Here is a 272170-nt window from a genome sequence, read left to right as displayed (position 1 = left end):
TAAACTTACGTTTTACACCATGCTTTTTTCCCTTATGAAGATGCTTGTATGCTTCACTCGCTCGCTTCTTATTGTTTCGCTCCCTTCTCAATTGTTTAATGAATTTTTTGTTCTTCGCTGTTTGCGGGTCATCCTTCATTTCTCCCTACTGCGTTCTTTTATCTCGCAAATATGTTATTGCAATCCGCAGCGGGAGCATTTCTATAAACTTAATTTAAACTTACGTTTTACACCGTGCTTTGTTTCCCTTATGAAGATGCTTGTATGCTTTACTCGCTCGCTTCTTATTGTTTCGCTCCCTTCTCAATTGTTTAATGAATTTTTTGTTCTACGCTGTTTGCGGCTCCTCCTTCATTTCTCCCTACTGCGTTCACAGTCTTTTCTCGTGATTACGTGGGAGGCGTGATGACGTGACACTCAACTCCTCCTCCCACGGCCATCGAGCTGCCGTCCATTACAGTATATTGTGAAAAAAGAGGTTCCAGTTATGACCATTACGCATTGAATTTCGAAATGAAACCTGCCTAACTTTTGTAAGTAAGCTGTAAGGAATCAGCCTGCCAAATTTCAGCCTTCCACCTACACGGGAAGTTGCAGAATTAGTGATGAGTCAGTCAGTCAGTCAGTCAGTCAGTGAGTCAGTGAGGGCTTTGCCTTTTATTAATTAGTATAGATAAGTAACCAGTATGATTCATGATAATGATGACGACAACTCCAAAACAGCAAAATGAATAGTGACAACATGATAAAAGAAGCATCACTGGGTCCTTTGTCGGCTAAGTGTGCCAGAAGAACCAGTAGCAGCCGGTATTTAACCAAATATAACACAGTCTAGAGTTGACAGGTGCAGTGCTGAAAGATAGTAGTGTTAAATGAAACCCCACAAAATGTTTAATGTTAGTGCATCATTCCAGTAAAAGTTAGATTTTTAGATTTTATAGAATACCTTCATTTACCATCTTGGCGGAGTCCACTTCTTTAGTGGTCAGTTGACTGGCAGTTTCATTCTGCACTCATGTGGCTACATACTCCCTTTATGCTGCTAAAAGCCAGTAAATAGCTGATTTTGCAACAGTTGAAAGTAACGAAACAGGAAAGCAGTAGCAGTGCAGGGATGGTAGTAGTTTTACTTTATTTGTTTGTGGATTTTATGTTTTGTTGTTGTTTACGAGTTTAGAAGTAATCCCCAGGGATGTGTGAAATATAGATGAGATAGTTTACGTGTACAAATAAAGTGAGGATAATGTGGTGGATCCCCACCTCTGTCAGAATGATATGAGCCAATTGCCTTTAGACAAGTTGGTAGGAAATGCTTAAAAGGCCTCCATGCCATTTTGCGTATTGCAAAGTTTCTTTTTTTCCCCATGCTGTTGTCTGTCTTAAAGATATTTTTCAACCTTTTTAAGCAAGGGTGTCTCCTAGATTTTGGGAGAGCTGCAGGCACTGAGGTGAGAGATTAGGGTTAGGGTTAGGGCCAGGGGACTAATTATTCAACCTTTTTCTTTTCACCATCATCTTTTTTTTGGCAGCTTTGGATTATGTACATTTCATAAGCTCTTGCATTAAACTACTATGCATGAAGGTTTTCAATAATTTATTGAATTTGTCCTTTTTTGTTGGATATGACTATTTTGTTTTGCTTGATCATTGCAAATTATTTTTATGGATTGGTTACTTGTTCGTGACACCTTTTTTTTGGTGAATTTTTGTTCTTCATCTCATCAATAAATACTGGATTATGATTCTTCCTGTAATATACATTGGTGACTTTGTTTCAAAATACTTTGTGCTTTATCTATTTTTTGGGGCATCTTGCACCATCTGGCTATGAACTACTAATGGGCACTGACTGACTGACACTGACAGTGTATCATGACAGGGCAGTGTTTCTCAAGCGGTAATCTAGAATGGCTCCGCTGAGGTGTGGTGTGGTGTGTGGTTTAACAATTTAACACATTCAAATGTGCCATTCATTGCATTTCCAGCTGTATCAGATACAGGTGATTGCTTACAGGATTTCAAACTGTTCATAAGTGATATGTTAGATGTATTTATGACTAAAGCCAACAGATATCATTCAAAAGCATAAAGCTTGCTTATCATGTTGCTTTTCTTACCAATTTACCTGCTATGCTGCACGGTACAGTAGTGAGAAATCTTTTTAGAGAATAAAATCATTGTTTGTCTAGTCATTGATTCTCTAAAGTTTACATCCTTGAACAGAACATTTTTGTTGATGAATCACTTTCTTTATTGCTAAATGACCCAATCAAAACCTCATAAACCTCATGTAGTTATCAAGTTTATCAGTAGATGGACAAAAGTAGAGTCTGCAAACTGGTGAAAAACTGAACCTGGTAATGTGCTTTTTGATTTATTTTTTGTTTATTTTGCTAAAGTTTTACCTTACTGTGATATTGTGAAAGCATTTCAGTAACAGATTCATGTTTGGAATATTCTTCCTTCCTGTTCTCTTAAAGCTCACTTAAAGCTCTAAAAGCTCACACTAATTTAGTTTTCAACATTTGACATGACACACTGTCTTTGCTGAGGAACATCTTGCTGTTCTTGAGTTGTGCTCTGATGGCTCTCAAGTGTCATTTTCAGCTTTTTTATTGCACACTTGGTCCCTCTCTCTAAGTATGGAACACGTCAACATTTTTTTCAATAAATATATTTCTAACAGGGCTATTGACATGAAAATTTCACCAGATGTCGGTAACAACCCAAGTAATTCACACATACAAAGAAATCAGAACAAATAAGTCAATAAATTATGTGTAATAAGGTGGAATACCACAGGGAATAAGTTTTGAACACGTGAAGAAACACATGAAGAAAAGGAGGTGCAATGAAAAACGTTGACGTGTTCGATACATATTTTCCCTGCTGTATTTTGCTCTTATTTTTGTGGCTGTTCCTACACTTGTTGCCTGCTCTCTGCTCATGGACAGTGTGCTGTTCTCGTGTAGTGGCCTTCCAAGTCTCAGCTATTCCTAAGCTTTGACATTACATCTTAGTTTTTGTGTGATTCCCCAAGTGCAGCTAAGTGAACAATGGTTTAAGCCCAATGGCCCACTCCCCCCTATGTCCCCACTGTGCACACTCTTTATTTGTGTCACAAATGGGCCACTGTTCTACATGCTCAAATGCAGAACATGCACACACATGAGCAAAGGTACACCAAGACCACTATTGGGTTGTATGGCTTTTCCAAGCAACTCAAATTGAACCTGGTGGCACCAGGCAGAAAAAAATCATCTACTCCAAAAATAAATATTTTTCTTGATGAGCATTTTTTTGAAAAATGGAAAAAATGAATACCACAACCAAGTTGAGTTTGCTAAGAACATTTTAAGAATATTCAGTATACAGCACACTACGGAGACAGGTTCACTTCTTATTAAAATTTTGCACAACAGAGCCAGCTGCTGAGAGATGGAGTGCAGAGACACCACTGCATCCATCTATCCTCTAACCTGCTTATCCAGCTCAGGTTCACCTGCCTCAGAATCACTGGGTGCAAGAAAGGGACATTGAATGGGATGCCACTCCATTACACGACACACACTCATTGTTCCAGTTACTGGCATCCAATTAACACAAAATATGTGTCTTGTAGATGTAGAAAGAAGACCAGAATACCAGGAGAAAACCCTATGCAGACAGTGAGTGCACACGAGACACAATTCAGGCAGTGCTGGGCTGTAATTCAAACCCAGAATTGTGCAGGTGTCAGGATCAGCACTGACCATTCAGCTCTGTGCCATCCCAACTTCAAATATTACAGTCATTACTGCTATTTTAAAAAATTAAGGTAGAAAATTGCTAAGCAAATGCTTAATGTTTGCAATAATTAATGCTTTTTGTAACCTTCTACCTTTAATTAAACAGCGTTATAAACTGAAAAGCAGTTGGAATGTGAGAAATGTTCGTTTTTCTCTTTGTTCAGAATGTTTTGAAGTTGGTCAGGCAAAGGGTTTTCTTTTTAATTATAAATGTGTTAAGTGACTCTAGGTGGGTGTCTGTTATGGTTTAATCTATGACTGAGCTGAACATTTATCTACCTTGGGAATCTCCTCTTCTTTTTTCATTAATAATGTACAGTCCAAGGCTCTTACAGAGCTTCAGAATGTGCTGCCTACACCTGTTCAGGCCATTATTAAAGCTGTTTCTCTGTCTGCTTGTCATTGTGTTGTGCAGTTGACTCGGCCCTGCTGTGATCTTATTGTGAAAACAAACAGTGAACAGAAGCACTGAGCCCAATCACTAGAAAAGCACAATGTTTAGTATAGATATGACTGAGTGTCTCTGGTTATAAATGGAGTTACCATCAAAAGGTGAAATCATTTAAATATCTTAGCACCATTATTAATGTTTATGAGATACTGTAAATGATAATATAAATTCTATTATCAAAAAAGCTTAACAGGGTATGCTTTTCCTTCACCATCTGAAAAGGTTTAACATGTCACCAATCAGTGCTGGTCCTAGTTTATGGTGGACTCATTGTTTGGTTTGGCTGTCCTTCCTGAAGTGACCCAACAGATGACCAGCTAAGTCAGGGACTCATATTCCAACCAGTTTCATTTGAACAGTTTCTTAATTAGAAGCTGACTCTTGTTATTAATTAAACCCGTTATTTAATTCCATGGCTTGTTGGTGCTCTCATTCTGCCACAGCAAGCATTTCCAAAACTGTTGATTTTTTTTTTCCTAAGAGAACTGTCAAAATGCTTCATGGACCTGAGCAGATCAACATTACTGAGATTTTCAAATTTAGTTTATTTTCAGATATTGCATGACAGATACAAGTTAGCTGTGTTGGCTCTAGTCCGTTTTGAGACCAGCGCCACAAGTAAAAAAGCTGGCTGATGTCGATTCCAAAAAAGAGCGTACATAGAGCCTGTTGGCCACATTCACAGCAGCAGATAGGATTTAAGGTGAACTTGGCAGGATCAATGAACAGTAAATAAATTAAGTGGATGTCAAAGCTGAAGGACTACAGTAAATCTAGATTCTAGCACACTTCAAATTAAGTATTGTGTTGATAGTACAGTTCCACTGGTGTTCTGCTCAATCATCCTTTAGCATTCCAGCAGAAAAAAGCAGTGTGCTTTCCTTTGTTGTTAAGTGGGAATGAATGAAACGATTCATAGCAAAACTTAGAAACTTAAGCCTGGGTAAAAGGATGTTGGTGAGCCTCTGGAAGGATCCTGGTTTGGATCAGCATACAGAGTTGGGTAAACTGAGTGCAAATGCTGTTGAGTCTGCCCCCAAATGAGAGGTGTGAAGTGGAGCCAGCAACGTCAGGGCAATGCATGAGACATATGAGAGCACATGGAGCTGAATAGAAGGAGACATGGAAGATCTGAATTGCGATGGATTGTATCTGAAGAAGGAAATAGATGTTTCAGGTGCAGAATGACCATTAGGAACTAGTACTGCTTGCTTTCTGTCCCAAAAAACTTGAAAACACAAAATTTGGAAATTGCAAATTTGCATGAGAAGTCAGTTTTAGGGGTATGTTTGCGAAACTGCATGGGGAACAAAACTCAGTTTTTTTTTGTTTAGGTTCATCATCTCATCATCTAGATGCCCCATTTTCTAGCACCCATCATGAATAATGAGCCCACCAACCACAAGCATATATCTTTATTTCATCCACTTTATACACACAATTATTTTCACCAATACCTATAGCTTGTGGACATAGGCAAAACAGCAATATTAATCAAAAGCTCCTTCTAAGGACTTAGTTCCTAACTTACCCCCATAGTTCAATACTTGCAAAACTGTCATTGGTGCAGCAAGTGATTGGTTTGTCTCAAAATCTCCAATTCTCTCATTGATGAAGAAGACTCTAAGGTGCACTGAGAAAGCCATGAGAGTAGAACCAGATTTGGAACTGCTGTGACTGCATCACAGATGACCATTAGCCACCCCACTGTGCAATGTCAATCACAGTCTAATGTGGACATGAAGACATCACCATGCAAACAAACAGAATGCTCTGTGTCCATGAAAATTTGAGTCAGGATTGGATAAAGACCCTTCCTTTATGGAATATTATGTTCACTTTAAGATGAGTCTTTTCAATATGGGAAATGTGAACATAATTCTATTTCCAAAAATATAGGCATCAAATAGATCATAGTTAACCCCATACTGTTATAGGATGCTACAAAAATATCACATGGTACACTGCTGAATACACAATTGTATCCTTTTTTTCAAAGTCTAAAAAAACTCTGTGTTGGTTGGCAGAGCACCATGATGCCTCATTATCCAGGTAAGGACAAAAAGTTGATCCACAGCTATGATGCAATCAGCACTTTTCCTCGAGTCTCAAGGCAGTGCCTCCACCTTCCATAGAATACTGAGGATGAGGTTTTCATTAAAAAAAAGAAACAATATACATTGCTTCCAACAGGTTAGTGGAGTGTAGCTTAGTGCTCTCCAGAAGATGGGGACTGGGAGAGAGAAAGCTCAGCTGATGTCACCAGGCAGTCCCCACATGTCCAAGTATAAGTGTTCTCTTATTGATCTCACTGTAAAAGGACTGCTTCTGTGGTCTTTTGTAATCCATACATTACAGATTCACAGCTGATCTCCGGCAGGTACCACAGTGCGAAACGTGTGACTTGGGATGGATCACGGTATGATTCCATGACATAACAGGGACAAACCATATTGTTTCAATACTCTAGAGACTTTACCTTAACAAAATAAACATTTTTTGATGCTCAAAGAATAATTTCTGACTATGCTGATTAATGATATACTACTTTATGATTTCCAAACTACAAAGAAGTTACCCAAGACTTTACATATTTGGCATACTTCTTTACTTGTTTATTTCCTAAAAACACTTTATGGAAATTGTTTTTAATTAAAAAAATTCTAAAAAATTTTTTTTTTAATAATTATCCATTTTAGGTCAGTACTCTTCATTAGGGACTTTATGTCACAGATAAATTCCCTCAGGGCCATATTTATAACTGGGCTCATGAAAATAACCAGTTAGATTTATCCAAGATATCAGATAAAAGCAAACTGCACTGCAAATCAATATGTGTCCTTCTATGGCTGGTAAAGAACCTTGTAGAACAAACTCTCACAATCCCATTGGGTTTGTCTTTTGATCTTCTACTCTGGACCGTAATGAACGGAGCTATTGACTGGGTTGCCAAGAATTATGTATTGCAGAGATAAGTATGGATAACACAGTACATTAAAAGATATTCCCAATACTAGCAATTAGTGAAGCCCATTTATAAGGAAATAAAACCCTTTTTTATGTAAGTTTCATATTTGCATTACCCATTGAAAAAAATCACCACACAGTGAAAAAGAGCCAACTGATCCGGAAGCTCTGGAATTGTATTTAGACCTGAGCAAAGATGTAGTTTAGTTCACATTACTAGCATCTGTAATGAAAGTGTATCTGTCCAATTTTAAACTCAAAATGCCAGTTTTTTGTCCATTAGCCATTTTTTTAAAGTGTTAAGATAAATGTGCAGTTATATAATGTTTGTATTTGTTGCTTTACAATATAGTTTATTGGAAATTAATAGCACTATAATAATAAAACTGATCATTAATAAAAATAATAAATGAGAATTGGTAATAAATTGTACCATCGGAAAAAGTAAGTCAGACGGAATATCTTGTTTCTTTAAACTTTAAGGTTGCCGAGAGATGGTATAGACATTATTTTATAATAAGTCCCAATTAATGCCTAGCTTGTTCCTGCATTTTAAAATGGAAGTCATGGGGCAGAAGTCCAATTGTGAAAACAAAAGCTCTAAAACTTGCTAAATGCATCTAAAGCCAAGAGTGTTATCATGAATTGATCCTTGCCTTGAGATTGCACACGTTGCAAAACTGCATATCCATGTCATTGTAGGAATAAGAAAAATATTTTTGTGAAATTTAGCCAAATAAAGGGAAACGGGTTGTGCACTTCAGCTCACTGTTTGTCTTGTTACCAGCTGTGTAAATTACTCTTAGAAAGTCTCCAAGAGCTGTTATTGACATTATTGAATCTTTATGTCCAGATTTGAATTTGCTGTTCCTGTTCTGTAGACAACTAGATAATAATCATCATATTCTTGCCCTGTGCTATAAAATTTGATAATTGGTTTGTTGTTCTTCAATCTATTTCATTGTGGTTTGCTTCTATTACATAATCTGCTTGATCCATTTCTTCATATTTATTTATTTTTATTTACATGCATGCAAAGCATGCAGCTAAAGCTACTGGAGAGAATATTGATGATTTTGTAAATGTGTGTCTTCCTGCAACTCAGCATCAGCAAGACAAAGGAACTGGTGGTAGACGTCCAGCATTACATTGAAGTGATCCAGAGCTACGAGTACCCGTGGGGTTCACATGAACAACAAACTGGACTGGTCTGACAACACAGTGGTGCTGTACATGAAGGGCCAGAGCAGACTGTACTTGCTAAGGAGACTCAGATGTGCAGAAAGTTGATGAAAATGTTCTACCAGTCCATAGTAACAGTATTGACTGTCTTTATACCTGCATTGTTATCACTCTTTAATTTAATATTGTCTTTATCAGTATGCTGCTGCTGGAGTATGTGAATTTCCCCTTGGGATTAATAAAGTATCTATCTATCTATCTACAGTTAGGTCCATAAATATTTGGACAGAGACAACTTTTTTTCTAATTTTGGTTCTGTACATTACCACAATAAATTTTAAATGAAACAACTCAGATGCAATTTGAAGTGCAGACTTTCAGCTTTAATTCAGTGGGATGAACAAAACGATTGCATAAAAATGTGAGGCAACTAAAGCATTTTTTTTAACACAATCCCTTCATTTCAGGGGCTCAAAAGTAATTGGACAAATTAAATAACTGGAAATAAAATGTTCATTTCTAATACTTCGTTGAAAACCCTTTGCTGGCAATGACAGCCTGAAGTCTTGAACTCATGGACATCACCAGATGCTGGGTTTCCTCCTTTATAATGCTCTGCCAGGCCTTTACTGCAGCGGCTTTCAGTTGCTGTTTGTTTGTGGGCCTTTCTGTCTGAAGTTTAGTCTTCAACAAGTGAAATTCATGCTCAATTGGGTTAAGATCAGGTGACTGACTTGGCCATGCAAGAATTTTCCACTTCTTTGCTTTAATAAACTCCTGGGTTGCTTTGGCTGTATGCTTTGGGTCATTGTCCATCTGTATCATGAAACGCCGCCCAATCAATTTGACTGCATTTAGCTGGATTTGAGCAGACAGTATGTCTCTGAACACCTCAGAATTCATTCGGCTGCTTCTGTCCTGTGTCACATCATCAATAAACACTAGTGTCCCAGTGCCACTGGCAGCCATGCATGCCCAAGCCATCACACTGCCTCCACCGTGTTTTACAGATGATGTGGTATGCTTTGGATAATGAGCTGTTCCTCGCCTTCTCCATACTTTTTTCTTGCCATCATTCTGGTAGAGGTTGATCTTGGTTTCATCTGTCCAAAGAATGTTTTTCCAGAACTGTACTGGCTTTTTAGATGTTCTTTAGCAAAGTCCAATCTAGCCTTTCTATTATTGAGGCTTATGAGTGGCTAGCACCTTGCAGTGCACCCTCTGTATTTATTTTCATGCAGTCTTCTCTTTATGGTAGACTTGAATATTGATACGCCTACCCCCTGGACAGTGTTGTTCTCTTGGTTGTTGTGAAGGGGTTTCTCTTCACCATGGAATTGATTCTGTGATCATCCACCACTGTTGTCTTCCGTGGACGTCCAGGTCTTTTTGCGTTGCTGAGTTCACCAGTGCTTGCTTTCTTTCTCAGGATATACCAAACTGTAGATTTTGCCACTCGTAATATTGTAGCAATTTCTCAGATGGGTTTTTCTGTTTTCGCAGCTTAAGGATGGCTTCTTTCACCTGCATGGAGAGCTCATTTGACCGCATGTTGTCTGTTCACAGCAAAATCTTCCACATGCAAGCACCACACCTCAATTCAACTCCAGGCCTTTTATCTGCTTAATTGATAATGACATAACGACGGACTTGCCCACACCTGCCCATGAAATAGCCTTTGAGTCAATTGTCCAATTACTTTTGATCCCCTGAAATGAAGGGATTGTGTTAAAAAATGCTTTAGTTGCCTCACATTTTTATGCAATCGTTTTGTTCACCCCACTGAATTAAAGCTGAAAGTCTGCACTTCAACTGCATCTGAGTTATTTCATTTAAAATTCATGGTGGTAATGTACAGAACCAAAATTAGAAAAAAGTTGTCTCTGTCCAAATATTTATGGACCTAACTGTATCTATCTATCTATCTATCTATCTATCTATCTATCTATCTATCTATCTATCTATCTATCTATCTATCTATCTATCTATCTATCTATCTAGTAGCCAGTGTATTGTTCTACGCTGTGGTCTCCAGGAGATGCAACCTGAACTCAAAAGAAGCACAATACCTGAATAAACTTATCAGGAAAGCCTGTTCCATCACAGGGCAAACCCTGGACGCACTGGAAGCTGTTGTGGAAACGAGGAAGATGGTGGGAAAATTGGATGCTATATTTAAAAATCCTCTCCATCCTCTCCAGGGAGAGAGGAGCACTGTTTGCCACAGGCTCATTCCACCATGGTGTGCCAAGAAGTGCCTCTGGGTGTCTTTTCTGTCCGATGCTATCAGGAAATTCAATATTTCCTCCTTATGTACTTGCTAAGTTCATTTTGAAATATCTGAACAATACACATTATTTTTATTTGTTTATAGTTTGATTGACTGTATTATTCATCTTCTGAATATGTACACTACCAGTCAGAAGTTTTAGAACACCAAACAGTCTGGTAATGTTTGGTAATTTATTTCAGCTTTCACACACAGAATCACACTGTGATGATAGGACAACATGTGGTCGTTGTCCAATTTAAATACTCAGAGTTTACAGAGGAAAAATAAGTGCTTGCTGCATTTGAGTATCTAGGGTAGTTACAAAGTTTTTATTTTGAGTCACTGCTTCTACCTTCTCCCACACAACATCGATGTGTAAACATGCAGTTTCTGTCTCTTAAAGTCAAATATCATTTCTTTGGTCATTTCAACATGTACAGTAAGATGGTTCTTATTGCACCAGTTTATCAAAAACACCATTTGATTGAAGTTATGACTTTCATTCTCCACAGATATGTGTCCTATCAGCATGGTGTCATCAACATACTTGATAATGGAACAGTGATTATTGTTCTGTCTCAGGTCACTTTTGTGCAGAGTAAATAGTCATGGCGATAAAACACATCCTTGTGCATTCCCTGATATTGATTGAATGACTTTTGAAAAATTATCTTGCATTTTGGCTGTCTCTGAATGATTTCAAAGTCCTGAATCCAAAAATAATAAATAGGTTAACATTGATACTGTTCAATTTCACCTTCACTATGTGAGGCTGGATGGCAACACTGAAGATAAATCCAAAATAGTGTTCTGACATTAGAAACAGGAAAAAAAAATTGTAGATTTGATGTAGGATAACCAGTGGAGTATCTTCAAAACTTCTATTCACACAGTGAGCAAATTGGTGGTTATCTTAAAATTACTTCTCGATCATTCAAAGAACTTCATTGGAATGGAAGTGAGCACAAATCACCTGTATTCATGCAGACTGTTTGGTCCGGAAACTTTTATGAACTGGGGTAATGATTGACTGTTTCCACAGCTTAGAGACCATTTAACAAGCAAATGAAAAACTAAAGCTGGATTTCAGGAGCCAACCTGATATGTCATCTGACCCCACTGCCCTGTTTGTTTTTACCTGCCACAAACATTTTTCCATTTCAGTTATACTTGGCTCCATCCCAGCAATATTTCTGATATTTTTACAAAGAACCTCCCTTACATGTGCATTTTGGAAACTGAAATCATTGGTTTCAAATATTCAAATGTGAAAATGTTATGAGTATGAAGTACAATAATATTCTATAATGTACACTTCACAAACACACATCATTCAGCCACTCACTTTGAATCTTGCTCCAGAGTCTATGTAAAACAACAATACAGAAAGTAAAAAGAGAAAGGGAAGCACCAATCAGGAAAAAAAAATCATCATATGATTTGAATGTGCATCTGTTGTTAAACCACTGTGTGTGTATGTGTATGTAATACCAGCATTGCCTATAAAAATATGATTTGAGTACACATGGCATAAGAAAATACAGTGGTGTATTATACTTTGAATTTAATTAATTTCAGGAGGCTGTTTGAACTCTGAATTTTCCCCATTAGAAATATTGGAAAGTGAATTAATCTATTCCCAGACCCTAAACAATACCCACTTCGATAAACATAAACAGCATAGACACATAATTTAAGGTACAAATAACACAATTAAATGCCCCAAGTAATACATTAAATCATGAAAACAATAAATAAAATATGTCAATACTGTATAATAAAATGAAATGTATGGTGGCACGCTAAACGTACTGGTGCTCTTTGTTTCAGTGCTTTGTTTGTCATGTGTATGTGTTGCTATTTGTCATAATGACATTCTGCTGGGTGAATAATGTCAACAGCTGACACAATCTCCTCAAAATAGCACTATGCAACAAGTGGACTGTTACAGCTGAGTTTCTCCGCTTCCACGATATCCCAGTGGACATAGCCAGGCCTCCAGGGTCCCTGCAGATTACCATCACCATAGATTGGAGATGGAGGCAATGCAGGAACAGGAGGCAGAAGCAGGGCTACAGGGCTGGCGAGGCTACGGAGGCGGCCACACAAGCCACCTCTTCCCAGAATTTTACTCACCAACGCAAGATCCTTTGCAAATAAGATAGATGAGTTGAAGCTACAGGTTGCAGCGAATAAGATTGTTAGGGAAAGTTGCATTCTGCTAATTACAGAGACCTGGCTTCATTCACTCATTCCGGATATTGAGTTTGTAGGCCACAAAGTACACTGACAAGACAGGACTGTAGACTCCAGTAAGACAAAAGAGGGAGATTATGACTGTATGTCAACAACAGCTGGCGTACTAAGACTGTACACAACAGATGATGTTTATACTCACTGGGTAAACGCTATCAGTTGCTGCATTTTTTTCCACTGCGTGCTCAGTTCGAAAGTACAAGCATCATTTGAACTCCAAGTTATATTTCTGTCGAATTTAGCGTTCAAACTCTGGAATGTTCTAAGTTAGAATCGTTCAGCGTATGTGGAACCACTGTTTGATATTTATGAAGAACTAACACCAAACGTATCCTTTAATAAAGGTAAATCCACATTCAAGTTACAATGTGTCCATCTCTGTTCTTTATGTTGATTCCCCCACATGATACAGCTCCATTTAACATTCTGGAGATGTGTGTTTGGTTATCCTTATCAAAGAGTGCCTTCAAACAAACTTCATTTGAAGTTATTTTAAAAGATTTTGCAAAGACTGCACATCTCTGAATACACTCAGTTTTCACTGTCAATGTCTAGTATGCTGCCACCCTATTGCAGATCACCCAAAAGGCATTGCCCCTTAGGGTGGTGAGCACACATTTCAACTGTATATAGTTTTTTCTAGGACATCATACCCAGACTTGAGTCCAGGAGTGGATTTTTATTTACCAACCAGTCAACATCCCCATCATCAGCTATATGCAGAAATCTGCATAGTAACCAAAAAAATGAAGTACATGCACATGTATGATCACTCTACATGTTAGAGTAAGGGATATGGCAATACGGGAGGACATCTGGCCTTTTCTATACAAAGAGAAGAACCAGTTGAGATGGTGTGGGCATGAAGTTATAATGTCAGTTTCCCACATGTACTGTACCAGGGACTGTCCACGGGGGGCTCTGGGGGGTGCGGCGTGGTGGCCAAGGGGCAGATAAACAACTAGCAGGAGTAATTATACCTGTTAAATATCCTGGAAGCATCTGGGACTATTGTGGAGGAAGGGCTGGCATGGTATGTCTATGTTAACACGTTGCCACCATAATCCTCGGGGGTCAAAACAGATTAAATGCTAAAACATGTTTAATCAATAAAGTGATGAAGAAACAAGCAGGTAAGCTGCATGTACAGATGTTAGAAAATACCATCCCTAACAGGCTTTACATTTGCCTTTCCCTCCATGCTTTCAGGATTGGTTCCAGTTCCCCATGACTTTGTAATTAAATAACCAGATTTTGAAAATAAATGGATGGTGCCTGGTCACCATGAATAAAAAGCTCCCTAATATGAACAAGTTTTTCCTAAGTTCCATGATGAATTCCAACTGAAGCCAGTTTCCCACCTCGAATGGTTTCACTCCAGTAGCTTTCCGTTAGCTGCAAAAAACTATGCTTCAGTGTACACCTTTCAAACTACTCAGATTTTCAGCTGCGGATGGAAGTGTGCAGAATCTTAATACATAAATGAGTGCTGCCACCATAGCTGACCTCCTGGAGGCCTGCAAGGAAGTTGCCGTGATGTTCGGTCATCCCCCAGGTGCACTAAAGTTAGTATCTCTTTTCTGATCTGCAGTTCAATATGTGTTCAGTGCTGGTTAGACAAAAGGCAACAGCTTGACTAGAAATGAACAGTAAGGTGATTTTTTGTTTCTGACTGAAAATGAGACAAACAATTGAATTAACTTTCCTTAAGGGTGAAATTCTAAATTTGTGCTGGCTTGGTATGCAAGAGATTTATTAAATAAAAGTTCAAAGTTCTATAGAGTCAGTTCAAATAATGTTTAGCCATTGTCATAAATTATGGTTGAAAGTTGGTTGGTCACTCCATAGCATAAAAAAATACAAGAAAGAGAAAATTGTACATGATGTGTGACAATGGGCTGCCGCTGTTGCTTTAAATAAGTCTATTAAGGCACTATAGATTTGTCTATCATTGTCTATCTTTAATTGCATTTATAATAATAATAATAATAATAATTCATTACTTTGATATAGCACTTTTCTCAATACTCAGACTGCTACCACAAAGTGACATAAACCTGTGATATCCTTTACTATGAGGCAGTAGTGCTACTACTGTGACACCTGGTGAGCTGCTAAGAACAGTTTAGGGGGCTTATTATCTTCCCTATTTATTTTAATGTTGCATATTAGAGAAAGCTGAACTGTACTTATAGAAACACTATTCAGCTTATAATATGGTGTTCTAAACAATGTCCTGTTCCTGCACTAATTAGGATTGGGCAAAAAGAATTTTCAAAAGAACTTGAAGGGTTCTTTATTTACTCATTGTGTTTAACTATTGGTCAGGAACAAACATCAATAAATATGTCTTTTAAAGGCGAAGAGAAAAAGAGGACACTTTAAAGTAGCATAATTCAGCCTTAATCCTTATTGTCCATATTGTCTCTCCAAAGTCCCATGAGACCATAGCAGTGTTTTAGCAAGCACTCCATCTGTTATGCCAGATGTTACTCATTTTTATTGCTGTCCAAAAGTGCAATATTTTTTAAAGTGCACAAAGCATGGATAAGATGCAACTGATTCTTTATACTATTGGTTGTGACATTAGCCTGAAAGCTACGCTTTGGCAGAACAAGCTTATGCTTATTTGGCACAGTTCAGAAGTTTTTCAACTAAGTGCAGTCCATGATTGTAGTTTCTTGTCTCTGTTCATTGACCTTACCTGCGATAAACAGGCACAAAACAGAGCCATAGTTGGACTCTATACATGAATCACTTAAATTTACTGATTTCATGTTACTTAAAAATACTTTACAGCTAAAGTAAACCAAAAATGCTACCTTAACAAATACATTTCAGAAGGATGTTTAAATTAGAACAACAACTCTAATGATTTTGAGTCACCTGAAATCAGTAAATTTAAGTACCCAAACATAAAGAATCTAAATACATGGTACACCATAAACCAGTTCTCCAGCTCCTGGTTTCTCTTCAGATCATTGGTTTGACCTTTGGAATAGATTATTTTATTATAACAAAATTGCTCTAAGTTGTATATTTAATGAAAAGTAAAATTTGTTTTTTGGGTTGTTGTGACATGTGGAGATAAGCCTTGTGGACAGGACCCATGTGGATGTACAGCAAAATTTCATTGTGTGTCTACACTTTTATGTTCCTCATTCATTCTCCCTTCTCCTTCATTTTCTGATGCTTCACTAATATTACCAAAGCTTCTTCACTTTCTTTTTTACTTGAAACTTTGCAGTTATGTAAAGATGTGCAGTGGCTTGGAAATAAGCATAATCAAGCATTTGCTTCATCTTGCATCCCATCCAGAAAGAGTGGAGTCGCTGTCTTCCTGTAATGTATCCTCTCACAAAGGCTAGAATATATTTTTTGTATTTCAGTCATTCTTTATTTATCATTATTACTACCATATGCAGTTCGCTGGCAGGTTAATTCATCACTGCTTTTCGATCCCATAATAAACTAGATATTATTTTTGTTTTTAAAGAGTCTATAAAAATCAGTTCTGAAGTAAAAGATCCTGCTTTGGTCTGAATGACAATCAAAGTGGCAATTTATGATTTTTCTTTTAATTATGCCTTCAGCCTTACACACTCTCATAGACAAAAGATTACTGATCTGGGGTCTCAATTTACTGCACTGGAGGGCATTTACCCCTACATGACTGATACCAAATATGAACTTTTGATTTCTAGTTTGAGGAGAGAACTTTGCAGTTCACCCCACACATGCCAAGCACAAACTTGACTGGCAAGTTACTAGTTCTTAGGTTGCATAAAGGTAATGCTTTCACCACTATACCATCCATTTGGAGTAAAGTTGAAATAAGCAAGCATTTTGCAGAATTTACTTCTAAATTACTTTTAGAACACTCCAATACAATGGAGAAATATTTCAGACAAAATAAAATAAGTAAATGTACTGTGAAATGCGACAACAAATAATATGCAACTTGAATATTAATGTTTTAAATGTGTTGCTAAATATACTGTTTGTTGCTTATTTCTTTATGTAGTTATTTATTTATTTGGTTATTTATTTCAGTGACACTGTGTGCAAAATGAAATAAGCTCTGAAAATGAAAGCTGTCACTTTTACTTGTCAAAGCTGAGAGAGTGGGCTCTAACAAACACTGTTTTTTGATTCAGCATTCAGACCTCCAGGAAACCATCTGTCTGCTGGTATTTATTCAAATCAAATGTGGTCTTGCCTTAGATCTATTCACTTCTCTTTTAATTCCATGAGTTTAACTCTTTTAGGGAGACATCGACTTTTGTCAACACAAGGGGTTGAGGGTAGATGTCAACTAAAGTCAATTCATGGGCAGAGGGTATAAAAAAAGTTTAAATGTCGACAAAACTCACCATTACAATATAAGTAGACCCTCTTAGCTAGGAGGACTGTGAAACTTGTTGACTTAAGGTTGAATCCCTGCGTGTGTGTGTGAGCAGCATAGAGTAAACAATGTCTAGAATGGCATCGACATTGAGCAAGAGAGCAAAGCTAATGTGCAAAGCAAAATACTCTGTGCATATTATTTATTTATTTTACACATTATTGTTGATTCAGACTCTGACTTAAAAAATGAAAGACAGGTACCTGCATCAGCTGGTCAGTCCCCAGCTGATCATAGTGCTGAACAACATCATGTAGCTGATGCGTCTATGGCAATGTTCACCTTGGGAGGACTACACAGATAAAGTCTGTAGGAGGCAAGCTGGCAACTGGATTTCATCAAATGACACAGCATGCTAGTGGACACTACGGATTACCAGACACTTGACTACTTCAAGCTGTTTATTCCCAGAAAGTGCCTTTCAGCTTATATGAGTGATGAGAATATATTGTGACAAAAAGGAAAAAAAATAGCCCTAAAAGAGTTAAAACAGCAATCCTTTAAAACATGCCTACTAATCTTGTATACTCCCACAGTTTGGCAAAAGGTACATACTGTAAGTACTTATGCTCTTTTAAGTCTGTCTCCCCTCACCCCCATCTTTAATAACCCCAGCCCCTGTACAGGAGGTAATCTTATCTTGTTCTTGTGGTTGGTGCAGCATGGTATCACTTTTTTTGTAGATGTTTTGATGCCATGGGGTTATGCACATTAAAGATTTCTGTTCCATCCTTCCCTTTTTTCTTTTACCTTTATCTCTAAACTGTTCTTAGGTTCTGTGGAATTTCTGTCTTCTCCGCTTTCACCTCACCATCTTTTAACGCTCTTTCGCTCACTGTTCCTGCAACAAAAGTTTTTCACAAAACAGCATCTAGCCTCTATTCAATCAGCCATGGAGTGTGGTCTTCCACTGTCATGGTCCCCTTTACAGGGACCTGATTTCCAAGAACTTCACTTTTGCTTCTAAAAATTCAAATAATCTTCACTTTTGCTTCTAAAAATTCAAATAATCAACACAACCAATTTGCACATTGCATGAATATCACCCTGGTAAACTCTTTATTATGAGCCTTTCTGGTGATCCCCATTGCTTGCGTTGTTCTTCTAATTCCTTAGGCACCTTTTTACATATGTAAAGTTAATATCATAATAGACTCAACATTGTGGTAAGCTGTACCACAATTTCCTTCCTCTCTCCTCTTCTGTGACATTCCTTTCACCTTTCATGTCTTTTTTATTCCTATTAGTACCAACCATTCTCTTTGAGCTCAATTACCAGAGTTAATCCTACAGCTTCATGTTGGAAATTAACCAATAGTTTGTCACACAGTTTTTAAAAACCCACCTTCTATAACCTTAAAGCAACTTAAACTGCCATAAGAACAAATGGTGCAGCCAGCTCCAGTATTTGTAATTGTCACAAACATGCACGAGTTTAAAGTCACAGGGATAGGAGCAGCAACTTTATTTTAAGCTAACTTAATGATATTTTTAATGGTTCAGTAAACGATTTGTATATCAACTTAATAAAAATGTGATTGCACACAAAAAGCCACAAAAAAGCTGTTCTCAAAACAAAAAAATAATGTAAGAGATTCAGGAAAAAAAAGAAAAGAGAAAACGTTGCACCACCAATCAAAAACATTTAACCCTTTTCAAAAAAAATTAATGACAGAATGCAAGAGTAAGAAAATGTTTAGGCTAACCGTAAACAGAACCTGATCAGGTGGCATGTTGTTTCTTGCTATAAAAACAAAAACAAAAAAAGATTAATACAACAAAAACAAACAAAAGATTAATATCCAAATTAGGATATTAAGTAAAATATAATTACAGTAACTTTTATTAGCAAATATGACATAACTAAATTGAGAACCATATCTATGTTGAAAAATGTTTTCTATTCATAACTCTCTTGGGCAAAGATAACATAATGCATACAACCTTTTTTTTAAACAAGAGAAGATTTTGTAAAAGCAAAACCATTTTAGAATGTGATCTTTAATTTCTTTACTTCCAGAAACATTAAAAGTATCTAAGCAGCCACCTAAAGTAGTGTTTCACCATGTAATAATACAATGGAATAGTGAAAGCCTTCAGTATCTGACTTTGAAATGAAAGTTTATCTAGAATCACCCAATTATTTCATTCTGTAACTAGTTACCTACCTTAATAAGCAGTGGTCTGATTTGCCCAATTATTTGTCTGAAAACAATAGAAATTCCATCTAAATATGCACAAGGTTATAGTATTTCTGCTTTAATGAGAGTTAACACCAACATACAATTTCATTGCCAAAGAATATAAAAAAAAACACTATAATGTCTATAGCATTAAAATAAATTGTGTTCCAGAATAACATCTTCTACCCAATAAAAATAATATATTTTGATTAATAAAACCAGGCTAGCTGAACAAGACGGACAACACAGGCGCTTGAAAATAAGGTCCTACTTGGATAATCCTTAATTTGCTTCTTTCTTTCTGTCTTTCTTGACTGTGACCACCAAACAATATTGGTTTATAGGGTTATTAGTGTCACCTGTACAGAATACAGTAAAACTCTAAGTTGTATGTTCGCACTTGTGCACATTAGGTTAAATGGTAAGTAAAGCAGAGTACTGTATAAGTGAATGTGAGTTTATGCTCAACTACGGACTTGCATCTGCTAGGATAGGCTATTACTCCCTGTGAATAGAAAAGCAGTTTGAAAATTGAATGCATGGATAGATCACAGTGTGTGTGCCTAATAAGCTAGTACATCATAAACATTTTGAAAACAATCTTATTCATACTCACAAATTCAATCCACTATCAGCTGCAAATGTCTTGAATTCAAAATCACATTCAAGCACAGAACATTAAAAAAACATACAAATCCACACTCAGACAGAATCTAAGCCGGAATTCAAACCCACTAACCACTGCACCATCATTGTTATGAACTGCTAGCCCTCAAAACTTAAAAGCACATAATCAATGCCTCAGCACTCCTGAGAGGCCTAGAAACAAAAATCAAGAAAAGACGACTCCAGGATGAACAGCATAATACATTTTTCCAGTCATCTTTCATCCAGTGTTCTCTTGCCCATTTTAACCATTTCTTTTTATTTGCCAGTTTCACGTGTGGATTTTCCGTTGAAACTCTGCTTCTATGGCCAGCATCCCAGAATCATCTTGTCTCTGTTGCAGATGACACTGGTATTTAGTGTGTATTTAAAGAAGATGTCAACTGAGGCATTTATTTCTTGAACTATAGAGTCTAATGTCCTTCTCCTTTTTCTATCCAGGTTAGATCCAGTTCGCCCTCTTCAAGATGTAACAGACAACTTTGTACCAAATAGATTGGCAAATTTATTGAGAAAACTTTCTTTGTGGCCATTTATTAACCCAGAACTGAACTTTAGGAATGCCAGTACATTGCAGCCCAAATTAACAGAATACTGTACCAGGTTTCAGCTCATGCAAATTACAAAAGTTTCTTAACCAATAAGTATGTAAACATGACTAATTAAGGATGAGCTAAGGGAGTTTATCTTTAGGACACTGAAGAAATTGCTGCTAAAAATTGGGCTTTGCAGCTATATATGAATAATAAATTAAAAATCAGTTATTTCAAGCAGCAATAGCAATTATACACACACTAGTAATGTCTTTGCTATACTTTTAAATCAACTTAATGGTATCTTAATACCCTTGTGACCCTAAACTTTTCAACAGTAGTATAAATGACAAGGAAGACGACTAAGAGAAAAAATAAAAATACAACAAAAGAAAATCATATTACATTAGATGAAAATACCAAATAACATTTAACAAAAGCATTTACATACAAAAATAACCAAAATAATTAATATGCATAAAAATACCCTTGACACAAGAAAACTTAGACCAGGGAAAGAAAGAGCTCTGGTTTAACCAGAATAGTTGACCTGTAACCAGAACTATGAAACTGTTCATACTACTGAGTACTCAAAGACATACTGTACCTAGACATGAAAGCCAAAACTCCTATTTTCCTCAAAGAATGGTGCTTTCCAGCATTTAAAACTCACTAGATGCCATCGAAAAATGGTGTCTGGACTGTACTAAAGGCTAAAATGCAACACACTTTGAGGAGGATAAGAGTTTGGTTAACTGAGAAATTTGCATTTGTGCTTTACAGAATGATTAGAAAAACTGAAATATACCACGATGCAATACAGAAAAACAACTCGGGAGAGGTGAGATGTGCTCAGGAACAGGCAGATTTCACAGATCAGATAGGAATGTCTTCACAGTAACAACAGCAACATATAGTTGAGCACCAGACCAAAAGGTGAGCCTTTAAAATGAGAGCCTTCTCACGCAAACTGGTCAAGCTGTCAGGATCTGGAGGAGCAATGAATGGTATGCATTAGTATTTTAAAATATTAAATGTGTGTACATTTTTGAGCATTCTTGCCACATTTTAATGGATTGTTGTGTGGCATTCAGTAGCCATTTTAGAAACCAAGAGATCAGAAACTTCCATTTCAGGGACCTCTTAGATCACAGTTTATGAATATTTCTTTCTAATATACTAGTGGAATGTGAAAATGAAGACCAAGAAGGATGCCAGTTTGGAACAATGTACTGTAATACAATATGGTAAAGACAGAGGTGAGATGATGTTGTGATCAAAGACCCAGGGTCAGTAGAGCCCCCCAGGTGTGTGTGAGCATGGCGAATGTCAAACCACCGATCGTGGTGCTCACAGTATTACAGAAACAGGGATTTATGTTGCACCACTTGTGAAATTAACAGTTTAAATATGGCTGTATAATTGGGCTTTGTGATGCAGAATTTTGGAACTGATTGGGTGGGAAATGTTTACAGTGCATCGGTATTGGAGATGAAGGAAAGAGGATGACACCCATAACCAGAGATGTGGTTTTGAACTCAGAATGTATGGATGCAGGTAATTACTGACCCACCAGAATGGAGGTTGTGCCTTATGTTAAGAGCATGCTAATCAGCACTACCACTGTCATGGACACCATCCAACCAGTCTTGATACCATTTAAGTGAAATGTGTTTTTTCAACAAAATAATGCTGGTCCACGTTCAAACTTATGCAAACGAATTTGTCCTAGGGCCTGATCATCAACTCTCGTAATCAAGCACGTAATAAACTGGTTGGATAGTGTATCTCTTGTGTCCAGCCATCAGGGTGATGAACTTCAACCAGTTGCTCCTCTGAGTTAAAAGGGTATGGACTGAAATTCCACAGAAGGATATTCCACATTTGTATGATAATTTTTGCATGCCAGAGTGTAAGCATGCATTGCAGGATGGAGAGGTTATACCAGATATGAATTTGGGTATGCTGTAACACACATTACAAATAAACCATATTGTAGTACCTTGTGCATGGCCATGTTCTTACCACACTCGAATGATTCTCCTACCTGAATATTGGTTCTGTGATGTGACATGCATGCTACAGAAATTCATAACGTCACCTGCATTACCTCCAAGTAGTACTTAAGTTCGTTTAGATGGACAACTATCCATTTAAGAATAGCTATAATATGTCATTGAAACAGACATTCATAAAAATGATAAACGAGTTTAATTGTGGCCAAAAGTAAGCAGCAGATTAATTTCCAATGTCCATATACTTTACTTGTGCTTTTGCTAAACATAAGACATGAGCGACCTCCAGTGGTCACAAAATCAAACTGTCTCAGTTTTAAATGAAGATTAATAAAATGGAATCATAATTAATTTTATTGCAGCCTAGAGCAATCACACCTTACTTTAATTAAAAATGCTATTCTACACAAAGTTTATTGAGAAAATATAAAATATAGAACAAAACTTTAGTTTGGGAATGCATTAACAATAATATAGCTTGGTGCTGCAGGAATTAAGAATGTTTCATGCACATTTTATGTAGTGAGAAATCAAGCAAAATGACACCTTTTATTGGCAAACTAAAAAATTTACAATATGCAAGCTTTCAAGCCAATAAAAGGTGTCATTTTGCTTGAATTCTCACTACATCCATAATGGCTAACATGATACAACACCCTAGTACTATGCATATTTCATGAAAATTGTAACTTGGAAAAGGGACATTCAAATTTAAGAGTAATTTGATATAACATAAACCAGAAAAACATGTGAATGGAGGTTGCCTTTTAAATCAAGATGTAACTAACCATCATGTAGTCCTCAACAAGTTCTTAAAATAGATACATTTAACCTTGAGTGACAAATGAAACATATTTTGTCTTTATTTTTGTTTTTTTTTATTATACAACCACCCAGCATGCACAAGCTATGTGTGAAAAAATTAGCACACCTCATTTCTCACTAGTTTGTAGAACAACTTTTAGTGGTGATAACCCTCAAGTAAACTTTTTCTGTTCTAATTTTTGAGGACAGTAATTCATGCCCAACTACGTTTTAGTCCCACCAAAGTTTAAAGCCTGTAAGGTCTAAACATGACTTAGACATTCCACATCTTTTGTTTCTTTGTGCAGGTATCCTTGGGATCTTTATCTGTATGCAAGATGTAGATATGCCCGAGCTTTAGACCTCAAACAGAATACTTCACAGTGCATAGGCTATGGTGGACTTCTCTTGAAATTTTTTTAAAAATACATGGATTTAAGATATTGGGACAACATCGCTCTTAGCTAACCAAACAAGATTGACAGACTGGACTCCTTTTCTTTGGCATGTCAAATTCAACAAGTGCAAGAAGCCCAGGTCCTTTGGTCCAATTTTCCAGAGCATCATAATAGTCTAATGTTTGGATGCTCCACCTTTGGCAGCTATTTAGAATATTCTATGACAATCCCCGTCACTGTATGAAATGGCCAAATGAACAGCTAAAGTTACTTCTTTGAGATTTATCCAGATATCTCAAATGCCAAATTTCTGCTGTTGTGCCAAAGTTGAGCCTCTTCATCAACTATTGATGAAGAACTCCTGATTAGCAACAGGTGGCTTCAGTTACACTTTGCCAAAGGGGGTCTTTCTAAATGTGTCACGTCTTAACTTCATGCCTTTTGGTGATCAGTTCATCTTCTGGCTTATTATTATGTTGAATAATTAATGGAAAAGTAGCACTCCAGTCCCAATCCAGGTAGTTCGTTATAGGGTGGTGTGGCAACACGCTGTAATCAGTGCATGATTCCAATCTTCCTTTCTCTAAAGTCTGTGTTGTGCCGTCATATAATTTCAGATTTATCTGATCGTAGGTGAAAAAAAGATGACAGATGGTAATGTCTTGCCATGAAAATTCACACATGTAAAAGAGCCTTTTGGTACTTTTTCAGTTCAAGAAAGCATGTCATAATGCATCATTCTGGAAAAGTAAAACTGGGAGAATGGTCACACTACAGGTCTCTCCTCATTTTTTCCATTTTAAAATGAAAAGCTACTTAATACGTCACCAGGCACAAAGACCTATTATTTTTTTCATGATAGTTCTTTTTAACAGAATAAACATTTACCACAAAAAGTGCACTAACAGGTGCAGAAGCAATGTGCCTGAATGTGGTAACCGGAACCACATAAAATGTCCCAGTCCAACATGTTCACCTCTTAAATCCTGACGCATATACCTTAAGTTTGCACTCAACATATATTACTAAGAGTACAAAATGCACTTCAAACAACTTACCTGAAGGAACTAGTGGAATTATCAATACATTTTCTTTTTATATTGTCTTCATTAATAATTCTTTATTGAAACAAGGAGACATATTACACTACTCAAGCAGGGCCAGATTTGACCTTGCGATTCTTGCTCCAGGAAAAAAGAAAATTAAAATGTAGCACCATACTTAACATTACAATCTTTGGTATGACATGAAAAACCGTGCTGGGGAAAGTACAATGAATACAATCTAGCAAACACTTCATCACACAAAAGGTTGAAGAGAGGTGGTGTGTACAAGTAGCACAGTAATGAAACTATTCGTATCTGGGACTATTCGAAGCCTCCAACCCTTCAAATTGTCTTCTCTCTTCAGTTGTATGCAGTCTGTAGTCTTCAACGGCAAAATCAGTTTTAGAGGCTTTTCTTCTGTGGTATTACTCAAGGTTCTCAATTTATATATACACTTTTTTTTTTTTTTTAAAAACATCCACCTGTTGCAGCTGGATTACTTGATTTATTATGTTACAGGGTGAGCACGAGGCACAAGCTAGGTACAATCCCTGAAAGGAACACCAGTTAATCACAAAGCAAGCACTCACTACAGAAAGTTCAGCATAAGCTCCAGCTTCCCCATGACTAGTGTTAATGAATTTCACCAAAGCATTATCCACAGCATATTTTCAGTGTTTGCCCTTGTTTGTTGAATTTTTCACTCATAATTCGTCTGGTTTAGGAGGTTTTTTTTTTTTTTTTAAATACCAGCATCCCATAATGCTTTGTGAGGCCAGTGCAACGTCCTCCGGAGCTATAATAGCCAACATTAATGAGACCACCCCCCAGGTAAATAATGTTCATCATTTGCATTAGAGACACTGTGGGATGAGTTATATGTGCTTGTAGCCAAATGTGCAGGATGATCATTGAGTTCCATAGCAACATAAGAGAAGGAAGCATGTACCCTATGCATGCATAATAATTGGCCATGTGGTACAGCAAAAGTGAAAACAAACCTTGAAGGAGCCTGGTAAAAACAGAGGAGACTCTAGGAAATAATAACTAAAGATTTATTACTATTTATGTCTCTATCTTTTTGATAGGATAAAAAGTGCAAAGCATCAGCACAGTTTAGAGAGTCTTCAGCATGGCTTCAATCATGACACACCACTTAGAATTACTTTCTTCTTTGATAACACAGAAGCACGGTGGTGCAGTGGTGCACTGTTGCTGCACAGCTCAGGTCACCCTTTTTGCCATAATATTTGGTTCAGTATAGCTGACAGACGTTTCCTTAGCCCTCAAAGACACTTTAAAAACAACTGCACCATTATAATCCAGTTAAAACTAGTTCAGTTAGTCCTTCCCCATTTACTTTATTGCAGTTCGCCAAGTCCAGCAAATATCAAATATTGCAAAGCGAACTTGGCAATGTTCACTAATAACTAGCGAAGCACGTTACTGATGGTTAAGAAGGTTACTCCTAATTACTAAATTCAAATGTCCACAAGATGTTCCATTATATTGAAATTACTGGCTTCTTGACTTAGCCACTAACCCCTTGGACAAAGATATGACATTTGATGGATGGATGTTCAATAAAAATTAAGCAAAAAACTATTTAGTTTGTGCTATTTGTTTAGTCAGACTGTACTATTTAGTTTGTGCCATTTGTTTAGTCAGACTATCTAAATCTGAACTCTCACAAAAAAATTCCATGTTCCATGAACTACTCTGGGAATTCTCTTTTGCAACTGCCAAAACTCACAATGTAAACACGCCACCAGTTGCTTTGGTTTTGTTTTTTCAGTTCACATTCAAAGTTATATTTAATCTGCAGATAACTGTATGAACAATACAATTCATTTCCAAAAATTCCATGCAGAATGCTACCCTGAATTTTTGGCCTTGTAACCTTTGTCATTTTGTTTTCTTACTAAAAAGAAAAGATGCATCAACTGATTTTAAATAGAGAGTATGGTCCCACTGTCCTCAGAGAAGGTGATTCCTTTTGGGAATGATTTTAAAGATTTGATTCAATTGCAATCATTTGAGAATTACATACTGTATGTATGCAATCTTTTGAACTACGTTGCAGTGATCAATTTTACCAATACCAGTAGTTGTAGTTTTAAACGCAAAATACAAATCCATAAAAGTATTTACATATTACTGGTAAAAACTGAAAACTGCCTTGGTAAATGAAATGTGTGCTGGTAAAGGAGACGGTAGCAAAAATGAACTTAAATTACCACCACCAAGCAGGAAAAAACAGGAAGTTACAGAAATTAAAATACACTTGTCCTTTACTTTGTCATTGATATTATGTGGACTAAAGATTCAAAACTGCCCTATTCCACCACACACTGTTTGCATGGAAAAAAACACATGCAGCCAAGACTTTAGGATTCATTGGTCAAGCAGAGTACTTATTTTAGACATGTATTTATTACTGAAAAGGCCTGGTCAAGGAGAAAGTTATTTATTGCATGTAAAATAGTAAAGGCAATGATATCCAAAAAGGCTGACAGTGAAATTAGCAAGATGCATGTGTCCAATAATAACATCACCATTGGGATTAATAAAGTATCTATCTATCTATCAGTGTAAATACTGACAACTTGTTACGCCAAGATTTATGATGGTTTTTCTGAAGTATTAAAAACCAGCAATTTTTTTTCTCCAAGTTAAGGAGTCAACTGAATCTGCATTAAAGCATAGCTTAAGTATTAGCAGGAGCATTTGTAACAAGGTTGAAAACACACAGATGAAATAATGTCAACTTTATTTCTGGTTGTAAAGAACTGCAAAATATAAGAGGTCAACATAATTTTTAACATCTTTCATATTTATTTGTAATCCTCTGATCTGTCACAAAGTGTTTTGGAAATACCACCGATGGTGTCTCCTCAGTCAACATGTTAATTTAGAAAGATGGCTTGTCAGAAATTCTGAAATGCATATGCAATACCTCTGAGATACAGGGAACAGCTAATCATGAAAGTTACGGTAAACTGATGAATTATATCTTTTGATTTAAAAAAAAAAAAAAAGCCCATTTGTAACACTATAATATACAGTGTACTCGATAACAATTGGTATAAATAGTTTTTCAAAGAATACTGAAATGTCCTACAAGAGAAAAGTTTTATTTATGCTCAAGTATGCTTTAACATTTTAGATCAATTATCACAACTTTGTGTTTCTTCAGTCTTGTTCCAGTGCGTATAAATACAGAGAAAACAGGCTGAATGGTGTTTCCTGGTCATACATAAAACAGTTGTGGATGTGTAAGAATGGATTTAACATTGGCTCTTTCTCTTTGGTATCTACCTTTGTAGTCAGCATACTAATAGCAAAATTAACAGTAGAGAACTGTGCACTCTTTCCACACACACATGTAAGTGTGCATACACACACACACATACACACACGTATATTGGCAATTGGCTGCAAAAAAAAAAAAAAAAAAAACATACACAAACTGAGTCAGAAACACTGGAAAAAGCCAACATAGTAAAACAGTTAACAAACATGCAGTCAATGACAGAAAAAAATGTTCCTGGTTTAATAATTCTTGAAATCAATAACTTCTAGAGTGCATGGGATGAATGCAGCAGAACAGAATCTTTGCAGATATCTTTCACAGTACATAACAATAGTAAAATTAAAGAGTAATTTCATTCATCAGCCCAAAAAGGAGAGTTAGAATATTCTAAAAGAAAAATGTTAAGAATAGATGAGACAAAGACAAGCATCCAAACATCTAAAGTGATGGCAGGATGAAAGTGCATAGAAAAGAAAGATGCAGATAATACAAAGCATGCTATCTATTTAAATTAAGTAGGCATGCACATGACTTAGTGCAAAGGGAAAACAATCTTAAAGCAAAACAAACACCTTTGAACATGACTGCAGCAAAGGCTCAACAAACCACCAGTCTGATAATGTTAGTGGATGACTGACTTGATACAGTTCTTGCATGCAAAACATTTTCCGCCTAAACCCAAGCCCTGCACTATTTAGTTTGCTACAGTTTAGTTTACTGAAATACTTATGAAAGAACACAAAAATTATATGATTCTATAACATTAAATCAAATACACATGGGGAAAAAAATGGCAATTTGTCTGGTACTCATCAATTCACCTCAAACAAAAATTGCTCGAGCATATACCAAAAAACTTAATACTTTAAATATTCATCTCACTATATAGCATAGTGGAAGACGACGGGAGGAAAGGCACCTAATAAAGTGAGAAACGAAAAAAATTATAGATAGATCCACCTTCAAATACTTGCAACAAATAATCTATGCCAAAATCATGTATCAAATGGAAAATTAATATACAATATACATGAAAAAGTGTAACTGAAATAGGCACGATAGTTTGACTTGTAAACAATGGAAGGTGCACTGATACATAATTAAAGGTGTTGCTATTTAATGTCATAGTTTTTCAATTTAAAAAAAGAATATTATACAATTTTATTGCTGCAACAAAACTTGAATAATGAACTTTTCACATAAATTATGAATACATATTTACAATGTTATGCATTACAATATACTAAAAAAATTAACTGAAGTCACTTTGATTTATAATAAAATTTATAAGTTAAAAAAACCCCAATATTTATTACCATTATAATAAGAAATATATTTAAGTGATTTAACACAGTGTCTGGGTGAAATTAACTGTATAACAGCAGTTTTTTCTTTTTTTTTTTTGTCTTCAGCCAAATAGTAAAAGATGTGAGCAACAACTTCAAGAGGTCAGTAGGTGGCACCACATATTAAAGAGATTCCAAGTAAAACCAATGCAATACAATATAAAACTTGTCCAAAATTAATGTATTGATAAAGCATGGGATGAACACTGATTCGCAAAACGTAAGAGTAATAACAATAAGAACAACTAACTAGAAATATTCAGTTTATTGACATTTTAGTAATATTTTAGTAAATATTAAAACTAAACCCTAAGACTTCAGTACTATGCCACAGAGGACTTTTCGGCTGTTATAGATGTGACCTGATCTTTACACAGTTTCTACACAGGATCCCAAAATACATAGAAATAAACTGAACCCCAAAATAAAGCAAAGCTAAATATTTTAAAAGGCGCTTATAAACATGAATTTACATAATATTCCCTCATATATTATTATGGCAGAAATGTGAAAGAGTACCAGAAGAAAGCACAGTAGAACATACTTACAAACACTGAGCATCATGCTTGGTATTTTTTCTTCCTTTGTAAAAAATAATAACCACTCTAATTTGCAGGACCACCTCTATTTTAGATTTACAGGTGTCTTGCAAAATTTAAAGGACAATTACTGAATCAAAAATACACTGCCAAAAGTGTCATGCTAATATACTTTAAAAACATTTTAATAAGTTTGCTTTAGCTCAGATAATAAAACCTATATTTCCACTGCTCATATCTAGGCATGTATTCAAAATTGACATGTACTGTATATATAATATTGGAATTACTGTTTTTTTTTTTTTTTGCTATGAGACACTATCCTCTATTTTGTCTATGATTTTTATGTTTAAAGTTTCAAATTCTTCAAAAACTACAATGTGTTTAATTAGTATGAAGCAATAATAATACCACCCTAACACAATATTAATACATGCATTTTACTTCGGGGTTTTCTTCAAATTATTCATAACCTTAAGTAAGGGGACAGGGTGCACAAAATAAAAATTGTAATAATAAAAGAATAAACAACAGAAATTAAACAAGCTCATTTTAATGGACATGCAAAAAACTGTTTGAATTTCCAAATCTGCCATTTGATTTTTTTTTCTTCTCTCTTTTGGAAGCTGGAGTAATGTTTTTAAGAGCATCTTGGAAATTTACATTTTTACCCCCTTGAAGAAGTGCATGCAAAACAAACAACAAAATCAAATAACTATTAATGTGGTTAAACAAAGTTAACAAAGTGAATGTTTTTAAAATTTCTACTTTAAATACAAGAAATTCAAACATTTCTGCACTCCCTTAAGAGATTTAAATATTGACACTGTCATGGTGAAAACAATAAGAATTATATATTAAAACTCCTAACTGAGCATATGCTGTACCCACAACTATGGTGGCACTACAGGCAGAACTGATGCCCCTTCTATTTCACGTAAGGCACAGGATGAAATAAATTCCACCTTATAAAAATATTCAAGCAAATTATACTCGTGTTTTCTGCCACATCACTTCTGCACATATTTGCTAACTGCAATGACTAAAATACAACCCAAATAACAGAAATCCCACTACTGTACAAAATGAGTAATTCTAACCTTTGTTTTATTCTTACACATCCTTTGCAGCTTCAAACCACTGTTACATATTCCAACTGTGATCAGGAGGTCTCGACTATAATATATTAGCAACATAAAAAAATGTAGTGGTGAGTTTTAGAGGGTACATTTTTCTCATTTTCATTTTTGAAAAAGAGACAAGAAATAGGACATGATTTTTATCTATACATTTGTTTTGAAATAAAAAATGTACTGTCAGCAAGCAGTCATGAATGGAAGAATATCAGCAAGGTTAAAGATTAAGATTTGAAAGGCAGGGGACATGGACTGATGTAGGTAAAGTGGTTTATTTCCAGAGCATAGAAACAGAGGGATAGAGAGACATAGGAAGAATGAAAGAAGATTTGTTCAGCTGCAACACTTGCTCTTCCATCCTGTTACTCCTCCACCACTACTGATATCTACATTTTCACTGTTGGGCTCTTTTACAGGGGTCTGTAAAATATAAAAAACACACAAACATATATATTAAACATATATTGCAACACTTGTTCACTGTCTTTGAATAATGTATAAACGCAAAGGTTTTGTTTGCCGAGATATTCACAGTATCTTGCAAACTGATCCTTCTCATCTTTTAAAAATGCAGAAAGGGCAAATATGCAGATAATGCTCATTTCCTTTGCCACAATAAATATAAAAGTAAATTGTATATAGTTTGTAAGCTATTTGAAAGAGAAATATTACTTGAGTACATCTGCCTTTACAAATGTTAAAAAAACTTACAACTGTTACAAAAAAAAAAGTATAAGACATTTTAGAAACAAATTAACAAAAATAGTAACAGAGTCTCACCAAAGGACAGAGATACAACACTATCCAATATCGTATTCAGTACTGTGAAGCACAACATGAATATGCAAATACATTTCTTCAAAGTAACACTCAAAGTATAACAATTTAGCTCTTGGTGACCCAATTACTCAATGCTTAAAAGCATTAAAGACACTAAATAAAAGGCTGAATATAGAGCAGAATGAAAGAAATTAAAAGCTGTACATTTACTTTTCTAAATTACTGACACAAAAAACAAATATTTTAAATGTAAAGCAATTAAAACATTTGTATATACAATACTGTAAACAGATTCATATTGGATAATGACTGACTGACTGAAAGAAATACTGTACTATACTAAAGACAACAAATTAAAATAAATGTGAAACTTTTGGCTAAATGAAATTAACTACAAAATACAGCCCAATTCCTACCTTAAATAGGGAGTTACATTTTCTGAATGCACCCCATGTACTTGCCAAGACAAAAGGAGCACGTAAAACAGGCATCCTCCCAAAATCCATGTAGGACGGAAGTGGTAACTTTTGTCAAGTTTCATTTAACTGTTTTGATGTTCTGCTTATAGCAGTAATACATTTCCACTAAAGATTTCATGCATGGTTTATATTCATGTTTGGTGTATATATAGTGGGGCAAAAAAGTATTTAGTCAGCCACCAATTGTGCAAATTCTCCCACTTAAAAAGATGAGAGAGGCCTGTAATTTTCATCATAGGTATACCTCAACCATGAGAGACAAAATGAGAAAAAAAATCCAGAAAATCACATTGTCTGATTTTTGAAGAATTTATTTGCAAATTATGGTGGAAGTATTTGGTCAATAACAAAAGTTCATCTCAATACGTTGTTATATACCCTTGGTTGGCAATGACAGAGGTCAAACGTTTTCTGTAAGTCTTCACAAGGTTTTCACACACTGTTGCTGGTATTTTGACCCATTCCTCCATGCAGATCTCCTCTAGAGCAGTGATGTTTTGGGGCTGTATAACCTCAATAAATTCTTTAAAATCAGACAATGTGATTTTCTGGATTTTTTTTCTCATTTTGTCTCTCACAGTTGAGGTATACCTATGATGAAAATTACAGGCCTCTCTCATCTTTTTAAGTGGCAGAACTTGCACAATTGGTGGCTGACTAAATACTTTTTTGCCCCACTGTATGTCTAAATGAAAGAAATCATTTTATCATGCTGTAGGCAGTTATCTGCATAAATCCTAGAAGGTTACAATGTAAGAAAAGAAAGGTATCTTTTGAATTGGTCATAAAAATACTGATCAGTGAACCTCAACATTTAGATATGGAGATGCAAAAATCTAGTCCTATCTTCATGCCAATAAATGGTGATGCTAATAAATCCATGTGCTTGAGTTTGAGTGTACATGTGAATATGTCCTGTGATGGACTGGTGCCCAGTCCAAGGCTGGTTGCTGCCTTGCATTTACATTTACATTTTTTTTGGACTGTACTACAATGAACTCATTGAGATTTTTATTTTAATAATCAAAGCACACATTGCTGTGATATACAAAATAAATCCTCCACTTCTATCAAAACATAAAAAAAAACTTCCTATTAGTAAGAAAGATTAACTCATTATCTTTTATTTTACAACAAATTAAAAATGTTAATGGCCAATATGCATTTATTTCAAAATTTTGTTATGACATACTTAATGCAAATATCAGAGTAAAATGAAACATTAATAAAGAGGTCAGATAATTTAGCTGAAATGTAGAACGGTGCTGAGCTATGTGAAATGACTATCATTGAATCTATAATATACTGCATAATGGTGACATCTTCAGCAAAAAAGTCACCAAAAATACCTAAATGTTTATTTTAGAAGCATTTCAGAAGTTAGAAACTATTTCCTTGATACTAGAGGGTATTACAGTTTCATAAGAGATTAAATAACCTAAATCAGAGTAAAGAAATTGGAATGTGAATAAATGTTTTTTAAAAGGATATAGTGTCAGGTTGAAACCCAAGCTTGATGACTGTCCATGTGGAATGTACACATTCATTCTTTTCTCACACTAGTCAACAGTGTAAGTTGGTCAGCAACTCTATAAACTGTACCTTTGAGTAAGTGTGCCCTGAGATAAATTGGGTTTATTGTGTTTGATGCTACTAAGATAGGCTCTAATTCATATTTAAAGGGGCAGATTAAGATCAATAAATTAACAAAAAAAATAAATAAAGATTAATACATACCTTTCGAAGAATATCTTCTGCTAACGTGAGGAATGCCTTCTCAATGTTAATATTTGCTTTTGCACTAGTCTCGAAAAACCTAATTCCATGTTCTCTAGCAATCTAAAAGAAAAAAAAAAAAAAGAATAGGCATATTTAAGTGCAAGCTTTCTTGTTTTACGCATACATCCACCCAAACAGGTTATTTTAATGGCCATTTCTGTATGCCATTTTATACTAACAGAAAACTGACCAATCTGGATATATTTTCTTATTTCAAGTAATTTTGTTCTAATCACATCTCCAAAACTGACCATTAACATTGAATATTGAAGAAATGGTTCTCTTACGAAATAAACACAGAATTCCCAAACTCAGCTTTTGTTCATTATCACAAGACAATCACAGCAATTTCTGATTAAAATATGATTCACGAACATTAAGAATAATAGCTTATTAAACCAATTATAAGAATGAAGTTTGGAACACTGCTGCAGAAATCAATGAGGACAGCACAAAGACCAATGCCAAAAGAGAGATGGACAAAATTAACATTCAAATAAGATTAACAAAGAATTTTCTTATTTTGTATATAACAAATTATATTGTATTTTTAACACCTTAGATGCACCACTACTCTAGGCATTAAACTGGACAAACCATTTAAAATTTTCCAAAACCTAACAAATTGTTTAATTATGGCAAAAAATAGTCTATTAAATTAACTATGTTCATTGAAGTCAGTAGATCTCTACATAAAATGTTATGTAGTGAATCCTTATCGGTCTTTCCAAAGAAAAAAAACCATAAAAATGTTCAAGGTGTATACAGCCAATAGCGTTACTATAAAGTCATCTCAACACTTTGTTCAAGATTCTCATGAACATAACACTGAAAAAACGTTTCCTGCTATTATTTAAGATCAGTATTTGAAAAATGCAGACTATTATTGATTAGCCACTGTACGTTCAAACAATATGCCAGCCACATCACAGTCCTCTGAGGTTTTGCATTCACTGGATGTAGGAAAGCTCTTTCACATAATCGAATGGAGCCAATTACTTAAAACTTGCATTGATCATCAAAATTCATAAAAACAATATGCTGTGATTGCCAGTGACCTTGTTTGATTAATCTTTTCGTGGAAATTTGCCTTGCGGCCAGCTTAGGCAAACATCTTTTTCCCCCAGTTCTCCAAAGAGGCCAGTGTGACATCAGAGCTATAGCTGTACAGTAACTGACTATAATGAGAATATTATGAGTATTGTCGATCTCAATGCACTTTCTGCATCATTACTAAACAAAATTTACTGAAATTCTTTTGAACTACCTGCTTAAGCGAATCAATTCTTTTGATTTTTTTTTATTACTTTATAGTCGGAGATATATGGGAAGTCCCAGGGTCCCCTCTGACCACATCAAAATAATTTAATAATTCAAGCATTTTGATATGCAGTACTATACATTTTGTGTATATAAATATTACTGTTTATATATAATTATATATAAATACCTAATTCATAATTATAGGATAATTCATATGCCATTGTCCTGTTTCCATACACAATGCATGATAACACATTTAAGATACATAAAAAATTAGACATTTTGTTACAGAATCACAAATGAATGAGAATTGTGCAACTTATAACGGTTCGCATGCGAATCAAATGAACAAGAATCATTAGTATGATTCCCAGATAGTGACGTTTTCATGAATCAAATTAGTCAAGACTCTTGGTTCAGGATGTTCTTGTGCATGCACTTCTATCAGCAAAACAAAAGTTGCGGATGACATGACGCTGGAAGGACACGCATGTGGTTCAGTACTCCAAACTCCCACTGAGTTCCACTGAATTTATTAGTTCATGCTCACAAATCGGTTTGCATGATTCACTGAAAGGAGCCATTCAAAAAGAATGAATTGTTTGCAAATGGGCCATCACTACTATGAATCAAAACAAGTCTTAAAGGAACCCTTCACCTCCTCCTCCCCACCTCAGAAAGCACAGGAGCAACCTGTGAAATCAGAACGAAAATTTTACAAGTTGTTTCCTTCCTCTTACAAAAAGTGTGAAATATCTGCACAGATGCATATGAAACAAAACTGATGTTCTACTGTGTTTCCCCGAAAATAAGACAGGGTCTTATACTAATTTTTGCTCCAAAAGATGCACTAGGGCTTATTTTCAGAGGATCTCTTATATTTATTCATGTACAACAACATACATTTATCCAAATACAGTCATGTCATCTTCTTCTGGAATATCGTCATAACTCTCCAAATTTAAACCCTAAATTCCAGCCTGAATTTCTTGCTACTCCAGCCGATTTTAGGATCCTCCAGAATCGATGTGCATGCTTCGATGTTTGATGAATGGTTCGATGTGGTGAAGCAAAATGCCGACATACAAATGCATTTGTGGTGCTTTGATATATAAGCATCGCATATTCCCCAAAGTAATGACACGATAGATTTTAAAAGTCTCTTACCATCATACCATCTTCTGTGCTTTTGTTTTTTTTTTTTTTTTTGCACCTTTACAATACCATCAGAATGTACGGCGGCGTATTTGGCCACAGAGAGAGAGAAAAAAAAAAAGACCTAATGAAAATGTTTATTTTGTGATTTAAGTGGAAATTTCAGCTTTAAACTCGAAATGTCCTCTTTAATCCCCTAGTTTACTTTGTCATTAAAGTAGACCGTTGTAAACGTCATCTTAAAACCAACCCAGTTGTTAAATCTCTATGCGCTTCTGGGGCTTCCTCCTGACCTGACAGCAGTGGCAAGCAGCATCGCCACACAGAACACATTAAATTTATGATATTCCAGCACTCTGCACATTTAGAATTCCTAGATTTGCACTTGATATCACTTTCATGATGAAATGCATTAAAATATGTATGTTACATTTTACAGATAAATCGTTAACTTTGTTTAAATAATGAATACTGCTAATAGTTACAGATATAGGGCGGCACGGTGGCAGAGTGGTAGCGCAGCTATCTCACAGGGAGTCACGTCCCTTGTGATCCCTGTCTGGAGTCTGCATGTTTTCCTGGTGGGTTTCCACAGTGTGCTCAGTTTTCCATTCAAATACATGAAGGTTTGGGGATTTGGTGAAGCTACAATGTCGTTAGTGTATGTGTGTGCTTGTGTTCACCTTGCGATGAGCTGATGCCCCATCCAGGGATTTTGTTTCTGTCTTGCACCAATGTTGCTGGAATGGGTGCATCCCCGAATTGATGGATGTAATCATTAAATATCCTTTTCAGAGATATTGTGGCAAGGTGTCCTCTGAATTTAATGGATGTTTTGGGCACACGCGTCGCAAATGCATGAAGTATAAACCTAGCCTTAGGCGTCTTACTTTTCAGCTGACGATCTTGACTAGGTGTTATTTTTAGGGTAGGGCTTACATTACAGAGCAGCCTGAAAATCATGCTAGGGATTATTTTCGGGGAAACACTGTAGCTGTGCCTGGAGTTGTGACTGAACAATGGAACAAGCCAGCCCCATGCCGCTGCTGTATGGCATTGCCAAAGTATGTGTCCCCAAGTGCAATGAACTATATTTTCTTTACTTATTGCTAGTTCATGGCCATAGTTATTGCATCTGCATCTTTTGTTGTTTGAGGCACAGAGGTGGAGTGGTTAGCACTGCTGCCTCACAATTAGTCTAGGATAGTTGGCAGATGCTTCCCCAGACCTCAGGGACACTTAAAAGACCAATATCATCCACACGAAACTAGTTCAGGTTCTCCTTCCTTATTGATTTCAAAGCATTTCATAGAGTTCCTGAACATTTCTGTGATTTCTCTGAACAAATGGTTAAGTAAACTCTGCGGCGTTCACTCATCACTACTTACATTTTAAAATGGGTTAAACTCAATTGCACCTGCATGGATTAAAATACAGTACTTCTAACCCAGTACCTCTGGAGGTCATAAATAAATAAACTAACTTTCTTTAGAGCCATTGATGGGGATGAGGAGTTAAAAACACTATTTTGATACATCTTCAGCTTCAAAGTTTGCTAACATTCTAAACAACTAGTCTGTTTGTAATGCTTACTATAATAGTGATGATAATGTAAATAGTAATGTGGAAAACTTTAATGCTGAATTGAGAGCTGTCACTGACATAGTTGCTCCAGAAAAGATAGTTAAAAAAATCCTCCAGCATTACTTTACCATGGAAGACTCAAACAGTGCCCGATTTATTTAAAAAAAAAAAAAAAAAAAAAAAAAAACACATGCCGGGGAGCTGAACGGAAATGGAGAAAAACTAAATTGACAGTTCACTATGAAAAACTGAAGGCTAAAACAACAGAATATAACAACATAGTCCATCTGGAGACATGGTGTTACTTCTCTAAAAGTATAAATAATAATGCTGGTAATCCAAGAGTTTTATTCTCTACTATTGATCATTTGCTAAACCCAGCTCCTCAATGGAATGCCTCCAAAAAACGAGTGAAATTTGTGTGGCTTTTGCCATATTTTAAACACAAAATTAATGATATTATAAATAATATAGTACTAAAAGCTGATCCTATTAAATCCTGGTATTCCTTTTTAAGTGAATTAAATTTGTTCACCAGGATAGATTTACCTGATCTATGTAGAATAATTTCTAAATTGAAGCCATCCACTTGTGTCCCTGACCCAATACCAACATGCTTTTTCAAAGTATCCAATGTGTTAATTTATAGTGTGCTTGACACAGTAAACTCATCATTAGATATGGGGGACTTCCCAGACTGTCTTAAGACTGCTGCTGTTATACCTCTGCTCAAGAAAAATACTTCGGTTTTTCTGTTTTTGATGATTTTAGACCTACTTCTATCCTGCCTTTCTTAAGTACAATTCTTGAAAAGGCATTCATTACACAGCTAAATGATCACTTGAATAAACAAACTATTCTTGACAAGTTTCAGTTGGGTTTTACAACAAAATCACAGTACAGAAACTGAACTGGTTAAAAAAGTAAATGATTTGCAGGTTAATGTGGACAAAGGGCGTTTATCTGTTCTCATCCTCTTAGATTTGAGTGCAGCACTTGACACCATTAATCACAATATTCTTATAAATCACCTTAGTCAGTAGATGGGCCTCTCTTACAATGTCTTAAAGTAGGTAGAAACAGGTAGAAAATTCTTTATTAGTTGTGGTAATTATACCTCGATGACGCATGATATTCTGTATGGTGTTCCATAAGGATCTATCCTGGGTCCACTGCTCTTTTTGATCTACATGCTTCCATAAGTTTACATATTAATCAGAGTACCAGGACAGCATTTTTTCACTTAAGGAATACAACAAATGTTAGATCCCTTATAACTTTGCAAGACGCTGAAAAGTTAGTTCACACTTTGGTTATTAGTCAGCTAGATTACTGTAATGCACTACTCTCAGGACTACCCAAGAAAGAAAACAATCGATTGCAACTAGTGTAGAATGTAGCTGCCAGAATCTTAACCAGGAAAAGAGAATCTATGTACATCTCCCAAGTTTTGATGTCATTACATTGGTTATCCATGCCATTCAAAACTGACTTTAAAATACTATTAATGGTTTATAAAGCCTTAAATAATAAATAATAAAAAAAAAGAAAGCCAAAAGATTGTCTTTAAATTGCCAAGTTTTTAAATAAATATATAGGTAACCCAGTTCTCCTCTTCCATGGCCATTGTCTGCTTCAAACTGAAGTCTTTCAATGCTCACAATGGGTCTGAGTGAACGGCTCCCTATTACTTACACACCTATACCAGGATCGAAAACTGCTCGGAAACCATGCACCAAGACTAATGGGTATTTGCGAAAGACAGAATGTTGTCTGAGTGAAGTCTTTCTTACTTCCTCTACTTACATGAGAAGTCGATATAGCATGTTTGTCTTTCCCTTGGGGAACTTGTTTTTTGCTCCATCATTCTTAAAACATTTTTAGAAACTGGCAAAATATTGTAGAAGAATATACAATGAAAAACAAATATGAATTTTTAACAATTATTAATAATAAAATACACAAATCAAACATTGCATTTTACTATTAATCATCAGCGGAAAGCTTTTGTTTCTGATAGAATGTTTGGTAACCTTCTTCATCCTTCCTTTAAAATAAATACTGGGATTGGTTAAACTTAACTTTAGCATATCTCTGCTTCTATCAAGACTGCAAACCAACATTGACAATAACAACCCAAAAAAAAGACACTACAATGACACCTTCCGGGAGTCCACAACTCAGAGTGGAGCATGGTTATGGTGACTCACAATCGAAGTTCTCAGTCATTCTCAAGGGAAGTGCAGTATTTCAGTCAACTTACAGCTATGCTTACATGCTTCTGTTCCAGTCTACTTGTTATGGGATTGTGCTATCTGCCATCAGAATGACTGAACTTGTGATAAGTCACCACGACAGCTGCGGAGTGCCAAAATGTTTAAATGATATGACCACGAAGATGACTGGGTGTCAACATTAAGCCCCATTTATACTTGACACATCACCACAAAGGCCTGCTAGGGTGTGTATGATTGGAAATTGTGTCATCAGTTCTGACACTTGCACCTTCATGTGACCGTGTGGCCCTGTGTGCACCAACTCTGCTAGACAACAAAACCTGTGCTCATTGGAGGCACAGTTACATGAAGTGTAGCTACTCAAATCTACACAACCCAACATTAAAAGCACATAGCAAAAGCCAAATGTACACAAATTCATGATGAGAAATCACCTAAACCCTGTTCAAAGATGAAGGTTTGTGCAGGCAGAAATGGAAATATCTAAAATATCAATATATTTAACCCCTTAACCGCCCTCTGCCGGATATATCCGGCACCGTTGTTTTATTGCTAACGCCATACTGCCGGAATTATCCGGCACATTTGCCTGTGGTTATATGAATGCCTGGCAAGTAGTATAACTGAAGGTTTGGCGTGGGTATTATTACTACGTTGTATTTCGACAAGTCTGTGGTTGTTTTGGCCGGTCATGTGACGTGATTCGCATGTAACAGCTGTGAATATGGCGAAACGTAAACTGACTTCAAGTGAGGCTTTGCAGGCGATTTTGGACAGTTCTGATCATGATTGTAGCAGTTCTGAAGAAGATTTTAGCAACAGTGATGAGCAGCAACGTGCGCTGCATGATACTGTCAATGAAGACGCATCGGATGACGGCGCTGAGTGGGTGTATCCCCAGCATCTCAGCTGGGCTGCTGCCCGTGGTGAACTACCTTTTCTGCATTCGTTTGAGGGAACGTGTGGCTTTATTGTTGATGTAAACAATTACACTGCTGAGCAGTTTTATGAGCTGTTTGTGTCACCTGATTTGATCAGACATTTTGTTCATCAGACAAATCTGTATGCAGCACAGTTTATTGAGAAAAATCCCAATTTACCTCCACATTCCCGTGTTCGTGCTTGGTTTGACACTGATGAAAACGAAATGAAAAAATTCATTGGGATTTTGATGTTGATGGGAATAATCAGAAAACCAGATATTGAGATGTACTGGTCTACAGATCCTATGTATGCAACACCTATTTTTGCAGCTGTCATGACACGTAACCGATTCTCTTTGCTGCTGAAATTCTTTCATTTGAATGACAACAGAAACGAGCCAGATAAGAAAGATCCAAACCGCGACCACTTGTTCAAGCTACGTCCTTTGATTGATCATTTATTTGAAGCATTTCAGTTGCCCTACATGCCAGGACCGTCAGTTGCAGTTGATGAAAGTTTATTGTCGTGGAAGGGCCGCTTACAGTTTCGACAGTATCTACCATTGAAAAGGGCACGGTTTGGTATCAAGATGTTTTGCTTAGCTGAGAATTCAGGTTACATTTATAGATTTCGTGTATACACTGGCAACTTGCACAACATTTAGTGGTCAACACTGCTTGAATAAATGTAAAAAATGTAAAAAAAATGTAAAAAAGTAAAAAAACGAAAATTGTTCAGATTTCGCCTGGCGTGGGGAATATTTAGGGAATTGGCGGTTAAAGGGTTAAAGGCAAAGAAAAAAGATGGGGGCCTTAAGTGACACAGTTACACTCATTCTCAGATGCAGTAAGTCAACTTGATGCTGTGTTTGTTTCATTTCAGTATGCCTGTTATTTGATTACACTATCTGCTGTGAGAACAACCGAGACTGTGAGTCACAAACACCTAGCTTCTCCCCAACACAAACGCTCATACCCAATTGTGGTGAGTCACAGTTATAAGCTCAGTCATTCTCACAGCAGACTGCACAATCAAATAATAAGTAGACAAACAGAAGCATACAAGTACAGCATTAAGTTGACGGAAATACAGCATCTGCTGTGAGAATGACTGAGACTGTGATTGAAAGTCACCAACACCTAGCCCTGCTCCAAGCTGCAGACTGCTGGAAGGTATACTTTGAATGACCATGAAGATAAATCAGCTGTCAGCCTTAGTGACAGTCAGTCATTCTAAGGCCGGAGTTAAACTTCACGTGACGCATGCAGCAGTGGATGGTCCTGCTACGCAAGCGTTGAAATGTTTATACTTGCGCACATACTTTATGTAAATATGGAGGAATCCGCCATGTGGCAGTGCGAGATATTATTACGGTGAGAACATGTTCGGCTTCTCTGTGTTGTGAATTGCCTAGAACACCCATTAAATTCCGATGACACCTTACCGCAATATCTCTGAAAAGGATGTTTATTGATTAAATCCAGGGATGTGTCCACTCCATCAAGCATTGGGAACGAGTGAGAAACAATCCCTGGAAGATGCCTCGGCTCATCACAAGGTGAATACAAACACACACATACACTAGCGTCATTTTAGCGGCACCAAATCCCCAAATCTGCATACCTTTGGAAGGAAACTGGAGCACACTGAGGAAACCCAGCAGGAAAATGTGTAAACTCCAGGCAGGGAGTATCAGTGACGTGACTCCCTGCAAGACAGCAGCGCTAAGCTCCGCCACTGTGTCACCCCATGTGTGTAATTATTAACAGTATTCATATTTAAACGAAATTACCAATTTATCTGTAAAATGTAATATACATACTTTAATGCTTTTCATCATGAAAGTGATATCAAGTATAAATCTAAGGGATTCTAAATGTGCAGAGAGTTGGCGATTCGCTGCTGTCAGGAGCAGAGGAAGCCCTAGAAAAAAAAATAGCACAGAAGACAGTATGTGAGAATTTTAAAACGTATCATGTCATTACGATCAGTTGAATATAAAAGCACCATGAATACATTTGAATGTCGGCATTTTGCTTCACCACATCGAACCATTTATCAAATATCGAAGTGCGCACACCGATCTCGTAGGATCCGCAAAGCAACTTTCTGTCACATGTAGATAGTAAACAGAGACTCTGACGTCACACTCCAACTTTTAGCACACTACGCCCCCCCCCCCCCAACCCCCGACTTTTTGCTGGTACTGCAACTCACGCATGCGTCGCGTTAATTTCTGAGGACCTGCTCAGAGGACGCATCAAATGAACGCTCAGAACACGTGGTGGCCATGTATAAATGAGCCCTTACAGTAGATGCTGTGAGTGTGTTCATGTGCCGTATTTTAGTAAACTTAACATTTTTGTCGCTTGCATATCTTCTCATAATACCTTTACACACTGACTCTAGACCGGAAGTACTTTTGCAAGGGAACAAAGTCTCATAAAAAAAATAAAAAAAAAAAATAAAAAAAAAAACTCCCACTCAAAAAATATTTTTTCCTTCCATCAAAAATACATATATTTCCACCATCCCTAAAACATGCAATATTGAATTAATGGAACCTGTTTGGGAATGAGACCTTCAGACTTTTGCATAATTATCAGCTAACAGCTCAAAATATAATCTTTGATCAAAATGCATGCATGTAACTGAGGTTTAACAAAAGGTAACCTGTTTAAGTGTTCTAGTCTTTTCCCATTTTTCCCAAAAAATATTAATTCTTTAGTTACAATACAGACCATGAAATTTGAGGGTTTTCAAAATTATGCACCACGAACATCACTCGTGCATTAGATTTCCAGAAAGTTGTAATTTATTTAGAGCTTACTTCCTCAATTTATGAAAACAGACTCTTTAACATATAGCACGTTTTGGTACTGTCAAAAATGCACGTAGAACAAGCTGCTCTTTGATGACCTTAAATGTGTACTTTTCTAGTTAGATCCTAGGTTACATTTCAAATTAAATCTTTGCCCATTTATCAGGAAATCTCGAGATCATAAGAATTCATTAACCTTTAATAGGTTGTCAACAAAGGGAGACATTACTGCTTATTAAACATTTTACTATGATAATGCATGTTACCACTTTCCACTCTATCTCGTTTTGCTCAATTCAAAACATAATAACTAACTCGCACAGTACAATGGCAAAAATTAAGTCATAATTCATAGAGTAATAGAAAATAAAACTTAATTTACCTTGCAAGGGCCAGGTCTAAATTTTTAGAATCTAGCATTCTTTATGTATGTCTCCCTCAATTACTTATGCAAACTGAAAAACTGACAAGCATTTGACAATTACTGTATGTTTTAATGATAACTTACTATTAACTGTCTCCCATTTTTTGTCATACTTGGTGGATAGGGAAAATCTGAATTTAGCTGCTAGGTCACTGAAATGCAATATTATAATATTTTCATTGTATTGGGTGTTTGATAAAATAAATAACAAGGAAGGAAACGAATGTTATTCTTTCATGAGATTTTAAAATGAAAACGTCTCATGCAAGTATACAGTAGACCCCCACGAAGTTCAGAATTCGCGGCCTCAGTCATTTGCGGATTTTTCCTTAGAACCTAACTAATAATTGTTAGCGGAAACCGCAAATATCCTCCGCAATTTTTATGGCTTTTTTCCTGGCAATACTGTACTGTAGAGAGAACCGCGGCTTGGGATAATGAAAGTAGCCAATAGAATTTGAAACTAACTCCCAGCAGTCCCTGCAGTGGATCTGATTGGTCTTCTGCTGAGGGTGCTGGAGCTGTTGAGGTCAAAGGGTGTCAGTGTGGCTTTTAAAAAGGGGGCCGGTGACCAAAAGCAAAAAAAAAAAAGTTTTTGTAATTTGTGTTTCAAGTTCCTGTCTCTCTGCCTTCTGTTGGGTTACCTGTACTTATTCATTTTGTCCTGGATCGTTTTGTGCGTCTGGATTGTCTGCCATCTGCCTGTGTACATGAGGACTGTATGTGGATTCATGGCCATCCTGCAAAGAAAGGAGCGCTCTTGAACCTGTTCACCCGTCTTCACCATTTCAGGAACTACAGGTAGGACGATCTTTACATTCCCATTCAACGTGCATATCTCTGGACTATCTATTTTCATCATTACATCTCATCCGTTGCCGTTTTACATGAACTTTTTCATGATTTACTGTGTGTGTTTTGTTTGTGCTTTGTTGTATTTAATGTGTAATCGCCGTAAGGGGAACAGGGGTGGTATCGTTTTCTTATTTCATTTGTTTTCATTACATTGTTTATTTGCTGTTTGATTACCGGTTTGCTTTGTTTTTGTCTCTGTTTGTGAGTGCACACTGGTCGGCTGGGTGCGTCCCTGGAATCTCCACCATAAAAATAAATAAATCACCGTCGACTGTGTGAATCTTAGCGGCACCGGACTGCTACAGCGTTATTCATTTCTCCTTGCTGCTGACTGACTGTGATATACCTCCAGGTGAGTGTTCTTGTGTTTTCCGTTTACTTTAAGCCTGCCCTTTTTGGCCGATTGCTTTGTTTATCTCTCCTCCCCCAGAAATGCTATGCTACAGTTGGGGGTTGTGCTCCCCTATGATGTTTGTCTATTGTTTAATCGATAACTAACTGCATACTGAGCTTGTTTACTTCTGAAAGAGACATGTTTGTTTGAAGTGTTTAAATAAAGTTCCTGTCTCTACAATATCCTGTTTTTCTGTGACACAAGCGTGACACCCTGCTGCAGCTGCACTAAGCACTAGCCTGCCAGCATCAGTGCTTACCTCTGTGTGCTTGGGTGCAGCCGTTTCAAGCGCAGTTGGCTCAGTGATTTACATCCATGGCCTCCGTTGCACTTTGTACATATTGTTCCAGTAGTTTTTTTTAACTAGTTTTTACTGCTCATTAGCAGTGTATAAAATGATCAGTGTTGCAGTAATTGTGATGCTCTTTGCATGAAAAAAGTGTTCCATTAAAATTTCACTTATTCTTTGTTAATTGTGACGTCGTTTACTTACAGTGCAGCAAAAAACTATTTGGCGTCCAGGGATGCATTAACCCCCAAGTATGTGGCAGTTTAACTCTTTTAGGGCTAATTTTTTTTTTGTTTCTTTTCTCCCAGGGCTGAATATTTTTCCAAAAACTAACATTTTTTAAAAAAGAACACAAAGCAATTGTTTAACATATCAAATCAACAAAAAATATTTACTTTTGACAAATGTTACTGTCTTGCATGTTGTATGAGCCTGCATACTCTATGCTTTCGCATACATATCACATACATTTTACACAGCAAAGTCTGATCTCGCTCAAAGCAGCCAATTTCAGTCATTGCCACATTGCACTCCTTACAATACGTGTTGCTTTGATGCCTATTTTTCAATTGTCTGTTGCTGCACTTTCTAACATATATTGTTAGTGTGTACTGTAGAGAGACAAGTCACCCATTTGCCATCATGCCATGCCACTGCCACCAAGTTTTCTGCCAGCATGAAAACCGTATTGTCACCTCTTTTCATCTTCTGAAACTTTATGAACTTTATGTATGGCATTATAGCCTGGCTCACCCCATGGGATTTGCTTCTGTTTATTACAGAAGTGAATAAAACTTTGCAGCAGCACGTACCTAAGCCACCAGGGGACAAAACACGTTTGGACCAATGCTCCCTGAAGTTATATCACCAATTCTGTCTCATCTCTATTTGTAATGCCACAGCGCGCTTCATCTCGTCTTTCGTTGTGGGTTTCCACTTTGAAAAACGAGAATGCGATGCAAACGCAGCCCGCAATTCAAAAAAAATCTCTGCCTACCAGTTTGTCTCGTCTGACAGTAGCTGAAAAGCAGCATCAGGAGAGAGCAGCCTGAAGTACAGCAGCTGGTGATCTGTCGTGTCCAACAGCAAGCCATGCCGTCTTGTAAACTCCGGTTGCCAGATCAGCTCTCAACGGATCAATGTCTGTGTATTTATCCCATGCGAACCTTGCCGTAGATGCATCGGCTGCGCGAAGGCACGCAACTGGCAGCAGATCTGCTGGCGCGGCATCGGCTGGTGTCTGATCAGCTGATGCCTGCTTCTAACTCTCTTGCTCGATCTCCTGATCACTGCCAATAAAATCCGATTCTGAAAAATCAAGAGTCCGACTCCGCGATAATGCGCATAATGCGAGTGTTTTCTTTTCTGCACTTGCTTCGCTGCCTTTTCACATGTCGGTGCCATCTTGCCTGTTTACATTTCGCAACTCACGCACACGCAATGTTTATTTGCCGAGTCAACGAGTCTAGCATTCCTCCAAGCACAGAGGGAATGCCTGTGACGTGACAGTGAGATTTGTCGCCATTAACAGCTGATTGTCGCCCTCTATCCCTGGATGTCGACTTTTGTCGACATCCGCCTTCAACCCCTCCTGTCGACAAAAGTCGACATCCGCCCTAAAAAAGTTAAGGATTAAAGCCCAAAGATGCTGCCGAAACAAGCTGCACCGTCTAAGACTTCTGGCAATGAAAACGTGCTTGCATGGATTACAGTACATATAGCGGTAACATCGGTATTTTACATTCTAGCACTGCGGGAGACATAGCAGTACAGTATACAGGTTTACCTTTACATTCTTTATTTTTAGGTAATGTATTAAGCTAAGTTTGAAATTAAAGTGTTTTGGGGGCATATTTAGGGTTTAAACTATGAAAATAGGCATTTTTAACCACATCCAAAATCCATGGTTTTTCACAATTCGTGGGTGCTCTAGGAACGTAACCCCCGCAAATTTTGGGGGTGTACTGTACAAGACTCAGTGTTTGAAACTGGTTGAATAGAAAACTGTCAAACCCTCCTACTCTCCATAGTCATCATTATGTTATACAGGATCATCCATAATAAAGATACTGTAATAAGAAAAACTGTCTATGTGTGGAATGCTTTAGATATACAACATACCTGTTCTCCTTTTGCTTTGGGTACCACTCTTTTCTCCTCCATGTCACATTTGTTTCCCAACAGCATTCTTTCCACATCTTCATTTGCATGCTGAAAAAGTAAGCATAAATGAATGTAAAAGGTCATAAAGCCTCCCCTTAATTGATGTACTTAATACAATTACATGCCGCTGCAAGAAAACAAGTAAATCAAATTAATATAGAAAATTCAAGTCTTGCATGCTTTAACCAGGTACGTCTTAAGCCTCCTTCTAATACTAAGCAATTTGTGCTATGCATTTTAACATTACCCCTAGGTTAAAGATGAGTTGGCAGTTTTAAGAATAAAAGTTGCAGGTGTTGTAACACAGTTAGGGGGGGGGAGCTTCCATAAGACAATAAAAGGGCAAGAAGAATGGCAAAAAGTTCATCTTCAAATACAAAAGAAAAAAAGACAAAAGTAAATCCTTAAGTACTAATTTAGTGTATTAAAACCTGAACAATGAAATTCTGTCAAAGATGCTATTTACTTTACTTTTATATTTAATAATTTTAACAATTGTGTTTTTTTATATTGTACTGATTTAAATTATTGCATTACAAGTACGATGCATTATGTACATCAGATCAAACACTTTTCCATACAAAATCTAGAACAAGTTAGAAAATGTAGCTGTGGTGTAAAATTCAAATACGTTAAGGGACTTCCTTAACTGAAAGCTGGAGCATTTTGATTTTTTTTTTTTATTTCACATTTTTAAAACAGATACTACAGTTTTGTGTATTAATATTATCAAACAATGAGTACTATCCAAAATATTAATGGGAATAGAATTAACTTCTTGTATAAGTAGAGTCTACAATTAAATTTATGTATCCTAATTGCATGCACTTAAAAACAAGGCTCAAATAGGCCAGTAGAAGCTGAATTAGCTTTCATAGATGCTAGATTTCAAATCAAACGGTGTAAGAAATACATTTCTATTACTGCTGTTAGTTGTGGATGGTTTATGGTTAACTGTAGTTCATTCTTTTTGAACAAAGTTTTGAAAGAAGTACCCATTGGCATTGAACTCTGTTGAAGTTTCAAGATAAAACTGTTGGCTGCAACCAATAACTGAAGGTTACTGTGGCACTTGCCAATAGATCATACTAACAACAGAAATACTGAATCAATATAATCTACAGATAATGCAACCATGTACTGTAACATATATGAGCCCTTTTCCTTTACCAATTACCTCTAGAAAAGTTCAGTAATTTTACTTTTTTGCTTTCCTTACTTGCATTTTTAAAATGTTTACAGTTACAAGAGGATAAGTCAAGACGTTGTTCGCGGTTGGCATTCACATGTCTCTGCGAGCATTGCATTAATTTGTTTTGGGATCTATTTAGCCAACTGGAGCAGTTATTGAACGTGTAGAAGAAGTATCCTCTTTAATAAAATCCCTGTGTGCATCCATGTGTCTGTGTCTTCTGGTGAAGTGCGCATGCGCGGGGCACGGTGCGATGGTTCAAAGGCCGCCTGACACGTCACACAAGACAGACAGGACGGGACCTATAAAATATTGCGCGGCCGATCCAATTGGATTTCAGTAAATGAGGTAAGACCTAAAACATAACGCACGAAAAATCCAATCGGGTACTGAGACGCGGAGACCAGCTTCCCCAAAGAGGTGGGATTAGTGTTTGTTGTTGTGAAAGTGTTCACTCTGAGGATGTCAGATTTACGAATAACAAACTTGGCCCGGTAAAGTGTTTTCCTAAATATACGAATTTTCATGATATTACAATAGGATGACTTTTAAAAGTAGATTTATTTTCGCGCGCATAAAATCCGTTGCTGGGGAGACGCCATAAATACAATAATCAGCTGCACGCCAGCACAGATTAAAATACTTGCTGGAGAGACGTATTACTGTTAGAGAAAATTAAAGGCACACAATACAGTGACGCATATTACAGCCACATATAAGCCAGTATTACTGTAACAGAAAATAGACGGTCCTTTGCCATTTAATATAGACTGTTCCTACTAATGTTTATGCACTACTATTCTAGCGCCCGTTATTGTAACGGGCTTAATGTCTAGTACAAAACATAGAGCTGACATAACCTGCATCTCAAGCTAAACTAGAAACTCCAAACTAATCCATAATTGAAGCAGCACATAATGTTTTACTGGTAGACAACAGACAAGTTGGAAAACTATCAATGCTTTTCAATGGCAGTTTATGAAATTTTTTTGAGATGTTTCATCAAAACTTGAACTTTTGCAACAAATTCCTCAAAGTATTAATAAGCCACATTTCAATAATCCACTGCGAGCCAAGTTGTTTTATATGGATAAACATGACTATGTGAGTAGGTGCTTTCTTGTTTTACAAAGTAACACACCTTTATATAAAAAAAAAAAAAAAAAAAGATTTAATATGAAGCAATGACTCAAAAATACTGAAAAATACAGAAGATTAGTGGGAAAGTTTGCTTATTGTAAATTATATAATTTGTATGTAGAAATAAATGTTTAAATGTAAGGTTATAGATTGCGGAAAGCTTTTTAAAGAATAAAACAACACAAATCTAAACGAGCCAATGCCAAGTCAATTCTATATGTTAAATGAGCATTTGAGATTGGTGGAAAAATAGGATTGTCTTGTTAAATAATTAGGGGGCTCTGCCCCCTGCATCGGGTATGGAGAAGCAGGTGTACACTTTAAACATTGTTATTTTCACGGGAAATGTTACAAATGCATAATAGAACTATTTTACATTACAGTGAGTAATTAACCATAGTAAAATATAGTAAAACGTAATAAATTGAAAGAAAATTATGTTTCATGTTGCGTTAGAGGTATTCGTCGCATTATACGTTTTCATTCTGTTTGGCTTTGAAATTAACATTCAAGTACTTTTTAAACTTACACTTTTACTGTAAAACTTCAGTAAAAACAATTTTTTGAATTGTTAATTGTCATAGCAAAAGCTACTCTAAAGGGAACTGTAAACTTTTTAATACAGATGGCATATCAAGATCTCCTTTGGTGTCTAATGTTATCCGCGGAAGATGTACTACATTACCTTTCTTGTCGCCTGTTAAAATTTTACATGTCTGAATTGTTCAACCAATTTTGAATACAACTAATCTTGTCCAATTGCATAGCCCATCACTCAGACATAAATTATGCAATAATATTATGATACATCCTTCTGTCAAAAGTAATTCAGCCAGTGGAAAACCAGACGGTGTTAACGGTTTTAGATATTCTATGGGATATTGTAAGTTGACTTTTTCATCTTCCGCACCATCACCAACTGTTTCAGCATAGTCTATTGATACGCATTTAATCAATTTGCCATGTAACCGATGTTCAACAATTTTCATGTTAATTCATTTGACTTCATTGTTTCTCGGTGCTAGGATTGCCCGTGTACTCATTTCTTCTGTTGATAACCATCGGGATGAAATTCTTCAATACGATTTGGACATAATAAGGCTTCTTATATTGGGAACTTAAAGTGAGGAAAACATAAAAATTTATAAGCGCAGAGAGCGCAGGAACTGGCAAAAGCATTCTCACGAATGAGAGGTGAGAGAACGTGGGTGTGGTTGACAATGGTTGCGGGGAGGGTGGGACTTAAAGTCTTGTCTCAAGATTTTCTTTTATAATAGATATTTTTTTTGTTCTGTTACCACATCCTGAGTAAGGTCTGAACCACCAAATTTCTACACAGTTAAGGGTAGCTGAAGGTAACAAAAGGAAATGGAGCAAAATATACAGGAATGATTTTGTTCAGGATTTCCTCTGCATGGCTAAACCAAGTTAGTACAAGTTTATTTATTTATTTATTCTAAATCCTTTCATTGTCTCAAAATCGAAATCTTCACAATCCTCTCCTTGAGATCTTTGTCCAGGCTGTCTAGGTATTCCAAACAAACAAAAATGAAATTACAACCAATTTTTAAAACATATTTGGTTAATATATCCTGAAATACAAAGAGATAGGTATACACATTTTGGGATGATATTTTTAATAAAATTAATTCTCTCAGCCAACATGACATGAAAACACGGCCAGTTAAGAACAGGCTACATATAGTATGACCACTATATCCTAATAGTTCAATCACTTCTAACCTAAAATTCTATTTTGATTATCACAGAATAATAAATCTACAAGGATCTCTCAATGGTGTTTAAACATAGTCAGTTCAAAACTGGACACTGATTACATCTATGAATTCTTGTTTCTATGATTCACAATTAGTAGGGACATCCCAGTTAATATTTGGGTAAAGGCTCCCTTTACTATAACACACCTCTTACACACTCGGTTTTATGTTATTAAAAAGTTTCGTACTGACACTGTTCTCTGCATTGGAGTTTAATAACACGCTTTCAATATCGGGCCTTTATCATTGCTTCTTTCCAGTTGAAATTTTAATTGTAATTAAGATTTTAATCTTGATTACCTGGTAATAGGATTATTTTGTTTAATATGAAGAAGAGCACTAGAGAAAGAAAAATTACAACACCTTTTCACAATTACTGAAAGCAAAACCAACTCTCCCAACCCCATTTGTCTAATTAATAATTAATACCCTTCATAACTTACTTGAAAAGCTTTCTAAATAAAATTTTCTTTTCATAAATAATGAATGCATATAACAGTGAGCCTTCACATGATGACTAGCGGAGAAGTGCCTGAAAACGTCTTCATACTGCTAACACTTAGTCTTTGCCCAGCTGGCTGCATCTTTCGATTTTCTGGCTCAGATTTAAACACACCACCATCTTGATTGCCCTCACCTCCTAATTGTCTTATATTAATAATTCCTGGTCAAAGCATATAAACAAAAAACAAAAATTTATAAGCACTCTTTGTAAAATGTTCTAGTACATGGATTTGACAGACATACAAATTACAACAGCATTACAAGTCTTTACAAATAATGCAGTGTAATGACCAATGCATTTGTATTTGATTGTGTGTGAGGAACATCCTGGAGCTTCGCTGGCAAGCAGGGTGTGAACCCCTGATACAGAGGAAATTGTGGTGAAGAACTAATATTAAGGTAAAACACTGCATTACTTTAAACATTTGAAGCACATAGTGACTGTTTATGGTGTTGCATTTGTCAATAGTTCAAAGTACATCTGAGGTGACACCTTATTGGAAAGAATAATACACTTTTTATGTTGCTTATGGAAATGTTAGTGTATCCATATTACTAACCGAGAATGGTAAACCGGATGGCATGGACGCAGGTACACGGCGATGGGACCATGAGATGTACTGCGCAGGCGCGTACAGCTCAACTAACGGAAATAGCAAATAAAACAACCGCCATATTGTGAGTGGCACTACTGCGGAGTGAAGTTAGGAATAATGTGCTACTTGGGATTGTACAAACCGCTGAATGCTTTACACCAAATTCAAACACAATACAGTTCAACGATACACACACGAGCCCACCTGGATAAGATCAATGAACGCAGCCGCCAACAACGCGCGTCAGAAACTGCGGAAGCAAAGCAGGCATGGGTTAAGACACTACGGGGTCCGCAAAGGTCCACAAAGATAGTACGGAATATATAAGAGCACACCGATCAAAAAAAAAATCAATCGTGTAAAAGCACATAGTGCACACAAATCGAAAGCATAAAAAGCGTATAAGGACAATACGGAGAATAGAGACCCAAAGGCATTGGAGAGAAAAAAAGTCGGATAAGAGATTATGAAAGCAGTGGAATTCGAAAGGCTCAAACACACAATGGCGCGATACACATGCAGACAAAGGTACAGAATATGAAAGCAGTAAAATTCGAAAGTATTGTAGCGTCCCACCCAGGTTGAGGGCTTTTTGGTTTTAAGTGACTGTTAGGTCCGATTGAGGGAAGGCGGAGTATAGCACGGAGGACTGATAGTGGGGTATTGATTTCATGCAGTAATAGGGGAGGCGTTGGAGAGGGTGCTAGAAAGATGTGTTTAGGGTTAGAAAGTCAGCGATTGTTCAGGTAAAACTTTTGTGACACTTTGTCATGTCAGTCACTACAGTATCAAAGAAAAGATAGAAACGATTGCATTACCAAAAACAAATGGTGATTAATCATCAGAACCAGGTGTAATTGAAAAAATACCAGGACAAATTGAGGTCTGAAAAAAAAAAGAGTAGACAACAAAGTCTTTTCGCATTCGCATCATTCAATGGACAAAACATGGATTTACACAATAATGGACCATATGCTATGAGAATCTGTGGTCCCACAACAGTTAAAGGAACGACAAGTTACATTTCAAAGAGTACACAATTCGGTCGGGTGTATATTGATGATCTCGGAGAAGCGATGCAAATTTTAACAGGCAAAAAGAAAGGTGATGTATATATTCCACGAGTAACGTTACACACCAAAGGAGATCGTGATATGCCATTCGTAGTAAAATGTTTACAGTTTACCGTGAGAATAGCTTTTGCTATGACAATCAATAAATCACAGGGACAAACAGAAAAACTCGGATTATTTATTACAGAAACAGAAACAATATTCACTCATGGGCAGTTATACGTTGCGTTGTCAAATTCTGTCTCCAAAAAACATTGTTTTTAAGGAAGCTTTAAAGTAAAAGTGAAAATAATGAAATTGAAACAATTCCAAAAAAAAACATGTAAAAATCAATCGTGTAAAAGCACATAGTACACACAAATCATGTGCTCTCAGCACATATACGGAGAATAGAGACCCAAAGGCATTGGAGAGAAAAAAAGGCAGATAAGAGATTATGAAAGCAGTGGAATTCGAAAGGCTCAAACAAACGATGGTGCGATACACATGCAGACAAAGGTACACAATATGACAGCAGTAAAATTCAAAAGTATTGTAGCGTCCCACCCAGGTTGAGGGCTTTTTGGTTTTAAGTGCGTCCACTATTAATGAACATTCATTAGGATTAATGAATATCATTTGCTGTCATTGTCATTCACTTAACTTCCCTGAACAAACAACTGGCAATACAACTAATGGGTTTACACGTTGTTGTCAAAGGGGTCAGGTTAGACTGCCTCCTTTAGATGAATATCCTGAATATCTACGGATGTTTCTAACTAACAATGTACCCGAAAGTAGAAACATTATGGACTGCATTAGATCCTACAATAGTTCATTTGCTTTTGCATCTACCGGGGTAAATATCAGGCCACCAGCTGACAATGGCCCATACTGCTTTCGCGTATGTGGACAAATATTATATCGGATTGGAACAGTGCACCCTCAGCCAAATCACGAATGCAAATATGCACAGATCTACGTGTTAGATCCAGATGACGCAATCTATCAACGATTTTACTTCAAATGTTGTGTATAAAGAAGTATTCCAATAGATCCTTCTAATGTGCCATGCTATGGGTTCTTTACTTCCTTTGTTCGTCATCTACACCTTTATACTCCAATATATCTCGTACATTCATCAATGTATTTCGCGTTACCCAACCCCGGGGGTAGGCGAGCGAAGCGATCAGGGGGCAGAGCCCCCTTGTTTAGACTAAGTGGAAATTCATAAATGGCTTTTCTGATACACATTTACAGTGTATGTACCAAGGTTATTATAGTTAACGAAAACTAAAATGAAAACTGAAACTATTATTAAAAAAACATTTTCGTTAACTGAAATAAAATAATTAACAAAACCGAAATGAAAAACTAAAACTAAATGAAACTATTAAAGTAGCTGGAAAGACTAACTGAAATAAGATAATAATTTACTAAAATATTTTTAGTTTTCGTTTTTGAATGAATATTCTTGCCATTAGTCTTTAACCCTTGTAAGTTTTAACTCTTAAACAGAAAGTCATCCACCACGAGCCGCCCGCATATATTCATCCAGTGAACAGCGGCTGGTGACTGAGGGCGGCTGTTCACACAGCATTTGCGGTGACAGAGCAAGCTGAATGCGGGTGCGTAAAGCGTGCGAAATAGAAAGCGATTTGCATGCCGCCTTTCTTTGCGCTTGTTCTATATCAAGATGTAATTCAAACGGCTGAAATCAGAATGTGCTTGTCAACAAAACATTTACCATATGGACAGAAAAATCACGAGTGAGTAACGTTTCAGTTTATTTCTCAGGTGTCTGCTTTTTGTTGACAGCAATTCACCTGCCACTTCGCACTGGAGAAATCGTTTTTACTTTCTCATATATGAAGTACTAGCAAAATACCCGCGCTTCGCAGCAGAGAAGTAGTGTGTTAAAGAGGTTATGAAAAAGTAAAGGAAACATTTTAAAAATAACGTAACATGATTGTCAATGTAATTGTGTTGACATTGTTATGAGTGTTGCTGTCATATATATACACATATACACACACATATACACACATATACAGATATATTATATATACATATACACATATATTTTTTATATATATATATATATATATATATATATATATATATACACATACATACATACATACATATGAATTTCCCATTGGGATTAATAAAGTATCTATCTATCTATCTATCTATCTACACACATAGATGCACTTACAATAACATAGAAATTAATATAAACAACATTAACATCATTATCATATGAGAATATGAAGTAATATAGAAGAAGCACATTTCATATAAATATAAATAATTAAACAGTAAAATCTTCTTGTATAATTTGCTACCGTGGCTTTTCGTTGGTCTGTCCAGGATATTTAAATCACCTGTAGCTTGCAAACTGTTTCACCTATTGACTTGAAATGTGGTACACATATAATACGTCACGTCTGCTATCCGCTTTATGGGTGATGATTGTATTACTCTTTTTATGTTTATTTTATTTTAGAATCAACTCCTATCTGCGCACACCAGGGCGGCCGTGGGCAGATGCGTATGGTGTATTCACTCCATGTTATCGTGCATTGCGCTGTCACTGGTATTTTCATAAAAGAATTTGAACAATATATAAGAAGCGTATAAATTATTAAACAGTAAAACATTAACATTTAAGAAGTAAAGTTACATTGAGTACTACTACAGTGCCTTCGGGTATACCTCATTTTTTCTTTGCCCATTACATGCTTAAATGTATACATTTTTTGGTGTACCTACCCGAGAACACGCGACATATAACCGACCGTGGGAGAAGCATGGATTTTAAAGAAGCGTTGAGTTCATCTGCTGGTCTCCCTCGTGGAATAACTGGTAATGTTTCACTAAAATCTACAGTGAGTAAAACGACATTACCTCCTTTTTTTTTTGTACGATCTCTGAGATGTTGCTTTTTTCGGTTCAAGGCTTCATAAGCTCTTTTATGTTCCATGGTGTACTTAATAAGTACTAATTATCCCAAACCATCATCTTTGAATGTTGCAAGACTTTCGCCTTGTATGTAGATCGGGGTAATTACATTCATTGCATTCCTAGTCTGAATCACAATCTGATTGTATGGGTGGTTACCTGGCACTGTAGGGTTGCCACCCGTCCTTTAAAATACGGAATCGTGCCGCGTTTGACAATGAAATTGCGCGTCCCATTTTGAATCAATACTGGACGGGATTTATCCCGTATTTTTTGTATAATTTTTTTTTTAAAGCAGCGTCTCATGCAAATCATCCCACACGCATTTTATGAAGATGCCTCCTTTCCTACTTTTGATTGGGTAATACTTGATGTCATCGTTAGTTTGATTGGTGTTTTTAACTGTCCAGTGAGGAGGGCGTGTCTTTTAAGTACAGTCTGCAAAGTGTTGGCACTGAGATGTGGCGTCAGCGCCATACTTGAAGCCCCTAACGTTGCGGTCAGCAAGTCGGCTAACATCCGCCATGTGCCGTCTTTCAGTTGCGAGAAGCAGATCATAGAATGGTTGAAACTGTTGCCCCTAACGTTGCGCCACGGCGTGTGGTTCGTTTATACCTCGTGTCTTCTCATTAAACTTTTATCTCGCGAATATGTTATTGCAATCCGCAGCGGGAGCGTTTCTATAAACTTATTTAAACTTTAAACTTTATTTAAACTTACGTTTTACACCGTGGTTTGTTTCCCTTATGAACATGCTTGTATGCTTAACTCGCTCCGTTCTCAATTGTTTAATTAATTTTTTGCTCTTCGTTGTTTGCGGCTGTTCCTCCATTTCCCCCTACTTCGTTCTTTTATCTCGCGAATATGTTATTGCAATCCTTAACGGGAGCGTTTCAATAAACTGATTGAAAATAGTTTTGCATTTACCTTTTTAGTAAAAGGCGAGCTTTTAAGCCTGAGAAATCACCCCGTAAATGCACACGTTTAATTGGACATGTGTTAATATGTATGGTTACACAGTATTAAAAGACAGTGAACAACGTCAGTTACCTTTGTTCCCGCGTTTGATAAAAGGTGAGCTTTTAAGCCTGAGAAATCACCCCGTAAATGCACACGTTTAATTGCACATGTGTTAATATGTATGCTTACACAGTATTAAAAGACAGTCAAAAATTAACGTCATTTACCTTCGTTCCCGCGTGCGACTCGTGCTGTAAATCTCTTCCTTGTTTTTAGTTCACGTGATTACGTAGGAGGCGTGATGACGCGATACGTGACTCCGCCTCCTCCATTACAGTGTATGGACAAAAAATATGTTCCAGTTATGACCATTACGCTTTGAATTTCGAAATGAAACCTGCCTAACTTTTGTAAGTAAGCTGTAAGGAATGAGCCTGCCAAATTTCAGCCTTCTACCTACACGGGAAGTTGGAGAATTAGTGATGAGTGAGTCAGTGAGTGAGTGAGTCAGTCAGTGAGGGCTTTGCCTTTTATTAGTATAGATAGAGAAAGTATAGTAATCATGAAAAAATTCGACCAAGATATTTTGATGAATCTTGACGTTATAGACTAACCAGTGTCCAACAATATTGCTGTTTGGAACTGTGTGTGTGTGTGTGCGTGTGCGTGCGTGCGTGCGTGCGTGTGTGTGTGTGTGGGCCTGTGTGTGCGTGTAAAAACACGATAACTCAAAAACGCAACTAGATAGATGGATGAAATTCAGCATGTGGTTGTTACGCCACAATTATACTTCTGTATTAACTTTTGGGCCAAATCCATCACCCAGAAGTGGTACTTTACCTGAACACATACTCAATTTTCTTTTATTTATACAGTTGCAGAGTCCGATTTATTCAAATTCACTTTTATAATAATTGTTCAATATATTATTAAATTGATTTCTTGTTGATGGTTCCTTAATGTACAGAATATAAAAATATAATCATTGTCTTGCGGTGTACTCCTCAAATGTCCATCCCCATATCTGAGTATACAAGAAAATCGAGGGGAGAGCACTCCCGGTTTTTGAAAATAAAATGGCACTGATTGAGAGACTGACTAGGTCATCATACAAGATCAGCATGTTGTTGCTGACCAGTCACTTTTGCTTTAAAAACATCGTTTAACAACGAAGCGATACAAACAAAGGTAGACAGTCTGACAAGTGATGAAAAACTAAACATACTAATGGGTTTTTGTATTTATTCCATATTTATTAATTTTTATCTTTTTCAGTTCATATTCACAACTCAAAATACCTGATATTGTGAAAGTAATCCATTAGCAGAATTATATTTTAAAATATTTGTCTCCCTTTTTTCAATGTTTTTCTCTCTTTATCAAAATAGATAGTTGAAATATCATATTCTTTTTGTTCTTAACATCAGCCTTATCAAACATATTGCATACCAGGGATTTTTCCTGCCTTGCATCCAAACCTGCTGAGGTAGACTCCAGATTTCCTGCAATTCTACTCTGGATAAACAGGTTTAGATAATGTATATATTGTTCTTAATCTCAGACTCTCTGAGATCTCTGTTGTTTTATGCCTGTCCGTACTCCTATTACCTGCTCTTGCTCTTCTCATTATGGGCTTACTGTCCTTTATGGTGGTCTATTCAAGTCTCACTGCCCCTAACCTTGACACTACATGCTTGTTATTCTTTGTTTCCCTTAATACAGCTAGGTGGGGTCTGCACACTCATTCAAGTCTAAGAGCCTTGTTCTTCCTAAGCCCCTGTGATTTTCATGAGAAAATATTTTTAAAATGATAAAATTGTGTAAAATTGTTCATATTCAGTGTCTAGTTTTGATTATGCTTGTTTTTATCAGACAAAAACAAAACCAGATAGTAAACCAGGCAGTGTAGTATGCTTCCACTAACATTAAACTCATATCCAAATCTGTTAAGTGTACAGTTCTGTCCGATTGTGACACAAAACTAACTCCATAGACGCTCCATGCCATAATTACTAAAACTAAAACTGAAACTAATATATATATAAAAATAAAATAGAAATGTCTTTGTGAAATAAAAACTAAACTAAAACTAAAAATACACAATGAAGGAAAACTAAAACTAAACTGAATTTCCAAGTAAGGTCAGAAAAAATATAGAAATAAAAACTAATATAAAAAGGCAAAACTATAATAACCTTGGTATGTACACATTCTTAAATGTGTATAGGGTCTGACCACGGTTCTTAAATCAACAAATTATTTCCAGTTCTGAAATAAATCAACATTCATTTGCAGGGCATAGTTTTGTATACCACCTAGATGCAAGATTCCATAATACAACAATTATTTCTAAAATTTCAAATTTCACTTCAATTCTGAAAGTCATGATCAAAGTGAGGCTGCCGAGGTCCTTTTTTATTATTATGCTAACCCTTTAAACTCAAACGTCTGCTTTTGTGATTGACCTGGCCACAAATACTCATACTTAATATATATGTTCTATACATCAACATGAAGGTCAGACGTTTCTCTTTTAAAATAGCTACATTTGGATAACACATTGTTTTGTATATAAATGACAGTATCATAAGCAGCAAAATTCCACCATATTTTCACCAAAAAAAACTTTATTATAATATTGTTCTTACTAGCATACATGTTGGAATAAGCTTTTACAAATAAAAGTGATGCACATTGTGTCAGCAATAACCAAAAAAGAGGTTATGAAATATCCAAAGCTAACATGTCTATTTTTGTTTTCAAGTAGAATAAAAAGTATTTTTTCATCTTTTACATGAACTTTTCAAAAAATACCTACATTATGAACATGCCTTAATTACTGAAAGCATAAGTACTTGCTGGCAAAATGAATGCTTAGCAGTGCTGTTTCAGAATTTATACATCTGGTGAAGGAACTATGTTGGGAGAAAAAATGACAGCACAATAATGTTGCAATCTCCAACTACATTTTTACCTAAAATGCACTCTGAACGTTAGTTTCCTTGTCATAGGTGTTGGAATATACCTTCAAACACCAAAAGAACAACATAGAAAGCATTTCCAGATGGCTGGGAACAACTGGAACAAAATGTTATTACCGTAATTTTCGCACTATAAGACGCATTTTTTTTTCCCCCAAAAGAAGGTTGGAAATGTCTGTGCGTCTTATGGAGCGAATATTGCGTCACAGACCATGATGTGTATTACCTGACAAAAGTCAACATCCAGAGGTAGAGGGCGACAAAACTCACTGTTACGTTACAGGCATTCCCTCTGTGCTTGAAGGAATGTTAGACTCATTGACTCGGCATCGAATCCTTGCGTGTGCGTGAGTTGCGAAATGTAAACAAAGGCAAGCTGGCATCGACAGCTCACGAGGGAGCAAAGCAAGTGCAGAAAACAAATGTTTTGCGCATTACCACTGAGTCAGACTTTTGTTGAGAGTGATCAGGAGATCGAACAAGAGAGTGAGGAACTGGCATCAGCTGATCGGGACACCAGCCAATGCCGCCCCAGCTGAGTGCATTTGTGCAGCCGATGCACCTATGGCAAGGTTCGTGTGGGAGGAATACCTAGACATTGATCCGTGGGAGCCAAACTGGCTACCAGACTTCACAAGACAGTATGGCTTGCTGTTGGACTCGACAGATTACCCGCAGCTGGACTACTTCAGGCTGTTTTTTTCTGAAGCTGCCTTTCAGCTACTGTCAGATGAGACAAACATGTATGCAGAGCAATTTTTTGAATCGAGGGCTGTACTTGCACCGCATTCTCGTTTTTCAAACTGGAAACCCACAACAAAACACGAGATGAAGGGCTTTGTGGCATTACAAATATAGATGGGACTAGATTGGAGATATAACTTCAGGGAGCATTGGTCCAAACGTGCGTGATGATAGGTACGCGCTCCTGCAAAGTGATTGTGAGCAACTGAGCTTCATAAATTCTGACACTAGCGATGAGGGGTTCTTGGGGTTTCCATAAAACTAGAAGAGTGCTTGAACCTTAAAGTCTCTCCTTATTTGTTAATGACAGTGATGATGTTTCTTAATACCGCTGTTGAATTTACATGGTTGAAATATTATTCTGCTATATTTTATTAAACATATTAGTTCACCATTTGGTTCAGAATATTTTTTTTCTTGTTTTCCTCCTCTAAACCTAGGTGCATCTAATGGTCAGGTGCATCTTATGGAGCAAAAAATACGGTAATTGCTAGCAATGAATGTGAAGAGATTCTGTTTTGAACCAGTAAAATTAAAGATTTTCTTCCACCACCTTTACGATTTAAAAATAAATCACCATATAAGGAGTTTGTCGTACGGAAAAGCATATTCTACATTTCTAAGCAAAGACCAGACCATATTCTTTAAGAATATATATATCTGGAGAAAGTTATACTGTGTGCCCACAAACAATTGCAAACACTGTATAGCATAAACAATTGCAAAATTGAAATATAACACCATCATCATAATGATTTAAAATTTTCCTTGCAGTGGTATAAGATCAGGAATATTTGGAAAGGAAAGATAGTGCAACAAAAAACAAACGATCAGAACTATAAATAAAAGTTTCAGCCTTCCAACTATTTACAATTCAAAAAAAAGTTTTATGAACCTGATAATGATATGTGCCACTATGCAAAACAGTATAGGTGTAATATATACATATGTATACTGTACAGATACACATTTACATGTACACATGCATGCATAACACATATACACACACTGTTTTTTCAGCTTTTATGAAAATGCACACAGTTTAATGTCAATGTTTCATGAACGCAATCAGCAACATTAGTACACAGTCAATGCTCTGTATGTCAGCCAAGTAAAGCACCCTGAGTACAAGAATCCACCAATGCAATTCAGGAATTGAGGTTGCTTTTATGACCAATCACAATTATAATATAGCTTTCAAAAACCTAGTATGGACTTAATCAGTTGAAGGGTATTTCTAAACAATCAAATTTCAGAAAAGCAACAAAGAACAAGAACCACATAAGTAGAAAAAAAAAACGTGGATAATTGCTTGATAGGGAATAAGAAATAACTGAAACGTACACGGGATACCCCTCTGTAAGAAAAAACACCATACAAACCAATTCATACCTATTTTATGCAATATGATCAAGTAAAAAGAAACATAAAATGGATATAAAATCAAAAGCTAAAATGATAGCATGTAAAAAGAGCATCCGTTTAACAAAATTATGCTTATAATGAATCAGATATCTGCACATTTAAATAACCTCTGAACTGCAGTACATTGCTGACAGTTAAATAGATATATTAATTTCAACTGCAGCTTGGCCAATTTATGGAAAAGTCATAAAACACGTCTACTTGCAGTACACTTTTAGCACCTAGCTCTTGCAGATAATCCTGTCTGAATGTTATAAATACACATAAACAAAAACAGTATATACTATATGCAAATAAAATTCAAGTAAGGCTAATGCATACCATAAATTCAACAAACCACCTAGTACTAAACAATAGACTGACCCTTACAACAGTTCCTGCTGAATAATCATCTAAAACACACTAGATACAAGCCTCTGCATCATAGTTTATATGAATTATAACACTGTCTACACATGCTGTGCAAAAACTGATTAATTTCCCTTTAGTTTAGTTCATACACCAATGTATATAGCTCTATTAGGGTAATAATATGAAGTACCAATAAATTCCAGCATGCCCTTTGTCACTTCATTGGTACACTGGTACAGTAATTTTTCTATTAATATGAATACAATCTGGATGCTATGTTAGTCTGTTAGCCTGTTAAGTAAATTATAAAAAACTGGATAAAGAAGGAAGACAGTTTTAAAGGGATATATTAGAGAAAGAAAGAGTGCACATGTCTGAGAACACAGAGGTACCTGGGCAGGTCGTACACCTGTGTCTTTCATTTAAAGAGAAAATGTCTTTTCAAGAACAGTTTTAAGTTATAGCACCATTATGAAATCAAATGAAATAGGTGGGGGGGGGGGGGGGGGGGAGGGGGGCACAAACGTCTTGGACCAAGTACAAATCGGTTTTTATGACCAAAAAGTCTGCCAAACTTTTGCATCTGTTCACGACCACACACTCGGGTGACGAACAAGCCAGTTTTCCTTCCGGTTTGTACGCACCGATGATTTCCACACATGTTCAGTCTCTCCCTGTGCATTCGCTGTGAACTCTTTGTGCTCTATTTCGTTTCCCTTCCGGTTTGTACGCGCTGGTGATTTACGCACGTGTTTAGTCTCCACCTGTACAGTACATTGTTCTCGGTCAGACTTGCATCGAGCAGAGGGACTTTGTGGTATAGCGGGTCCACAGCTCACGTCAAGAGGCCAGTTTTAAATAAATAATTACCGCGCTTGCAGCTTAGCAAGGGGGCGTGGTGGTCGAGTGACTGAAGCAGTTCCAGGGGAATTCATGGTGTGGGCATTTCTCACCTAAGTGCACAGGTGGGAAACCATCCACATCCGTAATTGGTCCCGGGGCTGCTGAATGCTACAGCTGCCACGTCCTCTTCATAAATAGACGTGCAAGGCAGCTAAAGGGAGGAAAATGAAAGACGAAGGTTGCAGAGTGAGGAAGTAAGCAGGAAGCAGTGTGGAAAGAACCGGTGCGAGCAAGAGAGCACGTGCTCGCAGGCAGGCAGGCAGATGGACAGTGAGCCCAAGCAGGGGTGTTTGGCTGACACTCGGTGGGGCAGAAGGAAGCGGTCACTCCAGCTGAGCGATCAAGGAGCTGGAGTGACCAGAAGGAGGACAGATGGCCGCATAAGGCCAAGAAGGCAGTGGGAGTCGTGAGGCTTGAGTGGTGAATTCCTGACGTAGGTGTCCTGGTCACCAAGGAAGTCAAGTCTCGGTCTGGAGAGTGCGCGACCGAAGCCAGGGATCGGGAGGCCTCCAGACCAGAAGGAAGAAGGAAGGACAGCTGCAGGTACAGTGGCTCCCTGTTGCAAAGCCTAGATAGGGAGAAGGAGGGGGGTCACCAGTTAAAGAATGCACCGGGCTTGTTTTTAAAAAGACTGCTTCCAGCATTGTTTTAACCTTGTTGTATTTAATGAAGACTTTTTTCTATTGGATTTTAACCTCCACTTCACTTCTGTTTTTATGGGATTATTTATTGAAGGATTCTGAAAGCACTGCACTTTATTAAATTTGGACTTTGTTTTTGATTGTTGTTTTGTTGATTTTCATAAAAGCACTTGGCACTTTTTGCACCATACCCTTGCTCCACTGTAGTGCCTCACTGTCGTGATCATCGGTAACATTACCAACGGTGACGGGTTTAAGGGGTCCCGGAAGCGAGATGGGAGCATGCAGAGAACCCACATCGTCTCAGACTTTACCTCAAAACTATAATCTCCTCTCCACCTAGTTCCTCCTCACTTCCTTCATGCCAGAACTCGACTCATGTAAGGTTAGTTTTCTTGGTTGTTTATGGTTAGTTTTTGTATAAATTAAGGATTTTTCAAATGTTCATTTTTTTCCCTGTGCTTAAAACTCATTAAAAAAAAGTGTTTACAGCGAGCAGTTCGTAAGGCTGTAGCGTGAATTCTTGAAATGTTTGTTTTCTCTGTTCAAGGTTTTCTCAGTGTTATTCAATGTTTTTACATTTAGTTTACTATTATTACACTGTACATTCTATGGTATAATTATCTATTTTTGTGTTTAAAAATATTTAAAAAAATATATATTTACATACAGTTCGTACGGTCCGGAACGGATTAATTGTATTTACATACAATCCAATGGGGGAAATTACTCCGGGTCACGACCAAATCGCATTGCGACCAGAGTCCGTGACCTGAGGTTCCACTGTACCTGTGAATATTAGCTTGATAAGCAAGAAACAATCACAGTTCTAGCAGTGTTTGAAAATTTTACTGACCTTTCCTTTGTGGCCGAAAAAAGCACAGCCATTACCAAAACAGCCCAGTTATCAATTTTTATCCAGGCGCAGATTCAGATTTCATTTGTTTAATTTTTGTGGCCTATCATAAAAATTTTGCCCAAAGTAAACCTGAAGATGACAACCCTTGCAAGGTGGTAATGTCACACAGTAAATAGCATTAAATTAAATATTATTTTAGCACTCTAGAATATATCAACTTCTTTAAAGAGAAAACTGGCAATATAAAATTTCAGATTTCAGTGTCACCTTGATAACTTAATATTATATTAGCAAATCCTGTCTCATCTTGTGCACAAATCTTTAGTGATTTTAATTTGGTAACAGAACAAATAGTCATAGTCACAGGGGATGCACAAACCAGTGTGTTTGTTCGTGCTAGTCCCAAGCCCGGATAAATGGGGAGGGTTACGTCAGGGAGGGCATCCGGTGTAAACATTTTGCCAAATCAATATGCGGACAACAATACAAATTTCCATACCGGATCAGTCGAGCCCCGGATTAACAACAATCATCTCCAGTACAGTTAGTCAACAGGGTGCTGGTGGAAATTGGGCTACTGTTGGCTGAAGAAGAAGAGGGGGGAGATGGGTCCAGAGGCAGGAGGAGAGGAGGAAGGTAAAGAGAGAGTGGAACTGAGGGTAGGAACTTTGAATGTTGGCAGTATGACTGGTAAGGGGAGAGAGTTAGCAGATATGATGGAGAGAAGGAAGGTTGATATATTGTGCATGCAAGAAACTAAATGGAAAGGGGAGTAAGACCGGGTGGATCAGAGGTGGATTCAAATTGTTCTATCATGGTGTGGATAGGAGGAGAAATGGAGTAGGGGTTATTCTGAAGCAAAAGTATGTCAAGAGTGTTCTGGAGGTGAAAAGAGTGTCAGACAGAGTAATGATTATGAAGCTGGAAATTGGAGGTGTGATGATTAATGTTGTTAGTGCATATGTCCTGCAATTTGGGTGTGCAATGGATGAGAAAGTAGATTTATGGAGTGAGTTGGATAAAGTGATGAACAGTGTACCCAAGGGAAAGAAAGTGGTGATTGGAGCAGATTTCAATGGACATGTTGGTGAAGGTAACAGAGGAGATGAGGAGATGATGGGTAGCTATGGTGTCAAGGACAGGAATGAAGAATGTCAGAGTATAGTGGATTTTGCCAAAAGGATGGACATGGCTGTGGTGAATACGTATTTTAAGAAGAGGGAAGAACACAGGGTGACGTACAAGAGTGGAGGAAGATGCATACAGGTAGATTACATCCTATGCAGAAGAGTCAATCTGAAGGAGATTGAAGACTGCAAAGTAGTGGTAGGGGAAAGTGTAGTTAAGCAGCACATGATGGTGGTCTGTAGGATGATGCTGGAGATCAAGAAGAGGAAGAGAGTGAGGGCAGAGCCAAGGATCAAATGGTGGAAGTTGAAAAAAAGAAGACTGCAAGGTTTAGTTTAGGGAGAAGGTGAGGCAGGCACTGGGTGGTAGTAAAGAATTACCAGACAGTTGGGAAACTACAGCAGATGTAGTAAGGGTGACAGCAAGAAGGGTGCTTGGCGTGATATCTGGACAGAGGAAGGAGAAAAAGGAAACCTGGTGTTGGAATGGGGAAGTACAGGAGAGTGTACAGAGGAAGAGGATGGCAAAGAAGAAGTGGGCTAGTCAGTCAGATATATGCAGAAAGTAGACGAGTACAAGGAGATAAGGTGCAAGGTGGAGAGAGAGGTGGCGAAGGCTAAAGAAAAAGCGTTTGAGGAGTTGTATGAGAGGTTGGACACTAAGGAGGGAGAAAAGGACCTGTACCGATTGGCTAGCCAGAGGGACCGAGCTGGGAAAGATGTGCAGCAGGTTAGGGTAATAAAGGATAAAGATGGAAACATACTCACAAGCGAGGAGAGTGTGTTGAGCAGATGGAAAGAGTACTTTGAGAGGCTTATAAATGAAGAGAACGAGAGTGTGATGTGGACATAGTGAATCAGGAAGTCCAATAGATTAGCAAGGAGGAAGTAAGGAGAGCTATGAAGAGGATGAAGAATGGAAAAGCCGTTGGTCCAGATGACATACCTGTGGAAGCATGGAGTTGTTTGGGGGAGATGGCAGTGGAGTTTTTAACCAGATTGTATAATGGAATCTTGGAAAGTGAGAGGATGCCTGAGGAGTGGAGAAGAAGTGTACGGTTGCCGATATTTAAGAATAAGGGGGATGTGCAGGACTGTAGTAACTACAGAGGGATAAAATCGATGAGCCACAGCATGGTTATGGGAAAGAGTAGTGGAAGCTAGGTTAAGAAGTGAGGTGATGATCAGTTAGCAGCAGTACGGTTTCATGCCAAGAAAGAGTACCACAGATGCGATGTTTGCTCTGAGGGTGTTGATGGAGAAATACTGAGAAGGCCAGAAGGAGTTGCATTGCATCTTTGTGGACCTGGAGAAAGCGTATGACCTCAAGAGGTGCCTCAAGAGGAGTTGTGGTATTGTATGAGGAAGTCAGGAGTGGCACAGAAGTATGTATGAGTTGTACAGGATATATACAAAGGAAGTGTGACTGTAGTGAGGTCTGTGGTAGGAGTGATGGATGCATTTAAGGTGGAGGTGGGACTACATCAGGGATCGGCTCTGAGCCCTTTCTTATTTGCAATGGTGATGGACAGGTTCACAGACGAGATTAGACAGGAGTCCCCGTGGACTATGATGTTTGCTGATGACATTGTGTTCTGTAGCAATAGTAGGGAGCAGGTTGAGAAGACCCTGGAGAGGTGGAGATATGCTCTAGAGAGGAGAGGAATGAATGTCAGTAGGAACAAGTGAGAATACATGTGTTTAAATGAGAGGGAGGTCAGTGGAATGGTGAAGATGCAAGGAGCAGAGTTGGCGAAGGTGGATGAATTTAAATACTTGGGATCAACAGTACAGAGTAATGGGGATTGTGGAAGAGAGGTGAAAAAGAGAATGCAGGCAGGGTGGAATGGGTGGAGAACAGTGTCAGGAGTGATTTGTGACAGACGGATATCAGCAAGAGTGAAAGGAAAGGTCTACAGGATGGTACTGAGACCAGCTATGTTATATGGGTTGGAGACGGTGGCACTGACCAGAAAGCAGGAGACAGAGCTGAAGGTGACAGAGTTAAAGATGCTAAGATTTGCACTGGGTGCGACGAGGATTGACAGGATTAGAAATGAGTACATTAGAGGGTCAGATCAGGTTGGACGGTTGGGAAACAAAGAAAGAGAGGCGAGATTGCGTTGGTTTGGACATGTGCAGAGGAGAGATGCCGAGTATATTGGGAGAAGGATGCTAAGGATAGAGCTGCCAGGCAAAAGAAAAAGAGGAAGGCCTAAGAGAAGGTTTATGGGTGTGGTGAGAGAGGACATGCAGGTGATGGGTATAACAGAACAAGATGCAGAGACCAGAAAGATATGGAAGAAGATGATATGCTGTGGCAACCACTAACGGGAGCAGCCAAAAGAAGAAGAAGAAGAACAGAACAAATAATCATAAGTTTAATTTGTAAAATGTAACCTAGTACTAGTTCCTTACACCCACTACCGACTAGTTTTAATAAACTAGTAAAAAGCTCAATAGATGTTTTGGAAAAACTCATTCTTAGCATTATCAATGGTTCACTGCTGAATGGCACAGTTCCTGATGAACTAAGCATCACTTACCTGACCATTACTATACAAAAAGCCAGTGATAGACCCCACATATGCTTAATAATTAAAGACTAATTTCAAATTAACCCTTGCTCTCTAAAATACTTGAAAAAGCAGTCACTAGGGATGCTCTGATCAGGTTAAGGCCTATAGAAATCACAGATTTTATGTTAGTTGACCAGCCAATTCCGATATTTTTCTTTTCTTCCTCATTTATTCCAACTGAGACAGTATATATATTTTTTTTGCCAATATTGATATTGGCAACTAAAGACCACTTAAATGTAAATATACCTTACTTAAACATTTTAAATTATTACTTGCAGTACAGCTGGTTTTTTTTTTTTTTTTAAATTATCTAGTACAGTGGAACCTCAGGTCACGACCGTAATTCATTCCAAAACTCTGCTTGTAACCCGATTTGGTCGTGACCCGAAGTAATTTCCCCCATAGGATTGTATGTAAATACAATTAATCACTTCCAGACCGCATGAACTGTATGTAAATATATTTTTCTTAAAGATTTTTAAGCAGAAAAATAGTTAATTATACCATAGAATGCAGAGCGTAATAGTAAACTAAATGTAAAAACATTGAATAACACTGAGAAAACCTTGAACAGAGAAAAGTAACATTGCAAGAATTCACGTTATAGCCTTACGAACTGCTCGTTGTAAACACTTTTTTTTTTTTAAAGAGTTTTAAGCACAGGGAAAAACATGAACATTTGAAAAATCTGTAATTTAATAAACAACCAAGAAAAGTCGCATTGCAACAATGCACGCTACGTACCGATCGCTGTAAACAGAAGTGAAGTGGAGGTTAAAATCCAATAGAAAAAAGTCTTCATTGTTAAAACAATGATCAAATCAGTCTCTTTAAAAACAAGCCCGGTGCATTCTTTAACTGCCTTCTCGGCCTTAATGAAACATATATTCCATTGTTGTGACAATTTTAATTTCAAAGCATTATCATTACTTAAGTGGACATTTTTTTTTAAATAAAAAAAGCTTACCTCATCAATATTTCGAAGCCACTTGCTGATGTTTTCAAAGCTTTTGGCATTTGTTATATCATATACTAGCATTATCCCCATGGCACCTCTATAATAGGACGTTGTGATGGTGTGAAACCGTTCTTGTCCCGCTGTATCCCTACAAAATAATAAATTGCAAGATTAAAAAAATGTAATAATAAAAAATATTTTATTATTCAAAAATTTTACCAAGATATTCTATGCACTGATATAAACAGCCCAAACAAAAATTCTTTTAACAACAGACTAACCGCTGCATGATAGTGTCATCCTAGTACAGGATGGATGGACATTTGTGCATTACATTACACATATTATAAAAATGACCCAAATGAGTAGACACGGTTGTTTCCATGAATGTGATGAGTTGATTTCTGTCCAAGGCTGTCTCTTGCCTCTTACTCCTGCATGGATCGTTTCACAAAATAGGTGGATACACTCAGAAAGGTGACCACAACCACCACAGGGTATTTCTGTAATATATATTTTTTTTTTATTGTCAAAACTGATGCTGTGTGTTAAGCAGTTTTGCTCAAACCTCTCCCTTGATCCCCATGGACTTTAACCAAGTTTAACAAGAAACAGTAGATAGGCTTGGTGTGTATAAAATATGCAGAGTAATGTAAACTATGGCTACAAACTACAAGAGACTGATTTTCATGGGCTACTAGCTGAAAGGGCTAAACATACATGTTCTCTCACATGGGCTACTAGCTGAAAGGGCTAAACATACATGTTCTCTCAGTTTGAGCCAGCCTATCAGTTTACAGTAACATTTTGGATGCATGAATAATGTATGTTTGATTCTATATTATACCTTACTGTACCGTATTGAAATTAGGAAACTGGTGAAATCAGAACATTATATAATAGCCAGAAAATATGACTGCAATAGGAAAGATGACACCAACTCTAGCATCTCCGGCCAATTAAGGCATAATACCATAATGCTCCCACCTACAGCAGACAAACAGTTTACACACTCCAGTTAAAATGGTAGGTTTTAATGATGTAAAAAAATGAAACCAAGACAAATCATGTCCGAACTTTTCAATCTTTATTGAGAAACTGAAACCTGTTTTCAGTTCTTTGTATAAACAAACTGTTCATGGAAAAATATAATCAAAAACTTAACTGTATAAACTAATACTTTACTGAAACACCATTTGGTTTCATCAGCAAGAACGACTTGAGGTCAATATCTAGTTGTGATTTTTCAGACAAATGCTACAACTGTGATTTGATTTGCAGTGCAATTTTTTTTCATGTCAGTTTCAGTTCAATATTCACTGTGTAATATAGATTTAAACATGATGGAGCACCACCACATGAGATACCATTAAAATATTAATTGCTTTATATTCTAATGCAGGGATGTTTTTTTTTGTATTATATTTTTTAATCAGCACAGAACATAAAACAATCAAACATGGAACAATTATCATAAAATCTGTGGCTATGGCTCAGGAGTAGCAACTAAATATCACACAATCTGTAATCAGTAGAACATTATTTACTGATATCCAGCATTTAGCTTTAAATTTACAAACCACAGAATAATTACCAAAAAAGCTATCACTAAATATAATAGAAACAGAGTATTAATTTTATACAAAATATCTAAAAATTCTTTCAAGTAATATATTTGCAAGTAACCAGCATTTAACATTTGAACTTTTTTCACAAAGGCTGCCAGTATAGGATGTAGTGCAGAATAACTAAAATTTTAAAATTACTCCAAACAACAAAAGCCTTACATAATACCCATTTCTTACCCAACATCTCAGCTTATTCTCAACACTCACTGTGGTCTTTAAAGACTTTTGTTTGTCAAGAACACAAGAAAGTCAATCTTTGCTGGTTTCAGACAAGAACGCAGAGATGAGACTACATTGTCTCCAACATTAAACAGTCTCTATGACGGTGAACTCGTGGATGGAATGCATAGGAATTTGCAAATAATTTTGATCAACGTCAGAAAGTTATCATTGTATACTAGGGCTGTCAAATTTGCCAAAATATAATATTTAAATATTCATATTAAAAATAAGTAAACATTTGAATACATTCTAACTTAAATTAATGCTGTGCATTAAATGTATATTTGCACTTGTTTTATACTTTACAGATATGTTAATGGCAGTGCTGGTGGGCAAAGCAAGAACAAACACGAACATCAAAAAAAAAATAAAAATCCTAGCAGTACTCGGGCAACTGTTATTTAAAAATAAGGGTGTGGAATTCCCAAGCAGCTGCAGTCTATAAAAGGGAAGCATTAGCAACAGTCTACTACTCATGGTTTGATGGCTTAAGTTTAATAAACTACACAGTCTGGAAAGCACGCCCTGTACCCTCCAAATAACAGTTTTCCTCTGGACTCCATTACAGCCCTGTTTTTCATTACTCAAAGCTGTCCATGTAGCAGCAAGACACATCACAAAACATTTGTGATTCAGGACACCAGATGGGTGTTGCAAATGGTACCCAAGCAACATTGTCATAAGCACTTCAAGAATCAAATGGTTTTCTAAACTTCAATCTGATGTGTGTGAAAGAAGCTGCTTACCTTGTTTTATTATTAGCCCTTTTGATAAGCAGTAGGCGAACGGTGTTCATAAACACCCTTCTGATGAATGAACAAGTCCAGATCCTGAAATCAATGAAGGATCCGGAGATAATGGACAAAAACTCGACAGGTATCCATATTACTAACCGAGAATGGTAAACCGGATGGCATGGACGCAGGTTTACTAACTAAACCGGATGGCAAGGACGCAGGTACACGGCGATGGGACCATGAGACGTACTGCGCAGGCGCGTACAGCGCACGTCTCATAAACCGCAATCGAAGTCGTATCCACCGCAAATGAAGGACTCACGGCCCAAAAACGAAACAGCTCAACTGACGTGAACGAGAAATGAAGCAACAAGGCGCCCATGGCTAACGACTACCGACACAGCCACGCCAAAAAGAGGATTCTGCGCTGCAGCCCGGATTCAAACGGAAGAGGCTACGGCGGCCCCACAGGTCCACAAAGATAGTACGAAAGGCGCAGGCGTCACCGCCATATTGTGCGTGGCACTACTGCGGAGTGAAGTTAGGAGTAATGTGCTGCTTGGGATTGTACAAACCGCTGAATGCTTTACACCGAATTCAAACACAATACAGCTCAACGATACAAACACGAGCTCACCTGGATAAGATCAATGAATGCAGGCGCCTACAACGCACGTCTGAAACTGCGGAAGCACAGCAGACACGGGTTCAAAACGAACGAGCTCGACTGACGGATATACAAACACGAGCCCGGCTTGATAAAATCAATGTACGCAGGCGCCTCCAACATGAGTCTGAAATGCCGCAAGCAAAGCGGACACGGCTCCAAGACGAACGAGCTCAACTAATGTGTTTCAGGATGCCCAACGCTGGGGGTAGGCGAGCGAAGCGAGCAGGGGGCGGAGCCCCCCTTGTTTTCAAAGAGGACTGGCAAGTGAAATACACCAAGAAGCCTAAATCAATGGAAAATGTTTGCCTACCTGATTTTGTTGCAAACTACCATTCAGTCAAGTCAATGGCAAATGATGACAACAGCTAAGTCAAGGAAAGAAGACAGCTCAATGTGATAAGATACAGATGATTTAAGCTTGTTCAGGATGCTCCTAATTACTATCACGAGCAAGATCTACTGTTTCTTTTGTGGAGAAAAGACTGCCAAGTTTCAGAACCAGAACTGAGAAAAGATTTACAGTGATAAAATCGATACAATCCAGGAAAACAGGCTAAAATATGTAGTCACAGCGAATAAAATAATAGACGTACTCGAACGAGTTGAACAGGAAAATGAACATGCTGAACAGGAGAAGATCCAGTACTTCATAGCTGACAAATTATTGAACAAACAGATGGTCAATATTGTCGAGGAAATCAGTCAGGAAACGGTTGGGGACAAAAACAAAATTAACTACAGCTGTGTTCAGAAAATAGACAGGAACGAATTAACATAATTCACACACTGAACACATTGCAAAGGGAATTCTAAATGCACGTCCTGAAATGTAACAGAACGAACAAAGATGCGTTCAATGAATCAGCAGGTGTGGGGAAGTGCATGGTATTCCACTGCCTTTACCAGTTGACCAGTTATGATTTCGATAATGTTCCAGGACCTGATAAGGACAAAATGGTTGTATTGTTAGGCATTCCATTAGGAAAAGACACCTTTCTGATCAACAGCTTCACTCTACATATTGCATTCAATCTTCTTGTGACGCATGTGCTTATAACATGCTCGATTTGTCAAGTCACACTGCAGAGTTTTTTGCCATGAATCCGTTATGGGATTAATTTCATATTTTCAAACTTATGGAAATAATATGGCAGAAACATGAAAAACTTTTCATAGATGCCATAAATAATTTGGCTTGAATGATGCAAGATGATATCAATTTGTTAAATTCCAGACGTTGTAATGAAACAGATGTGCAAGAGAACATGGTACAGCTTTTTTCAAGAAACAAAGATGTCAACAAATTTAACAATAAAAGAATTGTGAATGCATGCTGAGCCATGCCAAAGATATAATCTTTGAAAACGTTAGTGCTGCCCTTAAAAGTAGAGTTTTGGAATCATTAAAGAAGAAAACCTCTACGAAAGTTAATGGTCTTCTGTATGTTTTGAAGTTGAAAATCAGAATCAAGTACATGATTACTTCCAACATCGATGTCAAAGATGGTCTCATAAACAGAGCATGTGGAACATTGAAGTTGATCACATTCAGTGAGAATGGAAAGCCACATAAATTATGGATTGACTTTAGTTTGGACAGGATAGGTAAAAATGTGAGATCTTAAATGGGGAAGTACATAACATCGCCGGAGAATTAAATCTGATAAGTAAAAATCAGACAGAACATGCAATTATGAACAAGAGCAAAAATAAAACTATAAAGTAAGCAATTTCCAGTCATTCCGGCTGAAGCGTTGACGATACACAAGACCCAGGGACAAACATTCGATTGCATTTGTGCTGACTTGAACAAATGCATGGGAATCAAGAGAAGGATGCTGTATATAACAATGAGCAGAACGATGACTCTTTTGGGTTTGTACATTGTGGGATGGTTGGTGCCACTGAAACAAACAGATCAAAACAACGTAACTTTGAAGTAACTCAAAAGATTAAGAACAGAGCGAAAATTTAAATTACCGTTCAACGATTTAAAAGCAATGAATGGTCCAACCATAATATATCAAAACAGTTAATCGTAAACGACAAATGGTACATGAGAGGTGATGTATTAATATTTTTCAAAAATCTCACATCATCGAATGGTGTGTATAAGATTAATAAATTACAAGACACTATTCTGATCTGAGGCATCTAAATCAACAATTTGTTTAGCTAATCTCCATGTTTCTGTTAAGAACATGAGATACTATTGTGTATTTGGAAATGATGCAAAAGGGTGTCCGTGGCATGTGGAATTGTTTCATTTTGAAAACAGTAATGTATTAATTTTGTCCAAATAGAGAAAGCCATGAGCAAAGCAACGAAATCTGCGGTCATTGTAACTGGCGACTTCAATTTTGATGTAAGAAAGACATTTCGAAATTTGGATAAAATGCAGTTTATTCGAATGAGTGGGTAATATTCAGGAATTGAGCACGCTATGCGTAAAGAACCACGAATACGGAAATTAAGGTTCTTTGAATGCCTTAACAATTATTTCCCTTCTCAGAGTTATCGATATTGTCCAATCTGGAACATAACTTTTTAGCATCAAACCCATGATCATGGAAGATGTAAATCCTTTGGTGTTGCATTTAGCTAATCCTGGATCAGATTCGGCACACTACAGTTTAGGAATATCAGATGGATATGATTTCAGATAAGAAAAAGTGAAGCTTGCGGATTTAGCTCGCAAATAGTGCCAATATGTTATTCATTATAAGAGAGAGAGGGAACTGTTACAAATACCACTGAAATATTCTCTATAGTAAAAGATCTGAAAGATGAACTATCTACTAGAGTGAGGAACAATAAAACCAGACAACATAAATGTTTATAAATGCTTAGATGCAGGAGATGCTCAGGAAAAGAAACATTAAGAGTCCCAGGTTAAAAATCCCATCTGGAACCTAAATATCTTCAGTAAGCATTATTATCACAAAATATTCTGTGATAATAAAAATTAGTTATAAATAGAAACCGTGCTCAAACATCTTGTATTCAGAAATCAAATTTCCTGTTTCTGATATACATATTTTAAGGTGAGGAAAGGGTCTGAGTTAAGGGGAGGTGGATCTCAGGCACTATTGCTATTTATTAGAAAAATTCCAGTTACATTGTTTGTAATACTCCTGGATATTTTTAAACAGTCAGTAAAAATGTGTACATATTTAAATAAATTTTATAATTTTATTGTAATATATTTATTACTAGGGGGTCCTGCCCACTGTTCACTTCACTTACCAACCCCCGGAGCGGGTGCTGGGAACCCACTATTTCGAGGCTGAGCTGCTCAAAGGGTGTCGAGGCGCCCCTCCCATTAGAGACAGTGATTGCATTTAAAGAGGCAGTATATACAAGAGTATGCAGGGCACAGGAGAAAGACTGTTTGGTCCTTAGTTATTATAGATAGAAAATCAGTTACTTGAGTATTTCACTACAACTGTCTATTTTAAATACCAATAAATAATAAAACAAAACCAATGAACAGTAAAAACAGTAAAAAAAAAAAAAAAAGTACAAGAAAAAAAGCAAAATGTAAAAAGTAAATAAATTACATTAACAACTCATCAAAAACAATACTATGAATTACTTTATCCTCTAACTTGCATTCTATAAATGTTTGGGATATTTTTCTCTCTCATTTATTGGATGATTCTCTTTTTTCTTGATTTTTATTAAATGCAGCTCTTTTTTGTTCATTTTCTTTTTTTTCCAATGTTCATCATCAGCTCTTGCTGCTATTTTTCTATCATGATTTAAAATTCTACATTCTTGAATAGATAACTTCCTTTTCTGCCTTGCCATTATAGCCGACTACATTGAAGGGAGAGTTAGCAGCACAGATAATTTGCTTTTCTGCCTTGCCATTATAGCAGACTGCATTGAAAAGCAAGCACCGAGAGTGTCACGAGGTGGTATAGAGAGAGGATGTGTATAGTAGGAGTAATGATTGGGTGACCGATATGGAGGGGAGGGGTCAAGGCTGAACAACACACGGACACGGCAGAAATCTTTTTTTAACCTCATTACTGTTGGACCCGAGAAAAGTGTTAAAAGCGTTAGTCCCAAATGTCACTCGGGTAACTGTACAGATGCATCTTGCATAAGAATTAGAACCAAGAATCACTCGGGCTGTAACAGTGCTGTCAGTGTAAGTCCCAAGCATTACTCAGGCAACATTATAGGTGGGTCTTGCATAAGCGTTATGTCCAAGCATCACATAGGCAAAGGAGTCAGTGCATCTACTCCTCTCACGTGTAAGCATGATCAGTAAACCACCCCCCCAATAATAATGGAAGTTCTTCAGCAGCCCAGGTGCTGCACGCTCCTGCTACTAATACAAGCAGTGATGGTGAGGATGTTGAGGACCTTCTCATCAGCGGTGATGAGGAAGTGAATCTGTCCTCAGGTGATGAAAATGAAATGGACAGTGAGCCCAAAAGTGATTCTGATGAATCCAAAAGTGACCCTCGTGTCTGGCTACCTGTTGACTCTGCTTCAAATAAACCAGTGCCACCTTGTTTTAATTTTGGGGAACAGCTAAGAATAAAAGTGGACATTGAAAGCCACAATCAACTCATTTATGTGATGTTGGATGATAATGTGATTGACAGAATTGTTGTCCTGACAAATTGTTACACTGAACAGTGTCGGGCAAATAAACATACACCTAAGCAGTTTTCCCATTCAAAAAGATGGGAACCAGTAACTGCTGATGATATCTGGGCCTTTTTAGGCTTATTGATATTGTAAGGATTTGTAGTGAAACCTGCGCAGCGATTGTACTAATCCAAGAACAAAATTTTGGCAACACCGTTCTTTGGAGAAATTATGTCCGAATATAGGTTTTCACTAATTAAGAAATATCCGCACTTCACCAACAATGAAGACTTTGATGAGAATGCCCATCCAGTACTCTAACTGAAGAAAATTTGGGAGACATACCAGGCTATTGTAGCAAAATTTCAGAGCATTTACATTCCGGACCGTGATGTAAGCATCGATGAAAGTCTCATGGCTTAAGAGCAGACTATCATGAATACAGTGCATTGTGTCAAAAAGACCAAGATTTGGCATAAACTTTTACAAGCTTTGTGAATCAAAAATGGTATACATCTAGAATTCGGTTCTGTACACAGGAAAAGGGACAATGTTTGATCCGAAATACAATTAGTACAGCGCTGCTACGTCATTTGTGCCGACTTTTATAGATACTCTGCTGGATCAAGGTTACTGTGCAACTATGGACAACTGTTATATTTCACCAGAGCTATTTGACATCTTGCTGCAAAGAGAGACTGACGCATATGGAACAGTGCGTCTCAACAGTCGTGAAATATCTGAAGACTTTGGCAGAACTAAATTACAGTGGGGTGCACTAGTAGCTTGGCAAAAGGGTAGAGCTGTTTGCACTGAAATGGAAGGACAAGAAAGATGTTTTGTTTTGTCTTCTTTGCACTGTACATACAGCTACAGTCACTGTACAGGCAAAAGACAACAAGCAAGTTATGAAGTCTTGAGCTGTGATCGACTACAATAGTACGATGGGCGGTGTAGATCGTGTGGATCAAGAATTAACTTTCTATCCATTTATGCAGAGGAAACAAAAGAAATATCACAAAAAGATATTGCATCATCTGGTGGAACAGTGCATTTGGAATGCATTTGTTTTATACAAACAAGAACCTGGCAAAACTGTATCTCATGCAAACTTTACGTGCCAACTTGCAGAACAAATCATTGCCGCACATCCACTGTCCACACTACCACTAAAGAGACACGGTCGACCCAGCACATCGAGGATCAATCCAGGACATCTTAATGGTAGATATTTTATTGATTATATACCACCAACTGAAGAAAGAAAAAAAAAAAAAAAACAGAATCCAACTCCTGTGCAATGTGCTGTTAAAAATGTAATAAATATGGGAAGGAAATCCATAAAGAAACATGCTATTATTGTCTCGACTGGTGACGTTGGATTGTGTCTTTCACCGTGTTTTAAGATTTAACACTTTTGATATTATATACTGTTTCAGCATTATTAATAGTATTATTATTACTCTTGTTATTATTGTTAATTTCATATTAATTTTATTCTTCCTTACTATTATTATTTGTATCTTTTTTATACTTTTGACATTTAATAAATATGTGAATTTTTCACGGCAAAAAAAAATGCAATTTTTTTTGGAATAAAATGCAACACTGAGGAGGTTAATATAACAGAAAGAAGAGAAAATGTACACAAAGAACGTACTGCATTGAAGAATGTATGCATTTACAAACGTCAACCAGAAATGCATTCTACGTGCCCAAAAACATACTGTATATACATACACACATTATAATGTGTGTGTGTGTGTGTGTGTGTGTGTGTGTGTGATTGCTGGAAGTATAAGGAAATGAAGTTTAAATTTGACGTAATTAACGTACAGATCTCTGGTCAAAACTGATGAAATAGTGCCTTGTCACTAGAGATTAGCACGCTTGCACAGTTTGAAGAAAATCTGTTCACTAAAAGTGGGTAAAAAATTGATTGCAAAATTTGACCCAGCCAAACAGAGAGGGCAAGTTAAATAAAATCATGAAATAATAATAATAATTAATAATAATAATAAAAGACAAGCCTTCAAGCCTCTTTGACAACAGTGGTGTATTTTACAGACATTAAAGTGTGTGTATTTACAGCAACTTTTACAGGCAGATGAACAATAGTGATTACTGGTTGGGATATCCCCCCCCCCCCTTTCCCTTTATTTATGTATTGATTTGTGTTTGTGTAGATAGGATTGGTGTGGTGTTCCAATGCGCATGAGCTGCCTTTGGTCTTGCCATGTGTGCATGTAGATAGTGTGTCACTTAAATGCTTATCTCAGCAGCACTCAAAACAATGTAGGCATATTTAGGCTATTTTTTTTTAACAATATTCACAGACCAACTCCAATCATATTGTGAATAAGAATACACAGTTCTAAGGAGATTTCTTCACAACTGGATTACATTTTTTCCATTGAAGATTCTGCTGTTTTATGAAGCTACTTAGGGTATGTGCTATCCAAATCATGCATCTTTTAGATGGGAAAACAAAAATGGGATCGAGAGTGGGACGTAACTTGCTACACTTACCCTTAATGTAAACAAGATATGAATACAACAGGAATAAAAAACTGTAGCGAAGCCACATAATAAGTATTTGTTTTTGTCTGTGCTGAGTGTGTTTTGTTTTCATCGTCCCGTTTTCTGTCCGTTATATGTGTGTCAGTAAATGTTGTCCCTGTAAGTGAAGAAGGGAAGATGATGGAGGGTGACCTCAACCTAAGATGGAAATCACCTGTTGGATCCACCAGTTACATCCATGACATTTTGCATTTAAACAAGAGGAGCGAAAGGCAAGGGAAAGGCAAAGAGAAAGAGAGAGGAGAGAAATCGAAAGGAGAAAGGAGACAATTTACCCATTCATTTACAAACTCATCACTGTCATTTATCGCATCATTCCACTGCTTGTTTTTTCAACATCCGATTCATCATCACAACAGCCAGAACCGAGAAATCCCGGGGTTCGGATTCATACCAGCCATTGCCAGGACTTTCACGGTGAGGTTGTTTTGTTTTTGGGAAGGAGAACAATAACACTACAGTCAGTATCAATACCACCGGACTTTAATTTTGGACTAATTTTTCACCACATTTCAATTGCTGTGTTTAACTATTCTGTGTTTGTATTTGTGTTCCGTGTTTTTATTAATTGTTTAGAGGTAAGGGAGGGTTTTTTGCAAATATTGGTATACTCGTGTTTTATATAGTAATTAGTCACTGGTGTCATTGGGATAGTGGTATTTTACGCACAAATATCTATGTTATCAAATATTTGTTTGTATTTTCCATTTACAATATATCCGTGTTTGATTTTACCTTCCTGTCTACTGTTAAAATAAAATGGTTATTTTGTCATGTGGGAAAAAGGTACAACTTGTAAGGAGTATGGCTTGTTATTAGAACAAGAAGCCTCAGGTTATCCAAAGAATAGTCTTGGTAGTGTAGTGGCCAGTCTGGGCAAATGGTTGGCCGTTACAATACTAATCATAACTGAACTACAGGGCATGAACATTACAGTCTGGATAAACAAACTGCTCTGCTGTAGGGTGAACTGTGAAGCATACAAGCAAGAACAAAAATTTAACATACTGTACTATAGTGTAAAAATCTAAAGGTCTGTCAAATACTGCACAAGAAAAAAAAACTATAGCATTTGTAAACAAGTTCTCTCATATATTGCACAAAGATACAAAAAAAAAAACCAAACTTTTAACAACATTTTTAAACAAACTAACTTCAAGTTCTGCCTGATCTGAACCAATTTACTGTATACTGTATGTCAAAACGGATGTATCTCAACCAATATACAAGGGGCAGTCACAAGGCTCACGGAATTAAGATACAGCAGGAGAGTGAGAATCAGACTACGCACACATTGTTGTGAAAAGGGAGCACAGCACGTATGTAGTCTAGTTACAACAGGTCTGGATTGGTCTTGGCATGTAGTATTGTTTTAATTACCGTTTTGAGTTAGATGTGTGTATATTCATTCAGCATAATGTCACAGTTCGAACAATGTGCTAACATCAAGTTCATGTGTGAATTGGGGACTCGTACAGTGCAGTGCTGCTAGCGTATCTGAAGCCGATTTCCCAAATTTGCAAATATGAATGTATTTGAACTGATGTACATATCTAAACTGATCTGAGATAAAATGAAACGCTGCCAATAAAGAAGAAAAGTAGTCATCGTTCGATGGTCTGTACTATCTGAATGCACCAGTTCAGCAGCTGACCTTTCATATATTTTGATTGCAGTTTCATTTTTGTCTTTCTTCTGACTTTAAAAGATACATCACACAGAGAATCACACACCCCTCTTTTTTTTTGTTTGTATTTTTCCCTTGATATTTGCATCTGTTAGGGGTGACCTCCTCATGAAACATAGTTTATCACTAAGAGAAAGCCACACTGTGATTTGTTATTCCTTATTGGCAGCATTTCATTTAAGAGTAATCCTGATCAAGAAGGAGTAAAGGGTGGGTCATCTGTGTGAGGAGAAAACTGGAGCTGCATTGTTTCTTCTGCATGATGATCAGTGATCAGGGATACCGAATGATCAATATTCCTGTCTTACAAATAACTGCTGCTTTGTACTAAAAACTGAATTTAATAAAAATCGGTTGAAGTATTCATGGTATGCTACACTCAAAAAGTATTCTGACATGTAATACCTTTTATATTTTTTTCTAATCAAGTTTTTGCATAAAGTTAAGACATTTTCATGTATTTGAAATACACAGACTCAAGTGGACTTTCTCTAGAGACTGAATTCTCTTGTAATCTCATGCCATGCTTAATTAGTAGTGGGTGCGTCCAAAGGTGTATATCTGTGTGTGCGTGTGTGTGCGCACGCATTTTAGGGGTAGTTTAACTATAAAAAGAGTTAAAACATCAGTTATTTGTGAAGCTGGAATATTATCATTCAGCATCCCTGGCCACTGACCAGCATCCACAAGAAACCGTGCAACTCCGGTGTCTCCCCCCATAAAGAGGAACGTTCTTTCAGCAAACGGGACTCTTATCCTTCCTGATGTAGATCATCCTTGGTGAAATGCTCAACATTCTGTCAATATTAAACCAATATTTCACAAGGTGAAAAATAGACATAGAGCAGCTGCAATAAATGTTTTCTAATAACTCAGGTTTTGAGAAGAATCTGTCATGGAAGGGACAGAAGGAGCTGGAGAGGCAGGTGGCATGAGTCGGTGAGAGATGGAGTGGGCCGAGGAGGCGGGGATCTGTGCGAGTATTTTAAATGAAATAGAACATGCAATGTAGGCATGTGCTTCTCACCAAAATAAAAATAATCAGTTCAAACGAATTACGTAATTCATCAGAACGGATTAATAATTCGTCTGAACAGATTGCTGTCTTTTGAGCAACATCAGTCTTTTCAAAGCCAAACCACCTCCATGTGAGTGAGGATCATCCACATCTTGCAATTAAATCTAATTATGTAGATCGAGAGGCTGTTTTATCCTTGTACATGCCTAGGCAACTCATTATGCGCATGCGCAGTAGTCTATCCTGTTAGGTTACACAAGGAAGTGAATGCATGGATTCTCAACGTGCGTTTCATTGTTTTATGCAAAGCAAGTGACATATTTGGTAATTTTAGCTTGCACATCGTTAAAAAACTTAAGATATTATTGTAGATGATACATATTGCACTCTCCTACCTGTGCAACATCAATATGAAGGTAAAAAACAAACAATAAATGGTTGTACCTTTCACAAAATTGCAGAGACTATGTTACACCAGGGTTCAGCAAACTGGATTGGGAAAAACAATGTACTGGCCCACGTTCATGTCATTTCTTCCTCACCTTTATTAGCCCAATGCCACCTTTACCAATTTACTTTCCCTTCATTGCTGTATTCATTTGAGGTCATTATCACTGTAAAATATGAGTTACACTTGAATGCCTTCTTATAGTGAACTTCTCACCTGGCAAATATAGCTTATTTGTGTTGACACTGTAGGTCATATGCAACCAGTTAGATTTCCATCATATCAAAGAAAAGAAAGACTGATACTTAGGGTTGGAAATTTCAAGAAAAATGGTCAGAGGAATATTTTTGTGTACCTTGGAAAGAGAAAGAAATTTGTCTGATCTGCCAAGAAACTATTGTGGTAGTTTTAACAATACAACATTAAAAGGCATTATGAGATAAAACATGAAGAAATGTTTTCTAGAATACAATGGAAAGCAGGCAGAGGGTAAAACATGAACAAGTAAAATAAATCAATTAATAAAAAATCGCTTTCTGGACACCAGACCCTATTTAGAAGAAAACATGAAGAAAATGCGGCAGTAGTTAGAGCTGGCTACCAAGTATCACAACTTGTTGCTGCATCAGGTACACCCTTCACTGAAAGTGAGTGTAATAAGCAGTGTACGCCAAGAATGTGCAGAGGAGCCAGGAGAAAGGGGTCTTATTCCAGTCAGTCAGTCAGTCAGTCATCAAGAACAGTTAGTTACCAGATGAGTGAAAGAAATGGCATAGTAGACACTGCAAAATTGCTGCCATTTTTACGGAGCATAAATTAATTGTTCAGTATCACAAAGGAGGTAGCTACCCCTTCACTGTTTGAAAGGAAATGTAACTGGAGAAGACCTATTCCTATGTGTCTGTAAAACACTTCAGCAGTTTAGTTTGAAATGGGAGAACTTAAAATGTGAGACAACCAATAGCACAAAGGACATGGAAGGAAAGAAAACTGGCTTAATTGGGTCACGTCAATGGACATCCTGAAACCAGTTGGTATACACTGCATTATACATTAGTAAGTGCTCTGTGGAAAAGCTCTCGGTCTTGAAAGATGTAATGACAGTTGTCATATCTACTATAAATTTCATTTGCTCACGTGCACTAAATTTTTTGGGTGAAACTAACACACAGTACAGTGATGTTTCGTAGCATACCAAACTGAGGTGGCCGGGCAGAGGCAACATGCTGAGGAGACTTTTTGAATTACATTCTGAAATCAGCATATTCATGACAGAATAAGGAAAGCCTGTCAAAGAGATGTCCCATTCTGAATGCCTTTGAAAGTTGGCATTTCCCACCAATCACACCCAGTACATCAATCTGTTGAAATCCACACTACAGGGAAAGGGAGAATTCATATGTAATTTGTATAGTAGTGACAAAACATTTGAACTGTGTCTGCAGTTGTTCAAGGAACATATATCAGAGGGAAAACTGGATAATTTTTCAGTCTATGCAGAATTTTAAAAAAGCACATTAGATATATTTCTCTCTAAAGATTTACTTTTCCAAAAAATTGAATTGTTTCAGGAGCAGTTTGCTCAGACATTTCAGGATTTTATTGAACTTGCAGATGTAATTAGGCTTTTTGAAACTGTCACTGTCACTTCAGGACCACCCTCCCTTCAACTGGAGCTCACAGATTGGCAAAGCAACAGTGCTTTGAAAGACAAATACAAAGAATGTAATATGATTACATTTTACTAGGAACTTTCAAGTGACAATTTTACTATTCTGAAAACAATGGCACTCTGTTTTATTAACATTGTCATGCATATACACACCAGAGGGTTGTCTTCCATGTTTGGATAAAGTAAGTAATACAACCTTTAGATGAGAGGGTGTGCTGCTGTTAACAGTCTTGTCTCCTTTCTCCCTCACAGCCTCAAGAAACCACCCCTTGAGGGCACCTAGATGAAAGAAGCCATGTCCCTTCTGGTCCACTTGATATAAGAGGAGACCACTCCCAGAGAATGATGTATCACATCTAGATGATGCTGAAGCTTTCTTGAACCAGAGCTACATCCTTCAAGCCGTCAGATTAGAAAGGACTATTTGTTAGTAAGAAAATGGAAATTGAAGTGCTTGAGTTTTGCCGTTTCTTGTGCCCTTTTTTTTTTTTTTTTTTAAATTAAACAGGGAATTTACCCAGTTGGCATCTTAAGCAGCCTGCTTCATTTTGTCCCACTGCACTATGTATGGAAGCACGAACACCTGTCTCATGGATGAGAACTACAAAGTCAATTATGAGATCTAGCTTTCAAGGTTGAGAACATTTCTCTGATCATCTGAATGCTAGTCTTTGGATTACTGTGTCCAAATTAACACCAGATACTGGCAATTAGGCAGCTAAGAAACACGCACATTTCATTTTATTAATGGTTTTGTGAAAGACCAAGCTATCTGGCCCCCTTGGGGTAAAAAGTATGCCGACCCCTGTGTTGCACAACTTGCCAAGGCCCACAACACAACAACGGACCACCACTTCTACAACACCCGACCATTGAAAAAGCAATCCAGCAAAGCAGTTCTGATTGACAATCAGAAAAAAAAAAACCTATATGTTACTCAATTTGTAGAAGAGGAGTTTAAGCTTGTTACAATTTTTAGAAGGCCAATTTAGGTTCAGTACTACTATGATTTTCCTTGTGCTGCTATCAGGTAAATTGGAGGTATCAAAGTAAAAGTTTCACTATAATAATAATAAAAAATTGTATTTATGCCATAATTTTATTTACATATTCATAGGAGAGTTGTATTTGAGAATTAAAAAATGTAACATTTTAGTGCTCTATTGCCTGATGTTATCTCACTCATCTGTAGGGCTGCAACGATTAGTCGACGTCATTGATGACGTCGACTACAAAAAATCATCAACACAAATTTTTTTATTGTCGACGCGTCATAAACAGAACCTTCAATAGAGGCTCCAGTCACAAAGAACCACATTGGTTTTTGTAACTGCAATGCACTACATGAACGTCTTGGGGGCAGTATAGTTTGTTATTGTTTATCAAGACTGCACACAGTCCTACCAACGAAGAAGAACGTCTGAGGAGAAGAAGGATGTAAAGGAAAATAAACATGGTTGCAATGGCGAGTCGGATAGAGGAGGGGGAAGGAGGTGGGGAAAAAATTGAGACAGAAACTTTCTAAAGTGTGGGAGTACTTCACCGAAAAAGAAAAAAAAAGTAGAATGCAGATTATGCAAAGCGGAGCTTTCTTTTCATGGCAGCACCACCATGATGCATGAGCATTAGAAATGCAAGTATCCTGGAGCTGTGATGCTGCAGTCTCTTGAGAGGCAAGTTTTAGTGAGTAAAGTTAGTGTCATGTGTTAATGTTGATTTTGTACTATAATGTGTATATCAAGGTTTCAACAATGATAATTAACCCTTAAACCGACACATACTTGGGGGTTAATGCACCCTTGGATGCCAAATACTTTTTAGCTGCACTTTTTAAGTAAATGTCACAATTCACAAAGAAAATGTGAAATTTTAATGGAACACATTTTTTTTCATGCAAAGAGCATCACAATTACTACAATACTGATCATTTTACACACTGCAAATGAACAGTAAAAACTAAAAAAAACTACTGCAATAATCTATTATTAAATGTTCAAGGTGCAACTGAAGCCATTAATAAAATTCAGTAAATCACAGAGCCAACTGCACTTGAATTGGCTGCACGCGGGCACACAGAGTTAAGCGCTGACGCTTGCAGGCCATTCTAGTGCAGTGGCTGAATCCCGGGGACAGTGATGCTGCAAGGCACCGGTGGTCATTAGCTTGCTGCACAACGAATATACAGCACTGACTGATCAGCTCCAGCGTGGTGGCAAATTGCTTTGTAAAGTGACTATAGCCGGGTGTGGCATTCAATGAATGTACGTTGCTGAATATACTCGCCCCTTGCGTGCATGCAAATTACACTGAGATATGACTTTAGCCAGTTGCGGAGTTCAATGAATGTACGTCACCGCATATACTCTGCTTCGGTGTGCTCCCAAATTGGGCTGGAAACCGACTCTAGCCAGTTGCGACGTTCAATGAATGTACTTTTCCGAATATACTCGGCTCCGGAGTGCTAGCAAATTGCGGTGGTAAACGGCAGTTTAAGGGTTAAGTGATTATAATTTCAATTATGTTTTCTAATGTGTTTGGAGCTATAGTAAACGAGTGAATCAGAGTAGCTGAGCCTTCCTAGTTTTTTTTTTTCTTCTTTTTTCGTATAATATTTGAGTTCATATGAATAGTAAACCATCTCTAATTAACATTAGGTAACTTGTATTTTGGAGTATATCAGTAATTACCTTGTTACATATTTTAGTCCATTATTTTTTTTATTTTGGCTTAATATAATACATGACGTAATAAACTACAACATTTTCCCTTCAGAGTGTTATGATTAAAACATCTTTCTCTGTCTGCAAAATCATTCTTGTGTATTCCTGCTACCTCTACTCCCTCTGAGCGTCTCTTCTCCGCAGCCGGGAACACTGTCTCAAAGAAGAGAGCCAGCCTCACACCAGAGCATGTCGAAATGCTCACGTTCCTGCACTGCAATCAGGAATATATGAGCTGAATCTTTTATAAACTGTACATTATTGTTTTATTTTATTTAAAGCTTTATTTAAACTTTTGGACTTTAAGACACACCAGTGGCCATTTTTGGTTAAGTTAAATGCACTTTTTTTTTTAAGGACTATGTGCACTTTAGTTTGTATTGTTTAATGTATTTCTTTTTTATTGTGATGGTCACACCAATATAAAATATCTGATTATTTTCAAATTCATATGTTTCACTGGTTATTTTAATTTGATTATTATTAATTTTAGTCGTGTTAATGCAGAGACATCAGGGTGACATTCACAGGTGGACAGACGTGAGCAGATGAGGTAAGACATGCACTGGAGCCCAGAACAGGATGTGTAACCACAGGTCACAGGCATCAAAATAGTCAGGCATGAAATAATTGTGACTAATCGGGGAAAAAAAAAAATTAATGATTAGTTGACTACCAAAATAATCATTAGTTGCAGCCCTACTCATTTGAAGCTGGAAATTCAAATACATAAAGAGTTACTTTCATAAAAAAAAAAAAAAAAAAAAAAAAAGAGTCAGGTTACATATGATTAGGAAGGCTCCATGAACAATTTACACATAAAAGCCCTACAGAAAGATGTATTTTAACTATTTAGAAAGGGTGGGTGCATGGCAGTTGCTGTAGTTTCTCTGCTTCAAGGCCTTGCAGGAGAGACAGACAGGAAGCATTGTTTCACAAAGTAAAACTTTTAAGGATACATGTGCAATTAACCATATATTTGTCCTTTGTTTTTACATATTGTTAAATTAAAACAGCACCCTGCACTTTCCATTAATCCAACCTTTGCAAATACAGTATACCTAAATTGTTCAAACAGAATGTAAAGGAACTGAATGTTTAAAGTTAGATATCAGTAAATTCACTTTGATCCTCTTGACGTTGATTCCAACTAGCATCAAACAATATCTATCATACTCCACTTTTAAAATAATTTTTTAAATGATTAATCTAACACCCATTTTTATAATACAAGAGGTGGTATTTTGTTATACTTACATGCAGTAATATCTAAAAATTATGTATTTAACTACCTTGCCAGGGCCAAATATTACAAAAAAAATCTAAAAATTATGTATTTAACTACCTTGCCAGGGCCAAATATTACAAAAAAATCATAAGCTAACCCAACACCTGACACAATTTATTCAACCACTTTCACATTCTATAAAATGAAATCTTTACAGAGTACAAAATGAATACTTACCAAATTTGTAACTTAATCTTCTTTCCCTGAAGTTCAACTGTTTTGATCTTAAAATCAATACCTGTAGAAGCAAAGAACAAAAGGTATTGTATTGTGAAAAGTGTAAGGAATGCTGCTATGTATTCAATCACAACGTTTCTCAACATTTATACAGCTACTCTTAAAACTCACTTTCATTATGCATTTATGTCACATCATCATCCTCAGTCAGAATGAAAAAAAATCAATTTGAAATATGAAGGTAATATTGTTTATAACAGCTCAGAAGTTTGTGAGTGTGAGGAAATATGTATTATTCTACAGTATTTTCATAAGGTTGCTGTATTCCAATCAATACAAACAGCAGTACTCCTTGTAGCCTCCATCGTGTTTTTATTAATATATACATTTGAAGAGTGTTAGAGTCGTTAATAAATGGACTAAGCACAAAGTGCTTGAAAACTAACATTTAATTACAGTACTAAACTTAACGAGATGCTGGCACCGCTCCGTTTTCAGAATTTCAGTCCCAGTAATGCTGCACAACCCTAACGGACAAAAAATGTTAATTAGTAGTACCCAACCAATAAATATCCCCTTGACTGATACGCACAATAGAGCTGTTGGATCAAATTACACTATTAAATATAACTTGAATTTCATTGAAAAGGTCTTGTTCAAAGGCAAGAGCTGACAATTGACTGTAAAACAATAGCTGTTTGTTTTAGCTTGTACTAATTTTGGCATCATGTTACACCAGACATGTTATGTAATGCTGTAGTTAATTTACAGATGTGTTTCTGCAAATTCATTTCACTCTTAGCCTTTTCATAATTTTGCATTGCTAGCTTGTTATCTTAATTAATAAGACTTTCGGCCATTCCCACCCAGAATCTGATTCTGTTCCAATTCATTCTAAGACCTAGAACCCCTGACTGCTTTATGCAAAGACTAGACAAAGAGCCCGTTTCGACAACGTAAGATGAAACGGGCACGAGTTTGTGTCAGCAGTGTATGAAGAACAAATGATAAGTAACGAAGAAGTTGTTTTGTAATGATTGTAGTCCGCTTTACTCATTACTGTACAGGCTTGTACTGTTAGTTGATGAATTTTCCAGGCTTATAGTATAATATTGAATGATGAATGTTCCAGTACAATATGGAATAGTAATAAGTATAAGCACCACGAACCTGATATAGGTGTATTGAATGAATGCGTAATTGAATCAGAATGTTTAATTAGGCCTCGAGCTGTAGTCGAAATCGCCTTTCAGGCCTCTAGAGCTTTAATCGAAGTCGCCTTTCTCTTTGAATTTTTGCGGCTGTAAATCCGCCGCCTGCCGTGATGTTGGGGTTGGATGTCAGTCTCGTAAGGTTTTTCGGGCAGCTGCGCAGAAGGCGACTGCACAGAAGGCTTCGGACGTGCGCAGAAGGCGACTGCGCATTCGGCTTCGGACGGACGTGAGTGAGTGAGTGAATGAGGAGGCAGGCGAATTATGTATTAAGATGTTCTCATAATTCCTTTTATTGTTACAATTCTTTTTTTGTTTGTGTGTTTTTTTTTTTGTTTTTTTTTTTAATTTCAGCAATGCACATTTAGCTAACTCAGCCAACACTAGTGATGCTTCCATCTGTTTAAGGCAGATACCAATCACCTATTTCATGTTACCTGAACTGCTGATTCACATTTATTTTCCTTTATCCTTTATTACCAGATGCATAGAAGCCTACACTCCTATATTAAAGTATATTTTTATAATTAAACTATAGACCATAGGTATTAACTGTTCATTTTTTTATTAACAAAATGAAATTCTGGTGGCTTATTGTTCAGTGACCATAAAAATGCTGAAATAAATAAAATTTCTTTAAAGTACATGATTTAACTAACAAAATATATACACAAATAAGTATCCATAATAAATAAGGCATAAAAGAAAATACTTCTCATAATTACAAGCTGTCATATTGTTTAGTTTTTTCTCTAATGTATCTGAATCTGAAACAAGGCTTATTTAAAAAAAAAAAGCACACACAGGCAGTCACCGGGTTACGTACGAGATAGGGACTGTAGGTTTGTTCTTAAGTTGAATTTGTATGTAAGTCGGAACAGGTACATTATTTTAATAAATGCAATTTGGACAGATGTTTGTCTCAACATATTTATTTTTACCTTTCTGTGCATGCACAGTAAATACTTAAATATTTTCAAATATAGTACAGCCTTAAACAATGTTGGTAGATCTTGATGGGTTCTGGTTTTCTTCGGTGAATGCTATCATCTGCTATTCTAGTTCCATAAAGGTCTTCATTGGTTATTTCTTTGCTATGTACAGTACCCCCATTCTTGGGTGGGAGCTGAATTGAATTTAGTTTTGCTACTTTTGCCTTTACTGTATGGAATGTTACTTGCTTTTAATAAATTCAGTTAAAAAAAAAAAACTTGTCAAAAATAAAAAAGTTAAGTCATTTCTTGTTATTAAGCTAGCTGCTTAGACAAACATACCTGTCCACATTTTCAGCAGAGAATGCAGCCCTTTTATACTTTATCGTATACAAAGTATAGGTAAAGTATTGTAATCATCCAAAGATTCGAAGTCAAGATTTTGATGAATCTCGATGTTTTAGATCTCCCCGAGTCTGAAAATACCATTTTTGGAATTGTCTGTGTGCTTGTGTGTGTGTGTGTATATATGTAAACATGATAACTTGAGTACGCTTTCACTAAGGTCAACTAAATTTTGCATACAAGTATTAGGGATAAAACAGATTTCTATCAACTTTTGGGCTATTTCCATTAACCAGAAGTGGTACTAAACCTTTAATTCATGCAGCTGCAGAGTCCGATTTATTCAACTTTACTTTTATAATAATTGTTCAATATATTATTAATTTGATTAGATTTGTTGTTGGTGGTTCTTTAATGTACATAATATAAATATACAATCATTGTCTTGTGGTTTACTCCTCATATATCTGTCCCCATTTATATGAGAGTATATGAGAATGTCCAGGGGAGACCATTCCCAATTTTTTCTCTACAATATGACTAGACAGTGAAAAAAGCCTCACACATGGGACAGTCGATGCAGGAGGTGCCAAGTATTTTTGGGAGAGATGTGCCCAATCTTCACAAGTACCTGAATGCTTGCCCACCACTGCAAAGGACAGTCCTCCATCTAAATAATGGGCTCTGCTTTGCAATGATCCAAGGATGTGTTAGCAGCTTCGGAGGTGTCATAACTTGAATCAGATGCACAGATGAAGAGGAACCTTTTCATTTTAACTGGTGTGACATCTGCTGTCTGGGGAGTTGTATTTTGCAGTCTTTCCCTTAAGCTTGCCTAAACTCCCTCCCTCTCTGATTTTTGGAAGCATTTCCAGTCTTTGAAGCGTGGGTCAAGTGCTCTTGCTATTTTCAGCCAGGACAAGTTCAGGGTGTTTTTATATTTGACAGGCCAGTAGTGAAGTTCCGCTTAAATTGGATCACATAGCCTGGATCATCACCTGACAGCTTAATCACATGCAGAAGATAACAAAGGGCAGGCAAAATAATTGAGCATTATGCATACTTTTCTCCCACAAGCAAATCTGTCCCATATCTGTAATGAAAGCATGTAACTCATACGATATGCATAAACTAGAATTTAAAAGTTTGGAACTACCAAGAAAATTCTTAGTTTTAGAAAGAACTCATAGTAAGGCAGAATTAACTTGATCAGAAATGACATTCAATACATTGACAATGTTATAACATTCTTTTTATTTCATAAAACTGTTCTATTCACAAAAGATGGCATGATATTTTAAAATGAAGTGATAACTTTTCTGGTTCATTATTCCTTGCACTCTTAGTAAGACTCGCATCTTGCCTTCATCAAAGCAATCTCACATCATAACATTTCCTTTTGCCATACTTGAGAGAAAGCATCAAGCACTTCTCCAGCATCCTTTCATTTGCGCTAGGGGCAATGGAGTAATGGAGGCTGAAAATGGGGCCTTGCAGTCATACAAGCATAAAAAAAAATGTATATAAATCATTGGCAAATATCTTGGTTGTATTTTTAAATCAGTTCAGTGGTAGATATATACAAATGAAGTATAAATTCTTTCAAAACCAATTTCTGTGATTTCCAAACTTTTGAATGCTAGTGTGTTAAGTTATCATTATGCAACTGAAATATGGCAGCATTACTTAGTTCTATTTTATGTAAGTTCCTAAAATGCAAATTGATAAAAAATTTTCACTAGATTTCTTTGGAAAAACTGACCATTATGACATGTTATGAAAATCTGAAATTCTTACATGCAAGGCTCGAAGATTTTCAAGCATCTCAATTTTGTGAAATTCACCATCAGTCAGCACTGCTGGAGGATTTCAGTGGGCGATGGTTGCTTGTATGGCATTCTTATTTCTTAACAGTCATGTAATCATTGACAATGAGGAATTCCATTGCGTGGGCACATCGTGAACGAGTGGCTCTTTTTTTTAGTCACATTACACACAGCTGCTGCCTTAATTTGACTGCATTAGCAGGACTATGCTTGAAATGTCCAACTAACTTTCTACACTATCTACTTCACAGTCCCAAAGTGCAATTATGATGGACCGCTGTATTCCGTGCACACGGCATGAGTTCATAGGGAACGGTCAAGCTGTAGCAACCATGTTGCGTGCATTACCCATGCCTAGTGTGGACATTTTTCCATATATTTCCCACCAAGAGATCAAAAAAATCTTTAGCACATTCCACTGCAAAACATCTCTCCTCTGTAAGTGTTACTCCTAGTAAAAACGAATGAAACGTTCACAATCTGTCTATGTAATGAGCAGTTGTACTGAGGTAGTTGTGGTTGCTAAATGACGTCCAGTACTTGAACATCAATGTCACTGCCGTTGCACTTCTAAGTTGTTCCATCTTTATTAATTTTCATGCTTATGTAAATCCTTGATCCGTGAAGCAATTCTCAGACATGATGGTAACATATATGTAATGTCGGAGCAAAAATTATGTACTTTTCATATTGTTCTGTAATTAAAGTGGACACTCCATGTCTGAGTGTAGATGGTGAGCGAGCTTGTGTTTAGGACAGCAGCCAACATTATTAATTGGGGGGATGGGGGATTTGCCTTCGCTACTGACTAAACAATAGGCTTAGTAGTTTATTACCCAACTGTGTTGATTTTATGTGTAAACTTGATAAGCCAGTTAGACTTAGTTTAAAAAGGTTTTTTTTAAGTACAGTCATCCTTCACCTATCGCGGGGGTTACGTTCCAGAGCCCTCCGCGATAGGTGAAAATCCGCGAAATAGCAACCTTATATTTATTTTATTATTTATATAGATTTTAAGGCTTTATAAACCCTTCCCACACTCTTATAAACCTTACCGCCTTATTACGTCCACTTACAACTTGTATTGCGTCTTGGTTAAAGGACACTGCGGCCGTAGATCTTATATTCTATTCCTCATTTTTAAATAAAAAGAATCGTGGACTCACTGATGCCGTAATGGCGTCCTACAGCGGTGTAGCTGTTCCCTTCCTTCAACATATCCAAACCTTTTACCTTTTCGGCAATCGTTAGCATCTTCCGTTGGCGCTTGGGCATGGCCCCGAAGCAGTAGCAGGAGCAGATCGTTTTAGAGCCATAACGAAGGGCTTGACAATGCACAATGATAAACACAAAAGAGCACACAAGTGAACTCTTCACACAGTGAAGCACATTGATATTGAATGAGCGAGACAAGACTTCCTGGTTAACACAGCGGAATCAAATTCGGCGTACCGTCGCTGAGCCAATCAGCACACAGGAACTTAACTGCATGCTCTGATTGGGTAGCTTCTCAGCCATCCGCCAATAGCATCCCTTGTATGAAATCAACTGGGAAAACCAACTGAGGAAGCATGTACCAGAAGTAAAAAGACCCATTGTCCGCAGAAACCCGCGAAACAGCGAAAAATCCACGTTATATATTTAGATATGCTTATATATAAAATCCCCGATAGAGTGAAGTCGCGAAAGTCGAAGCTCGATATAGCGAGGGATTACTTTATTGTTCCAATCGATTGGCTACTGATCTAAATCAGCTAGTTTTCACTACAAAAAGACTTGATAGATAATGCGTAAATTTGCTTGTTACAAAAATTATTTTCTTTTCCAGCAACTGCTTTTATAAGCTTTACAATAATTTAGATTTAGGGCTCCTTTAACATAAGGTATTACAGTAGCTGAGCTAGCAGGTCAGGAGAACTTTATCAGAAGAACACTGGAAAACTAGCCTTTACATTAAAGAAAGAGGAGTAATAAACTGAGAAAAGAGGAGCAGAGGAGCTGTTCTATGCAATGGGAATGCAACAAAAGTTAATGAATTCAGAACTTTTCATTTTGTTTATTAATTAAAACACTGACTGAGTGGGAGTGTGGAAGGTATGCAAGCTTGTGTTAAGTAGTGCAGCTCATAACTTTAAAAACTTTAAAATATGACAAGATTTAATACATTTTTAGAATTAGCATTTAAACTGGTGGAAAAGAGCATTTTCCCTTCTTTTTTTGTAATAAAAACTGTTGGTCATGCTGTCAGGTCTAATTTCTTTCACTTCGGTGGCAGTTGAATTTTGTTTTGTTAGGTTTTCTCTCATTTTGACGATTCTTTCTTTAACTTTGATTTTTTTTCTTTTCATTTTTTAACTTGCTTATCTATGAAGCCATTTGATGTATACGTTCAACTTGATTGCATGTAACTAAAAAAATATATATAAGAAAGAAGAAATTGAAAATGCTGCTTAGTAAACAACAGGCTTATTAGCTTAAGAGGAAAATTTGTCTATTTTACTTTTTAAACTTTATTTACTTTATTAAGCAAGGCAGCCTTGCATCTTATCGATAAATATCTTATGAACATTTGATACATATGTAACATTTTAAAAGTTTGTGTTTATTATTATTTTATGTGTGTTATACAGTATAGGTTTTGGTAAGAAACACTGCATAATAAATACGGTAATATGTATTTATATTTACACATCAAGAATTAGGAATATTTAACTGGTACACTGGAAAAAAAACTAAAAAAATGAACGAAATATATATTTAACAGCAAAAAAAGCTTCAGTGAAATTAATGACTACAACTGATTAAAATCTATAAATCTATAAGTGCATGTATATTTACATTTAAGCAGTATTTACCTACCAAAATTAATTAATTGAATCCAAGTGTGGGAAAATATATATTTTTTGTTAGACAAATGGTGAAAAATACATGGTTTTTTTTTTTTTTTGTTACAGCATGTTGCTACACCCACCACAAAACAGAATAGCTTGGGATCCCGGCTGGCAACACCACAAGCAGACACGTGGTCCAGTCCCACCCTCTGGAAATTACCATCTATCTGCTGCAGCCAAGTGTTATGTGGGCATTCCCTTGGCCTGGTCCAGCCACTTGGGTCATCAGCAAACCCTCTGGGAACTGTGTCAGTGGTAGTGCTATAACTGACGCTCCCTCACAATGCAGTTAATGTGCCTCATTTGGGACTCCTTGAGCAACCTCTTGTTTGACATAAAGTCAAACCAAGGATTCTTTGAAAGAGACACAGTACCGATGGAGTCCAGTATTCGTTTCAGCTCACTGAATAGCATCCATATTTCACAACCATAGAGCAAAACAGGAAGCATCAGCACCCTAAAGGCTTGGACCAACATCCTCTTGCAGAGATATCGGGAATACCACTCATCCCTTTCCAGTGACCTCATGACCCCAACCGCCCCCACACTACCCCAATCTGTCTACTGACTTCATAGGAAGAGCCACCAGAGATATGAATGTCTCTACTGTACTGAGGTAAGTAAACCTCTTGATGAGACATTCCATCCACAGACAGACACACTGCTGTGCCCAAGAGGTCATTAAAGGCCTGGATCTTGGTTTATATCCACGACACTCGCAATCCCATAAATTCAGACTCCGCACTCAGTCTCTCAGGAGCCCCATTCAGAGATTCCATTGACTCTGCGAAGACTACAGCATTGTGAGCAAAGTCAAGATCTGTGAATCTTTCTTCAACAACAGATGCCTAACAGCCACTGGACCCCACAACTCTGCCCAACAAATAGTCCATGCAAGCTCTGAACAGAATGGGAGCAAAGAAACACCACTGGCGAACCCCAGACTCAACTGGGAAAATGCAGAGGTTCTGCCTCCACTCTGGCCAGCCAGAATATCCTGCAATTATGAGGGGTCCCGCAAAATCACAGGAGGTCCCACATGGCAGCTTGATCAACAGAGTGAAAAACTTTATGAAAATCGACAAAGGCTGCAAAAAAAACTCTACGGACATTCACGTTTGGGTATGACAAACTGTATCCAACTGCAGCTGGTTTTCCAACTTGTGGGAAAAACTTGGGGGATGGTCTAAGGATCGACACGCCAGACACCATAAAAAACTCCAAGGGTTTTTAAAAGAGATAAAGGGTTGGGAAATCAGAGCCAGCCAATCCAATAACATGGTATCAGTGATTGGTATCGGCCCCAAAACCTGATTGGAGCATCCCTAATTTTAACAGGAATTTATTTATTTAAGCATTTTATGGTCACTTAGCAAAAAGCTTAAACAATTTAATTTTGTTAATAAAAATGAACAGGTAATACTGCAGCTTCATTATAAAAATGCTATTTTAATATAGGAAATAAGTGTCCCTGTGGCTGGTTATGCAGAAGCTTAGTGTTTAAACAAACAAATTAAAAGAATAAAGAAAACAAATCAGAATCAGCATACAATTTCAGCATACAAAAGATTAGAACCTAAAGTTAAACAGTAACTTAACTGCAGGATGAATGTAGCCTTGGTAATCAGTAGGAACATACAGACTCAAGTGCAGCCCGTATACACTTTTCAACCCATTTTTATCACTGCTCCAGGACGTAAACAGAGTTCTAAATGCATGCGTAAGGATGGAAATGAAGAAGCGCCCTAATCCTTGCATCAATTCATATGTATTTCCATACTTCCCTTTCATCCTTAGAATCTTAGATTTAATTGCATTTCTGCATTGTTATTTGCTTAGCATTTTTTCTATTGTAGATATGTGTACATGGTGTATATGCGCATGTGTGTGTGAGAACAGCAAGGAAAACATGTTTACTGCTAGCATGAAACATGCAAGTTTTGTTTCCTTCAAAAATCAATAGTTTAATGTGGAAAATATAGTAATAATACAGTAATCCCTCCTCCATCGCGGGGGTTGCGTTCCAGAGCCACCCGCGAAATAAGAAAATCCGCGAAGTAGAAACCATATGTTTATATGGTTATTTTTAGATTGTCATGCTTGGGTCACAGATTTGCGCAGAAACACAGGAGGTTGTAGAGAGACAGGAACGTTATTCAAACACTGCAAACAAACATTTGTCTCTTTTTCAAAAGTTTAAACTGTGCTCCATGACAAGACAGAGATGACAGTTCCGTCTCACAATTAAAAGAATGCAAACATATCTTCCTCTTCAAAGGAGTGAAGCAAACAAATCAATAGGGCTGTTTGTTTTTAAGTATGCGAAGCACCGCGGCACAAAGCTGTTGAAGGCGGCAGCTCACACCCCCTCCGTCAGGAGCACAGAGAGAGAGAGAGAGAGAGAGAGAGAGAGAGAGAGAGAGAGAGAGAGAGAGAGAGAGAGAGAGAGAGAGAGAGAGAGAGAGACAGAGAGAGACAGAGAGAGACAGATAAAAAAATCAATACGTGCCCTTTGAGCTTTTAAGTATGCGAAGCACCTTGCAGCATACTTAAAAGCTGCACACAGAAGGTAGCAACGTGAAGATAATCTTTCAGCATTTTTAGACGAGCGTCCGTATCGTCTAGGTGTGCGAACAGCACCCTTGCTCACACCCCCTACGTCAGGATCACAGATAGTCAGCGCAAGAGAGAGAGAAAGAAAAGTAAGTTGGGTAGCTTCTCAGCCATCTGCCAATAGCGTCCCTTGTATGAAATCAACTGGGCAAACCAACTGAGGAAGCATGTACCAGAAATTAAAAGACCCATTGTCCTCAGAAACCCGCGAAGCAGCGAAAAATCCGCGATATATATTTAAATATGCTTACATATAAAATCCGCGATGGAGTGAAGCCGCGAAAGAAGAAGCGCGATATAGCGAGGGATTACTGTATAGTATAATCACTTAATGTTATGCAAAATATCATAAAGCATTACATAATACAGTGCCTTACATAATGTTTGGGATAAAGGCATTTTTCCTTGATTTACCCCTGTGCTCCACAGTTTACAATTCAGATGTGATTAAAGGATACACTGCAGACTTTAAGAGTATTTGCACACATCTCAGTCACACCATGTAGAAATGTTTATATAAAAAAAAAAAAAAAAACAGGGTCTGCACATTTTGGGGCATCACAACATTTCTGACATTGCAATGGCTATGGGATGCAATGATACCGATACTGGTATTGGGTTTTGATCCAAAACAGTGCTCATGTATTTGTAATTGTAGACAAAAAAAAAAAAATGCACTGATGCCTATAACTGATAAAATTAACATGCATATGTGATTGTATGAATGTTAGGAGAGAAGAGGGAAAAAAAAAACCAAAACAAAACAAAAAAACAGAACACAAAATGTTTGCGGTGTGGAAACCAAAGCCTAGCAGACTTTTATAAACTGTGCTCTGCTAACACATCAAGAGAAAGGTACAAAAACAAGTTAATGGACCACAAGTAATCAAATTAAACATCTCAAAAGTAAACAGAATAAGCGGAACAAAATTGCCTCTTTGCAGCGTACATCATTAACCAATGTTGCAGCACACTTTAGCAAGGAAAAATGTCAAACAATAACCCACGAGCAGCAAAAAAAAACAGAAGCTCTTGTCTAGTATATTGTTCTTGACAATTAACTATTGTCGGCTATTGATAACATGGGATAGCAGAGCCTACTGATTGTGTTGGAGTCCAAGTAAAACCTTCCAAGTCAAATCTATGTCTAATAGCCATCAGCTTCACCAATGACATTTGGAGTAGCAGTGAGTGTCCAATGTCTATGATCAGCTGTACAGTAGATAGGTGTGAGTTTTGCTTTCCAGCAGGCCATGCTGCATGCAAAGCAGTTTTATGGATCCCATACAGGCCAGGTAATAACAATAGCAGATGCATTTGAGGAAATGCTTGCCACCTGGGCCATTCTGAAAAGTTCTGTTCATATTGTGGTCCACAACAATGCCAAAAACATGATAAACACTAGAGTCCCAACTAGGGATGGGAATCGAAAACCGGTTCTTGTTGAGAACCGGTTCCCACTGTTTCAATTCCTTGGAATTGTTTGCCATTTTTGCAAACGATTCCCCTATCGATTCCAGTCGCCTCGAATGACGTCACCGCGTTGCGTAGCGTCATTTACCCAGCAGGAAACATGGTGCCTAAGCGGCACAAATGCTCAAAAGTTTGGTTATACTTTACGAGAAAGGATGACAACAGGGCAACTTGCAATACTTGCAAAGTAGATATTTCATCAAAGGGAGGAAACACTACGAATATGCAAAAGCATTTGCACACAAAACACGCGATAACCTTAAATGAATGTTGTGTTTTTGATCCGCTCCGGACTAGTGAATCTCAACCCAGCAGCAGCGGTAACGTTTGCAGGTCCTCTCCCGTTAATACGGCAGGTAACTAATCAACTAACATTGCATATTATGTTAGCGCGATTTGCCTTATTGCAAAACCTGCTATTACTGTGCATTGCATTTAGATGACCATGACGAGAGAGACAGACAGAGTCTGGCTGTCTCAGATGCTGGCAGTTCTCGCTGCAGTCTACCGGTAGCTTCTCCTTTCACAGAGGCGGGGAAAAGTAAAATGACACAGGCCAGGATAGACGAATGTCGCTGCAGTTTGTGGTAAAAGGCTTGCACCCATTTGCCACAGTAGATGCCCCCGATTTTCGGTAAGTGAATGTGTTTAATTGTAGGCTAAGTCAGGGAATGTCAAATTTGCGTGTTCTCCTCTTACCGGATGTTTCATCCGTTTCCATTTCTGAGCTGAAACGTGTTGAAGGCAGCCGTCACTGCAGATGGATGGGCAAGTTTTAGTCAAGATCATTACCTCACAGTAACGCTGCATTATGTCAGGAATGGCCAGGCTCAAGAAAAAGTCCTCAAAACCAAACCAGTGTACCACGCACAGACAGGGACAGCTGTAGCAGAGGAGACTGATGAGATCTTGGAGGAGTATGGTATCAAAGACAAGGTTGTGGCAGCCACTGTTGATAATGCGGCCAACATGGATGTAGCTGTCAAAATAGTTGATGGTTGCAGAATTGCACTGTGCACAGTTCCATTCGACTTGAGTTGATTGTATTTGTTGCTGGCTGATGTAGTTTTATTTTTGAGTGCTCAGCTCATATATACTTTTAAAAAGGAGAGTGTAAATGTTACTGGACATTCTTGTGTAATTGCCACAGAATAATTTATGTTATACTTTGTTATTGCTACAGAAGAATATTTATTTTATTATTATTTTACATTTACACATTTTTTTCTGGGGACCCCGTGGCACCCCATCGAGGAGCCGTAGGCTGTGGATCTCTTAAGATCTCACTGTTGGGTTTGTAAGGTCATGCTACTCCTAAATTTCTATCTTGTTCAAAAATATAAAACAAAGTTCTAAACTAATCGACCCGTGTGTTCTCCTTTTTTAAAAATAAGAATCGATAGTAGAATCGATAAAGAATCGAATTGTTAAACAGAATCGAAAATGGAATCGGAATCGTGAAAATCTTATCAATTCCCATCCCTAGTCCCAACCAATCCCTGTGTTGCTCATACACTCCATCTGGCTGTGGCAAAAAAATGTTTTTGCACAGAGAAGTGTTGCTGGTGCAATGACAGTCGAGTGTAAAATAGTTGGACATTTTAAGCATTCCGCCTTAGCACACTCCCACTTAACATCACCACTGTACTTGATCCAAGGTATCCCCATGTAATAGACTTCATGATGCACTTCAGTTAAAAGCGGTACATGTGGACATGCCAGTGTTTGTCACATAATTTTTAATGGGATAACTAAACAGTAAATGCCAAGATTACTTACTTTTCTTACCTTCTAAACTTTTTGTAACTGAAAAGTCTTTGAGACTGAGATTTGATCCCACTATATATGCTTCAAAATGTTATTAAGCTAAAGCTAGAATTTATATATAATGTTACATTTTGAATGTATTTCTTCAAACAAGCCTTGTCTAAGACAAATCACTTCAAAACATAGTGAATAACTAAATATGCTAAACAAAAATAACTGAAGTGGCCTCACACTATAGAACTGCTGGAATATGCTACAATGGCATTAAAAAGAGATACTAACAAATAATCACTGCTGGATTGATTTACTTTAAGAGTTTAAACCAAACAAGGTTATCGTTGGTATGATAAATTTATATTTGCACTGTGAAACTGAATTACTTTGCTGGATTGCCATGCCTGGTGTAGCCTTAACATGAAGTACATTCAAGAGCACAACAGACATCTACACTGAGAATGAAGCATGCCAAATGCATCTCTGATTAGGAGCAATTTAAGTGAAAACGTAACACAGTTCGCTGCAAATAGTGTAATACTGTGGTGAAATGAAAAAGCAGAAATTCTGCAATGCGCTACTTAAAACAATTATCCTAGCAGTGAGGTCAGAATGTACCAATCTACTATAACATTAAGACAAGGAGCAAGAACAACCTGTAATGACTACCTGTTCGGAGAAAGCAGATAAGGCTATGTATATGACTGCAGAACAAGAAATGCCAAGACTTTTGTCAGCTAATCACATATACTTGGTCAGGGAACCACATTGTATCTAGGGGCACTGTCACCTGCAGTACAAAAGGGAATTTTACCAAGAAGATGAAAGCCCAGTTAACTAGGCTACCACTACTGATTTCAGAATTGTGCCCAAAAAGCTAGTGTCATGTCAAGATAGCATGCCACAGAGTGTTAAGGATTAATTGCTGTTCAATGAATTTCTGTTAAGAATTTAAATCAAGTAATATTATTGATTACATAATTAATATAAATTTTCACTTTGTAATAAAAAACATTGTGGTCATTAATTTAATCACACCAATGAAATGGGCCATGGAAGTAAGTTTCACTTTTGTATTTTGTGTTTATTTTTAATTGTGTGCCCAAAGGAGAGAGCCATTTCACGCAGGACTCATTTCTACCTTTTACACAGCCAGCAGAGCAACTTAAATATTTTGCAATATCATCTATTTTAACAATTTTGTATGTTTCTGTGCAGAGCTGAAAAGGTTTATATCATAAACAGTTTTCCTTTCTTACATTTTTTGTTAGGAAAATTAATTTTCAGTAATATACTATCTAAAACATATCTCCACAGGCAGGCAGTGTGGTGTAGTGGTTAAGGCTTTGGACTTAAGACTTGAAGGTTGTGAGTTCAAATACTGTCACTGACACTATGTGACCATGAGCAACTCACTTGACCTGCCTGTGCTCCAAATGGAAAACCAAAAATGGATGTACCGTATTTTTCGCACCATAAGACGCACTTTCCCCCCCCCCCCCCAAAAGAAGGTTGGAAATGTCTGTGCATCTTATGGAGCGAATATTGCGTCACAGACCATTATGTGTATTACCTGACAAAAGTCGGCATCCAGGGGTAGAGGGCGACAAAACTCACTGTTACGTTACAGGCATTCCCTCTGTGCTTGGAGGAATGTTAGACTCATTGATTCGGCATCTAATCCTTGCGTGTGTGTGAGTTGCGAAATGTAAACAAATGTAAACAAAGGCAAGATGGCATCGACATCTCACGAGGGAGCGAAGCAAGTGCAGAAAACAAAATACTCAGCAGACGATGTTTTGCGCATTATCACTAAGTCGGACTCTGATTTTTCAGAATCTAATTTTGTTGAGTGATCAGGAGATCGAACAAGAGAGTGAGGAACTGGCATCAGCTGATCGGGACACCAGCCGATGCCGCCCCAGCTGAGTGCATTCGTGCAGCCGATGCACCTATGGCAAGGTTTGTGTGGGAGGAATACCTAGACATTGATCCGTGGGAGCCAAACTGGCTACCAGACTTCACAAGACAGTATGGCTTGCTGTTGGACTCGACAGATTACCAGCCGCTGGACTACTTCAGGCTGTTCTTTCCTGAAGCTGCCTTTTAGCTACTGTCAGACGAGAAACAGGTATGCAGAGCAATTTTTTGAATCGAGGGCTGTGCTTGCACCGCATTCTCGTTTTTCAAACTGGAAACCCACAACAAAACACGAGATGAAGGGCTTCGTGGCATTACAAATATAGATGGGACTAGACTGGAGATATAACTTCAGGGAGCATTGGTCCAAACATGCTTTATCCCCTGGTGGCTTTGGACAGGTTATGCCGCGTGATGATAGGTACGTGCTCCTGCAAAGTGATTGTGAGCAACTGAGCTTCATAAATTCTGACACTAGCGATGAGGAGTTCTTGGGGTTTCCATAAAACTAGAAGAGTGCTTGAACCTTAAAGTCTCTCCTTATTTGTTAATGACAGTGATGATGTTTCTTAATACAGCTGTTGAATTTACATGGTTGAAATATTATTCTGCTATATTTTAATAAATATACTGTATTAGTACACCATTTGGTTCAGAATATTTTTTTCTTGTTTTCCTCCTCTAAACCTAGGTGTGTCTAATGGTCAGGTGCGTCTTACGGAGCAAAAAATACAGTAATCAATTGTATCATAAATATTGTAAGTCACCTTGGATAAAAGCATCAGCCAAATAAATGCAAATGTAAATGCATAACGCACAAGTAATACTAAAGGAATTTTTCAAGAATAGGTGATTTTTTTATTCTATTAAACTGAGGTTTTTTTTTTTAAATCTGTGTCCTATAGACAAAACTTTTCTAGCCTACCATTTAGCTGACAGTCTTGACGTGAAGTTATCGAGCACTTTAACATGTAGACTTAATAGAGAAATGCTGTAGTTGTGTACTTTCAAAATACCACTTGAAATACTGTGGCTTCTGATTTTCCCCACCCATACGAACTGGTTCTAAGAAGCATATTTTGCTCATAAACTGTAACTCAAACTGAATGACAGAACTAACATACATATATCTTAGTAATAAGGAGAGGCTACCTGAGCATTACCATAAAATTTGTGCTGTTAGCATGGGTGTTCTCAGCTGGTAGATTGTAGATGCAAGTGGACCCCAAGCATGTCAATATGCTACTGTTAATCAGGGAGGCAGAGAATGGAGAAATGTTGCATGTTAGTCACGCAAGTAAGAGTTTCACTGTATTTTGAATGTGACACAATATAACAATTACTATTACTGTTCCTAAGCAAACAAAGTATAAAAAGTTCTTACATAATAATATATAAATAAAATCTACCCTTAAAAATTATCCTTGCATTACTTTATGTCTTTGATGGTTAGCTAGTTATTAATAAATCAAAGGGGGCAATTGCAAATTAAGAAATAAGTTCAAAATTTGAATTCCCATTTCAAAATATTATTACTCAATACATTATTAATAACTAGGGATGTCAAAAGAACCAACACTTCAGTAGTTGATATCACAATTCCAAAAATGTAATAGGATTACATTGCCCATACTGACAGTACCAACTGAAAGTCAGAAATGCATTCGTGCATAACTGCAAGTAGACGAATTACTATAAAAGGCACTATAATAAGTGAGAAAAACAGGAGTAAAAACTAGTGTGTCACAGTAATGTTATAACAGAGCACCGCATCAACCTATGTCAAAAATAAAAACGGCAAAAGTCTTTTCTGGAAATGGTTTGTTCTTGAGGCAGGAGAATTTATGTGCATGATTCATTAGAATCATGCTTAACATTAATAAAAAACATTAAAAAGGCAAAGCACATATACAGGCTTTAGTTATTGCCACTTTTGCCCCATTACAGACTTAGTTCAGAAACAGTTTGAGCATTTACTGATGTGACCGATTAGGTGCAAGTTGTAACTAGAGATGCACAATGTATAGACAACTGTATTGTAATGTTTAAATTTTAGCCAATAAAGCAGACATTATTCACTGAATAATTTTAATAAAACTTTTTTTTATTGTTCAGTGAGGCAAACAAACAGTTTTAAGTTTATAAGCCACAGCAGGAAAACATTCAGGCAAGCACACACACACACACACACACACACACACACACACACACACAGTCTTCTTATTCATTTGTCAGCTATTGTTAGTAAAGCAGCATGTTGGCCATGGGGAAATACTTCTCTGTAAAAAAGGAAGACAACAGTTATCTACTCTACCTGCAAAAATTAGATAACCTGTGTCTGTGTGAACAGTGAATGCCTTTTTTTCAGGTATGTCAAATACAGTGAATGAAAAGAGAAATAGCTTTGCTGGTGAAAAGGCAGAAAGGCTTATTTTTTATAAGAAACCTATTTCTGCTTTTAAAGAAGCCAACTTATGCCCAAGGGTGACTGGCCTCATTTTTACTTAAACTTGTACATGATTCATTATGGCATAAAGAATAATTATATTATATATACAGTGGTGTGAAAAACTATTTGCCCCCTTCCTGATTTCTTATTCTTTTGCATGTTTGTCACACAAAATGTTTCTGATCATCAAACACATTTAACCATTAGTCAAATATAACACAAGTAAACATAAAATGCAGTTTGTAAATGGTGGTTTTTATTATTTAGGGAGAAAAAAAAATCCAAACCTACATGGCCCTGTGTGAAAAAGTAATTGCCCCCTGAACCTAATAACTGGTTGGGCCACCCTTAGCAGCAATAACTGCAATCAAGCGTTTGCGATAACTTGCAATGAGTCTTTTACAGCGCTCTGGAGGAATTTTGGCCCACTCATCTTTGCAAAATTGTTGTAATTCAGCTTTATTTGAGGGTTTTCTAGCATGAACCGCCTTTTTAAGGTCATGCCATAGCATCTCAATTGGATTCAGGTCAGGACTTTGACTAGGCCACTCCAAAGTCTTCATTTTGTTTTTCTTCAGCCATTCAGAGGTGGATTTGCTGGTGTGTTTTGGGTCATTGTCCTGTTGCAGCACCCAAGATCGCTTCAGCTTGAGTTGACGAACAGATGGCCGGACATTCTCCTTCAGGATTTTTTGGTAGACAGTAGAATTCATGGTTCCATCTATCACAGCAAGCCTTCCAGGTCCTGAAGCAGCAAAAACAACCCCAGACCATCACACTACCACCACCATATTTTACTGTTGGTATGATGTTCTTTTTCTGAAATGCTGTGTTCCTTTTACGCCAGATGTAACGGGACATTTGCCTTCCAAAAAGTTCAACTTTTGACTCATCAGTCCACAAGGTATTTTCCCAAAAGTCTTGGCAATCATTGAGATGTTTCTTAGCAAAATTGAGACGAGCCCTAATGTTCTTTTTGCTTAACAGTGGTTTGCGTCTTGGAAATCTGCCATGCAGGTCGTTTTTTCCCAGTCTCTTTCTTATGGTGGAGTCGTGAACACTGACCTTAATTGAGGCAAGTGAGGCCTGCAGTTCTTTAGACGTTGTCCTGGGGTCTTTTGTGACCTCTCGGATGAGTCATCTCTGCGCTCTTGGGGTAATTTTGGTCGGCCGGCCACTCCTGGGAAGGTTCACCACTGTTCCATGTTTTTGCCATTTGTGGAAAATGGCTCTCACTGTGGTTCGCTGGAGTCCCAAAGCTTTAGAAATGGCTTTATAACCTTTACCAGACTGATAGATCTCAATTACTTCTGTTCTCATTTGTTCCTGAATTTCTTTGGATCTTGGCATGATGTCTAGCTTTTGAGGTGCTTCTGGTCTACTTCTCTGTGTCAGGCAGCTCCTATTTAACTGATTTCTTGATTGAAACAGGTGTGGCAGTAATCAGGCCTGGGGGTGGCTACGGAAATTGAACTCAGGTGTGATACACCACAGTTAGGTTATTTTTTAACAAGGGGGCAATTACTTTTTCACACAGGGCCATGTAGGTTTGGATTTTTTTTCTCCCTAAATAATAAACACCATCATTTAAAAACTGCATTTTGTGTTTACTTGTGTTATATTTGACTAATGGTTAAATGTGTTTGATGATCAGAAACATTTTGTGTGACAAACATGCAAAAGAATAAGAAATCAGGAAGGGGGCAAATAGTTTTTCACACCACTGTATATTTATATATTTGCAGCTGGAGATCCACAAAGGGAGAAAAAATGAATCACGTATCATAAAGTAGTTTTTATTCCTGAGCTTTCAACCCCTGCCAGGGGTCTTCATCAGAGGATAATGCTTAGACTTACAAGAATCAATGGCAATATATAGCAAAACATTATGTGGAGGGGGTGGGGGGAGTGGCTAAGTCAGTGTGATGATGGAGGGGGGGTATTGGGTGTACAGTTTATTTATTATGAACATGTTCTTCTTAAGTTTGAATATGCTGGATTTATGTCCAAGTGAAAGCTCAGGAATAAAAACTACTTTATGATACATGATTCATTTTTTCTCCCTTTGTGGATCTCCAGCTGCAAATATGCAAACCGTATCACAGACCTTGTCTTCCATATTTATATTTATATATATATATATATTTATATATATATATATATATATATATATATATATATATATATATATATATATATATATATACACACACACACACACACATATATAAATACACACACGCATACACATACCATGTTGCCAAATGGCATGATGTCTTGATGAGCATAAATTACCCAGAATATGCATGTTAAGCAGGTTTTTGTACATTACCTGAAGAATTTTTTGTTGTACAGTCTGCTTTTTACAGCCAAGTTAAACCTCTTAAAGATCCTACAGTATTGAACATAAAAATTCTTGCATCATGATCTATTTAATACCAATAAATATTCAATAGTAAATGTATTATGCAACACACAGTGTTAGCTCTCAAGTTTCACTTTAAGAGTACAGTCCAATTTCCCAATCACGACACATATTGTATCTTGTAATCTAATCTGCTAAACTGTATATACTTCAAATGAAAAAAAAAGTGTTTTTGATTTTACAATGTTCTAAAAAAGCTGATGTTAATGTATCTAATGCGTGGAATATGTTATTGACTAAAAGGTTGTGTAGGAATTCCAATGAACTTGCATATTTACACACAAGTCATGAACAGCGGTAAGACTGAATTCAACATTCTTTTAAACTAGGGGGCTCTGCCCCCTGCTCGCTTCGCTCGCCAACCCCTGGTGTTGGGAATGACAAAGAGCGTGATGTATGAATGAGATATAGAATAGTGTGACGGTGTAGATGATGCAAATAGAAAGCAAACAATAAAGTGTGTGGCACAGTGTAAAGGTTTATTTGAAAATTTCTTTGTACACGCCGTTTAAGTGTAAAAGGTAATTCCAGCTCAGAACTTGTAAGGTCATTTAAGATGGTTATTGTTGTGATCAGAGTCAAGTTTGTCAGAGCTTAGAAAGAGTTGTGTCTCTCCAGGAAGTAATGGAATGACTTGGGTATTAATGTTTTCCATATTAATATTTTTTGGACATAATATAGTGCGTTGTGTTAAAAGGGGCATTTGGTCTAATGAGATTGCTTTTCGAAATGTCTCTGTAACTAAGTTGTCGCAGATAAAGGCTTGAGGAATTGTAATAATATGTGCCTGAAGTCCAGCTGTATTGGTGAGTGTACCATCTCTCAGTTGTAATAAGCAATTGTTATGATTTGGTTCTGGACATCGTATCTTTTTTACTAACTGTATCTTTTGAAAGCAATGCCAATTGTCTGCGTATTTTAAGGTGCACTGAACAATAGCTGAGTGCATGGCATCTGGAAGAATAGCTAATCACTGTCTAAAATCTCCTCCTCATAAAAGTACCTTTCCTCCAAATCGAATATTATTATTCATAAACGTTTGTAGAAGTTTATGAATGGTGTTGAGTAAGTGACTTCATGCCATTGTACATTCATCAATAAACAACATTTTTTCAAGACGGATGTCACGTGCAGTGCCACCGTTAATGTTCATAGTGGATACCGATTTGTAGGATCTAATGTAGTTGATAAAGATTTCACTTTCAGGTACATTGTCAGTTATAAGCCTCTGTAGATATTCAGTATATGAATGTAAAGAAGGCAGTCTAATTTGACCCTTTTGACAACAACGTGTAAATGTATAACTTGTATTTCCAGTTGTTTCTTCAGGGAGGTGAACTGAATGACAATGATTGCAAATGACATTCATTAATCCGAATGAATTTTACTGGTGTATGTTTTTCTTGTGCCGTTTGAGAGGCGCGTTGTTGCATGTGTAGTATTTGGGACGTGTTGTTTTGGAGCTGTAATCGATTTGCCTGTGCTGTGTGAGAAGCCCGTTGTAGCCTTCGCTGCCATTAACGTATGTCTGAGACGGGAGGTGTTTCGTTTTGAATCCGTGCCTGTTGCGATGCAGCACTTTGATTGATAGTTTGGGTCATGTGGATCTAGGATGTAGATTTGTGCATATTTGCGTTGTTGATTTGTTTCAGGGTGCACTGTTCCAATGCGATGCAGTATTTGTGCACATATGCGAAAGCAGTATGGGCCATTGCCTTTTGGTGGCCTGATATCTACTCCGGTATATGCAAAAGCAAATGAACTATTGTAGGATCTAATGCAGTTCATAAAGTTTTTACTTTTAGGTACATCGTTAGTTAGAAGCTTTAGCTGAGCTTTGCGTTTTTGGAGTCGAGACATTTTTTCTTTTAGAAATATGGATAAGTAATAAGGAGAATTGCACTCACTGTTAATATGGAGCCTTTTCTGCGGTTGAACGGTTAATAGTGCCTTATTGTAATGAGATCCACCTATGCTGCATAGCCGTCTATTTTGTTGTTTCTTTCGTTTTCGTGTGTTTGTTCCTGTTATCCTTTCCTTTTCGTTTTGTACCCGTGACCGTGTATTCATGACTTGTGTCTTTCTCAGCATGCGAAATATGGATAAGTAATAAGAAGGATCGCAGTCACTGTTCATATGTTTCTTTTTCTGCGGTTAATAGTGCTTTATTGTAAGGAGATCCACCAATGCTGACACCTATGCTGTCTAGTGTGAAGGTGTTGATGTTCACTTTAGAATATGTGGCTTTGGGTGTCACTTCTTATGGATGTGTGTGTGTGGGGGGGGTTGAGGATTGTTGTCGCGCGAGCGTCTTCTTTCTTTGTGTGTGTCCCGTCCCTTGCTTGTAGGGTCTGTGGGGTGGTTTTGTGTTCTTTTTTTTGTGTTCCATGGGCTTGTTGAATCCCCCTCTTGGTGTGTGTCCTGTCTGGTGCCTGTGGGGTGGGGGGGGGGGGGGGGTGGGGGGGGGGGGGTGGTGCCTTGCTGTTGTGCGCGAGCCTCTTTTTTTTTTTTTTTTTTTTTGGGTCTAGTTTCGTGTGCAATGTGTTTCGTGCTTTGCTTGCGTTTGAATACTTTATGTGCCGTTTCCTTTTTTCGGTGCTCTATGCGCCTCATTTCTCAATTTTTCCTGTGCTCACTCCTTTTTTCTGTGGTCTTGTCCGCCTCTCGCGGCCCCTCATCCGCCTCTCTCGCCCTCTTCTATCCGCCTTTCTCGGCTCCTCAGCCGACCCTCGCGGACTCTTTTTGCGCCTGCGCAGTACGTCTTTTTGCAGCTACGGCCCATTGCCGGATGTGCCTGCGTCCATCATCCGGTTTAGCATTCTCGGTTAGTAATATGGATTACCAACATTTGATTGAAAATACATTAAAGTGCTAAATATTTTGGTTCTAATCTTTATAATTATAAAACCAAAGCGACAAGAGTTTTTGCCTTAGCCCTCCAGCTCCCTGTACCTTGTTACTTATCTACCTTAATGTACCTCTTGTATACTCTGCTGTGCAGGGGCAGATCAGTCTGATGAGAGGTATGAGAAATTTACATCTGATAGAGGTTAATGCTTGTGGTTTTACTGTATGGCTCAGGAAATTCTATTTCAGGGTCTCCTTTTTTGCTCTCACCTGCATTTTGACTTATAATTTCTAAACAGTTTTGAGTCTATGAAAGTTTGCCTTTAAACTTCCTTTAGAACACAGGGACAAAGAACTTGGGGCAGCAACATAGTAACCTAGTTTAAAGTGTTTCTAGGAGACTATTCTTTATGCCATAGGATGTCAAAGAAAAATTAGAAGGAATTAAGCAACAGTGAGCTCAAAAATTAAATGTGTTTTTATTTTATTTTTTTTTTTGATTTTTGGGGTGATGCAGGAATAACTTTTCTTTTGAGTTTATTTCATCCATTGTGAATTTCCCCTTGGGATTAATAAAGTATCTATCTATCTATCTAAACTGTGACTGCTGTTTTCTTAGAGCCGAGAGGTTTGTTTGTAGGTTGAAAAATGCAACTTATACTTCAATGCAACAACAGGAGCAAATTATACAATACAGTAATCCCTCGCTATAGCACGCTTCGCCTTTCGCAGCTTCACTCCATCGCGGATTTTATATGTAAGCATATTTAAATATATATTGCGGATTTTTCGCTGCTTCGCGGGTTTCTGCGGACAATGGGTCTTTTAATTTCTGGTACATGCTTCCTCAGTTGGTTTGCCCAGTTGATTTCATACAAGGGACGCTATTGGCAGATGGCTGAGAAGCTACCCAGCTTACTTTTCTCTTTCTCTTGTGCTGACTTTCTCTGATCCTGACGTAGGGGGATTGAGCAGGGGGGCTGTTCGCACACCTAGACGATATGGACGCTCGTCTAAAAATGCTGAAAGATTATCTTCACGTTGCTATCTTTTGTGCAGCTGCTTCCTGAAACGACATGCTGCACGGTGCTTCGCATACTTAAAAGCTCAAAGGGCACATATTGATTTTTGCTTGCTTGTTTTTCTCTGTCTCTCTCTCTTTCTGTGCTCTTGACGGAGGGGGTGTGAGCTGCCGCCTTGGTGCTTCGCATACTTAAAAGCCAAACAGCCCTATTGATTTTCCTCTGCCTTTATGACAGTCTCTGCTCCTGACTCCTTTGAAGAGGAAGATATGTTTGCATTCTTTTAATTGTGAGACGGAACTGTCATCTCTGTCTTGTCATGGAGCACAGTTTAAACTTTTGAAAAAGAGACAATATTTTTTGGAGACACATTGTGACAACGCAACGTATAACTGCCCATGAGTGAATATTGTTTCTGTAATAAATAATCCGAGTTTTTCTGTTTGTCCATGTGATTTATTGATTGTCATAGCAAAAGCTATTCTCACGGTAAACTGTAAACATTTTACTACGAATGGCATATCACGATCTCCTTTGGTGTGTAATGTTACTTGCGGAATATATACATCACCTTTCTTTTTGCCTGTTAAAATTTGCATCGCTTCTCCAAGATCATCAATATACACCCGACCGAATTGTGTACTCTTTGAAATGTAACTTGTCGTTCCTTTAACTGTTGTGGGACCACAGATTCTCATAGCATATGGTCCATTATTGTGTAAATCCACGTTTTTTCCATTGAATGATGCGAATGCGAAAAGACTTTGTTGTCTACTCTTTTTTTCAGACCTCAATTTGTCCTGGTATTTTTTCAATTACACCTGGTTCTGATGATTAATCACCTTTTGTTTGCGGTAATGCAATCGTTTCTAACTTTTCTTTGATACTGTAGTGACAAAGTGTCACAAAAGTTTTACCTGAACAATCGCTGACTTCCTAACCCCAAATACAACTTTCTAGCACCCTCTCCAACACCCCCCCTATTACCGCATGAAATCAATACCCTGCTATTAGTTCTCCGTGCTGTACTCCGCCTTCCCTCAATCGGACCTAACAGTCACTTAAAACCAAAAAGCCCTCAACCTGGGTGGGACGCTACAATACTTTCGAATTTTACTGCTTTCATATTCTGTACCTTTGTCTGCATGTGTATCGCGCCATCGTTTGTTTGAGCATTTCAAATTCCACTGCTTTCATAATCTCTTATCTGCCTTTTTTTCTCTCCAATGCCTTTGGGTCTCTATTCTCCGTATTGTCCTTATACGCTTTCTATGCGCTGAGAGCGCATGATTTGTGTGTACTATGTGCTTTTAATTTACACGATTGATTTTTTTTTTTTGATCGGTGTGCTCTTATATATTTCGTACTCTCTTTGTGGACCTTTGTGGACCCCGTAGTGTCTAAACCCGTGCCTGCTTTGCTTCCGCAGTTTCTGACGCTTGTTGTAGGCGCCTGCGTTCATTGATCTTATCCAGGTGGGCTCGTGTGTGTATCGTTGAGCTGTATTGTGTTTGAATTTGGTGTAAAGTGTTCAGTGGTTTGTACAATCCCAAGCAGCACATTATTCCTAACTTCACTCCACAGTAGTGCCACTCACAATATGGCGGTTGTTTTATTTGCTATTTCCGTTAGTTGAGCTGTACGCGCCTGCGCAGTACGTCTCATGGTCCCATCGCCGTGTAACTGCGTCCATGCCATCCGGTTTACCACTCTCGGTTAGTAATATGGATAATAAAAAGTAGTACTAAGGTGTTGTACAGTGTTAGCCATTATGGATGTAGTGAGAAGTCAAGCAAAATGACACCTTTTATTGGCTAACTAAAAAGATTACAATATGCAAGCTTTTGAGGCAACTCAGGCCCCTTCTTGCAAGAAAATAAGGGGCATTAATTCATGAGTCAAAAAACTGTTACATATCCTTACAAAACAGAGACGCTCTACTTTACACAATGCTATAATGAATAACAATGCCTTAATAGTTTTTACACCCTTTGAATATTACACATTTTCCTTACTTACCTTGTAAGATGAGCTTTAAAACCAATTATGCGACTCATCCACCTGAACATGTTGGTTAGTGTAGCGTTTACAAGAAGGTAAATGCAGAAGTGAAAAGGAAAACTTGGGCTATCGATGGAATCACTCTCTCCAGTAAATCAGTTTTAAGTTAACAATAAAATCATACATTCAATTCATTGTTACCTCTACACAAGCCATGCAATTGATATTTGGGTTTCATTTTACATATTGACAGCAACATGAAAATTGAATAATTTCTTTTTCTTTGGTTATATTCTTGAATAAAGGCACATTTGTTTTGTTATACTTTTTGTGAAAGTGTTTCTTTGAAATCTGGACTTCAGTCTTCACACATTATACACTTCACTTCAGCATTTTGTCATTTTTATAACATGAATTTTATTTTTTTTATGTGTTCAACATTTCTTGCCTCACTTTTCCCGTCATCCTACATTTAAACAGATCGGTGTAGACACAGAACACACATGAAATGTATGTATTCCAAATAATGTTATATTATTTACCCTATACAATTCCAGGCACCTTACATCCAGAAAAAACAGACTTCAGTTCAAAGAACTTCAGCTGCACTGGCAAGCAGGATGGGACTTACTTACTGTGTGCTTACTGACACATTTACAAAACAAAGACGCTGATGAAGAGGTGCAAAGGAATTTAAGAAGGCCTGGCATTACGGCTTTTTTCACAGGCTTCAGGGATTCTAGTATCATTTACCTTGTTGATTCGATGTGCCTCTCTTGAAGTGATGTATTCACCACAGCATAGAAAAATCACACTGGCCATAGAAGATGTAAAGGATGTCACTTCCCACATTAAAGGAATGCAGTCTCCTAAGGGAAAAGAGCCTGCACTGTCTTTCTTACATAGTTCCCCTGTCTTCTGAGACCAGTCCAACCCTACATTAATGTGGATTTAACGCCACCCCCACAGTACTAGTAGGAGTGGACCACCTTTACATCCACTCCTTGAAGAGTGACCAGACATAAAAGCTCCTTGGTGTAGCGAAAGTCAATACTCAGTTCTTTGGTGTTTGCACAAAGAAAAAAAAACTTTCTGACTCCTATACTCTGTCTCATCTCCTTTATCAATACACCCCATAAGTGCAAAATTATCTGGGAATTTCTGCAAGTGACTGTAACTGCTTTCTTATCATTAGGTGTTAAGTTTTTTTCCCCCCCTCCTTCTTTGTAATTTTTTTTGAGTATCTGAGGGGGTGGTTGTATGTTGTATTCTAAATATTCTTCACATCTAAATTTTCTCTTGGAATGAATAAAGGTACTATCTACATAACACATGCTGATTCATTCCTGTATGTGTAAGAAAGATTGTACACGGAGATGTGACCTGTGAAGGGGTAGTGGCATCATTCCAGGTTTCTTTCAGTAGTACCAGAGTAGTTCCATACAAATCATAGGTCACAGGACCTGCTTCTTGCCACTTCCATAAATGCTGGATATTTAGTATGTTTTACAAGTTCATACTTAAAACAAAGAAAATCACCTTCACAATCTTTTGCGGAGCAAAGGCTGCAGTTCATATACACATTCCAGGAATTAAACTGTGACTAAAAGTGATATTCACTTTCAGGGCACCAAAATTGTCCTGGGGTTTATCACTTCTTTAAAAAAGAAAAATACATTGTTAACTTTTAAATGGTTGATTCCTGTGAGTACTGATCAGAGTCACTCTTTCTCTGACAATTGTGTAAATTTTCTTTGAATGAAAGAAATAACTGAAAAAATTGAAAGGGAAATCTACAAAATGTATATATTGTAGATTCTGCTCTCCAAGATCTGTATGTTGGTGATATAAAAGGAAAGATGTGAATGGGATTTAGACTGATCTGCTATAAAACAAAAGTTAACAAAGACAAATTAAATGGACTGCACGCAGCTGACACTGCGTGTGTGCAAGACTTTACATCTAACTTTGCACAATGTTGTGATATTCATTTGTTTAGACATTGACAAAGCTCTACAAGCATTGTTTTAAGGAGGATAGGGTTAAAATTCTGATAATACTGTTTATCACTTCTCCTCCAGTGACACCTCTCTATTATAAAAGAAAATCTGGAGACAAAATTATTGCTAAGCGATTTTTTCAAGTTGGTCTCAACCATTTCCGGTTGACAGCCCACGGCCACGGTTCTCTCACGTCTCATTCGTGCGAATGCTTTTGTCACCTCTCATTCATTTGAATGCTTTTGTACTCACAAATAAATGATGATCAAAGAGCACTTTGACACAATTCAAAAATGTATTCTCAGTGAAATTCGTCAGCAGTTATTCTTCATAGATGGACCTGGCAGCACAGGTAAAACTTTTTTGTATAAGAGTGTAGTCCATTACTGCAAACGCTTATGCAAAAACATTGCATCGATAGCGTGGACAGGCATAGCAGCAGTTCTTCTTCCATATGGTAAAATGGCTCACAAAATTTTTAACTTACCTTTAAATATCACAGACGAAAATGTTAAATTGAAATAAAAATAGAAGATGAAACAAGAGATGAAAAAGACCGAAACATTTATTTGGGACGAAGCGATGATCCCACAAACAGTATTAAATATAACTGACAAAATGTTTCAGGGCATTTTTTGGCTCCGATCAATCGTTTGTGGGTAAAACTTCTATACTGGGTGGCGACTTTCATCATGTTCTACCAGTAATCAAGTAAGGATGCCAAAGGCAGATTTACGATGCATGCCTAAAGAGTGGGCCTTTATGGTCTTTGTTCCAGCAATTCAAATTACAAACGAATATGCAAGCAGATTAAGATTCAGTTGATTTCACTATCTACGAGACATTGGCAACTTTAAAATTCAAAATCTCTCAATAAAATAAAACTTGTTATTTCCAAATCTTATTAAAGAATTTTATCCTGAAGGGTTATCAACAGAAGAAATCTACAAGCGTAAACACCATCCGGTCTTCCACCAGCTGAACTACTGTTGAAAGAAGTATGTATCGTAATGGTATTGCGTGATTTATGTATGAGTGATGGGCTATGCAATGGGACGAGATTAGTTGTATTGGAAAATTGGTCGAACAATGCTAAAATGTAAAAATTTAACAGCTGACAAGAAAGGTAATGTAGTACATATTCCGCGGATAACATTAGACACCAAAGGAGATCTTGATATGCCATTTGTATTAAAACATTTACAGTTTCCCGTTAGAATAGCTTTTGCTATGACAATTAACAAATCACAGGGACAAACATTCCAAAGAGTCGGTTTATTAGAGAGAAAGAAAGAATATTCACTCATGGGCAGTTATATGTTGCGCTTTCACAATGCAAGTCCAAACACAGAATCAAAATTCAATGTGATATTGATAAGTTAATTCCAAATATTGTTTTTACTGAAGTTTTACAGTAAAAGTGTAAATTTAATAAGTATTTGCGTGTTAATTTCAAAGCTAAACAGAACAAAAACGTATAACTCAACGAATACCTCTAACACAGCATGAAACATAATTTTCTTTCAATTACATTTTACTATTTTTTTTTACTATGGTTAAATTACTGTAACATTATGTATTATTATTACTGTAATGCAAAATAGTTAGGTCTATTATGCATATGTAACAATTCCCATGAAAATAATCTGTTTAAATTGTACATCCGCTTCCCCATACGCGAGTAGCAGAGCCACGAAGTGGCTAGCGTGTAGCGCCCGCACGGGGGTTCGCGAGCCCCCTAATACTGTAAAATATGCAGTTTTGTTTAGTATCAATCAGCTAACTAAATAAATTACTTTGGGATCCTTTAAATTATTTTCTTGGTAAAATCAAGCGCCCTCTATGAGAAAAATTATTGACTTTTAACCAACTTCAATGAAAATAATGTTTAAATTGTACATCTGCTTCCCCATACGCAAGCGGCAGAGCTACAAAGTGGCTAGCACGTAGCGCCCACCCAGGGTTGTCAAGAAAAGCAAGCAGAGGGCAGAGCCCCATAGTTTAAAATAAAATTCACCTTAAACTCTGTCAGTTACAATAAACAAAATTCATTGCCTTCTAAAGGTAAGAAAATAAGAAACTAACTTCATTAACTGCCATTGATTAAATGAACAGTTATTAATTTACTTACAAGTATTAATTTACTAAATACATTAATGTACTGGAGCATTATGCTGCATAACCTTTCATTTTTTGACTTAAAAGTTGTATTTACGAATAAAGCTTTTGCTAAAAGTGAAAACCTGGTAAATGTGATTATATCCCCCCAGGTGCCTGTGTGGGGACTCCTTGTACCTAAATTAAAAACACTAAATAATATGACTGTCACATAGCTGCTAAAAGTTTATACTCTAATTATGAATGCTGGCACATGTGCAGGAAAACAGTTATTATAAATAACTAGTCATTTAGCCCGTTATAATAACGGTCGCTAAAACAGTAGTGCATAAACATTAGTAGGAACAGTCTATATTAAATGGCAAGGTACTTTGACCTCATTCTTTATGTTGGTCGTATTTTTCTTTCTTTCAGCCTTTCTTTTGTTGATGTTTACTTGCTGAGCTGACCGTTCTTCGTGGGCTGCCGCCATGTATTATGTGTCTTTAATTTTCTGTGACAGTAATACTGTCTTGTACATCTGCTGTCTTGTACATCCGTAATATACCTTTAATTTTCTCTGGCGGTAATACAAGCGTGCGCATCGGTAATATGTCTATAATCTCCTCTGACAGTAATACTGGCTTGTATGTGGCTGTAATATGCGTCACTGTATTGTGTACCTTTAATTTCCTCGCGCAGTAATACTGGTTTGTATTTCCGTAAAACACCTATAACTTTCTCTGACAGTAATATCGCACATTGCACCATGCCCCGCACATGCGCACTTCACCAGAAGACACACATACACGGACACCTAGACACACACAGGGATTTTATTAAAGAGGATTAGCAAAAATATTGCATCATCTCCACAGGATTGGCTCCAGCAGACCCCCGTGACCCTGTAGTTAGGATATAGCAGGTTGGATAATGGATGGATGGATGGATGATTTGAAGCGCTGAACAACAGTCATGTACACTACTGGTCAAAAGTTTCAGAACACCATAGTTTTTTTCAGTTTTTATTCAAATTTATTCACTTAAAATGCAATGAATGACCAAAAATGGTGATACCCTTAGAAGTGTAGGCCTTTCATTTACAGAAATTGTATTAAAAAAAAAAAACCCTGCCAGTGCGCATGGTGTCCTACACAATCCAAAGGCAATTGGGAACAAGAAGGAACTTTGAATACAAGAGATCTGGCTGACCCAAAGTCACAAACCAATCAGAAGTCAAGCTTCTGAGGGTCACCAGCTTGCATGATAGGCACCTCACAGCACAGCAGCTTCAGGCAATATTTAACAGTAGAATTACCAGAGCCAACGAAAAAACTTGTAAATCCGGCCCACCTTAAATCCCTTCGCACCTCTCCGTCAGCCAATTTTGTCTTGTAAATGTGTTGATAAGCCCAAGCAACAAGCAGCCTGCTATAACAACCCCCCACCGCCTCAAAACAGGCAAGAGGTTCTCCCAGTTCCTGCCTTGATTGGTTATCTGGGAGTGAGCTACCCAAAAATTGTAAGGGGAAATAATTTGATGTGTTTTGTGTCTACAACAATCTATGTAAACACATCACAACTCACTCAAACATCTGACTAAAATTGATCATTACACCTGACTGCAGACAGCCCTGTTGAATCTGACAGCAAAGTAGTCACCACAAGTTTCTACAAGAAAGCTATGACACAATCAAAGGAAATACCAAAAGAGACAAGGACAAAAAGTTTCCAACCAGGAAAGGTGACAAAACCAATTCTAAGGTTCTACAACTCTACCTCACCCCAGTGAAATATATCCTCTCCAAATGTAGAACCTTACCAGAAAAGGTCAGCCTGCCAAACGTACCCAAAGAGCACATCAATAAAGAAATTACACAGAATCTCCGAACAACAACTGTGCAGGCCTCTCTGGCCTCAGCTAAGACCAGTGTTCATGACTTCACAATAAGAGACAGTATTAAAAAATGGGATTCATGTAAGAGAAGGCAGGAAACCTGCTATTAGTGCTCATCTCACATTTGCAAAAAAAAAAAAAAAAAAAACACTTCACTAATCCACAAGCCTCTTGGAATGATGTTCTATATACAGAAAAGTCAAAAGCATAACTACATCTTATGTAAAGCGAATACTGTAGAATGTTTGACAGTAAGAAGAAACCTACAATAAAAATGGGGGTGGCAGTGTGAAGGTGACTTACCATTATTGAAGGAACCATGAATTCTGTACTTTACAAGGATATTCTGATCATTTGCCTGTGATCTAAACCTTAACTGGGTTAGGCACCAAGACAATGACCCAAAATGCAAAAGCAAGTCTGCAACTAAATGAGAAATTAAAATGTCGGAAATGGCCCATTGAAAGTCGTGACTTTTAACCCAATCGAAATGCTTTTACACTCGGAAACCTACCAATGTGCCTGAATTAAAGTGGTTCTACAAAGAGCATTGGAGTAGTTCCCCAACAGCAATGTAAAGAACAGTTACCAAATTATAGGAATTGTTTTGTTTCAATTACTGCTGCTAAAGGTGCTGCAACCAAGCATTAACTACATTTTAACTACAGGGGCACACTTACATGGGTGATATGGTTGTTAAAAAAATTTTGTTCCTTGTATAAAGAACCGATTTCAAACTATTGTGTTTAGTGCTGCAAGTAATTATTTTGATAATTGATTAATATGGCAATTATTTTGTCAATCCATTACTAAATGTTTTCTTTTAATTTGAAATTAAACACAAAGTGCATGAACATTTCAGCAAAAAAAAATAAAAAAAGGTTTGCATTAAGTTTTCTGAAAGTATTTATAAAAATATTTTAAATAACACTCTGCAGCACCTCTAGCTCTGGTTGTAGAATGAACATGCGCACACATGTTCCCTAAAAAGACAAAATTTAGTTTGTCACTTTCAGTAAATTAAATTAACTAAACTCACAATGTGGATTACGTATTCAGAAGCACATTTAACCAACACTTTGCTGCAAGTGAAAATATGAACGCTGGCCGATGACATTCTTTGTCTTCTATCCTTAAAACATTCACATATGCAACAGAATTTATTAGCATAGTAGTGGAATTATATTTTAAAATATTTGTTCCCCTTTTTTCAATGTTTCTCTCTCTCAAAATAGATAATTGAAATATCATTTTCTTTTTGTTCTTAACATCAGCCATATACAGTGGGGCAAAAAAGTATTTAGTCAGCCACCAATTGTGCAAGTTCTCCCACTTAAAAAGATGAGAGAGAGGCCTGTAATTTTCATCATAGGTATACCTCAACTATGAGAGATGAAATGAGAAAAAAAAAATCCAGAAAATCACATTGTCTGATTTTTGAAGAATTTACATTTTAGGAAACATTTTAAAAATAACGTAACATGATATATATATATATATAAATAATATATGACAGCAACACTCATAACAATGACAACACAATTACATTGACAATCATGTTACGTTATTTTTAAAATGTTTCCTTTACTTTTTCATAACCTCTTTAACACACTACTTCTCCGCTGCGAAGCGCGGGTATTTTGCTAGTTATTAATAATTTTGCTTTTCACTGCAGATCAGGGGTGCCCACACTTTTTTGGCTTGCGAGCTACTTTTAAAATGACCAGGTCGAAATGATCTACTTACAATAAAAATGCTATATATATATTATATATATATTTTTTTAAATGGGTGTGTTTAACACAGAAGATGCCGACCGTTTAACTAATGACTAATAACAATATGGGTGAACAATTTAGAAACACGTATAGGCTGATCCTAAAAAGTTACGTGCAGAAACAGATCTGTAAAATCCCACAATAGTGTCCAGCACGTCTTAAGTAACATGAAGCCAAAGTTAGTGCCAGGTAAAACCAACAAACGCTCTTTTACATTCAATTGCCGTTTTTCTTTCTTGTCTTCCAAGATTTTTTATACATTCGAATTATGTTAGAATAGTAATATTCGATCCGACAGCCCTAGTTATTTACTTAAAACAATGTTGTAAACATCTCCACTGAGCTTCTTTTTTTTTTTTTTTAACTCACCTCTGTTGTCATCTGGCTGTTTTCCTGAGGTATCAATGTGTTTTCTTCAAGAATTTCGTTGTACATTTCGAAAAGCGTGCATGCCACCTCGTCATTTCTATTGGCCCTTTTCTGTTGTGGACCATCTATCTGTGATTCAGTCGTTTGCATTTCGTTTGATGCAAGTTCCATCTGAGCTTGCAACATTTTGAGTGCCTGTGATTTTACATCTGCATCGAAGTAGCGGTCTTTGTATCTCGGGTCTACTACAGTGGCAACACAGTACATGGATTCTGTGTAAATCTCAACGAAACGATTGTTTACAGCCTCCAAGAGAGCGCCTTTACTGGTTTTGACTCCGAAGTCAGCATATGAACGCTTTTAGTCAACAGTCGTTTTAAAGCATTAACTGAGGGAATAACGTTAGAAGCCAAGGCTTCAGACTGGCAATTTTCTTTTGTCAGTTGTTTAAATGGAGCAAGGAGTGTGATTATGTTCTCGATCAAACCCCACTGATTAGGCACTAGAGTTGCAGGTAACTCAAAATCGGAGGCATAAGCCCCAATGGCTCTTTTCTGCTCCAGCAAGCTTTGCAGCATATAGAATGTGCTGTTCCATCTAGTCGAAATGTCTTGCTGAAGCATTTTCGGCTACATACCAAGTTCAGTTTGTATAGTTTTGAGATACGAGTTGCCTAATTGTGAATGCTTAAAGTGACCGACTATTTTTCTGCCGATCACTATTGTATCTGAGATGCTGCGCTGGGATAGTTCACGGCAAGCTGTAAAGTATGAGCCATACATGGCAAACTTGGGATCCCGCATTCCTCCATAGCCTTTGCAACGTTGCGTGCATTGTCTCGTAATACTACATGAACATTCTCTTTGGGTATTTTCCATGTTTCAAACATTCTTTAAACGCCACAGAGAGTGCAGCACCCGTGTGTGATCCGGAGCATTCTTGGACGTGCAAGATTGCTTTCTGCAGTTCAAACTTGCGGTCAATCCACTGAGCAGTTAAACTAAGCATACTAATAGCACTCATATCAGATGTCCATATATCAGTGGTAAAGCTTATGGCTGTGACATCTTCAGCAAGGAGTGTGTGCACATGACTTTCCACAATCTTATGTAACTCTGGAAGCGCTATGTCAGAAAAATAACGGCGACTGGGTATCTGGTAACGGGGCTTAAGATGCTCAAGCAGCCTTCGAAATCCCGTATCTTCTACAACAGAAAATGGCTGATCGTCCAGAGCAATAAATTCCATCACTTTTGCACTAATTCTTTGAGCTTTAGAGTTATCTTTATCAAATTTCTTTGATTTTTCAAGTAACTGATCAACACGTTGAGCAACTGCAGTTTTTCATTTTGTGCGCGGTGGCGCAGGATTCTCCTCTTGCTCTGAGGAATTCTGTATATTTGTCAGGATGGCGTGTCTTCAAGTGTGTAATTAAGTTGGTGGTATTGAAATTTCGCACTTTGGTCCCTCCATGCAAAACATTAGTTGAACAAGTGTTGCAAATGGCATATTTTATGTCACTCTCAACTCACTTCGAAAAACTTTCACACCACAGACATTTTCGCACAGTAGCCCAGTGTCGCCTAAATGTCTGGCACATATGGAACACAGTGAATGTGTCATCAATATCGGTTCGAATTATCAGTCCAATTTAGTCATCGGTCCGATGCCGATAAAATTATTTTAACCAATTACCTGCCGATACAGATATAAATCCGATATTATCGTGCATCCCTAGTTACCATTATACGTACTGTAATTCATGCAAGCGTGTTTTCTTTGGTATGCGCGGTCGTTTTCTTTGTTATAAGTAGAGTAAATACATAATTTCGTTTAATTAAAATACAGTAAAATGTACGGGTACTCACCAATGATGAATGATATTGATAATGATGATGATGAAGTAGCTGTGCAGTACGATGCAGAGGATTTAAAACTCCTCGGGTGGTGCCTCTTCTTCAGGTGCTTCAGGAGGAGTCGTATCTTTGGACGGGTCTTCTTCTGGTGGGGTTTCACACTGGCTTTTCTTTATAGGTTTCAGGAACATTGTGATGGGAAGCTGCTACATTGTCTCCTGTAGCGAACTGCTGGTACAATTTCCGTGCTTTCTCACGGATGATGTTACTGTCCAAGGGGATGTTCTTCTTCATGCAACCAGTGATCCACAATGCCAAGGCAGATTCCATCCTGACGATATTTTTATTCTTTACGGTTGTTACCTTTTTGGCACTATCACAGAAACTTATAGATATGGTACTCCAGATCGCTGCTTCGGTCTTCTTTATGTAGTGTGCGGTGCTTTCATTAATGCCATAGTGGTGCGCTACTGCAGCATAACTTTTTAGTTCCCGGAGCAAATCCAGTAGTTCAACCTTCTCCTGGAGTGTTTTAAACTTCTTCTGGCATTTAGGCTCAGTGCCAGAAGCCTTAGAAGGTGCAGGGCGATTTGGCGACATCTTGTGTGTTTAAGAATAACAAAATGAATACAATAACAAAATGGAAAACACTTGGACACTCGGTTGGAAACACGTCACAGGGCAGCAGTCAATCAGCAGCAAGGAGAAATGAATAACGCTCTCGGATTGGCTACTTTCACCATCCCAAACCGAGTTTCCCTCAGCAGTGGTAAACCCACTCACCTGGGGCATCATGTATAACACATTGCATAGAACTCACACTATAACATGGCGTAAGCACAAAAGCGGGAATGTGCGTACGCACAGAAAAATCCAGATGCAGGAATCTGTATGTACGCAAACTTCCACGTTCTTCCGGTCCATAAATCCCGATCAGCGTGAAAAGTAACGCACGCGCCTGCTGTCCTGCCCCAACTCCTCCCAGAATTAAGCCTCTTTGAATATGCAAATCAATATAAATAGCCCTTAAGCTCAGCCTTCTGTGAAAAGGCAATGGAAAAAGCATGGGGGAAAATAAGAATTTCAGCAAATACCAAGTGGAGGCAAGGAAAAACGTACTATTTGTTGGTTTAAACAGTGGTATAAACAACAAAAGGAAGTTGATCGAATGACAGAGAGTTCACAAAGTCGCACAGTGCCCAAAATAAAAGAAGAAGTTGTCAGATATCAAAGTCGCCGTGGAAAGGCGAGTCGTAGCCCACCGCCTGAGTGTCATATGAAAGCTTATTAGGGTACAGAGGAAAAAAAAATAGGCACACAGTGGGGAAAAAAGCAGGAAATTTCAACTTCAATCTCGAAATTTCCACTTTAATCATGTAGTTTATTTTGTCATTAAAGTAGAACAACATCATAAACTTCATCTTAAAATCGTTAAATTAGCAGGTTAAATGCTTTGTTTTGTATTTGATCTTCTATGTGCTCTCTGTGTGTGAATCACTACGTGCTTCCGGGTTTTGTCTTCCTCCGACAGGACACAGAATCCATTATATTCGTAATATTACAGCTCTCTAAATAATTAAAATACTGAGATGTATACTTGATATAATTTTCATGATGATAGGAGTTAAAGCATGTTATTAAACATGGGAACACGGTGGCACAGTGATTGTGCACGACATACGATTAATTTATTGCAGCAGTGCCGTCTCTTTCAAACATACTAACCCCCAATTCCTGTCCTTGCCTTTCTTTCTCCAAATACCCAATCACCACACAATCAGCTCTGTAATAGACGTTAAGCCATCTGTAAGTTTATAATGCCAAATCTTCAAAACTTTTAAGGAACACCGAAATATCTTCGTAGTACATGTTTAATTATTCTATCCTTCACGCCAGTCTCAATGAAGCATACAGTGCGAGGCAGGAACAAGCGCCAGATCCTTGCTAGCGTAGCGACACCATGTCCTTTAATTATTAACAATATAGATTATTTAAATGAAGTTGAAATTTTATCTGTATAATATAATAAACATACAGTAATCCCTCCTCCATCGCGGGGGTTGCGTTCCAGAACCCCCCGCGAAAGGTGAAAATCCGCGAAGTAGAAACCATATGTTCATATGGTTCTTTTTATATATTTTATTAAGCCCTTATAAACTCTCCCACACTATTTTAAATATTTCCCGCACAATTATACAGCATAAACCCTTTGTATTCTCTTAGATATTAGGTAAGATTCATTGAAATTATGTATGTAAACACAGTTTATATACAGTAAAACCTAAATATTATTTTAAAGATATCGAGCGTCTCCGATATCACATATGGTACAGCCATTACGACAGACAGGCCACCAGCAATAAATACGTACAATGCAAGAAAAATTGTATACAGTAAAATGTGTGTACAGTGACACTAAACTATGTACATGTAATAAGTACTATACGTAGATAATTAATTATGGTTATTCACCAACAATGACACGACGACTTGTCCGATAACGAGGAGTTTAATTTTACTGCACAACAAAGGATAGCATTACAGCTCTTCTAAAGGAGCCTCTTCAGGCAACTGTGTAGCACCGCCGTTGTTCTTCTTCCAGCACTCTTCAATCCAAACCCCTAAAGCAGATTCCATCCAGACTACTGCCTTATCACGTCTACTTGCAACTCGTTTTGCACCCTGGTTAAAGGACACTGCGGCCGTAGATCTTATATGCTTTTCCTCATTTTTAAATAAAAAGTATCGTGGACTCATTGATGCCGTAATGGTGTCCTGCAGCGGTATAGCTGTTCCCTTCTTTCAACATATCCAAAACTTTTACCTTTTCTGCAATCATTTGCATCTTCTGTTGGCGCTTGGACACGGCCCCTGAAGCAGTAGCAGGAGCACGTTAATGCTGAATGAGTGAGATGAGACTTCCTGGTTAATGCAGCACTCTGTTGCTGAGCCAATCAGCACACAGGAACTTAACTGTGTGCTCTGATTGGGTAGCTTCTCAGTCATCCGCCAATAGCGTCCCTTGTATGAAATCAACTGGGCAAACCAACTGAGGAAGCATGTACCAGAAGTAAAAAGACCCATTGGCCGCAGAAACTCGTGAAGCAGCATAAAATCCGCGTTATATATATATTTAGATATGCTTACATATAAAATCCGCGATAGAGTGAAGCCGCGAAAGTCGAAGCGTGATATAGCGAGGGATTACTGTATTTTGCTGCATTTCATCTTAAAAATGATATCGTCATCATATGTAAATACGCGCTTTATAAAGTGGCTCAGGTTGTGCAATATCATAACTGTAGTGCAAGTTTACAGTGAGGCGATTGTACTTAAAGTACAAACAGTTCTACAAGTAGCACTTGATGAACTGATTGATTGCGTTTACAGCTCTTAGGATGAAACTTTCTGAACCGCGAGGTCCGTACAGGAAAGGTTTTGAAGCATTTGCCGTGTGAGAAGCAGTTCAAATAGGAAGCATGGCTGAGGCAACGTGTGCTTGATGCTGTATACCGATAATTCTCTTTCTGATCAGCTGCTCCGAGTGGTGCAGTGAGAGTAATATGGAAAAAGATGATCCGATGTGGCAACCCCTAACGGGAGCAGCTGAAAGAAGTAAAAGAAGGTGCAGTGAGAGTAACAACGCTAAAGCAGTTATGGTATTTGGAACAGTTTGACCATTCCATGGACCATTATATTGTGACTGGTTAATTACACTCAGATGCAATAAACTACCGTAGATACTCGCGTATTAGTCGATCTCGCCGATAAGTCGAGTGTATTTTTTAAGCCGAAAATTACGAAATTTGTTATGACCCGCGTATAAGTCGAGGGTAAAACTTAGGGGTGGGCGGTATAACCAAAATTCTATATCATGGTATTTTTCTAAATTATCCCGGTTTCACAGTATTCAACGGTATTTTTTTTCCCCATGCATGAGTGGATGTTAACCACATTTTCCACTGCAATTACTGGCTAAGAATAACCTATTCCACTGTCAAGAGTATTGTACATTGTACAAAAAAAACATTTTAATGTGCACACAAGTATTAATACAGTTTTGTATTGCCCCATAAAGTGATAGTTTTCAAAGGGGTGGCACTAATGGAGAAGGTATCACATTGCATGACAGATGCAGTCAAAATATAGAACCTTTTTATTGAACAAATTTTGCAAAAACAAACTATAATTTTGACAACATATTTTCAATCATACAAAGAGGCATTTAGACTTAGTAAAATATCCAATAGTGCTTGTCAAAAATTGTATTGCACCGAATATGTCTTAGAAAAGGAATAGTAAATATTTTTTGTAAACCAACTACACTTTCTGTTAATTTTAACAATCTCTGTCCACTGACACGTTAAAGTGACTTTTTTAAACAACTTTATCATCATTAAACTACATAATATTTAAACTAATAAATAATAACAATAAAATAAATAATAGTATTATTACTGATAGTTGCACTATTACTTCAAGACTTCAAGCCCAGCTGCATTACACAGTATTCACCAAATTAAAATAAAATAAAACAAGTGCAACTTGGTGATGACATCTTTACCAACTGAACCATCATTTAGGCAAACTGCATTAATATGGACCTTGCTTCAAGCTAAGCTATACTGGGAAGAAAAAAACAAACTATATGTCGAGAACAAAGTCAACATTTCCACTTTATTCTCGCCGTTTATGTCGAGATTAAAGTTGACATTTCCACTTTATTCTCATAGTTTACTTCATAATTAAAGTAGAATGTCGTAAACTAAACTTCTTCCTAAAATCAATGTTTAATCAATTACTTAATTTACCCCGTCATAAATTAATGCAGCACATTAAATGCTTTGTGTTACGTTCCCCGACCCAGTGGTTAATCACTGCGCTTCTTAAACTGACTTCCTCCGCACTAAGAGAAGACAGCGATCACCATACAGAATCCATTCACTTCATGATATTCCTGCTTTCTGAAAATTTAGAATGCTAAGATAAATACTTGATATCATTTTCATGATGAAATGCATTAAAGCAGGTATTACACATGCACGGTAGTGAGGCGGTAGTGCTGCTCCCTCGCAATAAGGGGTCCCCAGGTGTATGTTCAGTGTAGAGAACTTTATGGCAGGTGTGACGAGGCTCCAAAAAACTGGATATATGAATAGCTATCGCACAGGTTTAACTTAAATATTGTGTAAATGTTGGGTTTGTGATCTGCTGGTCGGAGACACGAACACAGAATTCAATGCATGTTCTTCTGAGCGGGCTCTCTTTATTGCATGCATGCTGTCTCTATCTGACATACCAAAACCCCAGTTCCTATCCTTCCTTTTTCTTTCACCACATAACCAATCACCACACGATAAACGTCTCTGTGAAATTAAAACTAGTTATAAACTTAGCCCACGGAGTGTTCAGAACTTTAAAAATATCTTCGTTATACATGTTTAATTATGCCATCCATTCAGAGTTGCGCCCATCTCTGAACGAGTCGCCAGCACATCGCAGGATGAATACAAGCAAAACATACACTAGCAGGGTCAATATAGCACAACAAAACCCCACATCCTACATGACTTTGAAAGGAAACTGAAGCACGCCGAGTAAACCCACCAGAAAAACATGCAAATACAAGGCAGGCATGCCGCCGTGCCCCCATATGATTAATGCATGCTTTAATGCATTTCACCATGAAAATTATATTAAGTATTTATCTTAGCATTCCAAATGTTCAGAGAGCAGGAAGATCATGAAGTGAATGTATTCTGTGCAGCGATTGCTGCCGGCGCCTCCTCTTAGTGCAAGAAGAAGTCAGTTTAAGAATCACTTAACACAAAGCATTTAATGTGCTATATAACTTATGATGGGGTTTGAGAAAATCTAGTAAATTAAATATTCATTTTACGATGAAGTTTGGTTTACGAGGTTCTACTTTAATGACAAAATTACGAGAATAAAGTCAACATGTCGACTTTAATCTTGACACAAACGGCGAGAATAAAGTAGAAATGTCGAGAATAAAGTCAACATGTCGTCACACTATTACACAGTACCCAGGTACATTACACTGTATTGAAAACAAATAAAACAAGTACAACTTGGCTTTCAGTATTATCCAGTAGTATAGAAACAGTATTTACACATCTGACCTTTTAAAACTAAAGTATCTCCAGGCGACGGACGTGACTCCTTTTTTTCGGCAAAAGTTCTTCTGTTCATCATGTTCAACTTTATTGTTGGCTTCAGTTTCGGACTGCTACCTATTTGGTGGTGTAGCAGTGAAAAAGAGCCTAGTGCAACAAATCTGTGTTTAGCGGTGTAGCAGTGAAAAAGGTCCCCCACTTGAACAGTTTCCCGCTGCGCCACGTTCCGAACGTCGTTTAGGCAATTTAAACCGGTGTTGCGGTATAAGAAAAATCCATATCATAAAAAAAAAAAAAAAAAAAAAAAAAAAAAACGGTTTTCGGTATGAACAGGTATACCGCCCAGCACTAGTAAAACTAACTATAAATAATTATAATGATGGCAATCGTTCGCATCTTCCGTTGGCGCTTGGGAACTGCCTCTGAAGCAGTAGCAGGAGCAGATCGATTTGGAGCCATAACGAAGGGCTTAACTATGCACAAAGATAACACAAAAGAGCACAGCGAAACATGTTGATGCTGAATGAGCAAGACGTGACTTCCTGGTTAATTCAGCGGAATCAAATTTGGTGCTCCGTCACTAAGCCAATCAGCACACAGGAACTTAACTGCTTGCTCTAATTGGGTAGCTTCTCAGCCATCCGCCAATAAGCATCCCTTGTATGAAATCAAGTGGGCAAACCAACTGAGGAAGCATGTACCAGAAGTAAAAAGACCCATTGCTGGCTTATAATTATTAAATTGTATTGCCCCACGGTTAAGTCGACCCTGTTTTTTTGAATGAATTTTAAGGCATAAATTTTTCGACTAATGCACGAGTATCTACGGTAATAAACAATATGCGGTTAATTTAACTGTATTTATAAAGTCGCGTCAGGGATGTGGATCTGAAAAAGAAAGGGTAACCACACAGGAACAGTAGCACTGCTACGACGCTGGGTGCTGCCAGTCTGCAAAACCGAGCAGAGAACTTGCGTACGCCAGGGTATGAGGTATCGTGGAAATGTGCGTGGCTTTACGCCAAGTTTAGGTTTTATTCATCGCGATTTGAGCGTGGAAACATTCGTATGTAACATTTCTGTGCATACGCACCGTTTATACATGAGGCCCCTGGAGATGCATCACAGGGCAGCAATCAATCAGCAGCAAGGAGAAATGAATAACACTGTCGGATTGGCTACTTTCACTATCCCAAACCGCGTTTCCCTCAGTGGTGGTAAACGCACTCACCTGGAGACGCGTCACAGGGCAGAAATCAATCAGCAGCAAGGAGAAATGAATAACGCTCTCGGATTGGCTACTTTCACTATCCGAAACCGCGTTTCCCTCAGTGGTGGTAAACCCACTCACCTGAAGACGCGTCACAGGGCAGCAATCAATCAGCAGCAAGGAGAAATGAATAACGCTCTCGGATTGGCTACTTTCACCATCCCAAACCGCATTTCCCTCAGCGGTTGCTTCCTATTCTCTCTACAGCACAGTATTGCCACAAAAAAAGCCCTAAAAATCCATCCATCCATTATGCAACCCGCTGAATCCGAACACAGGGTCACGGGGGTCTGCTGGAGCCAATCCCAGCCAACACAGGGCACAAGGCAGGAACCAATCCTGGGCAGGGTGCCAACCCACCGCAGGACGCCCTAAAAATTGCGGAGGATATTTGCACTTTCCGCTAACAATTAATAGTTAGATTCTAAGGAAAAATCCACAAACGACTGAGTCCGCAAACCCTGAATCGCGACTTTGCGGGGGTCTACTGTGTAATATATATATACACACACATATACATATACATACTAGACATTAAGCCCATTACAATAACGGGCGCTAGAACAGTAGTCCATAAACATTAGTAGGAACAGTCTATATTAAATGGCAAGGGACCTTTTACCTCATTAAATTTTTTCCGTAAAATGCCTGTAATTTTCTCTGACTGGCTTAATAATACTGGCTTTGCTGTCTGTAATATGCGTTTAATTTTCTGTCACAACAGTGGGCAATCAGCAGATTCTCCCCAGCAACTGATGTAATGTGCACAAAAATAAATGGAAGCATCGCACTTATTCAATACTAATTAGAATATTGGTTTTTGGAAAAAAAAATTAGCTTATCATGTGTTTTTAGGTTTAATGTCAACCCATGCCTGGACGAAACATCCTCTTTTTTGTTAATAATGCTTTCATCTTGTAATGCCTTTAAATCACTCATTTTTGCAGTCCAGGTTAGCTGCTAAATACCCAATACACTAAAGCAGCACTTAAGCTTCAGTTGTATTCAGTTGCTCACTAGTCTGGTAAACAAAGTGTGTATAACAAATCAGGACTTCAGCTTCTTAGCTGTTAGATGGCTAATATAAGGTTTGTCTAACATTGAACTGACAACAAATTCTGACAGCTAATTCTACCTAGGGATGCCACGATAACAGAACTTTTGTATTTGATACCAGTATAATTTTACGATACTTAATTCTTTAAGTTTTTATAGCGCTTTTTTCACTACTCAAAGCACTCTAAATAGTCAGCGGGGAGCCATTTCAACCACCACTAATGTGCAGCATCCACCTGAATGATGCAACTGCAGCCAGATCCCTAGCCACACAGCCACCACTCCGCCCTACCGTATCTATAACTGTATCTTTAATATAGTTTCTATAAAAACATGCTTTTAAAATCTGTTTGGCCAGAGAATGCCTCAGGTTTGTAACATTTGCTATTGTTAAGATTAATATTTACATAATTAGCTGGTACAAACTTACAAAAAAGTTCATGTTCTCTAATGAGTCAAACTGATTTAATTTTCAAATGTCCCAAACTCAAGCATTAATCGTCCAAATCTGTCTTATATATATATATATATATATATATACACATACACATACATACAGTATATATAATATATAAAAACATTTGCCTCAAATACAAGGCTTCCTGTGTGAAATGAGACATGTCAGTTTTACATTAATCCAGTACAGTAAATCCTTGATTCTCCGCCAGTCTCCATTAACCGTCAGGGCCAAAAACTCTCCCTTGTACTACAGCGTAGTATTCTTCCCCAGCACCTCGTGTCTTGCTGCAGTTTGATATCACAGTGTCAGTTATGTATCTTCAATTTTAATAGGTTTTCATAGTTTTTTTTCTTTTGTTATAATTAATCTACTATACATGGTTATGGCTGATAAACATGTGTGTGTGGTGTTGGAATTGTCACAAAAAATTGAAATTATTAACCTCCTTAGCATTGCATTTTATACCAAAAAAAAACGTAAAAACATTGTCATGAAAAATTACATTTTTATTAAATCTAAAAATTATAATGATACAAATAATAACAGTAATGATGAATAAAAATAACATGAAATGAGCAAAAAAAATAATAACAGTAATACTACTACTACTACCGATTCCAAAATAGTATATAATCTCAAAATCAGTCCTTTGTGTGGTGAATCTTAAAGCACGGTGAAAGACACAATCTAGCGTCACAGCTGGGACAATAGCATGCTTCTTTTCGGATTTTCTTTCAAGATTTACCAGTTTTTGAACAGCATACTGCACAGGTACGAGATGGATTCTGTTTTTTTTCTGATGAAGGTAAATAATCAATAAAATCTCTACCAATAAGATGCTCTGGATTGATCTGCGGATGTGCTGGGCCTCTTTAGAGGTAGTATGAATGGTGGATGTGCAGCAATAATTTGTTCTACAAGATGGCATGTAAAGTTTGCATGAGATATAGTTTTGCCAGCTTTTCTGTGTGTATTACACAAACGCATTCCAAATGTACTGTTCCTTCAGACAACGAAATATCTTTTTGTAGTATTTCTTTTGTTGCCTCCACATAACTGGATAGAAATCTGCCAATTTTTGATTCATGCGAATTACGCCTCCCATCGTGCTATTGTAGTTGACCACGGCACAAGGCTTCATAACTTGCTTGTTAAATTTTGCCAGTACAGCGAGTGTATCTAAATTATGTACAGAGCTAAGAAGACGAACATCTTTCTTCTCCTTCCATTTCAGGGCAAGCACATTACCCTTTTCCCAAGCTACTAGCACACCGCAGTGTAATTTAGCTCTGCCAAACTCTTCAGGCATGCCACGACGGCTAGGACGAACTGTTCATTATGCGTCAGTCCTTCTTTGCAGCAAGATGTCAAATAGCTCTGGCGAAGTATAAAAATTGTCCATTGTAACTTTGATCCAACAGAACATCTATCAAAGTTGGCATCAACTAAATAGCAATGCCATAATGATTGTATTTCGGATCAAAGATACAAGTATTCGCTAACCTAATTTGCTGTATAATATTTTTAAAGTAGCTGTTCTGTTATCTGTCATTTCTCTTATCTGTCATGGCCTCAGTCCCGATCCCTGACAGATAATTGAGGTTTTACTATACTCAAGAACTCGATAAAAAATAAATAAAAAAAAAGCTATTTGTTGTTCTGTTTCAGTGTATCTAACATCAGTGATCAGACTTTATCTAGCATATGTAAAAATCCAAAATTTTAAAATTAGTGGAGTGATGTTACTTGTAGTCAATTAATTGTAACAGACACTGCAATACATTTGCCAGTGTACCATTAAAATAGGATACACTGTATGTTCTTTCACTACATTAGTCACAAGAGATTATACTTATGAATATTATTTTGCCTTCAAAACCAAACAAATGACACAAATTTCATGTCTGTATATTTGTACAGGTAGTCCCCAGGTTACGGACATCCGACCTACTACTTACGAACGAGGCCGCAGCTGTGACGCATGCACCTCATTAACTGCTGCTCCGTCATCTTTGGCCGGAGGACGTCGCAAATAGTGGCTGGTGGGATGCGATTTTGCTGCTCGCGCAGTGTAGTGTCCCTGTGTCCCTTGGGCAGCTCCCGGCGGCAAGCGAACAGTGACCCGTGGTCCATAGTCACTGGGACCACAGCTATCGCTCCTGTGCAGGACGGAGGCTTAATGGGGTGGTTCGCTGTCCACCCACTAAGCCGCTGCAGCTACTGCTCCTGACTGGACGCTGGCTGGATGGAGCAGTGTAGGGCATTTCACTGCCCGCCCACTACACACAACTCCCCCCGAATCGTTTTCGGTGGGCGGCTGGTAATGCTGCAAGCGGTGACCCGGTTGTGTCTGAACGGAGGCCAGTGAGGGTGAATGGGGCGGCAGGGGGTAGCATTGTAGTGTGCTTCGGGTGGCTGCCTGTTGAATGAGGGCAGTGGTGGGAGCGATTCACTACACGCCTTTGGCCGCACCGTGTTCATTCTTGGTGGGCGGACGCACGCTGCAGGCTGCATACTGTAGTGGAGGTGACTGTGTGGTAGGTGGGTGGTGAACCGCCCCTCGCTACTCCCATTCATTCTCAATAGCAAGCCTGCTTGTACTGTTATGTACATAGCAGGAAGTTGTCTCTTGTCAGTACACCAGATGTGCGGACGAGGGATGCCTGCCTGCTGTGATAGCTGTACAGTGCTGTGCAGAAGAGCTCATTGTCTTCACTCTTCAAGAATGTCTCAAACACAAATCTGATGCAAGTGCTGGTGATACAGTAAAGAAGAGAAAAACTATCACCATTGAAAATAAAGTAAAAATAATAAAAAGGTCAGAGAGAGGTTAAACTCCATCATTCATTGGCAGAGCACTTGGTTACAGTCGGTCAACAATAGCATTTATTAAAATAATGTACCTGTTCCGACTTACATACAAATTCAACTTAAGTACAAACCTACAGTCCCTATCTTGTACGTAACCCAGGGACTGCCTGTATTCCATTTACTGTTTTGTCCGCATTGCTTAAACTGCATGTCTGTGATGTATTTATGTTAGAGCAGTATATGTCATAATACTAAAGAGATGTGCTTTGAAGCACTGGAATACTAAATAAAGTTTATTTTGGTACAAATAAATGGAGCAGCTCATTTCATCACTGGTGTACCTAAGTCAGACATCTACTTCGTTTGGACCTCATATCAAGATTTACTTGCTACAGATGCTGTTAGTACTGCTTACGGCATAGTTTCCTTCCATAGTTCTATATGTGTGATTCTGGATGCATGCAATGGTTAGAAAATGAATCGGCGCTCAGACAGACATCCAATCTGAGAATGAATGCAAAGCCACTGTTCTGTTTTTTGGACTGTGAAGAACATGAGATTACATAGTGATTCATGTTACCATCGACAAGTTAAACAATTACCACCCATATCTCCATAATGGGATAAAAATGGCAATAGCAAAAGACTGTGTTTGTATTTTCCTTTATTAAAAAAAAATGATAAGTATGATTCTGGCAATCATTCCATGAAGTTCTACTGTCTCAAACAAAACGCTTTTCCAAACATGACTTCTGTTGTTTTTCTTTTTTGAAATGTGTTAATGCAGTGCAGTAGCACCATGAGCCATCTTCAAGTGCAGTTTTATTCACTAATTTATCACACATTAGTAATACATCCACTTGTATTGTCACTCATCAATGTGGTACTGATCTTCACCCTGTACTACCAATGTTTTTATATTTAAAAAAAAAAAGCTAGTACCTTGAAATATTCTGCATTTAAGCATCAATTTGATACCATAGTATCAGTTCTTGTGACATACCTATATCCAAGCCATGGACTGAAGAAGACATCTGAATTCCCATAGAACCTAACTTTACTCTTCATGGTGTAATTTTAGTGCTGCATGTGGGAGCAGATGATTGCAATATAAAATGCTGGACTGAAATAATTGGATTTTTTAGCAACAGTTTTTTTTTTCCCCAGTGGCACCATAAATCTGATGGCTATTTAAGCCATAATACACATAGATATGATTCTGAAATTTGATTGTGTTTGGTAATACAAAAGCCAATGAATGCAAAAACAGGTAGAGACACTCATATGATACCAGTGGAGCCACCCAGATTTTTCATAATCTGCATGCTGTTGGATGCAACTTAAAAGCAAATCACCAACACTCTTCACTGTAAAATCAGAGATATGGTAGTTATTTTCCATTGCTATTGTGTTGAAAGGAAACCAGCTGGCATTTATTTAGTGTACAATAAATACGCCATAAACTAGGCACCTCAGTTCTAAGCCATCGCTCAAGCACCAGTGAGTTAAGCTGACAAGTGACCTAAAATTATATATAGAAAAGTGTGATTCTGTCATTATAATTGAACAAAGGATAATGATGTTTCGACTAAATAATGACTAAATTTAAACCAATAGCCAGGTGACACTTAAAGTAATATGTACCAATGGGAGTCCTGGAAGACTTGCAAACTGATGCTTAACATTCTGTAGCATGCAAAATAACTTGGGTGATGTCAGCTTAAAGTTTGCTCTGTTCTCAAATATGAAAATATTTAAAATTCAGATGGGGGGATATGATTAAAAGATCAAAACAACAGCATAATAAAAGACAAAGGGGGGAAAGTAAAACAACTATAAACAGATGAGAAAAGTTTCAGTAATTTAGTATGTTTTTCCATATTGATAATGTAGTTTATCAAATTTAAGTAATAGGCATTTGCATATCGCTGTACATGTGTCACCTCCTATAGCAGGGGTGGGCAAAGTCATTCCTGGAGGGCCACAGTGGCTACAGGTTTTTGTTCAAACCCAGTTGTTTAATCAGAAAACAATCCTTGTCAATTATTCAATTTCATAGCTTGTTAGTGCTTTAACTCTGCCATGTCAGGTCATTCTCATATCCTACACTTTTTTATTCCTTTCTAAGGATATCATCCAAATGATATGAAGTCTAAAACAGATGACTCGTTTTCAGTGTTTCACCTTTGTCTCTTCACTTTCCTTCCAAGTATTTAATAAAACCAAATAGTGCACAATAAATACACACAGGTGTAAATGAAAACAAGTTAAATGGAGAAATGCTGGTTTCTTTTATCATTAGCATTTTATTGCTAATAAGGAGCAATTCAAAACCAAGAATACATCTGTTTATGACTAAAATAAGCAATAAGGGTTCAAAATCTTAACAAGCGAGACAACTAAAGTGAAGCAATAGCGTTACTTGAGAAATAAGTGCTTCTTATTAAGCAATTGGGTTGGAACAAAAACCTGTAGCCACTGTGGCCCTCCAGGAATGACTTTGCCCACCCCTGTAGCAATCTAGGCCTTTAGCCTAGGCCTGGTTACTACTTTGGACAGAAAAGTTCTGAAAAAGACCAAGATGCAACATCATTCATGATTTATCAAAACACCACCAGACTAACTTCTAATGATCTGTGGTATTTTTACTTCATCAGATGCATGCATGTACCACCAATAAACATCAATTGAAACAGATTTTTTAAGGAAGATGACTAGAAAGAAACCTTGCCCTCTAAGAATGAGCATTGCTATCCAAATCAGGGCAGCTGCAGTAGAATTTCATTTTGTGCCAATAATAATAATAATAATAATAATAATTCATTACATTTATATAGCGCTTTTCTCAGTACTCAAAGCAATTGGTCTGACATGACCGACCACTTAGGAGCTTTGCGTTTCATCAGATGATTCCAAAACACAATATAAGCTGATGCCAGGGCTGAATATCAGCTTTGACAATTCAAATGCACTTGACAGAGAACACTAGCATCTTGGATTCAAGTCCTGCACCTGCTTGTGATTTGATATTACATATTCTCTGCACATACGTACATATATTAATACCACATCCCCAAAGATAATTTGGTTAGGCTAACAGGCAATTCCAAACTGCAAGTGTGTGTTTGAGTCTTAGAATGAATTGCCTTGGACTACAGCTGCCTGGAAAGGCTCCAAATCCTGAGACTCTGTACTAGATAAAGCAGATTTGATTATAGAATGTCACATTAAATAATAGGAAAATTATTTTTGGCCTGACAAAGGACGTTATGTACATTAAAATACTGGTACAATTCATTGTTTATGAGAAAACCCTTCGGTGTCACACAATTGAAAGCTGTCCTCGTAAAAACATGGGGGGAAAAATGACAACGAAAAGGTACCATTACATTACATCTAGCATTCCTGTACTTGCTGAACAAGCAGACTCCACCATTTACACCATTATTTCCCATTATATGACAAACTTATTTTTAAAATCAAAATATAACTTATTACATGGCATTTATCAATTGGTTTACTCCCTTTAGAATTGGGATAGTGTTTTAAGAAAAAAAAAGATTAAATAATGCTTGACCGGAGGAAATCTTCTGCATTTCCAAAAATTAACTCCACTAGACATTTTGCTCATATAAATCGTGTTGTATGTCCAACTTTTCTTCACAGTAATTTGTAATATTTCTTCTAGTCTATCCAACCGAACACCTTACTGCATGCACGTACGTATACACAAAAGAACGTTTTTAAAATAACAGCCATATAGTAACATATATAATATATATAACCAGGGAATCGAAGGTAAAACACTTCTCTACACTTGAATGTATGTGCTTTTTGACGCCCGGGCACATAAACAAGCAGATCATGAACGTTTCTTAATATGATCACTGTAATGAATATCTGACATCGATTTGACAGGTCACAGCTAATAAATAATTCCTGAACAAATGCATGTACAGAAATAACAGATGATCTGCAAACCGAGATGACGAACACAAAAAAAATTGTCACTATCGAAAATAAAAAAAAACAACGTACACGCCATTTCCGGCACACAAGTCAGCTGTGTGGAAAACGAGGTGCCGCCTCCCAATGAATCCCCAGTACAGTAGAATCCCTTCAGCATACAAATCACAGGCCGCCGACTTTGCCTCTGATGGTAACAGAGAAGACAACGCGGGGAGAGGATGTATTTATTTTTATGTCCCGATTCCACGCGGATACAAAATTTGAAACTGGTTAATAAAATTAACTGACTAATGCAAACAAAGAGTAGTTGGGCATGCTAATTTAAATAATGAGGTGAAGGTATGACAGAGTCTTTAGATCACATAATCCTTCCCAGATTACACAAATAAAGAGGCGACATCTACTTTCACATTTAGACCTGGAGCAGGCCAATACGACAGCCATGCGAATAATGAAACCGGCTAACTAGGTAAAACCATGCTGAAGATACAAGAGGCAAAATAAGAACATTCTGACTGCACAATCACACAATATGACACTCTAATACCAGTCCATAAAACAATGAAGAAAAAAAAACATTTTAAAAACTTACCTATAGTAGAGATAAAGGTGGTATTAAATGCGTCGTCGGAGAAACGGAATAGGACGCAAGTCTTCCCGACTCCCGAGTCCCCGATCAACAGCAGTTTGAACAAAAGATCGTACGTCTTCTTCGCCATTTAACTGAGAATGTGTACTTCGTGGTGTTTAAATATAAAACAAAGCTTTCTGCCAAAAGAACCCAACAGCGATACAGAGGCGAAAAAGGAACGCCTTTTATTTAAAGCAACCAGCCTGGTTCCCTTAACGTCCTTTCCCGGCCTATATTTACAAAAGGATGGATTGACAAGGCTCCCCCCTGTTTAAAAGATGTAGTCTTGTAATGTGATGATTAAATTTCGGTAACAGAATTAATATTTTCAATTTTTTCTACTCTTTTCTTTTAGTCGGGACAAAATGGCTCCCCTCTCAACCCGACTTACTCTTTCTTCAAACTACTCGCTGCTTTAAAATTTCCGTTATTCCACAACATGCCAGTCAACTTTTAGGTTTGGAATTGTGGAGAGCACTTTTTCCGTTCCACCGCAAACTGAACGTATTTCAGATACCAGTGTCGTCAAACCCCGTTTTGTCTTCGTTCGATTTTTTTTTAATCTAGATATTACGTTCAAACAGACGACCGCCGTCGCCTTCGAATGGAGCCCCAACGGCGACACCCTGGTCTTCAGGACACGCCCATTTCTCCGCCTCCCGAGGCCGGTCCTGGGTTATGATTCGTTTAGATAAGGTTTCCCCATTCCTAAACTGGCATGTGTTTGGAGTTGGACTGATCTCGCCGACCATGGGTGGGCGGGTCAAAAAGTGGGCGGGCTTACGGCACAGAAACGTCTGCTGAAACTGGGAGTTTATAAACGACATGCTGGATCCAACAAAATGTAATTTCCAGAGCCTGTTCGAGCCAAAATGGCACCAATGACTCCACCCGTTACTGAGACTTGCACGAGATCTCAATTTGGTGACGTGGTATCCAGTGTCGCGGCAACTTAACCCGGATGATGTCATGTGCCTTGAGGGTTGCGGGCGGGCGTTCCCAAAGACAAAAATGGGGATCGTGGAAGTCTGAAAGGCTGTTTGTAAACCTGTTAATCGAGTTTGAAATACGGAAATTCCGCGCTTCTGAAGTTAGTTTTGGGATTTTGGTTGTAGTTCTGTCATAGTTAGATATAATAGCCATATTATGCTTGGATCAGTAATAGTTTGTACTAATGATCTTGAATTTATTACATATCGATTCCTACAATTGGTATTCGAAGGCAATTAGCAAGGAACGTACTGTATATAAAATCATTCTTGTGAACTTTAACTTTATAGTGGTAATATCAATGGCTAATAATTCTCACACCTATTTTAACATTTTAAACAATTTTGTTCGAGGCAAGGACCAATACCGAACAGGGGGACAGTCCATTTTAGAGCACACCCCCACATTCTCCATTACTCTTCCAAAAGTTGTAGTTACTGTCTGCCTGAGTTTTTCCCATCAAAATATACATTAATGATCATCAGTATTTAGTAAAGGGCACTGTCACATGTATTGAGTATCTGTATTCTTCAGTTAATTTTACAGACTAAAGTGGCAAAGAAAACTGTGAACATTTTGGGATGCCCTGGTTTTCTGTATAAACTGCTCATAAAACGTAATCTGATCTGCATCTAAGTCACAAGTATAGACAAAGATGTTATTCTTAAACTAATACACAATTACAAACACAATTACAGCTCCATATCTTTCACATTTTTCTTGAACGCACTCATCATACATTCGTTGTGTGCTGTGGAAACAGTATGTAAACACTTTGACTTAATAATTGCCCAGACCTCCTTTGGCAGCAATAACCTCTAACAAGAGCTTCTAGTAGTTGCAAATCCTACTTAACATTCTTGTGGAATTTTGAGCCATTCGTATTTACATGATCATTCTGTGATGGTCCTTTTGAGTTTTATTGGCTGGGCTCCAGATGCTAGGGAGAGTAACCACAGTACTAAACACTCTAAATTCATACACAGTTTGTCTAATTGGTTTAGTTTGTCTAAACTCTTTGAAGTTGCTTTGTAGCTCTTTCCAGGTTTATACAAATTACAAATTCTTGATTACAGGTCTCATCATCAGGGGAGGCTTCTTCTGAATAGCAAATTCACAAATTCTGAGTCATTTTTTATAGGTCAAGGTAGCTCTAAACCACACCTCCAATCTCATTTCATTGAGTGGACACCAGATTTACCAACTCTTGACTCCAGTAGCCCAGGGGTTCACATACTTTTTCAAACCTATATGAATGTTTAAAAGATGTATTCAATATGTAGAGGAATTTGTACACTATTTGTTAAACTAGACTGTGTTTATTTATTATTGTAACTTACAAGAGACGCAGACCATTTTTAAGACAAATTTATACAGAAATATGGTTCTTTCAAAAAGGTTCCCATACTCTTATCTTACAACAGCATGTTTAGTACACATCTGACAAAGTATTGCAGAGTTTTGGATTGACAAAAAAATAAATTCCACTTTAATATTTTGAAGTTAGCCCAATTTAGGGACCTTGTCCTGGCACACAAAGTGTAAATCCTTGTGCTTGGTTCAAGTAAACTGTTAATCAGTTAATAATAGTGTAACAAACAGATTACAACTGGATTGTTGCTACTCTCCTAATGGAATTGCGTTAGCCCATGGGGTGGTAGCAGCAGCTGCTAGAATAAGGAATCAATGAGCTGAAAAATGACAGTTTTCAAAATCCTAAGTGATCTCTCATATATTATATCTAATGTTACTCATTTATACCAAAGATTATTCAGCCCAATAGTAAAAGAGAACTTGAGGTGTTTGTTAGTGGTTATGGCTGGTCAGTGGTTCCTCTAAATGAAGATACCTGTGTCATAGGCCTTTGTCACTGTGTACCTAGAAACAGTGCAATTTGTTTTACATCAGCTGGAGCTGTAAGTAAGGGTACCTGCTTCATAATGTTTTTCTGCTTCATTTCTATTGGCTTCATCAACCAACTTGATTAAAGTACTTATAGTTAAACCTAAAATGTTATAAGCAATGTAGACTAAGGGTTAGTGAGCATGGGAAACTATGCATAATTATCAGGTAAATTTTCATTCTTAAATCTGCTGAATCCAATTTAGATTCATAGGGGATCATAGTGCCTACCTCACCAGTACTGGGCAGAAGACAGGAAACAGTCCTGGATTGAGCATTAGTCCATGGTAGGACACACTCACACACAATGGCCAATTTGGAATTGCCCATTAACCTAACCTGCATATCTTTGGGGATGTGGGAAGAAAACTCCCATACAGAGAATATAGAAATCTCACATGCCTGGGCATAGGATTTGATCTTTGGATTCTTTATCTGTGAGGCAGCAGTGCTAACCAATGTGCTACAATAAACATTATTTATGTGTAAATGTGGCACATGTAATTAAATGTTTTTATATGTAAACTTGATACATGTGTATACAGGAGGATAGATAGATAGATAGATAGATAGATAGATAGATAGATAGATAGATAGATAGATAGATAGATAGATAGATAGATAGATAGATAGATAGATAGATAGATAGATAGATAGATGGCACTTTATTTGTCCCCAGGGGAAATTTGCCCTTTTATACAAGCACAATAAATATTATGTTTTGACAAATAGCAAACACTCTGAAATATACACCAGGATGACAAAAAAAAGCTAAAAACAAACAAAAACCTATGACTTGGCAAAAGATAAAAAGAGCAGTCACACCCACAGTGAGGCATTATAAACACATATTGCCAAGGCAGTGAGAGAATGTGCAGCCTTGTTTATAATGGCACTCATTTTTTTTAATTCTCTCATTTGCTGCCTCTTCCAGGGTGCCGAGAAGGTGTACCATAACTGAGCCTGTTGTTTACTGTATGTAATTTCAGTATATTTAAATTGACACATGCAAGTAAAGGTTTTTTATATTCAATTACACTTCTTTTGAATTTTTGCTGCCACATATATTTAGACTAGAAACTGTTACTTTTCTGTAATTGCATTTTACAGGTATAGTCAATCGAATGATAGAGCTGAGCATCATCCAATCCCCATTTACAAGCCCCCTTATTTCAGTGCTAGGTCATGTGAGTTCAGAGCCTGTTTTGTTACTATGGGGTGTAATACAGGAACCAGTCAGTCTGTCACAGGGCACATTCAAGTTCACACCCAACCTGGGAATCAATTTAGAATAACCAGTTAAGTTTACATTCACATCTTTGGGATGTGAGAAGAAGACCAGAGAATCCAGAGGAAAAAAAAGAAAAACTTGCTGATATTGACTAGGCTAGGATTTGAACCCAGTCTCCTGGAGCTATGAGGCTCCAAAGCTAATTACCACAATACCAAACTGCCTTCTTTGTTATCATTTCAAATAAAGTTAATTATGGTTTATTTGTAGGGAACAGCCATCCAAATTAAAGTGACCAATCTGTTATGTACACTTTAATGTACTTTATATCCTTTTAGTAAAATTCTAGCAAAAATGATTTACACTATATTACACAATTTAGAAGCAAAGCTGAAGCAATGTCATTGCTTAAATTTTGTCATAAGAAAATTTTTCAGATAACAGATATATAGCCCAACAGAGTTTGGCATTTTCTTTTCCCAATGTATTTTCAAAATATTGTTGGGAACCAAAGATTTCCAGGATGTAACTTTCCAGTTTACTACTTTGTGACTTGTTCATTTTTTTTACTTTTATGTCTGAAGAAATATATTCTGAAAATTGTGCAAAATTTACTTTTAACTAACTTCAGTCTAGGTCCCCATGCTCTTGTTGAAAAGCAGTTTAAATTAAAAGCTGGCATCTAGTCTTCCCACTTCCTTTCTAAATTTAAACTCTTGTATCATGTCACCCTTCAAGAGCAGTTTGCTTCAGAGGAAAGTATCCAATGTCTTCAGTGTTTTCTCATAACTCACATGCCACTGCCCTGAAATTAGTGTAAACTCCTCCATTCTATTTTATTATTTATGATAATGAAAATATTCAAATATCTCATGACAATTTAAAGAATACATCCGTATATTCAGTATATAAACCCACTTATTCCAATTCTTTGGCACTGGAGATTAGTGATATGTTCCATGTTAGACAAGTATGAAGGAAGTTCACTGTGCTCTGTAAATGTGACAATACTTGTTCTGCTGGTACTACTGTATATATAAATCTTATGTTACTACATCATGCAAAAACTGAAAGATTGATTTTTATGGAACTTGGCAATATTTTGTAAGATAATCCACACATGCAAGCATACTGTACATTCTTAAACCCAGTTAATTCAATTCCAGATGGCAGGCAACCAGACCCCCTGGGACCAAGTTGGGAAACAACTATGGACTGGGTGCCAGTCCATCACAGGGAAACTTAAACAATAACCCACTAAAATGTTTTTGTTCACAGTCTTGAAGGAAAATGGCAGTCAAAAGTCTACAATGATGTCCTTTCCAATAAATTGTTGAATGCTTATTATTAGTAGGTCATGTTTTAAGAGATGAAAAAAAATTCTACATCACCTGAAGATGTCATGGGACTCATTGAAATCTAAACCATTTATCAGGGTTATGAAATAAATCAAACCCTTAAGGAGGGGAGCTGGTGATTAGCCTCAAAATAGGAGCATTGGTATTACTATTGCACAATTTAAGCCTTCCAAAGCATATAATGATACATGACTTTAATTCCCCACGAAAATATTTTAGCGGGATGCGGTAAACAAGAATTGGTATTCATCCTCCGGATTCTCTTGATATCATCTGATTGCCTATTCCGTTTCAAAAGAATTCCTTGTCAGGTTTCATGATTGGTAATAACATTGCTTATCCAGCCTTTATGCATGCTAGGAACTGACTTATGCTGAAGCTGTTTCTCCCAGGTTAAAGTAGAATGTTTAAGAATGAGAAACAGTAGAGAATAATTTATTCCTTCTCCAGTGTAACTAAAATTGCAGTTGTTTTATGTTGTAGCAGTTGAGGTATCAATCCACCTCTTGAACCCTCAGGTACCACTCCAAACACCAGGTAAAAGTACAAGACTTCTTTATTTTCTTATAGTACAGTGCACCAAGCACCCTCCACTCCACACTACTCATATAATAAACAAATCAATCACTAATCACAATATTCTCACTCCTCCGCTCCCAGACACTTAGCCACCCTACCTCCCAGATCAGCTCAATGTCTGGGCTTTCCCAGAGTCCTTTACACTCCCTGACCCAGAGGTGTTCCTGCCCAACAGTCCACAAGTCCTTATTCCTTCCGGGTCAGGGTAAACAGTCCTTATCTTCACCCCGGAAGCATGTCATTTCTTCCTGTCACGGGATTATGACGCACTTCCGGGTTATAGGGCATATATGAGTCCACGGGCCTCCCAACAGCGACTCCCAGTGGTCCCCAAGGTATCCAGCAGGGCTATGTATAAAAACTACATAGTCCATGAGGCCCTGCTGGAATTCGGGGCACGTCCATGCTGTGGGGAGAGCTCCTCCTGGAGGCCTGGGGGTGAAGGCCAGAATATGAAGCCGGCCATCTTTCACAATGTGCATAGATGATTAAACATCTTGACAATAATTAAGATTATTAATGTAAACCCCATTAAGAGCATTGTCATATGTAGGTGATATACCTGTTTTATTACATGATAATTGCTGATAGCAATATGAATATTAGTATAACATAAATAGATTCATTCAAAACAAAGTGGCCTGACACACTCAAATCTTGAATTTCTATAAAGCATTTGAATGAAGTTAAGATACTTATTAACGCTATTCAATCATCCTTATGCCTTACTTTGCCAATGCCAGTCTTCTCAGGTTTAGGCACACATTCGATTTTCTGTTTAGCTTTTGTCACTTCAATAACATACATATTCTACTTGTCCTCACTTTCCAGTTTCTTTTGCTGTGCAGCTGCTGAAGTTAAGCAGTTATTCCTTCTCAGGAGGCAGACTTATTTAACAGGCATTTCAAAATGTCTTCATTGCCCAACATGGGGTCCTTTTACTTTCTATGAATGCATATTTTAATTTCTACCTCAAGTAATTTTTAACTTTTTCTTTAAATATATCTCAGCTTAGAGTATTTGATCTGTTTAAACAACTTGGGATTTCTAATAGCCTGTGTGTATTATAATAACCTTGCCTAATTCTATTAATTAGTGCAATATCCATCTACTAATATTACTGCTACTCTTGACCGTGACATGTCTAGTGACTGACAAAGTCACAAAGACAAATGCCTTATTTAATTTTAGTTTGCCATATTAAGCCTTCATTGGTGGCTGTACAAGTCTGTCATCCCTGAAAACTTTTTCTAAAAGACAAAGTAGATATAAGATCAGCAGAACTGGAGAAACGTGGTCATTGGTAACACTAAGCATGACATGCAGCTTCTCGTGTTGACGTAGAGAAGTAATTACATCAACAGGGTTGTAATGAGAAAGTCTCAGTTTGAAAAGAAGGCAAGTATTGTGCCCCTTTAAAAAAGTACACCAGATTGTAGATTGTGTTCTGTGTCCACTGATCACATAATCTTGATGACTGTGCAGATTTTACCTCCACCACTTCAGCTTATAATCTATTGTAATGCATAGCTTCTTATAAAATTCTAAGCTTTCTTAAGTGTTGAAAGAGACACCACCATTGTCTTAAATAGAAAATCTAGCCAGGTAGAGCAAGTTATTTTCATGATTTTAATATCCTTCTACTGATTAGTTAATTGACAAGTTTTAAAGCAGTAGATGCAATAGTCTTCAAGGTGTAACATTTTAAATACAGTTGAAGAAAAAATGACAACCACTGCAACCTCTATAGCTTATACCTTGGCTGAATGACCACTTGACATTGACCTGCTCTGTTATAACTTCACCTTTATTTAAGTTATCTCTCTATTATATAAAAAAATCCTGCAACGAGACAAGAGTTTTTGGAAATTTTTTTCAAGACCCGCGAGATGAGACTTTGGCCATGAGATTTTTTCAAGTCACGCCCTCCTCTCAACCATATTGAACCATGCACATGGTAATCTCACTTCTAATTCGTGTGAATGCTTTTGACAGACACAGTTTCTGCTCTCTCAGCTCTTATAAATTTTAACTTTTTCCTCACTTTAACTTCCCAATTAAAGAAGACCTATTATGTCCAAATCTTATTGAAGAATTTCATCACGAAGGGTTATCAACAGAAAAAATGAGTACATGGGCAATCCTAGCACCAAGGAACAATGAAGTCAAACAAATTAAAGGCAAAAGTGTCGATCGGTTACACAGAAAATTGGTTAAATGCGTATCAATAGACTGTGCTGAAACAGTTGGTGGTGATCGTGCAGAAAATGAAAACATCAACTTACAATATCACAAAGAATATCTACAACCGTTAACACCATCTGGTCTTCCACCACACAAATTATTGTAGAAAGAAGGATGTATCCAAGAAAGTTAATGTAGTACATCTTCCGCGGATAACATTACACAACAAAGGAGATCTTGATATGCCATTCGTATTAAAACGTTTACAGTTTCCTGTTAGAATAGCTTTTGCAAAGACAATTAACAAATCTCAGAGCCAATCATTCAAAAAAGTCATTTTATTTAATAGAGAGAAAGAAACAAAATTCAATCATGGGCAGTTATATGTTGCGCTGTCATGATGAAAGTCCAAACACAGAATCAAAATTCAACGCAATATTGATGAAAATTCAATTCAAAAAATTGTTTTTACTGAAGTTTTACATTAAAAGTGTAAGTTTAAAAAGTATTTGCGTGTTAATTTCAAAGCCAAAAAGAACGAAATCATATTATACAACGAATAACTCTTAACGCAACATGAAACATAATTTACTTTCGAATTGTTACATTTTGCTCTTTTTTAATATGGTTAATTACTCACTGTAATTTAAAATAGTTCTATTATGCATATGTAACAATTCCCATGAAAATAAAAATCGGTTTAAATTGTACATCCACATCCTAGCGCATTGTGCAGGCACGGCGGGTTGACGAGCAAAGCGAGCAGGGAGCAAAGCCCCTTAGTCTTCAATAGGAAAAAGGTGTAATGAATATTAATGAGGCTGAAGGGATTACAGTATATGTCATAGTGTGTGATTTTTTTTAAGTTCAAATTGCATTGGTCATTGTAGTTTAGTAGGATAACTCACAAATGAACCTACCGGTAATTAGATTGTTTCTTATGTCACTTCATATCTCGTCTTCATATTTTTATAACACGTACCTTGTAATGCAGGGATATTCTTCTCCATCTTGCCTGTGTACAGTGGTTGTATGCCTGACTTTTAAAACTGCTTGTTTTTCTTTAACATATGACTAAATGTTTATTTGTGTTTTGGGAAATACATGTGCACTGTACATTGAAATTGTAGCAATCATTACAATTTCCAGTCTAACAGTTCTGCAGGACATCCAAAACAATGTACAGTTCTTGCTTGTTGCAATTACATTTAGAATTATAAGTTTGGATGAAATCTTAAAATATGACTGTAAACTGATGTGTTGAAGAGATTCTTCTTTTCTCTCATGCTAATTACACTCCTGCATATCGATAATTACTCCATTTTATGTCTGGGTAATTTATAATGTTGAAGTCTCAAAACTTTTTTTGCAGTTTTCTTGTGCACACATACCAGGGTGATGTGGTAATTTTCCTGGTCAAACATGAAAGTCTTATTCCATTGCACGTTGAAAGTGAAATAACCTACATGATAAAGCAAACCGATATAATGTAGCAGGGACCCAAAGGTGTACAATGCTTAAATTCTACTTTTCCCAAAAGTTGCACAATTCTTATTTTCCATCAGAAGACTATCAGGCACACCTTCCTTCACTCATGCCTCACTCTCAATCAAATGCATTGCTCCCTTCTCTGTAGGAAAACTGTATCTGCGAAGCAGATGGCTGGCTCACAGCTGCATCTGGCAGTAACCCTGCCTGCTCCTTGGTTTAGATTAAGTTTAGATTCCTTTCCTCAAAAGTCTTTTATATCTAACTTTAAAAGGAAAATATACTCCCATAAAATAATTAAGTGAGTCATAGACTTTCATTCCACAACATTTAGGCTGTTTATGATTGGTTCATTCAGTATGTTGTGCTTGCAAACACTGGGGCATTTTGTGCACTTTATCCAGCAATGTTCTGGCCTTGTTCTCATATAATGCAAACCTTGAAAATTCTTGCAGATTATACTAGGCCTTGACATGGAAAATTGACAATTTGAGTATCTCAGGATTCTTCACTTGATTTTCTTCACACTGCCTCATAGCCATAAGCTTTCTGATAATTTTCTGGAGTAGCTTTTATATGTAAGAGAAACTAATGATTGTTGTAGAGAAGCTGTACTGAATAAAGCAAGTAATTCTTTAGGCTGAAACAGAAGAAGCTCTAGTCAGTAGCAGGGACAATGATTGTAGGTCTACATATGAAAGAACATATTAGAAGAAGCAAGCAATAGTGTCATTTTTAAGGAGACAGAAGGCCAGTAATCAATAATTCACTTGATGTTGACACTTAATTGTAATTCAATGTTGTATGAATTTCCTCTGGGCACTCTGGCTTTATTCTCACATCCTAACGGATTGAATGTCAGGCTAATTGTCAACATTAAATTGGTCTGGTATACGTAAGTCTTGTTGTTTACATGAATAAGCCCTACAGAGGTCTGACACTATTTCTGGGACTGGTTCCTGCTTCTGGATTCTCAATAAATCAATTATGGGTAATGGAAGAACCAATGGGATACATCATGATCATGCAAGATAACTTTTTCTAATATCCTGGAATTTCATGAAGAAATAAAAAATAATTTGTTCATAGTGACATATGTGATATTATCATGATTTACAAAATCCTTTTGATAAGATACCTCATGCAAGGCTAAAAATGAAGTTAAATCTGGTAAGGATTCATGGGACAGGCCATTTAGCCCAACAAGATCATTCATTATATTCACACAGTTGCAAGCAGAAAACAAATTTGGTAATCCCACTTTACTTTTCACACTTCACGCCAAGACAGGAGAGGACATGACAGGTTTATAACATGTTAAATTACATAGGACACTGTGTCAGGCACAAATCATAGGTGATTACGCTTAAACTGTGTAATGCACTTGTAAGGTCACATTGGGAATATTTTTTGCAGATTTGGGTTTCCATATTACAGTAAATCTGTAACAGTAATGGAAGATGTCCAGGGAGGAGCTGAAGGATTAGTTTCAGGACTACAGGGAAAGAAAGATAGAAGCAGCTGAATCTTTTCATTTTAAATGAACATAGAAAGAGACTTGTTAAAAATGAGCATACAAATAAACATTCTGAAACTCATTCAATCCAATTCAGGGTCAGGGGAGGTTACAGCCTATCTCAACAGCACAGTACATAAGGCAAGAAATAGCCAGGATAGGGCACCAGTCTATCACAAAAGACTTTCATGTGCACACCTATACTCACACTCAACCAATATGGAATTGCAAAATAACCTAATCTGTACATCATATAGACAAAGGAAGAACATGCAAACTCCAAATGGACTATATCCGGGTATAGGGTTTGAATCTGATCTGTGAGGCAGCAGTGCTACCTACTGTACCTCCATGCCACCCTGTCAACAATAATATACTGTACAGAGGTAGAAAAGGGTATCTGGGTAAATTTTACACAAACATTAAAAAATATTTCTTCATACAGAAAAACAAAGATATATGAAATGTGATACCAAGAAGTATTATTGCTATATCAGTATCTACTGTCCAGTTATTTTCCAGCCTAAGGAAAAGTCAACTGAGCACTAGAATCATGGCGTAAAGGGACCGTTCATCAGACTAGCCAGTCCAGCACTGACTCAGGTGTAGAATGGCCAATAAGGGGAGGTGGGGTGTTGGCTGAGGTCTGCAGGACTCTGATTTGGCTTGTCTGACTCCTTCTCTACAATCTGGCAGTTGTTCTACAATTAGCTGATGCACAATTATTATTATTTATTATTATTGTTTTTCATTTATGTTAATTAGTTTGTATTTTGTTTTTGATGTATTTGAACAAATCTGTATCCTCATATGAGATACGTCTGTATTTAGTGAGTGGTATAATCTATTCTTGTATTTTGCCTTGTAGTTTGTACTATTGCATTGTATTTCTGACATGGCAATGATAGATTGGGCATCTAGCTCTGTGAAGAGGATTAATTGTGCTCTATTTTATGTTTTGTATTTACCACATTTTTTGACGGCGGCACTGTGGCACAGTGGTAGCGCTGCTGCCTCGCAGTAAGGAGCCCTGTGTTTGCTTCCCAGGTCCTCCCTGTGTGGAGTTTGCATGTTCTCCCCGTGTCTGCATGGGTTTCCTCCGGGGGCTCCAGTTTCCTCCCACAGTTCAAAGACATGCAGGTTAGGTGCATTTGCGATCCTAAATTGTCCCTAGTGTGTGCTTGGTATGTAGGTGTGTGTGTGCCCTGCGGTGGGCTGGTGCCAGGGATTTGTTCCTGCCTTGAGCCCTATGTTGGGTGGTATTAGCTGCAGCAGACCCTCGTGACCCTGTGTTAAGATATAGTGGGTTGGAGAATGACTGACTTACTGACTGACATTTTTTGACACCCATTGCACGTCCAACCAACCTGAAAGGGGGTCTCTTTCTGAATTGCCTTTCTCAAAATTTCTTTCAATTTTTTCCATACAAAGATCTTTTTGTGAGGAGTTTTTTTTTTTTTGTCGTTTTAGGAAGCCTGTGGGGCTATCAAAAACATGGCCTGTTAAAGCCCATTGAGGCATTCCTTGTGTGATTTTGGGCTATACAAGAAATTCACGGTTGTTGTTGTGGTATTTTTGAAAGTAGTAATTCATGGACTTCAAAATCTCAATTTGTTAATGTTTTACAAATATTAGGTGCATAGGAATTGCAAAGTTCCAACATTCAATGTGGACTTACAGTATTTTCTGCTGGGAACGCCTAGTGTAATCTAGTGGTGATGGAAATAGGGCTAGTATATTTTCTGCTGGGAACGCCTAGTGTAATCTAGTGGTGATGGAAATAGGGCTAGTATATTTTCTGCTGGGAACGCCTAGTGTAATCTAGTGGTGATGGAAATAGGGCTAGTATATTTTCTGCTGGGAACGCCTAGTGTAATCTAGTGGTGATGGAAATAGGGCTAGTATATTTTCTGCTGGGAACGCCTAGTGTAATCTAGTGGTGATGGAAATAGGGCTAGTATCATGATAGATCCCACTATGTGATTTCCTGTCATCTACAGCCACTAGAATTATATAGGCACCAGTCATACATCCAAAGGTTAATGCCTTCTAACATTGCTATACTGACTTCATAAGTCATCTCCTCTTGACTCTGCAAGTCTTTCTTAAATATGGTCCTTATCACCCTAGGTTATATCACTGCCTTCTTTTGTTTGCAAGGCAACTTATTATATGCTGTACCAGTTCTGTTTTGCACCAGACATTGTCTGCGAACCAGAAAATCAGAAATCCACTTCTACACAGTGCACCAAATTACTAAACATTCCAGCTTGAGTGCTGTACGTGTTTTCCATCTCTAATGTGTATATTTCAATATCTTATGTAAAACACATTGGTTTAACATCAAAATGTGGATACATTTCATGTTTTGAATCCAGTATTTAATCTCAATTGTTTTTGTAACTGTGAGAAAACAAGTCACAAAAATAACCTGCAAGTAATACAGAAGAAAATAACATCATTTATGAAAGTCAAAGAGCTGTTGTTTGAAGTAGAAAATAAAGCAGTAAAAATATGAATAACCTTCAGGAAGCAGGAGACTTACGCAATGTTGACAAACCCTAAAAAAACAATCTTAATATTGGTACCGTCCATATGAGTGAATTTTTGACATTCCTTGTTCAAACCCTCCTGTTCTGATTTACAAAACAGGGGAAATTAAACAGTAGCTCTGAATGTGGCAGTAAAACTTCTGTTTTTTATTAATATATTCTTTTAATCTGCTGGTAGTGAATTACATCCACAGGCTACATGTTTTTATTCAGTTTTATCTAGTTTAGGAACTTTTAAGGAACTTTTGCATTGTTTCACAATCTAGAAGGTATGCTTCTATATTTATTATTCTTCAATGGACTGCCCCAGCAACCAATACTAGGACAAGAAGTCTAAAAAGTGGACGGCTACTGTATCTTTATACCATATTTTAAAATTGCATTTTAGATGGTATATGTTTACTGGTCAAATAACGAGTAGAGAGAGATATAAATAACAGAAAACAGAAATAGGAACGTGTAACATCAGATACTGACTTTAGAGGCCAAGCTGTTATTGAAGCACTTCAATTGGACTGTGAATGGTAAGGTTTAAAGAGTTACATTTGTAAATAAATGTGTTCTTAAGTGTCATATTCAGTATTGTAATGTATCCAATTGGTAATCCACTAATATGTTTGAGGTATTAACTTAAAATTCAGTATTGAAGTATTATATTTTTAGTATAGTTGTATTTTCCCTGTGATTTATCTACGTGTAAGGTATGCAAACTGTAAATACACCAGATTTTGAAGACTATATTGTTTTCCAAAAGTTAAAATGGTCTTAAAGCTACTATATGCAAGAATATTTTATTCAAGGATCAAGAATATAATCCTATGCCCAGCCACAAAAGTTAATTAGTTCCTAATTAACAGCATTCAAATTAGCCTTGTTTAAATTTTATTCTTTGATAGTGAAATGTGGTTTACTTCACACATGTTTTACCAATTCATTGTATAGTGTTTAATATCCTTTTGAATTTTAACTAATAATTTTTATGGCCTTAGACCTTTACATGATAACAGCAAAATGAAATTCATGGTGCTAAATGTGTTCTTTTCTGACATCTGTGGTGTTTGATGTACTTAACAAATTCTTAGTCAGCTCTAGTATGAAGCTGATCTATTTGAAGGACATGACTTTCAAGATTTTCCTGTTATGGTGGCAGTGATGACCTTTTATGAAATCAGTTCAATAAAATATGTAGTTGGAAATGTGAGGGCATGTTATTTGAGAAACAGGAGTCCCATCTTTAACATTTCTAATTTCTTTACATGTCCTAGGATCTTCTCTTTAGTTTGCTTTATATTGTCTTTCACACTTAGTACAGAGTTAAGTAATTGAAGAGTCTGCTACCTAAGCAGGGAGAGCTATATAGCACAGCAGGCAAAAAAGAATAAAGAGATATGGTGAAGTACCCACTGAACAGCACAGTAACTTTGGTGCCTGTCCTGTTCTTATTATGCAGTTAGCCATATACAGTACAATTAGGATCCATAAGTATTTGGACAGTAGCACAATTTACATAATTTTGGCTCTTTGGATTTGAAATAAAGCAATCATTATGTGATTGAAGTGTAGACATTCAGCTTTAATTTAAGGGGTTTACCAAAAATATCTTATGAGCCGTTTAGGAATGACAGCCATTTTTCTGCATAGCCAACATTTTCCTAGGGCTCAAAAGTATATGGACATATGACCGACAGGCTGTTTCATAGCCAGGTTGGAGCAGTTCCCTCAATTTTTCATTAACTATAAAGCATGTAAAAGGTCTGGAATTGATTCCAGGTGCAAAATTTGCATTTGGAAGCTGTCACAGTGATCTCTCAATATAAGGTCCAAAGAGCTATCCATGCAAGTAAGAACGGTCCATCATTAGGTTGAGAAAACAAAACAAACCCTTTAGAGAGATAATGGAAACATGAGGAGTGGTCAGGGCGGCACGGTGGCGCAGTGGGTAGCGCTGCTGCCTCGCAGTTTGGAGACCTGGGTTCGCTTCCTTGTTCTCCTCATGTCTGCGTGGGTTTCCTCCGGGCGCTCCGGTTTCCTCCCACGGTCCAAAGACATGCAGGTTAGGTGGATTGGCGATTCTAAATTGGCCCTAGTGTGTGCTTGGTGTGTGGGTGTGTTTGTGTGTGTCCTGCGGTGGGTTGGCACCCTGCCCGGGATTGGTTCCTGCCTTGTGCCCTGTGTTGGCTGGGATCGGCTCCAGCAGACCTCCGTGACCCTGTGTTCGGATTCAGCGGGTTGGATAATGGATGGATGGATGGAGGAGTGGTCAAATCAACCATTTCGTACATTGTTAAAAAGAAGGAACACACTGAATGAACTCAGCAACACTAGAAGTTCTGGAAAACCCAAGATAGATAGATAGATAGATAGATAGATAGATAGATAGATAGATAGATAGATAGATAGATAGATAGATAGATAGATAGATAGATAGATAGATAGATAGATAGATAGATAGATAGATAGATAGATACTTTATTAATCCCGATGGGAAATTCAAGAAGACAGCTGTTTAGGATGATTGCAGAATTCTGTCCTTGGTGAAAAAGAAATTATCATTGGAAGTAGACCTATCATTGCTAAAGTCTACAATCAAGAGAAGACTTCATCCAAGTAAAAATAGGGGGTTTAGTACAAGAAGCAAACCACTGGTAAACCTCAAACATAGTAAGGACAGATTAGACTTTGCCAGAAAACATTTTTAAAAGTCTATCCAGTTCTGGAACAATTTTCTTTGGACAAAGGAAATTAGGCAGCACGGTGGCGCAGTGGGTAGCGCTGCTGCCTCGCAGTTGGGAGATCTGGGGACCTGGGTTCGCTTCCTGGGTCCTCCCTGCGTGGAGTTTGCATGTTCTCCCCGTGTCTGCGTGGGTTTCCTCCGGGCGCTCCGGTTTCCTCCCACAGTCCAAAGACATACAGGTTAGGTGGATTGCCGATTCTAAATTGGCCCTAGTGTGTGCTTGGTGTGTGGGTGTGTTTGTGTGTGTCCTGCGGTAGGTTGGCACCCTGCCCAGGATTGGTTCCTGCCTTGTGCCCTGTGTTGGCTGGGATTGGCTCCAGCAGACCCCCGTGACCCTGTGTTCGGATTCAGCGGGTTGGAAAATGGATGGATGGATGGACAAAGGAAATTAAGATCAATATATTCCAGAATGTTGGAAACAAGAATATGGGGAAGAGAAGAAACGACTCATGATCCATTGATTACCACATCATCTGTGAAACAGGCTGAAGGCAGTTTTATGTCATGATCATGCATGGCTGCAAATTGAAATCAGTCACTAGTGTTTATTGATGATATGAATGCTGGCAAAAGTAGCAGCATGAATTCTGTAGTGTATAGGACTATACTCTCTGCTCAGATTGAGCCAAATGCTACAAAACTGATAGGATGATGCCTCACAGTACAAATGGACAATGAGCCAAAACATACTGCGAAAGCAAACCAAGTGCTTTTAAAAGAAAAATAGTGTAATATTTTTCAATGGTCAAGTCAGTCAGCTAACATCAACCCAATTGGACATGAATTTCACTTGCTGGAAACAAAACTGATGGCAAAAAAGCCCAATGAACAAGTAGCAACAGAAGACAGCTGCAGTAAAGCTCTAGCAAAGTATGCCTAGGCTGTAGACCCAGCACCTGGAGATGGTCATGGGTCCCAGAGTTCAGGTAGTCATTGGCTATTAAGAATTTTTAACCAATTATCGAAAATGACCATTACAGAATATTTATGATTGTTAGTTTGTCTAAATACTATTGTGCCCCTGAAAATAAGGGGACATGTATAAAAATGCCTTTTCTAAACAGCTCACACAATATTTTTGTTTAACCCCTTGAATTAAAGTTGAAAGTCTATACTTCAATCACATCTTGATTGCTCTGTTTCAAAAAAATTGTGGTGGTGTACAGAGCCAAAAATATGAAAATTATGTCACTGTCCAAATACTTATAGACCTGGCTGTTTGCTGCCATACTTTGTGGAATTGCGTCTCGAAACCCAAAGTTGCTGGTTCAGTTTGCACTTCTGTTTCACCATGTAACCCTGAGCAAATCATGTAAATGCCTGTGTTTTAACTGCAAAAAATGCATATAAACAATTTTCCTGTGTCTTGAGCATGTAAGTCACCATATGAAATAGGTAATAATTAACAGTTGCTTCACAGGTTTTACAGTAAAGGGGTGGAATTTATGTGGTTGTTTATAATAATTTTGAAATCTGTACCAAAGCAATTTGAGGTTTACAATTTTCAAGACATTAATATAAACATAAAACTACAAGCTGCTCTTACTTTGCACCTTATGAAAACATGAATAATTTATTACCATTTAATTTCAACCCCATCATTACAAAACGCAGAATATAAAATATGATTAATATTAAGCCATTTTTAATGTGTTAACAATATTAATCAATTTCATTATCACACAAGTATGCCCATTTTACTTCCTTTAATTTTTATTGCATCTAATTTTACCTTAAATATAGTACAAAAACTGGCTTTTGTAAGTTGACAATATTTTCTTTTTACTTCTGTGATCTTTGTCTTCTTTCCTTCAGATTATCTTTTATCAATCCACATTCAGTAGGTGTTGGGCACAGCTCAACACTGATGTCTGGCCTTATCTGAGGCATGCTAGTCTGAAAGCATTGACTAGGAGGCTTGAGTTGAGACATAAATAGAGTTTAACAGCTCCATGGATGCCGGGAGCTGATCCAGGCTGTAAAAACAAAAGGTAGTAAGTCTCCATTGAGCAGTGGAGCTAAAATAGGACAAAATAAAATTAGAATAGCCTTTAGGTTAGGTTTAGGGATGTACAATGCATCAACTATTAGTGCATGAAAAAGCAAGTCTAATTTTATAATTTTATCACATGTCTGATGATGCATTTCTTCCATAAAATGAGCCCTGATAGTCTGCCAGAGGAACTTGAATTGCCTGATCATAGATTGTGGCTTTTCAATGTACAAACTGCTGTTTATTTATGGTTAAAAATAAGTGAATGAGAAAGCAGATTAACTAAAACCATACTGATGCGGAGAATTAAATTCCTGATTCAGACATAGCTAAAGGTTTAAAACTTCCACATTTTGACAATTCTGGCAGCATACTGTGGGAACTGCAACTGTCAAAAACATGTCCGTCAAAATTGCCTTCCATGGATGCTAATGGACAGCCAGAGAAAGATTATGTTCAGGAAGACTGTGAGCAGCAATTTGAGTAAATAGAAATTCACATGTTTGTACTCTGCTCTATGTACCAAACACCAGGAACAATTTCCTCACAAACTTTGTACATATGGTGTCAGTAATTCTTCATTGACATTACTGATCTTGAACATCAGTATGTGAACACCACATGTTGATTGGCAGCAGCAAAGAAGACATTTTCTTATTTATTTATTTAATAATTCTTTACATTTATATAGTGCTTTTCTCATTACTCAAAGCGCTCTCCACACAGGGAGGACCCGGGAAGTGAACCCACAATCTCCTTACTGCAAAGCAGCAGCACTACCTGTTTGTTTATTATTTTTAATCTTTAGGATCATAATTTATTGCCAAGGTATTTTTTATTTGAATTGATAATAATCTCAATTAATGGAGTGGGCAGAGAAAGGCAGCACAATAACTGCTATTGACAGCTTAGCTGCATGAAGTGAATAAAAAATATTCTTTATATGCAATTCACTAAACACATTTAAGAAGTACTACCTTTTACTACAGAGTTACAAGTGAGGTCTTGAACTAATATGAGTTGGTTGTTAATGATCTTGTTGTTAGTTTAGCTTCATTAAACTGTTTTTTGTCTGCATTCTGAAACTGATCGGCTGGCCACTATACATCCCAACTCCTTCAGCCCCTTGGCTTGACCAATGACCCCTTTCCCGAAAAACCTGCTGCCAGCCACAACCAATTTACAGATATGTCGGATAAAACTGTATTACTACAACCAAATGAAGTAATTTATTTGTATTTATGGAACATCAAATACAGTCTAATAGCTTTATAACTCTAGCTGATTAGATATCTCATATTACATAATTTACTCATATTTGTGTTGGGATTAGCATGTCTGGCATGAAGAGATGGCAATTAGGAAAAATTAAATATCCTATACATGCTTTGTATTCAATAATAAAAAGCAAATACAGTAAAACCTTGTGATAGCACCCCCCCGTTTTAACATAATTTGGCAAACTATCCATTCATCATTTGACTGACTTCTTTCCCTACAAAAATCACAGTCACTATTTTGCTCGAAGTGAGACTGTCCCTGCTAAAATCAAACAAATGGTGCAGCTCTGGAGTTTGCTGATGTTCAGCTTCCAGCGCTGCAACTGCTGATGCTCACAAGCTATGCCCTAAACATTTAGTGCACCTGGGTTCAGCTTCACAACTCAGTTGGTTTAATTTTCATGAGGGTTCACCCGACCCTTGGACCCCTGGGGGGACTGTGTGCAAAAAGTGTTGTCATTTCTACATGCTGTGACTGAAGTGTATGCAAATACCCTTAAATGAAATTCTGCAATGTGTACTTTAATCACATCTTAATTGTTGTATTTGTAATTTTAAACTGTAGAGCAGAGGGGTAACTCAAGGCAAAATGTTTCTTTGCCACAACATTATGGAGGGCACTGTACCTACAGTAGATTCCAGTCTTCAAAGACTAAGACAGCAATTTTTCAAGCCCATAGCAAACAAACTCCTTCAGTAACGAAATGTGTTTTTTAGCATAACAAAATGAGTAAATTAAGCATCAGCTTTGAAAAATATAGTTTAAAAAGCCTTGGTGGAGTTAATGAAAATGGATATCAGAACAAGAGCAAAAAAAAATCCAAACCATTACAGTAGTAGTTATTACATGAATAGCTCCTAATTATGTTGTTAACTTTGGCTTGAATCTTATTAAAATTATATTCCACATCAATCTGTGCACTTTTCTGAATTATTTTCATTGTTATTTCCAGTATTGTTTATTTCATTTCTGTGTTTATGATACCCCTGCACTCAGTGTTATCCAATTTAATTTCCCCTTTTCCTACCTTACTTTTTAGCTCTTACTGACGTTGACATCATACTTTCTGAATTAGTTGTACATTATTATAATGCAATTTTGAGATAGTTTTAATATGCCAGTTTTAATATGCCTATAGGTGTGAATAAAGACAAACCTGCCAACTTTTTTCTCTTAATTGTTGCTTGACTGTGAAGGGGGTACTCCTTGAAACCCAGGAATTAGGGCTACAAGGCAGCAGCATTAACTACTACACCACTAAGCTGCCTCTATGAATAAAAGCAAGGTGAATTTTTACAATAAAATAGTTCAATAAGTGCAAAGTGAAAAAAGAAATAGAGCTTTAGACAACATATTATTCTCATACCTTTTAATCTCATTCAGGAGTGTGGTGGACTAGGGCCTATCCAGCACCATTACATGCAAGGCAGGAATGAACTTTGGGTGCAATGCCAGGCCATGTATGGTTCCACCCACGCAGAATTCAGAATCATCAATCAGCCTAACATGCAAATGTTTTGGGATATAAGAAGGAAATCAGAACACTTGGAGAAAAATTTATACAGGGAGAACATTGTGCTCTCCACAGACAGACTGGGTTTGGAAGATGAACACAGTCTCCCAGAGCTGTGAGGCAGCAGCACTGCCACAAATTCTTTAATAATTGTTTCCATTAATTTCCTTGAAGTATCATCATAGGACATACTCATTTAGACCAGGTCAATTTAAGGTTAAACAACTAATCTAGCAAGCACATTGATGAAATGATGAAACAAAATGTGGACCTCTGTGGGAAATCCACACACATACACATTTCTCAAGCCCCACACTGACAAAGATAGGCCATGACCCTCTGTCCTTGGACTCTGAATGCATGAAGCAGCAGCACTGACTACAATGCCATGATACCTCCCATCTTTAGGCAAAGAATTACAGAATACTATTAAAATTACTGAGTGTAAATTGCTCCAGTTTGGGTGAGTATAGGTATGGCTCTGAGTGTGTTTTGCAATAAGCTGGCATCTTATTCATATTTGGTTCCTGCTTGGCTGCAGATGCTGTCAGAACACAAACAGTTGACAGTGTTTTGGAAAATGCTTAAGGGTCACAATTCATTGAAATGAATTTGCACTGATAGTGACCAGACAGAGGTCTCTAGGGCTTGATAAGGCAGTAGTGCTACACACCACACTACTAAATATAATGTTATAATAAAATTGAAAATGTAAATTCATATCAGGATTAGAGAGTGGTGTCTAGGTCTTCCTATAAAGTATGGCATTTTCCTGACAGTGTATCTATGTACTCTGTGTTACCTTATCAAATTGATTTATGATGTGGCATTTGGCTCAGTTTGTAATTTGACATTGCATCTACTCTACCATTTGTACTTTTAATTATTACATTTCATTTGTTCGATCTATTCCTTTATCATATAACTAATTAAAGTGCTACCACATGCATAATTCAATAGGAAACTTCACAATCAAGTGAGCTCATTTGTATACTTTCTGAAAAATCAGGCATCAGCTCACTTATAATGAATTACACATTTACTGCAACAACAACAGAAGACAAAAGCTTGGCCATAAACTTTGGCTTGCTGTCACTGGCTGAGTTCGTGCTGAGCTGCATCTGTAACAACATTACAAAAGTACACATTAGTTTTACAGTCCTAGTGATTTTTATTTGTTTTAATAGAAGATCTCAATTACAATATGATCAGAAAACTACAGGATTTTTATCTGTGAGCTTTAATGTGCTCCATGTTTTTAAATATTTCCAGCAGTTGTTTCTTATATGAAAAATGTGAATAGATATTGTAATGGACTGCACACATGGATTGGCATTCTGGCCAGGACTAAATAAGGACCGTTACCTGGCCGGGAAGCCAGTGCTATGGAAAGAACTGGGGAGATGAACACTGCAGAATATTTTCTCCCCCAATATGCTAGATGGCAGACTCCTAGTATCAGGATTCCCATATGAACACCCACAGAGCATGCTGGGACCTGTAGTTCCGTGGGGCAGCCCTGTGGGCATCTGTGGGGGCCACCACGGGTACTTCCAGGATTCACAATCCCTACTTTCGGGGCCTTCTGTTTGACTCAGAAGTACTTCCAACAGGTAGTTCCCAGGAGATGTCACTGTTGAAGCCTTTTGAAAAGGTAATTGTGAGAGTAAACCTTTTATTTTAACTGGGATTTGTGTCTATGAGGTTGTGTCTGGGGTTTGGGGTGCTGTAACACCACCTAGTGGTCACAATATCCAGTTCTGACCATGAAATAGAGTGGCATCCTTGCCAGAGTTGTTTCTGACATTGCACTTAATGTTTCTGTGTTAGACTTCTCCAAACACTTCAAAATCTAAATTAAATTAAGTTGGAAGGAGTATGTTACGTCATTTTATGCACCATATCTGTCTTGCCTGTGGCAACTGAAACATTTGCCTTTTCAACAATTTCACCTTACAAAAGTCCAGAATTCATGGTCAGATACAACTCTCATTACTTAGAATACACTGATCATGAGACGTGACTGCCCTTTGAAATAGTGCACTTCCAAAGGCACTGTTTTGCCCCTGTTTTATCTGTCAACTGAGGAATGATTCTCATCCAAGTGAAGACCAAATCCCTTCAGTCTACCTGCGGAATGTCATTGAATTTATTGTCCTTCTTTCTGCCATATGAGCTCATCTATTCTAATTCACCTAACATGTTCAAACTAATGTGAAGTCATGATTTGAGGTTCCAGGCTAGGCAACCTGTTCCAGGTATTATAAATTACAGTGAAGAGAAGTTTGTGCATAGAGAAATGTATTAAAAAATTTTTATAGCCACCCTGTTTCATCATTGATATAATCCTTTTAAAATAAGAGCTGAATTCAACAGTAATTATTGATTTTTGTATACATTTTAAACCTCTATTATATCTTGTTTTTAAACTATGGTTGCTTAGGCTGAAAGTGTTCTGGCAGTTCAGTATTTGCTCATATTTATACCCTTCAGTCCTAGTTTATGTCTAATAGTTCTTGAAACATTCTTTTTTTCCCGAGATAGCTATCTTGTAATATGGAGGATAAGGGTTGATGAACTGATATATAAAGTATAGATGTGGAAGTTAGTGTTTCTATAATGCTTTGGCTTCATCTTTAGTGTTTTGCTACTAAACATTACATTTTTGTGAATTTCCCATCGGGATTAATAAAGTATCTATCTATCTATCTATCTATCTATCTATCTATCTATCTATCTATCTATCTATCTATCTATCTATCTATCTATCTATCTATCTATCTATCTATCTACTAATGGGCTTTGCAGTACTTTTGACCTTTTTTGCTCTAGTAGGGGTTTCATTTTTCTGGTTTTAATATATTCAACAACAAAGCTGATGAAGTTTTGTATTTACTGTATATACTCTTAATAGTGGTGGCATGATAGCTCAGTGATTTGTTTAGCTGTTTCCTGGCTTCAAAACCATCTTTTGGCAATGTGAAGTTTGCATGTTTTCCCCTTGTTTGTTTGGGTTTTCCTCCAGGTACCCTGATTTTCCTTCCACATCTTCAAAGTTAATTGGCACTGTACAAGTGGGAGCTGGTGCCCTGTCCAGGGTTGTTACTTTCTTTATGTCTGATGCTGCAAGGATAGACTGTGTCAAATGAATGGTTTAAGCAACATGTTAGTAGCAGGCAACAGTGAGCTTAACTCAGAGAAGACATAGGTATACAGTATGTAAAGTTGAAAACAAAATACATCAAGTTAGTGTCTGATGGAACCAAATGCTAGAGGCGGTTAAAAATATAATCTCTGCTAAATGTATCTGTGTAGATAGACAGAGAAGGGAATACCTACATTTTTCAGAAAGTAAGTTTAATTAGGAAGGGGTTGTAATTATGAAATATTTAAACCGCATAGGCATTGTAAAAGAGAAAAAAAAGGGGGTTGAATGTTCAGTTGATAACAGATATAGGCACATACAGAGGTGGGTAGAGTAGCCAAAAATTGTACTCAAGTAAGAGAAGCGTTACTTCAAAATAATATTACTCAAGTAGAAGTAAAAAGTAGTCATCCAAAAAATTGCTCAAGTAAGAGTAAAAAAGTATTTGGTGAAAAGACTACTCAAGTACTGAGTAACTGTTTGAACATAATAAATGATTTATTTTTTAGAAATGTGCCGCACATAGCAAATACTGCTGAGGATTTGATATTATGAAAGGTAGAAGGTTAATATTAGTTGTCTCTTTAAAATAAACATGTTAATAAAGAAAGGGCAGAAGACTGAAGTTGGTTAAAAGTCAATGATTTTTCTCAAATAGGGCATTTGATTTTACCAGGAAAATATTTTAAATGATCCCAAAGTAATTTATCCAGTTGGCTGATGATACTAAACATTGGCAAAACAAAACTGCATATTTTACAGTATATACAGTATATATATGTATATATATATATATATATATATATATATATATATTGTCACACACGTGTGATTAGGAGGCAGTCAAAAAGCTCAAAGGTGAGTGAAATATCACGAGAGGAAGGACTGTCATGTTGTGCTTACCTGAACCTCTTCTCTTCAGAGGAGAACTGAAGAAAAATAATTGCGGCTATTTCCGGGCTTCAAAATGGTCGCCGGAACGTCACTTACGGCAACTCCATATGGCATCACTTCCGGCTTTCACCTTGGACATTACTTCTGGTTCCTCCCCCATGACACCATTTCCTTCCAACCATTTCCTGCCAACCATTTCCTGTTCCCATCATTCACCATTCTATAAAAACGGCATTTTGTCAATGCCACATCATCATCTGTTACAATACATGTACTTTTGATCAACCTTTTGCATCTATTGCTTTCATTTGTCTGCAGGACAATATGCGGGGATGGTCCCCAAACCTTTATATTGTGAAGATTCCTTTTTGTTTGTGGTATTTCTTCCCCAATATATATATATATATATATATATATATATATATATATATATATATATATATATATATATATATATATATATTAGTGGCGGGCCGTCAGGGCCTGCAAGGCCTTCTCTGCTGGCCTAAAAAAATATCTGAATCACAAACTGATGTTAATTATATTTTGTCCATGAATACTTATTAAATAATTCCAAATAGTCTGTCCACTTCCTTTCATAGCTTTTTCGATAGTTGTGCTGCGCCTGCTTCCAGACATGTTTTTTCGTATTAAAGCATTTAACCAATCACATTTTAGCCATCATTTGTTGCCAGGCAGGGTCAAAGTCAAAGAAGTCTGCCCAGAGGCCTTCACAATCCGTTCTGCAGGCCCTCTAACACAAAATAAATGTCGATTAAACTTTTACTTCAACCAATCAGATTTTGAGTTGGTTTCACTAGGGCCCTCTAGAAGGCATACGGCAACGTCACCGTATTCAGACCCATTGATTGGATAGGATGGTGCAGATGGTGTAATAGAAAAATCTGAATGAGAGCATCATGGGGCAGCTGTACACATTGGTATGTTTGGTGGTGACCATTCCCGTGTCCACTGCTTCTGCCGAGTGGACATTTTCAGCCCTAAAGCGAATTAAAACTTATGCCAGAAATACGACAGGGCAGGTTCGACTTTCAGCATTAGCTTCGATGGAAATAGAAAGGGACTTCGTGATGGAACTGAAGCGCACGGATAATCTGTACGACAGAGTAATTGAACTGTTTTTGAGGAAAGAGAGGAGGATGGATTTTGTTTACAAATAATCCGAATTTTTGGTGAGTAAAATGTTGCGATTTTCCTAAATAATATTGCAAGTTTATGAGTTATTATTTAAGGTTTCTATTGTGGCGTGGGCTGTAGCTGCAGTAGAAAGGAATTTGTTCACCCCTGGTTTGTCTATTCAATAAAGGCATTTATTGTGGCTACAGGAGTTATCTATCTGCAATGCAACGGCTGTTTATACTGTATTTCTGCATATTAAGATGGTTTTTATAACCATAAATTAGTTTTTGAGGGGCGGGTTGATTCAGACGGAGCACTACTGAAGGCCTAGGTGTGAAATGCACGGTCCGCCACTGATATATATATATATATATATATATATATATATATATACATATATATAGTGTAGTGTGAGGTTTCCCAACCCCAAACACCAATACAGGAGTCCAAATTAACAAAAACAAAATAAACACTTAAATAACAAAGCCAAAATAAGTGAACAGCAAAGTACAACAAAATCAGAAAACAATAAACATCTCTTCTATCCGGGACTAACTTAACAGTAGTAACCCCTGGCTACCTGGTTCATCATTTCCCCTGCTTACCCTTCACTACTTTGCTTTCCTTCCTCCCACTGACCAACTGAGCTCTTGTCACCTGCTGTTTCTCATCTCTAAGCTCCTTGAGCAAAGGAAACAAGGAGCTTCCATTTTATAATGTGCCCCAATCAACTTCCAGGTATTCCGTTGTAAGCCCTTGTGGGGTCCCAGCTGATATCATTAATTTCTGGTGTCAGATGGGTAGGACTCCCCCTAGCAGCAAGAGAGATTTCTGCACATTTCTCCCACTACAGAAATGCACAGGAAAGGACCAGATTGGTTGCCCTCCACAGTGTGCCCATGAGGCTACAACACATCACCCCCTATCAGTCTAGGGAACCTCAAACACTGCAATAGGGCTTATATTATAACATATAGGGTTTTGAATGGTCTCCTGTTGTGATGGTAGCATCGTCAAGGTGGTTCATAAGGTAATCACTACCCAAATTAGCTAACTAGATTAACTTCACTATATATGTGCTATATAATAAAACACTAAGGTTTGTGTGAGTGCGTGTGTGTGTGTGTGTGTGTGTGTGTGTATGTGCGTGGGTATGTCCAGTCCCTCAGAGTCATCAGTTTGACTTTTGTGTTATTGGTGAGTTTCGCTTTCATGATGTATTTAAAAGAGGAAGTGCGAGTGTGAAACTCGCAAGGAGAAGAGACATAATTGGCAAAATGAGACAGCTACCTTAAAAGAAAGAAAGTAGAAGAAAGAAAGGTGCCTCAAAAATAATGACAAGAGTGTCAAAAGCAGTCTTTGTGGGGACATGCTCGATAGAGGTAGCACTGGTGAAGAAACATTGCTACCTCTACCTCTAGATAGATAGATAGATAGATAGATAGATAGATAGATAGATAGATAGATAGATAGATAGATAGATAGATAGATAGATAGATAGATAGATAGATAGATAGATAGATCTAGTCCAATACAGCCATAAAATGTACTTTCCATCTTACCAGGTTATATGTTATATTTTATACAATTGACTAAGGTGAAAGGTCAGCATTACGTCACAATTCAGATAATTTGGATAGTTTTGTTTTCTCCAAATCGTCTGACTTGTAGCTCTGTGTTTGTAGTGCGTTCACGTGGAATTTCCAACTGAGAAACTGTTTGAGAGCACGTGAGCACAGCGTTATATGCATGTGCTCAAAATGAAAACTGAATTATGCCGCGGAAAACACAAGACGCAAAGAGAAGTGCAAACTGTATACAGACAGCAATCAAGCATGGAATTTGTGGAAACAACTGTGCTAACCAGTGTGTCACTCCAGTTTAAATTGGGGAAGATATAAATCAGCATATGGGGAGGTGGGGTTGTGGTCCTTCATATCATATTTATAATAAGCACACAAAATTTTAACGAAAATAAAATATATTTAGATGTCACTGATTTTGTTAGTTTTTATGTTATCTAAACTGAACAGCGGATGACTGTCCCACACTTGTAGGTTGTATAAAGGACAGCAGGAGACACAATAAGTTTTGGGGATGGCACACCGTATACTGAAGTTACAGCAAAAAGAAAACCTGTGGTTACAATCGAGTTCAAAAGTAGGAACTGGTTACAGAGGATACACAAAGAGACAGGAAGGGGATGGTCCAAGGAGGCTGGAAGGAGGAAGTGATGACTTCGGTAGGTGGGATCTGTGTGGGAAGTGGTCATCAGGCGTGGACGGAAATGACGCCATCAGAGAGAGGGTTGATGGTGATGTCACTGTTTGGGTGGTTATTCTGCTGGTCTGCAGATCGACAGAAGGAGAGATAGTCAGATGACAGCACCAGCCCCTAGTTTGGCTGAGAAATAACATTATTTGAGTCTTCCAACCTTCTCCCAAGCGCTCATGTGTGACAAGGTCTAAAACATTAGCACTGTCTTTGATTATGTTGGAAAATTCTTGCAATGGTTTGCAAGTATAATAAGTTGTTTCTGGTCCTCAACCATATGCCATTGTACTTTTTGAGGAGATTTATTCCTCTTTCATCTACACTATTCAAGATTGGATCATCTGTCCACTTTTCTGGTGTTTTCTTGAGAAACAACTGAGACATTTCTTTGACTTTTTGTATATGGACATCAAAGAAGGGTGTTTTTCTTTCTGCTATCAGATCCTCCAACTTCAGCTGTTCAGATTCACTTCTCAGCTTAATACTTCAAAGAATGTCTGGTAACGGTGGTCATTGCAGTCTTTGTACCATCTTTTCTTTTGTTTCTGCTGAGACTCTGTCACTAAAAAGGGCTAAAATGGAAACTCGTACTTACTACTAACATGTTCTTAAAACTCTTACTTAATATTAGAGTGCTGTGGAAACCTCAACATACTACTAGAATGTCCTGGGAACTCCTCAGTAGTATTAGATTGTTCTCTGTTTCATTTTGTTTTGTTTACTAATCACTTAGCCAGTTAAGAACCCAGTACAAGAGTACATATCTAGTAACAATTCAAATAAAATGCTCAGAATGGAGCGACATATAAATTTTTTCATAATTTGGCAAGCAAGCTATCTCTAGATAGATAGATAGATAGATAGATAGATAGATAGATAGATAGATAGATAGATAGATAGATAGATAGATAGATAGATAGATAGATAGATAGATAGATAGATGATTCTCAAAAGAAAAACATTTCAATATACCTACGATGGCAGAGCTGTACATTAACGTGAGGCCTGAGTACATAGCTCAGCTGACGTCACCAGCAACCCTGCTTGCAGTGTTCAGAAGTATTACTTGCTTTGCCAGGCCAGGAGTATGCTATTAGCTCAGGCTGATAACAGACTGCTTCTAAGGGTCGTTGTAATCAAGACATCTTGGGTGTATGACTGACCACTTACAGTTACTACAGTGCAAATATGTGAACTGAGATGGCTCATGGTGTGGGTCCTTAGTAATACAATATAAATTATGAATAATATTATACATACAGGAAATATCAGAAATAATATGTAAATGGCATATCATAGTTTTTTATGTTATTATGAAGTAAACAATTTTCTCTTAGTCTAGTTAACTAAATTGTAGACTAAATAATTTTAACAAAATAAAAGTTTGATTATGATATCTGGCTACATGAAATAATAACAATAATAATAATAATACATTTTATTTATATAACACCTTTCCCATGCTGTTAGCTTTTGTAAGGCAAGGAATAAAAAAAAGAAACCTAACCAATGACAAAAAATCTTAATTTCAATATGTTTCCAAGTCACTTATTATTTGTTATTATGACCAGTCTGTTTTCTTTTGGGAGGAGATGTCCTTGGGGATTTTGTGCTGTCATTAACATTCACGTATGAAATATTACAAGAAATCACAAAGAATGTTGCCAAAATTCCATGAAGAAAAAAGAGACATGTTTTTCATTAAGTGCCCTTGAATGGGAAACAATCAAGTTCTGCTCATTGTTACAGTCTTCCTGCTCCCTTATAGGACAGGCATGTTGTTCAGACTGAGAGAAAGGTCATTGTGTGATCTGTAGGGCTTTGAGAATATACATTTGAGACAAAGATACTCATATGCTTGTGGTCAATTTATGCAGTGATGAAATCCACAGGGATAACATCTGGAATAACATTTAAGACTTGAAAAAAGGAGTGGTTGAAAAAAATCAGAAAATCCAAAGAATATTTGTATACATCTTTGCCAAACATCTTCAATTAGAGGAAATGCTTTCACTGGAGCTGATGTGACATTCATAGAAGGCATAAGAGTTCTGCATTACAGTTCTAAATAATTTACATTTTACTTTTGCAAAAAAAAAAATATATATATATTGTCACCTGCGGTGGGTTGGCACCCTGCCCAGGATTGGTTCCTGCCTTGTGCCCTGTGTTGGCTGGGATTGGGTCCAGCAGACCCCCGTGACCCTGTGTTTGGATTCAGCGGGTTGGAAAATGAATGGATGGATATATTGTCACACACGTGCGCATGGGAGGCAGCTAAAGGGCTTGAGTAGGGACAGTTCCGAGACATACCAGGATGTGGCAGAGTGCACTGACTCTTTTTCTCCCTTGCCTGCAGACCATTCACGGGAGATTCCACCTGGTCCTCTTGACGTCACTTCCGGGACAGAGCCAATGGAAGGAGACCTTGCCAGCTCCGGCCCCTGTGATGTCATGTCTGGGCTCGCACCAATGGCAGAAGACCTACATGAGCCCGACCCCTTTGACTTCACTTCCTGTCTTCCCCTTTAAAAGCCTCCACCTTTTCCCTATTCCCTCAGTTCTGTTTGGACTCGGTTTTTTGCACATCAGTGCTGTATCATTTGAAAGCAACTTTGCAGCCAGGAAACCAAATTATACGGGTGGCTGCCCCAAACCTTTATATGACTCTGTCTCGAGTTTGTGACAATATATATATACTGTCTTTGCGTGCATGTTTGATGAACTGGTGAATTTTAGTTTGCCCTGTGATTGAGGGTGTGTGCGAGTGTGCAAGTGTGTCCTGTGATGGGCTGGAGACTCACCACAGGAAGATTAGTGCACATCCACATTATATTGGGAAATGCTCCAGATTTCTTAATCATGTGGTGGTAAATGAGAATACATAAAATATATGAATGAGGGACAAGTGGATGCTGGTCACCAGGAATGGTTCAATCCCCCATATGACTGGTATTAGTGATTCTCCTGAGGTGTCCCATTTTGGATACCTGCGGGAATACATGGGAGTTGGAGTCAGGAAATGCAGCCCTGTAAGGTCCCTGGGTGTTGTTAGAGAACACTGTCAGGGAAGGACCTGCCTGGTTTCTATATGACACAGAAATTCTTCCAAGAAGACATGTTGTGGCACCGGAAGTATTTCTGGGTCCGACTTAGAAGAAGCCCACTATCTCACATCGAGGAATCAAAGTCAGGAGGTAGCGGGAAACACTCTTTGGACAAGGAAGGAGTAAAAAATTGACTGATCTTTACACGGTTGTTTATTGAGCAGTTGTGGTGGTTAATACATATCTTTTATTTAAACCCAGAATTGTCTCCGGCATTGCTCTGTCTGTCTGAGGTTTAGGGATCAGTGGCATCCCCTGGTGGTTACTATATATATATATATATATATATATATATATATATATATATGTGGTACCCAGCCGGGACGCCCAGGAGGACAGGAGGAGGGCTTGCGCCTCCTCCAGACCACGAGGGGGCGACCGCCCTGGTTGTTTGGGGGACCATGGGTACAGAGCTTTGAAGCTCAGCACTGTAGGGGCCTGTGGTCATCGCTAGGGGGTGCCCCGATGCCTTTGGAGCCCTGGCCCTCAGCACTTCCACCACACCAGGAAATGCTAGGGGGGAAGAGGATCGGGGACACCCGGAATGCTTCCTGGTACGCAGCCAGCAATTCCACCACACTGGGGAGTTCTGGTGGAAGATTGTCGGGAGGCACCTGGAGCACTTCCGGGTGGCTATAAAAGGGGCTGCCTCCCTCCATTTGAGGGCTGGAGTCAGGAGAGGAGAAGGACAGTGCTTGGTGGAGAGGAGTGGAGGCGGTGAATACTGGCAAAATGAAAGAGGCCTGGACTTTGGGGGAGTCTTGGGGGTTTGTGGTGCACTTTATTGTAAATAGTACTTGTAAATAAACGTGTGGTGGTGCATAATACGATGTCTACCTGACTGTGTCTGTGTCTGGGGCTCATTCCACAATATATATATATATATATATATATATATATATATATATATACACACAAATATAAATACACACACACAATCATATATGTGCGTGTATACAGACACAAAACTAGGCGTAAGGTAAAAAGAAATTAAAACATATAATAGTAACAAAATAACAAAAACTGTGCCTCTTTGGCCTTGACAAATTCAAATACCTAACCTGTGGAATAACCAGTCAACTTTTTTACTTCAAGTACAAAACAAGACTATTTGTTGCCTCCCTCACCTCTCTCTTTTTCAAGTAGCACTAATCTCTCTTCCTTGTCAGACCCGGGTTCTCACTCCTCTCTCAACTCTCTTTGAAGCCCAAGGACTGAAATAGTTCTACTTCAGCGACAGAACTTGGCCCTGTAAAACTCCTGGGGCATTGTTTCTAGAGGTCTCAATATCAGCCTTAGGCATCCCTGCAGCCTCATCAGCCTTTTTGTTATAAAAGCTTGAAGTCTGAATAAAATATGTAGTAGCAACACCCTAGTTCTGCAACCTGTAATCTTGGGAGACAAACACTCTATGCTGTATTGCCCAGCATCCATATATCACTAATGCATTACTTTTGTAACCCTTAAAAGTCAACCTTGGTTATATTATAAATATTATATTATACATCTCTCTCTCTATCGCTATATATATATATATATATATATATATATATATATATATATATATATATATATATATATATATATATATATATATATATATATATATATATATAATATATATATATATATATATATATATAGCGTGGTATGTATGTACTGTATGTGTAGATAAAGAAAGAGAGAGAAGAGAGGATTGAAAGGATATGCCTGTCTTAATTTAAATGATGCATGACACAAGGTTCAACAGAAATCTGACCAACTATTGAATCCTAATGGTGTTCAAGGTGTTATTGATGGTGATGAAAGCATTAATGTTCTGTTTCAGCTCTGATGAGTTCGCAAGGTTAAGTGCCTACTAGGATGAATCAGGTTTGATATAAAGACATTTTGAACAACAAGATTATTTCATTTCTTGAACATTTAAAAAAAAGTCACACTGTAAAAATGACAGACCTTCAAGAAGTTTATACCTTAAAGGATTCTTACAAAGAACATGATACAATGGACAGACAAGCCTCTAGATTTAAAAATGTAAAAAGCCATCTGTAATCAGAATATAAGTTTAATATGTCACTGTGCTCTGTTCAAAAATACTTTATAAATCCACTCACATGTACAGCTAACACAAGGCCAGATTTAGCACACAGGAGTTCACCATATAAGAACTGCTAGGCAAGCTTTTTAAGACACGACAAGTTAAGGACAAACTGCGAAATGGGCATTGTACTATTTCTGTGTGTCAGAGTCAGCATGACATTGTATCTTCTTTTCCTTGTTTGGAATGTCATGATTTACCTAACTGGGGGCCTTCACAGGGAGAAAGAGTATAAAGACTTGGAACATTGCCTGGCACACCTTTGAAGCCGACGGATGGATGGGAGATAATGTCATCCGATCCGGAAAATCCTTCCAATACAGTGACAAAAATAGCTGACTCTACACAAGGTGTTGTCATGGCTTCCTCATCTGTTAGGCCGCGTAAATCATCATTAAAGAAAGCTATTTCTGCTATGTGATTTCTTACCGCTGTATAGTTTCAGGTTATGTAACATGCTGCAATTACAAAAGAACTTATTCCAACCAGGGAGCTAACGCCTCCTGCTGGATTCACCATCTTAAACAAAAACAGAAAGCCAGAAAAGGCAAAACTCGGCATCGAAGAAATCTGAATGTACTAAAACAAAAACTGCATTCAGAATGACCACATTATTTAATAACAATGAGTGAGCCTATTACATTATGAATTCACACAGCAATTCTTGTAACAGGTTGTGAAATCAAATATTAAATTTAAAAATTTCAAGGTGACAATTTTTTGTCTTTTTTACTTTATTCATTAATGTGTTTACTGTATGTCTGTTTATCAGTGTTTGTTACAGTTTGCTCTGTCTCCCTGTGCAAAACCTGCTGGAAGCACAAGGAAACCACTAGAATGGATATTGAGAACTAAAGATGTCTCAGAACCTGTTCCACTTCATTTTCAGGAGAGAAAATGCCTTGGAATATTCACAAGAAGTTTGAGAGAAATGCGCCAAACTCTATAACATCTAGAAATAAGAAAGTGTAAATAAAGGGAAACATCTTTGTCTGTTGCAGTTGACAGATATCCATCAGATTGGCAGACAATAATGACCAACTGACTGACTCACTTGCTAGCTAATCAACACAAAACTTTGTTTCCCATTTAATTACAAGGTGGATGGAACATCTAAGGAAGTAGATATCTGCTACAAAAGAACAGTCAGTCAGTCAGTCAGTCAGTCATTATCCATCCCGCTATATCCTAACACAGGGTCACAGGGGTCTGCTGGAGCCAATCCCAGCCAGCACAGGGTGCAAGGCAGGAACAAACCCCAAGCAGGGCGCCTACACACACACACACACCCACACACCAAGCACACACTAGGGACAATTTAGGAATGCCAATGCACCTAACCTGCATGTCTTTGGACTGTGGGAGGAAACCCATACAAACACGGGGAGAACATGCAAACTCCATGCAGGGGAGACCCGGGAAGCAAACCCAGGTCTCCTTACTGCGAGGCAGCAGCACTACCACTGCGCCACTGTGCCGCACAAAAGAACATTTTGATATATTTATATTTAGGGGTAACATGGCAGAAAAACTAAATACCCCAAAATCTGATAAATCCTTTGAAGGGTGTGAAATTTGGTGACATTCCAGAAAAGAGAAAATTAGCCAACAGATGTTTTTATTTTCAGTAATTTTTTGTTGATATTTATTAATATGATTCCAACTAACATGCTCTGTGCCGCACTGACAGTGTGCTTTATACAAATGAAGGATGGAGCAGAAGCAACTGACAGGCCACGTGAATAACCACATTAGCTAACAGGACAAATGACTGAAGACAGGGTGGTGTCTGGGAAAGGAAAAAAGAGATGTGATTACGTTGTGAAATGGAAAGAGAAAGTTTGGTGAAGCTGAAGAAAGATGCAAAGCTCAATGGTTAGCATGCACTGTTTTTTTTTCCTGTTGACTTAGGTGCATACCAACCCTTACCTTGGTTATCTATTCTTCTTCGTTGACCTCCAGCAAAAAAATACAAGGGCTACTACCTCTTTACCCAATTTCAAATAGGGAAACCACAGATATTGTGTCATGGTGCTCGAAGCTACTGCTCCTCGTTCTTCACTCCTCATGTTAATACATTATAATAACACATAGGGTACCAGCACTTATGCATTTCCACTTCAAGCACTGCTTTGCATATTCATGTTCATCTCTGGATTTTAAAGGGAGACTACATACAAATGACAAAAACTTGAAAAGAAATAGTGAAATTAATAGAATAATGTAAACAAATGGAAATCTTAAACATATAATAATGATTATAAATATCTACTCTATATATATAAAATCCTAAGCCTAAAAGTGCAACGATTTTGTGCAATGATTTTATGTGACGTTTTTATATCACTTTTTTGTCATACTTTAAATCGGGCTTATTTTAAAACCTACATATATATATGTTTGGTATCATTCTTTTCAGAATTTATCAAAATTTAATGTGATGTTGTTAAATTTTCAGATTCTTATTCCATTTTTAAATTATAAATTAAAATATCAAGAACTCACATCCCCCAAGACAAGATTTTGTGCCAACAGATTTAACCACGCCAGAGGCCGGAAATAAAAGACAAAGAGTAGATGACAAAAACAGAAGCTGTACAGTCTTTTAAATGTTTGAAGCGTCACGCGGCACGGCAGCAGCAGCAATCCAGCAGCTAATTGAGCAAAAGGGAGGTAAAAAAAACTATTTGTTTCCCATTGTATCACCGTTTAAGAGGGGGGTTTCAGAAGAGCGACCGCGTGTCCTTGGGGTGCGTTCAGCCCCCCTCTTTACAACACGAGCGGCAGAGATGCAAAGTGGCTGTCGTGTTGCTCAGGCAAGGGGGGTTTTCGAGCAAAGCAAGCAGGGGGTAAGCCCCCTAGTATATATATATAAAACCTTTTTTGTTATGATCAAAATGTGTCCATAAAGCTTGCTGTTGTAAACTTTTCAGATGAATGTGACAATACCTGAAAACACATCCATTCACTAAATTAAAATACACATAATTCCTGCTGAAATTAACTAGGTGAACCATAAGACAAAATTGTCAAAAAGAATTTTTAAACTTAGACATATTGGTTGATTTTTTTTCAAGTAATTCATAGATAACAGGTGGCACAATGGTAGTGCTTCTGCTTTGCAGTAAGGTGACTGTGGAAGATTGTGGGTTCGGTTCCTCCCTGTGTGGATAGCGCTTTGAGTACTGAGAAAGCGCTATATAAATGTAATGAATTATTATTATTTATTTAACTATAACTTCTGTTAGTAAAGAAGGCAACCTCTTTCAAGGAAATGAAATGCCAGGTAAACGGAAGAAATGTTTTAGGCATTGGCCTGATTAACAGTGCAGGAAACCAGAAGCAGCTGCTCAGTTGGAGTTCCTTCTTTGGCAACAAGAAAAGCTAATGTCACATTATGTGACCTCTAGTCTTGGGGAATGTCAGACAGTTGCTGATCTTGTCAGACCATATTAATTTAAATAATTTAAAATCGCAGGGCACCTTACCGTACCTTACCAGCAGAGGTAAGGTACACACCCGAGGCTGGCGCGTGAGTGAGGAGGGCCCCAAACCCCTCCCCTTGGCCTGCTGCGTCTCTCTTGGATTCATGCAAATAAATTTGTGCTGCAAGCGAACTATGATACATAGCGCAATGATAGTAGTCACAAAATCAACCGGAATGTTCAAGCAAATTAGAGAAAAAAAACCCCATCTAAATCCATTAAGTAGTTCTCTCATGAAAAGCGGACAGACATACAGACAGACAGACATTGGATTTTATATATACAGAGATTATCATTCATTGGTTGTCAGCTCTCATGCACACAGAGCTTGCCCTTATGACTAATGACAAAAATCAGACCTTTTTGATTTTGTTGGAGTGAGTCGGGACTAGTTGGCTTAAGTCACTGGGTGTGTCATATTAAATGTGGAGCACATTCCCAGGAGCATGTTGCTGACTGCCTGTGACTCGCTAAGATTATGTAAATGAAGACTATGACTGAAAATTGCTTGAAAAGTCATATAATATGGTATGGCCTTAAGGTGAACAGCCTTTCCCTTTCTCTGTACCCCTTTCACACACTCCTTGGTCTATATGACTGGAAGGGACAGTACTTTTGCTCTTCTCTAAACTGTCCTGGTTGGGGTACTTCCAGGAGCATCCAGTTATCCTTCACATTTGTAAACTTGATGACTCACTTCCAATGCCTTATTGAAAATAGGATAGAAGAGGCTTTGAGGCAGCTGGATGTCTTGGTCCCATTCCCAGTGGATTTCCCTGTGCTACCAGCTTATTTCACTTAGATAGACAGACAGATAGATAGATAGATAGATAGATAGATAGATAGATAGATAGATAGATAGATAGATAGATAGATAGATAGATAGATAGATAGATAGATAGATAGATAGATAGATAGATAGATAGATAGATAGATAGATAGATAGATAGATAGATAGATAGATAGTAATTTATTTGGCTTTTTACAGAAGTTCTTTAAATAAATAAATGCATAAATAAATAGACATATAAATATATATACATACACACCATGGCTGAGCGCACATCAGAATGACAGAAAAGGTAGAAAATTTCAAAAGAAAACTTCTGACTTGGAAATACTGATTATAGATACTTTATACTGTATACTGTATATTCACACTGACGATGTCAGTGACCAGGACACAGTGAAGCTGGTGATTGTATACTGTTAAATTTATGCTGTAACCTTTTGTTTTTGCTGTTATTTTATTTTTGTATTTACAAAAATGCACTGATTCAGCTCATACAGTATATACATTCTTTTTAAGTCCCTCATTTTTATGTGTATTTCAAAGAATTACTAAATGAAAGCTGTCACATAAACCATCGAATGCCTGCTTTTGTATTGTGTCTCACCACCTGAAGCAGTCTTTGTTCTCTTTAGGCTGTCTGGTCTGTGGGCTGTAATTCCAGTTTACATCATCTGTTTACAGAGCCACACCTAGCAGGTGAGAAGAAAGGTAACATTAGCTTGCTATACTTCAGGATGACTGTACTTCCTATCAGAGTGATGATTCAATTTACACCCTGCCTGTATTACTATTTCATGAGCTTATTATTTCTCTGTACAAGAATGACTAAGTCTGGCACTTTCACATTCTTGGGTAGCATGCTTATCTGAGGTGAGCGGAGTCTAATCTTTGTGGTCACTAGTGAGGCATGTTGTAAAGACTTTAGTCCTGGTGGACATGCTTTTTTTTTTTCTTTATATAAACATATTTTATAACCAAGTAGCAATGTGTGCCTAAGAGGGAGCAACCCTGAACAGGATGCCAATTCATTGTAGAGTTCATGCCAGGTAAATTAGTGCAGTGCACCTGGAGAAAAGCACATTTCCTAAATACAATTCCTAAATTTAATTGGGCTTTGAGGTACCAGGGGCTGACTATGGTTTAGTGTATAGTGAAATATATACTTATAGGGTTCGTTATTGTCATATGCACAAGATACAAGAGTACATTCTTGCTTGTGTTAATTAGTATGCAACATGCTGGCTCTCCCTGGCACCATGATCAGTGAGTACAACTACATTACCTCAAAACATCTGTCTTCAGTTACTGAAAAATTTCATAACATATTTGTTTTTCATAGACAAGCTAGTTTGAAAACAGATAGATTTATTTTGTTTTAGAACATTATTATGTATTATTAGGCTGCATAGACCCCGTTCAGAAATGACTGCAAGTTCCTAGTTTTTGTTCCTTTCTTCGTGTTTCAGTTTAACTAGGTAAAGGCCATTTAGTGTGTGTTCTTGAAACTTCCCAATTATTCTGAATAAACAATAAGTTGTTAAATCAATAAATAAGTATAGAAATTCACTTCTGAGTAGCCAAAGAAATGTTTCCATATTAGCCTATGTGCTGAAGACTTAATGTGCCTGTCCTTTAGACATAAGGAGACAGCTCTGTCTAACCATGCATATCTGTCTGCCTTGTGCAGAATTTCTTTAGTGCAGGATAAGTGGTATTACACACTGCTAGCAGGATGTGTCTGGGCATCTGGTCTGATAGGTTTAAGCAGTAAAACAGCATGTGTAGCCTGGCATGTTACATCAAAAGTGTGGTTGTAAAATCAAAGTGTTTTTTTTAATGTGTTTATATTGAATACTTAAGGTTTAAAGCGTTTTCAAAATGAGTCACACAAGTGGTTACATTCTGCATTCTCACCCAACAAGAAACATATACTACCCTTAAATTAACAACTATGTAACACCCTGCAGTGTGCTGTTGACACTGCTTACAGTATGTATTTTTGCTTATAGTACTGCTTTCATGGTTCAAAGCTCCCAAAAGAGGAAGAAAATAAAATATTACAAAGGTGTTTTGAGGAAAGCTTTAATTTAACTATACTATAAAGATGTCTTACACACCCAGAGCATGTTTTTAATGTCGTTACTGCTGATACAAGTGCAATGAATGATGGTGTATAGCTTATGTTAAGGCTACATAAACCTTTAACAGCTGAAGTGATTGTCCCTTACAGTGCTGAATGGAGTTAAAATACTTAATTTGTTTGGTTCTGTCAGCAGCTGGATTAGTCAAACAATTGATCCATCGATCGGTGAACTAATTAATTTCAGGCTTAGAAATTTAGTGTTACTTTGGGCAAATATCACAGCAGAACCTGTTTCTGAGCAAACTTTACAAGCCAAAGAAAAAGTAAGAAGACTTTTATAGAATGGCAGACAGCAGCTTAGGGTTGCTGTTTTGAGGATTGACTACTTCATTTTTTTTTGCAGGCAGTCCATCCTTTTATTTTTGCACCATCTATTAAAGTGCATACTTTATGCGTAAGCGTAGTGGTTTTGTGGTTTCATTTTTTCTGTACAGGAGCTGGTTTCGATAGACAGGTGTCCATTTCTATCCTTTGTAAGCCTAGTTAGGCAATATAAGTCCATGTGAGCTCAATGACAGGCTTGTTAAGTGTTTTGTAGGAGGGTTAGGATACTACTAGGATATGACAGACACGGTCACAATGTGTCACATCTTCTTAAGCTTATCTCTCTCACCTCCTCATATATATACCTTACCTTTATGGAATATCATCTCAGCAGTGCACCCAACCCATAATCCAACATTTACATTAAAAAGCATCAATAAATACTATCGTGCATTTCAAAAACAGAACAATTTCCAAATTATCAAACTCTGCTGTCCTGCAAAAGACAAGTGATGAGGAGTCATGAAATACATGCCACTAAAGGCCATGTCACATTACACACCTTTTCCTACAATTTTCAGTCATTGACTTCAATTATATAAACTTGGTGAATTGAATGAGAGCTATGGTGCACTCCTGTGATCCTCACCCATGCTCTAATATCCTCAGTGACTCAGTCCAACTTGTCTGCTACTCACCCCGAAAAATCCAGATAGGTTTGATTTTGATCTAAGTGGGGCTCTGAGTACATGAGAGCCCACAACCAATGAGTGCTCAACTGGAAGTCCAATGCATGTAATGTAATGGAGAGATATAAAGAATACAGATGTTTTGGACCTCATAAATAGAACAGAGGCTTGTCTGTTTGATGTCTCATGTTCTACATACCACGATAGAATGGAAAAAAGAAAAAAAGGATAGAGACACAGTTGAGTGCTTCATACTTGTAAATCCTTCATACAGCACTGGCTCATTTGAGCAACATGTTATTGGCTGTCAGAAAAAGGGGGCAAGCTTGCAATATTTTGGAAATGTGAAATTGTGGTGGAAATTCCTTACACAGTTGTGAATTTGACATCCCCAGTGATTTCTAGTTGTATATATTGATGCATTAATTATATTATTGAAGTAAATATACCTGCATTCTTTAAAACAACAGAAATGTTACCTCATTACTACAGAAGCTTATTCCCACCACTCCAAAGACATAGATAGATAGATAGATAGATAGATAGATAGATAGATAGATAGATAGATAGATAGATAGATAGATAGATAGATAGATAGATAGATAGATAGATAGATAGATAGATAGATAGATAGATAGATAGATAGATACCCCATTATATTGCATTATATTGTCTTAGTAAAAGTGATTCTCACGGTAAACTGTAAACATTTTAATACGAATGGCATATCACGATCTCATTTGGTGTCTAATGTTATTCGCGGAATATATACATCACCTTACTTGTCGCCTGTTAAAATTTTCATCACTTCTCCGTCATCATAAATATACACCTGACCGAATTGTGTATTCTTTGAAATTAAACTTGTCGTTGCTTTAACTGTTGTGGGACGACCTTGCTTTGTCCTGCTATTTTTTCAGTTACACCTGGCTCTGATGATTAATCACCTTTTGTTTGCGCTAATGAGATCTTTACTATCTTTTTTTGTTTTTGATACTGTAGCGACTGACGTAATAAATTGTCACAAAAGTTTTACTTGATCAATCGCCGACTCGTAACCCCAAACACAACTGTCTAGCACCCTCTCTAACCCCGGGTCTCGCCTCCCCCTTACCGCATCAATCAGTACCCCGCTATCAGTCTTCCGTGCTGTACTCCGCCCCCCTCAATCGGACCTATCAGTCACTTAAAACAAAAAAGGCTTCAACCTGCTGGCGAGCTGCCTGTTCTGCTTGTCTCATGTTGTTATATATATTTGCTTAAGATTTAATAACACATGCTGGCCAGCCAAAAGTGCAGTTTTTCATATAAAAGAATAAAAAGTAACACAAAAGCAACACACTGTTTGCAAAGAATTACATTTTATAATAAGTAAGTATAAGGAGTGTAACTAAGTTGGTTACATTTTTTGAAAGTTATGAATAACAACAACAAGAACAACATTTATTTATATAGCACATTTTCATACAAAAAGTAGCTCAAAGTGCTTTACATAATGAAGAAAAGAAAAATAAAAGACAAAATAAGAAATTAAAATAAGACAACATTAGTTAACATAGAAAAGGAGTAAGGTCCGATGGCCAGGGTGGACAGAAAAAACAAAAAAAAACTCCAGAAAGCTGGAGAAAAAAATAAAATCTGTAGGGGTTCCAGGCCACGAGACCAACCAGTCCCCTCTGGGCATTCTACCTAACATAAATGAAATAGTCCTCTTTGTAGTTAGGGTTCATGGAGTCACTTGATGCTGATGGTCATACAGACTTCTGGCTTTTAATCCATCCATCATTGTTGGAACATCATGGTGCTTTGAGTAGATTGCGCCACCACCAAAAGGACACCGGAAAAGGAAACAGAAGAGAAAGTAGGGGTTAGTACAGATTTTAGAGCCACCATGAATAGTTATTATAATGAATTGGATATACAGAGTATCAGGATTTAAATTACAGTAAAGTTATGAGAAGGCCATGTTAAAGTAATGTGTTTTCAGCAGTTTTTTAAAGTGCTCCACTGTATTAGCCTGGCGAATTCCTACTGGCAGGCTATTCCAGATTTTAGGTGCATAACCGCAGAAGGCCGCCTCACCACTTTTAAGTTTTGCTCTTGGAATTCTAAGGAGACACTCACTTGAGGATCTGAGGTTACGATTTGGATTATAAGACATCAGACATTCCGATATATAAAATGGGGCGAGATTATTTAAGGCTTTATAAACCATAAGCAGAATTTTAAAGTCAATCCTGAATGACACAGGTAACCAGTGTAGTGACATCAAAACTGGAGAGATGTGCTCGGATTTTCTTTTCCTGGTTAGGATTCTAGCAGCTGCATTCTACACTAGTTGCAAACGATTTATGTCTTTTTTAGGTAGTCCTGAGAGGAGTGCGTTACAGTAATCTAGTCGACTGAAAACAAACGCGTGAACTAATTTCTCAGCATCTTTCAATGATACAGTATAAGAGGTCTAACTTTTGCTATGTTTCTTAAGTGAAAAAATGCTGTCCTAGTGATCTGATTAATATGCGATTTAAAATTTAGATTACAGTCAACAGTTACCCCTAAGCTTTTTACCTCCGTTTTGACTTTTAATCCTAATGCATCCAGTTTATTTCTAATAGCCTCATTGTATCCATTATTGCCAATCACTAAGATTTCAGTATTCTCTTTATTTAACTTGAGAAAGTTACTATTCATCCATTCTGAGATACAAGTTAGACATTATGTTAGTGTATAATGTTAGAATAATGTAACAAGGTTACTTTTAAAAGTAATGTTCCCCAGTACTAAGTGTGATGTTGACTTGCGTCAGTTGGACTTTTGTTAAGAGTGGGAGTTTTTCCAAAACAACATGAAGTGCAAATCCCAAGCCAACTCTTGAACTAATCAAAAATTGATTTTAAGGAGTAGCCATATACTGAGGTTGCAAGTATTATGTTTTAGTCAGGGGTGCATCCCTATGAGACATGCTTTTTGTTTATTTAAACTTTTTGTTGTTTTTCACATATTATTTTTTATGTTATGTTAATTTATTTGGTTTGTTTATATTGTAAGTATTATTTGTTTCATTTCTTTGTTATCTGCCCTGTCTCCTTTATCTGGTACCTAAGGAGGCAGGGCCACCTAATAATGCAGCTGGGGTACTGACCCTATCAAGTATTTAAGAGGTACTTGTAGTACACTGCAGCTTTGACATTTTTTGGATTCCTGATTTTGATTCTGCTGTTCTTGTCTCATTTAGATGCTATAATTTTGCCCCCTGCTTTGATGAGAAACTGTTTTTGGTTTGTGTTATTGGCTTTGTTCTCTTTTTTCATCCCTTGCTTTTTGTGATTGTTTTTTGTCTTTAAAATAAATATTTTCACTAATAAAGAAACTGTGTTTTATTTGGCCTTGGAAGCAAGGTTTTCTAAATGGTTTCCCCTCACTCACTCCTTTTTGCAGACATTTTTTTAATCTTTTAGAAAGCCAAAGCCTCAATTTTATGCTTGGACTGGCTGGAAGCCTGTTATTTGAGTTGAGACTAGGCTGCCTAGGGTGAGACCTATCTGTTTAGCCCAGACCTGTATAGAGGGAAGGTTTGGCTTTTTGTGTTTGATTTTGAAGCCAGCATCCATCTTTGACATTTGTTAGGGCAGGAGTCACAAGAGCTAGGACTTTCACCTTCCAGGTTCTAGCAAGCATTGCCCAATCTATCTCCATGAGTCACTCTAATGAAAAAGATAAAGACAAAAGAGATGAAGAACACATAAAAAACAAAGGAATGAAAGACTAAGTGACTAAATATCAAAAAAAGACAAGGTGGCTTTCTAATACAAATCAATAAATGTGACAATCTTTCATGATTAATGACAAGTACTTTGGCTTTTTTTTTCTTTGTTAAAATTTCTCCAATCTCATGTATAATTTTTTATTTTTATGTATATTTTCTACCAGTTGGCTTCACTTTTATTTTTGTATTAAGACTCATATTAAACAAGTATTTTTGATAGTTTACCACTGTATAATTTGCCACAACATCACTTTTGTTTTAATTATGGTATTCACCAATTTGACAAATTGTTGCTATGGTGTGATGTTGTGTTGCTAGGGGAAAGATTACTGGAAGTCACAATGTCATCATTGCGGTGATATTTAAGCCAGTATAAATATTGATGTTAACTGGCTTCAGTGTTTTCATTGCAAGTGCTTTTTGTGAACTTTTTGACTTCCTGGTTTCAGATTTTTGGCTTGTTTTCTCGACTGATTTCTGTCCTGTCATCTCCTGAGTATTGCATGAGTTTGTATCCATCTGCTTAAATACAGAGTGCACAGTTCTAAAGTTCATAAAAATTTTGTTTAAAAGGAAAAAAAGGACTGCCTCTAACATAACAGGTTCACACACGTGTGTGGGCTCACTTAAAACATACCTAGGTTTTTCAAACAGCCCTAGATAAGTGATAGGTGTTGTTTTTAGTATCAATGTAGAAGTGTTTTATCATTTTTCCAAAGTAATAATTTGGGCTCTGTGGTGGGTTGGCACCCTGCCCGGGATTGGTTCCTGCCTTGTGCCCTGTGTTGGCTGGGATTGGCTCCAGCAGACCCCCGTGTTCCTGTGTTCGGATTCAGCGGGTTGGATAATGGATGGATGGATAATTTGGGCTACACTTGGACTATTTAGTTATTTAACATTTTTTGGGATGTCATCACTGAGCTATTTTGTGATTAGTGTTTGCAATCTACTTTGCATGGGTACCGTCATATTGCTTTCAGAAATCACCCCGGTTGCCCATAATATGTGTCATGATTTTCTGATTCCTTGGAATATATTTTGTACTGCATTTCTCCAGTTTATTTTTATTCTGAATTTAATGTGACTCTATTTTGATTTTATTCATTGGTTGTCACCAGTTTTTGTTTATTATGCATGCTTATCCTTACCATGGCAACTGCCCTCTCACTTGACTGTTTGTAACACCATCTCCAGATGGTTATAAATTATGGTGCAGCAGTAATCGCATTATCCTGGTATTGGGACAACAAACCAAACTTTTCATACTTTATTTGCTACTTTGACTTTTTGTCCTGTTGTTTGTTCATTTCTTAACTTTATTTTTTGTCTCCTGATTTGGTTGGTTGTTTGGTAGGTTTTTTTTTTCTGGTTTTGACCTTTCTTTTGGTACTTTGAATACTCCTTTATCTAGTCCTTCATTTACTGATTTTTAAGGGGAAATAATTTGAGACATGTAATGTCCTCGTTCTGCCCACATAATATCTGGTGGCACACATAACTGAGTATCTCAGTGTAATACTTAAAGAAAAACTTAGATTAGTGAAGGCTAAAATCAGTTTTCCATAATCAGTATTAGAGGCAGGATTTAGGTTTAAACTTGATTTATTTATGTTTCTTTGGATCTTTGGATTTAGTTTGACTTTTTGATACATATGAACTTTATTACTGACCCATGCTTGTTTCACCATTCTTAAGGAGTTTTTCTATCAGACTGGTTAGCATCTCTGCTGCTTGTAAAAAGATCATAATAAAGGTTAAATTATATTCATCTCTTCTATCTCAGAGAAACAGAAAACATTTTAAAGAACGGACCAACAGCAGGAGGCACAGTAAGGACATGTTCAAGGTTCATACTAGATCTTTCACCAAACCTTAATCTCAGTCAGAAAAATCAAAGTTTTAAATGATGAAGCCAGAAAACCACAAATAACGAAGTGACAAGGAGAAGTTGTATTCAATCCAATATAGGGTTTTTCGGGTCAGGTTGTGCACCCCTAAATACCACCTTGATACCATCAAAGGATGTGCAACACCGGTGGAATAGGGGAAAGACTGCTGTAGAAGTAGGCACACTAGAACACCAGAACAAAATGGTGTTGCATAATGACAAGCAAACAAGGGCAGAGTGGTGGCTCTGAGGCTAAGGATCTGTGCTTGTATCCAGAAGGTTGCCGGTTCGAATCCTCATCACTGCCAAAAGAGATCCTACTCTGCTGGGCCCTTGAGCAAGACACTTAACCTGTAATTGCTCCAGGGGCGCTGTACAATGGCTGACCGTGCACTCTGACCCCAAGGGGTATGTGAAAACTATCAAATTCCTAATACAAGAAATTGTATAAGGCGGAAAAAAGAAAATACTTAACCACAGACATTAATTCCTCATTAAAATTCCATGTTAAAAAGAAAACATAGAAAGGGCACAGAGAACATCCAGAAAGGCTACAGAAATTAAAATTAAATAAGAACGTCATAAAACCATCTAAGGTTAAACTACATAAACACATACAATAGTGTGGAAACTGCACATCTAAATAGCTGAGAAACCTGACTCATGCATTTTAGTAAGGCATAGAAACTGTCCATTCCAACCACATGAGCCTACTCTATTATGTAAAATAGGAGTCATCACGTAGTATACCTTAGATCAGGGGTAGGCAAAGTTGGTCCTTGAGAGCCTCAGTGGCTGCAGGTTTTTGTTCCAAACCAATTGCTTCATTAGAAACCAATGATTGCCAATCTCAGACCTTATTTCATTTTATGGCTTGTTAGCCTACAATGTTAGGTTCTTACCTTGTAGATTTTTTTCCTTTCCAAGGGTATCATCCAACTGATTTGAAGCCTAAAACTGATCATTTTCAGTCTGTCACATCTTTCTATTAAGTGTTTTATTACATCAAATCAAAAAGTGCATGATGAACACACATGGAAACAAGCTAGATGGAGAACTGTGGGCCACTTTATTATTTACATCTTATTGCTAATAAGGAACCATTAACACACTGAATGCAGCTGTTTAAGATTGAAATAAGCAATTAAGGGAGGGGAAACTTAACAAGCAAGACCATTAAAATGAAGCATCAAACTTTCACTTAAGCAATAAGTGCTTCATCAGCAATAATTGACTGTTCATTAAGAAACTGGGTTGGAACAAAAACCTACAGCCACTGCGGCTCTCCAGGACCGACATTGCCTACCCCTGGCTTAGATGATCACACTAATTTAGACTATAACCACTCATTTTTCTTTGTATGTTTTTATGGAACTATGTGATCTTCACACATTCACAAGGTTTCTGCCCTTTTTGGTGTGTGTTTTAACAAAGCTGTCTCTTTATGTTTACTAACTCTGTATTTAGTAATCTGTAAAAATCTCTATTTGCATTTTCCCTGTGAACTTGTCACACTGCTCTGCACCTGCACACAGTGATGAGCATTATACAAAAATAAACTGAATTTAATTGAATAAACCATAGTTTGGTAGGAGAATAAACCCACTGACTGCAACTACAAGTCCAAAAAACTTACTTGCTGATAACTTCAGTAATTTTACACATATCAGTAACTTACTGTTTTGTGTCAAAGCTTCTGAGTATGCTGTATGTAGTCAGCTCAATAAGCATTCAACTTCTAAAAACCAGATGGAATCAGTTCAGGGTGCTGTACAATCATGAAACTGGTTTAGTCAGCCTCAGTAAAAATTGACTTAAGGCAACTGGCATTTTATGTTGCATTTCATAAAGCTGACCTCATGATTTCATTGTCCAGGATGCAGGACTACCAGCACATCTCTATTGGTTAAACTCCTAACTCAGACAGACAAGCGTACATCAAGACAAACCCATTCACACCAAAAGTGTCTGCTGTTTTCTATCTTTCTATTGGCTTTATTGACTTGGTTATCATTTGTATGCAGAGTACACATAGATTTATTTTCGTGGGATCTTTTTCAGGTCCTTACACCTCATTACACCAATTGGAGAAATGAAATGATACATGGAGCTCAATTTTTAAAAAGTAATTTACATTAAAACTAAGCTCATCTTAATTGGCACTAACTTCCAATTTAAAAGAGTTATCACCTTTTCTGCCATCACAGATAATTATGCTTTTGTCTTCCTTGATGAATCTTGGGGTCATTTTGGACTTTTTCCTTTCTTACACAACTGAATTAAATTAGAAAAAGAAGATTTTTATCTTCTACTTCCGTAAAATCTCCAGTATTAAATGTGTCTGTCCTCCTCTGACTCTGAGAAGCTTGTCAGTACTTTTAACAAAACTCAGCCAAAATGACACCTTGTTATCTTTTATGTCCACTTTAATTAGTTTGAAAACTTTGCAACCACAGTCATCATTTGGACTTATGCCACATTATTCCCTGTGCTGTGCAACTTTCAGTTGCTCCCTGTGGCTTTCAGAATTGAGTACAAAATCCTGTTGCTAACTTAAAATCTTTATCTGGCCATACAGCTGCAGAAAAAAAATCTTTCATTTTTGCATCACATACTGCCCACGCTGGTCCACTGAGCTGGGGCTCTTCAGTTTCATTGGTGATAGAGCCATTAGTTTTATTAAGTAGCCTTTCTAAATTTATTAGATATGCAGACTCCATTCACTAATTTAAAATACAGTTTAAACTCCATCTGTTTATGAAGGCTTTTAATGAACTCTGGACATTTCCATCCCTTCTCTCTTTTCCACCATTACTTGATTTAGTCAACTGTTTTGTTACAGTATGTTGTTTCATATCTGGAACTGTTACTTAATTTTCAATGATTTTTGGTATTTTTCTGTGCTGGTTGTTGTTTGCAGTGATGTCCTCTTAATGTATATTTTGAAATATAAATTCATTTATTATTTATATTTTTTTCTTGTATTTGTCCTTTAGGCATTGGAATTTGTCAGGTCAGGCCAGGTTGGGGAGCATTCACTGGTACAGTGCATTGCTATACCCACCACACGACAAAACTGCTTGGGATCCCATTTGGCAACCCCCCAGGCAGATACGTGATCCAATTCCACCCACCAGAAATGACCATCTGTCTGCCACAGCCAGGTGTTATGTAGGCATCCCTTTGGCCTGGTCCAGCTGCAATTAGGATCCTGCGAGCTGGATCACCCATAACTGACGCTCCCTCACAATGCAGGTAATGTGCCTCATTCAGGACTCCTTGAGAAACTGCTCGCTCGACACAAAGTCAAACCAGCTGTACCCAAGGATTCTCCGAAGAGATATAGTACCGAAGGAGTCCAGTCTTTGTCACAGGACACTAGGTAGTGTCCATGTCTCACAACCATATAGCAAAACAGGAAGCACCAGGATTCAAAAGAGTTGGACCTTGGAATTTGTGCAGCTTGTATTTATTGCTTTGAGCTCATTGTTTACTTAATTGCCTTGTGCAAGTGTGTAATATGGGCACATGTTAGGCAATACCCACCCAAAATAATATATTGGCCACCTAATGAAAAAATCAGTAAGTTCTACCTTATTTTGGCATTTAGTTGTCATCCATACACATACAAATGACATGAGGAGTCAGAAGGTTATTGCAAGAAGAAAAGAAAATAATCAAGAGATGATAAATGGGAGCCACAAATCATAGTCAGGGAAAGTAAGGTTGGAAGAGAGAACCGAGAGACCATGCAAGCAAAATACAAGGGCAGAATGAGAACTGAAAGTTGAAGAGAGAAAGGAATACACAAAAGGATCCAAACTTAACACTAGGGTAGGGGGTACAAGATGACATTTCGGGAGTGCAACCAAGAAGATGACTAAATCACAATTCTGCAAATTTCAGTGACATGTGTTGTTCAATTTTATCATGGTGCAATCTGTGTCTTGCAGTGTGCCATCATTTGTAGGTCATTTATTAGTTTGTGCTCCTGTTCTATGATATGAAAAGAATCAAACATTGCATATGCAATTGTCACATATGAATGAGCCACAGAAATGCACATTCTCACGGGCTTCCTGCTGCGGGCAGAGTGTTCACAAAGGAAAATAATATTTATAAGAGAACAGAATTTGGACCTTTCAATGATCCATAGAGAACAGTGAGGTTTAGTGTTGATTTCACTGCAAGCCGTAATCGTGAAACATCACTGATTTCGAGGTTTGATTGACATTTTTGCCAGGGGAGACAAGTAGGACTGAATTGGCTGCAACACCTGCTGCTTACACTCATCCCATCTCTCCTGCTGGCACTCCTGGCAGTAGCACAGCAATTTTGACTGTGTGGTGTGTCTATTTTAGAACTGCAAAGCAGGTGTTTTTGGGGGACAAAGCTCATCGACTGTGCTTCATTGCTTAGCAGCATGCCAGCACCCGGTCCTTCATTATGGTGTTCATTCCCCTAAACCTCTCAATCATTGATCATGTGTCATTTCCTTGTGGCGCTTAATGTTTTGCAGGATACCCCAATCCCAGATCATCAATCTAGTGTTTAAGCTTCACAGAGGGACATATTTACAAGATTATTGAGATTTGATGATAATATAATATAATATAATATAATATAATATAATATAATATAATATAATATAATAACTGTGTAAGCCCATACTGTAAAAAGCCTGGGGTCCTAGAAACTATTGAAATCGTCAGAATAAAAACTGAGACGTAGAGATGTCAGGTAATTGAAAAGAACTACTCTGGGCCTCTCTCTCCTAAGAGGATTCGTTTGGCCGACGTGCTCACATCTCTTGTGCATTAGTGGAGGAAAAGTAAAAGGGATACTGTTTTGCTGATGTTTGTGACTAATCAACTTTGTCTTTCTTTTGAGGTTTTCATTTTGCAGACATGCTGGTCCTCTCTTGTGTTATTAGCGGCTAAGCAAGTTTTCTGTTTCCTCCGAGGTGGAACCCTTACCCCAACTCCACCTCTCAATTTGGGCCAGACAGACACACACACTTACACACTTAAACGTTTTCATATAAGATTATATTATATTGTATATAGCAATTAATATAATGTAATATATTTACATTGTATGCACTGAGTTAAAAGGTTACTTTGTTCACTAGCAGTACTGCATCAAATACAATTTGTTTCTCAAAACTTAGAAATGTAATTTCTTCATGTTCAAAGATGATAGTATGTTTGTAGAGGGTGCAAACATATATCAAACATTTTCGAGGGGTGTGGAACAAAGAAAAAGTTAGGAACCACTGCACTAAGGCCTACATGGAATAGGCACTACTGTAATTATCACTACTAGAGCTTTAATTTTCAAGATATACTGTGACATCATTGATGCGATGATTGCATCATACAGTGTCAAAAAAACGAACACTGTAATAAAAGATCAAAAAATACACCACAATACAAGCACAGAATGTGTTAAATGTTACAATCTGATACATGGCAAGGATAATAAAATGCATTCAATCAATCAATTTTATTTAAAGTGCAAAATTGTGATGCAGTATGGTCCCAATACTCTGTACAAATAAGAAGAATACATTATTCAAAATATACAGTAAGCAAGTGAAAAAAATAAAATTTAAATAAACAAAGACACCAATGTTAAAGGAATAATAAATAATAAAATGTATTATTATTATTAGCATCATTAAAATTAAAATTATTTTACTTGTTCAGGACATTTGATACTGGACATCAATTAGAAATTAACCAAATTCTTAGTTTGCTACTTTTCTTAAAATGTGCTGTTTCAATTAATGTATTGTTACGCATGACTGTTCCAGGGGCTACACTAAATATGCCTCAAATCCTTTTTTGATTGATTCCAATGCTCCAATATTAATTGATGATATTTTTATTTCCATATACATGCTATATTTACAGGACTTTTCTGTGCTTTGTTGAGTAAGATGTTTTGTCATTACATAGATAAAGTCACATTAATAGTAGTGAAAGTATTTTCATTATTCTTTTCCCTGGGTGTGATTGTCTGCTTGCTCTGGTTATCATTTAAATGTGTAATGAACACAAACACACCCTGAACTCCACCTTTCTTCCAGTCTTTAATCTCTTTCGCCCACTGACAGGAATGACCTTTGCACCTTTCCCAGAGATCAAATAACTGAAGTGACTGCATAGAGCTGATTCATTGCTGCCCTGCTATAAAAGAACTTCTGAACCTCCAAAGATATTGAAGGCCCCAGGCTGCTCTACTTTGCTTCCTGTAAACATATTCTTTAGCACATTAATCCCAGGTAGCTCTCTACCAGTATATCAAAGTTAAAATAAAAGTTCACAACAGTTCTTTTATGTAAATATTTTTGTATTGTATTTCTAGACAGGTCTAAACAGACCTGGATAAAGAACATTACATATGCTAATGAACTGATTAGACAAAGTCAGGTCCAATGCCTTTATGGGTGACCAATTGTTTCATTAATATTTTTTTTTCTTATTTTTACTTCTTGTAGCTTTTGAAATTCATAGTCCAAAATCTACCAAAAAACGTCTGCATATCAGCCACATACCTAATGTTGCATGAAAAGCATTGTCCAGCTGTTCCCTTTGGCAAGGATGTACAAATATGTAAGTTTATCCAGTATGTTGTGACTGCTGGAACATTTCCAAGCTACAGAAACAATCAGTGCTATTTTCTTTTGCAAATGGAAAAGATTATTTTAAGAGGAAATTGCAAAGAATAATCTGAATCATTGGATCCCCATAGCTGCAAGTTTTTATTGCAACCTCTTTCAAATAGTGTGTCATTCATAGTTTTAATTAATATCACTGTTTTAGTTACTTGGCCACCAAATGTGTTTAACTCATAACTATTTGTACTATTTGCCATGGCTTTAAATATCTTTTCTGTTTTAGCAATTTTCTGTCTTTTTCTGTATTTTCTATTCTTTTGCCTATTGTATCCAAATGCTGATTATTAAAAAAGAGGAGCAGTGTAAACACAGGTGGAAACAACATTGAACTTTAATGGAGAGCAATCTCTTCACTGCCATTTATAAATAAGCATTAGAGAAAAGTCAAGCAAAATGACACCTTTTATTGGCTAACTAAAAAGATTACAATATGCAAGCTTTTGAGACAACTCAGGCCCCTTCTTCAGGTAAGATGAAGAAGGGGCCTGAGTTGCCTCGAAAGCTTGCATATTGCAATCTTTTTAGTTAGCCAATAAAAGGTGTCATTTTGCTTGACTTATCACTACATTCATAATGGCTAACACGGTACAACACCCTAGTACTATAAATAAGAATTATAAATTCATAAATGAACAAACCAGTGAATTTTCCACTGAAGTAATTGTTCCCGTGTTGTCAGAATTTGGATGCAATTAAGGAGTGAATTCCAAAAGAAATGTCAGAGGAAGAAGATATTTTTGAATTTCATACAGTAATTAAATAAAAATGTAAATAAAAATGGTCAGCTGACTAATCAATAAGATCAATTCACAGTGATGACAATAATAAACTCATTGTGAAGCTGGTTATAATGAAACCCCCTTACAGATACAGGGGTCCCCTACGACTCACTTTGATCTGCTGATCTAATGATAACAAGATTGAATACATGGGGTGAGGAGCCATTGTAACAAAGTGTCCAAAATGAATATCGATAAACCTATTTTGCACCTTATTTTTTGTCATGGCTGATATACTTTTTATTTTTTGTCATAGTTACTATACTTTTCATTATTATTCTGGATATGCTATTTCATTTTAGCTCTGCACTTTTCCCCACCATAACCTATCATCTATGGGGGGAGGAGCAAAAGCTTTAGATTCATCAAAAATTTTGATGTCCAGTTTTTGATTGATCTCGATGTTTTAGGGTCTCCTGATACTGAAAACATCGATATCGCGATGGTGAGTGTGTGTCTATATCTGCGTGTGTGTCTGTGTGTCACAGTTTCTTAAGGACAGTCTACAACTAAAATGACTGGAGAAATACCAAACTCGAAACTCAGGCCTGTTATGACATGACAATGTTCTGATTAGTTGTTTAGCCAAATCATGCAAGAGAAAGAGGCACTCTACAGGAACCCTCAAATATTGTAATTCTGCAATTAATTATGAACTCTTCTAGTCAATTTCTATCTTAATGAACTATTGTATGATCTGAAATATCAGCACCAGAGCAGTAAACACCTAACATAAACAGGTTTGGACACAAGTGTAAAATAAAGAAGAGGATTTATGCATGGGACACTCTTCCTTATAAAGGGTTTCCCACACCACAGCCACAGTTACAAATCAGCACACAATATATGACACTCTGTAACTCTGTCATCTCTGTCTCTTTATTTGTCACTCTGTCTCCTCTGCTCCTCCCAGCAATCTTCATTGTCCACCTCTTCATTCTGGCTCCCAGAACTGAGGCAGGCAGCTCCTTTTATCTACCATCCAGAAGCGCTTCTGGTGTACTGTACACATGGTCTGAAAGCACTTCTGGGTGAGGTGGAAGCCCCATGAAGTAGGGCTCCCCAGTCCTTGCAACACCCCCTGGTGGTACCCATGGACCTCAATAGGGCAGAGTTGAAGAACTCCATGTCCCATGATGCCCTGGTGGACTGCCATCTAGAAATCTGGGGGAGATAATGCCCTGGGCATGCTCTCTCCCCCAGTCCTTTCATCTTGAGGGCACCCTGGCAGGGTAAGGACGCTGGCCATCCATCACAGCGCTTATGCACCTGTTTTGTTTGAATCTCCAAATAGAATTAAAAGGGGTGACCAAGTTGGAACCCCAATACTTCTCTGAATTCACCCTTTGTTTTTTCCACCTGTCCACAGTCAACACTCACATATATGCCTTATAAGATAGAAGCTTGCAAGCATCCTAGTTTTAGATCTTGTTAGTAAAATCTTCCTTAGTGGTTGTTATGAGTGATTTTTATTTAATGTGCTATTGTTTTTTTGTTTTATATTATTTTACATATTATGTTACTAATCATTTTTTTATGTATAGTATTCTCTGTTTATTGCTTGTGTTAATGTGTTTAGTTATGTGCCCCCATCCCCTAAAGACAGAGTTTCAGAGGTTGGAGCCACCGTGCTGTACAGCCTAAAAAGATCAGAAAATAAATTTGACAGACGAGAGGAGACCATTCAGTCCATCAGGCCCATTTGTTTAGCTAACACCTAAGCTGTCCCAATAGCTCAATCCAGATACTTTTTAAAGGTTGTCAAGATTTTTGCTTCAGGTCTCAGTACTTTGTTCCAGATTCCCACCACTCTTTGCATAAAGAAGTGCTTCCTGGCTTCAGTCCTACATGCACTAAGAAATTTCCAATATATTACCAGACAGAGGGTCATGTCCTGTGTTTTGTAGTGGAAGCAGCGTTTTGTATGGATGTTTTCTGGTTTTTTTTATTCCTTTTTTCTCTCTTTTAAGGTTATTGATTTCTAAAATTTGGATTGATTTTGTCTGTCAGTCAGTCATTTTCCAACCCGCTATATCCTGACACAGGGTCACGGGGGTCTGCTGGAGCCAATCCCAGCCAGCACAGGGTGCAAGGCAGGAATAAACCCTGGGCAGGGCGCCATCCCACTGTAGGGCACGCACACACACACCAAGCACACACTAGGGACAATTTAGGATTGCCAAACCTGCATGTCTTTGGACTGTGGGAGGAAACCCACGCAGACACGGGGAGAACATGAAAACTCCACGCAGGGAGGACCCAAGAAGCGAACCCAGGTCTTCTTATTCTGAGGCAGCAGCGCTACCACTGCGCCACCGTGATTTTGTTTTCTGGTTTAAATATTCTTTTTAATAAATCTTCATTATTTTTTTTAAAAAGCTAAGAGTTTTAAACAGTTTGCTGTCCCTCTTGATCAGCTCTTTGATACTGAAGATTGTAAAGCTAGGCTTTCCCCTTTTTTTGCATATATAGACCCAAGTATACTTTACTTATTTGGGGGAATCCCATTCTACATGTTCACATGGTGTTTTCATTTAAAATGGTGTTTTTAAACATTAACAGCCATACTAGCATTTCCACATTGTTTACAAAAGTATCTTCATCCACATTAAAACAACCAAAAACTCATATGATGCGGATATTTGCTTACACTGGGCATGTGTCCATTTGTGTAAAACTCCTTGAATGGATAGTGACAGCGTTGACCATGGCTGCCTTTTGCTTATACAGTATATGCAGCATTCACAGTGTACAAAATACAATTTAAATGCATACAGGTAAGAAACACAACATTCGCCATGGAAAGCAATACCTCTATGTTGGCCATGCTGGAATATGGTTTTCTTCTGTGAAGGCCAACAAAGCAGGGAACAAGACATTGTAATGAGTGGGATACAAGCAGGGAATGGCCTGCTTGTACAAACAAAGTACAAGTACAAACAAATCAGAGCAAAAAAAAAAAATTCTACATTTTTGTCTATTCACACTACAATGCTGAGCCAGTTTTATCAGAAGTATATGGCTCTGGAGAGCATTTTCGAAAGGTTTCATTTTTGGGGGTTAACAGTACCAGAGTAGTGTGGAAAATATTAAAAGCAGAGACCCAATGTATGAATTTATAAACAAAAATGTAATAGTAGTCTCAGCCAGCCTCGGTCTAGTGTCGTGAAACCGAAGAATCCCGAAAGCACACACTTTAAAAAGTTGCCCATCAGAAGTGGGGAAACACTGTCAAAACCCTGGCTAGAAACCCAAAGGGCCGAGAACAAATCTTTATAAAAATAAAAGGTTTATTTCCAAAAAGGCTCTGCAATACACAAAGCTCAATAGAGCACAAGGAATTACCTGAATAGGCAAAATGATCTTCAGCGAACAAAGTCCCAATACAGTATCCAAAAACTGTGGTCATAAAACAGAGCAGAAGTTCTCCTCCTCCAGGTGGCTCCAATAAGTTAAATGACACAGGTATCTGGGCACCATCTCCTGGCAACCCCAGCAGGGCAGACGAGACAGCTGGCTGGGCACCACCTCCAGGTGGTCTCAACAAAACAGATGAGACAGCTTTACTGCCTTCTGCCTAGTGCGGCCCTCCATGTCCTTGAACTGGATTAAGCAAGTCTGATAATATTATGTTATATTTATTTGACCTTTCCCTTACTACAATTTAACAAGGGTAACAGTGCCAGGAGTTCAGGACAAAAATAACTCTAAGGATTTGGATTTCCTGGATGGCATTGTTAAAAAAAGTGATTTGGATTGACATTTTCTTGAAAATAATAGATTGTAAATTTACCATTTTTCTGAAAACCTTTATAGAAAATTGCATGTTTGCTATTAAACTTTTATCTTAATATCATAACCTAAATGTAAAACTGCAAACCCTGGTCACAGCACTGAAATAGCCTTAACTCTTGTTGTAAATGATATTGGTGATGCCCTGGGTGCCCGCAGCCTTGGCACCTTCCTGTTACAATAGTTAACAATAGTCATGTAATGAAATGGACTAGTGCAATGACACAGACAATAAATACATTGTGTAGTTTATTCATATCAGGTAGTGTCCAATAATAGTGCACTGCAATCATAACTTCCATAAATTAGTAATACAATAAATAAAGTATAATGTGGGAGTTAAAATCAATCAATAAATAAATCCAAAAGATGAAAGACTAAAATCTAAGAGTTAAAATTGGGATACCTTCTTCATCTGATCCTCTAAGACCCCATGTTTCTTACTCACCAATCAGATCTTCTCAGTGTAGCTGAGACACTGGCAAGTGCAGTCAACCAATAATCAGCTTGTGTCCCAGTCACCTCAGCCAGTACCCACAGAGATGCCCACAGCTTGGCTCAATCATTCCCACCACCATCACTCTGTGTCCATGAGACAATCCTGACAGCCATTGGCCACTCCTGCTTGCTCACTGGAGCACCGTTCTCAGCATGGGACCTCCCAGCCCCCCTTGTGTAGTGTTCACCACACCAGCTCACACTCCTGATCCACTCTTTGTTCTCTCCCAAACATACTTTCTTTATTCATTTTCTTCCGATCTCTGTTCTTTCTTTTTCTTCCTTCTTCTTTTTAACATTTACCCCTCTTTGTCCTACTCAAACCCTTTATACTTTGTGGGTATAAATGTTTTGCTTAATGATTGTTACAGTGGATGTGTTACAAATAAATGACAAACTCAACCTTAGAACTTTGTCTTATTTTGTCAAAATTATAAACACTTATATTTCCTGTAATTTATTATAGAATGTCAAAGGAGAAGCCAGATGACCATTTGGCCAAAGACGCATATTTTAAACATGAGCCCCAGAGGTTTATTTTTCTCAAGGATTTGTGTAGACTAGAATTTGTTTTACTCTTCCTTGTTGCCATGATTGTTATGGTTTAGTAATTGTCTGCTTTAAGTCCTAACCTCTATCTACAATACGATATTTCACTTTTTTATTTTTAAAAATTTGTAAAAATTTCTAAAATCCTGTTTTCACTTTGTCATTTTGGGGTAGTGAGTGTTGCTTGATGGGGGGAAAAATACTTTAAATACAGTATTTTAGCACAAGGTTGCAACATGGCAAAATGTGAAAAAAGTAAAGCGGTCTCAAAACGCTGAGTATCCATATCTTGAATTATTTATTTGTTTCATGGTTTAAGTTCAGAGTACATTGAGACTAGCATTTGTTCCTGGGACAGTCGAGCCAATTTCTCTTATTTTATAGTTTTGGCTTTTTTTACTGCCGCTTGACTTGTGAAACCTGCATCTTGCAGTCTCCTCTTCAAGGTTGAAAGTGACACTGGCATACTTTGACCACTGTCCAGTGAGGTGTCTATCGCACAAGCTCTGGACTTATCTTCTGATTCTGTTGTGGCTTTCGGTCTGACAGACTTGTTCCTGCCACAGTTTCCTCCAGCATCCAATTTCCTTTTGATCATGTAGTAAACTTTACTCACTGACAAATACTTTAAAGGGTTATAAAAGTCTGCTTGTCTTACTTTGTTAATTGCCCTTTCTCACCATTATGTTAGCTACATACACTAAAATACTGTCCAACTAATGCTTCAACACTGCTTTTATTCAGACAGAGGTCTTGTAAGTAATCAACAAAAGTTGGGACTTTGGGACTGCAGGAATTGTTTGTTTTTTTTCTTTATTTCACTTCATACAATTTCTTGTATTAGGAATTTGTTAGTTTTCGCATACCCCATGGGGTCAGAGCGCAGGGTCAGCCATTGTACAGCACCCCTGGAGCAATTGAAGGTTAAGTGCCTTGCTCAAGGGCCCAGCAGAGTAGGATCTCTTTTGGCAGTGACTTGAACCGGCAACCTTCGGGATACCAGCGCAGATCCTTAGCCTCAGAGCCACCACTCCGTTTGCATCAACTTTCAAGGTTATTTCCGGAAAAAGATCTTTTTGTATAACTATGAAAATTACATTATATTATAGTTTTTAGCCTCCCTGATAACCTTCTTGATGGATGTCCTTATAATTCATACACTCTATTGTTTACATTGGAGGTATTAGATCTCTATGCCTTATGAAACATGTTGTCCTTTGCAGCCTCTTTTACAACTCTTTATTAACCCATTGCTGAGTTTTTTTAATTAAGTACAAAATCCAAATTTCGAGAATGTTTCTGTTCCACTGCTCCTTGACTGTTTCTACATGTAAAAGTGTAGCCCATTTTATCCCTTTAAGACTTTGCAGCATCTGTTCAAAATTTGCCTTTGCCCTTTTCCAAAATATTGAGAATCACATTATATTGTGGTCACGTGAACCTAGTGGTTCAATCACCTCTGTAACCTCAATACTATCCTGGATTTTGCAAAATACTAAATCTAGCCTTTGGGTTTTAGTTAACATTTTCATTTTTGCTAAGGTAAATTCTTGTCTTTGCTGTCTTTTTGTGCTTCCAGCTGCTATGATGCTGTGTAATTACTAGGCAGGTCACGCACATGGCATGTGACCTGTGACATAATGCTTGGCCATATTATAAATGATGGCCATGCTTATTAAACAATGTCTGAACTTTGTTATAAAATGAATGAATATCTCAGTGAACAAGTCTTTGAGTCCTGTTCTGGTTAGAATATTTTGATGTTGTCCCTTTAAAGTTCAAGAATAATCTACTGTCCTTTATTGTTTCATCCATCCATCCATCCATTATCCAACCTGCTATATCCTAACACAGGGCCACAGGAGTCTGCTGGAGCCAATCCCAGCCAACACAGGGCACAAGGCAGGAAACAAACCACGGGCAGGGCGCCAGCCTATACACACACCCACACACCAAGTACACATTAGGGACAATTTAGGATCGCCAATGCACCTAACCTGCATGTCTGTGGACTGTGGGAGGAAACCCATGCAGACACGGGGAGAACATGCAAACTCAACACGGGGAGGACCCGGGAAGCAAACCCAGGTCTCCTTATTGCAAAGCAGCAGCGCTACCACTGCGCCACCATACTGCCCCCGTTTTGTAATGTCCCTAAAAATTTCTGCCGCACAATCTGAAATTCAGTCTTAATGAAGTGAACATTAAAAAAAAGGTCATGACACTTGTGGGTCCATTTCTGAAAAGATTCTGCTTGGCTCCTGAAACACATGGATCTTGACCTTCATGCTTGCATTTTGACAAGAACTTCAGTGCTACTTTGTTTCCATTTTAACCAAATCTTTTTATCCTCCAGGTGTCAGCCTCATTTTATATAAATTCATGCTTTAATAAATTTCCTTGAGTCCTCCATGTTGATGAACAGCTCTGACATTTAGTGGAAGTTTAATCACAAGTCTTGAAGAATAAGGGTAAGAAAAATGCATGTTCTTCTCCCAAAACTGATTACATATATGGAAGAAGACCTTTTGCCACATGATTTCATTGCTGTAGGTCTTGAATATTAATAGAATATGATTACTTCATTTGGGTTTTAGTCCAGAGTTGAACTTTTCACTGGGTCTGCTGTCATTCTGTGCTACATGGAGTAGTTCCTTACCATACCTGCACCATTATAAATGGAATACCATCCCAAACAAAGAAATGCAGGAACAGTCAAGACAAAATGCTCATTAAAATGCTTCATTGTGTAACTTGTATTTCTTTTCTTGTTCTGAATTGATAATGGCACACTGTGGAAAATCAAAGAATTATAAATATCCCTTTAATAAATAATTTAATATGCACAGACATAATTCTGGTAGTAGGAATGCCAGTTGTCTGTTTTATAATGGAAAGCAGGATGATTAGTATTTCACTGTCAGTTTTTAATACTACAATAGAGATACAAAAAGTTTTTCAAGTTTTATTGTGTTGGTTAGAATGCCACTTGTCTGCACTATAATACAAAAACAAGATGACCAGTAATCCAGTGTCAGATTCAATTCAACATATACAAAATATTTATATATTGTCTTGTACGAGCAGGGTCTTTGCCTGGCCGGGACACCTCCAAACTGATCAGAGCGTTACCTCCCCCGGAGCACTAGATGGCAGCCCCCCTGGATTGCAGTGGTGCCTAGGACTCCCACAGGGCTTCTTGGGAGTTGGAATTTGGTGTAGCCCTGTTGGGATCCATGGGCCCTGCCAGGGGGTGTTACAGCTGCTCCTGAGCCCATATGGGTGATTCTTTCATCACACCCGGAAGTGCTGCCGGAAGTAGGTCATCAAGCACCTGGAACACTTCTGGGTAACATACAAAAGGAGCCAGCAGACACTACTCAAGGAGCCAGAGTTGGGTGGAAGGTGGACGAAGCTTGCCGAGGAGGAGTGAAAGAGAAAAGAGTAAAAGAAGAAAAAAGAATTGTATTCAGGTATATGTTGTTAGTGCTTTGGAGTGTGTTGTATTTGTGGCAATGGGAAGATGTTGCCCACAAGTGAAGAAACAAAAATAAAATCTGTATGCTTTCATAAGTGTGCCTCCTGCATCTGTCTGTGTTGGGTTGGGTAGCTGCTGCACAACCGTAGAGTTGTCACAATATATATATTAAATATTTATATATATAAATTCAAATAGTAAAAATAGTAAAAAAAAATAGTAAAAATAGTAAAATACTAAATAAATAAATTAAATTAGTTTCATTTTAGCAGTATTGGCAGCATTTGCATCAAGACCTGGTCACTGTCTTTGTAGAGACTGCATGTTCTCCCTTTATCTGTATGGGTTTTCCTCCCCAAAAACATGATGGGACTGGTGTCTTATCTAGAAGTATTTCCTGACTTGACCCCAGTACAGCCAAAACCGACTCCCTGATATACCCTGTGTTAGAACTAGACACTGCATATCATCATCATCTTCACCAGTTTAGCAACCACTTTCTGTGTTTACTCAGCATATAATGATTTGGCGTTAGGTGTTGTATGTCCATGCATCAAGAGCAACAATAATTAAAATAAATAATGACTTGTAACATTGTTCAGTGTACGTTCACTCCAAAAACCTATTTTGCCCTTTCATCTAACACAGCCACTCCTGCCATTTGTAGACAAGCTTGTACATGCTCTCCATTCATATTACTCACAGAGCCTGCCTTACCGTAATCTTGTTAGCACATACCTTTGGCTGTTTTATAACTAACTTGTATGTTTAAGCTATTCCTGTTCCAAGAGAGCTTGAGGAAGGATTAAATTCTTGTCTATGGTCCAAATTTGGACCCACCCAAACAGTAGCCTTCTGATAGCCTCAAAGTGATATTTTATAGAGAAAAGAGAAATGATAGACAAAGAAAGAAGAGTTAAGTCAATGAACATGCAGGAAACGGGTATTGGGTTTAAATTTCAGGTAAGTCAATATGCTGCTTTGGATTGCACGATTTCCTTGTGTTCAAGTAAGCTTTCTCTCTGTGCTTTGTTTCTACCCGCTTCCCAAAGACATGCATATTAGGTTAATTGGTGATCGGTGAGTCTGTTGTTCATGGCTAGTTCCAGGGTGTGTCCACTGAGACCCAGTATAAGAATAAGTGAGTTTAGAAAATAAAAAAATATATATATATTTTTCTAATATTATTATACAATAACAATTATATATTGTTATTGGTTATAAAATTATAACCTCTTTTATTTGGAATTCAAAGAAGCATGAATACAAATTCTGCAGTGACCTAAAGATGATGGGTGTTACTTAAAGCTGTGACTATACTTTATATCCTATTGACGGTGAATTACTAGTTTTATTTTCTATTAAATAAAATTGAAGTCTATATTTCAATATATCCTTCTTTATTATGGCCACAGAGAGTGACGCCTTTTGGCAAGAATCTCCCTGTAGTCTGTTCACATGACAATACTAGTGCAAGAACTATTGGTACTGATGCTACCCAACCAGTGTTTGTTCCTGCCTTGAGCCAGATGTTCCTATAATAGATTCAGCCTCCCACAAATATAAATTTGATTAAGCAGGTTTGATTGTTGTTTAATGGATATTACAACACATTATATGCAAAATGTTTACCAAACTACATCAATACACTACTGGTGAAAAAAGATCCAAATTAAGCATGATAAGAGCAGGTTGTTGTGCCTAGGCATTTTGGGTTTTCTGAATTCAGAACAGTAGTGCATGTGAGTGGCTATTTTCCCTCTGAATTAAACCTGTAAATGGATAGAAGATCAGAGAAAAAGAAGGAACGTATTAGTAGGTGAAAAGAAAGAAGGAAATAGGAAAGAGCTCCAGTAATCGTAATTGTTTTTAATGGGTCTTTATGAAGGCCCGGTCAGAGCAAATTGATTTTAGTTACATTAAAATTTCAATTGATACTTTGCTTGTTGAATTCCATCTGTGTGTACATCACGACATGCATGCACATAGGGGTCAGTTTAAGGACTCTGATGAAAGCAAGTCTCCACCTCTTCATTGGTTGGCAACGTGTCATAATGCCTTTTTTCCCCTAACTCTGCAGATTGGAACACTGACAACTTTTCCACCACCGTCATCACTTCCGGTGTCCATCCACCTGGACCTGCCTCTTCCTGCCAGGAGTACACATAACCGGAAGCTCTGAAATCTATGAATCAGTCAGACCCAGACTCTCGTCTGCTGTGTAGAGTTGTTTCGTTAATGATCAAAATCATGTTTTATGTTTGAATTTCAATTATGTAGGGTTTACCAACTGGTCCCACCCCTTCTTATTTGTGTCCTTTTGTTGTTACAGTATGCATGTAGTATTAGGGTGGTCCACAAACCAATGCAAACAAGTGATGTTTGTGGAATCATTTCTTTACAAGGCTTATTTTTGCAATCTATCTATCTATCTATCTATCTATCTATCTATCTATCTATCTATCTATCTATCTATCTATCTATTGTGACAGATATGGGGCGCTGTCGTCCCCTTGAACCCTCAGACCAGACGTCAGACACCAGATAAAAGTCCAATAATTAATTTATTATAATAAATATGTGCACAAAGCACCCTCCACTCCACAATACTCAATAATAATCACAATAATTACAATTCACTAATCAATAAACACAATCCTCCACTCCCAGCAGCTCAGTCACCCTTCCTCCCAACTCGGCTCCCTGCTGGGATCTCCCAGAGTCCTTTTATATTCCCTGACCCAGAAGTGCTTCTGATCCCCAAGTCCACGTGATTTCCCAGCACTTCTGGATCAGATGAAAACTCCTTCTTTTCTTCAACCCGGAAGTACTTTATTTTTTCCTTCCTCGAGACTGGGAAGTACTTCCGGGTTATACTGAAAATATAAATCGTTGAGCCTCCCTGCAGCGTCCCCTGGAGGCCCCCATGGTATCCAGCAGGGCTGTGATGTAAAACTCCACTGTCCATGATGCCCTGCTGGAACTTTCCACCTGGCGGTGTGGGGGTATTGGCCGGGATGAACTGCCGGCCATATACCACACTATCTATCTATCTATCTATTGTATTGTAACAAAGTTTGCTATACAGGCGCCTGACCTGACACAGATGGACATGGAGGCACATGCAAAATCAATAAACTGATTTTAATTTTTTTTCACCTGTGAGGCACGTCGTCCCCGCAATCCCCACAGGAACAACACAGTCCCAAGTGCACAAATAAACCTCGTCCTCCTCCTCCTGACTCTGGCTCCTGAGTGGTGGTCACTTCTTTTATTAGGCACCCAGAAGTACTCCAGGTGCTTGATTGCCGGACCTGGCTGCACTTCCGGGTGTGGCGAAACTACTGTCCAGAAGGGCCCAGCAGCTCCCACTGCAGCTCCCACTGCAGCACCCCCTGGCGGAGCCTGCAGAACCCAACAGGACTGCACCATACTCCACCTCCCATGAAGCCCTGCGGGAGTCCAAGGCGCCACTGCAACCCACGGAGGGTGCCATCTAGCATCTAGGGGGAGGTATTGGGTCTCCCATGCTTGCTCCCCTGGAACATATGTTGCAGGGGCGTCCCAGCCGGGCCCTGGTCATCCGTCACACTATCTATCTATCTATCTATCTATCTATCTATCTATCTATCTATCTATCTATCTATCTATCTATCTATCTATCTATCTATCTATCTATCTATCTATCTATCTATCTATCTATCTAGAGGCAACTTGCTTGCTTGTGAAATTTTGGCCTGATTATGAAACATTTGGAGGTTGCTCCATTCTGAGCATTTTGTTTGAATTGTTACTAGATATGTACTCTTGCATTGGGTTCTTAATTGGCTAAGTGATTAGTAAACAAAACAAAATGAAACAGAGAACAATCTAATACTACTGTGGAATTCCCAGGACATTCTAGTAGTATGTTGAGGTTCCCAGAACACTCTAATATTAAGTAGGAGTTTCAAGAACATGTTAGTAGTAAGTATGAGTTTCCATTTTAGCCCTTTTTAGTGACAGGGTCTCAGGAGAAACAAAAGAAAAGATGGTGCAAAGCCTGCAATGACCACCATTACCAGAAATTCCTCGAAGTGTTAAGCTGAGAAGTGAATCTGAACAGCTGAAGTTGGAGGATCTGATAGCAGAAAGAAAAATACCCTTCTTTGATGTCCATATACAAAAAGTCAAGGAAATGTCTCAGTTGTTTCTCAAGTAAACACCAGAACAGTGGACAGATGATCCAATCTTGAACAAATTTTATGAACCATCACCACATGCATGACAGCAGTGAATGGCATATATGAAAGAGGAATGAGTCTCCTCAAAAAGTACAATGGCATATGGTTGAGGACCAGAAACAGTTTATTGTTTCAACTGGCAGTAAACCATTGCAAGAATTTTCCAACATAATCAAAGACAGTGCTAATGTTTTAGACCTTGTCACACATGAGCGCTTGGGAGAAGGTTGGAAGACTCAAATAATGTTATTTCTCAGCCAGACTAGGGGCTGGTGCTGTCATCTGACCATCTCTCCTTCTGTCGATCTGCAGACCAGCAGAAGAACCACGCAAACAGTGACATCACCATCAACCCTCCCTCTGATGACGTCACTTCCGTCCACGCCTGATGACCACTTCCCACACAGATCCCACCTATCAAAGTCATCACTTCCTCCTTCCAGCCTCCTTGGACCATCACCTTCCTGTCTCTTTGTTTATCCTCTGTAACCAGTTCCTACTTTTGAACTCGATTGTAACCACAGGTTTTCTTTTTGCTGTAACTTCAGTATACGGTGTGCCATCCCCAAAACTTATTGTGTCTCCTGCTGTCCTTTTTACAACCTACAAGTGTGGGACAGTCATCTGCTGTTCAGTTTAGATAACATAAAAACTAACAAAATCAGTGACATCTAAATATATTTTATTTTCGTTAAACTTTTGTGTGCTTATTATAAATATGATATGAAGGACCACACCCCCACCTCCCCATATGCTGATTTATATCTTCCCCAGTTTAAACTGGAGTGGCACACTGGTTAGCACAGTTGTTTCCACAAATTCCATGCTTGGTTGCTGTCTGTATACAGTTTGCACTTCTCTTTGCGTCTTGTTGTGTTTTCCGTGGCATAATTCAGTTTTAATTCTGAGCACATGCATATAACATCGCGCTCACGTGCTCTCAAACAGATGTGAAATACAAGTTTCTCAGGTGGAAATTCCACGTGAACACACTACAAACACGGAGCTACAAGTCAGACGATTTGGAGAAAACAAAGCTATGCAAATTGTCTGAACTGTGACGTAATGCTGACCTTTCACCTTAATCAATTGTATAAAATATAACATATAACCTGGTCAGATGGAAATTACATTTTATAGCTGTATTGGACTTAGGGTGAAGTAATACACATTTAATACTTTTATTTCCCTCTTTATTTCCGCAAAGATGCAGTTTACATTTAATTGCTTTTTTGACTGACCAAGAAACAAATCAAGTCTGAACAGGAACCCCATTCCCATGGGAACTGAAGTGAGAAAGCGAAATGTCACAACTTGGAGTTCCAAATAGTTCAAGAGCACGTGAATATAGCATAAGATTAACAGCTGGTTGTAAATTGACCTTGTGTGTGTCTGAAGAGGCCTTATGAGGCATTGGCACACCATTCAGGATTGGTCCTCACATTGTGTTGAATGTTGCTAGGATAGGCTTCAGAATCACTTAACACTTTTACAGATCTAGACACAAAGTATAAACTCCCTACAGGCAGTGCTCTGGATAGAATTATATGTTATCAGTAAAAGTTAAATATTTCAGATACAAATAACTCACTAACAAACTAAATCTGATTTATTGTGAACTACATCTAAACTTTTTATGATTGGCCACATTGAGGTACATTAGCTAAGACTGAAATAAAATGGATAATAATCTAACTTCAGATGTTGATTAATAACTTTGACTTGAAAAGAGACTTCATTCCATATAACTTTCTTTTTCAGTGGGCTATGTGACCTTTTTTTTCAATTATATAGTGTCACAAACTCGACTCAGAGTCATGGAAAGGTTTGGGGCAGCCAACCGTATAATTGATTTCCTGGCTGCAAAGTCGAACAAGTAAATATAGCACTGCTGTGCACAAAACCGAGTCCAAAACAGAACTGAGGGAATAGGGAAAAGGTGGAGGCTTTTAAAGGGGAAGGCAGGAAGTGAGATCATAGGGGTCTGGCTCATGAAGGTTTTCAGCCATAGGTTCGAGCCCGGACGTGACATCACAGGGGCAACGTCTCCTTCAATAGGCTCGGTCCCAGAAGTGACGTCAAGAGGGCCAGGTGGAATCTCCCATGAATGGTCTATAGGAAAGGGAGAAAAAGAGTCAGTGCACTCTGCCACATCCCGGTATGACTCGGAACTGCCCTTACTCAAGCCCTTTAGCTGCCTCCCATGTGCACGTGTGTGACAATAGTCATAGGTAGTTAGAGTTAATCTTGGAACTATCGGGGTGCAAAGCAATAATCAAAGCTGAACGCTACACCAGTTCATCACAAAGCACACTTATACAGAAATATACCTACACTGTGCCATTTTAGAGTACCCACTCAACATCTGTGTCTTCCATTCCACTCCATTAAACTACTTGGGCATCAGTTCTGTGCTCAGCATACAGACCATTAAAACGAAGCTATGGCATTCCTTTGAAATATTTCACAGTCTTTGTCTATGGTCATGCAGATGTTTGTGGTTTTAATATTCATGCCACACTCATTGAAATAGTTTTGTTGTTGAATTTTTAACTCCTGATTGATTTTTAAAATTTTCCACAATTTATCCCTGGGACCACCTGTTACTTAAGTCAATGGGGGTGAGCGCTGATCCTGAGGCTCAATGTGGCTGCTGGCTTTGTTTCCTGCTGGCTTGATAATTAACCCATTCAATCAATTAATGGAGCGTGTATTTTGGCCTGTTCCTGTACAAAGTCTGCCACAGCAGAAATTTCTATCAATGCATGGTTTTCTTCTAAGAATATCAAACAAGTATCATGTTGACCAATGTGAATTAGCACTCTTGAGAATTCAAATTACCATTTTACTTTTGTTTATTGTATACAGTCTTCTTTTATTATGAACACCTGCAGGTCCAAATGGGTATCAAGTTATCTTCTCCACTATTGGCAGTTTTGTTATTTGTAGCACATTGTTGATTAAGAAGAAAATAAGACGGTATGTGAAAAGAATGCTAACAAGTAAATTAACTAGATTAAGTAAAAAAAAACAAATGCAATATTAAGTTGAATCTTCAGGGCAAGACTCAAATACTATATACAGAGAAATAAAACAAGCATTACCGGAGAATTAACAGAGAAATAAAATCATATAACAGCAGGGACATGAGGCACAAACAGCCTCAGGACATGGCAGTAGCCTGTTGCAGGAGAACCCAGTCATCACTTTAACACTTAATAGCTAACAAAACTGATAAGAAATCCAAAACATCAGTCAGAGTTGTTATTTCAGTTACACTCTGAATGAGGCACTGATGCTGTTTGTTTATCATTAGGGTGGAACCGAAGCAGGGTAGTCAGTATCACTGCCTCACAGATCCAGCACACCCCATCTGTGGATACCTTGCTCAATTTTTTTTTGAGGGGGGTTCTCTCCACATTCTGCGCTTTCCTCCTATGTTCTAAAGATGTGTGTTAGATGAATTACTGATTCCATTCAGTGAAGGTGTTGAAAAGTTTCACAAACTTTGTTAGAATTATGTGGGCTGTACTCTGTTCTCTCTTAATGGTAAAACTACACTGGTTCTAAAATTAAGTCATGTCTTCTAATTCATTCTTCTTTTCTTGAGACCAAAAAGTTGAAGTGCGTCGTATATTGGTAGGACATGCAAGTATGAATTTCACAGTACTCTAAAAAAATGAGATTACCACTTCTGCTATTACATTGGATGAATGACAATAGCTGTAATGGGTCACGAGGACCAGAATTAAGAACCAGTAAGTTAGCACACTCTCTAAGTTTTGTGCTGTCCGTTGGACTTAACCATTGGACTATTGTTGCACACCCTCTAGCACATCTTGGCAAAGACAGGCAGACTCCACAGTGTCACCAGGGTCCCAGGACTGGAGTTCAACATCACAAAGAGCAAGAGCATGTGAGTGAACAATACCCAGAAATCTAATAGTAATTCTTTGATAATTCTTTGCATTTATATAGCGCTTTTCTCACTACTCAAAGCGCTCAGCAATTGCAGGTTAAGGGCCTTGCTCAAGGGCCCAACTGAGTAGAGTCCCTTTTGGCATTTATGGGATTCTCCATTCACCATCAACATACAAGCTGTTGAAGATGTTGATTTCTTCACATATTTGGGCAGTATAGTTAGCAAAAAAGGAGGGATAGACGAACATGTGAACACCTGGATCATTAAAGCATGCCAGGCCTTTGTTGCTCTGAAACCAGTTTATAGGAATAAGATCCTTAGTCTTCACACTAAGTTGAAGATGTTTAAGACAAATGTTAAGTCTGTGCTACTGTGTGGACCAGGGACCTGGAAACATACCAAGAGCCTTGACCACTGGTGTTAAGTCATTAACACCTGCCTATGACAGATCTTGCACATTAGGTGGCCAGAGCAGATTTCCAACTAGGAGAACATGGCAGCAGCCCATCATCAATACCATCAAGACGAGGAAATGCAAGTGGATCAGGCATATCTTACATAGGGAGCACTCCATCACTCCATGCCATGCTTTGGAATGGAACCCCCAGGATAAAGGAAAAGAGGAAGACTGATCCTGAGTTGGTGAAGAACCCTACAGTCAGAACTCAAGACCATTGGTCTATTCTGGGAAGAGGCAAAGCAGATAGCACAAGACAGAGTGAAATGGAAACTTACAGTGAAGGCCTTATGCTCTGACAGGAGTGAAGAGAACAACTATAACTAACTAACTTGGTACTATCCTGATTATTATAGTATAACCTGTATAGTATGAGTGTCTATAAGTGATTTAATCTAAAATGTGCTGCACACTCTTCCATTATTAAATAATTCAGAACTTGTTTCAAGTTTTATTTTTTTGCACTAAGCATGTTAAATCATATCATGCTGACAATATGGTAAATATATGTATACAGGGTATATAAGTATACAAGGAACAAAAATGTTCTTTTTGAAGTTAAAATCAAATCCATTAATATAAATTCTGCATAGATTAAAAATAAAACGTGTTCTGTAAAGAGGTATTGTGGTAAAGGATTATTCATTTGCATTTTCATTACAGCATTCGGAAAAATGTGCTGATTAAATACACTTGCGGAGTTAGGGATGCAGGTCTGTAATCAAATGCCAGAAAAAAGGACACAATCGTAGAGTCATGTCTACTGCACATCCTTCTATTTTTAAGTCAATCTCAGACTGCACTTTACATTCATTAATTTAATAAGCCAAACATTTTTTAGCCTTTTTTGTCAGTAAGGTCAGTAATATTAGAAATCAAATTTTTCCTCACATCCAACAGATATTTTTTTAATCAGTCTGCAGTGTCAAGTTTAACTGTGCAATGAGACAAGAAAAACAGTTGGAGAATTCTGCAGTATCCTATTTAATGTTCTGGTAAAAAATTAGGCAGCAGACAGAAAAAGGTTTGGGGATAGTCACCCAGTATACTGAAAATCGGCAAAATAAAAAAAGCATGTCTTTACAGATGCAGAGTTCAAAATTGAACTGACTAACAGGTTGAATCTGGACTATAAATATGTTGGACAGGAGGAAGAGGTGGAATCAGAGCAGCTGGAACAGGAACTGATGTGGCAGGAAGGTGGATTCTTGGTACCAGAAATGATGTCATCAGGGTTTGCCGGAAGTGCTGTCAACTGTGGGTGGTGATGTCTTTGAGAGGTAGCATCTTTGGCTGAACTGCAGAGGAACAAGAGGAGAGAGGATCAGGTGAGAGCACCAACCCGCGGTCTGGCTGATGAATAACACTGTTTGAGCCTGTAAACTGTCCCCCATGCGCATGTGTGTGACAATGTCTAAAGGAAAAATAAAGCTAGCAAAATAACAGAATATGCAGGTTCAAGGCCAATCTGGTCAGGAATCAAACTAAATTGGAGAAGTGCCTTCTTTTTCAGACACAGAATCAAGTGTGAACACCATGGTGTCTTGGGTTTTTAAATATGGTGTAAGGTTGAAGGGATGGGACTTCCCGGACTGGAACAGAAGTGACATTCTTATTCTTGTGATGGGTCTGCTTCCGCTCCACAGATAGAAATAGAGAAGGAATAAGTTCTCTGTTCACCATTCCCATTAATCTAACAACATTAGATCATTGAAGATGCTCCCCAAAATATGTTTGTTCTTCAACAGTTGTTTTGAACCAGTATACATTCATTAGTCCATCTTCCAAGTCTGCTTATCCAAAGCAGGGTTGCAGGAAAGCAGGTGCCTATCCCTTCAAGTGTTGGGCACAAGGCAGGAACAACATCTACACACGACAGTAGCCCATCAAAGGATAACAAATATACATCATTTTAACACTTAACAGCTAATACAGTATAACTAATACGAAATCCAAAACATCATTCAGAGATATTACTGTATTTCAGTTACATTCTGAACAAAGCACTGATACTATTTGTTTACTCATTAGGGTGGCACTGAAGCAGAGTGGTCAACCTCACAGATCCAGCACACCCAGTCTGTGGGGTGTTTGTCCATTTCTCCTGTGGAGATCCCTCCATGTTGTGCAATTTTCCTCCTATACCTTAAAGATGTGTGTTAGGTGAATAACTGAAGCAAAAATGTTCTGGTATTTGAGTGTGCCAAGCAACACACTATTGTTAGTGTAAGAAATATCCCATGACAAACAGATGGCTCTGTTAGTTCTCCATTGTTGGCTGAATGGTGAAATCTTACTCTGGCACTATAAAAAATAGAATAAATTAGCTACAGAGAGTGCTAGCATTTAATAAGTATATGCATATCTTAAGTTTACAGATCACATCGTACAAGGATAGGAAATGTGCAAGCAAAAGCCATGTCACCTTGTACTTCTGACCAGCATCAGGCAGAACAGATACTTTTCATGACACATTCACATTTCTCTGTGTGAGAGCAGAAGCTGGCTGCGACAAAGCTTTTAAGTGAACATGTATTTTTTTGGAACCATTTAATTAATATGTTTGGCAGTTTAAAATCAAGTCCTATATATCCAGGGAGAACACTTTGTCTGCTTTTCTTTTCATTTCACAGCAGGGTTAACTAAAACAGCTTTCTTCCTCATGTCAGTTAAGGTTAACTGCATGCTTTTTGAAACCATACCACAGACCAGTACCACAGGTCTAGGTAGTTAAGAGCATGGAAAACAGAAGCAGGTCACTTCAAGGGTAAAGCAGGGTAAAATAAAATGAAACTCTGTAACAATTATTTCCTTCTGAAATTATATTTGACCATATTTTCCCACATACCCAGAAATGGACACTACATGACTTCCATATCATGTTTTTCACATTTATATTCAAGGACACGCACATCAACCTCCACCCATGATTTTGACTTTCTGGGCATTCAAAGGGGTAATCAGGGGGTCTGAGGCATACTGGGACCCCCTTGACTTTCATCCCATTCAAGGTTCATTTCTACCTGTGTCTGATGCCCCATGGATAGGGTTCTGAATTCAAAATATCAGATTTGAAAATGTTTTTTTCTACTACTGTATGTTATGTTCAGCCATTCTATGACTCATTGACAGCACTCTATTTAGAAGATCAGTCATTTTTTTTCAAATTGCTGTAATTCAGTCTATTTCTGAGCAATTTCAGACTAAACTCAAATCTGTAATTTGTATCTGATATTTCAGAGGGTTATGTTAAAGTACTGCATGTCTTAGACTGCAAGGGTAGGAAGGCAGTTTCTGAAGAAGAACATAAAACAGTTACACATGAGAAGAGACAGTTCAGCTCATCAAGCTAGTTTGGCTAGCTAATATCCAAATATGTTATCCAGGAATTTTATAAAAGATATAGTTCCACAATCTGCCATGTTTACTGTAATTAATGATTTACTATTGAATTTAGAAAAAGATGGTTGCTGGTTTTTCATTTTATTAGATTTAAGTGCTCCAATTAATACAATACAGTTGGTTTTTCTACTTTAATAACCCTCTAATAGAAATTAGGCTGGCATTTCAGATACTGTCTCATCCTAGGTTTCAGTGTATCTTTTTGGATACACTTTATAACGGTCAAATTGTGTCTTCTCATGCTACTATTAGGTGTTTCAATTCATAATTTCTGTATTTGTATTGTTTTGTTAATGATCTCCATTTTATCATTTAGCTATATTGCGCATACACAGAATGTGTACTTTCACTTTTATGCTGAAAACAATCACCTTTACCTTTGCTATAAGCCTAATACATTGAAGAAGTTAAGCAGTCAACTTGACTTAATTGCTAGCTGGCCTAGTACATTCTTTGTATGAACTGAACAAATGAATTTCAATTTTTCAACCTCAAAGGACCCATGCTGTATCTTTTGCCCTAATTTAATTTTTTACCCCTTTGGTTTAAAATTAGTCCAATTGTATGTAAAATGTAATTGACAATGTGGTTGAAATGTGGTCTGTTCAATCCTTTGCGGAAATTGCAACCTTAACTTGTACTTATGTCTCTCCTTGACTGGATTACTTGAATTAATTGAATTCTAAATAATCATTTCAGCCCTGTCCTGCCTTCATGTGCTTCTTCCCACAAAGATGGTGGGATTTAACAGAAAATTGACGAAGGAGCAAACACTATGTGTGCACTGGCCTCCTTTCACTGGCTTCCAGATGTTTTCAACACCGATTTTATAATTTGGCTACTCAGTAAAGGCACTTTGAAGGATCATTGCTGAGGGTTTCACTTCCACCTGACTTCAGAGTACATGAGTACCTCCCACATTTAAAATCTTGCATAAAACACACATTTAAATGATTTTATATTGAAATGGAATGTTTGTTGATTATTTGATGTTTAAAGTTAGATTACCTTTAAACATATTTGCTTTTTAGACTTGTTGTTAAAACCTTTTTTCTTTGCTTCTGTTTACAAAGGAGGCCAGGCATATCACTTTGAAAAACAACCTGCCAGTGGGAAACTGCAACTAATTGCTTTTTCCCTTCATAACATTGCAGGATTAGTACACATTCAAGGGCAAAGTGTTACCAGATAGACTGACACAAGTGTTGGCAGATTTTAGAAGAAAATTATCATCTGTGGTGCCAGGATTTCATATTAGGGTGGGCCTAATGTTATTTGAATTACTGTTAAATATACAGTCATTAAAAAAATAGTAGTCCAGTCATATTAACTTAAGCTTTCTTTATTTTTTGCACATCTAGTTTGAATGGTTTTTGTTAACTCGTATTTAAACGCACTTACAAATGGTGAAGATAAATTGACTGCCAGCTTTTTGTTGATACATAAGACATATCAGCCTATCACAAGGCACAACTGACTAAATAATATCCATTACAATTTTGTCCAGTACAGCATTATATAACAGATTACTGTTTTGCCATTCCTTGTAGTCTGTGTATGTATATGTGATGTGTGTATTTTCAGTCTCCAAATACACAAGTGAATCTGTCCTCAACTAGATTATTACAAAAATTCCAAAATTCCATCTTTCATTTTGCCATATTCCACCCAAAAAATGTTATCTGTTGTTAACAATGAGTCACAAAGCTGTGTGCCTTACCGGCTATAACAGAAGACGTAAACTTTAACACAGATTGACTTGATGGCTCGTGCATATCAGACAAATCTGTAACCTGGCCAATCTTTTGTCATTTGGCGGCTAGGTGGATGTACATTTTCCAGCACACATAGTAATAGCATAGCTAACACAGCCATTGTAAAAGTGAACACAGCTACTGGCTGGGTTGACACTTGCCATTGGGGCATTACCAAAATTTTTAGTGCTGACATCAGACTCTGGCACATTTTGCATTTTTGTTTGTTTCCTTTCACTGATAAAACCAAAAATGGCTGCTTATCAACACATCGTTCATGTTTTCCTCCAACAAAACCAAGTCCAACATTAGTGTTTGGCAATTTCAGAATGATTTATACTTTATGAACGTAAGTCAGTAAGTTACTAGTTGATAGCCTCCTGTTGACATCACTACAACTACTCTTTTCAGAGTTAAATTAACTTTTCTAGTAATATAGTTAACACTGGTGATTTTGCTGCAAAAGTTTATAATCAACTGATATTTTAATCAAGGGAGATGTGTATTAAAGCACATGTATGCAGTATAGTCTAGTTTTCATTTGAAGAAAAAAAATTTCTTAAATAAGCTACAGGGTGGGCCAATGAGGAAAGAGGGTGGGACCAATACTGGCACCACCCATGTTGTAAAGTTTCCAGAAACAACAGGATTGAGGAGAGAGTACACACTAGATAATTCAGCATTAGCATTAATAACAAGAAGCTGTAATGAATTCAGAACCTGGAATTGAAAAACATGACTTAGGAAGTTAATATCATACTGCCAAAACAAAAGTAATTGCACAGAATTTGCATAGAGCTCACACAAATAAAGCATCATTACAGACACAGAATATGATGGCAAGATATTCATCATTTACCAAAATCCAACAAACAACACAAACATACCTAGTGTAAAATGAATGAAATAATATGTTAGAAAAAGTAGAGGTACCAAATGGTAACCTCATTTAATGTTCTATCTAGGCTGTGGATAGAAAACAATAAAAGAATTTGTTATAGTGTTTGGTGACACTGGTGTACTGTCTTCTGTGATGGCTTTCCTTTAAATATCAATTCATGTTTGTTGACAGCTTCTGAGAAGTTAGTGATGCAAGGGGCAGAACCAGGTATAGGTATCAATATTCTTGACATAGAGGCAGAAAAAGAAGAGGCATACAGTAAGTGACAGTGTCATATTCAGATCCATCCCCCGTGTCCCAAACAAATCAGTCTCTGGAAGCCACATGGTTAACATAAGACTACTTCACTGAATTATTGTGGAAGAGTTCTAAAGTCAGGAGAGGTTCATGCATCTCACAGTTTCTTCAAAAGTCCTGATAAACATCAACAAAATTAGCAGATAGAAAGACAATAAACAGAAGGTGTGTCAGGAGAAGAAGATCTTGATGGCTTGACATTTCAGTTGGCAAAAGCAGTTATTTCACTGTGGTGAGTCTTTATTTTTGAAGTGGTACACACTACACTCTAACTCTAATATTTGGTCATTTTTTTTGTGATCAAATATTTATTAACAAAGTATAAATTGTAAACAATTGCAACAGCTCACAGAAATGTATATTATATCAGGGGTCGCCTACTCCGGTCCTGGAGGCTGCTGGATTTCATTCTAACCCTTTTTTAAATTGGTGACCAGTTTTTGCTGCTAATTAACTCCTTTTCCTTTCATTTTAATTGAGATTGTTTCTTAAGATTTGTTCCCCTGAATTTCTTCATCTTTCCTCTGAATTGCTTCATTTCTTTCCTTAAATGGCACCCAAACAGAAATGAAATGGTAAGTGAGTGAGCCAACAGAAGACCAACTAAGTCAGGGTCTCAAACTCCAACCAATTTCACTCCAACCAGTTGCTTAATTAGGCGCCGATTCTTGTCGTTAATTAAACCCGTTCTTTAATTCCATAGCCTGTTGCTGCTCTCATTGTGCAATGGCATACATTTCCAAAACTGTTGATTTTCTCTTTTCTAAGAGCACTGTTAAAATGTTTTGTGGACCTGAGCAGACTGACATTCCTGAGAACTTCACCTGTCTTTATTTTCAGATATTGTATGATGGACACCAGTTGTTTTGGTCCATTTTGTATCTCATTATTGTTTGGCTGCTAATTAAGGAAACAAGTAAGGGGCCCGAGTCTTCAAGAGCAAGTCAATTAAAATTAGTTCAAAAGAAGTTAATTAGCAGCAAAAACAGGTCACTAATTAAGAAAAGGGTTAGAATGAAAACCAGCAGACACTGTGGCCCTCCAGGACCGGAGTTGGCAACCCCTGCATTATATATCCCAATAAAACACCCTTCCCATGGCGCCCACCCAAGACCTCCCCATCTCCCTGGCCTTAAATGAACAGGAATATGATAGCCCTGGAGTGGAAGGCACAAAGAAAAAAAAAAGGATAACTAAATAAATATTGAAATAATCTAAGTAAATTTTGTAATGCGGTTTCCCTCAATATGACTTAGGACAACTTGTGAGGCTGACTGCCATTTTAAATTACAGGTGCTAGATGAACCATTAATCCGTGCTGCAGATAATTCAAGCCAAATAAGATTAAAAAAGGAGGTTTTCCATAAATCAAAAGATAAGAAACTAGGAGATTTCCAGCAAGAGCCTAAGGTTAATTTTGCAGCAATTCTGCCTAGATAGAATAACCTTTGCTGGAAAGAAGAAAGAGAGACAGCAGAAAAGTCCAGAAGAAGAAATAATTGAGGCAATAAAGGAATTTTATAAGAGAGAATAGCTGAGAGAAAGTTTGACACATTACCCCAAAGAACCCCAAATGTGGGACACTCCCAGAACACGAGTAAAACAGTACCTAGGAGCTTACAGGAACAAAGGGAGTACATAGGGTCAGCTGATAAACCCATAGCAAAGTGTCTGCAGGGCATTAGATAATAATGGTATACAAATTTGAATTGAGTATGTTGGTAATTGAGGTTCTTAGATGCTAAGGTAATGTTCTTAAAAACTACATATCAGTCAAGAATAGTAAGAGAGGGAAGATCACGTTCCCAAACCAAAGTAACAGGTAATGTTATAGGAGTGGCTTTCCGCAAAGATGTGTATAACATAGAAACAGGCTCTGTGTAAGGAAAACAAATGATGAAAGAGTAAAGAAGAAGGCAACGAAACATAGTGAGACTTAAGAACAGACCTAACCTGCAGATAAAAGAAAAAGGAAGAAGATGGAATAGAGAACTCAGATCTTAGTGCCTGGAATGTTCAGAGCCCCGAGACGTCAAAAATATTGCCAAGTGTGGAAATACCGCTCTGCCTACAGGTTGGGAAAACAATAGGGTTCCCGCCAATAAGCAAAGCTGGATTTTGAAAAATGGGTGTGAGGGAATGTAATTTTGGGCAGGGGCCTAAATGTTTCTCCACCTTATGCCATATAGTGAGATAATAAGAAATTAGAGAGCTCATATTTAGTGAAAGTTGTCTTGATCTCAGAGAGACAAAAGGGAGAAGTGAGAGAGATCTAGGAAAAACCAATTTGACTTCAATTGGGAGCCAGGATGGAGGAATACTGGGGGGTTCTAACAAGCACCAAATTGATCTAAGTGTAAATGCCCAATGATACATCTCCAAGTCTGGCAAGGCAACACCCCCATCTGACATATCATGAATTAATGTGGAATGTCTATTGGAAGGTTTTTTACCATTCCAAAGTCAACTTGATAAAAGTGATCTGTCATCGGACCAAAATTTATTTGGAGGCAAAAGAGGGAGCATTCTGCTAATAAAATTAAATCGGGGGGCAATGTTAATTTTAATAATAGCCAATTTGTACCTGAAAGATAGTGTCTGATAGGACCAGGAGGAGATGGAGTCCTTGGCACTCCTTAAGATATGTTTCTAATTTGATGTGGCAATGTCGGAGAGGGAAGGGGAAATGTTAATCCCATTGTATCTAATAGACCCTGAAAGGGGGACCGCTAAGGAGGAGCAGGACTGATGATTAGACAAATTAAGAGGAAGGAGAGCTGACCTGAACCAATTGATTTTATAACCAGACAGACTCATAGAAGTCAAGTAACTTAAGAACAAATAAGAGATCAGAAGGGGCATCACTGAGAAAAAGCAGAAAATCATCAGCTTAAAGCGCAACTTTTTGGGGAGTACCATGCAAGGTTATGGGAGTGATTAGGTGTGAATCACATATAGCAATAGCTAGGGGCTCTAGAGAAAGACTGAAGAGGAGAGGAGAAAGTGGGCACCCCTGCCTGCCCCCTTTCAAAATTTGAAAAGCAGATCATGTGTACGCCTGATGAGCCCAGAATGAGGGCGAAACACGTGTCGCGTACTCTTTGCATTTATTTGACAGTAAACTATTTCAACCATTCTATGATCTGCTCCTCACAAACTGAGAGCACCGTGGCGGATGTTAGCAGATTGCTGGCCAACCACAAGCGTTACCTGGTAGGTAACCACCCATACAATCAGATTGTGACACAGACTACGAATGCCGTGAATGTAATTACCCTGATCTACATGCTGTCAAATAAACGAACCACACGCCGTGGCGCAACGTTAGGGGCATCGCCTCTGGCGCTGACGTCCGAGGTTCGATTCCCGAGAGGGAGTGCAGTGGAGTGTGTACGCCTGATGAGCCCTGAATGAGGGCGAAACACGTGTCGCGTACTCTTTGCATTTATTTGACAGTAAACTATTTCAACCATATATATATATATATATATATATATATATATATATATATATATATATACACATATTCAGATATATCTATGTATATATATATAGTGGTGGGCGGCTGGGGGCTGTGCCCAGCAGGGATGCCGAGAAAGACCAGGAGGCGGACCATACATCCCCTGGGCCACGAGAGAGCAACCACCCTGGTTAGTTTGGGGACCACGGGAATGGAGCATGGAGGCTCAACCTCTTTGGGGCCCGTGGCCACTGCCAGGGGGCGCCCCGAGCTTCATAGAACCCAGGATGTCTGCACTTCCGCCACACCTGGGAGTGCGGGTGGAAGAACTTCCAGGGACGCCCAGAGTGCTTCCGGGTGCTCATGTGGTACTTCCGCCACACCAGAAAGTGCCTCAGGAAGCTCATCAGGAGGCACCTGGAGCACGTCCGGGTGGACATAAAAGGAGCCACCTACCCCAAGTCATCAGCTGGAGTCGGGTGAAAGAAGACGAAGCTCGGAGGAGAGGAGTGGAGGCGGTGAAGAGAGGACTTAAGAGAAGGTCAGACTTGAGGGTGTGTGGTGCAGGGGCACTGGGTTGTGTGCGGGACACTTGTAAATAGTTATTGTAAATAAAACGTGTGTGGTGCTTGAATCATTGGTGTCTGCCTGTCTGTGTCGAGGCTGATCTTTCCAGATTTCCACTATATATATATATATATATATATATATATATATATATATATATATATATATATATATATATAGTGGAGTGTGTACACCTGATGAGCCCAGAATGAGGGCGAAACACGTGTCGTGTACTCTTTGCATTTATTTGACAGTAAACTATTGCAACCATTCTATGATCTGCTCTTCACAAACTGAGGGCACCGTGGCGGATGTTAGCAGATTGCTGGCCAACCACAAATGCCAACCACAAATGCCGTGAATATATATATATATATATATATATATATATATATATATATATATATATATATATATATATATATATATATATAGTGGCAAGCAGCTGGGGGTGGTACCCAGCCGGGACGCCCAGAAGGACTAGAGGAGGGCTTACGCCTCCTCCAGACCACGAGGGGGCATCCACCCTGGTGGCTTTTGGGACCATGGGAACAGAGTTTAGAAGCTCAACCCTATAGAAGCCCGCGGTCACCTCCAGGGGGCGTCCGAATGCCTGGGGAGCCCTGGCCCTCAGCGCTTCCGCCACACCCACAAGTGCTGGGGGAAGAAGACCAGGGACACCCGGAGTGCTTCTGGGTGCACAGCCGGCACTTTTGCCACACCAGAGAGTGCCAGCCAGTGCTCATTGGGAGGCACCTGGAGCATGTCCAGGTGATTATAAAAAGGGCCGTCTCCTTCCATTCAATGGCTGGAGTCGGGAGGAAGAGAGATAGAGCTCGGGAGGAGAGGAGTGGAGGCGGACCTGAAGAAAGGCATCATGGTGTGGCCTGGACTTGGGTGAGTATTGGGTTGTGTGCTGTGTGTCACTTGTAAATATGAATAAACATGTGTTGGGTGTTCAACCATTGGTGTCCGCCTGTCTGTGTCCGGGCTGCTTGCCACAATATACTGTATATATATATATATATATATATATATATACTGTATATATTGTCACACACGTGTGTTTAGGAGACAGCCAAAGGGCTTACATACAGGTAATTCCATGCCAGGCCAGGGGGTTGCGGAGTGTACTAATTTTCACTCTCAATCTGTTGCAGACCATTCTAGGGAAATCCCGCCCGGCTCTGGGGCAGCCAATGACGTTCCTTCCGGTTCCGGGGCTGATGACGTCACTTCCTTAGCTGGCCTTTAAAAGCCGCCAAACTGTCTGAAGAAGTCAGTTCTGTTTTGGACTCAGTTGAATGAACATGTATACCAGTTTTGACCTATTTTGCAGCCGTAATCGATTAAATGGGTGGCTGCCCCAAACCTTCTTGATGTCTCATGGTCGTTCTTGTAACAATATATACTAGGGGGCTTCGGTCTACTTCACGTCTCTGCCGCTCACATGTGTGGATTTCACTTTCACCAAACAACAAATCTTTTAATTCTCGCGGATATGCCTCTTCATTGGGAAGAAACATTACTTTTCCCTGATTACAACATGAATTAGACGATCTACAAGTCTCCGACTTAAAGTTTAAATCCAAACAATATATTTGATCTCTTTTCGCTGTTCTATTATGTCACTGAGTAATAATTTCTGTTTGTTTGCGCTAATGCAATCTTTACTATCATTTTTTGAGACTTTCGAATTTTAGTACTTTCATTATCTCTAACCTGCTCTGCATGTGTTTCGCACCAACGTTTTTGAACCTCTTTACAACGTTATTTGTCATCAACTCTTGGTCATTTATTTCCAGACCCGGGTGTGGTTAAATCTCTTGACATAAAGTCTCGTCTTTCGGGACTTGAAAGTATCTCTCTGAAAAAGTCACGTCTTGTCCCAGGCTAAAAAGTCTCGTCTCGTCCCAGGATTTTTTTTTTATAAATAGAGAGATATATAGGGTGGTCCAGATCTAATTATGCGACTTTTAATGCAATGCAGGAAAACAATGCAAGACAAAAGAATTGTTCGAAATATCTTGCAATAAATGAATGCAGGGCAGGTTCTGCCATCTATTGGCAAGAAAAAGATTTTTTTGTGAATTCTCTATGTAAAAAACTTAAGTTATAGCGTAATGAAAATTGCATAATTGCATAATTAGATCTGGACCACACTGTATATATACATTGTCACAAACTCAGCTCAGAGTCATGGAAAGGTTTGGGACAGCCACCTGTATAATTGATTTCCTGGCTGTAAAGTCGAACAAGTAAATATATCACTGCTGTGCACAAAACCGAGTCCAAAACAGAACTGAGGGAATAGGGAAAAGGTGGAGGCTTTTAAAGGGGAAGACAGGAATTGAGATCATAGGGGTCTGGCTCATGAAGGTCTTCAGCCATTGGTTCGAGCCTGGATGTGACTTCACAGGGGCTGGAGCCGGCAAGGTCTCCTTCCATAGGCTCGGTCGCGGAAGTGACGTCAAGAGGGCCAGGTGGAATCTCCCATGAATGGTCTACAGGAAAGGAAGAAAAAGAGTCAGTGCACTCTGCTACATCTGGGTATGACTTGGAATTGCCCTTACTCAAGCCCTTTAGCTGCCTCCCATGCGCATGTGTGTGACAAGGCCAACAGCCCAGACCCATCGGGTCGGGCGACCCAGACCGAGAGGTCGTTCACCCGAGAAAGGCCATCAGTGTTGGCGTGAAGAGTGCCCCGATGATGAACAAGCGAAAACTTGTATGGCTGGAGGTCAAGAAACCACCTGGTGACCCGTGGATTCGACCCCTTGTGTAGAGCCATCCACTGTAAAGGTGCATGATCCGTGACAAGGGTGAATTCCCAGCCCAACAGGTAGTACCTCAGCTGAGTAATTGCCCATTTAATCGCCAAAGCCTCTCTCTCCATCGCCGCATACCTGGTCTCCTGGTTCAACAGTTTCCGGCTCAGGAACATGATGGGGTGTTCCACACTGTTGACACTTTGGCTCAGCATGGCCCCCAGGCCTGTGTCCGAAGCGTCTGTCTGGAGGATGAAAGGTAAAGAAAGCTAGGTGCTCTCAAAATAGGTGCGGACGTAAGGGCCTGCTTCAAGTCACTAAATGCAGCGCCTGTCTTTTTAGTCCATACCACAATGTTTGGGGCCTTCTTCTTTGTCAAATCAGTCAAGGGTGCCGCTCTCTCCGAGAACCGGGGCACAAACCGGCGGTAGTACTCCGCTAACCCGAGAAAGGCTTGGACCTGCCACTTGGTTAGCGGATGGGGCCATTTCAAAATGGCATCTACTTTGCAGCACTGTGGCTTCACGGTACCCCAACCCACCAGATAGCCTAAATACTTGGCTTCGCTCAATCAAAAGAAACATTTCTTGGGATTAATCCGAAGCCCGGCCTCACCAATTGTCAACAATACCACTTTTACCTGCTGTAGGTGTTCCATCCATGTGCTGAAATAGATGACCACGTCATCCAGCTAGGCAGCACTGTATGAGTTATGAGGCCTGAGCACTTTGTCCACCAGACTCTGGAAGGTTGCTGGAGCACCGTGTAACCCAAATGGAAGGACACAATACTGCCAGTGTCCGCTAGGGGTGCTAAACACGGTCTTAACCTTCGCGGAGTCCATTAAAGGAATCTGCCAGTACCCCTTTGTCATGTCCAGTGTGGTCAAATATTGAGCATGTCCAAACCTCTCAAGGAGGTCATCCACTCGTGGCATTGGATAAGTATCGAATTGGGAGACTTGATTAAGCCGACTGAAGTCATTGCAAAACCTCCAACTCCCATCAGGCTTAGTGACCAATACAATGGGACTGGACCAGGGACTATGACTTCTCTCGATCACACCTAGTTCCAGCATGTGTTTGATCTCAAGCTCCACTTCAGCCCTTTTTGCCTCGGGAAGCCGATACAGATGTTCTTGGACTATAACCTCGGGTTCTATCACAATGTCATGCTCAACCAGAGAGGTCCTTCTGGGGTTTTCACTCACTACTTTCAGGACAGACAGGATAACTGTTTCCAGCTCCCGTCGTTGTCTGAGACTTAAATCCGCACTGAAGTTAACGATAGCTGTGTGAGCAAAGAGTGAGCGGGGCTGACCGGAGGAGGGATCGGGATCCCTGTCTTTCCACGGTTTCAGCAGGTTTACATGATAAACCCGCTCCCTCGGCCGATGATTGGGTTGACTCACCAAATAGTCGACAAGTCCTTTCCTCTCCTTAACTTCGTAGGGACCTTGCCAATGGGCAAGCAACTTAGAGTGGGAGGTAGGTACTAGGACCATGACCCGATCTCCTGGACGGAACTCCCAGAGAGACGTGCCACGGTCGTAATAACGGACCCATGCTGCTTGAGCCTCTTACATGTGACATTTAAGGAAGGGTCAAATTTTACCAAATCTATCACGTAATTGCGCGATATATTCCAATATATTTGTAGGGGGAAGAGCTTCTTCTTCCCATCCTTCTTTTAAGATAGCTAATATGCCCCGGGGTTGTCGCCCATAAAATAATTCAAAAGGGGTGAACTCCGTGGAGGCTTGTGGGACTTCCCGATAGGCAAAAAGGACAAGGGGGAGGAGCTGATCCCAGTTCCTTCCATCCTCGTTGACCACCTTACGCAGCATTTGTTTGAGAGTTTGATTGAACCTCTCTACTAAACCGTCAGTTTGAGGATGATATACCACCGTGTTCTTTAAATGCTTTATTTTAAGTAACTTAGCAGTCTTCTTGAACGTCTCTGAGGTAAAAGGCGTTCCCTGGTCTGTCAAGACTTCCTTGAGGATGCCAACGCACACAAAGACACCATGTAATTCCCGTGCGATGGCTTTGGAAGTGGCTGAGTGCAATGGAACAGCTTCGGGGTATTTGGTAGTATAATCCACGAGGACTAAAATGTACTTGTGTCCTCGGACTTAGGGCTCTATTGGTCCAACTAAATCAACCCCAATTCTGTGGAAGGGAATATCAATCAGGGGAATAGAAACTAGAGGAGCGCGGTCCTTTCTATAAATTTGTTGCAATTGACACTCCAGGCATGAAGTGCAAAAGCGGCAAACCTCCTCATTGATTCCCAGCCAGTAGAAGCGGAACTTGAACCGCTCCAGGGTTTTCTCGGTGCCCAAATGGCCACCTAGGAGGTGGGCGTGTGCTAACTCACTGACCTGCCACCGGAAGGTCCGCGGGATTAGCAGTAGCCGTCTCTCCTGCCCGTCATGCTCAGCTATGCGATACAGAAGGTCATTTTCTAACACAAATTGAGGTCCCTGTGGTATCGGCTGGTTAGTGTGCTGGCCGTTGACTAGGACCACTGCATTTTTGGCAAACTTCAGGGAATCGTCATTCCACTGCTCCCTTTTAAAAGAAGCCAGTGTCTCTCTAAATTGAAACCGCAAAAGGGAGAGAGGGTCTGGGCCGACTTCAAGGGTCGTGGTTTCCTCCCGTTCTATCTCCGCGCTGGAGGATAACATATCGGCATGCGATGGTCCGGGAGTTGCCATTTCACTCAGGGGGGCCGCTTTGTCTCTCTCTGCCGGCTGGTTACATGGCGTGGAGGCAGCTTGAGATGGCTCATCTATAACTAGGCCCAAATTAACACCAGGAGTGGTATGTGTCTCACCGCTTTTAATTTTTGACCAGTCCCGCCCCAGTATCACTGGGTGTGGTGGATTCGGAAGGACGGCCACGGTTAGTTTTTGTACCGATCCTCTGTAACTGATGTGACAAGTGAGGCGAACAAAACGATTGCATAAAAATGTGAGGCAACTAAAGCATTTTTTTAACACAATCCCTTCATTTCAGGGACTCAAAAGTAATTGGACAAATTAAATAACCGGAAATAAAATGTTCATTTCTAATACTTGGTTGAAAACCCTTTGCTGGCAATGACAGCCTGAAGTCTTGAACTCATAGACATCACCAGATGCTGGGTTTGCTCCTTTTTAATGGTCTGCCAGGCCTTTACTGCAGCGGCTTTCAGTTGCTGTTTGTTTGTGGGCCTTTCTGTCCAAAGTTTAGTCTTCAACAAGTGAAATGCATGCTCAGTTGGGTTAAGATCAGGTGACTGACTTGGCCGTTCAAGAATTTTCCACTTGTTTGCTTTAATAAACTCCTGGGTTGCTTTGGCTGTATGTTTTGGGTCATTGTCCATCTGTATCATGAAACGCCGCCTAATCAATTTGACTGCATTTAGCTGGATTTGAGCAGACAGTATGTCTCTGAACACCTCAGAATTCATTCGGCTGCTTCTGTCCTGTGTCACGTCATCAATAAACATTAGTGTCCCAATGCCACTGGCAGCCATGCATGCCCAAGCCATCACACTGCCTCCACCATGTTTTACAGATGATGTGGTATGCTTTGGATAATGAGCTCTTCCACGCCTTCTCCATACTTTTTTCTTGCCATCGTTCTGGTAGAGGTTGATCTTGGTTTCATCTGTCCAAAGAATGTTTTTCCAGAAGTGTGCTGGCTTTTTTAGATGTTCTTTAGCAAAGTCCAATCTAGCCTTTCTATTCTTGAGGCTTATGAGTGGCTTGTACCTTGCAGTGCACCCTCTGTATTTACTTTCATGCAGTCTTCTCTTTATGGTAGACTTGGATATCGATACGCCTACCCCCTGGAGAGTGTTGTTCACTTGGTTGGCTGTTGTGAAGGCGTTTCTCTTCACCATGGAAATCATTCTGCTGTCATCCACCACTGTTGTCTTCCATGGATGTCCAGGTCTTTTTGCATTGCTGAGTTCACCAGTGCTTGCTTTCTTTCTCAGGATATACCAAACTGTAGATTTTGCCATTCGTAATATTGTAGCAATTTCTCAGATGGGTTTTTTCTGTTTTCGCAGCTTAAGGATGGCTTCTTTCACCTGCATGGAGAGCTCCTTTGACCGCATGTTGTCTGTTCACAGCAAAATCTTCCACATGTAAGCACCATACCTCAAATCAACTCCAGGCCTTTTATCTGCTTAATTGATAATGACATAACGACGGCCTTGCCCACACCTGCCCATGAAATAGCCTTTGAGTCAATTGTCCAAATACTTTTGAGCCTGAAATGAAGGGATTGTGTTAAAAAATGCTTTAGTTGCCTCACATTTTTATGCAATCGTTTTGTTCACGCCACTGAATTAAAGCTGAAAGTCTGCACTTCAACTGCATCTGAGTTGTTTCATTTAAAATTCATTGTGGTAATGTACAGAACCAAAATTAGAAAAACGTTGTCTCTGTCCAAATATTTATGGACCTAACTGTGTACATATATGTACACAAAAAACTCACAGCACAAACTTAATGCATGAAAGACACACCCAATCAGATAATCCACATATATATATTCATAAATACATACAAAAAACATTCAAGGCAGACTTTATCACCACAAGATCCAGTCATAATAGTCCAACACAGCATTGTCCATGTGGGTAGGGGAGGACATCAGATTTTATAAATTAAGGTACATATCAAGACAGTGATATCCTGAAAGTAAAAAAAGTTTCAAATCTCATCTCTGAAGACTGGCTAGTCAGCGTGTAAGGACAGTCTTAAAAAGGCATGCAGGTGGTCACATCACTAACCTTGTCCATGCTGACAATGGGTGAGTTGTTTCTATCTTTTGTTGATCAGCACTGACAGAATCCATCTTTTCTCTCCTTCCCTTATTTGTAACTGGCACGTTAATTGGCCATATCTCCACAGCTCCAGACAGAGGTTTCAAGATCCCACCCATGAAGGGTGATGCTGTCAATCACTACCTTGCAGCTCACCATCCTGTCCTCCACCTGTATTTAAACCATTAGAGAAAATAAAAAATATATTCTAAAGCCAAAGGGAAAAGTACAAAAAAATTTCAAACTGAACGCTCATAACATCTGTATTGTCAGACTGCAAAAAAGAGATTAATTTTTCCTCTGCTGTTTTTCCTTTCATATTCAGTTAAAATGAATAAAAACATTGTGAGGTTAAATCTTTGGAGAGCCTTACACTTCTATTACATTGCTTGACATCAACAGCCTAAGATTTGTATATTTATAAATGCTTTTTCTTGAATTGCATAGGTTGACAGTCATAGTTTTCATAATCAGGATTGTAAGCAGTTGTAGTTCTTTTAAAAACAATTTAAGAATGTTTTCGATACAATGATATTGACACAATGGTAACAATCTGATCCCGGAACGGCAGTCTGTTAAGGAGACACATTGTTCCCAATGGCCTTTTTGGGTGGATCTCTTAGTTAGGTGAAGCTTGGCATTGGGGCTGGGAAAAAACAAAAGTACAGCCTGGGGTATTAAAAGCTCAAAACCAGTTCTGCTAACTTTAGTGAGTCATCCCTTAGCATTCTTTGCTGCACAGCAAGGTAACCTTTAGCAATATTTATTCACACTATATATTGTGTGACACAAGCAAGGGGAGCAACTGTACTGCAGTTTTGCAAAGTGGAAGAAAGAGTACGCTTGGAAGGGAAAACTTCATGAGAACATGACTGCTCTGCACAGGAATCAACCTGAAAAAAAAAGTGAACTGAGGATTAAATTGATTACAATTGCTCTGTCTGATTTAAATTTTTGTATTTTAGTTTTGTTTATAATGTGTGTTTTATCTGTTGTTTGGTGTCCTTGACTGTTTAGAAAGGCGCCTACAAATAAATAAAATGTATTATTATTTATTATTAAACTCTGTAAGGCAACCACCTTAGTCAACAGTGACACAGTGCAATTCTTTTAGTCTATTCACCAATCCATCCAAGTTCAATGTTAGAGTTACTTGGCTTACAATTTTATCCAAAGCAGCTTACAACATTTGAGACATAATTAGTTGCATTCTTTTTTTGCTCCAATTGGAGCACAAGCAGGTGAAGTGACATTCTCATCGTCACATTATGTCAGTAGCAGGATGTGAATCTACAGCCTCAGGGATCCCTCTGGTTGGAGGTTTTTATTCCAACCAGTTTCAAAAGCAGTGTATCATTCTTACTTTCAAATTTCATTGTTGAAATGTTGACCTTTTCGTTTTTTTATTCTAAGAAATTTTTAAATATTTGTATTTTAGCCATAGCCTTTTTAACCACTTTCTTTTTAGTTCACCCTTTCCTATACAGTTTGCATCATACTGTATTTATATCTAAATGTAAACTATGTGCTAAGAAGAAGCAATGACACCTGTGTCTTATTCACCTTATTCATTTGTATGACATGTTTTTTAATAAACAGATAAGTAGAAATGGCAGTTGTCAGGCATGCATGCCAGAGGGTCTCCTTCCAGGCTCATCTAAGGTATGCGATGCCACCCTGCTGTCACTATCAGTCTTATCTACTTTGTCCCTCACAACACCAAAGAACCACCCCTTGAGGGCAAGACAGGCAGAAAAGCTCCGCCCCTTCAGGGTAATATAAAAGGGAGATGTCCCTGGAAGGCAGTGTCTCACTTGGACCTGAGTGCCTGACTGTTAGAAACATTGCTAAAGGGTGATAAGAAGCTTTTGGCTGCTTTTATTTGATAATGCCATTGCGCAGGTTTTTTTGTCCAGTTTGCACCCAACTTTTATTATCATTACTCTGGCTTCTCATTTGGATCCCGTACGTAGTGAAGTGATTGCTTCACTTTAGTTTCACTGTTATTTGCACCCACGTCTGCACTGCTTATCAGCATTTGAATACAATTAGGAAAAGAAACTGTATTGGAAGGGTAGAAAATGGCAAAAAAGTAAGTATTTAAAGCTAAAGCAAAGAATATTAATTATTTATGAATTTATTGGAAATATCCATAGGCCAGATGACTTAAGAAAATGTCACACTGCTTTTGAACTGGTTGGCATAAAAACTTGCAGCTATAGGGGTCTTCAGAGCTAAACTTGAAATCCACTGGTTTAGGTTTTTATATGACAGGATTAGCAGCCTTCCAATAATTCTTCCATTCAAATACAGTAAGTTTCACAAACACAGTATTAATGAAAAAAAGTGATGAAGCTATAAGATTAAGTATTTTGAAAGTTAAAAAACTTTTAATTAAATACACTTGCTGGGCAGCTGGTTCTGTAAGGGCATGCAGCACACTAAGTCAGTATATGACAGGCTAACAGGTAAATTACATAGAAGCAGACACACCTCTCTTGATCTTTTCCTGCTCACTTTTCTTGTTTTTCCTCTCTTCTGTTTCTTAGGGATAGCATTTGCATCATGTGTGCATAGTCTGCTGGTGGAAATGTATAATGTTTGATGATGCCATGTTTTTCTGGGAACATGTTCTAATTTTTAAATCTCTTTTTGTTTCTGTACTTGGCGAGAAGAATGGCCCAGAGTCAGAAAACAAAAAGGCATATACTGTATATTGTGTCACTTTAGCCTGGAAGAAACTCTGATTAGGAGTGACACACCTAGAAGACCAGTCCTAACAAGCGAATGTCTAGCAGAACTAAAATTCATTCTCTGTCAATGCTGGACATGTTAGATGGAAGTATTTGTAGTGCTATCCACCCAGAATTACACCAAATACACCAAAAATTAAAAAACAGGGCCTTAAACAAGTAAAATAAGAGAGACATGAACTTGGCAAAAGCAAGCAGTATCAAAGCAAATGAAAAGATGAACATGGTAAATATGTAAGTTCTCCTTGGACTGTATACCTTCTAATAGCCAGGAGGTTTTCCAACCATTTGCTTTTCTCTCTGCCACATCTCCCTTTCTTTATGCCCTTCTGCCCACTAGTATCCCAGAAGAGACACCCACATCCTTTGTATTTTGAATAGTGTATTTTTTGAATGGTGCATTTCCATTTGGAGAGACTTAGGATGATTACAAGCAGAGTCCATGCTGAAATAAATAATAAAACACTATGTAATATATAGCACACAGTATAAATATACAGTACCTCTTTATTGTACTTTGTATCTGAATACTAACATATTCTTAGTAAAATAAGTAAATCAAAGTTTTTTGATATTAGAAATCTTAATCCAAGTCTTGAACCCCAACTCTTTACATGACTTTCATGTGTTTGTTTTATGTGGTCCTTTATAACTTTACAAGGAGTGGAAGCAAGCAAAGGAAAATTACATTCTGTCTTTCCACAGCTTCTCTTGGCAGCCTTAGACTGCAAGTACAGTAGGTCTCATACAGGGCCAGTCTTAGTGCTGGTGGCATCAAATACAAGGAGCCTACAAAGCAGTCCATCTCCAGCACAGCCTGAACGTTCTAATCAATAAAAAAGTGACATGTCAAATAAAGCTGAGTATTATAAATTGTTTATTTAGATTTAAATGTGGGCGGCACGGTGGCGCAGTGGGTAGCGCTGCTGCCTCGCAGTTGGGAGACCTGGGGACCTGGGTTCGCTTCCCGGGTCCTCCCTGCGTGGAGTTTGCATGTTCTCCCCGTGTCTGCGTGGGTTTCCTCCGGGCGCTCCGGTTTCCTCCCATAGTCCAAAGACATGCAGGTTAGGTGGATTGGTGATTCTAAATTGGCCCTAGTGTGTGCTTGGTGTGTGGGTGTGTTTGTGTGTGTCCTGCGGTGGGTTGGCACCCTGCCCAGGATTGGTTCCTGCCTTGTGCCCTGTGTTGGCTGGGATTGGCTCCAGCAGACCCCCGTGACCCTGTGTTCGGATTCAGCGGGTTGGACAATGGATGGATGAATGGATGGATTTAAATGTATTACTATTTCACAAATGACATATTAAATAATCTTAACATACTACCAATATAAATCACATATTTTAAAATAACTTGCACTTCAATGTAGTTGCTTATAATGGCAAGCCAGAAAAGGAAATTATCTATTCAAAAACATCGAATTTCAGATTGCAATAGAAAAACAGCCGCAACAGCTGATAATGAATGTTGAAAAACAAAACAAAAAACTGCATATAATAAAAATCAAGAACAAAGGGAATCGTCCAATAAATGAGAAAGAAAAAAATATCCCGAACAATATGTGAACAGAGGGGCGGCACGGTGGTGCAGTGGGTAGCGCTGCTGCCTCACAGTTAGGAGACCCGGGTTTGCTTCCTGCGTCCTCCCTGCGTGGAGTTTGCATGTTCTCCTCGTGTCTGCGTGGGTTTCCTCTGGGTGCTCCGGTTTCCTCCCCACAGTCCAAAGACATGCAGGTTAGGTGCATTGGCGATCCCAAATTGTCCGTAGTGTGTGCTTGGTGTGTGTGCCCTGCAGTGGGTTGGCGCCCTGCCTGGGATTGGTTCCTGCCTTGCGCCCTGTGTTGGCTGGGATTGGCTCCAGCAGACCCCCGTGACCCTGTGTTTGGATTCAGTGGGTCGGAAAATGGATGGATAGATATGCGAACAGAAATGCAAAAAAGCAATGTTTATAGAATGTAAGTTAGAGGATAAAGTAATTCATAATATTATTTTTGATGAGGCATTATTGCAATTACATTTTTACTTCTACTTTTGCACTTTTTACTATGTTTTATTATTCATTGGCATTTAAAATAGACAGCTGTAGCGAAATACTCAAGTAACTGATTTTATATCTATAATAACTAAGGACCAAACTGTTTTTCGTGCCCCACATACTCTTCTATATACCACCTTTTTAAATAAAATTGCTTTCTCTAACTGAGGGGCACCCCGATGCCCTTCGAGCAGCTCAGCCGCGAGATAGCGGGCCCCAGGGGTTGGAGAGTGAAGCAGAGCCCCCTAGTTTATTTTATTTTCAAAACTGATTTCTTCCTTTTTTCTAATTACTTCATTAATTGATCTAAATAATCAATGCAGAACTCAGAATGAAAATTTGCAGTGCACCATGCAATATATATTTCTCTGTTAAATGCCATTTGGTATTAGTTTTCGTAAAAGCAGTGTTAATGTTTGTGTTGCGCCATCTGTTGGAATGACACGTGCAAAGCATATGTATCAGTTATAAGCCATTTGGTATGGGATTCGCAAAAGCAGTGTTAATGTTTGTGATGCGCCACCTCTTGGAATGACAGATGCAATGCATCTTATTACTAAAAATGTTTATGAGGCACCATCATTTGGAACGACAGAGACATAGCAACGGGATGGACACACAGACACTTATCCTTTTATTTAGATAATAGAGACATACCTGGCATCTTGATGTTTACACAAAAGCTAAACAGTTAGACATTAAATGAGCCTATTGAAGACAGTAATACATACAGTTTAACATATTGAGAAAATAATATATTAATTTAAGTATAAGGAACTTAATATCTCTTTGGTAATATGAATAAACTCAATTTTTCCTATCCTACCCTTGTTTTACTCAACACTTGTAATTTAAGTAAATTTTAATGCTGTGGCATTACTCCCAAGAATCTGAAGAAACATTTGCACCCACTGACTTATGAGTGTCAGCTTCTCTCTCCCTGTATCAGCAGCAAGCCTACCACTGATAACGTAAAAGGATGATTTAGAATGAAAGCTTGGTTGGCACACATTCTCTTTGCTGAACAAAAGGTCTTTAATATGTAAAAAAAACAAAAAAAACAAAATAGGTCCCAAGCTTGTCACTTCAGTGTGAGGGCACAGCTTGCACTGTCCTAAAGTTGGGTTTGGCCTCACATTTCTAATTTAAATGTTTGTTAAGATCAATGGTACACTGTCACCTACAACTGCTGGTGGCAGCACTGCTCGGGTGCACTCATCTCTGACTCCCCTTCCCTCAGAATTGAAACAGCAAAGCTGCAACACCTTTAAATTAGGCCTGGACTGAAGGATGTGTATTCATGTAGGGTCTACCATATACGTATACTCATGGATAAGTTCTCCAGTGATTAGGTCGGGACTTGATTTTACTGTATAATTTCTGGTATTTTATAATGTCGGTTGTATATGTCGAATGTGGAACACTCACGCTATTGGTACAAGGAATTATGATATGCTAACACCTACCTGAGAGAGTAACCATGGAGCATACTGCCTTTTATTGTATGTATTGTGCCTATGTGACCACACGGTAATACCCGAACTATTCCAAAGCAACGTTTGCACTGATTTGGTTTCTTTGTATCTCACACCCTCATACACCTTTATCGTAAGAGCATCCCTTATCTACGATGGAGCGTTAGATCAGAAGAAAATATGAAGCTGGTTTTAAATTAAACGTCATTGAAGTAGTGAAAGAAATTGGTAACTGCTGCTGCAACAACATTTGATGTGTCTGAGAAACTGCTGCGAGATTGGAGGTGGCAAGAAGATGTGAAAAAAAAAAAATTATGTGTCGCATTTTTGAACGGGTGTATAAGTCAGGGTCTGATTTTCTGATTGATTTTTTTGGGTTTTAAGACCCGACTTATATGTGAGTATTTACGGTATTTATTTATTAATTTATACCAGAATAGTTTGAGCTATAATCTTAAATTACACATAGTGCCCAGTATGTTTATATTTGCTCATGCATTCAATTAAGCTGTTTTCTCAATTTTGTATGGTACTATTTAGCAGTTCCTTTTGTATCATTTAGCTGTGTTGTACTAATAGTTCTATGTGGTATTATGAAAACATGTTGATTAGATTAAGTGCAGAACTATATGACTTTCTGAAGCTGAACAGTAACAGAATAAGAAAATCAGTATATGTAGGGCTGCTATTACCACATGAGAGAGATCAAGCTAATTTTTCACTTTTTTGGTAAGCATTTAACGCTTCTTACAACATACAAAAAAATAGGTCAGTGTTTGCAGATTTTAATTTTTGTGTACTTGAGATATTACAAGAGCAGGTAGTGGGTTAAAACCCACAAGAAATGTGTGACTGTTATTAAATTGCATGATTTATTTCAATACCTGGTAATGTTTAATTGAGTGCTATTACTTCCTTATTAATTTTATGTTAGCACAAAAATATCTATAACAAGTAAGGGACATTGTTCTCTTTGATTTGATCTTCGCCAGTGTTTTGTAAAATGGCTACATATCTTTGGGAATTCCTAAAAAGACTTTATACGGTAAAGCAGGCACTAAAATAAACTTGGAAGGGACATGTGTTTTAGTGAAAATATAAGCACATTAAAAACAAGATATTAATATTTATTTTTTCAGTTTAGACCAAGTTTCTATAAGAAATTTCCATGCTAGGCCAATGTTTCTTTTTTGAATACCAAAGCTGTAAAATTAACCAGGCCACATTTACCTTCAGTTCAGTTTAGATTATGGGGGAGAAGGAATCAGATTTGTTTTAAAGAACCAACATGCATGTCATTCCTGATTAAATTAAAACAACAAATAGGTCATAATGTTCCAAAAGAAAACCAAGTATTTTCCAGTTCAGATAACTTTCAGATCACACTACACTGTAAAATATGAAGTATCGAAATAACTTTAAAAAGTCAAGGCAACTGTTTGCATGGACCGTTTTGAGTTTATTCAACTTTGTCCACTTTTAAGTAAAATGAACGTATATACAAACAGTTATATCTACCTAAACAAAGTAAGTACCGGCAAAGCAAAGATATGTTTCTTTTAACTTAATTTTATCAATTTGATTAACGTAATTATTCTAGATGACTTGGCTTAAAATTTGTAGGAAGCATAACTAAAAATACTTGACTTACATTTTTTCAATTTAATTGAGCAAGATAAGTTAACTCAAAAAGGTCAATGCAAACTGTTGCCTTAATTTTATTGCTTACATATTACTTAAAAATAAAGACAATTATCAAATGCAAATTGACGGTTTTATTCAGATCAGAATCCTCCAAAATTGCCGATTACGTTTTTTTTTTTAACAAAACTAGAAAGTTTACAAAATAGCATATTATGGACATCAAATGCATACCATTCCCCATAAACAATATTAACATTATGTAAACACCTTTTGAAATAATTTATATAAACTTTACTTAAATAACAGTTTTTGATATGTGTAATTTTAAGTTGCTCAGATTTTATTCTTATACAATAAACATGCATACCATTTTGCATATGCATTTCACATACACAGCAATTTAACATAATTTGGCCAAATCTATATTGATAATGTATTTCAAATAAACTTTATGTAAAACATTGGATAGAGAAACTTAATAATTTAACATACAAAAAAATAAATAAAATATACCACATATACACCTTGTGACGGATGGCTGGGGCCCATGCCTGACCGGGACGCCCCTTCACCACATCTGCCAGGGGGACAAGGGTGGGAAGCCCAGTATCTCCCCCTGGACGCTAGATGGCAGCATTCCTGGGTTGCATCGGTGCCTCAGACTCCCCCAGGGTTTCATGGAGGTTGGAGTTCTCTGCAGCTCTGTGGGGTTCCGCAGGTGCCACCAGGGGGTGCTGCAACACATACTCCAGCAGCACTTTACTGATACAAAAAAAACAATATTAAATTAAAGATTGATAATAATGCAGGTAAAAACAGACAATAACTTTATATAATGTTAACGTTTACCCCCCCGGGTGGAATTGAAGAGTCGCATAGTTTGGGGGAGGAACGATCTTCTCGGTCTGTCAGTGGAGCAGGACAGTGACAGCAGTCTGTCGCTGAAGCTGCTCTTCTGTCTAGAGATGACACTGTTTAGTGGATGCAGTGGATTTTCTATAATTGATAGGAGCCTGCTGAGCGCCCGTCACTCTGCCACAGATGTCAAACTGTCCAGCTCCATGCCAACAATAGAGCCTGCCTTCCTCACCAGTTTGTCCAGGCGTGAGGCGTCTTTCTTCTTAATGCTGCCTCCCCAGCGCACCACCATGTAGAAGAGGGCGCTCGCCACAACCATCTGATAGAACATCTGCAGCATCTTATTGCAGACGTTGAAGGATGCCAGCCTTCTAAGGAAGTATAACCGGCTCTGTCCTTTCTTACACAGAGCATCAGTATTGGCAGTCCAGTCTAATTTATCATCCAGCTGCTCTCCCAGGTATTTATAGGTCTGCACCATCTGCACACAGTCACCTCTGATGATCACGGGGTCCATGAGAGGTCTGGGCCTCCTAAAATCCACCACCAGCTCCTTGGTTTTGCTGGTGTTCAGGTGTAGGTGGTTTGAGTCGCATCATTTAACATAGTCATTGATTAGGTCCCTATACTCCTCCTCCTGCCCACTCCTGATGCAGCCCATGATAGCAGTGTCATCAGCAAACCTTTGCATGTGGCAGGACTCCGAGTTGTATTGGAAGTCTGCTGTATATAGGCTGAACAGGATCGGAGAAAGTACAGTCCCCTGTGGCGCTCCTGTGTTGCTGACCACAATGTCAGACGTGCAGTTCCTAAGACGCACATACTGAGGTCTGTCTTTAAGATAGTCCACAATCCATGCCACCAGGTATGAATCTACTCCCATCTCTGTCAGCTTGTCCCTAAGGAGCAGTGGTTGGATGGTGTTGAAGGCGCTAGAGAAGTCTAGAAACATAAATCTTACAGCACTACTGCCTCTCTCCAAGTGGGAGAGGGATCAGTGTAGCATATAGATGATGGCATCCTCCGCTCCCACCTTCTCCTGATATGCAAACTGCAGAGGGTCGAGGGCGTGTTGAACCTGTGGCCTCAGGTGGTGAAGCAGCAGCCTCTCCATGGTCTTCATCACATGTGATGTCAGAGCAACAGGCCGGAAGTCATTCAGCTCACTAGGACGTGATACCTTTGGGACTGGGGTGATGCAAGATGTTTTCCCAAAGCCTCGGGACTCTCCCCCTGTTCCAGGCTCAGGTTGAAGATGTGCTGTAGAGGACCCCCCAGCTCCGATGCACAGACCTTCAGCAGTCGTGGCGATACTCCATCTGGACCCGCTGCTTTGCTGGCACGAAGTCTCCCCAGCTCTCTGCTCACTTGCACTGTTGTAATTATGGGTGGGGATGTCTCTTCTATGCTGGTATCAGCAGAAGGATGTGTGGAGGGTGCAGTACTCCGAGGTGAGAGTGAGAATGGGTTAGGGTGGTCAAACCTGTTAAAGAAGTTGTTCATTTGGTTTGCTTTCTTCACGTCTCTCTCGATGGTGGTACCCCGCTTCGAGCTGCAGCCAGTGACGATCTTCATCCCATCCCACACTTCCTTCATGCTGTTATAGGTGTTCAAAATGTATTGTAAAACATCAGTACAATCCACATCCTGCAAAAATCACAAACAGTAAAAAAAGATAAGCTTATTTTAACAGTATACTTAAAAAGACATTCGTTGTATACCTTAAAAGCTTGATAAAGCAATCTAAACATATGCTGTGTATTACTAAAAAGAGTAAATCAAGTAACAAACATTTTTCATAAATAAACAATCTGACCTCATCTTAGTGCCGCCTACAAGCTTGTTATTGACAGCAGCAGCTCTCTGAGAAGTTTTTATATGTGTTTTTAGAGGTTGCTATTTATTTTTATTATATTTATTTTTTTCTGTAAAATTTTAATTTCCCCTTGGGAAATTAAGTATAATCTAATCTGTATATATTGTGGCCGGTTGTATGAATGACAGGTCTAAGATGCAAAGAATACTTGGGACACCAATTGGGTCGTCCCATTTAATGCACAAGTCCAACAAAAAATAAAGCCTTTCTGGCGTCAATAAACAACATCCCTTTCTGCAAAATTAAATAGCAAAATGAATCTAGTGCTTTGCCATTCGTAAGTTGGGTCATTTTCAGAGGAGTTTTGTCCAGCAGTCAGCTCTGCTTGTCAAAAGACGCCTTCTTCCAGGTGGCTGGGCTTCTTATGTTATGCAGATTGAAGGGGCGGAGATAAGTGCCTTCACTGGGCAGTTTCTCAGTTTTGAGAGCACTATTGAGAGCACCCCACTCTCACCCTGGTGGGTTATCACATGAACCCGACTGGAGATCATCAGACGTGCAGGTGTGACTATACACATATATATAAATCCAACCATCCATCCATTTTCCAACCCGCTGAATCCGAACACAGGGTCACGGGGGTCTGCTGGAGCCAATCCCAGCCAACACAGGGCACAAGGCAGGAACCAATCCCAGGCAGGGTGCCAACCCACCACAGGACACACACAAACACACCCACACACCAAGCACACACTAGGGACAATTTAGAATCGCCAATCCACCTAACCTGCATGTCTTTGGACTGTGGGAGGAAACCCACGCAGACACGGGGAGAACATGCAAACTCCACACAGGGAGGACCCGGGAAGAGAACCCAGGTCCCCAGGTCTCCTAACTGCGAGGCAGCAGCGCTACCCACTGCACCACCGTGCCGCCCATATATATAAATATATAAATTAAAAAATATATATATACGCAGTATATAGATTTATATATACTGAATATTCACTGTATATATTAAATGAAAAACAGACAACAGAGAGTGTTGGGGTACCACAGGTAGCTAGCCCCATTAAATATCCAGCATGAAAAATAACTCAAAGTGATTAAAAAATTAGCAAATCATTGCTAGTAACATGAAGGCTCTTCATAGCCTTACCAGTTAGAGGTCTGGTGGAGAATGACACTGGACTTCCTGTGGCATTGGGTTTTGTAGTTGCAGAATAGGTGGGGCTGACAGAGAGGAAATGACATCATTAGTCGATAACTTCAGGACTCTGATTAGATATGTAACTGCACCTCGAGTAGAAAAAAGGGGTATACTGTTGCTAACACAGTTTCCTTTTTCATCTGCAGTTCAGAAGGACTCCAGCCAGAAGATGAACAACTGTCAGGAGACTAATATATGTGTGAATTTCCCCTTGGGATTAATAAAGTATCTATCTATCTATCTATCTATCTATCTATCTATCTATCTATCTATCTATCTATCTATCTATCTATCTATCTATCTATCTATCTATCTATCTATCTATCTATCTATCTATCTATCTATCTATCTATCTATCTATCTAAACCATCTGGCCATTGGAAATCACTTTTCACTTTTGGACCCGCGTCTGTAGAAGACTAATCTTATTGATGCAATCTCTGATCCTTAAATTTTCTTTCTTTTGTTAACGGCATATGCCAACCCTTTTTACACCCTCATGCATGATTTTCTTTCTTTTTCCAGGTTTAAAGAGGCCTTCCAGCTGTAACTCTGCAACACTTTAACTCTCTCTTTTTTCATGTTTCACAATATACATATATAAAAAGAATATACACTTAATAAAAGAAATATTAATGATATAAATAAGTTTTATTAAAAATTAATTATAAATTATATTTACTTTTCTGTTGTTTCTATTGTGTTACTGTCACTAGTGCAGGTTATATGTAAATAAAAATGTTATTGTACTATGTTAACATGACAATAAGCTTGAAGTTAGACTTTTACTTTTTTCCTGCATTGGGGATGAAAAATAACTGTGTGGCTGAGTCCCTTACAGAAAACAATGATATATGATAAAAAACATTTATAGTGCAATGAAAACCATGATAAACCCCAGCTTTTTATGTATGGGGAACTATCACATACGGATTGTGAATGTGAATTAACATAATTACACTCCTGATTTAAAGAGTGAGGCTTCCAAGGGGGTGATCACAATTTCACCTGTCTGAGACTTCTTTTACTATTCTGCTTGTGTCAGCAAACATTTCCTTCTCAGTATAAATACGTCAATGCCACCTGTGCTACAGCTGATGAAATGCTGGTCTCTGGTGTGTAGCTCTAGATGGAAGCAAATGACTTCAGCTACAGTTCAAAGGTCAGTGGATTGCTGCCAACAGCACAAGTTATGTTAAGTCAAAATGAGCTTGCCTAAATAGCTACCCTTGATATGTTTGTCATTTACAACTGCCTGTATCATACTTTTGTCAGTCATACAAACTATGTGTAACTCCCTGTTTGAAACATCAGTCATCAGGATACAAATTGAAATGAATAGAAGAAATTACAATACACTTTTTGAATGCTGCAGACTTCTTCAACAAGATCTAAAATTGATCATAATACGATATCCACCCTTTACTGAATCTACTTAATCCAGCTGAGGGGCTGGAGCACATCTATACAGCAGCCACCAAGGAGTGGGTTCCCAAATCTCAGGGCTCACCATGCACAAACAGTAAGTCACACTGATATGTTTTTGGATACCTGGTGTACTGGAGAAAAACCAACAAGGGGAGAACATGCAGACTTCACACAGACTGCTTGAGGAGGGGATTCAAACACAGGCTATGAGGAAATAACTGCAGCATCAGTGTGCCACACCACAACAGGACGCATTACTCTTAGAAGTATTATGCACTCAGACCTATTTGCCCATTTTCCCAGATACTGGATATATGTTTGATAACATAGAGGTGTGGGCAAAAGTAGGTTGACAGTTGTGAGAATGCGAGGCCTGCAATTTGAGCACTTATGAGATTTTACTTAAGTACAATGTGCCATTTTGAGTTCATAAAGTTAATAAGCTATTGAGTTATTAAAGCAATTGTAATAATCATAACCTGCATGACTTTTTCCGTACAAACAACTACAAACCTATTTTTTCCAACCCCTGTATGTATCAATAAATGATGCACACAATATCAAAACTACAGACCAATGGAAGGTTGGTTTCCATTTAATAACATACATTAACACAACATCCATACTTAACTTGATAACTAGTGGATAACTACTACAGCGGCACAGAAAACTAACCATTATTTCTCCTTGCCCAAACTTCAGTGTCAGATTCAATTAGATAGATAGATAGATAGATAGATAGATAGATAGATAGATAGATAGATAGATAGATAGATAGATAGATAGATAGATAGATAGATAGATAGATAGATAGATAGATAGATAGATAGATAGATAGATAGATAGATAGATAGATAGATACTTTATTAATCCCAATTGAAATTCACACACTCCAGCAGCAGCATACTGATAAAGAACAATATTAAATTAAAAAGTGATAACAATGCCGATAACAATGCAGGTATACAGACAGACAATAACTTTGTATAATTTTAACGTTTACCTCCCTGGGTGGAGTTGAAGAGTCGCATAGTGTGGGGGAGGAACGATCTCCTCAGTCTGTCAGTGGAGCAGGACATTGACAGCAGTCTGTCGCTGAAGCTGCTCCTCTGTCTGGAGATGATACTGTTCAGTGGATGCAGCGGGTTCTCCATGATTGACAGGAGCCTGCTCAGTGCCCGTCGCTCTGCCACGGATGTCAAACTGTCTAGCTCCATGCCTACAATAGAGCCTGCCTTCCTCACCAGTTTGTCCAGGCGTGAGGCTTCCCTCTTCTTTATGCTGCTTCCCCAGCACACCACTGCGTAGAAGAGGGCGCTCGCCACAACCGTCTGATAGAACATCTGCAGCATCTTATTGCAGATGTTGAAGGATGCCAGCCTTCTAAGGAAGTATAGATCCTGAAACATTTCAAAGCACTGTTAAAGTTTCATTCACTGTTAAAATGTATCTTTGCATATTATTCTTGATTTCTGGTTTTCTAGTAGAATACATTTTGAACGGCTAGCCTGACAGGGGAAGAGGATTGGCCCTGGCCTGCAGCTTCCTTTTCTTGGAAAAGAAAATCCGAGCACATCTCTCTAGTTTTGATGTCACTACATTGGTTACCGTGCCATTTAGAATTGACTTTAAAATACAAAGCTTTAAATAATCTCGCTCCATCCTATATTTCAGAATGCCTTTCACCTTACACTCCAAATCGTAACCTTAGATCTTCAAATGAGTGTCTGTTTATAATTCCAAGAGCTAAACTTGGAAGAAGTGGTGAGGCAGCCATTTTGTATCAGTAAGGTGCTGTTGGAGTATGTGAATTTCCCCTTGGGATTAATAAAGTATCTATCTATCTATCTATCTATCTATCTATCTATCTATCTATCTATCTATCTATCTATCTATCTATCTATCTATCTATCTATCTATCTATCTATCTATCTATCTATCTATCTATCTATCTATCTATCTAAAATCTGGAATAGCTTACTGATAGAAATATGCCAGGCTAATACGGTAGAGCACCCATTACTTTAACACAGCGTTCTGATAGCTTCATTTTAGTGTAACCCTGATATTCTGTATATGCATTTAATTATCATTATCTTTCATGGAGGCTCCAAAATCCGTACTAACCCCTACTTTCTCTGCTGTTCTTTTTCCAGGTTTCTGTGGTTGCAATCTGCACCACCACCATCTGGAGAGTTCCAGATGTTATTTTATGTTAGAGGATGTGTCAAACCAAAATACTTTTCTGCATATATTTCAGATAGCGGATGCTCATGACACTAATAAGGATATTTTCAGGACTCTGTTCAGATGTGTAACTGTACCTCGAATAGAGAGGGGGTGCTGTTGCTAACACAGGTCCCTACATTGATGGATTGGAGGCCAGAGGTCCACCTGGCCATCATCATCTAATTCTTCTACATGAAGCCTGAAAACCATGAGGACTGATTTAGATCATTAATGTTAGGTAGAATGCCTAACGGGAGCAGGGTGGTCTCGTGGCCTTGGAACCCCTGCAGATTTTGATTTTTTCTCCAGCCCTCTGGAGTAGTTTTTTTTTGTTTTTTCTGTCCTCCCAGGCCATTGGACCTTACTTTTTTCTTTGTTAATTAGTATTGCCTAATTGTTATATTTATTATTTCTTCATCTTGTAAAGCACTTTGAGCTACATCATTTGTATGAAAACGTGCTACATAAAAAATGTTGCTGTTTTTGTTGTTGTTGTTAATTTTGTTCCTTTTAGTCATTCTGGTGTAGGTTCAGACCATACTGTGAGTGCATGCGTATATCTTTATTTATGTATAGATTTATTTATTTAAGGCGAAATTTCCCCCTGGGATCAAATACAATTCTATCATTCAATCAAAGAAGCGCATATAAGCAACTGCTTAACACTTTAAGCAAGAGAAATATCTCCTTCTGCCACTCAGGGACAACCTCTAAGCTGCTGTGAGGATTACACACTCTTGTTTCATCAGCTGAGCTCCCAGTCAAGCCCACAGCCTGTAGGCAGTACCAGTGGATGTCTACATATATTCCTACAAATTAAATTAAAGGGAGAATTGTGGGAGCGGTAAGTGGTGCATGTGGCATGTTGGTCAAGCACTCAAATGAGAATTTCATTGTACTTTGTACACGTAACAATAAATCTGGAGTGCACTGAATATACTGTATTCATTTCATTGTTAAATCAAACACTTTGATATTTGAAAGAGCCAGGAGCATTAGCCACTTACATGAGGTCACTAAGCTTGCAGTGCCAATAAACCATGAGTATTACTCACTTTCCGTGGTGTAATGAGTGCATGTATGATAAGTAAAATATTGAGAAAACAAACAAACAAACAAACAAAAACACATATTACATTATGTAACATAGCTAAAGACATGAGAAAATAGAATGAAGCTCTATAAACAAGTTACTAATTTCTATAGTGCATGCTAAGTCATTCTAATTGTAAATGTAGTAGAAAGACGATGATTTAGAACAGTGTGTATGAGTGAGTAAAAGTGATTAGTAACTTTTACTGTTTTTTGTTGGTAAACATTTATACAAATCCATACCATGGTAAGGCAATTCTGCTTTTAGGCTTTGATGCTAATGCAGAGTTGTGATTTGCAGCAATTTTAAATAAACTTTACCTTAATGACATTACTAAATACCACTTCTGCGGCTGTTTCTTAAAGTAGTGATCATTATGAAGTAGTTCCTTTGTTTGGGTAATTGCATAACTTAAAGTCAAGCAGTACTTTTGGACAGTGCTCAAGCACGGTTTCAATTTGTGCTGCAGCCTTAGGTCTTTTGTATAATATCTTGTTTACTATGATGCAGAAATTTCTTTTAAAGTGCTATTAATGTTCCAGGGCTTGTGGAATGACACTGCCTTGTTCAGACTTTTAGGTGGTTATAAAACCTCAACATAACAAGTTAGGACAAAATGTTATCCCTAAAACTCCTGATGTCTGATTTTAAAATGAGTTAAAATATTAAGGGAAAGAAGATTTATGAATATAATTGTTGCCCTGCGGTGTGTTGGCGCCCTGCCCGGGGTTTGTTTCCTGCCTTGCGCCCTGTGTTGGCTGGGATTGGCTCCAGCAGACCCCTGTGACCCTGTAGTTAGGATATAGCGGGTTGGATAATGGCTGGCTGGCTGGCTGAATATAATTGTCATAACTGTGAGCATTGAATTGGGATGTTTAGATGTTTCACATGGATGTCTTTGTCATTTGTCTGTTTAATTGCAAGTAATGATTGAAAATAATTCACATGGTTAACAAAACCAAATTTAAGGATAGCTAGGATTGTATGTGTGAGAACAAGTCTCATTCATCAATTTTCAAAGACTCGATCATTTGGGAAAAATCACACCAATAACTATTTCAGAGGAATCATTTCCAGCTCTACTTATAGACAAGAATTAGCATGAAATTAGTGAAGGGAAAATTAAAATTGTTCTCTAGGAGTAGTAAATGTCTTTTTTGCTTTAGAAGAATAGCAGACATCTTCCTTAATTAGAGCATCTTATCTCATCATTATATTAGATAAAATGCCTCATATTTCTACAGAAGTGATATTTGATTCCCTTGTCCTCCATAGAAGGCGGAGTCTCAATTCACTCATTGAGTCAGAGTTGGGAGGATGAGGACGACACTTTCTGAAGAGGAGTGGAAGGAGAAAAGTGTCATTCTGTGTTGATCTGACTTTAAAAGTCTGGAAAGGTACAGTTGTAAAATAAAGGAACATTGTTTTAACTTGGAACTGTCTTCATGGCAGTTGTGCCTGGTGTTCTTGGCTGAGCAGTGCCTGCTTTTGGTCACTAAGGTTTATCCATTAACCTGGGATACTTTGGAAGTGTCCAGGGTGACCTTTCTATTGTTTTTAAAATGACACATTCCTGGGAATTTCTTGGAAGGGTCACCATGGAAATCACTAAAGCAAATGTTTAAAATGGTGGTGCCCATACAGAAAAAATGGCTTCACAATAAGACATTTTCAATTAGAAAACATTGTCAAGGTATATTCTATACACAATTAAATATCAAAATAAACTTTACTTGTGCCTCAAAACCCTATAATATAGATGTTCAAAAGCTAAACAAGAAATTGTACAAAAAAATCATAAAAGTTGGAGATCATAACATGCACCAAATACTAATGTGAGAAGAAGACCTTCAGAAAATCCTTGTGCAGTCCTTGACAAAGATGTTAATGCAGTTTTTGTTCTGGAAGAAAACTAGTTTTTTTAAACAGTACCATAGTATCCACTACTATAAGTAAATTTCTCGTGTCATGAACTCTCTATGAGGAAATATTCAGTTCTTTTTTGTCCCAGATCTGAGTCTGACCTTCCTCCTTTTTCCTTTACTGACCAGCTGTGCAGCTGCCAGCTTCTTCAAAGACAAAATTTCAGCAAAATAAAGAAGAGAAGTTCAGGGCAGTTTTTACTTTGAAGAGCCCAGAATGCTCGTCAGTATTGCTTTGTTGACCTAGGCTACAATGAATCGATAATAGAGCTCTCAGTCTCTGTACTAGCAGGCAGGTCAAAGTTTCCTGCCTGACTGAGCTGGCAAAAATTTGGGTTGAATCTGACTTTGGCACATTGTGACTTAAAGTCTGTGTGTGTGGAAGAGTTAGAAATACAATACAATACAATACAATAATTTATTTTTGTATAGCCCAAAATCACACAAGAAGTGCCGCAATGGGCTTTAACTGGCCCTGTCTCTTGACAAACCCCCAGCCTTGACTCTTTAAGAAGACACGGAAAAACTCCCAGAAAAAACCATTGTAGGGAAAAATGGAAGAAACCTTGGGAAAGGCAGTTCAAAGAGAGACCCCTTTCCCGGTAGGTTGGGCGTGCAGTGGGTGTCAAAAAGAAGAGGGTCAATACAATACAATACACAGAACAGAACAAATCCTCAATACAGTATAAAAATAAAAAAAAATTTACAAGTACGGAGCAGAATTTAACAGTAGATGATAACAGTAGGGGTGGCACGGTGACGCAGTGGGTAGTGCTGCTACCTCGCAGTTGGGAGACCTGGGGACCTGGGTTCGCTTCCCGGGTCCTCCCTGCGTGGAGTTTGCATGTTCTCCCAGTGTCTGCGTGGGTTTCCTCCGGGCGCTCCGGTTTCCTCCCACAGTCCAAAGACATGCAGGTTAGGTGGATTGGCGATTCTAAATTGGCCCTGGTGTGTGCTTGGTTTGTGGGTGTGTTTGTGTGTGTCCTGCGGTGGGTTGGCACCCTGCCCAGGATTGGTTCCTGCCTTGTGCCCTGTGTTGGCTGGGATGGGCTCCAGCAGACCCCCATGACCCTGTGTTCAGATTCAGCGGGTTGATGAAATTTGATTGAAGGTTTGGAAAAACATTGTACAGAAGTAATGACTTTGTGTTAATATTTAGAGACGGCTAGCCCAGCTGGATTACAGTGGCTGCTAGTGAAGTGAGCTTGTTCTTTGTATAATGTTTATCCATTTTTCCCATTTTGCTCATTCTTCTACATGCTGTATACATTTTTTAAGAATGATTTTTGCCTTATATCACATTTAAACATTTTGCAATTATACTGCACTTGTTGTATAACAAAGATATAATTTATAAATGAGTTCCCTTGATGGTTTGGATCACATCTTCCTGTCTTTATTTTTTATTGCTGCACATCTGTCTCTATTCATTATTTTATCTTTGAGAAATAATACATTGCTTTGTCTCCAAGGAACAAATTATTTTTATGGGCTCAGAATATAAGACAACAGAGCATTCTTTACTAGGGTTTTTTTTCTTCTCTGAAGGCAGTTTCATTTTTCGTAATGCTGTCAGGTGCACAAGAAAAGTGTGTGGCAGCAAATATTTTGGTAAGCATTTAATGAGTTTGTATAAAATATAGTGATATTCTGAAATGATGTTTTAGTGACAATGAAACAAATCTGTTCAATAACTCCTCAGAGAATCTCCTGCACTAAAGAAACGTGAGCGTTGATTGCAAGGATTACATGTCATTCGACATAAAACTGCTGGTTAAAAAGGATAATCAGAGCCAAACAGTCCCGTGTATTGTGCAGGGAGTACGTACACTGAGAAAATATATGACAGCCAGTATTAATAGGTGAGTATTTGGAAGGCCATGACTAGTGACTTGACTGTCCTGGTGCCAGTGACTTTCATGTATAGTAATTACAGTTGTCTGCAGTTCTTTACATCTTCAATGATTGAGTTTTACTTGTCAGGCATCCCTCTGTCTGTTTAATATAAATACTACCAACTTTTTACATTCACCATGAGTTGTTTTCTTCACTGTGACTGGCTAGTAGATTTGTTTAGTAGCTGTTTATTAACTACGAAAGAGATAAGTGAATCAGTGGAGTTTCATTTTACCTACAGGTTTGGCAACATTAACTCTAATATTTGTGTCACATGAAATGTAATGCAGAACTTGCTAAAATTACAATCTCATTTTAAGTTGTTTAGAGTGAAAAGCAAGCAACATTGCTCCCAAGGGTTGTTCCATGTCTGAAAATGTCCTTTCCTTCCCTGCCAACACCCCAATCTTCCGCAGCTTCTTCCATGTGCCCCTATGAGTTCTCTTTTGCCGGCGCACTGCCTTTCTGCACATTTTGGTTCAGAAGTAACACCATGTGTGCTCACATCCCCTAACTCCATAAGCTGATCTAAGCCAGAATCCTTCTAGAGACTCTCCAGCTGCCATGTAGCCAGGCAAGGGAATTTTAGCAGTAGAGAACCTCCTCTAAAGTGTTTGCAAGTAAGTGCTCTCTAGCTGTGGCCCCCTATGAATATGCTGTGAACTACAAAAAAATGTTGCCATATTTTTGGAAGTAAAAATATACTGTATGTACTAATGGAAAAATTTTGTTTATGGTGAAACACCATTTGTTTCACAGTTTGTTTTTTTTTTGCAATTTTCTGCAATTTCAGTTTCATGCAAATCATTTTGCTATTAACTACTTTTTTTGCTTTAAGATTTTACATGGATCTCACATTAAAGTTTTGTGATATGCTTTTTTTGTTTTTTGTCTTTTTTGTTTTTCTTAAGATGTGCTGTTCTGTTTTTCATTTGTTAACTGGTTTATGATGGTTAATCACTGACACTTATTACCTTCTGTGAGATTTAGTCCCTTTTCTCTACTGTATTATGTGGTTAATTGTTTCAGATCTGGGGGGTATTTTCCATACGTTTCTTAAATCATCCGAGATTAGATGCCTGATCTCGGATGAGTTAATGCCGGTGAAACTCATCCGGAATAAGTCGGTTTTACAAACGCAGCCGCGTAGTAGATTAGTCTAGCTGGATCTAATCATCCGAGATGAATGCGCGCGCCCGCACTGATTGAAAAGCCAATATATATCGAGTCTAGAAAACATGATCAGCAAGTCTTTGATACCATACCATACCATACCATTTTTATTTGTTGAGTGCTTAAAAACACAGCATTACAACTGACCGAAGAGCTGTACAGTTAAAACAAGCAAGACTAAAAGCAAAATATTAAAAACAAACATTAAGAGAGAATTAAAACAGAGACACTAAAAACAGGTCAGGGGACCCAATAAAACAGAGAAATAGCAAAAAGCAAGTGGAAATAAGACAGGTTAAGAATTAAAAGCCAATGTGAAGAAGTGCTTTTTTAGGTGTGATTTGAATGTGGCGACTGAAGTGGCTTGCCTAACCACTAAAGGTAAGGAGTTCCAGACCCTAGGTGCACAGACGGAAAAAGCCCTTTCACCACGAACTTTAAAACGTGCCTTGGGAACAGTTAGGAGCAGCTGATCTGCGGATCTAAGAACACGAGGGGGATTGTGACGATGGAGCAAGACACTCAGGTAGGCAGGGGCTAGACCATTTAGTGCCTTACAGGTTAAGAGGAGTATCTTAAAATCAATTCTGAATCTAACCGGCAGCCAGTGTAGGGTTTTTAAAATCGGTGTAATGTGTTGGCTTCTGCTGATTCCAGTTAAAAGCCTTGCAGCCGCATTTTGAACCAATTGGAGTCTAGAAAGAGTGGCTTTACTAATACCATATAGGCAGGAATTAGAATAGTTGAGCCGGGACGTAATGAATGCATGGATTACTGATTCCAGGAGGTGGTAAGGCAGAATTGGTTTGAGTTTGGCAATTCGCCTGAGATGGAAAAAGCAGGATTTTACTGTGCTGTTGACTTGAGAATCCATAGGCTGTAACAAAATGACAAAAGAACGAGCACATTTTTTTTTCACACAAACTGTTGAGTGTTAGTTACTCAAAGGATTTCAAGATTTAATATGTACAAGGGGTAACACTGCAAAAGCAGCCCAAACCAGAAAAGACGGCTGGCAAAAAGTGGCCGACAAATTAAACGCGTGTGCATTGTACTTACTGAAAGCAGCGTTTCATTTCTTATGTGTCAGATTAATTATTATTTAATATGTCATAATTCCAGATCAAACATGAGCACAAGGAGAACACGGGAACAGGTTAAAGTGAAGTACAAGAATATACTTCAAACTGGTAAATATTGGTATATAACTATTTAAAGAATTGTTGACATAAAGAATCATATATAATGTAAAGAACATTAATTTTAAAGCTAATAAGAAGGCAGACAAGCAAAAAACAGGTGGAGTTCCACACGGTCCAGACCTAACCCCTGCAGAAGAGTTGGCTCTCCAGCAAAATGCCCATCGTCCCGTTTCTGAGGGCATTCCAGGGGGAAGCTCCTCCTCAGAACCAGTGGCAGGATGCAGTGGTCACTTCATTTCAGGTAAAGGATGGTCATTGCATATATTTGTCCTCCATGTGTGCCATAGGTATGTTCCATATAGCCCTCTTTTTTTGTTGGGTCAGTTGCAGGGAATGTCATATCCCTAGAACCAGTGTCTGACCAATGAGATATTGACAAAGGTCAAATATTTGATGAAGATACTGTGTCTGATTATTCATAAGAAGGAGAGGTACATTTTCCAAATCAAACTCCACTCTGATCAGTCCCATGTGCCCCAATTACATTTGGAAATCCTGGGTAATGAGAATGTTAGGCTGATTGTGAGATTCTTTATGGAACTGTGGGTGTTTTTGCCTGTGTATTACCTACCTGCAATGGCATGAAACGCCTCTTTTGTCTGTACACGCAAGTGTCCAGGAAACACTATGAAAACCCGAAGGAAATATTTCAGAGCCAAACAGACTTTACGAATTGCCTGGCAAACTGCACTTTTAGATAGATTTTCTGCATCGCCTACAGTATATAAAAAAAGTGCAGCTTGCAAAAAACCATAAAGCAATGCATACTGCCTGTGTGGTTGTGAGAGCCCGACTTCGCCAAGTTTGACTTCGATTATAAGGTCCTAATAAATTTTTGAAGTACGATATTCCCCCTCGGCTAAAGCGGTATCTTTCGAAAAGAATTTCCTCCGGGAGCAATAAAGGATCTTGTCGATCGCGCAAAACCCTGTCTATATGAAATTCTCTTCTTATAATTTGCGCACCGATATCAATTGGTCACTCATTCATGAACGGTGAAGTCATGACTGAATGAATTCCACGCACGGACACTGATTAAGTGTGTGAGCTAATCCTTATTTACATCGAACAAACCTGCTCCAAGCAGGTTTGAGGATTAGGATGTGTTGCTATGACAACACATCCAGCAAGAGCTTCGAAAAACCGACAGATCCAGGATCAGGCAAAATCGTCAACAATTACATCCGGCTAAACGAGTAATCCACATACGAAAAATACCCCCCTGTTCAGGTGTTTGATAGTGGGATGAGACCCTTGACTGAACAATGAGTCCCAGGTGCTTTAATTTTTTCTACAATGTTCTATTGGGTCACTGTTTCCTCACAGTGATATATAGAGTATTTCTTCAACTGTTTTTCTGCTTCTTTTGTTTGGTTAGATTTTTTTTTGGTCTCTGATCTTTAAGTTGGATATTTTTGCTTCATTCTAGGAATCTGGATTCTTGTGTTGTACTTCTGGATTCTTTGTTTTTATCCTTTTGATTTATCCCCAGAATTGTTTTTAATTTTGTAATTAGACTTTGTGTTAAATAAATTATTTCAGTTATTAATTCATCCATCCATTTTCCAACCCGTTGAATCCGAACACAGGGTCACGGGGGTCTGCTGGAGCCAATCCCAGCCAACACAGGGCACAAGGCAGGAAAAAAACCCTGGGCAGGGTGCCAGCCCTCAGCAGGCAGTTATTAAGCGGTGTTTTTTTTTTTTGGACAGTTACTCTCAATTTTTTGGCATTTTTGTTTTCTGCTCTAATAGAACAATCATGATAGATAATAATGATATATTAGGTTCTGAAGATGAACTTGTGAGTTAAAATGTAAGCAAGTAGTAGAGACCAAAAACCTAAACACTAAAATAAAAAATGTAGTAAAAAGAATGTAGTAAAATTTATAGTAAAATTCTGAACAATACCAAATGGCAATATTGTAATACTCTAAATAAAGCCTGTGATCAAAATGTTGTTACTGAATTAGAAAGTTTTAAACTAAGAGAGAAGTAGTTTTACCTTTTTATCGTTGATCTGTGCTGCCCATTAAAACATCCTGCCGATTTAATAATGTTGTACCAATGATGTCAAGAAGCATAACTTCCAGAGGCAAGACCCTGATGATCAGACAACCTCATCACAGCAACCAGGAGAGAAATGGCAGCGCTCATAGCAAAAACAAAATAGCATTATGGTTAAAAAAAATATTATGTTAAATGAAATTATATACCTTAGAACAAGATGATAATATAAAATTAAAGTGTGTTCTGTCAGATAACAAAAAGAATACTCAACCAAGAAATAGGCAAATCAAATATCAGTGTTCAAAATACAGAGCTTGTGTTGTTAGCAAAAGTGAAGAACTACCAGGAAACCAAAGCCTAAACACTAACCAAATTTGTATACAAAACGAAAATGAAGAAATTCATTAACAAAAGACAAATCCATCCATCCATTCATTTTCTAACCCGCTGAATCCTAACATAGGGTTACGGGGGTTTGCTGGAGCCAATCCCAGCCAACACAGGGCACAAGGCAGGAACCAATCCTGGGCAGGGTGCCAACCCACCGCAGAAAAGCCAAATCAACTCTACTAATAGTGCATGAGCGCTTTGCTTTCTATTTGGAAACTTGGACAACCTAAAAGTGTGTGATGCTGACCTTTAAACTGTTTACACAGTGATATCACATGACATGACTAGTCATAGAGTATCACTGGAATGCAAAATTAGTACAACATATTGGTGTCCATAAGAAAAAAAAAATGGCACTACAAAATGAAATTTCAACAAGTCCAAAGCAATATTCTTGCTTCAAATTGATTAAAAAAAAATCAGAATTTATATATTTAAAAAAATCCTAGAGGTCAAAATTCCATGCAAAAATATATTTGAAAAGTCTTAAAAAATTAAAGTAAACTCTATTCATAATAAAGCAAAAGGAAAACCAGAATGACATATGGAGCAAAGAAAAAATAATGAGTTAAAAGAAAGGGTATTGAATCAAAGTAAAAACTATAAATGTTCTGAAAATATATAACACTTTGTGGCTAATTACAATACTTTCAGTTTTACTGAAGCTTTGTGGTAATTTTTATGTGGTTTCTTCCGTTAGCCAAATGCTCCTAGCTCCATAACCCAAAATTGGACAAAACAGGAATGGAAATTGGTTGAATGCACTCGTATCCAGCTTACCTGATAAAAAAAATCTTTTGTGTTAATTCTTCGATTTTACTGAGCTGATATGAATAATGACAGACAGTAGATAGCCATGTTTCTGCTTCTTTATAGTACAGATTAGATTAGATTACATAGATTTGTGACAATAGAAATATATAATTAAGTTCAAAGATGCCATATCAAGATCAAATAAGTTTGATGTTATTTCATTGAATAGATGTTTTTAGTATTTATCACTTTTTATAGATAAGAACAGGCTTTCACATATGCAGTCAATTTTGGCAGCATTTCAGGCTTGCACGCATTTTTGCTAACAATCCCAGGAAAATCAATTTAGCATTTTCCAGACTGAGACTTTGTACATTTGCCAGAATATTTTGGGTTGACATAGTTGAGGAGAGAGCAACATATCTCTTAAGTAAAGGCTGAAAAACATCACTGCATCCACATGAAGACATGCTGACCTACATGCAAGTGAATGAATCACAAGAGATTAAAGCAACTACTGTAGATTGATCATATTTCAAATTATGAGTTGTTTTCTAAGGTAAGCTATTTGGAACGTGTCATGTAGATTTTGAAATATGATTACAACTCTACATCCAAGCCATGAAGTATGGGATATTGTTTCAAAGTTCATGCAGCACTGAAGTGCCAGTAAAGCTATTCAGTGAAGGGTATGTGTCTGCTAGATAGATAGATAGATAGATAGATAGATAGATAGATAGATAGATAGATAGATAGATAGATAGATAGATAGATAGATAGATAGATAGATAGATAGATAGATAGATAGATAGATAGATAGATAGATAGATAGATAGATAGATAGATAGATAGATAGATAGATAGATAGATAGATACTTTATTAATCCCAATGGGAAATTCACATTCTTCAGCAGCAGCATACTGATACAATAAATAATATTAAATTAAAGAATGATAATAATGCAGGTGAAAATCAGACAATAACTATGTATAATGTTAAATGTTAACGTTTACCCCCCCGGATGGAATTAAACAGTCGCATAGTTTGGGGGAGGAACGATCTCCTCAATCTGTCAGTGGAGCAGGACAGTGACAGCAGTCTGTCGCTGAAGCTGCTCCTCTGTCTGGAGATAATACTATTTAGTGGATGCAGTGGATTCTCCATAATTGATAGGAGCCTGTTGAGTGCCCTTCGCTCTGCCACAGATGTTAAACTGTCCAGCTCCATGCCAACAATAGAGCCTGCCTTCCTCACCAGTTTGTCCAGGCGTGAGGCGTCTTTCCTCTTAATGCTGCCTCCCCAGCACACCACCGCGTAGAAGAGGGCACTCGCCACAACCGTCTGATAGAACATCTGCAGCATCTTATTGCAGATGTTGAAGGACGCCAGCCTTCTAAGGAAGTATAGTCGGCTCTGTCTTTTCTTGCACAGAGCATCAGTATTGGCAGTCCAGTCTAATTTATCATCCAACTGCACTCCCAGATATTTATAGGTCTATACCCTCTGCACACAGTCACGAAAATGCTAGAAAATGGGGTTCCTGTTGCTTCATATTTGTCCCTACTGTTTATCAATTTCCTTGCGTGTTGTTAATGTATCATGTGTGACTTTATGATTTTAGCACTTTAAATAAACTGAACTGTTAGAATTTACTCTGCTGCTCAATGACCTAAAAAAGTCAGTTGTAGTAGGAGGTCATGGATCTTTGACATACCTGTCGGAATCTCCACCACTTACCTAGGATGACAGTTTCATCGATGAACTCTACCAATCCAGGAACTGCCATACCTTGGTATGTGTGAGAGTGAAGAACAGTTATGATTAACCTGGAAATTGGGAGGGTTGCATGTGTGAAAGAAGCTTATAGGAATTATTGGTATTTTCATTTCTGCTTCAAGAGTGATAACAATTATAGTGTGTCTGGAGTGGAAAACAGGCTGGTCATAGTCCAAAATTTGAATTTAAAGGGTCAGAAGAGGAAAACTTCAAAAATCAAAAGGGGACTATACAGCATGTGAGTGCCCAAAAATGCATGTGAGTGCCCAAAACCAAAAGATAAAAAAGAGCCAAAAGCCAAAAATTAATTCCAAATATCAAAGTCATAAACACAAATAGTTCTAACTGTAAGTACAAGCTATGTCCCTTAACTAACACTAAACATACAACAAAACGTAGATACTGAGCCCTGTGCACCGCCATTTTGTATAGGAGAATGCCCATGACATCATGTTGATGCACCATCCTGTCATGTCTTTAGCAATTGTTTAAACTGCTTGGGGTTTTTTATTATTTTTAATAATCCCTTGGCTTAGGTTAGGTGGGAGTAGGTGGGTTGGGTTACTTTGTATGTTATGTCTATTTATTTTGCTGAATAAAAAATTGATCACAAAAAAAAAAAAATACAGAGTTTCTCATTTTCCTGGAAATTTTTTTTTCTTAATTATGCACAATTTTCAGACAGGTTAAAATTAACGCTGTGTTTGCATCTTTAAATTAAGTTGTAGTGCATTGTTATGTAGCAATCAATAATAAGTATTATAGGTTTTCATTTCTAATTTTGTAAAGTCTTACACAAGCTTAATATTTACAGTATGGTCATTCTTATCCATCATTAAATTGCAAATCTCCTGTTTTATGGGATAAAAAAGAAACTGACAATGCTTATTCTATTGTGGATAAACAGATTAGTTAGTACTTTTCGCATACAATCATTTAGAAAAAATAAAGCTTTTCTTCTGCAGGTGTTAAATATATGCTGTTTTTAAAAGCTTATTCTAATTATGCAAACAATGAATGTCACTATATAAATAAGAAGGTAGACAGAGACATAGGAAATGTCCCTTATACTGTAATTATGATATAGAAAAACTGATAGAATAGCCCAGTGTCACAATAGTAAGAACTCAGAACTCTGGGAAACAGGGTTCAATACTTGGCCATGTCAGTTTCCTGTTAGAGTTTGCAGTTTGACACAATAGGGACTTGTGCTCCTGAAATGGACTAAGCAAGTTCAAGAAATAGGTTGTTACAAAAGTTGTTTTTCCTTTTAAGTTTTTTACATGATATTTTTTTCTCTGAATTCACTTGTCTCATTTATCACATCCCGTATATTATGTTTCTGTTCCTGTTAATGTTAGTATTGTTAACTTTCAATATGTCTCTGAAGTTTTAGTTTATTTAACGTGCTCCACTGTGTCATTTAGAACAGCTAAACCTCAATAAGTAGCCCCCATTCCTGATATCAAATATATATCAGGAATATAATATAATAACCTTCTATTAGGTATTCTGTTTAGGTATTTTAAAGACCTGTTCATTTGGCGTTCCTTCACTATAAACATGAAACCACCAGAATGCTTTTGAAGTCTACTGATATCTTTCAAGGCTAATAAATACGCATATTACAGATTACTATCTATGAAATACAAGAACGAACGCCTAAGGAAATCTCATATAGCGAATGCATTATTTAACCTTGAAGTACGACGTTTTGTATTCTGCTTTCTCAGATTGGAATGTATCTCACACACATACATAATTAAATGTTTGATATTCTTCTAAACAATTTCAGTAGGACATGTGGGAGTTACACATAATGGGCAATTCAAAATAAGAAAGTCCACAGTATAATATAACAGTTGCTGGCATCATGAACACAATGCAAACACCAGAATGAATTTCAAAATTTGTAGGCAGCTACAATATCACTTTGTAGCTGGTAAGGGCTTTGTGAAGCTTGTTCAATATTTCTTTGACAAAGCTACAGGATTTGTTTTCATTATAATAAAAATCTTCTTTTGCAAGGTTTTAAATTACTTTTATTATTTGTTTATCTGGGGGCATTAGAAAAGAGTGTAGCAGATGGAAGTAGTTCTAGTATCTGTAGCAATGGGATGACTAAACAGTCGCACTCACACTCTAATGCACGTTAACCTGCACCCTGGAGCTGCACTGGCACTCGACGTCATCCCTGTGTTTATTCGCATGTCTTGAGTGTGATGCAATAGTCAAATCACGTGGCAGCCTCTTCCACTGAGCTGGATGAAGCTGTAGACATTCTTATAAAGGATTTATGGTTACAACCATTTACATTTGCAGTTGGCAAATTGATGTTCTTTTATTAGTCTTTGGGCCACTAAAAATGAACAGATATCACAGTTGGAGTCGGAGTCCTTCTTCAGGCTCAAGTCCTGGAGGTAGAGTTACACAAATATTTTGCAACTCTGACTCTGCTAAAAAATAGTAGATTTCACTATACTGGCTTCACCTCCACAATCATGCTTGTAAGCTTAAACAATCTTATATTTTTGTTTTATCAATATGGGGTAAATGTGCCATCTCACTGCCATTATCTTATTTTTGAACTTGTAGGCCTTGAACTTTAACATTGACTTTTATCTAAAGTGAGTTCCAACCCCAGCTTATTGTTGACTTCACATCCACTTTCCATTTCCGTTTAGTACTTTATCTTGGTTTATGGCACTTCTGAATCCTGTGCTGAAATCCATAACTGGTCTCTGTCCTTGTGGAATCTGCACTTTGTCCCTGTGCTTTCAGGAGTTCTCTACATACTCTGGTTTTTATCCAACATTATACACTTCAAGACAGAGAAGCTTTTATCTGTGGCACCTCTACATGATAACCACCTTTTTCCATCCTCTCAAACTTACACAGTTTTTAATGTTTGGAAAATGTACGAGATTAAATCACTTAGAGATTTGTATATAGGTAATGTCTTTGCATGCTACGAACAATTACACTCCAAATTTAGCTTCCCATCAACACAATTTTTCTACTATTTCCAAATTAGAAACTTTGCTAATCAAAATCTGCCCAATATTCCTCACCTCCCACCTATTTCTATCCCGGAAGAAATATTGATCAGTCTTGACGACTCAGACAGCATTTCTATAATGTATAAAACATTTTAAAGTTGCTTCCTTTCAAAGATCCCAGAGTACACTGGGAAAAGGATCACTTACTCAGTATTTCAGAAAAGGAGTGGAAGGCAGCCATACACAGGATTCACTCTAGTTCCATATGCGCAAATCATATAATTATTCAACTTAAAATCTTTTATCGAGCGCATCTATCTCGTTTAAAATTGTCCAAAATGTTTCCAGGGTAAGATCTGACCTGTGAACGTTGCAATTGAGCTCCATCTTCATTGGACCACATGTTGTGGGCGTGTAGAAAATTAACATCATTCTGGACAAAAATCTTTAAATGCCTATCAGACAACCTTGGTGTCACAATCACAACTAATCCATTAACAGCTGTGTTTGGTGTACTACTAGATGGGTTTAAAGTGGAGAAAGACAAGCAAACTGTGATTGCCTTTACTTCAGTATTAGCACGTAGACTTTTGCTCAACTGGAAGAATCCTAACTCTCCTCTTTTAAGTCAGTGCATAACTGATGTTATATACTATTTGAAATTGGAAAAAAAAATCAAATTCTCAAATTTTAAAAACCTGGCAGGATCTAATCAATAACATTTTAGAATAAGTTTTCTCTTCCCTCTTTTCTGCTCTTAAAGATTTACTCTGGCTGTAAACCTTCCACTCTTTTTCCTGAATAGGGGTAGAATTGAATTTAATATTGTTAAGTTTGACTTGTTTGTATTGAATGTCACTTGCTTTTAATAAATTGAATAAAAAAAATGCATTCTAGCCAACTTGGTGACTCTGAACTAGCCATGTGTAGGTATGTGCATGATTGTGCCCTGTGATGGAGCCCACCTTATGCCCATTGTTGATGAAGCACTGTATTAAGTAGGTTCAAAGATGCATGGAAGGACAACCCCAGGTAGAGATGGATGTGAATGAGAACTCTGGGTTTCAGTCTATTATATGCTGCAAATACAACCATGTACATTCATTAGGTACTTTATCTTTCTTTAGCTTTTATACATGAGAAATATACAGAAATGTGAGGAGAGAACCCGCCAGATTGTCAGCACCAACTGCTGGGCCCCATGCCGTCTTGTCCCTGCAGCAATCTGTGACATGCGATTGGAATTGGTCATAAAAGTTACCAGGCACTAGGAAAAACAGGATATGTATGAAGAACTGTGACAGAGAGGCAAATTAGGCTGCAAACCTCTGAAACATTTTTCAATAACAGTCATAAAGATCTTTGACAAGCTATGTTCAAAAATATAAATACGAGAGAAGTGTTTTGGGTATTTTTTTATGTTGTCAGTTAAAAGTATTTGAAAAATAAATTGCTAAAAACAAACAAGTGCAGAGTGTCAGCAGCTGTTCTATTGAAACAATACTGCCTGTGTCATGAGATTATCAAAGCAGGCTAAAGCTGACACATGAGCCAGCTGTCACCAGTTAGAGCAGCAGAATATGAACTTGAATTAATCAGAAGTCATTAATTAAATATGACGTGATCTGACAGTTTCAAACTAGTCATACCTTCAACTGCCTTGTTCCATATACCAAGATTTCCTAATGTGTAGAACTAAAATTTACATTTAAATAACTGCTTTTTTTGTGTGGAATGTTATTAAAGTAATAACAGCCACTATGTATCTTGTAATTCCTTTGCAACTTTTAAAACATCTGCTCTAACTACTGTTAAGCTCTGTCTGCTTTGGCTGAAGATTCAACTCCTTCAACTTCTTCTCATACCAGTCAGTTTTGGAAAATGTCTGGTAGCTTGTCTCTTTATTTTCCCATGTGCTATTATATCTTATTCGTAATAAGGAGCACTGCATACAATATTCTAGATATGGGCTCATTAATATGCTGCACTTAATAATGTCACTTGACTTGTAGTCCACTCACTGTGCTAAGTTCTCAAGCATCCCATTAGCCTTCTTAATTTGCGCACACTGATTGTATGTGGACAGGGACGAGTTCAGCAGGACTCCCAGGTCTCTTTCATAAGCCATGTCAAGTCAGCCTCATTTTGTACATTGTGGCTGTGTGCAACAATGACAGCTCCACTGCTTGGGAAAATCTGGGGCACTAACCAGGTCATCACGTTTATTGTCCGAAATCCAAAGAAAACCAAAACAAAACACTCTTTTGCATTCTTCCCGTTATGCAAGTTAATCAACGCAACAAAAGCAAGGCTGTCTGACTGATTAGCCAAAGTCATATTGTTAGTGGAGCTTTGTCTGGTGGGTCGCTCGAGGCAGTAATGATGATGCCTCCTTTCGAGGGTTTTTATGGCGGTTGAATTTCATGGCTTCTTGGCACTGTGGAGAAAGAAGGCGAAGACAGTGTTAGTGATAGCGCCCCTTCTCGTCCCGGCAGGTCATTACATACCTCAACTGAGCCAGTGAGGAGGTCCTCTGACGCACATGTGTGACAACATACAGCTAATATATTCCCAACCCATTTGCAGAACTTAACATTTATTTAAATTAAATGTATTTTTTTCAGATCCTTCTCTACAGCTGTCACTGACTCCATCATACAAATCTATCTATTTTATTGTTAAATGTATACTACCCTGGCCCACTAGCGGAAATTCACCTGAAAAACTGGACCGGGCCTGAGATAGGCTGGAAAGACTCAGAATAACAAATCCTAAAATTGGCTTGAGATGAACTATCAATTTGGGAAATTTAAAAATGGAGTAATTTTGTGAACATGAGGGTGTTAGCAACAATTAAAGACCACAGTAAGGCACAGGGAACTGAACATTTGAACTGTCTTTTTATCTTAGGCCTGTAGAACAGGAAGCAATTTTTGAACTGTCATAGTTTGGAGTAACAGACTGAAGGGAAATGGTATACCACTGCAGAAAGGAAAGTCCATGGTAGGACGAAAATGAATCAATGAATGGGAGGATCTGGGTACTAGTGCACAAAATATTTCTTATATAAACAGAATGAGTGGAAATCATCTTGAAGACAAAGAGGAAGGACTGAATCTGTGTCATTGCTGCTAAATTGTTGTAAGAATATCACTGTTCTATTATTTACATTTTTGCTTTTAATCTTCTAATTTTGTATTTTACTCTTGTGCTTTAATAAATACACTAAGCACTTTTAATATTAATTTGGTTTAGATTCCTAAATCTTTTTGGACTCATCGATTCAGGTGTCATTTTTTGTGTTTTACAGAAAGGCTGAGCAGAATTATATACAGTATGTTAAATACAGGTCAGTGAGACAATGGCCTGCAACAGGTAACCAAACTTGTGAAAGTCTCTAACACCAGGTGCCTGGACCAGAGATATGGAACTGAAGGGGGAAGGGGGCCTTAAGGTCACCATTGCTTCCACACTTCTCACCCCTTAGCCTGGGAAAGGGAGCCAGATAACCTGGGTTTCCCTCTAGGCTTGGTCCTAGACATTGTCAACTCTATATTTAACTAGCTTGGCAGTAATGTAATAATAACATTCTCAAACTCACCTAAGAGCTGGAGTCTATCCCTGTCTATCTTATACAGAAGCCAGTGTTCATTGATGAGCCCACTCATAAACCATACACAGTCCACAATTGGGCCAATTTCAAGTTAGTTAGTCACAATGGGAATGTGACAATTTCATACAGACAAAAAAAGTTGAATCACTGAGTGAGAGAGGAGCACAAAAAAGTGTATGACAAGCTTATCTATTCTTCCATTTGACTTACAACAATAGAAAGTAACATTTTTAATATAAAAAATTGTAAAATATTCATATTGAAATGTATATTTGTATGTGCATGTTTACTTTTATGTGGAAAGTATCACTGATTTATTCATTTGTATTCGTATTGCTTTGAGATGGTTGAAGTATGTCGTACATTGGAAAAGCATACTTATTTTTATGATAATTTTTGTTAACATGGTCTATGATAAGCAGTCAGAATGTATACTGCTGTGATCACACTGCCATTCAAAGCAAAACCATGTGAATCAAACTTCCCACCCAAATGCAATTTTACTTTTTTGTTAATAGGCTAACATTTAACAGGGGCAAATCAAGTTTAGATGCTTCAAGAACTAGTGACTGCGATCAAAAATGAGAGACAAAAATTGAAGCAAAAATAAATAAATAAATAAATAAATAAATAACTGGGCAACTAGCAATTCTATTCGCCAATTGACAAACTACTAACAAGCATTTGGGTTTTAAATCCAAAAGCTTAGATGTGGTGTGCTGTGGGCTGCCATATTACATAGCCTGCAGCCCGTGACATCTCATTCAGAGAAGGATATGCAGCAATGCCAGCTGTCACCAGTTAAAGCTGCAGAAATAAACTCGAATTAATTAGAAGCCATTGATTACAGTGAGTAAAAAATAAAAAAAATTCAAATTAGTGATTCTTTCAACTGCTTGACAGTTTGTTCCATGATATTGGACAATAACCATAAAAATCATAAAGTGCATTTCAAAGCAGCTTTAAAAAATAAAAAAAGTAGAAACAACAGATTCACTTACCCTAATGAATGCTTGGAAAAAAGATGTCTGTTAAGTGGTTTTATAATAGTTTTATAATAGTTAAAAATGTTTGATTTCTTCTTTTGTGCAATATATACTGCAATCTACTCCTCTCTCATATGGTGTATCTGCTGCATAACTTGCCCAGAGAGTTTGGACACGTCATTGTTGTTATTGTTTACATCTTACCTCGGGCGGACGTGGAGACAGCGAGTGACATCATCCATTCTGCTGTTGCTAGGTTACAAACACAGCACCCTGAGGCGCTTGTGCTAATCGCTGGAGACTTTAACCATGTGACGCTGGACAAAACATTACCTGCCTTCTCCAAGTATGTGGACTGTAACACCCGGGGAAATAAGACTATTGATTTACTGTATGCAAACGTTAAAGACGCATACAGCGCCACTCCGCTGCCTGCGCTTGGGAAAGCAGATCATAACCTGGTTCTGCTTCAGCCTCACTACAAACCAAGAGTGAGGGTCCTACCTACAACCACACGCTCATTTAGGAAGTGGTCCCCGGAGGCAGAGAAGGATCTGAGAGACTGCTTTGGAACTACGGACTGGGATATCCTGCAGGGATCACATAGTGAGAATATTGAGGAGGTTGTTGACTGCACTACTGACTACATCAACTTCTGTATGGACATTGTAGTTCCAGTAAGAACTGTACGCTGCTATGCTAACAACAAGCCATGGATTACAAGTGACATCAAGGACCTTTTGAACCAGAAGAAAAGGGCTTTTAAAGGCGGTGATCAGCATGAGCTCAAGCGCGTGCAGAAGGAACTCCGAGTCCAGCTCAGGGTGGCGAAGGAGCAGTACAGAAGAAAGCTGGAGCAGAAGTTGCAGAATAACAGCATGAAGGAAGTGTAGGATGGGATGAAGATCATCACTGGCTGCAGCTCGAAGCAGGGTATCACCATCGAGAGAGACGTGAAGAGAGCAAACCAAATGAACAACTTCTTTAACAGGTTTGACCACCCTAACCCACTCTCACTCTCACCTCGGAGTACTGCACCCTCCACACATCCTTCTGCTGATACCAGCATAGGAGAGACATCCCCACCCACAATTACAACAGCGCAGGTGAGCAGAGAGCTGAGGAGACTTCGTGCCAGCAAAGCAGCGGGTCCAGATGGAGTATTGCCACGACTGCTGAAGGCCTGTGCATCGGAGCTGGGGGGTCCTATACAGCGCATCTTCAACCTGAGCCTGGAACAGGGGAGAGTCCCGAGGCTTTGGAAAACATCTTGCATCACCCCAGTCCCAAAGGTATCACGTCCTAGTGAGCTGAATGACTTCCGGCCTGTTGCTCTGACATCACATGTGATGAAGACCATGGAGAGGCTGCTGCTTCACCATCTGAGGCCACAGGTTCAACACGCCCTCGACCCTACAGTTTGCATATCAGGAGAAGGTGGGAGCGGAGGATGCCATCATCTATATGCTATACCGATCCCTCTCCCACTTGGACAGAGGCAGTGGTGCTGTAAGAATTATGTTTCTAGACTTCTCTAGCGCCTTCAACACAATCCAACCTCTGCTCCTTAGGGACAAGCTGACAGAGATGGGAGTAGATTCATACCTGGTGGCATGAATCGTGGACTATCTTAAAGACAGACCTCAGTATGTGCGTCTTGGGAACTACACGTCTGATATTGTGGTCAGCAACACAGGAGCACCACAGGGGACTGTACTTTCTCCGGTCCTGTTCAGCCTATATACATCGGACTTCCAATACAACTTGGACTCCTGCCATGTGCAAAAGTTCGCTGACGACACTGCTATCGTGGGATGCATCAGGAGTGGGCAGAAAGAGGAGTATAGGGACCTAATTAATGACTTTGTTAAATGGTGCGACTCAAACCACCTACACCTGAACACCAGCAAAACCAAGGAGCTGGTGGTGGATTTTAGGAGGCCCAGACCCCTCAGGGAGTCATCAGAGGTGACTGTGTGCATATGGTGCAGAACTATAAATACCTGGGAGTGCAGCTGGATGATAAATTGGACTGGACTGCCAATACTGATGCTCTGTGTAAGAAAGGACAGAGCCGGTTATACTTCCTTAGAAGGCTGGCGTCCTTCAACATCTGCAATAAGATGCTGCAGATGTTCTATCGGACGGTTGTGGCGAGCACTCTCTTCTACGCGGTGGTGTGCTGGGGAGGCAGCATAAAGAAGAGGGACGCCTTACGCCTGGACAAACTGATGAGGAAGGCAGGCTCTATTGCAGGCATGGAGCTGGACAGTTTGACATCTGTGGCAGAGCGACGGGTGCTCAGCAGGCTCCTATCAATTATGGAGAATCCACTGTATCCACTAAACAGACTGCTGTCACTGTCCTGCTCCACTGACAGACTGAGGAGATCGTTCCTCCCCCAAACTATGCGACTCTTCAATTCCACCCGGGGGGGGGTAAACATTAACATTATACAAAGTTATTGTCTGTTTTTACCTGCATTTTTATTATTCTTTAATTTAATATTGTTTTTTGTATCAGTATGCTGCTGCTGGAGTATTTGAATTTCCCCTTGGGATTAATAAAGTATCTATCTATCTATCTATCTATCTATCTATCTATCTATCTATCTATCTATCTATCTATCTAAGTCTGTATGTCTGTTAGACTAGGGGTCTGCACTGGTAATCGGAAGGTTGCCGGTTCGAATCCCATACATGCCAAAAGAGCCTCTGCTCTGTTGGGCCCTTGAGCAAGGCCGTTAACCTGCAATTGCTGAGCGCTTTGAGTAGTGAGAAAAGTGCTACGTATATAAATGGAAAGAATTTTTATTCAAAGAATTATTATGTCCACATATTTACTAGGCGTGTGCCAGACAAGCCAATCAGTTGCTAATATATAAGAATAGATGACATCTTTAGTGTTACTAACTCTTCATTTTGACTGGAAGATATTTTAATTCAAGCATCCCATTATTATTTTATAATGATATTTATATATTTTTTTACTTTACTTTTGTAAACATTCATAAATTAGAGGAACATATATTAAAATTAAAAATGAAAATACATTTGTATTTTGCATCTGGCCATTGTGAGTGTCTTACAAGGACCAACCTGAAAAGGCACCACAGGGACTGCTGTATGACAAGAATTTCCATTTCCCAAGAAATACTGACGTAGCATCCACTTACTCACAGCTCCAGAAATTCTGGGCTAGGTGAACTAAAAGAGACGACAATAGGAGGTGATCGTCATTAGAGCAGCAACAGTCTTGAGGAACACAATTGCTCGCTGCTTCACAGAGACACTTCTCTGCGACTCAGTTTATCTTATCTACTTCCCACCACTGGCTTCCCCAGTTGGGACTCCCAATCTTCTTATGAAGAGTAACAAATAGAAATAAATGTATTTTATTTACCAATTTTTTGTTGAACATTCCAAAGTTTCACGGCTGAAAATAGAAAATGAGCTAAAAAAAGTTCAGAATGGAAGAAGCTTTTAAAGTAAGAAACTTAGTTTATGTGAAGATTCTGATGAGCTATTAAGAACTTAGCAAAGTAAGACAGTTATACCATTAAATTAATAACAGGAAATTTTCATCCATCCATCCATCCATTATCCAACCCGCTATAACCTAACTACAGGGTCATGGGGGTCTGCTGGAGCCAATCCCAGCATACAAAAAAAATCACATCAATATGGTATATTTATTTTAATGCAATGAGAAAACAGAAAAAGTGTCTTTTTTGTTTTTCTGCATTAGTAAGAGTGAATTGTTTATGCTAAATGAATGAAAGCACTACTAAAATTAAGAAAACATTAAGAGTGCAATAGACAGTCTACTACATTTTATGCAGGTTTTTGGGCAGTTACACTTCAAAGATAGAAGAACAATAACAATAAAAGTAAAAATTACATAAACTGGAGAAGTTAAAGTAATATGTAGTTGTTAATATTTTGTCCCTTAATCAGCTGGATGCAGTATATGTAGGGTTAGACTAACAAACAGAAGTGAGATAGCACAACAAAACTATTACTGAGATTGGAGTAGAAATCACAAATAAAAAACAACACAAAAAAACTTCCTTTATTACAAATATTGAAAACAAAGCTACAATTAGTTTCCTAATTATATATCATTCTTAGAACTTGAACAGCACTGTAGCATCTTTCTATGACCCAGACATGCTATCCCATCTCTGTCTATTTCTTTCTTTGGGTGTTTGAATGGATAAATGCTACTAAGAGATTCAAAATTAAAGGTAGTTGGCTTCTTAAACATTATTTATTTTTAAATAAATAGCAATTATTATATTACTATTAAAAAACACATATAATCCACTTAAATAATGTTAATGCATTTCTCTAACGAAAACTGTTAACTTCATAGCATTAGTAAACTGTTCCGTACCAAGATTAAGCAGCAACTCAATTTTCTGTCACCTCAATGTTCCCTAGCTGAGATAAATTTAGAACCATCTGAAACATTTCTGAGGTAACCAGGCAACAGACATCATGTCGCAATAGGTCACACCAGGCAGAGAGCAAGAAAAATCAAACAGTAGCTTAACAATGCAAACTGAGACGTAAAATGTCAGAGGGTGAATTAAGAAACTGAACTTACATCACCTCACTCCTCAGAATGGATGCAGAATGGTAGGATTTGTTTTGCACAAGTAATGTGTATAGCTTTAAAAGAAACTGTAAATAAACTGGAGACTTTTGCCCTTTTATCCTATAAAACAACTGACTTCACCATCAAATTATTTATGTTAAATCTGATAATCAAACTGACTTAATGCAGCTGAGGATCATGGTGGCTGGCTGGAACCTGGAATGAACGTTTCATCAGTGCACTGAAGGACATA

At 37.9% G+C, this 272170-nt stretch overlaps 1 protein-coding gene across 1 annotated transcript; it reads right to left on the bottom strand.

Annotated features, from left to right (window-relative positions):
* Window positions 1-29875: 29875 nt before the first annotated feature.
* rab10 (RAB10, member RAS oncogene family) lies at window positions 29876-143333 on the bottom strand. The gene is made up of 6 exons (XM_028797441.2): window positions 142663-143333; window positions 90656-90716; window positions 71214-71352; window positions 48406-48495; window positions 34297-34398; window positions 29876-31720 (listed from the first exon to the last, which is right to left on the bottom strand). Exons 1-6 carry the CDS (start codon window positions 142787-142789, stop codon window positions 31634-31636), a joined length of 606 nt encoding a protein of 201 aa, XP_028653274.1. The 5' UTR covers window positions 142790-143333; the 3' UTR covers window positions 29876-31633.
* Between the last annotated feature and the right edge of the window lie 128837 nt (window positions 143334-272170).

Source organism: Erpetoichthys calabaricus, chromosome 3, assembly GCF_900747795.2.
Source record: "Erpetoichthys calabaricus chromosome 3, fErpCal1.3, whole genome shotgun sequence".
NCBI classification, from domain to species: Eukaryota; Metazoa; Chordata; class Cladistia; order Polypteriformes; family Polypteridae; genus Erpetoichthys; species Erpetoichthys calabaricus.
This window is presented reverse-complemented; position numbering and strand designations above follow the sequence as displayed.

Coding starts and splice junctions, on each gene's coding strand:
- rab10 (XM_028797441.2), bottom strand. CDS start 142,789: ATGGCGAAGAAGACGTACGATCTTTTGTTCAAACTGCTGTTGATCGGG. Junction 34,399..48,405: donor CCAAAGCAAAAGGAGAACAG/GTATGTTGTATA, acceptor TTTTTCTTTTAG/ATTGCTAGAGAACATGGAAT. Junction 31,721..34,296: donor CAGAAGATATTCTTCGAAAG/GTATGTATTAAT, acceptor TATATTTTACAG/ACCCCTGTAAAAGAGCCCAA.